The following is a 245,322-nucleotide window of genomic DNA, read 5'->3' on the forward strand; positions in this document are numbered from 1 at the left end:
CAGCACAAAGGAGCCATAGCCAGGCAGTCTATAATTAACAAAAGAGGGAATGCATCTGCGTTTTGAAGTGCCAATGTTGGTTCAGAGGTGGCAAAAGGAGAAGTCTGTGATTTGGTACCCAGGAGCTGAGCTGGATGCTCAGAATGTAATGAGAGGCTAAAAAGAAAAGTCAGAAGTGTGGGCAGTAAAAGCAAATAAATGTACGGGTTCCTATTTAAACAATGGATTTCTAAGTGTTTTTTATTCTTAAAAGGTAAATGATTAAGAATTGATTTCACAGTTTCAAAGGTAGTTCTATGTAGTAGTGGGTTCAGCTGACTCGGAAATGGGTGAAGCAGCTTTCAAAGGAAATTGTTAGGAATCTTTTCTACATTTAATGTTATTTAAAGGTGCCTTGTTCAGCTATCACCCATAATACCATGCTGAGGGCATTTTTCTGGATGAGTCTGAGGTTAAGGAAAATACCTACTGAACAACTAGTGCCTCTTACCTCAGCACTCGAGTTTTCCTCAGAGGTCTTCCATCCAATTACTGACCAGATCCAGTGATATTTGACTTATCAGATCTGACAAGAGCTGAACCCAGGGTAGAATGACTACTTAAACATTTATTTGTGTCAATGACACGTTTAAAACTCTCTGCTCTGTCTAAATATTTAAAGGAAAATATAAAGAGGAAAATGTAATGTGACATAGGAGGAAATGAAAAACAACCGTACTTGTTGAGGACATTCAGTGCACACAATTGCTGTCTTTTGAATAGCTGTTATTTTGGCAGAAATTGAGGGGAACGCAGCCCTAAATATCATGTTTGTCTGTCTCTTTCTAACAAAAAAGACAAGATTTTTACAATGGCAAGCAAGTCTTTTGCTGTCAAATTCGCAGAACGTGATAACAGCCAAGATCTCTAGGAACCTCAAAGACTGAAGGTTTTGATTGTAAAGCTAACGTCTGAAAATAAAGAAACGATGAAGATAAATGTATGCTTAGATAGAAGAAGTTTCAGTATTGCTCAAATTCAGGGAGTTCAAGTGTGTTGACTGGTTGTTCAAGTAGGCTATGTAGAATCATAGAATGGGTTGAAAGAGACTCCAAGGATCGTCAAGTTCCAACCCCCCTGCTGCAGGCAGAGCAACCAACCTCCATATCTACTCCTAGATCTGGCTGCCCAGGGCCCCATCCAACCTGGACACCTGGAAATAACATATCTGTGTTGTTTATAGGCTGCACAAAGCATTTGAGCACACTTTCATCACAGGGTCCTTTGGGGCACTGAGATCAAGCTGTGCGTGTGTGCGGTGATGGGGATCTCAGCAGCATGTTGTGGATCCTTTTCACATTCCCCCTTGCTGCCCAGATGGATGTCAGGGATGGGGAAACTGCAAAGGGAAATGGTAGGCACCCAACGTTATCTCTCTGCCACTGAGTGATGCAGCAGACTCCTCGCTCCTCTACAGAAAATAGAAATCTTTTCAAGATGTGTATCACAATTACTAGAAATTAACTTGGTGGGGAAGGGAAAGATATCACAAATTACTAAAGTTACTCACTTCTACCTTTCATTTTGTTTCAATTTTACATAAAGCAAAAAATAAATCTTAAGCAATGCAGCTAAAGGTACAGAGCAACACAAAAGGGAAAAAAGTGTAGGAGAGAATTTCAAGCAGATCTTCAAAGCTGCCACCCCTCTGCCCCTTTTACTCTTTAATTCTGAATAAAGCCAAATTTCAAAGTTCTTTTTAAAGCATTTCTCATGGGTAGGTAGATTTTCCATAGGAGGTACAGATTTTCCATTGTAGATATCCTTTACTGCCCGTTTACACATATAAAACTATTGTTAGTGCTTTCTGAAGTAATACAGAACACGTGGGCTTTCAGTAGCTAAAGGATGCTGAAAATTTTCTTCATCCCTGAACTTTTCCTAGAAAGGAGATTAAATTCAGAGGTTTCTCTGTGTGGATCATCAGAGATGTCTGGAGGGGATGACAGAGCAACGGAAACTCGGAATGCATGCGTATATCATGTTCTTAGCGACAAGCTCTCTGTTGGAATCTGACACAACGTTTGCAAAAGCAAACCCATTCTAAATTAGTTTGCAGTTAATTGGCTGTGAAGAGAAATGCACCTTGCCAAAGAGGATTTGAAATATGAAGCAGTTTGGATTTGTGAAGAAGTTGATCTCTGTACTTGACGAATCGCCGGCTCTTTCATGGGCGTCTCGGCAATAATACGCTTCTTAATCTGCCATGCCTCCACAACTTCCATGATTTGGCAAGGTGGACATCCACTTATTGCCCTTTGCTTGAAGGCTGATTTTAGAGGGGTAGTTGTAAACCATATGTTGGAACTGTTCGTTTGCAACTGAGGAAGGAGGTTTCATTATGGAGATTTCAGCGGTGTTTTCATAGAACCATGTGAATCACAGAATGGCCAGGGTTGGAAGGGACCTCCAGGATCATGAAGCTCCAACCCATCACCCATATGCAGGGCCACCAACCTCCACATTTAATACCAGCCCAAGCTGCCCAAGGCCCCATCCAACCTGTCCTTGAACACCTCCAGGGATGGTCGGAGCATCCACAGTCTGTTCCAGCACCTCACAACTCTCATAGTAAAGAACTTCCCCCTGACATCCAACCTAAATCTTCCCTCCTTCAACTTGAAATATTTTCAAGGGGAATTTTCAAGACGTTTTGAATGTGGTGGAGAATGACAGGAACTGGCAGATATAACGTAAAGATCTTTTTGCTGTTTTTCTGTCTCAAAATCAAAGAGTCACATCTGTAGCAATGGTTAGCATGTATGTGGTGTTGTATGTCCTTTTCAGTCTCTGCGGTCTTTCCAAAACAAAAGTGGAGAAAGTCTCATGGTAGATATGGTATATAGATGTGGTAGAGACTGACAGATAAAAAGCACTGGTTGACTTACCCAGGGTCACACAACTGGTCAGTGACAGGGCTGGAATTTGAACCAGGCCCCTGAAAACTTTTGGCATGTCTAACTATACCATCATGCAAGCTTTGTTGAGAAGTATGACAGGAAGAACTCCTTAAGTGATCAGCCCATGATGCAGAAGGAGCATGCAGAGTTCCATCAGAAGCCAGTGGTGGGTGTCTGGCTCTTTCAAGACTTAAATTTCATTTGCAGTATGTTCGTGTGCTGGCTTTTAACAGATGTCTGTGACTTTTCAGGATCATACATCTGTTTCACCAGATTGCACTGTATGGTCAGGAATTATCATAACCATTCTCTGATATGAAAAAACCTCACTGCCAGAAGATAGAGGGCTTCTTATTTCCTGTGAAGCGGCACTGCCATTTTTCTGCATAGATCTTTTTGAAGGGCAAGAGCAGTATTCAGCAGTGTACTCTGTTCAGCGACCCATTAGCCTAGTAAGTATCTTTAAGAAAATATTCCTTACAGGAGATCTTTAATGGAATGAGAGAGCTGAAATAGAGAATTGTGTTCCCTTCCATTTGATAAAATGCAGGATGAATACCAAATCATGACTGATTCTGCTAAATGGCTAAGGAACTAACTGTGTGACTACAAAGGTATGAGGGCTACATAACTACTGGTAACTACCACTACTATTGATAATGCAGCAGGTATTATTTTCTGCCACTGCCTAATTGCTTTAGAGGAACTTATTAAAACTGGAAGCACTATTGTGTCAGGAGCTATTTCACATGGAGTATCTCGAGAGCCATCAAGATGATCCTGCTGTGGGTTACAGTATGTATGAGTAAAAGCAAAGAGTGGTTTTGTGAGGAAGCTGTCATTCTGAAAACTCAGTTGGCAAGGGACGGTCTGCACATTGTTCTGTATCTTAATGAGACATTAACAACAGAAACGATGGCAGATTCTCATCAGATATTTCAAAACTCACTGCAAGATTTGCACTTTGTAAAGTGCAACAGATATCTTTTGTTCCTCGATCCTTTGCAAGCGTGACCTACAGTTCCTCAACTAACATCTCCCTAAACTTATTTGTCATATTGTTCACTAGCCCCTTGTAATCACAACTCAAGATACATGAATTAGTTTAATGAAAACAACCCCCCATTTTCTGTCTCAGAGAATGCCCAATTCTCATTAATACTAATGGCTGTTACACACACGTGCTGACAGTAACCTCACAGGTTTTATGGCTTAGTGATTTACCAATTATGCAGGCTGGTGTTAGTTTTATGGTGTGGATACTGCCTTAATGTTTCACATGATAAACACACAGGCTTGCATCTGGACAAAACGCAGCGGATTAAATGAAAGAAAACTTTCTCCTTGCCCAGCAGAACACTTAAAATTTGCGTAACTGGAACAAATTTTAGGAAGGTAAACTATCTTTCACCAAATGTTCCTTATTTGAGACTATGAGACTATTGAGTCTTATTGAGACTATCTGAGACTTATTTGAGGCTCTGAAAGGAAAACAGCTCAGCTCAGCTTGTGTAGTGCTGATTAACCAACATGTGAGGTGGAAGAAGGAAGTGTTGTGAGTACCCTCTTCTTAGGAAGTCAGAAAACTCCATTAGGAAGTTCTCCTGTGACTTCTCTCACCACCAGGCAGATGTTCGTGCCTAGTGCAGTACTCCTTACTGCAGCTTACTAGCAACTGCAGACCTTACTGTAAACTGGGTAATAAACCAAATTACTTCAGGTCCAGGTGTGTGGGGATCAGCAGTGGGGATTCTGGGAGTATTTTGAGGTATTTCTTTGAATAATTTGCTCAGTACTCTCAGTTGTATCTTTGAACTCATCTCTGTCTCCACTAACAAGTACTGGAACCCTTGGCTAGCTTGTGATCCTGTTAGCTCAAATCTCATCAAGAGCTAAGGTGATACTGCTTTCCTTTCAGTAAGTGCTGAGGCTCCTGTTGGAAAATAGCCTAAGAGAACCACTTATTGTGGTTCCTATCTGTAGCTATTCAGTGGTTCCTGAAAATGATGTATTCAGCCTACAGTAGGTGTTTTATCCCTGTTTGTGATGGTGTAGCAGTACCTCATCAGTCAGGAGAACATAGGAACGTTGTGTTCAAGTAAGCTTCACAGACAAAACAAAAGAAGCCTGTGGAAATCTCCACACCACATTTCTTGCTCTTGCTCATGTTTTTTTTCAGTAGAGAGGAGGAACTCTGACCATATAAATGCTCTCATATGAGAATCTGTGTTGTGAAGTTATGGCCTAAAAATATGTTGTATCAAAACATACCAGGCTGCTTAACTGCATAATGGAGGAATTCAATGAAGAACTGCAGCTCATATTACTTTTCAGGTCTGTTTTACTTTCATAGTTTTTTTTTTTTCATTTTTTTCTTTTTTCTTTTTTTTTTTAAGCAGGAAATTGCATAGTATAATTACAAGTTCATTTGCATTCTTATTACAGGCTGTGAGCAAGTATGTTCTTTTATATTTAAAAAACATTGTTAGCAAGTGTGACTTGCATCCACAAATTTCCAACATGGGAATGGAGTTTATGGTTACTGCAAGTCCCTGCTCTTGTTCACTAACAGCCAGCACCCTTATGTTAAAAGCAGGACATGAGTGAGGTCAGCAGCGTGAAAAATTCAACTTCATTTTACAGTGCAACAGGCAAGGATGGAGAGCAGCTCAATGATTGTTTCCCCAACACAAAATGTGCCTTTTGAGAATTGAAGTTCGCAAACATTTTGTCTGACTTAATGCTTACAGACAAGCATGGCCGAATGTCATCCAGAGGATGCTGTTATTTCCTGATGGAAAAGTGTCTTCTGTTTGTTGACTTTTTCTTCAGTCTCTTGTCTCTTTGAGATGACAAAATTCACTCCAGTGGAAAACATTGCTGCAGTCATTTTACTACAGGGACTTAGATTATTTAAACCCACATTAGAATAAGTGGGTTCCGTTGATAAGCTTGCCTCTCATTTCTTTAATGAATGAAAGAAAACAGTTCTATAGTAGAAGTCTTGATTCCACTACATGCTTCTATAAGTGTGGTATGACTTCTGACATGTGTTTGTTGTTTTTATTTTTTTACACAGTAAAGGTTGTTAGATGACTGTACCTGTTATGCTTAACTCCTAATGTGTTAAGGAATGAGTTATTGAGGAAAATAAACAGGAGTGCTCTCAGATCTGCGTGTGTTGAGCCTCATGGATGGGTATTCTGCCCTGCTAAACAATTCGCCATGTCAGTGCAGACCTCTCACCTGCCAGCCGGAGGGAAGTCAGCCTGTAAGCATCTTTCTGCCTGCTGAGCATCGTGCTGATCACTGACTGATCATAGAATGGCTCGGGTTGGAAGGGACCCCAAAAATCATGAAGCTCCACCCCCCTGCTGCAAGCAGGGGCCACCAGCCTCCACATTTAATACTAGCCCAGGCTGCCAGGACCCCATCCAACCTGGCCTTGAACACCTGATGGCCATCTCAAGGAGCATTATTAGTGTATTCTGCACGATGTCTTGCTGGTACCTTCCAATGAGGTTGGAGCCATCTCCTCAACACCCAGACCCTCGAGGTGAATCGCATCGATCTGGCAGCTACAAAAAGCTTTTCTTTCAGTAATTTACCTCAGTTAGCTGGAGTTGAGCTGCTTTTATGCCTCGATTGGAGATAACACTAGTGAAATAGCAGTAACCTCACCAACTACTTCTCTTCTGTATGTAAATCCTTTCAGGAAGTGCATGACAGCCTCCCTTTTCTATGGTCTCCGTTTGTAAAGAAGCTGTTATCACAGAATAAGTTTAATGGGTCGTGAATTTTGTGTTGAAAGGAGCGTCTCCCTCTGACTTCTGATCTGCCTGCAATAGACCTACTGGCTCGGCAGCAAGTGCGTTAGGCTAAATATGCTTCCTCCATTGACTCTGAAGGTAACAGCCCTAAATGCCTCATTAAATTTTCACGGGTGACTGAGAGAAGCCATGAGAAAAACACCACGCTAGCAGCGGGGTGACAGCGGGGCGTTCGGACCCCTCCCCACGGCGAACCCCGCGGCCGCGGAGCCCCGAGGGACGGCCGGGTTCCACGCGTGGACAGGGGCCGCCCCCCGTCCCCAGCCCTGCGAGAGGGGGGGAGGGGGAGGAGGAGGAGACCGACCCCCGGCAGCAGCCTTCCTCCGCCGCACGCCTTCCTATCCCCTCCCTCTGGCCTCAGCGCCGCGCTGGCGGGGCCGGAGAGGGCAGACGGCGCGGGAAGGCGGCTCTCCCAGCATGGATGAGCCATGTGTATCCTAAGGAATAACAGCAGCTGCTGCGCCCACGATGGGGAGCAGAGGAATGCGCGGAGGAGAGGGCTCGCTGGGGCAGGTGAGGAAGCGGCTCGCAGCGCGGATGCCGGGTGGGTCGTCCTCCGGGGCGAGCGCAGCCGGAGGGGCCCTTTCCCTGCCGGGAAAAGGCAGGGGCTCTCCGGTGGAAGTTTTTTTTCGCCACCCGGAGGAGGAAAAGGGCTGAAATCTCTGCAAGTCGCGGCAACTTAAGGGTTTCCCCCGAGTCTCAGGGGCAGAAGCGGCTGATTTTCAGCTCCTCCATCCCCGGACGCGCTGCGCTGCGATGCTGTGCGGGGTTCCCCCCTCCCCTGCTACCCCCAGCCGGGCCGGGGCCGCTCCGCGGGTCGTTGCCGCCCCCCAGCAGGGAGCATCGATCTCGCTCCGCTGCCGGCTTCGCCCCGGCCCCGCGGGCTGTTAGCTCCCCGGGCAGCGGGCACGGCTCCGCGCCGCGGTGGTCGGGCTGCGCCGTCGCTGCTCTCCCCGTGAAGGCGCAGTCGGGGTGGGAGACGCCGCGCTGAGGCGCGGAGGGGAAATGGCGCCGGGAGCTGAGGGGCCGCTGCCCCCCAGACCATCCCCAGAACCACCCGCTTTGCTCCCGGCAGCGGACGGGCAGGGGAGGCACGAATGGCTTCAACCTGCGAGCAGACGGCTGCGGGGCTGGGACAGCCGCGCGGGGAGCTGAGCGGCCGCTTCTCCTCTGGGTGCTGCCCGCGGTGGTCTTCTCCATCCTAAATACCCAAGGAATGGCCCAGCAATGCGATGGAGAGCACTCAACAAAGCTTGTCTTCCCCCTCCTCCCCTCCCCCTAGGTGATGTGGTGCTTTTAATTCCAGTGCCAACTTCTGTTGCGCTGTGCGGCTCCAAGTGAAGTTGAGGTCTTTCCCCAGAAGTAGTTGTGAAAGCGGAGTCCTTGGAACTCTTTGCCGTTTGTCTGCGTTCTGAATGCACGTCTGAATCACTTAATCATGTTTATTGTTTTCAACCACTCAAACGGAATAAAAATTACTTAGCGTTGATGGAGCTTGTCCCGCAAGCTGTCTCACAGTATGTTTCCGTTGCGAGATGCAGCACTGTGCAAACTATGGACCGTGGTATTGTTTATTGTTCTTCCTTTCTCCACCCCACTCCCCCCCCCACAGCGCTGGTATCAAGCTGTTCTCTGTTCCATTCAAAAATAATGGGAGTTTTCACCAGTAAGTTCAATATTCCGACTTTTGTCTGAGATTTTTATCTTTTCTATTCACTCCTCAGCTAATTTTCATCAAGCTGGCATATAAAGGAGTGAAGGCATTAAGCTAAAGGGCACTTTCCAACTCTTGAAATGGAGCTGTAGGTAGAATTAGTGCTGGCTTCATGGCCATTGTTTATTTCTATCCCAACCACGCCATTCCCTGCCCCTTTGTCATTCTCACTTTGTCCATTACACCTTCTAACACACCATTCACTTTGGTCTGCAAGTTCAGATTTATGGTTTGTGGGGTTTGATATAGATGCTGCTCTTGGGCTGTGCCTCATAGGAGATTTTGCTGCACTTTAGCAGTATCTCAGCACAGTGATGGAGGACACCATCATGTTTTCTTGTAGGATTACCTTTGGGACTTCAGAGCCTGCACACATCAGTGGTTTCATCTTAGGAGGATTGAAATTGATTTTTTTTATTATTATTTTTAGTTCAGCCAGTGAAAGACCCTATGTATGTCCTTTGACCCATGGCCTCACATGATGAAGTGACATCAGCAGTGGAGGATGTTGGCTTGCGGTTCATGCTGTAGGGCCTCCCAAGTAGTGATACAAGCATGAACACACTGTGCTGGTGGCCAGCCTGCCTGGTACTGAGAGCAGAACACCATTGTTAAGTATGCATTGGAAGATGCATATACTGAAACAATTTTAAGCCATGAACCTCATGATTCCTTATTAATCCTTTTATAAGGCCCACCCGAGGTTCTTGCTTCAAGCACAATGCAGGAAGGTTGTCTTTCCTTCTCATCCCTAGTTCTGACAGGCCTCTTTGCTTTTAAACAGTTTGGATTTCCAGTCCTGCAAGATGTTTGTATTGAATTAGGAGCAGCCAAGCTACTTGGTTAAATAGTGGTTTGATGAGAGAACTTCTGTTTTTACAACTGTGTTTACTTTTCAAAGTGATAGCAAATATAGGAAGGAAGACCAAGATTTTCTAGACTTTATAGTTCAAATAAACTTTCCCAGTCAATATTTAGACAAGGTCTTGATGGTTAAAGTTAACTGTGCAAGTCAATGTTTAGTCAAGGTAATGACTTGGTTTTTACAAACACTACCCAAGCATTCCTGCAAAATTAATCAGAGTTGCAGGATCACAGTACATTTGATCAGCCAGTTACTTAGGAATAAAATACATTATGAGTTGGTCTCAGATGTCCTGTGCTAGCTGATACTTCAGCTGTGCTTGCCACCAGTCCTTTGTGGCCTCATTCTTACAGCACTAGTTCTACTTGTAAAGCATGTATGTGTGCACAGAGGATTTGTGGGATAAAATGAATCCTGTGCTATCTTCTTTTCATAGGTAGGGAAATAAGGCAGAGTTATGCTGTGTACCATCTCTTAAAAAGAACTGTAAAGCTGTGCAGTACAGCAGCAGCAGCCTTCACGTGTGCAGTTCCAAGCAGGTGGTTTTGGGTGGTTTGCAGGATGAGGTGGGCATTTCTGATAACGAAGTCATTGGATAAAATCTGAAAACAGTTTTGGTGTCTGGGACAAAAAGGATGTAATTAGATGCTGCCCTTGGTATGCAGAGTGCAATACTGAGGTGTATTGTGGTGTGGGAAAGAGCTGGAGGTCTCTGCTGCAATTCTTCCTTTCTTGAGGTTGAGTGAAGATCTTCATTCTTCTTGCTTTGGTCTCTCCAGCTGACACTAAAACAACAGTCTGGACTTCATTTGTTCCAGATTTTTTTTTTCTTCTTTCTTTCTTCCTTTTTTTCCTTCTTTTTATTAATTGAACCACTTGCAAATGCATTCCATGCAATTACATGGGTATTAGAGTAGATATTCATTAGGATTTTACTAATCTAAACCTCAAGTGCTGTTCTGCAAATTTGCCAGCTTTTGTAAGGGTGTGCTTGACTTCACCAGTTGCAGTGTTTTATTATGAGTATTTTGATACAGTAGAATGAAAAGCATATATTCCAAATCAAGTAATTAATCAGATTTAAATATTTTCATTTGCATGCTTTGGCTTGATACATAGAGAAAATGCAACCCTGTACTTTGCATATAGCAGTAGGTTTTGCCACAGTGGAATTATATTCCACAGCCCGGATTTAGGATTTAATCCGCAAGTCAATCTTCTGTTTCTGTCTAAAAGTAGCAAAATTTTTGCAACTTGAGAAAGTTAGTAAACCCATTAGTGTAAACAAGACAAAAGCAAGAGATTTGCCTCAAGCTGTGTACCCTTCTGAAGAATGGAAGCAGAGAGAGACTTGTTGGCTTTTCTTTTAATGTGTGTGTGACTTTTGGAGGTGTAGGGATAAAGCTGGTGCTCAGGATGACCAGCTGTGTGCCTGTGCAGGTTTGGGGGCTATAGGCATCATGTCCCCAGCTGTGAGGATCTGGTTATCAAGTCCTTTAGACTCAGCTGCATGCTCTCACCTGATCTATCTGCAGCAGGACTGCTGAAGGGCTGTGCCTTGTGCCTTGCTCTTAGTCATGGAATCATAGAATTGTCTGGGTTGAAAAGGACCACAATGACACAATGATCACCTCGTTTCAACCCCCTGCTATGTGCAGGGTCACCAACCAGCAGACCAGGCTGCCCAGAGCCACATCCAGCCTGGCCTTGAATGCCTCCAGGGATGGGGCATCCACAGCCTCCTTGGGCAACCTGTTCCAGTGCCTCACCACCCTCTGTGTGAAAAACTTCCTCCTAATATCTAACCTAAACCTCCCCTGTTTCAGTTTAAAACCATTCCCCCTTGTCCTATCAATATCAACACATGTAAGCAGTCATTCCTCCTCCTGTTTATGTTTGGAGTTACTGGCATGGACTGATGCCAGCACCTCGGAGGTGTGAAGGTTTAGTTAGGTTGCTCTTGGAATCAGAAAGCAGGGTAACCACAGCATGTCTTAGAAGTGCTGTGTTCTGGCACAGGAGGAGTGTCACAGGGCAGGCTTGGGCAGAGCTTCCAGCCTGTCATCCCTTATCCTTTCTATGGATGGTGCTTCTCCCATCATTCCATTATTGCTGGTATAACGAGGATCCATAAATTGTTACTTTTCTTCAAGGTAAAAAAAAAAATAAAAAATAGAGCAGAGTAATAGCTAAGTACACAAAAGCACTGTTACACATTTTTTCCCTGTATACACATATGTTTTTCTTTATATACATATACACACACAAATATTTAATAGCTGCTGCTTTATACAGATCTTGCTCAAGTCTTTGGATATTGCCAAGCAGCTGCAATGAGATACTGAGAGCTTTCTTTTTTTTTTTTTTCCCCAGCAAATAGTGATTACTCTTGTGAGTAAAAGAACATCAGTTTCTTGAGAGTCTTTGCAATTCCCCAAGCCCAGAGGCAAATGAATAGAAATTTAGTGGACCACCTAGTTCTTGACATCGAATTCTCCAAAGAGGACTCTGACCTAATTTATATTGTATTGAATCAAATAATCCTATCATGCATGTGTGCTTGCCATTTTGTTTTCCTTTAGCAGGCATATTGCTGTCTTGCAAAATGTTCAGATTTAGCAGTTAGGCAGCGTCCCTGTGGTTTTAGGAGGTGCTTTTAGGAGTAGCTACTGGAAAATTACACGTAGAGGACAGATGTGAATTAGCAGATCATCAAGATATAACACTGAGACTGCTGGAATTATTCATACCTGAATGTGAGCGTATCACTGTGTAGTGCTGAGGGCAATCAGGACCCCTCCACTGCAAAGCCTTCCCATTACTTTTAAGGATGGAGCCACAATCTCACCAGAGTGGTTTTTGTAGCAGAAAAACCACGATGCAAAGATCTTTGTCATCTGTGTGATAGGGCAACTGGCAGCATTTCTTCTTTGCAGAGCTGCTGCTGACAAGTGGTACTGGGTGTGTTTGTTGAAGCTGGCATGCTTTGAAGTTAATTGGGAGCTGATTAGTATCCAGGCACTGGAGTTGTGGCCCGCTGAAGCAATTCCTTGTGTTTCAATTCCTCTCCTGGTGTTATTCTCCAGGTAATAGGACCCATCCGTCTATCCGTGCTAAGTCCCAAGATACGCTTTTGAAGTTTATCAGGTATATTCATGCTGTTTAAAAAAAAGAAAAGAAAGCTTTTAAACTTTCCAGCTGTAGGAAAGTTGTGGCCCTGCAGAAATTGAAGATCATAGCAATAGTTACCTGAAGACTGTTCTTTGCTTTCAGAGCAGGAATCCCAGCTGCAGGACTCTTTTATGCTTATTCAGTAGATTTCAGGGAGGTTTTCTGCTAAAAAGTGCATCTCCTCTCTTTTTATACGCAGTGTTTAAAGTCTTCTGGCTTTCCAGTTAAGGGGGTTTTTGCCCTCTGCTTTCATTTTGGGACAGCTGAGCTTTAACACTCCTCTAGAAGGAGTGAGTGATTAGCGAGCTAATAGCTTTGACAGGCACCAGATGACTCTCGTTGTTCTAGCTCCCTGTAAAATAAGAAAGGCCTTAATTCTTTTATTGCTGTGGAACAAATTGTTATGATGTTACACTTCTCTTGAACAGTGTGTGGTCAACGTGGGTGAGAAAGAGAGCAGAATAATGCACTGTATGATGTTCGTAGTCCATATAAATGATACTTGGAACCAAGAGAGGTTCTTCAACTATTGCTTTTAGAGCAGTTTTTTGCTAGGTTTTTCCTTGCTGGCTATCTGCAAGACTCACAGCATGCTTAAGCAGGAAGAAAACCCACAGTCTGAAGGTTACAAAATGTAAAAATAATTTTAAAATGGGAAAAAAACCTGCATGTTGAAGAACAATGGGTGTTATGGTTATTAGTTGTTATCACTTTTAAGCAGTACTAAGTAATTTGAAATGAATGCTTACTGCTAAGCATGAGGAATTCCAAAGCTGCGGTGAATTCTGAGGTGCCACTCCACTGAAGTCATGGAATAATGTCTTTTTGCTCGTATTTGGTCATCTGGTGTCACATCTGCTCTCATGCCAACTGCTGTTGGATAAAGGTTCACTTCCTAATGCACAACATGGAGTAGTTTCTTAAACATGTCACTTTGTTGTACCTACAGAAAAGATGTCAGTGACTCAGGGTGTCAATGTGAGATTATTGAAACTTCTAGCTCCGCGTTTAAAATTTGGAGATGGGGAGGCTTAAAATGTGCTCATTTGGGAAATCGGGCACTCTGCTGTGCATCCAGTTGGTGCAGTCAACATTTCCAATTGTTCTTTTACCCAGTTGACTTCAAATCTGCTGAGAGATTGGTTACTTGAAGAGTAGCACCAATCATAGTGGGCATTTCTCAACCTAAAGGATTGTTATTATTTTTATCATTAATTTAGTATCACTATCTTGTAGTACTTCACCGAATCACTGAATGGATGGGGTTGGAAGGAACCTCAAGCATCATGAAGCTCCAACCCCTTTGCCACATGCAGGGCCACCAAACTCCCCATTTAATACCAGACCAGGCTGCCCAGGGCCCCATCCAACCTGGCCTTGAACACCTCCAGGGATGGGGCAGGGACTTGAAGTAGCTGAGGAAAAAAACCTGTAATTGATGGCTGGATGAAAAAAGTCGTCTTTGTGTTCACAGCTACCTGAGATGCAGCAGTTAAACTATGTGAAAGCAGCAAAGAAAGAGAGTTGATTAAACTTGATTAAACTTCATTGGGTGTATTCAGGTGCCTTGAGTAGTTCCCTGCTGACAGGACTCTGCTCCTGCAGATGCAGACTGTGTTGGTAATTTGACAGCATTTACCAGCTCAGTTAAACTTGTGTAGTTTGCTTGTGGCTGTGGTGATATGGGAGACTCTTTGCTTCCTCTATCTGTTAGATTTTGAGGTTAACAGTGATGGGCTGCTGTACAGCATTAGCTTGCGCTTCAGGATATTGCTGCCATTGAGGACTCAGGGCAGAAATTTCCAACTGAGCTATGTGATGAAGCCAAGCATAAGGGTAATGATGGAGAAACAAAAAAAAGTGAAAAAAAGTATTAAAAAATTAAACTTCAATGCAGTGCAGCTGATACGCATGGAATTGCATTGTTTAATCAACAGTCAAGGCAGTGAATATTAATATTTCAATTAGCCCATTCATTCCTTTATGCAATAATATGCACAGTCAAGCTATTTCTTTGTTGCTGTCTTTTATGTCAGTTTTCTTGAAGCCTTAAAGCATATTAGCCGATTGAAACCTTCCAACAGCAAGAACAGATGATCTGATGGTGCTTCTGTCCCAACTGTACCACCAATATCAAGGTTCTGACCATTGGGGGCTTTGCTCCTCTCTTTTATAAAAAAAAGTTCTCTCATTTTAGAGTTTTCATCCCTAAATGCACAAACACTTATAAATCTGGTCACTGTGCACCAGTAATTCTGACGACTTCATTCAGAAATGCTCAAGGCTCTGGTTATGGTTTTTAAAGCACCTGGTAGTTGATTGCAACGAAGGCTCCCCTTTTAATTGTGCTGTAATTAATACAAAGCAAATCAACGGGAAGTGGTACTTCACACAGCGTGCTGGCAGTTGTGCTCAAGTTTAAAAGCAGTGGAATATGGCAGCGAATTTAATAAAGATCATTTTATGAATGGGTTTTTTTTGGCTGCTGAAGTAATCAGTTGGTGGCTTCAGGACAATTTTTGCCCATCGTTTCTGTGTGACACCTTCCACGTATTCAGTCCTGATTCTCTTCCTTCTGAAAACAAGAGAAATAAAATGTTTGAGAAGTCCTAGAAAGGATAACAAGTTGAATTGACCACTTGCTGTTCCTGGCACTCGGATTTTATGACCCTTACTTCCCCAGCCATAGAGCTATTCACAAGCGCTGTGTGAGAGTTACAGCTGATGAAATTTGGTAAAGTTTTTTTTTTTTTTTAATCTGAAGAGCTGTACTGATTGACATCAGATGAGGGCTTGTCCACTGTTGCTATGTTACGTTTGTGGCAACTGCTAATTGATTTTGATGCATACAGATCCTCAGAAAAGTGAGAATTGTTATTGAATGAATCCCGCTGTGCCAGGCTCTAGTTTCTGGATTTTTAGTGCAGAGTGATCCTGGAGAGGACATGAAATCCTCTTTATGCTGTGAAACAAGAGTGGGGAAAAAAAAAACAAATCCACCCAGCCTCAGCCATGGAGCAGTGCACAGGCTTTGGCACTCCCAGTTTTGGGGCTGACAATGAACAGCAAGCGGTTTTCATAAGGAGCTCTGTGTGCAGCTCTGTTTCCTGCAGCAGGACTCCTGATCCAGCAAACTACTTCTGTGTGCTTGCCCTGAATGACTGTAGCATTACGCGTGCTTTGTTTTCTCTATTTCATAATGGGCTGGGCTGGGCTTTTGGCTAAGATGGAGAGATGGCAGAGAGGGACTGTCCTCAGGATGGTTAGGTTCCTCACCATGCATGTAGAAGAAGCCTCATTTGTTAGCTTAAATGAGCCCACTCTTTGTGACTAAAATTTAGGCGAAAAAGGCCCTCTTCCAGTTGGTGAGGATCCTCCAGCTGCCTTGCTATTTCCAGACAGCAAAAATCCAGATTAGCAATCCTGTGCACTTAATGAACCAGCAACGTGCTCTTGCAGCTTAGAAAGCAAATGGTATCCTGGGCTCCATCAGAAGAGGGGTGGCCAGCAGGGACAGGGAGGTGATTGTCCCTTTGCACTCTTGTGAGGCCCCATCTGGAGTAGTGTCCAGGTCTGGAGCTGCCAATACAAGAAAGACAGCTATTGGAGAGGGTACAGAGATTACTAAGATGATAAGGGGACTGGAGCACCTCCCCTATGAAGACAGGCTGAGGGAGTTGGGTTTGTTCAGCCTGGAGAAAAGAAGGCTGCAGGGTGACTTCACTGCAGCCTTTCAGTACCTAAAGGGAGGCTACAAACAGGAGGGAAATCAACTCTCTGAAAGGGTAGATAACAGCAGGACAAGGGGAAATGGTTTTAAGTTGAGAGAGGGAAGATTTAGGTTGGATGTCAGGGGGAAGTTCTTTACAGAGAGAGTGGTGAGGTGCTGGAACAGCTGCCCAGAGAGGCTGTGGATGCCCCATCCCCGGAGGTGTTCATGGCCAGGTTGGATGGGGCCCTGGGCAGCCTGGGCTGGTATTTAATGTGGAGGTTGTATATAACAGGGGGGTTAGAGATTCATGATTCTTGAGGTCCCTTCCAACCCAAGCCATTCTGTGATTCTGTGCACCAGGCCCTAGCGCTACAGTTTTCCTCTGTTCAAAAGCAGCTTGGAAATGGCCTGCAAACGCTGCAGGAGACTGATTCTGCTCATCAGTAATTTAGCTGGAACTTTTTGGCAGAGGTGGAAGTGGTACAGGTAGGCATCACAACAAATGAGGCGCAGACATTTGTTTTGCAGGTCCAGTGACACAATAAGAATTGTCTTGATTAGTACAGCGCTGATTTTCTTCATTGTGGCTGGAAATGTGTGCACAATTTGCGTGCAGACAATGAGCAGAGCAAATAGAATATCAGCGGTAATGTCTGTAATGGACTCCTGCTGTGGTTTTTTTCCCCCTCCTCCTTTTGATGGATTAAATTGCATTACTGTAGTGATTTATTTTTCTTAGAGGAGTACTGTTCTGTTGAATGATGGCAGATGTATTTCATTTTCAAGTGTGGATGGATGTTTTTATGAGAGAGAGCAACATTGGATTTTTCCAAGGTTGTCCACAGTTTGATTTGTTAGGAGAAACAAGCAGCAAGAAAGCTACAGGAATTGTGCTGGTCGCTGTGAAATTAGGGTATGTACTGCTGCTTCTCCCCCATAATCATTCAGAGGATCACTGTAGGATTACTGCTCATTCAGACAATTCTAGAAAAAACATACAAGCTGAAACCGTGATCTCTGAGGATTTCTTTCATTGCCAGACATGAATGTTAGAGATGTTGGGGAAAGAGCACCTTCAATCAAAGTTATAAAGAACAGGAACAGAGGTCATTTGCAATAGCTCTAGTTCATAAAGTGCTCAGAAGTTCAGCCTAGAGCTAGAAGGTGGTGGTACAGGTCTCAAAATGGGCTGAAGGGCTTCTGTTGAACTGCATCTTTAGCATTTGTGTTTCACTGCATGAGACAACAGATTAATGTACAATATGTCATGACATCTGCATCTGGAGCCCTTAGCAGAGTTCTGATTGTTCCTGTAAGAAGTTGGCTACGCTGAATGCATTAGAGCACAGGGATAAAGAGAATGAATGGTGTATTCAGCTGTACTTTAGCTTGCAAATGTGACAAAACTGCAAAAAGTGGAGAAAACATTGTCCACTTAACTTGCAAGTAAGGATGCTGATGTCTAAAGGAACAGTTCCAATACTTGACAATTACTGATAGTGCTTTTAGGAGGAGCTTTTAGCAGAAGACAAGCACACAGCTTGCAGAGGAATACAGGGAACAGGGAGTAGAGTTCTCATTTAGATGACAAACGTGTAACTAGCAGTGCTTCTTAATGCATCTCCATTGCAGTGAGGTAAGGGGAACTTCTTCATGTATTTGTATTACCAATGTCTGTTTTTATGGTTTCTTATCAATTTACCACACTTGGAAACTCTTTCCTTTTGTCACCCAGCAGTAATCTTACCAACACTCCCAGCTCCCCATAACATTTGTTGTAGCCTTAAAATCAGTGCTACACTGTGACAGAATCACCCTACAGTATCAGTTACAGGGATAACGTTATTGCCAATGGCTTCAGTTTCTATTCATGATGAAATGCATTTAGGAACTTGTGAAACAGTCTGATGGCTCCTCAAGGAGCTGCATCCTGTTTGCAGTACAAGAACTTCGGTGTTCCTAGCATTCAACAGCAAGAAACAGCTCTGAGTTCCTGCCATTAGGATTCAGCTCTGTGGAGGAATCAGTTATGTTTAACATCAGAAATTACACTTGCCCTTAGTCTTTATGCCACAGAAAACTGACATTCTCCTGCTCTTGTTCAACACTTCACGCTGTTGTGTAGCTGTAAATCTCACAGGCGGGGATGTTGAACCCTGGGGATTTGGTTTCTCCTTGTACTCAGGCAAGCACTAAAAGCTCTTGCTCTGCGCAGAAGCCTGCAGGTCTGCCAGCTCTGCATTTACTTCTGGCTTCGGTGCTTTCTTATGTATAGCATGTGAATGGAAAAATTGAACTCCACTTTCCCAAATGGCCATCACAGCTTTCTAATTAGACACTTGATTTTTATTTTTTTTTCTTTTGTGACAGGTTTGAAGTGTCTCACATTAGCATTAACGCTTAAATTGATGAAGTGTAAAACTGGTGAAATAGTTTCCCAGTGAAATAGTTTCTTTCCTACGAATAAAGGTTGAGGGAACTGGGCTTGTTAAGCTTGGAGTAGAAAAGGCTCTGGGGAGACCTCATTGTGGCCTTCCAATATTTGAAAAGAGCATATTAACAGGAGGGGGAATGGCTGCTTTTGAGGGTGGATAGTGATAGGACAAGGGGGAATGGTTTTAAACTGAGACAGGGGAGGTTCAGGTTAGATATTAGGAGGAAGTTTTTCACACAGAGGGTGGTGAGGCACTGGAACAGGTTGCCCAAGGAGGCTGTGGATGCCCCATCCCTGGAGGCATTCAAGGCCAGGCTGGATGTGGCTCTGGGCAGCCTGGTCTGCTGGTTGGTGACCCTGCACATAGCAGGGGGTTGAAACGAGGTGATCATTGTCTCATTGTGGTCCTTTTCAACCCAAGCCATTCTATGATTCTGTGATTTTGTGAAATAGGTTACAAGGAAGGGGAGCGAATGTATTATGAGCTTTATTTCCTAATTTATGCCTTCTTGGAAAATTTGCCTAATGAGATAGAGCATCACTGTGTCATTTAAAGTCAGAGCAGTCTTTACAGGGGCAGCCCATTTACTGGGACAACTTCTGTAGGAAGGAGTGTGCACGTCTCAGCTCCTCCTGCAGGGGAGGTGGCACTGTGAAGAGATTTCAGTATAAAGGGGAGTCGACAAGCAGTGCAAAATCTGCCACAGTTGTGCAATTTCGGTAGTTGTGGGGTTTTTTTTAGGATTAATGAATAAAAACATCTGAACAGATCCATGATGTGAAGGCTTGCTCCCACTTCCAAAACCCCCGAATGCTTTTCAAGTGCAATTTTGTAATGGTCATTTAATACGGTAAAAACACAGCGTTTCCTTTTAGTCTAATTCTTGGAAGTGGTTCAGCCCATTCCTCTTCCCTCATATCCTGAAAACCACCCCAAAGCCTAAACTATCACAATCTGGTGAAGTTGCAAGCAACTGCAAGGAGTCTTTGAGATTGGGAAGCACCCAGCAGCTTGAGAAGTGGTCACCTGTTCCCAGACCTTGAGGTTGGAGATTTAAGAGGTAACTGGAAAAAAAGTACAGTGAAGAAATTGTGTGCACATCATGTAGACTTTGTTTGATCATTTTGAAGATACACGAATAAAAACAACGTTACTCTTCTTGAGCCCTCAGTAGAGAATTCAAGACATGCAAAGACAAAGTTGATCAGCGGAGATGTAATTTGTATTTTTAAGGATGATGTGCACAGAGTGCCACAGAAATGCTGTACGTTTAGTGATATTCAGGTTATAGTGATATCCAGGTTACAAAGGAAGCTTGTAGTTCATGGAATTATATCTATGAGCCTTTTAATATACTTAGGTTGTTCTTTATCTCCTACAGAGCATTGCAGAATACGTTTCCCTGGAGGTGTCTGAAGTAAGGCTAGAAAAATCCTACCTGATCTTTAATAATCCCTCACACGCATGGTAATGCTTCAGAATTGTACTACCATTGTATAATTTACACTTAAATCCTTTCGTCTCTGTGCTCCCACCCTCACACACAAAAAAAATCCTTTGGTGTTATAGGGAGCCAATGATTGCGAACTTGGAATGCCTTGGCCTTGTTGCTGATGTAGACTCACCTGTTTTAACTGATTTATTATGTTGTGGTGGTTTTTTTTTTTCCAGGGAGTAGGACTGAAAAATGCGTTTCTCCTACTGTAGTTAATAGATTCAGGAAGTAATTTGCAGATCAGGAAACAATGGATCTCATATAATAAAAGCACTGCCTAGGTAATTCATAAGGAAGATAAACTTATATTGTTAAGCTTGCACGTTCTGTTCTTGTAGGCCGTATGATGCCCTCCTGTGCTTTCTACCATTAAGCAGTAATGCTGTTGCATTAGTGGAAAAGCACTGCTGCTTTGACTGGCTTTCATAACCATGCACAAAATCAAATAATGTGCTTTACTGAGTTACGAAGAGCTGTGTTATTTGTTTATAACCACTCACTTAGTTATTGCTCTCTGTGCTGCATGTTACAATTTAATCACTGCTCTGCATCTCTTGAGCTCGTGCAGGCTGGCGTGGAGCAGCAAGGGGACAAAGCACAATGACTGGCAGCCAAATGTTTCCATCAGTCAAGATGCTGATTTATTTCTTTGAGGAGGAGTGTAAAGGAAATGAGAATGGCTGTTTTTGTAACTGAGGCATTGAATAGTCATCAGTTAAGCTGCGGAGGTCATCTATAAGAGTTGAAATAGTTCTTGAGGAAGATAAAAACACTGGAGCGTGTCTTGTCTGCACAGCACGCAGCCTTTGTGAAGCTTGGGATGTCCGACGTGTCCTGTAAGGGCAGCATAAAGGATAAGTCTGGAATCCGTTTAGCTACAGGGTTTTCATTGCGAAAGAAGTTATATGAGGAATTCAAATGCAGCGTGTTAGGAATTCTTCGTCACCTACCCAGCTAATATATGCAGCTGCAAAGTTTTTAGCTGTGTTCAGGGTGATTTATGTGCTGATATTGCAGAATGTTTAAAGTTGAATGCTCCTTGGCTAACAAATAAATCCCGTTTGGAATAGGGCAGGTAGTGTGAATGTCTGTGAGAAGTGATTGATTTTGGAATACAAATTATACGTTCTAGAGCAAAAATGAGAGTGAAAACATTAGTTGAATATTATATAAAAATATTCATGCACGTGTCTGAAATAGATACATTCAAGTTTTTGTGGCCAATTTTGACATAATAGAAATCACATAATTATACATTTCTTCTCTATTTTTGCCCTAGGCTTAACTTTGTCCTTTCATAACAATTTTTTTTTCACTTACCTCGAAATTTTAATCTGAAAAACGTCCTTTTTTTGCAGTCAAAGCGATATTCTGTAGCAAACTTGACAGCATTAGATGGTATTTTTAGGGCATCTTTTGCCCAATTCTGTATTCCATCTGAATGCATATAGAATGAGAAAAAGCAAGGGGGAGCATAGAATGTTAGATCTTTGTAAGCCTGTAAATCTCTGAAGACCACTGAAAATCTGTGCTCAACTGGAAGATCTCCTACCTATCAAGAGATGGCTTAGGGAGGTATTCCCTAGAAAGCTTACCTTGTATTTCATGTTCTTTTTCTAACCGAAATCTTGAAGTTTTCAAACAATTTCATTAAATGTAGTCACATTTTCCTCAGACTTAAGTGCGTACATTAAAATAAAAACAGTCTACTTGCAGTAAAGCTTTTGGTGCTGACAGTAGAGAAACTTTTCTTGACCTCCAGGAAAACTGTACGGCTGAAATTGCTATGGAGAGGCAAGGCAATGAGCCGGCTGCTCAGAGCAGGAATGTTCCAACTTGCTGCTGGATGCATGCTAAGAAAGTTGTCTGTGGTATGAGGTGAGATGTGTTTGTGGTATGAGGTGATGAGCATGGCTCCTGTTGCAGTGGTTGGCTGGAAAATCCTTGTGATGCAGATTTCTGGGTGATTTAGGCATGTTGCTGCATCCAGATCAACTGATGTTTATTTTGATGGCATTCATTAAGGCATGTCTTCAGTCTGTTTGTGTCTTTTTTTTTCTCAAGAGCTTTGCAAACTGTGTTGGTGGATGTATGCTTGTGATAATCCTGGAAAAAGAAGGAAGAAAGTGTGCTCTGGGCAGGCAGCAGAGCTCCTGCAGCATTTCTTTTCCCTCCTGCCCTTTTTCTGAGCTGACAGTCCATTTAGTCTGAATACGGATTTGTTCTTAATGTGTTGAACTGTGTTATTTAGCCCACTGCTGCAAGCCAAATTGTTATCCCCAGGGATAAAATTGCTAACTTGATTTAACAGGGCTTTGTTAGTCTGGAAATTCATTTCTATCTTCTCCTGGATCTTTCCACTACAGGTTCTTTGTGTTTATTAAGTATGATTTTTGACAAAAAGACACAAATATACACTAATAGCAACTATTTAGCTAGCTCTTCTTTGCCCAGGAGAAAGCTGTCGAGAAGAACCTTGTCTCATAAGAAGCAGTTAGGACCTGCATTAAGCCCTGCAGTGCCTGTGTTTGCACTGCATCGATCCCTTTGAACTGAAGACACTGAAGGAGCAGCTCTCTATTAGCACCTTGGCTGCGAGTAATTACTGAAATGTGGAACAGAATATCTGAGTGTTTTATTCATAATCTGCTTTGTGGCTGCATTCCTTGCTGCTGCACGTTTTGAATACTGTTTTCTAGAGCAACCAGTTGAATACACAACCGAGCACCGGCTAAAAGGATCTGCAGTGGTTAAAACCACTGGCCAAGGGAAACATCAGAACAGTCCCTGAAAGATTATGCGCAAGGATTATAGGAAAGAGAGGATTTGCAAGTCTGGAATGTGCTTTTCCTACAGTATCTATTTCCATTTTCTTTCAATTCTTGGTTATTTCACATTTTGTTCTAATCTCAGAGATAGAGATCAGATTTGAGATTTGCAGTCTGTAAAGCTTGAAGTGATTCTTGACGGTGTCTGGAGTATTTGCAAGGTTTTAGCAGCTGATGAAATGCAGATGAGTACATAAAACAAGTAGTAGCATTTATAATTTATATTGCAGAGCCATTCCCCAGAATTATAGAAGAGGATTGAGCCCCTCCATTTCCTTCAGTTTTCCCCAGTGGTGCTAAGCAGTGTATGAAATAGGAAAACAGATCCTTGTTACAGAATGCTTAATAAAAGTGACAGCAGATGTTTTCAGATGTGGAAATATCAGAACAGTAGGAGCTCTTTGGTTATCAGCTGGTCGGTGGTGTCCATACTCCGATGTTGATATCTTCCATTTCTTTCTCCTTTTTTAGATCTCACCATTAAAGATGTATTTCAGATGGAACTTTAGCAGCAAAGAATCACTTCTGTAGGGATGTCTGGCACTGCTGTCAGACGGCAGCCCAGCAACCTTCTCATGAAGGCTCTTGTTGGAAGGAAGGGGTGTTGCTGTAGATAGCAAGAGTCAAAAAGTTTTGTAAGCACAAGTCATACAGGTGCTTTAAGAATATGATGTGATAAAACGGTTAATCCTGACATTCTCCCACATTAACAAGAGATCTGATGGAAGGCGTCTCTAAACTGGCTGTTGAGGTTGAATTTGGGGTGGATTAGGAATGGAGGGAAGCTGAGATCTATGTTAAGGAAAACATGACTGCTATGGTGAAAGGACACGAGGTAGTCTGACCTATGTTGCCATGTTTGCCCATAGTTCATCTGCTTCTTTTCTGTTAGTTTCAAAGGGTGACTTTCTAGTCATGAGCTCAGTGGATCCGTTCAGTGTTTGTGTTTGCAAATGATCATTGTGTCACGACAGTTGCAGCATTAAATAAATAAATAAAGCCGATATATTACGTGCCTTGCCTTTGAGTGCTAAATTGTTTGCAATTACCTGCATAAAAAGAGTTGTTTTATTAATTAATTGACTTGGAGAAAAAAAGGCTGGTGACCCTCTGAAGGAATATCAATAACTGAAACATTAATTATGCAAACAAGGACTCTCTTTACACTTCATTATTCATGGCTTAACGTGAAAATTGCCTTTTGAGAGAATGCTTTATTTGTATATTTCCATGTGTTTGATTTGCCTGGATGTAGGCTTTGGGACGCAGCCTTCGTCCCCTCACAAAGCTCACTGAGTTTTGCTGATGCAATTACTGTGATGAAGGAGGGGGAGAAAGGAGCAGGAAGACATTTGGGGATGTTTGGGAGATTTTGTTGTGTTGCACGTGATTTCTACAGGCTGGGAGAATGCTTTCCCCACAGAGGGCTCTGCCTGCCTCCTTGTGAAGTTTCTGAGAGCATTGGCAAGTTCCGATTAAGGATTCCTGTTGCATTTTATTTCTTCTCATATCCCTTAGGACAAGCAGTCAAAAGTTGCTAGGGCTCTTTCTCACTCAGGTGTCCAACATTAACATGCCTGCAAGAGGACAGGGAGGAAGAGCTGCCCTTTCTTTTCCAGCAGCTGAAAGGCTGTGCTGCAAGTAATCTTTCTAATCTTTAAGTCTTTCAGTTTTCAATATGCATACGAAAAGTAGTAGCTCCACAGTGCCAGAAAATCCTTCACTCCCCAAAGATTCAATCGTACCTTTTTTGTAAGTATAAGGCTTTAAGATATCCCCTTTTTAGTGCCTTGGAACTCGCTATGCCCACAGCAGGAAGGCCTGATGAAGAAATACATCCCCCCCTTGCCTTGTAGCGTGATGAATTGTGGAAGTCCTGATTGAAAATTCTAATCACAGCCTTGCAGTCCTTCAGATCACAACCCTTGACAGTTGATTCACTCCTTTTCATGCCTGCTGCCTCTCGCTGCTTCTGGTGCCTCTTATGCATGAGTCTATCATTAGCGCACAAAGCATGATGGATTGGTTGGGGTACCTCTATCCTTAGAACCTGGGAAATGCTTCTCTTTCAGAATCAAAGAACCTGTGTGTGACATCGTCATGAATGAGAGAAGAAAGTAATACAGTATTGGATGTGCCTGTTTGCTGCCACTATTTAGAGAGAAAATGATGCATTATGGGGAATGTAAGTATATGGCCTGTTGTGTTTTTTTTTCCTCTCTCCTGGCAAACGATGCAGAAAATCGTGGATCTTAATGTGTAAGCTGAGTCTGGCAAATGCACTGAAGTTGTAATGCTTCTCTGAAATGGGAACTGTAAACACGAAATTTTACTTAAAAATCAGCCTTTTCATGAAGCGTTGGAACTCTTGGTGTGAACTGATGACCAGAATGGTTAGGAATAATTGGCTTTGATACTGGCCAAGGCCTCGCGTCGTTTTTGTGGGTTCTTTTCCAGAGATGCTTTCAACAGGAAACTTCTGCAAATATTTGCATCTGCAAATGCAGAAGTTCAATTTGCAAATGCTTTTATTTGTCTATGTGACTTGGCATTTAATGATTCAGTGAACAAGACAGTTAAGTTTTGGCTCCAGCGAGAGATTGATAGCAACAATTTTCAAATGTGGTATCAAAACAAAGTGAAAATATGTCATGTTCAAATATAGAGCTCTGATGCGTCATGTGGTCCTCTAATAAATGAAGTAGCTCTACAGAACTGACAGATCTGCGAGAGAATGTTTTTAAATTTATGATGATTAATTTTCAAGATGAACTCCAATAAAAAATACGTTAGTAGATACTTAAAGAAGGTGAGGGAAGGCAGCTTTCTGAAATGAAAACAAGCAGGTAATGATAAGGCTGCCTTCCCTTTTATATCAGGCTTTTTAATATTTGTACAGTGAGTAAATTGATATTCTGACTGCTGCAGCTGGCAATAACAGCTACTCGTGCAAGTGTAACATCTCATGGAAGTTCCACTTCTTGGATTTGTACTGTTGCTTTCTACTGGCAATGCCACAAAGCAAAGCTGAAGATTTTCTGCCAGAACTGATGATTCCCTCAGAGCCATCAAAGTAAAACAGAGCTGAGCCCAGTGAGAAAACAAAAGTAGCTCCGTGTTTCTAGAAAGAAGAACTAACTCAACAAGTTCGTTCATCTCGAGTATTTTCATTAAGACATTTAGAATATTGTTCAGTAATATGTAAACTGGTGTATTTAAACATAGGTAGCATTGGGCTAAAATATGCCTTGATACCATTTATACTTAGCAAGAAGTCAACCGTACCTGCCAAGTGCTTAAGTTTTATTTGTATTGATTCATGTTTATTTTTGGCTGCAGGGTTCCTTGCTTCACTTCTTCCCATTTCATTGTGTTTGCACAGATGCCTTGGCAATTGACAGGTGCAGAATAGCTTTATGCACCCATTAGTACAAGGTAGTTGGTGGCAAACATGATTTAATGTAACGATGAAGGAATTATACACTGGGACGGATCCTGGATTACTGTCTGAAGTGCTATTCTATTCAGTTTTGTTGCAGTACATAGCAGAACAAGGTCCCTGCTGGTCCCTGTCAGGTCCTTATCCTACTGTGCACAGAGAAGACAAGGTGGATCTGAAGAGCTTAAAGATCTAAATGTAAAATAAGCAATGGGAGGAGGAAAAAAAGTACTAAAACAGATGAAACATATACACATGTGTATGGTATATTGTGCCTGCTGCCTCTAGTGCACTTCAAAATGGCTTTCATATGCAAGTTGGTTGTTTTGGTCCTCAGTCCTTAACATCAGGATTCAACTACGTCCTCTGAGGTCCCCAAAGAATAACCAACATCATGATGAAACTGCATGCTCATTTCCTCCAGCTAATGCCAATATCTGTACTGGGGGGGAAAAAAAATTAATCTGTTCTTTGCAGCTGCTTACAGCTGTGTGTTTTATCAGTAGCCGTGGAAGGGGAATGCCTGTGTTTTGTGCTAGTCTAGAGTGCATGCAGCTTTTCAGATGGAATCAATGCTTTTACAGGGAGTATCTTTTATCAGCACATGTTTGGTAGAGATTGGCATTAATTAGTTTCTTGAAATTAAAATACATATGGATTTCCAGAAGCAGAAATACACTGGCTGAGATTGTCAAATGACCGTAAGAAATTTGGCTGTGCATCTGTCATTTTTTATGTGCTCTGTTATCTATGTTGGAATCCCAGTGCCTACAATATGTGTCAGATTACGTACTGTACTTCACTGAACGACTGCATAGCCTATATATGTAATGCTTACTCATGGCAGCGTATTGTGGAGTGTTGTGCAGTGATTCTACATGAACTTGTTTACATTTTGGGCCCACTGAGTGCTCTGTCCCTGCTTTGGAATTGCCAATTACAGCATTAGCTGTGTTAGGGGACACTGGCAAATTGGGGTACAAACTGGATCACAGACTCGTTTCGTGCATTGTATGGCTGTTAGCTGGAACAAGGTACAGTCACTACCAAGACAAAGCAGTGAGATTAGTAATCTGTAGGTGAGTGGCTCTAGAATCTCTTGACCATTCATTCTCACCAAACCCAAGATTCTTTCATAATCTTATTTGTTTAAGAGAAGATAATTTTCTGAAAGACTATCATGGTCATGACTAATCAGTAATACTGTGGCATTTACAGTTGGGGGAATTCTTAAGTGTAAGTATTCACATGCATATGATGTCTTGTGAATGTGTTGTTTAGTGATTCGGATGTCTGTTAGCACCTGGCATGAAATGACCAGAAAAGTGTATTCATTACTTTCAGTAACGATTGGATTGTATCCCTTTTGCAGTTTCTGACGAGTTTAGCTATGAAATAACCTGTATTTATTTACCATCTGAGCTGATAAAGCTGTTTGGGAAGTTAGTTGTGAGAACACTTGGAAGAAAATGTTTCATAAAATGGAGCGCCTACTGAAACTACACTGGTGTGTGCATCGCACGTCTTGCCTTGTGGTGATCCTATGGTGAGATTCTGCCAAATGCTTGGTCAGGGGGAAGTTCTTTGCAGAGAGAGTGGTGAGGTGCTGGAACAGCTGCTCAGAGAGGTTGTGGATGCCCCGTCCCTGGAGGTGTTCAAGGCCAGGTTGGATGGGGCCTGGGCAGCCTAGTCTGGTATTAAATGTGGAGGTTGGTGGCCCTGCCTGTGGCTGGGGCTTGGAGCTTCATGATCCTAGAGGTCCCTTCCAACCCGGGCCATTCTGTGATTCTGTAGGTTCTGTTTTTCAGATCTAAGAAAGATGCCAAGTATGTCCTTTTTACAAAATGAGATGCTGTTTGTGGTCATTGTAATGCAAGCGTATAACTTGGAAGTACAGAATAGAAGATGCCTTTAAAATGAGGTTGGTATTTGAAATCAGTTTTCAGAATCCTTTAAAGAAGTGCCCAATTTATGTCAGCCTCAGAGAATAGTGTTTTGACATTTAGAAATGGGCTCTTGACTTATTCTGTTTTTCTAGCTGTGACCTGCATGTCCTGGGTTATGTCAAATCTGGAACTTGAAGCTTGAAGCTGGACTCCATCTGTGCATGCAGAAAATTTGTATTTAGTACTTTAGTAGCAATACCACTCACACTACAGGGTAGTTCCCATCTGTGATGTAACTGCTATCTATACAGCTGTTAGGTTGTTAAATTAGATTGCATTTGTTAGTTAATAGCATATGAGAAAATATTCAGGTTAGAGTGGTTGTGTGTTACAAACCTTATAAAATCTCCAGATGATAACAAAAATTAAGAGTGAAATTACTTGGCTTGTTTTTGGCTGTATGTTTTTTCTTCGTAATGAAGGCTGTGGCTCATACATGCCTCTGTAGTTGCTCAGATGAACATTTGCACACTTGAAAGCCTTCTGGAGGGACTGTGCCTGCTGAGAAAGCTGACTGTGTAAGCTCAGTGCGTGCACTTAGCTGTAATCACTGGAAAAACGAGAAGTGCCAAGGAAACCAAATTCCTGTCCTGTTCCGCTGTGTTGTTGGAGTTTGGACTGGATGGTCTTAGAGGTCTTTTCCAACCTTAATGATTCTGTGTGCTAACGAATCATTTTTGCGATCAACAATTCAGTCTTCTGGCTTGCTTTTTAACTTCTATCTCAACAAATACGTGTAGACTGATCAAGAGTCAGATTATATGCAAAACCATGATTTGTACTTTCCCGAGAGCATGGATTTCTATGTTGGCCGTTTCACAGTCCAATACCAGATTGTATTAAATATTTAAAAAAATGATAATACTTTAAGCAGTAATCAATTTGACTGATCTGAAATGGTCTGGACTTCCATTTTAACATCTAGTGGCGAAGTGGAAAGGCTGTGCAAACGTTTGGTACTCTCATTAACGGGGCAGTATTAAGCCTCGAAAGCCCTCCGGAGCCTTTGTCTCAGTTAGAGCATTCTCTGTGCTGTGAATCTTCCGTAATAGTTGAACCGAATGAACTAAAATAGCCTTTGGGCTATTTTGTTGCACTGTGTTGTTGGGGGAAAAAAAATAAAAAATAAAATAAAAATTCATCCTGTGTCATTTTGCATTTGCTGTCTGTGAATCAAACTGTGAAAACTAATTTAAAAACTTTCACACTTGGCTTGAATGAGGACTGTCAGTGCTTGGAGAATGTTAAATTGAATGCAATTAGTTCGAAGTGGGCAAGCTTAGTATGCCCATCAGCCTCGGAGTGCCCAGCTTTAATGACTGCTCTGAGAAACGAACGCTGAAGTTACAGAAAAGAGTTTAAAGGCATTAAGTTGCTGCTAAAAAAGTGGCCTTTATAGAACAGAGCTTTGATAACAAAGCAGCTTGCATGCTGAGGGGTAAGGAGGTTGGGAGGCCCTTTGGAAAGTTAGATAGAACACTGTGCTGCTTTGGTGAAACAACAGATAAACCTGCTTAAAAATTTTAAAGGCTTTTCTCCTTTTTCTTTTCACATCTTCTCCCTCCAACAGCTTTTTATTTTTTGTTTTCTTCTTTCTTTTTGGAGGAGGTCACCTGCAGAGTTTTATTTTCAGGTGCTGAGCGAGATCTCAGCTCAAGTTGTTCCCTAAGGATTGTAGTAAAGTGACCACCGAATTTCCCAACAGAGCCCCCGATGGTAAATTGAAAAGAACCAAGTCTGCAAATTAGCATTTACGTGCCATCCATTCTTATGTGGGCGACACAAGTTGTGTAGACAAAAGCAATATTTTCAGTTAATGAACCTCACCATAAGCACTATTCACATTTAACATATTTACAGGGGGTAGCATCCAGTCAAAATCCCCATTAATTCTTTTTGCATGAGTTTTGCGTGCATGAGTGCATACATTTATGTGTGCATTTGTATATATCTGTACACTATTAGGGCACGCAGTGTTAAAGCATATATAGTAACTCAGAAGGAAGCACTGAAGAAGTCTCATTATGCATGTAAATATATTCAGCAGAAAACTTAAAATAACTATTTAATGGGGAGAAAAAGAAAAATTATGCTGTTTGACATGATGAATCTATTTTGAACTGCAGTGTATGCACAGTCTGTTTTCTGCCCTTCCTTTCTCGAAATTGTTGCCTGAAATATTATGCTGGAATGCAAAGGCTGTGCTTTAATCTTCATTTGCCTTTTTGCTGAATACTGCCAGGGTATTTTTAAATAGAGAGTAAAATTGGAAGTTGGCAATATTTGGCACTGAATTCCTATAGAAATGGCAGTCAGGATATGACTTTGGAGTCATAAGTAAAACTAGATGAAATCACACATCTTAATGATGATTTTAAAATAATTTTAAGAACACATAAATGAAATTTCTGCCTTAATTTGGTTATATGGGCAGCAGGGGGAAGGTTTGTAATAGTTGTATAGATACAAAGCTGTGAATGAACTTCTTCAATCTGTTTATCCAAATGTTCTTTAATGGATAAGAGTAGAAACAAATTAGCTGGGAGTTAATTATTGAGCTCCAAACAGAGTTGTTCTTCAAATAATGCTCTGAAAGCTCTGAACTGCCTTGTGTTTTAGTGCTGAATGTATGGGCAATGGGTCACTTTCTGCCATAAAACTGGGTCTCTACTGTGGCCCTCAAGGTGCACGTGTTCACGGAATCACTCAACTGCAGCAGTCTGTAGAATTATAGTCGTTAGAGTTGGAAGGGACCCTTAAAGGCCATCTGGTCCCACTCCCTGCAATGAACAGGGACACCCCCAGCTCCATCAGGTGCTCAGGGCTCCATCCAGCCTGACCTTAAGTGTCTGCAGGGACAGGACACCCACCAGCGATCTGTGCAACCTGTGCCAGTGCCTCATCACCCTTATTGTAAAAAAAAACTTCTTCCCTTACAACCAATCTAAAGGGTTAGAGAGGAACTCTAGATTGTCTAGTCCAACCCTTTCAAATATCCTTTCAAAGTCATTAATCTGGTGAAAATATCATGGGGGAAAACAACCTACAAGAATCCAAAACAAATGTGGATACCTTTTCCTGTTCCTGGCTGTGTTTGCAGGTGTTCTGAACTTACCCTCTTGAGTCTTTTATCATCATCTTGGACAAAGTTACAAGATTTTGAACTATCCTCCTTACACGCAACTACACTGGGTTGGAATTTGGGGTTTTGGAGTTTGGGACCAGCACTGTGCTGCTTCGCTGTCTTGGCATTGCTGCTTGTGGAGACCAGCTCAGCGGTGTGTGGTTTGTGGAGAGGAGCTGAGGAAGCAAGACAGAAACTTTTCTTGGCTGAATGTCAGATCCCCTAATGAAAGTCTTTGGCTCAAAGATGTACCACTGTGTTTTTGTGTTTTCGTTTATTTACTGAAGTATTCAGCTGTTTATAATAATGGGAATCCTTTGAGCGCTCAGGGCCTCGGGGCTGTTTTGTTGGTTTTGTTTTTAATACTTTTTGAGACTGCTGAGACACAAAGAGACCAGAAAGTCACAGCTAGAGCTGGATATCCTCTTTTCTTTCTTATCCTTTCCTTCCAGAATCTTGTTGAGAGATCCTCACCTCTGCAAAATATTTACCGTGTATTGCTAAGTAACTTGCAGAAGGAGGTGCTGAAAGAATGCAGCTTGCAAGCCAAATTCAAGAGGCATTGAAATATGGTTGTGGTACACCCACATGTCCTCTTTTTACCCTACGTTATTATACACATACATAAAGTGTAAATTACTACTGCATAGTTACATGCATCACTGAAGAAATGCTGAAATTAATGTTGTTGAGTTGCAGAGTTGTGAGTGAATGGTGGTGCAGTCATGTAGTAACTTTTCTTTCCGCTTGATCTTTGTGCAAAGGAACTGATCTATGCTTGGGATAAATCAGAACTGCATGGGAAAGGCAGCCATTGTCTGCAGGAAACTCTTTGTTGTACCCTGAGCTAGGTGGGAGGAGGAAGTGATGATCTTTAGGACAAGGGGGAATGGTTTTAAACTGAAACAGGGGAGGTTTAGGTTAGATATTAGGAGGAAGTTTTTCACACAGAGGGTGGTAAAACACAGGAACAGGTTGCCCAAGGAGGCTGTGGATGCCCCATCCCTGGAGGCATTCAAGGCCAGGCTGGATGTGGCTCTGGGCAGCCTGGTCTGGTGGTTGGTGACCCTGCACGTAGCAGAGTAGTTGAAACGAGGTGATGCTGTGGTCCTTTTCAACCCAGGCTATTCTAGGATTCTGTGATCTCATGCCTCAGGGCAGCGGAGTGTGGTGTTGGAGATTGAACTGAACTGTATGAGTGCATCTGCTATATGGCATGAGAGATTGCAGCTCCAGTAGATACACTTTGATTTTGTCTTTGGCTTTATTACAAGGCACTAGACTGTTATTATTGTGGGTGTAGTGATTAATCTTTTTTTTTTTTTAATTAAAGAATATGATGCATCATGGGCCTTTTAAAATCCAAGTAGGATGAAGAATTCACTGCAGATGATGCTGTGGAAAAGCTTTGCAAGAGAAGAGCAATCAAGTAGGGGTAATTAGAGTTACTGTTTAAATATGCAGAATGGAAAAAGCGTATCTGGAAAAGCAGAGTGAAGTTTATAACAGTGGAAGACTAATGTAAGAATGATTTGTAAGCAATAAAATTACATCTCCCTGTCTTTGTGAGTACAAAATAATAAGCATTATGGAATAATGGAGGCTGTAATAGGTTATAAACTTAGTGATATGTGATTTTACCATTAGATTTTACCTGAAGGGGATAGATTGTCTTTACGCTGGTTGTAGCTGAGCTAAGTGAGGATTACAGGTATTTGGGATGTGTGCAGTAAGGGAGGAGAATAATTGCTCAGATAATCTGCTAGCGGCTAACTCAGAGTAATGATGTGAAGCTGGACTCTGCTCACTGGTTTAACATCTTCCTTCTGTTCAGCCTGAGTGTTTGAAAGACTTTGGAGGGTGGAGATATGAGTCCTACTGCTTTGTGCCATTTATAATGGTTTGGTGAAGAATGGAAGAATGCACCCTTAAGCACAAACCTTCCTTGGCAGGGAGGTAGGTAGGATGGCCTTCAAGTTCTTCATCATCTCTGATTTCTGTAAAGCTGTCACTGTTGTCACTAATTAACCTCAGTGGGTGGTGCAAGCATTGCACATCTTCCAAAACTGCCATTGTTACTGCCTGCTTTTTAGTTGTGGAAGCAGAAAGAAACCAAAGCAAACTTGCACATGAGTAGAGGTGCTTAACCCAAAGGTCCTGGCCAGCTTCCAGGTGAAGTAATTAACTTCCACCTTCTTGAATTCCCTCCCGTTTTAATTGAATTAGATATTCTTCACCTTTTGGCTTTAAGCTCAGTTGCTAAAACAGCAAAGTTTTTCACTGTAGCAATCTTTATTTCATATTAAATTATATTATCCCTCTAGACTGTTTTAATTGTACCAGGTGTTTCAGGAAAGCAGTACACAAGGTCAGCCAAAATCTCACCTGCTTTTAATTGATTTTCTTTGCTGTGCTGAAAGGCACTCATTTGCTGGCACTCCTGATTGCTCTCTCTCCTGAAAGGGCTTGTAGAGGCTGTGTAATCAAAGAGAGTTTAAAATAACGTAGATTTCCACTGCACCTTGGAAGCCCTTTCTTTGCCTGCTTGTAGCTTCCATCTCACTTGTGTTGTTGCTGAGCTCTGGGGCATCACTGGCAGGTGAGGCTTCATGTGTGCTCACTGAGGATGCTTCCCACACTGCAGAAACAACTTGTAAACAAGGGAATCCGTGCTGCCTCTCCCCTGATTACAGCTTAGTTTCTAATGTGCCAGGAACTTCTGTTCAGGCACTGGAGCCTAAATAATTGATTTCTCACTGTGTGCCATTGCACTGCGTTTTGAAACCCAGGTTCTGTTGTTCATGTGTGCTGTGATTCTGCAGTGATTTTAATTAATGAGCGCAGATATCCTAAAGATGTATGAAGTACGGGAGTGAATACATGGTTTAATTCTGAGAAGTTAATATGTGGATGATACAAATCTTTGATATGGATAAAATTCAGATTAGTTCACTTGACAGTTCACCTGGCCCTAATGATACCTAAATTTAGAACTTGCAAGCACCACTGCCTGTAATCAGAATATGTTTTACCCTGCATAAAATAGAATTACTTCAGTCAATTCACATTATCTAAGTCTGAATTTTGTGTCTGTTTGTATTTAGTTGCTCTCTGCTGATGACAGAGCTCTGTTTGGCTTTTTGTTTGACCTGGGCATGTGCATTTTTCTTAGTCCTACCAATCTTACATTGTTCAGTGTACTCCTGATATTGAAAATCCAAGGTTCGTGGACCTTTAATAGGTTATAAAGTGCATTTCTTGTACCTCTAACATTTACTTTTGGGCACTAGGGTTTTTTTTTTTCCCAGATGATAACCTGGTACAGGATTTTGTTGGAGTTTCCTATTCTAACCTCTCTGAAAATTCTTGAAAGAAGAGATGTAAGGTACAAGATGTGCAAGTATATCTTTGTGGGAATGTCTTAAAAAGAAGTCATGTAATGAACAGATCTGAGTCTTTTTTCTTTTCTCTTCTCCCAGTTGAGGAGTACATATCTTGCAAGCAATTGCACAGAAATCTTTTTAAAAAGGAGAATCCCACGCATGCTATGGCCAATAAAAGTGCTTTCTACAGCAGCCTATTGCTTTTCTCTGTATTAATTCCACAGGATCTCAACGAACTGACATAAAGCTTTTTTTATCACAGGCTTGATTCTGTTGATACGCGAATAGGGAGGGTAAAAACAGCATCCTGTCTTCCATCCTCCTGGATTAAGCATGATGACAGCTGCACGACGATGCAGACCATAGCAGAGGGACAGGCAGCACGGAGAAGGAAGGATGCAAGAAGTGGATTCTTAGAAATTGTTTTCCTTCTGTTAACTTAGTGCATTTCCTTGTATTTCAGTTCAGGCTTGCTGTCTGCTAGAGGAATTCCTTGAATTCATGTGTGCCATCCCTTACTATGGGATACAGCACAGTAGTGCTGCACTGTACGAGACCAGTTTATGTTAGATAAAGGCATAGGTTTGCTGTTGCTCCAGCTTGATTTTTTCTTTTTTTCTTTTTAATTAATCTATTTGTCATGTGTCTTATGTTTTTTTCCTTGAATTGAGAGGAATGCATTCAATTTACCAGTAAGAGATGCATGGGTTTTGCACTGCATACTTGTTTTCTTGATGATGTATTAAGCAATGGGTCCTGAAAAGCTGCAGATAGTGTGAAGATTTGCAGATTTACACCAGTGATTTTTACTGTTTTATAGATGGCCCTTAAATGCCTTGCAGGTCAACTGTTTTTGAAATGGATAAAAGCGTGCTAATTCCTTCAAGGTAAATCAGAAGGATTATGACATCTAGGAAGAAGAAACTGCCAGACGGTTCATGAGCAATAGGACCAGGGCTGACCCAATAGCATCTCTAAAGCTTCCAACAGAATTGCCTGAGGAGGCTGCCAAGAAGCCAGATGCTGCTGCTGGAAAAATACCTTCTGTAGCTTGGCATTTGTCCTGTAATTGCTTCCAAGAGAGAGTAAACTACAGCATGACAGTGGAAGGTGAATGGCTCCTCTCTGCATGCGACTTAGGTAATTTTAAAAAATGTTTAGAAAATAAGCATGATTTTGTGATGCATTACCACTCAAGTAGGTGTAGTTTACTCATCTAGCTACTTAACTCCCCCAGCTGAATAATATCAAGAACATCTCTCATTTTTTTTAGTATTTTCTTTTCCTTTTTTTTTTTTTTTTTTCCCCCTGACATTTTAGCCTGGCAGTAGCTTGGTATTTCTTTTCAGTAATTCCTTTGGCAGGATCTCTAAATGATCTCTTAGGCTTTGATTCTTCCAGTACATGATGCGGCCATGCTTGAAATCGTTGGGTTAGGGTTTTGTATTTTGTTTTATCTTGGTTCATTTGTATATTTTCTAGCAGTGAAACTTCTCCATTAAAACCTCGTAGCCGTTCCCAAGTACACTGGTCTGGAATCGCTTGTCAAATGGAATTATCATTGTGAGCAACTTTGCTGGTATGAGGGTGTGAGCTTTTACATGGGATTGTCAGAAGTATTTCTGTAACTAAGGCTCATTTACTGGGATATTTAAAATCCTGATGTCCTACAGTTGTTGAACAACAGCGTAACACCAATTTTTTGCCTGGGTGATGCTCGCGGTCCCAGAAAGCTTTTTATTTTTTCCCCTTTTCTCTGCAAGTCAATGAACTTTGGTAGAAGTCTGGTCACTAGGCCTGGTGTAGTAAATCAGAAGTCCATTTATAGCGAGGTGAAGTCCTTTGATTAGTTTTCCTCTTACTTAACTGTCATGGACAAGGGCTGAGCTCTGACAAATGGCAGCGAGGAAAGATCCTGGCAGAGGAGTTTTTGTTGCTGACAGAAAGGAAGTTTGCTTTACTGTGGTGTCATGTCAGGAAGCATTCAGGAAATTGAAGAGCACGATGTATAGGTTAACTTATGGGACTGAGCAAATGTAAAAGGAACCTGGAAGAGTTGGTGTGAATTCATGTCCTCTAGGAGGGCCAGTGCAAAGCATTGCTTCAAGATCTGCTTTAGAGTTCAAAATGTAGCATGACTTAGACCTTTGTGGGAGTTGTGTTATATTTTATTTAAAATGAATTAGGACTTGACTCCCAGTTTGGTATTCCTTGCAATAGTAAGAAAGTGATCTTGAAATTAAAAGAAGAAGCTGATTTAAGATATTCCTGTAAAGGACGGGAGATGAGTAAGCTGCCTTCAACTTACCATGCAACTTTCAATCCTGCTGAGCTGTCCAGGATGTGAGGCATTTAATTCCGTAACCTTTTCTTCCAATTAGGAACACGGATTCTGATTGCAAGGAATTTGCATTTAAATATAAAATGTGGTGTCTGTGACATTGCCATTACCTTCTCCCTGGTGATGTTCCTGACTGCATACTTCCCAGCTTCCTTCGGCGTGATGATTGCACCACTGCGCTTTAGTAATCATTTAACAACTCTAATTACAGAATACTGTGATCCCAACTGTGTACTTTGTCCTTTTTCCCTTCTCAGTCTTCGCTCTGTTTCTTTGGTGTCGAAAGGATCACAAAAGAGCCGTTCTCCTGCTTTGCAAAAGTAAACTCCAAAGACCCTGCTTTGGTAACGTACAGATTTGCATTTTCGCGTTGCTTTAGAGCTAATGGCAGAGTAGTTTAGACCAATAGGGGTCAGTTGGTTTGATGTCGTTTACATCAGTCACGCCAGCATAACTTCACTGACACTAATGCAGATCCACCAGCATAAAATTGGTGTAACTCCAACTCCATTAAAACCCATGGAGTTACGCCAATAGAAATCAAATGCAGTGCTATCGATTTTGTGCTGGTGTGGCTTTATGGGCTGTAATGGAGGCAAGGCAGCTTTCTGCTGGTGGAGGTCAGAATGCAGCCAGGGTATGCCTGGGTGGTGTCTGAGCATTTACGAGCTTGGGTTCTTGCTTGCTCTTACTCAGTGTTATCAGAAATTCTTTATCTTCTCTGCTTTGGGGTCGGCAAAGGAGTATGTGCATAGAGGAAAGTCTGAATGAGGGGACAGCTGTTAGCAAACCCCATGGAAGGGGTGGTAGGTGCTGTGTCCCAGAGCTGAAGCTGGTGCTGGGCTGTTGGAAATCAGGCTGAGAGCAACTTTCAGTTTGAAAGCGCTGAAAGAAAAAGTACCGATATGTTTCTCTTGGTCTTCCAACCAATTGGTGCAAATCTCTTTGGTGCTTTTTCTCTTTGCATCTTTAAAAGTATCTGAATATCCTTCCTGGGAGAAATGGTGAGCTGACATTGTGTAGTTTGTCACGAGCACCAAAGTTTGAAAGCTCACAAACTCTGTTACAGAAGTGTCTTTTGCTTTGCACTTATTTTCTAGAATATGTGTTATAAAATAGAAACTGTTATATTTGATGGAACTCTCAGTAATTTCCCATTCAAAATGTTTATGAAATCAGTTCATTCGTGTGAACAGTGTCTATTTCATCCAGTCAGCATTTTCTAAGAGAAGGTAATTTGCAGCACTTCTGGTGAATAAGCCGTGAAGTGCGGTATTTGCCACTACAAGGAGTGATTTCCAGGAGGAATTTCAGTAATTATTCCTGCTGTCATTGGAGTACTAATAAACATCTCACTTTGGAAATAAGCTGTAGGTCAATTTTTTGGCAAGATGCTGTTCTTGTTGTAAATCAGCTCCGGTAGTGCTGCATCTGAGGTGCGCATAGCATGCCTGGAGATGCCCTAGAGACAGAGTAACGAGGTGTTGTAAACCACAAAGAACTTAATAAACTGGTATGGGCCACAGTTGCTTGAAGGTTATTTTGAAAACAGGGGTTTGAAGAACTGGGGATTTGAGGAACTCATCTTGTTGGGGGGGAAAACCCAAGGATGAAAAACCTCCTGCAGCAGCACGGAGCTGGTGTGGCGTGCCGTCTGTGGGTCTCCATGCGAGGCTCTGTGCTCAGGAGTAACAGTTCTGTCCTTGGATAGCAATCCTTCACACTTGAGCTGTTTTCAAAGGTCTTTTAAAAATAATTTCGTTACTTATATTTTGCCCTTCTGATATTTCAGGTTTTGCTTTACACTTGCAAAGTATGTGCATTCATATTCTTTTCAGGTGATTTTAGGGATGCTTTGGAGGAAAGGAATTTCAAAGCTGCAGGCGTCTAAAAGTAAGAGCTGAGGATGGCAGTAGGATTTCTGTCAAACTCCTGTGTGGGAGGTGCCAGCCTCTCATGAAGGACCTGCTGGATCCCACTCTGGGGCCATGGAGAACCTAAATACCTAGGGAATGCCAGGGCTTAGTTACAAAGCCTTCCTAAGGCTGCTTTTCCTTTACATAAGCAGATGGAAGCTGCTTTTAAGAGAGGGAAATTCTGAAGTTTCGAAGCCCTGAAGCCACAGGGAAGCATTCAGATCATGCTATGTGACCTCTTGTCCCTTGGGATGGGGGAAGCCCACCCTAAAGGCTCTCTGAGAGCTCAGTGGAGTGTGGCTAAGAAGACAAAGAATTGTGCAGAAATCGTGGTTTTACACACACACAGCTGAGGAATGGGAGGTTCAACCTGTGCTAATCCTGACAGCGGAGGGAATCTACAGAAGTATTTCTTCACTGAGGCTTTAGGTCTTACGTTGGCGTAGGAGTAATACAGAATGCAGGCTTAAGACTTCTCTTGGAATTAAAAGCCAGTTAATTCCAAAATGCACCGATTGTGTTCTTGCTGTATCCACTTAATAAGGGAATAGAGAATATCAGTATTTTGTTAAAACGAAGAGCTTGGAATCCTCTTTAGGAAAAGCTGAGGCATGCACATAGCATTGTAGTAGCTGGGACAGGAGCGAGGCGCACAAGAAGATCATTAAGAGCGGCTACATTCAAGATTAGAGCTTTTTAATATTATTGTTATCATTATTAAAAATGCTGCTAACAAAATTTTCCCTTCAGAGCAAGGAAATGTGGCAGAGCTGCTCGAGGCTTGTGGCATCTCATTGCTAGAACACATGCTGCAGTACTCGCCACAGTTGGGAGGCTGTAGTATTTAACAGCAGTGACCTAGATTGGAGGAGACAATAAAAGCTGTTGCGGTGAGGAGCAGATTGACTGCCGTTCTCATCTGGGTAATAAACAACTGAAATATGGACAGGGTATGGAAGTTTACTAATGTAGCTTACATAAAGGCCTATACTTTGGGAGGAATTGTCGCTGTAGCAAATTCAGTTTGAACTGTAGCTTGATCTGACAGATGTTTATGTGTTCCTGTTACAAAGATGTCTATTGCTTTATTCAAGGATCTCTGAGCCCGGGAGAGTATGACCTGATTAGGTTTTAAAGTAAATCAATATGTGAACCTGTCCAAAAATAGACACGCATTTATTTTTTAAAATATTACTCAGTGGGAGAGCCTCGAGGGGATATAGCTTTTCTGGAGAGTTTCAAATGAGATGGCACTCATACGTTGTTGTCTTAAAATATTCAGTGCTGTTCAGATATTATTGCTCCAGCTATTCTGTTGATAGCAGCTGACAAGAGGAGATGAAATTCTTGGTGCTTTGTACCCAAACACAGCCTTTAGGACTCTGAAACTTGCTGAACTCTTGACCCTGTGGGTAGTTTGTATTTCGTTCAAATTTTTCTTTCTTCTGATTTTATTGTAAAGGGACCTATTAGAAATATTTTCCTTTTGTCAGGCGGTTCCTCTTGGTGCTTCGTGCCAGCTAACCTTTAGGAAAACATAAACCCAAACTCTAGAAAAATAAACTGTCAATCCAGCTGTGACTTGAGAGATGCTTTAAGTAAGTGCCACTGAACTGGAAAGGCTGATGCATCCCTACTGTGCTGTAAAGCTGAATATGAAATGGGGTTGTGCAGGGGGAGGGGATGGGGACGTGGGCAGCAGGGGACATCTGTTCTCTCCCTGTTTGCTGGGGGATTGCAAGGATTGGTGCAGAGCTGGCTCCTGCAGAGGAGTCCCACAAGCGCCTGCCTGTGGACTCCTTGCCTTCCTCCATTTCTCCTCGGTCAGCCTTCACTTGCATTTCCATTTCTGCTGTTTTCTTAACTAGCAACACCAACAATAAACGTTTTCAGTTTATGAAAGCACTCTGAGAAGGTGTATATAGCAAGCACTCCAGCTTAGATTTGTAAGTTGATTGGTTTTTTTCTTCCTCCTTTTTGCTCTTCTGTACTTCCTCAGACTCCACAGAGGAGAAATGCGGAATTTCGTCTTTTGAAATCAGTTCAGCAGATTTGGAAAAGCTATCTCTGAATATTCTGTAACAGGCATACAGATTTGAAGAGCTTATTAAAGAAAACCCCTGACACACTTCAGCTATATTAAATCACTTCACAGGCTGCGTGGCAATGTAATGTTACTGAAGCATTTTAAAATGTGAAAAGAGGCTGGATTTGAAAGTACGAGTGGCTTCATGGCCCTTGCTGTGGGAAGTGATTTAAACTGTCCAAGTTATTTCAATTTTTAAGTGCATTACTTCCTTAAATTACTGAGAAGTGCCATTAGCAAATGTATTTAACTGCCGTTAATCTCTGGCCAGCTAACCAGCCGATATGCTGGGTTAATTTCTTTATTAAATGCTTATTTAATAACCGGGCACCTGTTCAGACAGTGCAGATGGACTTCACTGTAATTGCACTAATAATGGAGAACGCTTTCTCCAAAAGAAGGACAAGATGAAGTGTTCAATGAGGGAGCATCGTGAGAAATGGCTTTGGGACAGCGTGGTCTGCCCTGAGCAGGCCGACAGAGCAGGCAGCTCATTGTTCTGAGCAGGAAGAGCTGGAGCAATGCTTTAGTCTTCACTGAGTTGTTTAATCCTTGCTTATTGCTTGCTGATGCAGCCCGAGCTTCCCCAGCACACATCTGCTGGGGCTTCACAGCCGGAGCATTTCTGCATCTCACCAACAATAAGCATAGCTTTCCCCAAATGCTACCGTTTTGCCCCTTGGAAGTAGTCCTATGGCATTTAAATCTTCTGTAAACTGTAAGTTGAATTAAGTGTATTTTCAAAGATGTGTATTTACAGATAGGTATTTGAAGGAATAAGTGCTAGGTGGGTGTAAGGAATTTCAACTTTGCTAAACAGAGGCAGATTCTTTTATACCTGAAACATGCACATTATCATAAGCAAGATGTATTGTGTGTTCAGTACAACAGATGTGTACGTTTTTCATTTGACTTTGTTCAAGTAATAGAATGGAAGTATTGAAAGAGCATTTGAGGAGTACAGATGTGAGTTTAATATCTGGCAAGATGTTTTCACCCTGTAATTGCACCATTTAAGAATTGAGATGCAGAATTTGTTGCTGTTGGTGACATTGCCATCTACTTCCCAGAATGTAATCCCTGGCCTCCAGCTGCTGGCTTGGAAGGATGGGGCTTTATGCACTTCTAGTGTTATCTCTCACCCTTGGAGACATCTCCAACAGCCATAAATGCCCGTGTTTAATCATTTACAAATGCAGACTGTGGAATCAGGCATTCTCTGTCTGTAGATAGGGAATTTCATAGGCTTCATGAGGTTGGAAAAGACGACTAAGGTCATTAAGTCCAACTGCCAACCCGTCACCATCATGCTTACTAACCACGTCTCTCAGTAATCTTGCAATGCCTTATTATTATTATTATTATTATTCATGTTTTAAACTCAGAAAATGACTGCTACTTTTTGTTTCTTTTAACAGCACTCGAAGGGACTGAATGAGATGAACTGTTTGGGTTATAGTGTCTGAAAGGCTCAATTATTCTCTTGGAGACATATTCTAAATGAGCCTGACCGAGATACTGGATCTGTGTGAAGAGGACTAAGGATATAGGATGTCAACTGAGACAGAACTTCAAGTGGCTGTTAAAACCAGCACAAAGAAAGACTCCAAAAAGAAAGGTAACGTCTGGTTTCTCTTTATCTTTATGTATCTCCTGCCACCTTTTATGCGTCTATGGTTCTTCTGTTGTCTATGCACTCCATGGAAGTAAAAGTTGTTGAGTGGAAGTCTTGCCTGGTCTGAGAACATATAATGTCAGAGAATCAAATCCTATATTACAAAAATATGTTTGAATTGTAAGGAGGAAATTCTGTGTTACCCTCCACTACTTTTTACTTCACTTGCAATTGTTTCACAAATGGAAACACGGCTAACAAAATGACTTTTACCAAAAGATAGCTGTTTTGCTTTGTTGATAAATACACTTCTAAAGTCTTTGTTTCTACTTCGTTTTGAACTAACCAGAGCTTAAATGGGCTCTTTGTTGCTGAAGTTTCAGTCCTGCTGACATTTTGTGAAGTTACAGAAAACTCAGTAGCAGTCTATAGGGAGATCAGACCAGTAAAGGAAATAGAGAAAAGGAGAAGGAAGACCCAGAGAATTAAGGAGAAGATACGAAAATGCATGGCTGGGGGATTTCAGATTTATAACTACAAATTTACATTAGATTCCAGGGCACTTATTTGGACTGATAAGCATGAGATGTGTGTTTGTATGAGCTCCTGAATAGGAGTTCTGTAAGACTTTGGTGGAGATTTTCATTCTTATATTTCTGTTGGTGTTTTTATTGCTCTTCTTTTTTAATACCATTGAACTTGGAAACCAAGACCTTGAATTCCAGTGGCAATTCATGCTGTTTGTTGTAGCTGTTTTGTATTTTTAACCTACAATGTCGTTGAGATTGAAGCTGAATTTAACGTGCATTACTAAAGCTAAAAGGACAAGTAGTAAAACAGCAAAACCAACTCAATAATCTAACAGTTTTCATACTTGAGATAAAAAGATTGAAACCTGTGTGCATTGCAAATTGAAATCATGCTAGGTATCTGATAAATAACTTGTTTGGCTTCTGGGCAGCTATACCATTTACTGTGGTGATTCTGCCAAGCTGGTGAAGACCTTGTGATTGGGACAGCTTTTGTATCAGAGATCTTGATATTAAACTATTGTAAAAGCCGCAGCCATGGAATGGTTTAAAGATGTATTTCAGTGGATGGCTTAGGGTCCTTACTGCTGTAGGCTTCAAATCACATGGAAGAAGTGGTTCATTTGAGATAAAAAGAAGCTGTAGTTTGGGAAGACATAAATAGGGGAACTTTGATGTAGACAGGAGTGTGATCTGAGGGAGAAGCTCATCAAGGCAAGTAGAGAAAGTAAAACTGATAAATTTGAAAATATCAGGTTTTTTTTTATGTCTCAGATAACATCTTTTTGATGTGGGTCTCCTATGTTATTTCTTCTGCTGGAGGGTGAAAGTTTTGCAAAGAGCAAACAGCTGTTATAGCAACTCGATGTTTGTTAATAAAATTTCATAGATCATAATAACAGGATGCTCTGCACAAAATCTGATTCTAGCCCCCACATGGAAAATCTGAGAATTACCTTTGCTGCTGAGAAAAAGCACAAAATACATTCTGTGGCAGCAATCAGAGCTCTCTGCAGCAGGCAGAAGTGTCTAAAGAGCTAGAAGGGACAGCGTGCAGCAGTGCATCTCCAGAAATGATCATGCTCAGTGCTGTGGGCACATCTGCTCACATCCAGCCCTCTGGAAGCCACGCTGTACATGGAGTGCTTTGGACAGATGAGGTGTACAGTTCTGACAGTGTTTGCTGTTCCAATCACATGCAGTGAAAAGTCAAAAGGAACTTGGTATGTTCATTTGTTTGTTGCTGGGTTGTGTGTATTTGTGTGTATTTCAACAAATGAGCTCTCTGTTAAATGTGAATGATGGATGTGTGGCAAGCAGGAGGCTTCTTTCGTGAGTTCATTAATGCAAGCAGCAGCAGGTAGCAAGCACTGGCATGAGGTTTCTTGTGTCTCTCATCAGTGAGTTTGATTATTCAACAGAGCTGAGTACTCCCAAGAAACTGCTCTCTGCTTTATAAACAGAACTTTCAGCTCTGATGTATTTTCAGTGGCTCAGGTTTTGTACTTCCACAAGAGCCATACAGCTAGTTCTGTTCAACAGGTGGGAGGGAGGATCTTCCTACCCTTCATTTCTGCCCATCTGGGGGTTCTCCTGCCGGCTGCAGTAACAGCACTGCACTGAGACAGAGCAGTGAGCTTCATAAGAGTTTCCTTGTCGAATGAACTCCTACAGGTGTATCCCGTGCTGAAGATCTGTGCTGCAGATGGGGCGTGTGGCATTAATGCTCCTGCATGGATACGGATTTTATGGGATCTTACTTTCAGAACAAAGGTCTCTTTCTGGAGTCATATGCAAAGCAATTCCCTTACAAGTGATTATTTAAAACATTTCTCATTTGACATAGTGTTTTTTACAGCCTTAGGTCTTAAAGTCCTTCCTGCAAGTCTCTGGTCTTTCTGTTATCATCAGAGCTGGTTTGTAAGGCAGTTTTCTGCTCTATTAGTAAGAGAATTCCTAGAGTTAGGACAAAAACTTACATGTGGAATCATCTCAGAAGCTGCCGTTTAAGTAAAATCCAGCTGTAAAACTCCAGTGTTCTATAGAGAAGTTCAATACCAACAGATAACATCAAACTGTAATTTTTTAATCATAGTATTATCACCATGGGTAATCTTAAAAATAGGTTGTTGAAAGCCAAGTCCTTATTTTGCCTTATATTGACCTGATTGATGAATAAATGCTCCAGAATTTGATGGGCTCTGGCAAAGATAGTTGCTCGTGTTCTCAGCACACAGCAGGAATTTAACTGACTGGAAGGTGTTGCTTTTTGCTCTGTGTATTGTCAAGGTGTTGAGCAGCTGGGGACCCATGTTTTGCTGTGACCTGCACAACCCTCCTTCCTTCACTTCACTCCATCTTATGAGCTTACAGCGCACTCGATGTTATTAGAGGAGATTATATTGCTGCCAACCCCAACCTCCAGCACTAATCTTCGTGCCACTCTTGCCTGATATCTGCTGGTAGCTGTGTTGTAACCACGGTTTTTAAGAACTTGGTCAAATTCTAAAAGGCGTCCTGAAGAGGTTTCATGCTGGTCTGTGAAATGAAATCATGCAAAATCCTCAGGAGATTTAGAAAGCTCTGGTCTCGGACTTCCTTGGTGATTCCTTTTGGTGTGTGATCTTTGCCAGAAATCATGGATTCTTTAAGAAGAATAAGAAATAACATTCTAGTTTGTTGTTTTTTTTTTTTGTTTATGTTATCTGGTTCATTGAGCGAGTGAATAAACATCATGTGTTTGTAGCATTCCTGTTGGGGGAAAAAAGAAGTTCTTATTAGCCAGAGCATTTAGATATATAAAACACGGTTATACTGTAGTACATGAGGGGGTAAAAGGCCATTTTATAAACATGTACAGATTAATGAATCAAATTGAAAACAAATTGCCTTAAGCCTATTGGAATTAAAATTGATTTAGAAGCTTCTTCGGGGGAAACGTGATGCATTGATGGTGAATCCACACTAACGACTGCACTGCACGATCTGCTCACAGAAAATTAGACAGGAAGGCTGAAGAGGAAGGTTTGTAAGGGAGCGTGCCAGGATGCCAAATTTGAACTCAGTCTATTTCTGCTTGTGGTAAGCCTGGAAACTTTTCTAGGCATTTGGTTTCGTGCTGTTGCACTTGGATTCTGTAATTGTTCTATTGGAAGCTTAAGAACGCAAAGTCAACTCTTACTGCAGTCGCTGTATGGCCTCTGTAGCAAGACTTGAGGCAGTACTGAAAATGACAGGGTCTTCTGAAAACAGAAGCAAATAAGTCAGGCCTCTTGACAACCACCATAGCAATCTTTGATGCTAAGGATCCCCATGGGCAAAATTCCCTTATTTAATAGGTTTCCACTGCAGTGCACTGGAACCACGTGGCATCTGGCAGCAGATTCCAAAGAGGTATGCTGCCAAGCTGGGGATTGCCTTCACCAGCCAGTAAGACGTGCAAGCTGGAGGGGCTGGGATGCAGTGCAGCTCTGCTGGAGCTCCTTACAGCCAGCACATTGTACTGAATGAATTTACAAGTTCCACAGCTGTGCTTGAGGAGGGAAGGAGTGAGTGGGCTTTGCTCAATGCACTTCCCAATGCCAGGTAAGGAATGACCCTGCTTGCCCTGCCAGGAACAGGGGATGCTCCCTGCTGTGCTCTCTTGGGGCTGGAAGATGTGAGTTTGATCCTATTGAAATCAGGGTTGCAAAGAGCATAAGCATCTTGCTTTAGTGTGTGACTACTAATTAAAAGAGAGTGCAGGGGCTTCAGGACCACTCCCGTGTGTCAGATCAGGCTGCTGGCTAATCACATCCATTTCACAGATCCTCTAAACTCTAATGAGAGACTGAAGTCTATCTAGCCATCTGAAGGAAACCCTTTACATCCCCAGAAGCAAAACTGTAGTCATACTAAGATCAAACAGGACATTCCTACTTAGTTTAGAAGCCTCTGGGGATAAGGAGCCCTTAAACAAGGTTATGTTCTGTCTTTATCAGTTTTGATCATAGGTGTCTATTGCAGCCCAAGTCTTCCTTGGGGTTTCTTAGATCTCATTTGAATCTTGTCTTTAGCCTAATCACTATGAAATTTGAAGTTTCTGGTTGACATGAAAGTTACATTTTTGCCATACCTGGAAATCTTGACGCAGTCTTTGCAGCTTCGTTTCAAGACTGACACTTTGCTTTACATCAATAAGCTTTATGAACAAGGACAGTCGATGCATTTTATTTCTTTATTTTCCTGCATTGCAATCAACTAACAACAATTAAAGCATCGTCACTGTAATGAGGCGTTCCCAGCTGTCAGACTGTTCTGAGTTCATTTATTTTTCCGATTACATAGCCAAGATTCATGGAATCCAGCAAAATTCAAACTTGATCTGAAGAGTAATGAAAGAGGAGCACAGTCAGGAGCTCATTTCATCGACGGGGAGTGGATTTGCTTTGTTTCCTCGCAGTAGTTGTATGAGTTCTTCAATAATTTATAGATCAAGTAACTGCAACATTAATTGATACACTAATTGAGTCCACATGCCTGCCTTTAACAAATCTCTTTTGTGAAGTGGTTGCTGACAATATTAATTGCACATCTTTTGAGTCTTGTTGTAAGTTATGAATTCATTCTCAAGTTGAAAGAGGGTGGGAAAATCATTAATTTTGACATTGTGTAGTTGTAATTAACACGAGTTATCCAATAACCTATCATAAATTAGAGAGCTCGTGAATTCTGTTTTAAATACCATGTTCAACCAAAGGGGGATCCGTGGTTGCGTTAATTGAAATGTTCTTAGAGGGAGATGGATGTTGTCTCTTGCTGCAATTACAATGTTTACTGTTATTTTTAATTGAGAGACAGGCCTGCCTAAATTAAGGTTGGAGATCTCCAACTCTGCTGTTCCTCCATAGAGGAATCAATAATCTGTTGAGTGTAAGAATAACATTTCCTGAGAGCTCCCGTTACTTTACAATTTCTTTCATTATTTTAACAGTCATCAAAGCATTTCAATTGAAACCAGCAATTAGAAGCTTAAGGCAACACAGTCATTTAAACGTAGGTGGGTGTTACAGCTCCAAGGCTGTCTGTAGAGCAGGAGATCTGCTGGTGATGAGACCACCCATGGATCCAGCTCTGCCAATGCTGTGCATTACTGCACTGTGATACTACACACAGTTCAGCAGTACTGTAATGTATAATGTATTGCATTATGCCTGACATGGAATTAAAATAAGGGAGCAAGGAGCAGCGAATGGCATTTCCAAACGGGTAAAGAAGTTGGTTTTCAGAGAGAGTTTTTTTTCTCTGTCTGCAGTCATTGAAAAGACTCCAGGAGAAGTTTGTGTTGGGACCTTTGTGAATGAACTGTTCAGGGGAGGAAATTCTATCATGCAACGAGTGCAGCTGAGGAGGAATGACTTAATTCACCCAGATTAGTAGCTACAATGCCTCTAGAGGTTTGGATTAGTAGAGGTTTGCTAATACAGCTCACATGGAAGTACTCTACAGGGATAAGTATGTTGATGACGATAATGCTTTTATATCATTCTGCGTGCAAAAGCATTTGCTTGCTTAATACATACTAATGAATAGTATTTCTGTCAGTGTGTTACGTTACGTGTATTTGAACATTACTACTTCTCTAAAGGACTGTGCCTTTTCCAGTGATGGTATGGGAAGTTCTGCAAGTTACAATGTAAAAGTCACAGTGCTGCTCTGTAAAATCCAGGTTAGATGTATATGCTGGCTTGCTGGCATCTTCCCTTCTACTAATAGCAGCAGTGAGGCCAAAGCCAACATCTTAGCTTTAAACTAACCCGAGATTTGGAGACAGCCACATTTCAGTTCTGTAATTTGTTCCCTGTTGCTGTCTATACAACCTGTGCAGGCCACTTTTGATATCTTTGGAGCCGCATTTCTCCTGCTTGGCCATCCTTGAGCAAGCTGCTTGTTCCTTGGCACTGTTTTCTTTTTCTGGTGGTGCAGATTGGTGGAGTTCTCTCTCACTTGTGATATAGACAAAGTGTTTATCCTGTTCTTACTGCCCCGGCTGGAGCACCAATCGATAGAGCTTATAGCTTATTTGCAAGTAGGTGAGCTTACATACCTGCAGTACTGCTGGCTTTTCCTAATTCCTTTTATTTATGCTGTTGTGCAGTGCAGAAGGGCAGTGTTGCCAATGTGCTGCCCATTATTAGTCTGAGAAGAGCAGAGTAGCTTTTACTTCCATTTCTTGGAAACAGCATAGCTCATTGCTGCAAAACAGCATTGAAAATAGGACAAGTAGGGCAAATTACCATTTGTTTGCTGTGTTGTGAAGCAGTGCTTCCTTGCTCCATGTATATCAAGCAGAGATGTGAGCAGTGTGTGGTCTCTCTGGGCATTGTGCTTGCTTGTGATACATGTACTACGGAGGAAAACAAGCTGTTGCTCCATCAGCACAGAGATCTGTGTGTGTAGAACAAAAAATGTTAACACAGTCACATTTTTAGGATCTTCTGGAGGGAACTGAATTTGCTGGGGCGTGGGGATTCACCGTTTGAGCCATGTACGAGGCAGCTGTGGTTTGCTGTATCCATTGGGGCTTCCCAAATAGTACCAGTCTACTGTGCAAATAACAGGAGGAGCTTTTATTGGAGTCAGCTTGCTTTTGGTGTCCAACTGCATTTGAACTACTAGCAAATGCTGAACATGATCTGTGATCTACAGCTACGTCTGATTCTTTCAGTTTGGTTTGAACAGTTGTGTAACCAAAAGGATGGCTCAGGAAGGAGAATGAGTTTAAATGTAAGTCTTCTGAGTTTAACTGTTAATTTAATTTTTGAGCATAAAACTGCCATCAAAGTAGAAAGAGGGTAATGCTCAAATGTGACAACAATGTGGACTAGCACGTTGGTAATCCAGGCTGGATGTGGCTTTGGGCAGTCTGGTCTGCTGGTTGGCAACCCTGGACACAGAAGGGGGTTGAAACTAGATGATCATTGCGGTCCTTTTCAACCCAGACCATTCTATGATCCAATAATCTAATTAGGTTGAAGGCAAAAACGTCAAAGAAGTTTACTCAATTAATCCTTTTCCTTGTACTTTGTGTGGTATGAATTGTACATTATTACAAACGTACGACATCTCATAAAGTGAGCTAAATGCAGTGGGGAAACAGACTTGGCTTAAGTTTAATGCTGATTATGTATGTGTGTTTAATGATTGCTGTGGTTGCTGGTGTAAGGATGTTTATGAATTGCCATCATTTTATTTTTTTAAGCGCACAGACTCTGAAATATCTCTTTAAATATGTGTTATCAGCGCTTCTCAGTGGAACTGGATGTAGAAGAACATAGCCTCTGCTGTAGTGAGCGTGTCAAAGAGATGGCAATTCTAAAGAGATGCTAGAAGATCAAAATGAAAGCTACCTACAGAGTTCTTTATCTGTCTCCCCTATTTTCTTTCTCTTTGCTAGACTGTAACTAAAGCGGTATGCTATACCTATACCTCTATATTTAATTGCATAAAGAAATGCTGGGGCTATAAGGTTAAGCGCTGAAATTCTAAGGAAGGACAGGCTCAAAGCTCCCTAATTTAACATCCCTTCAGGACATACATTTTCATACAATTTTTAATGAGCTGATCTCACAGTGCTATTTCCTGGAGACCTTCGCCCCGCTCAGCAAATGGAAGGACAGTGGTCAGGCGATGCGCTCCATTTGCTGCCTTCTCTGCCCCTCTGTCAAGATGTAGCTCTGTGCTTTTTCATGATGCTCCAACCCCAATCTGACCACATGGGCCTTGATAAGAACGCCAGAAGATTGAAATTCTTTAAATCTTAGCAATGTTCTTTTCTTATATATTCCTTATTAAGAAAAAAAAAAAAAAAAAGCCAAACAACGGGTTGCTAAGAAGGCAACCTGATAGATTTTACTAAAGGTCACATCACAGGGATGTTAAAAGGAACAGCAAAATTTGTCTGGAATAAGAGAAATACGGTCACAATAGAAAATGGTCACAATAATTCAGCTGGCACTGCTTCAGTGAAGTATGCAGCTAGGTATAAAAAGAAAGGCACTTTGGTTCAGGTGAGCAATAAGGCCTTGGAATTCCTAATTCAGGAATTATGCTTGGTTGGTTGGTGGTTTTTTTTTTTTTTTTCTCCTGCTAACAGGAGAGCTTTTCATAGGCAGGTGTTATTTTCTAATAATAGCTAAGAATGCCTCCCATTCCTAGGGATGGGAGAAGAACCTTATCCTCAGGCGTGATTCTGGGGAGAAGTCCCATAGCACACTATTTTCTTCTTCCTTCATTTGCTTTTGCAGCTCCTTTCTGCTTTTTGAGAATAGGAAAAATCTGAATATTTTAAGTGAATCTGTTTTTTTTTAGTCGCTCTTAGCTAGAAGAAGGGAACAATAAATTTAAATAGGCTGAATGACTGGAAATCAGCAGTGGGCTTCAGAGGAGCATCGTCAGAGCAGCATTCAGGAGAGATTACTTTGGCAGCACTTTATGAAGAAATCAGAGCTGACCAGGCACAAGTGATGAAGAGAGCAGAGATTGAGGTCACAGCAGCTGTGAAGATGTGGATGCTGAATGTTATCACAGGGTTAGAGAGGGAAGAACCAGTTTTAGTGATACTAAGTGGTTTTATTAGGAGTTAGCAAGTTCTGCTTAAAGTGTCTAAACGTTCTGTGCTTTGTACCTCACCTGTATGTGCATACCTTAACAAGGCCTGGGAGAATGCAGATTGATTACCTTTCTCTTTTACTTAGAACCACAGAATGGCTTGGGTTGGAAAGGACCTCAAAGATCATAGAATCAGAGAATCATGGAGTGGTCTGGGTTGAAAAGGACCTCAAAGATCATCTAGTTTTAACCCCCTGCTTTGTGCAGGGTCGCCAACCAGCAGACCAGGCTGCCCAGAGCCACATCCAACCTGGCCTTGAATGCCTCCAGGGATGGGGCATCCACAACCTCCTTGGGCAACCTGTCCCAGTGCATAATCCAGATCCAGCAAGTCCTTCCTCACTGGGCAAGTGTTATGTCATCTCACTGCTGCTGGACTGCTCACTTGAATGAAACAAAACAAAATTTGGTGTTCCAAAACGTATTGAGAGGAGATCTAAGAATCCAACAGCCCCTTCAATGCTATCTTCATGTATTTTTTTTAATGTAGGGGTATTTAATGGAGCAACGAAATTATGGGGTGGGGTGGGGATATTCTGAAAGCAGCAAACTTTCACTGTGTTCAAAAGCATTTAGGATGTTAGATTTATTTCATCAGTCATTGATACCAAATTATCCCATAACCACTTTCAGGGACATGGTCATTTTAGCAAATAAAGAAAAAGCAAATATGTATCTCCTATATTTGAGCAGCTAGTTAGCTCTCCACAGTAATTCCTTAATTCAGTAATTCCTAATATCATATTCAATGCATAAACTGCCAAGATACTGCAAAGATTGTGAGGATCAAAAAGGAGTTTTTTTAATTTCATGGTAGAACCAATTATTCAGGGCTAAGTGTCTGTAGAGCAATTGGATACTGGAATTATATCAAGTGAAATAATGGTGTGCTTATATGAAATACTTCATGTATTTCTATTGAACTCCCCAAATCTTAAGATAAAGGTAATCCTTTGAAAAAGACTTTGAGAGAAGATCTGAATCCTTTTCATAATGAAGCAATCAATGTAAAGATGCCATAAGAATTTCATGAACTTTCTGTACTGTAAAAAAAACTGTGCTTTCCTGTTGCCTGATGATCATCTGTTAAGATAGCCAGATTCAAAGATACTACTGTTAACAAGTAACCTATCTTGGTAGTTCTTTGGTACTGTCAGCCAGATTTATAGTAAGATTTTTGCAATGGTGGAACATGGAAACCTTATTAATTTCCAAAATCAACTGTTTTTCAGTTTTTTGAATGAGAAAGCTCATTTGTGTCATGACAAAACTCTTGCCTTCTGTAGTGAATTATCAGGCCCTTGACATCTTTCTGTATTAGCTGGAAGTCAGTGGTGCAGCCCTGCTCTCCTTTGTAGTGGCCTCTGCAACTTCTTTCAGACTGTGGGGGATGGATGCAAGGGAAAATTCAGCTGTTTATCTCTGGCAGTTTACTATTTAAGGTCAACAAAGAGTGGAGTAAACATCTGAATGAATTTTTGTGTGGCTGAAGTTCAGAAGACGGAATGCTTGGAACGAGGGTGCTGGAGTTTCTTCTTTCCAAGCTCTCTCGTGTAGCGCTGTTGGCAAACACAAAAGCGTAAGGCAGAGCTAGAGTCAGAATTACCAAAGAGGACTTCTTATGTTTTATTAAAAAAATATTAAAATTGCATGCCATGTGTTAGACGTGGTTCTCTCCCAGTGGATCGCAGAGGAATGCACTAGTGAATTTTTGAAGAGAGAGCAGCGAGAGATACCCAAGGTGCAGGTTTGTTGTTGCTTTCAGAAATGTGGAGATAACTTGAGAAATTCCACTTTAAACTTGTGAATTTACTGCCCGTTGGATGAACTCCTCCTCTGCTGGGATCAGTCCTGCATGTTCCATCCTTTCTTTGTACTCCTCTCCAGCAGATAGGTGTCAGTCATTGCAACATCATCTGTAGCTGATGCCTTATAACCTCTGCATGCAAGATTGTGTCGATTCTGTTACCACACTAATTATATCCAAACATGGTTTTTTCAAAGCAGATGCTGTTTGGAGGAGACTGAATTCTCTGAGGTTAGTAATGAAATTTCCATTTGAAGTAACCCAGTTCAAAGGGAAAAATTTCCCCTTTAGGTTTAGACCAAAGGTTCTAAAAGCCTGAGATGTGAAAACGGAAAGGCAGTAGCTATAAACGCCTTTCAAATTATGTCTCTTTAGACTTGCTGAAATGTGTGGCTAAGCTTCTTTCTTGCTTCTTTAAAATATTCAAGGTTATTGGCCTGCATTAAACTCTAAACCCCTTAAATACCATCTTAGTAACCAAGTTATTCAGAACTGACAAGCTGAAAAGATTTAGAAATGGTGGCCTGTGTGGAAAGTAACAGACCTGAAAGATAGAAGTGGGCATTAAAAAAAAAAAAAAATATATATATATATATATATATATATGTATGTATACATTTTATGTATGAAATTAAATGATTTTAATTGCCAGTAGTAGCTGCATAGTGCAGCCAATTCCCTGTGGCCCATGCTGAGTACCCTGCAATAACAGTATTTAGTCAGCTAGAATTTTATGTTTAAAAAAAAAAATGCTGATGTGACCAAGGCAACAAATTCAGAGAATGTTACCCTTCAGTGCTCTTTCTGACAGCTTTTAGAGTTGGATTTTAATTTGATCTGTTGTGTGTAGTGTGCTTTGAGGTATGAGACTTCCACGTGCCAGAATTTTGGTTATGAAGAGGTGTTAACTTACTAGTTTACTCACTTCGAGCCTAAATAGTAATATTAATGCTCCGTCATAATTCTGGGGAGGAGGATTCTTTTTTTCCCTGAAAATTTGGATTCTTTTTTTCCCTGAAAATTTCAGTGTTGAATCTGGAATGGCTGTGGTGACAGCGTTCTTCTGAATGGTAAAGTTTCACTTCCCAGCATAGAAAGGGAAGTCGAGCAGAGGGTGGTGCAAAGGTTGGCACGGACAGATGGGAAGGGTGTGCCAGTGATTTTATCAGGCCATTGAACACTGCGGATCTTTGTTTAGTATATCAGGTGGAGGTGTGGCTAAAGCTTCACATGACTCTTCTTTAGCGTGCTTAGCCATTATACCAAAAGCATTTTTATTCATGTAGCTGGTAAGGATGAAAGGAGATTGGAGCAGGAAGCCATGGCGGAACTCTGTAAAATCTGTAATCACGGTATTAACCTACTTCAGAGACTTAGGATCACCCACTTGGTGAGGGCCATTAAGGATGTTTTCATCACTCCTGCTTCGCTGCCTGATTATGAAACCAAATCTCGTTCGCTTTTATCTGTGTCTTAAGTCAAAGGCCACTGGGGAAACAATCGTTCAGTCTTTGCTGTGTGTGGACAGCCCTGCTAACACAAGAGCAAGGAGCCTTCTGAACCAAGAGCTGGCTATGGAGCCTGTCTGAGCTGGCCCCACGTTGCTCAGAGCACATTCACAAGGCTGCATTTCTACTATGCCTCATCTCCTCGAAAGGAGCACCAAGTGGGAGCTGGTTTGAGACAGCCCAGCTTTCCTTTGCTGATAATTTCCAGTCTGAAGAGACAGCAGCCTGCTGGCAGGTTTTAGCCTCGTTCATGATAGTAGGAAGTGGGCAACTGCAGCAGAGAAAAGGAAATTGATACCCTTGCAGCTTAAAAATTTTGTTCTGAGCTGTGTTCTAATTACAAAACGTTGCTTCATGATGAATGAAACGTTCCTCTAGCTGATTTCAATTAAGTTTTGTTTCAAAAAGGAAGTGTAGGCTTTAACAAAGCTCAAAATGCATAAAAGTACTTTGTTTTGACTTTAGTGAAACCCACTTTGTTTCACTAATATTTTTTTTCTGCGATGTACATTCAAAAATGCTGAATAAGAGTGAAATATTTCAGATTGATGAAAACACGGTGTGAAGATGGAAGTGGCATGAATTTTACTTTGCAAACACTGTGGGCTTAATATGAGAGTGAAAGCTGAGAAGGATGTAGTTGGCTATAAGCAAAAACAAAGCAAAAGATAGCCTTATTTAAGGCAGATATAGTTGTCAGAAAAAATAAAAGCCACGGAGTAGAAAGCAGGTAGGAATTGCAGTGAGTTTAAAAGTATTTGCTTAAAATACTGTGATGTGCTGTGAAATAGACCAAAAGTTTTATTCTGTAGTAGCTCTATGTTGAACAGGAGGATGGGTATGAAGCAGGAGACTGCATGGGTCTGGCAATATAGCATCAGTTCTCTGGTGTCCCATAGAAATCTGTGTGAATTGGTGTTCTGCTGTCCAAACTGCTCCATGGATGTCAGCTTTCCAGATACTGCAGTGCCCCATCCCAGACGTTTGCAGGAGGAGGGCCAGCTCTGGGTGCTCACAGCTCTCACAGAAGAGGTCAGTTTGGGTAGGGATATGCAGATGTATTGCTCAGACAGTATTCTTGACAGCTCCCATTTGTTTTGCCAGTTAAGTGGAAAATCTGACCTGCAAATTGGAAACATTTAGTGAGATAGTAAAATAGATGTGTTCTAAATATATAAGAACCTGCCTGCAAGCAGCAGCAATCTTTAGTCTTCACCTCGGGTGAGTTAGAGCTTGAGAGATAAAGATCTCTGCTGTAGGCTAGATTTCTGTGTGGTGAATAAAAATGATGCTCTGCAATCGGTTTTAAATTGACTTTTGAAGTAGTGTATTCAATGGGAGATGTTCTGATGAATCTATGCTGCTCGGGTCCTGCTGAGGTGTTGCAGTGCTTATAGGACTCCAGACTGAAATGAGGTGAGATAACACATAGGCAGGAAACCTACACCAAATATCAGTGTAAGAACGTAGGATGCACATTTGGAATTTCATTGTTGTGTTGTTGGGACTGTAAGGTACTATGTGGTGTGACGTCATGAAAACACAAAAATATTCTCTGTATTTCTTAAGCTCCCCCTCCCTCCCCACTTCATTTGGATTTCATGAATCCAGCCTGCAGCACAGCATCTACAGCCCATTGCTCCTCAGTTTTCCTTTATGAGTTAACAAAGAGAGAAGGTGGGAGAAGTGTATGGATGGCATCACAGCAAACACCAAAAGGCTGCAGGGACTGCTGCTGCACCTGCACAGATTTGAAGGTGTCAGAGTCTTAAAACACACTTTGGACTCCTCTCACATGAAATTGAGAATTCTGCCCAAGGCAGATCGTAGAATGGCCTGGATTGAAAAGGACCACAATGATAATCCAGTTTCAACCCCCCTACTACGTGCAGGGTTGCCAACCAGCAGACCAGGCTGCCCAGAGCCACATCCAGCCTGGCCCTGAATGCCTCCAGGGATGGGGCATCCACAGCCTCCCTGGGCAACCTGTCCCAGTGTGTCACCACCCTCTGTGTGACAGAAAGGAAGTGTGGGTTTGAACAATTCTTGTTGAAAAAAAATAATGACTTTGGCAGAAAAATCCTCATTTTTTTTTTCAAAAGGCACAGGGAAATGACTGCAAACTTTTCTGAGGTTTCCTTTTTATGTTTCTCCTATTTTTCTGCTGCTGTGTAGCAGGTATAGGCTGTGTCATGCTTTAGTTTTAAGAAACTTCTGACAGCCTCGTACTTGCCTTCCCTTGAGGAAAACTGTCATGCTATGCTGAAAATAGATGTAGCTGGCCCATAATTTCAAGTATTTCCTTAAATATTTTCCTTATTATTGGAGTGTATCAAGCCCTTCTAATGCTGTGCTTTTCATGTGCTGACTGATTGCTTTGAAAATATCTAATAATATTTAATAGTCACTTGATGCTTACATCCTCCTGTATGCCAAGCATTCCTTGTAGTGTGAATGCACCTAAATGAGATGTGCCAGCTCGTAGTGCTTGTTGGCTAGGACATCATCTTTACAAGAGGTCCAAATATGGGAATACTCATGAGTGTTAACAGTGTGATGTGTTTGATACCTTTCCTGATCTCATGATGGTCTGGATCCACATGATTTTTTTTTCTTTTTGAATAGGATTTAGTGGGATATTCTTGAAAAGGATCTGTTCTTCCTTGCCCCACAGCTGCCCAACAGTGGCTTGGAGAGTAGGGAACGGCAATGTTTGTGCGTGCACAGGCAGGAGATGTCTCTGGTACAGCTATTATTACCTTCTTAATTAATTAACCATAACTCTCAATCAAAATCTGCAGTTTGTGTTGCTGTTGTTTTCTCTCCCTGAGATTAGATGACCTGAAATACAGCATTTCAAGTAAATTGTCTTTCAGCGCCTTTGCAATTTGATTTGTTTCACTTTAATTACTGCTCTTTGGCATCATTATAATCTTCCTTCCATTTCTGACTGAATACAATTGTTTCTGAAGTGTTTTCCTAGAGACTGCAGGTAGACAGCAGAGACTGTGATGCCAAATAGAAAATGACAGCACACCAGCAGCCTCACAGATATGGGAGGCAATGGTTAGCGCAGCTCAGGAAAGGAGCCAAAGTTTCACTTCTATGGATTGCTGGAAGGGGGCATTTTGTAATCATGAAACAAAACATCGCATGATTATCGAATTTAGAACTTAAACACTGGCCAGACACCCGTTGCATCAATATATTCATTTCAAGTGAGGAAATAGATCATTTTCCTGAAATGACAACAGCTGCAGTAAAGTACAACATTTATTTTCATTTGCTGTGTCCTTGGACCTCCTATTGCTGGGATTTTTTCCACCGTCTTGCTAAAACTCCTTTACAAGAGTACCCAGGAAATGTTGCTGGCTAAGTACAGTGGTTGTATCCCCGAGTCCTTGAGGCCTTCTGCATAGCTGGCTTGCCCTCCATCTCTTTCCTCGTCCTTCTCACATATTCTGACACCATGAGACCTCTCCAGCCCTACTTGAGATTTCATCTGGTCTGAGATTTGATTTGGAAAAAATTGACCATCTGCAAATTCTTCCATAATATACCTACTGTGGAGGTTTCCAGAATTAATGTATTATTTACAATAAGCCTCCTCTTGTTACTGTGGAATTGAAAATAACCTGCCAAAAAGATCTTGACAATAGTTCCTTAGTTGAGCTCATGCTGAGAATGGCTTAACAGCAGCCATGATTCATAACAATTTGAACTGCAGCTTTATGCACTCTTCCTTATGAAGCCTTCCATATCTTTTGCACATTGTCTTGGAAGCCAGGGAAGGTGTGGAGGCTAAAACAAGTTCATAGAATCATAGAATGGCCTGGGTTGAAAAGGACCACAATGATCATCTCATTTCAACCCCTTGCTACGTGCAGGATCGCCAACCATCAAACAGCAGACCAGGCTGCCCAGAGCCACATCCAGCCTGGCCTTGAATGCCTCCAGGGATGGGGCATCCACAGCCTCCTGGGGCAACCTATTCCAGTGCTTCACCACCAAGTTCTCAGTTTCTTTGTGATTTGCTCTGTGTTTGTGTAGTTGTGAAGTTCTGATGCGTGAATGGCTGAAGGGATTTGGATTCAGCATAAAAAGTTCTGATTGGGATTGGGAGCTGGATGCAGAGAAACAAAATTGGGAGCAGTGAGATGTCACCTGCAGAAAAATGAAGATTTGGAAAAAGGTCAAGTACATCAGACCTAAGCGATTGCATGTATTGGGAATACCACCTGCCTTTTCTTCTGAGATCTGAGGAGTTTGATCTCAACTGTTAAGGTCGCAATTTGGAGTCTGTGGCTTGTGACATTGGTGTTTTTCCATTCCGTGTGGGTAAGATGATATCTTCAGGATTGTTTTCTTGTTTTGTTCTCACTGTTGGATAAACTGTGAAGTAATGAAGAATGTTGAAGGGGTTGAGGAGGCACGTTTTTACAGAAAGCTGTGATAGAAGCGGAGAGGTTGGAGAAGTTTCAGTCTAACCCCTGCTTTACATTGTGCCCAATGGAAGAACAGGAGCTGCTAATGCATACTTAGAGTTTTCCATTGCTGGGTGTATTTATGGTACATTTGAGCAAAGAACTAGTAGAGATGCTATATACAAATCTATAAATACTGTCTGTGCTGATGGAGTTCTGTCTTTTTGTCCTAAATCTCAAAGTACTTTACTAACTTGAAAAATATGTGCAGGAGTCACAGCACGCTGCCTGGAAATCATGGGTATATTCTGCCTATTGTGAGCAGTGCTTTTTTAAAGTTTTAATTTTAGAGCTACTTTGAAAAACCAGAAATGAACCTGCACACATCAGTGATAGGCTATGAATGCAAAAATGATAAAGCAATCAGCCACCACAGAAATGCTGCCACCTCAAGAAATGACAGCAATTTACTGTACACAGCAGTGCAATGCAGCATCATTCTTCATTTGAATATTTGATTTCCAAGATTTGTGTTTCTGATATTTACACAGGTGTAAATCTTTGTAATCCAGAGGGTGTAAAATTAGGGACTGTGCCAAAAGTGAGGCTGTAGTGCTGCTTTGCTACCTCATTGTGGCCTTCCAGTATTTGAAGGGAGCATATAAACAGGAGGGGGAACGACTGTGGTGTAGGACAAGGGGGAATGGTTTTAAACTGAGACAAGGGAGGTTTAGGTTAGATATTAGGAAGAAGTTTTGAACACAGAGGGTGGTGACACACTGGAACAGGTTGCCCAAAGGGGTTGTGGATGCCCCATCCCTGGAGGCATTCAAGGCCAGTTCTGTGTTATCTGAGTCCTGCTTTCTCCTATGTGCCTTATTTAATATCTAATAATGAGATTAAGCAGGTCTCACAACTTTTCCATTGGCAAGAACACGCATTCATTTGAATCATTCCTCTCTGTATGGCTTCCTTCTTCATAAAACTTATGGGAATCTTTCAGATTGTGTTAAATTGCATTGCAATTAGTGGTTAAAATTATTTAAGAGACAGCAATTGGGAAGTCGTGTATCCTTAGGAAGCCAGCTTACAAAACTAAGAATGGGTAAAGGATGGGCAGAGAAAGAGAAATGCAGTAAAAAAAAAAAAGCAAACAGCACACAATAAAAGTCTTTGCCTCGTAAGCTGCAGTTTCACAGCAGAAATGTGGAATTGATGGTGTCTGATGATGAACAGCCATAGCCATATATTTCTCCTCTTCAGGAGCATAATGAAGGTCTTAGGTTAGAAGACAAACCACAATGACATTACTTAAAGGTACCCTAGGGAACTTTCCTATACATAGGGCAAAATATATAACTCTATATTTACTTTTACATACAACTGTATATTTACTTTTCCATTTGAGCCAGTCAACATTTTGAGCCAGCCAACACTGGTTGGGAAAATCATGGTAAATATTTGCTGTTAGGAAAAAATAAAGTGAAAAAAAACATTATCCTTCTTTAGCTCAAATGAACTCTGTGTTGTTCAGTCAGATAATGCTCACTTTGGAGACACTTTCCATCTGAAAGAAATGCAACAAACTCATGTCAAAGAATACAAGAATATCTGTAGGTTTGATAGCTCCAGAGGATGGCTGGAACCATCAGAAGGGCTGAAGATGAATGCTATAAACTTTTTGATGCAGTCATGGGTGACATTGTTTGCAGATAACACTTACACTCAAATCATTGCCTTAAATGGATCTAAACAACAGCAGAAAATGAATTTCATATAAATTTTTATTACTGTGTGAATTGGAGGTTCTTGAGAAATCAGTTAGGAGCTGGCCCACTGGGAGGTAGGTAGGTGTTCTAGGTAGGTAGATAGGTACAACTGCAAGGCAGAAAGTTGTTCTTAATCTCTGCCCTGTAAAATCTGATGGTTTCTTCTTATCTTTTCCCAGTGACCGTGCAGTGAAGCTGTGTTTGCCCGTTGACAAAATTGCCATTATGCTAAAGAAAGATAGCAAAAAAGATGGTAGGCAGGGGAAAGATATGAGACCTTGGGTTAGATTAGGGGGAGGAAAGGTAATCTGTGGGCACTTTCTGCCCTGGGCAAACGGACTGCACAGAAATGGAAATGAATACAGGCAGCAAGACTACAGTCACGGAATGAGAGTTACAGGCTGTTGTAAATTGAAGGACACCAGCATTGGACTGGAGCTGTTGCAGAAGTCACTGCACTTCTCTGTGTAACACACCTCCACGCTTCTGCACCTTGAAATCAACACGTGGGATTTTTTTTTATTATTTTTTTGCAGTGTCTCATTACCGTTCTCTTCTCCTCCACCGTCATTTTCATCAGCCAGCATTGTTGGGTGCAGCTCTGAAATGCTGAGCGTTGATTTCAGCGCGGTGAGCAGCTGCGTGCTCGGCGTGGTGCAGGAGAGGAGCCTCAAAAATCACATGGAATTCAGAGCTCGGAGCAGAGGCACGCTCTGACCTTCACTGGTTAACCTTGTTAGTCAGTAGATCTGCGCCGATTTGCTATTAATAAGCTGACCTGCAGATCCTATTTAGAAACACAGATGTGCCAAAAGTAAAGCAGCGGTGCATGCTGTGGTGTGCAAGCGCATAGGTTGCTCCAAAAGTAATGCTTCCTATTTATATCCCTGGAAGCTACTGCAGATATAAAGAGCACAATAATACCATTTGATTGAACAAATTCTCAGCTACAAAACACTATTTGTGTCATAGACACCAACTTTAGCTGTGTTTTTTTGCCAGTGCTGAATGAGAACCAGGACTTGGCATTCAGGGATCAGAGCTACCGGTCGTGCACCAAGCAGGCTGCTGTCTGATGGGAAACATGGGAAGCAATTTGGAGAGGATTTAAATTAAACCTGAGCATGCACAGCAGCCCTGAGCCTGGACGGGCTCTGTGCAGATGTGTTGACTTCTGTCTGCTGAGAAAATAGTGCTAGCATCAAAATTGTGAGCAGGAGGCCTCTTCCACCCCTCACGTGTTTGGTTCTTGGGTCTTCTATTCCCTCTTTTTTTATATCATCTGCTTCTTCTCACATTGAAGAATTCTTCACTGGAGCTAAAACCCCAAGACTTGAAATGCATGCAGTTGTAATTTTGCCTCTTCGTGTGCACTTAGGAGGACGTAATCCTACTGCTAGCTAACAGTACAGCAGTACTGATGACACATTTTCCTGTGCAGGGTTGTAAGTGATATTTATTTATGAAAGATGAGGAAAAGGGATGGATATTTGACTTGTTTCAAGGAAAGTAGCAAGGTGCCACTTAGTACATTAACCCCATCATTTGAATTTGTGTCCTTCTGTCTTGAGGTCTTAAGACTAGAAAGAGATTAGGGAGACCAAAGAAAGTCCCTTGATATTCTGTTGTGCTGAAATGACAGGTAGGCAGTCTCGCTTTATACAATGCTGTCTTCCTGTGTAGAGCAATTAGTGTTAATATGGTAATGGTAATCATTTCTATAAATTATTCTTAATTAACTATTTATACAATAAGATACTTAAGGATCCGTGTTTAATAGTTCTGTGGGTTTTTCCCCTGCTGATTGTTTTCCCTATATATTTCTTTTCTGCTCAGCATTAACCCTGAGATATCCAGACTTTGCATTTGATTTAGATGATCAGTAATTAACACAGAATGCTGCAGAGGTTACCTGGTAACGGGTGGGTTCCTTCCTTTAGTTATGCTATCATTGCCAACAGCTATTTTTTCAGTATTAGGATCAAGCTCTCCATACCCTGTATTTTGGGGCCAGCAATCCAGAACGTAGAATCATTAAGATTTGAAAAAGATCATGAAGTCATACCCTCAACCCACCCCTACTGTGCCCACTAACCTTGTCCCTCAGTGCTACACCTCCACGGTTCATGAACACCTCTGGGAATGGTGACCTCACCACTTCCCAACATGGGGGTCATCCCACTGTTTCCAGCATGTGGCAATACACCCCTTTGCCCTTCAATTACATAGAATCATTAAGGTTGGAAAAGATCACTCAGAAGATCATCTAGTCTGCTGCCATCGTTGGCTTCTTTTCCTTGTGCACACAAAGCACATACCAATACTTTATGTACATAATCAGCCTAACTTCCTGCATGCTGCCTAATATAAAGTGTTTTCCTTTTTACTATGCTTTATGTTCATTGCACGCACTGCTTTGTTTTATGCGTGCAATGTGCTTATTGAATGTGTGCTTTAGTCAGAGGGATTTTATATTCCATTCTTAGCATCGTTAGTGCTGTTTTCCTAACAATTTTCATCAGGCTGTAGTCTAGTTTAATTCACTTTGCTATTTTGCAGTGCAGTTCCTATCTGTTGGGCTTTCCTTCTTTTTCTTTTAAGAACACCAGTATCCCAAAACAGTGAGAACCTCAGTATTGTTAGCTTTGTCTTTTTTTTCTGACGTGCTCGGAGCATCATTATGTTAACATGCAGATGTAATATAACATGCCCCATCCTGGAGGCATCCAAGGCCAGGCTGGATGTGGCTCTGGGCAGCCTGGTCTGGTGGTTGGCAACCCTGCACATAGCAGGGGGGTTGAGATTAAATGATCATTGTGGTCCTTTTCAACCCAGGCCATTCTATGATTCTACGATCATAGGATTTCTGTAAGGCAGCCAATCAGTTAAAGCCAACTAGTGATGATAACTTTACGAGTCAATTAGCACCTCAATTCATCAGTAGTCACAGTCAAATTAATACTGAAGTAGGCATATGAGTACCTCATCCTTTGTTTGCATTTAGTGAAGGTGCTTTTGCAGTATGTTAATTTGCATTGTGTGCAGAGTGAGTGTAATTTGCAGTGTTCTTATTTTTAGACCTTTCTAAAATTTGGGAACAAAGATCTTATAGAAAGTGGTTTGCTTCAGGTCATCTAAAGAATATGGAAAGCTCAGTCAAGTGCTAGGACTCATTCTAATTAGATAGCACTGATTAACTTTATATTCTATCTGTTCACTCACAAGGTAGGTATTTCTTTCACTTTTTGGCTTTATTTTCATGTATATTCAGCTTAGGGCTTTTGATGTAAACAAATGTGACTGCATGACTAGAGCAGAAAAAATAACTTTAGCCTAATCAAGCCTAAATTGTCTGCATTAATAAGACCTACAATAATTAAGATACTTTGCAAAAGTGATAAGCTATTCATATTCAATCCATTGCATCCTTAGATTTTTGCTACATAGGCTTTTCTTTCAAAGGCTGAAAAAAATGTTGGACAGAAATATTTATGCTAGTGGTGAGCTCTAGTATATATGAGAACAAATAATTAGAGCTTCAAGACATGATATTTTGGGAAAAGAACAGATAATTACTATTTATTTGTTGTCCCCTCAGCTGCAGCATGTCAAGAAAAAAGTAGCTAATATAAATTGTGCTTCCTTTAGTGCTGATTACTGTGGGAACGCTTCGTCAGAAGTAGCTTTCACTGCTGCAAAATCCTTCATCCAAATGCTCTTGGTGACCAAATGAAAGGAGCTGAGAGCCAGAAGGTGTGTGCTGGTCCTGGCCATACAGGCAGAGAAGTCAAGTCCTGAGCTGACCCAATATGTTACCCTGACCCATTGTGGTGGGGCAAGTCCCGTTTACAGTAGGCTTTATCTGTTGGAAAGGGATCAGTACTGCTAAGCTAGCTCAGTATCCCTGATCTAAGCAAGCACTGGTGTGTTAGTTTGGAGTATATTGAAGTTTATTTGGACTATACGGAAAGCTCAGGACCATGTCTCTCTATAATACTGCTCCTGTTTCTGTTCTAGTGTTCAGGAGTATTCTTGATGGTGTTTTAGCACTTGTACTGTATATATATGCTATAACATCACATCTTCCCTTGGCTCTTCAGGTAGGGCACAATTAGGGAAGTCTGAGTTTATCCTGTTTGTTGAAAGCAAGCTGGGTGGGTTAGGATGGTTGTCTGTTGGAATATAGACTTTTATTGAAATTTATGGAACAATAAACAGGTAAATTCTTCTTGAAATCAAGGTGGATTGAATTACAATCAGAAAGAAGTCCCTGCTCTCAAAAGCCCATCACAACCTTGCTATCATTTCACATTCCTCCAGCCTTTCCAGGACAGTTTATTGGCTCAACCTGTTCCCCACATTATTGCTCTAGACAAAGATCTTTGTGGAGGGAAGGAAAAGAGTTCCTTCCTTCTTTTAAATTTTGTTGCCACCAGAAAGATGAGATGATTATGATGATTGTGCTACTGCCCTTTCATAAAGTGATTACAGGAGTAGGAGGTAAGAAAACCATCAGGATCATTAGTTCTTTAAAGTTTTTATTATATTCTTTATAGCTACTTATAAGAAAAAGTACAGAATGTCTTAGCTATCATGTTTCAGAAATCAGTAGTTTTTGTGGGGAATTTTATGTCACTGATAGTATAATTTAAAAAGAAAGCAGCAAAAACAACCCTTGACCATTTCACACAGTTAGAAGTTTTTTATTTACTCGTTTGCAGAATGCCCACTAACACCCCAACTGTCTGCCCGCACCTATCCCTTTCTCAAGGCAGAATGTCTTTGCTTCTGTAAGCAGATAAATTAATCATAACTGGGTTGTTCTACAGAAGACATTCCTAGGGATAAGGAAGGTCTGATTTTTTTTTTTTAATTTTTTTTTTTTAATTTTTTTTTTTTTCAAATGAGGGAACTTAAATTACTTAGGGGACTACTTAGCTTCCACTGCAATTAGATTAATGTAGGAGGAATCTTGATTTATTTCCAGAGATGAGTATATGTTTCTAGGTCAGTGACTCTATTTAGAACAAAAGATCGCAGGGTTTTCTAAAATAAATCAAGCATAGTGTTAGGTGTGTTACTTCCCACTTGAATTGTGCTTTAGTTTTCATATGATTATCTTTTGCCCTTTTCTTGAGAAGTGGCTTGAGACTATAGGTTTTAAAGTTCAGAAGTAATAAATGGATTAGGAAAGAGAAGGAGTGGTAATAAAATGATCTTTGTTTGCTTTCTCTGTGGGCTGATGCCAATCACTCAGAGCCAGTACTGTAAGCCAGGAAGGGGAAGACACTTGAAAGTTTACTTCTGCAAAAATAAGTGGGCAAGTAACTTAAGTAAGAGTAAATGAGGGCTGGGTTTGGAGAGAGCAGAATGAGGCTGTTTTTCATAGGGTGTGTGGCTAAACCAGGGGACTCCTGGTCACAGTGTGATTTGGGCTGTAGCTTTGGGTCAGGTGCTCAAAGTTCAGAAAGCAGTTGGGCAATGTCAGTGAATTATATATATATATGTTTGTGTGTGTGTGTGCATGTATATCAGAGGCTGCCCTCTCTGGATTAGGGTGTTTCAGGGATTGTGTCACTGCTGTCCTGGTCAGGATGGACCACATGGAGTTAACTTCTTGGAAAGAAAATGATACTCCAGAGTCCAGGTTCATCCCACCAAGTTTAAGGGACTTTAAGCTGACATGTTTTACAGAGGATCTTGATTGCCTTCGCATCCCTCTCAGGAGTGCATCTCCAAAGCTTAACTTAGGTTTTGGCTGATGCTTGTGGATCTTGACGTAGGGATGGAGGTTCTGCTTGAGATGAGTGCTCTGCCACTTCCACAGTTCAACAAACTGTGATTGTTAATAGGGATGTGCAACGTGCTCTGAAGAGAAATGGATGCTTTAAACTGATAGGAAGGTGAATTCAGGGAAGCTCAAGATCACAGTTTTCAGACCATAAAACCTTCTGTATGAATAAAGCAGAAATTTCTGGATTTGTCCCCTTTTACACAACTTGGAGAATGTGCCATAGAGGATGCCATTTCCATCGAAAGAAACAAGATTGGAAGTGCAGTATGCTGCACTGTGTGTGCTGCTGGTTTGTTAATACATCTCTTGACATGCTTCATGATAGAATCATTACAATTTTACCTTATGGAGAAGTGAAAAATCAAAGAATTACTGGAACTTCTTTTTGAATATACAGGATGCAACGCGAGGTTGAAAATTAAGTAATGTTTCTTGTGGAAAAATATCCCCTGGTGAACTGCTAAATGTAAATTTTGAGGGAGCTGTGTGTCTCTTTGCTAGTTAAAAAAGAATTTTCTTTCCCAGTAAATGCTGAGGGTGATGAACTTTCTTCCTGACATCAGATCCACACAGGGGGATTTATGGTAAACGTTGGGTTAAAAAGCAACCCCACCCAATAAAAAAACCCCAACCATTCCTCCCCTGAAAATCCTCTGCTTAGTCCTTCAACACCAAACTGTGAGTCTGTCTGTTCCCTACCTGCTGCCGCTTACAACCACTTCTGAGTGCAGTTTCAAGGATTGATGACCAAGCTAATTACCAAACAGTATGTGAACTTACAGCCCAGTGGGTAATTATTTTGTATGGGCCGTGTATTGTAGTCTACATGTAGACTACATAGAGCATATGTACATATGTACATATGTACATAGAACATATGTACATAGAGCAGTCACTGGCAATAGTCTTCCACAATAAAATGGAGAGTATTCTGAGGAGTGTTCTGTGTTGCAGCTCAGAAGCAGAGAGCTCTCTGTTGTGATTCAGCCTCCCAAGTTTTTTTTTATAAGGTGACCTGTTATGTAGAAACATGGTTTGTCCTCATTGATAATAATGCATATGCAATTGTCGTCTGAATGCTAATCTTGAAATATAGTTTGGGCTGCTTTTGTATTCATGATAGATTTTATGAACCTTTTTCATTGCTGGTGATGTCAGCAGAATCTTTCTATTGAATTATGGATTAGACATTTAATCAAGGTCTGCACACCATTACACAAGTCTCTTCTCTGTTTTCTTCTGAAAAAAAATGACATTTGAAAAAAAAGAGTAGATTCACAATGGAATTGAGTGAACTCCTGATGAATAAAATTCAACTTTGCATCTCGTATCTCTGTCTAACAACAAGAAGATAGAAACCAGGGGATGCGTGTCCTGTGATCTTTTCTACTGAAAGCCAACGGTACTTTCAATGTCACAAAGGAAGGAAGGCAAAACTCAGAATCATTTCTGTCAACTCTGATGCACTGTTTTGGAGTTGTTCATGCAGGTGTTAGTTTTAAAGCATATGTTTGTCCTGGTGTTTCTTTCCTGAGCATCTTGAATCACACTTGAGAAGCGACTGCACGACCAGCTCAGGACCACCAGGCTCTGTGGTTCAGTAATTACATCTGTTTTTCTTCCAAATTGTTTTTGTCCAACTGCCTTTTAAAACCATTTCTCTGAGTTGCTAGGATACATTTCTATAAATGGAAACTGTTTACACAGCCTCAACATGATGAATCTTTGTATTTCACTTATTTCTTGCCAAGGCTTCATTGTAAGGCACTGCTGAAGTTTACTAAGCTCTAGAAATTGTCATATAATCCTGTTTCTTTGTTTGTTATAATCAGAGAAATACACAGCTGATTAAATGAGTCTTGTTTTGTCTACTGTTATTAACTCTTTTGATCTCTGTGATGCCGTTATTCTCCAGTATTCTTCAGTCAGCTCAATCCTGGCTAAGTCACCACTTTGCCAGCCAATAAACAAATCTTACTGCACAAAGTAAAACTGACAAGTCGACCTTTTCTCCACTTGTGCATTTACACATTGTGTTTTAAATGTGAAACTCGTGGTATTTTAGTCTGCTTACGAGCTTGGGAAGATATTGGTAGCCATCAATTCTTGGATTTTGTGAAAAGAAATGTGTTTTACTGGCTCACATACAGAATCTTTGGAATGTGCTACAGTGCTGATCTTCTGGTACTGTAGAGCACGTGTCCAACCCGCTCGTTTTATGGTTTTGTTGCCCTCTTTTTTTTATGTTTTAATGAAAAATATCAATGAAAAGAAAGTTTTGTTACTTATGCACTTTAAATCTGTCATATATTTTATACGTGGCCCAAGACGATTCCTATTCACTCAGCGCAGCCAAAAGGTTGGACACCCATGCTCTAGAATTTGCCTTTGAATTCCAAGTGGGTTCCACGTTTTCCATGCCAGGACAGTTGGACCTTGGTTGAAGGGTGGAGCAGTTGGATTCTCCTAGGGTATTCCTGAAAAGATGAAATCCGATTACTTGAAACCAAGTCAAACTCAAAAAAATATGGTTCTAAGGATCAAGCTTTTCTTATCTTACCCCATCTGCTGTAACTCCTTGTGCTCTGCTAATGTTAGATTTCCTAAAACATGAAGGATTTCTTTTATATATCAGTAATTTTTAACCATAAAATCTGCATGGTAGAAATATTTTTTTTCGATGTCTGAATTCCTATTTTGATCTGCCATTTCTGGCTCAGTTGTGGTGTTTTTAATGTCAAATAGATTTTATTTTTGTTGTATTGTGTAGGAGAGTGAGTGAAGAAAAGTACTGGCATTTAAATTTTAATAGAATTTTTCTTAAATGGTAGTTCTGGGATTAGTGTTATTAGTGACTGTTGTGATTCTTTCAAGCCAGTCCAATGGGCAGTTAGGTAATTGCTGTGGGTAGAATCAACGATCAGATTATATTGAATGCCTGCAGACTACCAAAAAGGTCTAAAGAAAAGCTATTAAGATGAAACAAAATATAGCATTTAAATCATTGCATGAAAAGCAGGCTCACAAAAGGAACACAGATTGTGGTTTGATTACCCCTGCAGAAGGACATTTAGAAAATTAATATTAGGACATTGGTAATTGAAAGTGTTTAATAAGAATGAATGCCCTCCTTTTATCTATGATTAGAAAGGTCTTTGACAAAACATAGCTGTGTGTGTATGTCAAGCAAATATGGGAAGTAATGTGCTCAGGTCTTTGTATAGCTCCTGAAGGTGTCAGAGAAGTAAACTTTCAAGGGCAGTGTACAGCTTTTTAATGATTCACAGTGGCCAAAATGCATTTAATAGCTGCATGGTTGATGAATTACAGAGTTCCATCATCTAATAATTGTTTCACGTGCAACATTTCTATCTTTCTATCGTGGTTGTTTAAAGGCAACCTGAAGGTTTGTTAATATTCAAAGGTGAAAGAGGATCAAAAGGGCATGTGTATCTTTCTTAATTGGCTGGGGACAAGTTCTTAACTGCAGAGAGTTAAAGCCATTCCTTCCTGGAGACCTTGTTTCCTGCAATAGAGCTGAAAGCCTAGATCTGCTGTTTGTTCCTGTCTTTATATGACCAAATGGTCACAGGTGGCCATGGGTGGGTAATGGACTTTTCCATCTCTGTGCTACTGCAGAAGTCTTATCTGCAGTTTTTTATCCCAGGTTGGTGTCATTCCAAATCTCTCATTGGAACAAGAGTTTCCTTGAGAAACCAGACTAAAAAGAGAAAATAGAAGCAGTTCTGTTAATGCCTAGTATGTTACAAAGAAAAAAACACGATCTGCGAATCTGGATTACTGGAGTGTTTGAAGCTGTGGTAACCCAGTTGTTAGCAACCATAATTTAGATGTGTTTTTTTTTTTTTAAACGTAAGTATGATTTATTTGATGTATGTTGAATTAGAAAACTCATGAATAAATATTCTGACATAATCAGAATTATATGGCTAGAAATTGACCTACTTTGCATGACAGATGCTTGAGAATCCCCTAGCTAATAGCACACTAACCTGGCATAGCAATGCCTTATCTTATAATTCACTAAGCTTCATACAGACATTAAATTATTTGACACTTTTTTATTTTTCATGGAGATTAGACACGGTCAATTCTGTTTGTAAATGAATAACTGATAGGCAAGTTGTTGAGAAGGCGTTGGGTTGCAGTCCAAAAGAGGACTCGTGCATCACTCAATCTGTGCTTTTAGCATGGCCTCACAAAATGCTGCTGTGTTAGAAATAGCCTGAACAGTTTTATGGTGCCAGTGATCAAACAACTGGAGTCTCACACCAAGCAGACAGAAGATGCTCCTCTGAAGATAATCAGAACTGCACAAGAAATAGTATTAATGTTTCGGAAGTCTGGCAATATTTTAATGATATAAATAGATTCTATTTTTCTCCCCGAGGCTGTTCTTAATGCCTGTGTTGATTTCAGCAGACTGATTTTATCTGCGTGTCCTTAAAGTTAATAGGACAAGAATTTTGCACAGGTTAAGTTAATATAACACTCCTTCCTCGGAGTTTATATGGATTTTTATTTTTTCAATCATCTTCCTTTATTTTAAAATACCAGTGCAGGTGCTGAAGCCGTTTAGGTTCACTTTGCATAGAATATAGTTTTCAGGCTCCATAAATTTTTGTTGTTCACTTCTAGCACAATAAATGGTAGTGCATTTATTGCTTTTTCTTTTTAATGGGAGGAAGGTAACTGTCTGGGCCTCATTTCCGTGAAGAAAACCTTCTCCTTTTTTTATACAATTCTTGCAATGAAGAAATCAATCATATCAATCAAAATCAACATCATCAGCTCCTCTTCTCTCTTCTCAGTTGTTTTCTCCACTTTGAAGGAGCTTCTGTAGACAAAATCAACTTTGTTCATGCTTCTTTTCCCACAGCCTTCAGAGGAATGTGACTTTGCTTTCCTGAAATGAACTCTTATTACTACAAAGGTAGTAGAAATACGTGTATAATTTTGGCAAATATATTCTCTTTCAGGCCTTCAATGGGGGACAAACAGAGGTACAAGTCCTGCTCTCTAGCTTGGTTTATTCCAACAACATAAAACTTCCTATAAAAAGGTCAAACTGCACCTTTGACACACAGACATCTCTCAATAAGGATAAGATGTGGCCATCCTTTAGGTCACCTGTCAGCAGATAGAGTCTTGGGAGCACTAAGGAGGCAGCATCAAAGCAGAGAACTGCTCAGCTTTGGAATGATGGTGGTCTCCTGCCCTTGTGTAGAAACTGTAGATACTGATCTTCAAGAGCAGCACATTTGTTAAACTGTGTAACTTTGTAGAAATTCTGGTAGCACAAAGCAGTTGAACTTGGCCTTTTTGCCTGTTTCCACTTGCACACCACCAAGACTTTTTGGATTCAACCATCATGGCCGAGGTTGGCAGGAACCTTGTGCCCCTACAACCCAACCTGCTCTTGAAAAATGACCGCAGGTTTTCCAAGTTGAATAATTTCCTTTCCTGTTACTTGAAGTGGGTTTTGTTGCTATTGGGTGTTGTTGTTGTATTTTTATCACTTTCCTGCTAATTCTTTAATTCTTAATTTTCTGAGCAACAACCTCAAATCTTGATGGTTGATTCCTGAGCAGTGTGGCTCCAGAAACAAGAGCTCTCGTGGTGTGCTGATCCTCCATGGCACCGTACACGTGAGAGGCATAAACCCCAGTACCTTATCTCTGGAATCTGTTCTGGCACAGGGGTGTTTCACTTCTTATTAACTTTTTGCCATGGGGTGATTGCCTGCAGTAGTCTTTTCATTTCTGCCTCCTGCTGCCACTTTGACAATAGGAACAGCAGCAGGAGGCAAAAATGAAAGGACCAGATTGAAAGAAGCACTTTGCCACTGTTGTAATTTTGAAATTGATGGTGTTTTTTAGCCCAAAGTCTCAGAAATAAAGCTGCTTTTCTCTTTGCCTCCTATTGTTTTTCCAACAGGGAGAGACATTCTCTGATGTTGCAGAGGCAGTGGGAAGCCAAAATGAAAATAATTTTCTCCCTGAAACGTTGGATTGCATAAAGTGAACAATTTCAAGAGGGAAATAGCATTATGTTTTCTTGTTGACTGCCATGTGGTGAATACTGGTATTTCCGTTTGCCCATGGAAAATAAATAGCAGCTGCTTTTCTTACTGAATTAATGTCATCATAGAATATTTCCTATAAATCTACTGACTGTGCATTTTTAACATGTCATTTTTATGCTTTCCCTTTTTCTGCACTAGAGAAGGCTTTGTAACGTGGGTATCTAATTTCCCCCAGAGGCCATGTGCTGTCTCTAATGGCATGGCCTTGGACTCAGCTTTTTCAGCCAGAGTTATTGGTCTGCACCGTGCAGAACTGTGCTTTATACCCATATCGTTGGGATGACCAATAAACCCTGACATAATGGCCAGTATCACTTATGCCAGAGCAAGTAAAGTGCAGAGTAGTCCTGTAGGTTGACATTGATGTCACAGCATGGAACAGGTTGCCCAGAGAGGTGGTGAAAGCCCCATCCTTGGAGACTTTCAGGGACAGGCTGGACCAGGCTCTGAGAATCCTGATTGATCTGTATACTGAGGGGAGTTGGACTATATGGCACTTAAAGATCCCTTTCTACTCGAAAGATTCTATGTTTATATGGCACACAATGTGGTTTTTCTGCTGGAGTCTTTGCTCGGTGGGATGGGAACCTAAGTGAATATCACTCAACAGTGTGTTCAGGAGGCCTAGAAGGTCAACAACATTCTTGCTTGTGTCTGAAACAGAGTGGCTAGCAGGAGTAGGGAACGACTTCTCTTCTTGGCACTGAGGAGGCTGTGCCTTGAACACTGTGTTCAGTTTTGGGCTCCTCATTCCAAGGAAGTCATTGAGAAGCTGGAGCCTGCCCAAAGAAGGGCAGCGATGCTGGTGAAGGATCTAGAGATCAAGTCTTGGGTAGAGCAGCTGAATGAACAGGGATGTTTTAGACTAGAGTAGAGGAAATCCAGGGGAGATTTTACAGTTCTCTACAACCACCTGTTGTTGGCTATAGTGAGGTGGGAATTGGTTTCTTCTGTGAAGCAACGGGTGATAGGATGAGAGGGCAAGTAATGCCAGGGGAGGTTTAGATTGGATATTAGTTATTTTATGAAAGGACTGTGAAGCATTGGAACAGGCTGCCCAGTAAAGTAGCTGAGTTACCATCCTTGGAGGTGTTTAAAAGACATGTAGATGTGGTGCTTATAGACATGGTTTCATGTTTTAGTGGTGGACTTGGCAATGCTAAGTTTAAGGTTGGACTTGATGACCTTATGCCTCTTCCAACCTAAAAGAGTCTATGATTCTGTGGGGTGGGTTGAGCTTCATAGCAGACCATGGAGGAGAGCCTTGTGCTGCCTGAGACTGATGTTCCCAAGGAAGCAAGTGCTCTGCTTTTGGTGACACATCATTTGCAAAGGTGAGCCAAGTCAGTCAGGGGACAGAAGCATGGACTCTGCAGAGCAAACTGCAGATATTCAGCCCTCTACGTTGACATATTTCTGTAGGTGCACAAAGTGCTCATGCATCACAAGACCACGCTGTGGACAAGAGAGGCTGAAGTGTAGATCAGTGACTTTAGTTGTTTGGGGCTCCTGCTCTTTTCTTTGGTGACTTTAATGTATGTAATTGAATAAATTGGTCTCTTATTGAACATGTGAGGAATTTGGGAGGGCTAATCAGAGCGTAACCTTTTCTTCGCTTGCTCTTTTTACAGTCTTGGAGAATTAACATTTATCTTAGGGCAGCACAAGTATTTGGCCTTCGTAGGAAGCGAACTGATTCTCCATCCTTTTTCTCTCGTCATACATAACAAAAACGAAATTCTTGGATAGACTTGTCAACAGAATGCATTTGTATGCTTTGAAGTGTAAATTGTGAATTTATGTGTCTCGATGTGACTTTGGGGCACTGGGTGTAAGTGTGTGCATGTCTGTGTCCTGGATTAGTCACAGTCTAATTAAAATTGTTCTTGCAAATCACATTCTTAAAGTCAGATGCAGGTAGATCCTTAACAGGGACTTGGGTTTTATTGATTACTGTAGGATTAAAGAGAGTCAGGTGAATTCAGTAGCTCTGCAAATCTTGCTGCCTCTTCACACACAAAAATGTTCATCTTTAAAAGATTTTATTTTATTTTATTTACTGGTTTGGCTACGTTTCAGCTGCCGCGGGGAATTTTGGAAGAGGCGGCAATTGCAATTCACATTACGCTTCCGCCACCAGTTCAGATTTGGTTGGGAAATGACACATGGTTTCTCAGCACCTTTTGAAATGGCCACTCCTTCCTACTCTGAATTTCCTTTATGGGAACGTTTGGCAGCAGCTTCTGCCTGCTGGCTGCTGTGGTTGGCCATATTAGTGCAGCCCTGATGTGCCCCTTTCTTTTCAAAGCATCTGGGCTTTTACTGCACACCTGTAAAACTGTTTGCTTGTTAACCTTAATTAAAAATTACTGTAAAATCAATCACAGCAACGCAGAGATGGAGCAAATATTTTCAGTCACCTTTAATCAAAGTTGTTTGTCCCAGAAAGATGCAATTCCATACCAAGATGGGTAAGGGATGAACTGGTTGATGACCCTGTGTTCCCAAGGGCTACATTTACTTGATGTTTTGATGTTTACTTGGTTTAAACATTTGCCTGAGCTTGAAACATCTGTGAACAAAGCTCACAGAGTTCTGTATTTTAAGAAAGAAAAGCCACAGAAAACTCTCTTCTCCCATCCCCTCCAGTTGTGCTGCAATCCTAATTTTTATCTCGATTACTTACGCAGAAAATGGACCACCAACTTTTCCTTGCTTCACTTTTGTCCATTCCCTAGAGCTCGCTGAGCAAGGCTACTGCCTCAAAATGAAGTTTTATTGCAGTGTCGTATTTCAGTTTATAGCAGGGGTTTTAGCTGCTTCTGCAGCCTGTGGAAAGGCACCTTACAAAATGGCTTTTGGAGATTTATGAAGACTTGCACAGCATGGAGGCTGAAAGGAAGTTTAATTACATTCAGCTTTTGGTCATTTCTGTGTCTGACGATGTGCCCATACACTGTCATCCCAAAGACCATCTAAGAAAATAAAATTGATCAGTGAGCCTTCTGGCTAAATCTAAAACGAGTGCTTTGTCATCTGCCCATGGAGCGTGTGTGCTCAGTCACTGTCAGCCCCAGTGTGCTCGCCCCAACCTTCCTAGCACTGAGATTTGTCCAAAAGTTTAATCAAACGTTATTTTATTCCTTGGCCTTCTCTGTAAATAATTGAATTCTTCTCTTGACATATTCACATGTAATTCCTTGCACTATAAAGAAATAATTTAATCTATTCCACTCAACCATTTTGCTTTGGAGACAGTAAAATGTTCATCTTGTTTTGTACTAGCTCGTGTAGATACAGCACGTTAAGATAAAAACTTGGCAGGCACAGTTGCTGTCACCTTGTGAATGACATCTGTGCTCATAAAGCTCTGATCAGAGACGGCAAATACTATGGAAACATCTTATTTATTTATATAGTAAACTTGGTTCTGCGAGTGGGGCTGTGTAGGTGTCTTTGAGTACTGTAATTCACAGGCTAATGGTGCCAGGAGCCATAAAGTCTCTCAGTTGGAGGTTACAGTGAATAGCAGCGCTGAACAATTGGGAAATACTGCTGAGATGATAGTCTGAGTGATGATTGAGTTTTCCTGGAGAGCCCTTATCTGTGTTTAAAATTGTAGGCAATGTTTTTAAATTTAACCGTAACAGGAGTTCATTGAGCCTATAGAGTGGTTTCCATTTCACCTCTTTAAATGGTTTGTCGTTTTCCCAAAAAATATTCTGTGTTTGCACTTGAGACAAATGTTAGCGTTGCTGTTGAAATTGGGCATTTTACCTTTTTCTGAGTGGAAGCACCAGCAGAGCAGCAGGGAGGTTTCCCTCTCCATGCCCAATGAGGAGGCTCGTGGGTCCCACCAGCACTGCCAGACAGGGCAGCTCACAGGAGGAGGTGGGATTCTGGACAGAAGGAAGCTTAAAAGGTAGCTTGATGAGGCTTTATGTTCTTATACCTTGCAACATCACTTTCTTAATGAAATACTTCCCAAGAGGGTTCCGAAGTTGTCCCTTCAATGTTAACTAGGCAACATAAAACTAGAATCATAGAATCTTCAAGGTTGGAAAAGGCCTTCAAGATCCACAAGCCCAATTGATCCCACTGTGCCCACTGACCACATCCCTCAGTGCCACATCCCCACGGTTCTGAAACACTTCCAGAGATGATGACCCCACACTCCTTTAGAAGCAGTGCCAGTGCATCATTGCTCTTTTGGAAAACAGGTACTGCATTCGGGGTACTGCAGACCTTTACCAATATCACTCTGGAGCGGTGAAAGGACAAGTTTCCCTCCATCACATTCAACTTGCGTTGTAACCAAGACTTTTCTAAAGGCTTCTACATAGAAAAGAGGTACTTACCTTAGATGAGAGAAGGATTTGGGCGTGTATTTGTTTAGTTTAAACATCCTATGTAGAATTGCTGTCTGTTACATTGTGAAGAAACCGTTGTGTTCCCAAGGTGCTGCGATCTCACCGTCAAGTCCCAGTTTCTTTTTGGGTGCTGTGCATTGGAACTGTGGTTCTGTGCAACCATTGAGAATAATGTGCCATCAAGGAGAGGGGCCTGTCTGAGCTGCTCATGGCTCTTTTGTGAACTGCTTCTCAGTGGCTGCTGTACTGAAAGGTACATATAATTATGTGTGAATATTTTCTCTTTAACACCTACTTATGCGCTTTTTTTTTTTCCTCTTCCTGGGGAAATCTGTAGTTGATTAAAATTACCATGAATTTTCTTAGGTAATTGCTACCAAATGAAGCTGCGTGCAGTGTGCGTATGCATATGTGCAAATACAAAGAAGTGTGGATAAATACATACGTGGAAATAGGGGCACAGCTAATGGGAAACATCTCTCACTAAGCAATTAATTCACGGCTCTCCAGCCTGTGCCATGTCTTGGAGGTCACTCTGTGCTGCAGTGTTTTGTGTTCTCCTCTGCACCGGTGCTATAAAAATGCTAATTGTCCCTGTGAAGATGTAGGCTGTTTATAAGCACTGGCGTGATTGTTTTGCAGCCCTGTGAGATCTAAGGCGGTGTTATTTCAGGTTTGTAATTTGAATGTGTGATGAATACAACTTTGACAGTTTATTAGTTAGAAAAGGAGAAAAAATAACAGACACCGGTGTGTCGTTCTTCAGCGAATTGATTGCCAGGAGCATGTTATTGACTTTGGTGATAATATCATTATATATTTTACGGTCATAAAATCAAGAAATTCAGATTATACCCTGAGGGCTTCACACATTTAAATAAAGGATATAGCCATTTCCAGGGCTATTGGTTTAGATTGCTGGATGCTGTGAGGAATACGTAGTATGTTAGAAGTAGTGCACTTATTGCTGCGATGCCCTGGTTTATTTTCTTTTTCTGCTTGTGAAATACTCTTACTTACAAGTCCCCTGGGTTACTCAACATGTTGGCATATTACTGCACTGCTGGCTCAATGCTCCATGGGGCTGAGAGCTGTTACAGTCTGGTCCTGGACTTGTATTGAGGTGAAGGTGAGTCATCTTCAGGCACTCTGCCCAGGCTGTTCAGAGCTGGACTTTCTGCCTCATTTTCCTCTTGGACTACATAAGAGGGCTTTGAGAACTAGTTTATAGTCACATCTTGGGGTTGAGTGTACTTGAGGCACTTAGGTTGAGTACTTTGGATTTGGGGTTCAAGTCTGTCTGTAGTTTGGTGAAGGCATCTTAAGGCATATTGCCTTGGATGAAAATGATTGAATATATTTAAAACCTCATTTATTACTTTTACGGTAGATTTACTGAGATCGATAAAGTACCCTAAACCTGCTGCAATGGGAAACCTCCCTGCTTCAGCTGCCAACACAGGACCACGTTGCATCACAGCACTCTGGGGATTTGCGGTGCTCTTAGGATTGCACAAATCCAAGTGCAAAGCTGCAACCCTGCAGCAAAGGCCATGTTTGCTGCTTAGCAGGGAGTGGCTGCGGCTGGAATGCGTGTGGCTTCAAGGGGAGCAGTGGCATATAGAGGAGTAGATACAATAATCTCCCAGACATTTACATTTAAAGTGCCTCTGAGGATCACAAATCCATATGCCGCAAACAAAACGTTTATTTGCCTATGTCAACAGTGGCATGCTTACTAATTAAAAGTCGTTACCTTTCTAAATTGAGTTTGTGTGACATTGTTCTTAGTGTTCTTTTTGCTTTTGCATTCATTTCTCAGTGTGGGGCTTGAGCATCAGTTCTGGTTTCCTTCTGGATGGTAAGATGTTTGTGTTTGATTGCAAACAAGTGCCTGGGATGTTTGGTTCATGAAAGTAATTTGTGAAGGAGTTCGAGAGCAAATCATTGGGCAATAGCCATTGGTCTTGAAGGTAATGAAGTGTAATCCATTTTAGAATGGGCTAATGGTGTTGGGTCATCTGACGAAGATCCCTTCCTGTACAGGGGATGGTGGGCAACTGAGATGCACATGAACTTCTCACCCGCTGTGGCTTCAATGAAGTATGGGGGTCTGTGTAGTCAAAAAAAGCACCATACAATGGAAACCTAAAAATAAGTACCTGTCATTAAACACGTGTTCTAATTTTGCTCTAAACTGTTGTCTAGTAATGAATAGTGGAAAGCTTTCCAGTGCAAACTGCAGCACAAGGATTTGGAAAGCCAGTGTGAACGTGGATGGAGGAGATGTGGCCATACAGCGAGGAGAGAGACAAGTTGCAGATGGCTGGTTCGTAGCAGAGGGCAGTGCGTATGTGCATCTCCAGGCTTTACATGGGACATATGCTCAAGGGTTTTTATGGCTGAATTTGTAGTCTCTAGTAATTTGCAGTTTCCACCACAGTTTAAAATATCGACATCATTTTCAGGTTGATGATTTTTCCAGTCGTTTATCCCCCAAACCACTCCATCCTACTTAATCTGGGTCATAATTAACATGAGGCTTGTGCGTAGGCAAACACAGCCATACGTTGTGTTTGAATGGGCTATTAATGTCATAGATTTACTTTCATTCTGAAAAATAGATCATAGGTTGGAATAAGTATAAATGTTCAAATAAGTGGGTGAATGCACGCTCGTTATCATGACTCAGGAAGCACTCTGCAGTGCTTACGTGCACGGAGTCACAGCGATATTACTATTAGCTAACAGCTGCCTTCTGCTATAATGAAGACGTAAGGCTGAAAATTGTTGGCAAGAAAGCTGCTGGAATTGAATTTTATTTACTGCGAATCAACAGGATATCTTTGCACGTGTAGGAGACATACAGGAAAAGTCCACTGTGATCGTTGTAGTTTGTCGTGTCTCCAGATGTTCTCCCTCCTGCCCAACATTGGGGACTGAAAGAAGAAAGGGTTTTTTCATCAATTCTGGCTGGCAGTGCCAACATCTGCCTTGGCGTTCCCCCGAGGCGAGCTGTTAACATTACTTCAAGTTTCAGATTCATCATTTGTGCCTCATTTGTGGCGTTTTGTTTCTTTCTTTTATTTAGTTAGCTATTCTTTAAATACCATGTGAGAGCATGAGGTTTCAACCTGCTGTTTATTTCCTTCTGAGGGAGCAGGAGTGAGAATAAATCAAAGGAGACAGTCGGGTGGCCCCTGAACTAGCACAGCATCCCTTCTCAGCTACCTTATTTTTAGGAATTATAAATAAGGCATCAAGACATTGCTCTGGGCAGATCCCTGTCATTGAATGAAATGGTATTTGTGTGCTCAAACACACTCCAAGACCTCAACATGCTTGAAATAGCATGTTTAACAAACATTTAGCCCTTTCTTAGTTCACAGCATGGACTGTGCTGTGTGCTAGGTGAAGGAGAGACAAATGAAGCTCTTCATTTGGAAGTATTCTTTCTTAGTCATGTATGCTACCTATATTTTCCCATGGTGAGATGGTAGAAATTTCAGTTCCATAGTTTTGAGCCAGGTTTGTTCATCCCCTTTGGTGTGTGTGTAAAGCTAGCAAAGATTTTTGACCTGCTGGCAAAGATTTTTTTAATAGAAATGCAAAACAAAAGAGCTTTTTCCTCCTAATTTTGTCCTACTTATCAAAAACTACTTGTGCCAAAGCAGATTTTATTAATTTTTTCTGTTGTTCCTTTGAGTAGTATTTTTTCTGTGCTTCAATCTGTCCAATTAAGAATAAGTTTGAAGAATGTTCAGGGCCCTAATTCTCAAATGCAGTTGTCTAAAACGAGCTTCTTGTTCCTCTTTTACAATACCTAGAAGTACAAGGTGAGCTCTATGGCTGGATGGGAAGTATAAATTCATGCAACATTGGTCTGTGTTTGGACCAACTATTTGGCCTCCTTGAATCCCTGGAGGCAGTCAGGGCCAGGCTGGATGTGGCTCTGGGCAGCCTGGTCTGGTGGTTGGCGACCCTGCACATAGCAGAGGGGTTGAAACTGGATGATCATTGTGGTCCTTTTCAACCCAGGCCATTCTATGGTTCATGTATTTTGCTGGAATCCATTGGGAGCCAAAAATGTCCAATTCTTCAGGATGTCCCAGTTCTGCTTCCTTGTTTGTGCTGCAGGTATTTGGCTTTAGCGGCTTGCTTGCTTGCAATTATTTACAGCTCGCTGCTGCTTTTTGTTTCAGATTCTAGCACAAAAATCCAAAGACAGCAGACAAAAGCATCTTTAAGCATGTTTAGGAAGACTGATTACACAAAACAAACCCCTCTGCAGACACTTGCTGGGGATGAGGAACCAAAGCATGACAAGTGCTCATATTCCTACAGTCAAAATGCCTTTCATGCGTCGCTGTAGTGCCGTGGTTGTGTGTACTCATCTGGTCTGCACACAGTAGTTTATGTACGCTGACCCTATCAGTGCTGTGCTTTATTAACCTGTGATTGCTTTTTTATTAAGAAACATCTCATGCCATTTTTCAGCTTCTCAGCTTGAGCGTATGAGAGCCATTGCATGGCCCTTTGTATGTGTCTACCAACAGAAAGAACAGAACAAGGAGCTGGTGTTTATTGTGTGGGTTTTAGAGCGGCAGTATTCTTGAAGGAAATAACGTTGTTTGTTTTTTTATTATTGAAATGATAATAGCCTGAGTATTGCTGATACGGTTAGATAAGTTGTAATGCGAGGGAACAGCAGCGTGTTTCTGTTAGAGTTTTGTCTGCAAAATGAAGAATTCTCAAGTGTATTGGGATTAAAACAACCCGGGAAGATCAGAAGTGTTCAGATTTGTCAGGTCTGATTCGGGCTTATCTCTTATTTCCGTAAACCTAATTTGTGTGCAAATTTTGTGCAGGAGATTTTGTATGGCAACAATTCCACTGTGAATTCGTGTGAGGCAATAAGGTCAAAAGGTTTTATTGAACTTGTACATTTCTTCTAATTTTATTCAAATGTTCACACGTTGAGGTAGGTGCTGGATCTGATTTACTACTTAACTGGGAGTTTTTATTCATTTATTTGCCTGCAAATGTCACTGTTTCCCTTATGTCTTTTCAGGTCAGGATCGCAGCGAAGCCACTTTAATAAAGAGGTTTAAAGGTGACGGTGTCCGATACAAAGCAAAGCTGATTGGGATCGATGAGGTTTCAGCCGCACGGGGAGACAAGTTATGCCAGGACTCCATGATGAAGCTCAAGGTGCAGTGCAACCTTCAGTGTTTAATGTTTGGGAGGGATGGGGAGAGCATTTCAGCTTGAACTTTTGCTCATTCTCCATTCGTGACACCGAGTCACGCTCTGGTTAATTATGTATTGAAATCAGTCAATTTTACATGAACTCCTGGCTGGTACTGCTTATCCCAGTTTAATTTTAATACATTGTCTCAAAGTTCAGTAGTTATTCATGATTGACACCGCTGCAATTTGTCCACAAATTGCAAACAACACAGCTGCAAATTGAGTGGTTTTATTATGCAAAAGGAGAGGTGAAAGAATATAAGGAATAATAATACACGAGATTGTTGCGTATGACATTGTTAATGAACTCCAGCCTTCCCTTTAACCATTACCTTCTGCTGGGGTGGGCAGGAAGAATGGAATAATGGTGTGGGCTGTAAGGTTCAGATATGGAACAGCGGGATTAAGGAGTTACAAAATATGAGGTTGGACCCTGAGAGGACAGAGAATGGTTCCAGTCCTGTGGAGCAGGCAAGTGTAGGTGGTTGTTCATGAATAAGCAGCAAAGGGTGGCACGCATCTTCTTCCTGCAACAATCTAAAAGAGAGATACGGTCAATAATTTACAAATCAAGAATTAAGTGGTTCAAAAAGACGCACTACAGGCTTAACTTTGGCTGCCACAGTATTTCTATCTTTCTGATGGCTTACTGGATATTTCACAACATCCCATAGTTGCTAGTAGCAATCAGGGAGACTTAGCACTGTTCTGCTGGGCGAGCCTTTGTATTTCTTTCCTCCATGGAATATTATTTCCACATCTCCAAGATGCCAGAGACCCATTTGTGTAATGGTGAGGTGGTTCTGAGCAGTATTTTGAGATAATGGAAACAGGGAAGGGAGCATTAGAAGATCATGTTGGTATGTAAGGCAGCATAGCAAGTTGGGAGTACCAGAAACTTAGTGTGTAACAGCAGGAGTTCTAAGGTCAGGAATCATTTTTGGGATGTCTTTTGACAAGTCAGTTGTTCTCTTTTATATTCATGTCTATGCAAGGGAAACAATGACCTCTAGTAGGCTTGAAGACATTTTGGAACATTTTTATTTGCTGTTTAATTTGCTTAATGTTTCATCTTTATACACTGTTACTGATTAAGGCAGCAGGGCTCCCGAATAGGTGGAAATGGGTTTTCTTTTATGGTTAGGCTGTGGAAGTGTAATGTATGAATTGTGTATCAGCAAGTTCACTTTCAAAGGAAAAGCCAGAGATCATGAGCAAAACTAACCGTGTATGCCAGGTTGTTGGGTTTTTTTTTACAGTAGAGGTGTAGTTTGCTGCTGCTTCTGTAAAAAACTCAGTTTGCTTACTTCAGGTAAGTGTGTACCCATGAAGTGAGCTTAAGTCATGGGAAATTTTTCCCCACTGATTGTTCACTGTGGGTTTTGTTGTTGTTGTTGCCTTAAAAAAAAAAAAAAAAAAAAAAAAAAGCAAGAAAAAGAGAAGATGGAATGGCTTACAGCTGGAAGAAGTGCACTAGAAATGAACTTCAACATTCAAGAAAACAAATTCCACAGAGGATTAGCTAATATAGGGATTGAAAGTGGGAGCACGCTTGCAGTGATCTCTGGGTAGCATAAAAGGGATGGGTGCCTTTAGAAAAGGAAGAAGACCAAAAGTAAAGGGCTACTGTTCCTGGAGAGCCCTCAAGTATTCTTGGAAAGGTGATGAATTGTCAACATATGCTTTGCTGTGGGCACCTGTCAGAAAACAAAGCCAGGAGAATAATGAAACCAGCCCAAGTATTTTTTGTTTCAACAGGGAATTGTTGCTGCGGCCCGTTCGAAAGGAGAGCATAAACAAAAAATCTTCTTAACAGTCTCCTTTGGTGGAATCAAAATCTTCGACGAAAAGACAGGGGTAAGTAACACAGCCATACAGTGGCACAAAATTGAATCTATTCATGGATGTTCCTTTAAAAGTATTTCCTCGCTGGGCAGTAATATCTCACCAGTGTAGGCACACATAAAACTTCTGACAAGCTTGATAAAGGGTTATCATATATCAGAACAAGCCATTAGATGACTGAGTTGTAAAGTGTAGCATGGGGATGTGGTTTATTGTAAAGCTTCGTCCTGGCTACTTCTGCAGAACAATTTACTTGAGTACATGAATGCTCCTTATGGGCATCAACACTCACAGCTCGGAGGCCAGAAAGTGGCAGGGAGTGATTTGTTTTCCTTTTGCCAGCTTCCAAAATTGCTTCTTGGAAATACCAGTGGTCTGTTTGCAGGCTGGTAATGTCACCTATAGGGGTTTCCTCATCCATCGTGGGCCCACCGCTCCTCCAGGTGCTGCTTTAGGCTGCTCAGCAGCAGAGGGCAAACAACTTCTGAGAGTCTTTTCATAAAGGTTTAGGATTGAGGTTGGCTTGGAGCGGGCTACATGTGACATGGGGAGCTGAGGTGAGCTGTGGGCAAACCCAGGTGAGTGAAGCTTGTTTTCCCAATAGAGAAGACAAAGAGGAAGGGCAGCAGGAGCTGCACACACTTTGTTGGGGTTTGCAGGATAATTTGAGTAGGAGGGGACCTTTTCCCTCATCTATTTTATGTCCAACAGGCCATGTGAGTTACCATTGTGCCTTGACTAACAGTACACAAAAATCCAAGAGCCACTGCTGCTGCAGTCTACAGCTGTCCCATAGTTCAGATTACGGTTGTTTGTAGCTTCAGTGTCAGTAACCCAGGCAAGAGATCTATTAAATCTATGATTCTGTGATATTTCTGTCAGCAGCAACATTGCTCTTTTGTAAGATATGCAGTAAACGTGAGAATTGGTGTATTTTAAACATAATTGTTAGGAAAAATATGTATATTGTATGGGATCCAAGGTCTACGGTGTATTTTACTTTGGGGATGCACTTTGAGGCTACCAAGCAGCCACTTTCCTGCAGCATTGGGTCAAGCAAGATGCAGACTACACTGTCTGGTGCAGTTTTTGCCACAGAATTTACATGTTTGGTTATTTTTAACTGCTTTGAAAGAAGAAAGCTAAGCAAAACATTATACTACTTAGACACAAAGGCACAACACACAAACTGTTTTAATCCTAATTAAGAAGATTTTTATAGCAGTTTAAGCTCTGCCTTGAATTTTAAAAGGCTCTTGATTTAATCTTTTGAAAGATTAACTATTTAACACGATGCCAGAAATAAAACCCTACTGATGATAGATGAAATTATCTTTGCCAGTTAATTTATATTATTAGAAAATCAATGTCATTGAGCTCACTGATACATAATACAAGCAGTTAGTAATGAAGAGCTCGTTTGGAATGTGCTGTGTACTGCATGTGTAAAGTAATCATATAAAAGCAGTGTTGAAGAGAACATTGCTGAGATTACAGCCTGTGCGTAGAAGATAGGAAGTGTCAGAATTGGGGCTTGGCAGAGCAGTCATGATTGAGTCCTCCAGCATGTAGACATTACGATAGTATTTAACTGCATGATAGCATGCCTTCTTTTTTCCTTTTGTCAGAGAACACCAGCTTCATTCAGTGCATGGAGCAAAGTTTTCACTCCACCAACAATATACCCACTATTTTGTTTTCTTTTTCTTTTGTGTGCAGACTGGTGCCTCACTGCACCCTATGCGAAGGGCAATAAGGCAGCCTGTTACTTTCCTTTTAGTCTTCTCTTGGGAACATAAAAAAGAAGAAAGAGGCAGACCTGTCCTGTGGCACTTATCTCTGAGTGTTTCACAAACGTTGGATTTATTTTCATAAAAGTGGCACTGAGAAAAGGGATGCGTTTAGAAATAAAGCTGTCGTTCAGCCAGATTGCCTCTCCTGCAGCATTCCTGCTCGCTCGCATCTGCAGCTAGTGAGGTGGGGACATGACAAGTCTCCTTCGAAGATTTCATAACTCTGACACCCTGTACTCTAAATCTGACATAACTATATCATCCTCAGAGCAGTGCTGTCACTCACTCACTGAGCCATAGACGGAAAGCTTTAAATCCACCTTCCAGATGTCTGCCCCTGAGCTGCCGGAGTGATGTACGGGACTATTGGGTTGTCACTTTTGAAATAGGACTGTGACAAAGGGATGTGGGGTGCTTTCTCCAGCAGGTTTAACGTGACTCTTTCATTTTACGTGCTTTTCATTTCCATGCTTTTAAAGCTGGCTTGCGTGGGCTTCTTTGCCAGCTCCTCACAGTCACCATACCATCAGCTTCATCTCCAGACGAAATAAGTTCAGTGCAATTAGGCAGTGATAATCCCATTCTCAATGTGGAGGTGAAAGGGAGAATCTCCAGCAGGTGAAACTGGGCATGTATGTTTGCTCTTCTGAGAAGGAAGGGAAAGGGAACTGCAAAAAGGTCACAGTTTGTGCTCGTAGATCTGATGACCACATAATAGTTCGTAAAGTTTGGAGTCCGATGTTGAGATATGTGCAACAGGGAATAAAATATGCCCTTAATATGTAACAGCCTGGGTAAGCTTGCATTTGCTTTCTCCTTTCACTGCCCTCCAACCCCCTGCCAAGGCTTCCCCCCTTAGCTGTGTTTTTCTGCAATTTTGGGATTCCCAGAATGCTGTTTTGGTTCACAGTGCTCTTTTAAGGCTGCCTACCTCTCTAGGATGCCCTTTCCTAGCTTTTATCATTAGCTATTGGTGTCATGTCTTCCACAATGGCAGCCTGACGAGATATGAAAGAGAGAAAAATATTCTGAAAAAATATAGGCTTCTCTATGTTTGCTATCTTGTGTGCTACTATTGGATTTTAATTTATCACAATAAAAAATCAATTTGTAGCTCAAAACTAGCAAATTTTTAAAAATTGGCAATGTCATAGCTGACTTCATACAAATGACTTAGGAGAATTGCTCCATAATTCATTACAGATGAAGGGCTGTAGTCAGGCTATTCCTGAAAATCATAAGCATGATTTTCTTCTCCTGCACTTTATATAGGTCTAATGGGTTCCAGACCTAATATTCATCAAAAAGTATTGATTTTAATCATACCATTTTTCCAGCCGTCAGGAATTCTGCCCTTTGAGTAAATTTATCCGTGAAGGAGGATAGGTTGAAAATGGAAAAATATTTGGGAAGATTTTATTTAAGGAGGCTACAAGGAGGATTTGCTGTGAGTTTGCACCATAGACACGAGGCACTGTAATGCATCTTCAGCACTGCGAAAGCAACAAAATCCTTAACTCCACATAGCAGGATATGCAAATTTTTTAAGGGCCCATCATTGTTCATTAGCTATTTATGAGTATTATTTTGTTAATCACACACATCAGGCTATCTTGCTGTGATAGCTTAGTAATGCTTCATTAGACACGCATGACTAATACGGTCTCCGTAAAGAGGCTGTAATTGTCTCATTGTTTATTAATGTTACAATAAATCTTTGTTTACTGTAGGTTACTTTCCAAAATGCGTTCAAAAACAATACTTTAATTGTATAAAATAGTAAAGAAACCATTTTCTCCTACATTCATGTAACAAGGTATACTTTTACATTCATGCTCTACCTGCAAAATTCTGTTGATGTTAATGAAAGCCCAGACACTGTGAAAGAGAAATATGACAAAGGCAAAAATATACTGTTAAGCTTTAAGTCAGGAATTATTTCTGTTAAAGTAAAATTCGGTTTCAGGGATAGACAGATTACTTGAATACACTGCAATATGTATCTCTCTACAAACTATTATTACTGGTGAAATACCCAGATTCTTCTGTCATCCAAAAAGTGTGGTAGACCTGTATCAATACCTCGTTTGTCTGAAACAGCATAAACTATGGATTGTGACCCAATCTATTAAGATGCCAACCACTTCACCCACTCCTCTTATTTTGTCACCCAAAGAGTGAGTCTCATTTTCATGATTTCTTAGGCACTTTGGAGAGGTTAGTTGTTCAGTGACACCAACCCATATCTTTATGAAAATACAGGGCTTGGCCACAGCCTGTGTTGTAAAATTCCTTTGTTACGTGCTGCGAAGAAGTATTGCAGTGTGGTGCTCATGTTTTATGAATTTAATCCATAGCCATTTTCTTCAGGCTTTCAATATGAAGCTGAGAAAGGAAAATGGTGTATGTATATCATGTTGGCCATCTACTCTCACTCTTCCTGCTGGCCTCAGATAGTTCTCTTCTGGTGAGTTTATGTTACAGCTGTGACATGACCCAATCATGGGTTTAGATTTCTACATCTTGCCCATCTTGCTGACCTTTTAAGCTCTCTTGACCTTCTACTGCAGAGGCTTTTTCAGGTTGTTGCTGAGGCTTCTGTAAAGCATTTTCCAGGTTGATCAGAGGCTGTGACAGTTTTGTGTCTGATATCCCCAGTATTGGGTACTCTTTTTTTTGGGTACTCCATGTGATGAGAATGACAGTGTTAATTATGCTGATAGATTGCTAACAGGACAGCTGAAGTTGGCTGAAAGAAAATTTTAGCAAGATGAAAATTCTCACTGTTGGCTGAAGATACCTCATTTAAAATGTACCAAAGGTACTTCTTGATTTTACTGGAAATCTGTTGGTTCTGGCGTCTTTGACCAGAAATCGAGGTATGATTATGGATCTCTAATTACTCCTTGAAGCACATGTGCTGGAGCAGATGAAATGTCAAACTGTCAAGTCTCTCTCACTGAGCATCTCTGAATATTTAAAAATAGAAATAAAGGAAGGAATTCTTTTTATCTGCTTCGTACTCGCTCTGCAGTGAGCTGCAGAGATGGTAATGAGTAGTTCATCAGATTCTCGTGTTTGCTGGAGCATGGTGATGTGCAGAAAGTTGTGAAGGTCCCCTCCTGGAGCCCTCTCTGGATCCAGTACAGAACACGCCAGGATTAGCTTTCATTCCTTTCATTTCTTTAAAATTGGTCTTCCCAAAGTCCCTGTGGCCTCTTTGTGGCTGATGGCATTGGCGTCGTTTTTAAGTCCTTCCTCCCGGCCTCCATGTCTCTCATCTTTGGATTCTAATCCTGTGTTTCTAATTTCATTCTGTGTCCTGCAGTTTTCATCTGGTATTCCCTGCACTCTGTCCTGATCCTCTTTTTTTTTTTTTTTTCCCTCCTGTTATGTTTTTTATCAATATTATTTCCTTTGCAAATAGAAATGTGGTTATTGTGTCATGCCAAGTGATTGCAGTGCTGAATGTTGACCTGCCTCCAGCCCTCTCCTCCTACATTTACCCATCAGTTCAAGCTTAGCAGGGCTGAAACAGGCATTTTAATCCTGATTCCCAAAGGTCTCCCACTGACCTCCTTTCTGAGTTCTGAGGAAAGCATCAGCACCATCTATTATTCAGCCTGTAAGCTTCGCAGCCTTTTTGACTCAACCTTGCTTTCGACTGCCACATCCAGGGTAACTCCAGATCTTTCAGATTCCTCATAACTGCTTGGAAATACAGCACTTATTGTCATGCTTTCAGTTAAAACACAGTTCTGTCTCTCTTCATCTTATGTCTCAATTGTTACCCTTTTCTCTGTCCTTGACAATTGACTTTTATTTTTGAAATCCATCATGGCTGCCAAGATTGCTGCCCAGCTTATTCTTTTGATCATGTCACGGTTCTCTTTGCATTCCTAGGCTAATCTGCCTGCTCTGTTTTATCACCCCATAGCCTGTCTGTGTTTGTTTCCAGGCTCTCAATGGCTCCCTTTTTTCCTCATCCCCTTCCAAGGAGCCACTCTATAGTGCTAGCTTTCATTGGTCATGTATTCAGTTCTCAAATAAACAACCCTCAGCCTCTTCCCATCCTATTCATCATACTTGGGGGAATTCTTTGTAGATATCCATGCTGTACTCCCTGATTTTATTTCAAATCTCTCCTTAAACCCCTTCTGTGCTAGAAACTCACTCAACTCCATGCTCCTGAGCCTGCTGTTATCCTGTTGACCAAAGTCAAATTTTTGGTGTATGCTTGGAAGTCTGGCTAGTGGAGGTCCTATCCAATTACCTCACAGTTTCCTTTCTACGTGTAAATATGAATGTTAGATGTGGCATTTATTGTTTTTCATGTGATAAATAAAACTAATTAGGAAATAGCAAAGTAGGGAACTTAAAAACCTGGCATATTATTCTTACAATGTATTTATAGTTATAGTCTTGTGATACTTCATAAGGGAAACTATAATATATTTTATAAATAATGTTTGGCAGTTAGCAAAACGTAAATGTCAGAAGAGCCTACTTCTACAATTACATCTCTTATTGACTATTGTAATTCATTTCTTATTGGCCTTCCCAACCGTGCCCTAGACAGTTTAGAAAGTTTAGAGCGCTCCAGAGGGATTTTTAATAGCCGTGAACTCATGGAGATGTGTTCTCTACAAACACAATTTGCCATGAAATCCTTATATATAAGACAGTTTCATCACAGTGAGATTAAGCACCCCAAAGACAAAACTCTGGTGTGACTTCGCACATGGATAAATCTCAGAGTTTTGAGGTTTGAACATTGCAGTGCTCTAATCAACATCTGAGATCAGCCTTCTTGTAGTGGGTGTCCATAGGAATTGCCTTGTAATGTTTTAACACTAACTGGTGTGAAGATAAAATGAAACTATTCTAGGCATTTAATCCAAACTGAAATAATTTGTGGGAATTTGTTGTAGCTGTGTTTTTCACTATGAAAAAGATAAACACTTGATTGCTTTCAAAAAGGCAGAAAATTAGATTTTATGACTTAGTGGTGGTCTCATTTGGCTATATGTTGGCTTCCTGTTGTTTAAGCCAAGTGGCCAGAAGTAGATTAAAGGAAGGGAGAGACTTCTGTGTGCTCTGTTATGGAGTAATGGGGAACCTCACTGTATGTATATTCCCAATAGTCAATTGGCCTGCATTGCTTATGGGGGTGGATATCTGTCTATTGTGGTAGCAGTTACTATCTAAACACTTCCAATATCATCTGTTTTTAATGTTTTATCATGCTTAAACAGAACTTGAGGTGAATTTTACTAAAACTTTCAAGTCAGCAAAAAACCTTTTGTTCTCAGGGATCCTATTTCATAGTAGGGCTCTATTGCATCCTTCCACTGAAGTATTATTCCGTAGCAAAAAACTCAAAAGTATGGAGTTACATATATTATTGTTTTTTTGCATGTGATATCAATGACCTTTAATTCAGATATAAAAGCCACAAGGTATCCTCACTGATACAACCACATTCTTTTTTTCAAGCTGCAATTTTGGTAGAAAAGCAGCCAAAATGCATTTACTTGGGGAGGATTGCTTGCAAGTACTGGTATTTTTAAGCCAGGTTAATGCATTACACACCAGAAAAAAATTGCAGGCCCATTTTCAGTACACACAGAATGATAATGGCTGAATTCAAACTGCTCGGTGGAGGATTTAGCAAGAGAAATGCTGACATGATAATAGGGCAGGCTGCTGGGATGCACTGAAACTTCCCTGGAGAGCAGTGGGGGATCTCCAGCAGGTGCCATAACAGAAAGTTCCATCTCCCTTTGAATCCCTGTGTTCCTTCCCCTCCGGGGTGGCTGGGAAGCATTACACCCCAGGTGTGCTGATGATTTTTCTTCCTATTCAGTGCATTTCATATGGTAGGCTGCTCTGCAATTTTCTGTTTGTCCCGGTAATAGCAGTGCTACCAGTGATGCTCCTGAATTTCTGCACTAACTTGCAGTTTGTTTAACCTCTCCTATGGGCTGCTGTCAAATGCACGGGAGACTGATGGCCTTAGCTGTCAGAGTAATGGGATAGGAAGCTGCAGGAAGGTTTACTTTTAAAGTTAGCTCGAGTTTTCAAGATGATAGTAATAGATCGCTATTGGCAATAAAATCAGTGGATAATGTTCTGCCCTCAGGATCACATTGTGTTTACAGGGAAGGCAGCAAGAGCTTTGTTCAGTCTGGCAGTCGACGAGACAGGTAAATGCTTTCCTTCCTCTGAGTTATGTAGGATGCTGCTATTTGTCAGCAGTGACCAAACACACATACCTGGCTTTTGTTCCTTTTTACCCTTTATGGTTCCCATCCTAATTCTACAGCATTGTGCTCCCAGCAAAGCAAGCAGCTACATTCTTGTAGATTTTGAAGGCAATGTTGTTGAGCACCTTGAAATTTCAAGAAAATGAGAAGTGTTTGGAAGTATTTTGATGTGTGCAGCATGTGAGAGTGTGACCTGTGCATGCACAAGGCTTAGTGCTGGGCAGGACAGAGAATGAAGGCATGAGGAGGTTTGATTTGGGTTAGGAGACGGGAAGCAGGAGACATGTACACAGAAGTTGTAAAGAAGAAGGCAGTAGAGAGGAAAGCAGGGGGAGCCATGCTCTGGGCCAAAGCTGAGTGCAGGCTGTTAAATCCAAGTTTGCTTTTGAAGATTTCAGTTGGGAGAAGGCTTCTTTGCAGGACAGCAAGCAGGGAAGAAACAGCTCTGGGCATGGAAATGTGCAAGTGGGAGCTTGAGACTTGCTTTTGGATGGTGCCAGGGCAGAACTAATGCTCTACTGCTTGAATTGAAACTTGGAATTCTGGTAACACAATGGGCTCAGCACTGCTCAGTGTGGCTCCAGAAATTCCTGCTTCTGCATATTGTAGGAAAAATAACTCCAAATCAAGCCAAAAGTTACTTGAAAGTTCTTTGTTCTTTTTTACAGTCTCTTTGAGGTTTGCCTTTTAGATTTTATTTCATGTTTATCTTCAGGGCTCCGGTAATACACACATTCGTGTTGTGGATGTTTTATATCCTTGGTTAAGTGCCTGTTGTGGGACCTGAACAAAATGAAGGATTGGCACATTTATGGGATTGTATGAAGTTGGTTTATTCCTGCAGTTGTAACTCTTGGAAAAAGGTGTCCTCTGTTTTGCTGTAAGAAGACTGAATATAAAACAGCATGAAGTGTCTGAATGATTCTTATGAGCAGGGTAGGTGAGTAATGGTACTGTTTCTGAGTTCCAAAGATTATAGCACTAGAACCAAACATGTTGGTCACCAGAAGTTTAAGTCACAGGAAATGAAGAGTGGAGCCAAGTTAACTTTGTCTAGTTCTGTACTGAGCCATTTGAAACCAATCCGTGCTAAATGCAGGTGGGATTTCTTGTTTGTATGCTTTGGTTTATTCCTGATTATGAAATCGCTTTAATATTTGAAAGACACAAAACATGGTGCCTTGTGATCTTCTCAGCTTTTATTGCTTTCATTTCTCTTGGTTCAGGAACATGACATTGTACGTAATTCATGAGTTCATAGAGTTGTTTCCTATTCTCATTCTTCTGCATACACATGCTTTCTGTCATCCTTCTTTAAATCTTACTAAATTGGTATGAGTATCTGATGGGCAGATAGATAAGTATAAAGTAAATTCCTCTTGTCTTTTTACCCTGTTCCAGAGAAGTTTGTGGCGTTTCTTAGGGTTGAAGAAAGTTGCTGCTTGATGGCTTTCCAAAACAACTTGAATTTTAGTACTGCCAGTATTGGTGGGATTTTTGTGATGGTTGTAAGTTCTCCATTATAGAGTTTGTGTGACAAATCTTGAACATCTGAGGTTGGTTTTCAGCAATGAGCTTTTCAAATCGTGGCCTCATGACACACTCTCAAGAAGAGAGGGACTCATAATGCTCACTAAATCTGAATCACTTTAGACCTGAGGCAGCTAAAGCCAAAAAGTATCTCCAAAGCTACTGGAAGTTGTATGAAAAAATGTCTTGTGCTGTTCGTATAAATCAAAAGCATTTCAGGAGGTGAAGGATGTTGGTGTGAAGGAACAAAAGAACTTTGTAAAAGTAGAGGTCTCTCAGAAGGGATTCACAGGCTGTAAAGATGAATGCAACAAAAATACTGGGAGGTTCAGTAGTATTGGAGCAAACTGACTGTCTTATTACTGAATGTTGTTCTCCCTCAAATTCAAGATTTTATCAGTAACAACCTTGTGAACTTCAGAGCGTAGCAGGAAAGGACGCAACGCATGGTCAGAGGTGCTGTGCTTAGGCTGTGTGCCAGCTTTGGCTTGGAAATCAGAGGCAAAGTTGGTGTATTTATGGCTATTTTGATTGACTGTTTTCCATAAGGCAATGAGGAGGGTGCTAACAGAGAATGCAATTAGACAGATGTGTTACAGCCTTGGAAACACAGCAGCAGCTATGGGACCAGCTGCCATCCAAAGAATTAAATAATATTGCTATAAACAAGCATTGTTATTTGGATACCACACTGAAATAGTGAAATGGGAAGGTAAAGCAGTGTGCTACAGTCTGTAGATTGTGTCAAGCAGTTAAGGTGTAGGTGCATACTGCATTACTGAGCTGACTAGCTCAAAGGAGATGTTGACTTTGGTATCAGGGATTGGGTTTGCTGTTTCTTGGTATCCCTGTGCAAATCCTTCTTTGTTGTGGAAAATGATACAAGACTCATGGGATGTCCAACAGCACAGGTGTAGTGTAGCACAGTTGTTTTTCAAAAGCTCTACAGAAATGTTTCCTTGCCCTTTAGGATTTTCTTCGTCCTAAAACAGTATTTGCAAGTGCATGCTTTAAATGTAGCTGGGGATTAATAGTAATTGGACAAGGGCTTTAGATTTAGCTACATAGTTGTATTCCTGGTACACTAAGAAATTGAAAAGCTTTTGATGTGAAGATACACATTTGGCCACGTATGCATTCCAGTCTTTTGTTCCTTTCCTAAGTTCATACATCTAATAAATGAATCTTCTGCATGAGCAACTTAGCATTTGCTTTTGAAGACAATGAACAATAACTAAGTTCATATCTGGTCTTTGTCAGACATTACTACAAATTATGAGAGCCAGACAGGAGTTTATTACCTTCGTGGTGTTCTCTTTCACAAATTAGGCTCTTGGAATATCCAGCTCGCTCAATATTGTAGATCCATTCATCACAATTAGATTGCTGCGCTGGCAAAGTTAAGTCCTGCTAACTTAATTGACTAACTAGTGTATGCTGTGGATGTGGAGTGAGGACAACTCCAGGCAGTTTCTGAGCATTCTGGCACGTGTGTGTTGCAAAAGGCACAAACAAGGGCACCCACATTTGCTCTCTCTAAGAATTTTCTGCTCCTATTCCCCAGCTTCCCTACAATTGCAGGGTACTCTTTGTTAGGCAAAGGAAATGTTAAGCATTAGTTCAGATTTCACAGAAGACCAAAACACCCATTTATGTCATCCTCCTGTGGCTGACCAACCAGGCTGTTGCCTCGGGTACCTTCACCAAGTTCTTGCTCTTGTATGGGCTGAACTGCAGTGCCTAGACTGAGCTCTACCCAGCACTTCACTTGAAGACTTGCTCATCTTTAGACATACAGTTGTGCTCACTGACTTTTGTCCTTCCTGATTCAGCTGCACAGCACTGTGTGAGTTTGAGCAAGGCACATAATCTGTTTTTGCTGCAGTCTCCTTGACTGCAGGAAGATAATGGCTCTTAAGAATTTTTATTATTATTATTAAGAGGAAATTAAACTTACACACCTTTACACAGACCAGGCTTTGAACTGCATATAATCTGAAAGTGTGTTTTTCATGCCATGTGTTTTTATTGCAAAGCTTCTGCTCTGAAATGCCTGTTAAGGGTTGGCCCTTGGAAGAGCCTTTCTTTAGGTTATTGTCTGCAAAATCAATCTGTGCAGAAGAAGCACAGGGATTAGACAGACTTATTTCTATTTATTGCCACATGAGGAATCCATTCAGGCTCAGAGAACACACCAGAGCTTATATTTTCCATTCTAGCTCCTGTTCTCATATTTTGAGTCAGAAAGTCCCTAACTTGTTGTTCAGCCCAAGCTCCATGAGTGGCTTTGTGTAAAGGATTTAGGGCTGGACCATTCCTGCTTGTCTGTGTAGCACTTTGCATGTGTTCAGTATTTCAGCAGAAGAGTTGAGTCATGTTCACACTCAAATTCCAGCCTCCAAAAGTTTCTGCAGCATGTGCTGCGATACCCCTTTAGATTGTTGTTCTTGTCCAAATATTATTCTGGGATTCATCTTTGGAAAACAGGCCAAAATAATCCAGAAGGATAACAGCCTTGAAAAACATCTGCCTGGTGGATGTAGAAGAGACCACAGCAGCAGCACTGTGATTTACAGCAGCCTCCTGCCTACCTGGAAATGAGCATTAATGACAAATTCACAAGGGAGAAGCTAGACCCTAACTGCTTGGGTTTGACTACCAAGGGCAACAACCTGCAAGTTCTGCCTCTGTGTTGTTGCTTTGGCAACTCTTACAACACTGGTGAAATGTTTTTATACTGCATGTCGATACAAATCCAGCTTTTCTGGGAGCAGCGAGATGAAATTCATCTCAGAAGTGCTTGCATGTTTTACAATTCATTGTTTTCACTTAATGTGTTGCAGTATATCGTGGTAAATGTGCTATTACACTTTTAGCTTGCTAAGCTTCTTGTTAAGGCATCACTGTAATTTTCCTTGTTAGATTCAGGTTTTAGTGTTTGTTCAGTTGTCTTCCTAAAGGTATAGGATGTGTTTTCTTAAAACACGTCTGAGCAAACATTTTGTGAACTGGAATCTGGGCGAGGTAGACAGCAGCATAACCAAAACTAAGGTCTGTGAAGTTATTTTATTATGAATTTTGCAGTTTGGTGGGTAACTGGTGTTTGGGGAGCTTGATGTGACACTCAAAATATACTACTGTTTATTCAGATGGCTGAGAAGTGGGTAGATGGGAATGGAATCATAGAATCACAGGATGCCTTGGGTTGGAATAGACCTTGAAGACCATCCAGCTCCTGGGCTGGTTGCCTCCCACCAGATCAGGCTGCTCAGGGCCCCATCCAACCTGACCTTAAGCCCCTCTAGGGGTGGAGTATCCACAGCTTCTTTGAGCAAACACAGAGGATGCTTCACCATGGCTGTCCACATCCTTGCATTGGTAGCCTGGAAATCCTAAGGCTCCTCATTTAGTATTTCAAGGTTGAGGCTTTACAGCTCAGATCCCTGTGAAACTTGTCCTTCTGGGCACACCATTACGTGCTGCATGCTTCCTGCATTCGGTGGGGCAGTGTGTGCAGGAGGCTTTGCAGCTCGCAGGGCATTTTTTGTTGTGGCTCTTAACAGTGTGCCCCAGGCTTCACTAAATAGACAACCTCATTAAAAGAGGAATAGCGATAGTAAAGCAGTGACTTTCTCATGCCATCTAACTCACATATTTGACATGATTGCTGGGCCCTCCAAGTACTTAATTGATTGACTTAATTGATTTAGTGGCACTGGAGGCTATGGCATGGAAATAAAGGGACAAGATGAGGATAAGGGGTGAAAAAATTTATGATAGGTGCCAAGCAGCCTGAGGGAAATTAGAAATGCTACAGATCTCAGAAGTAGCTAAATCAATTCCATGTGATGTGCAGGGAGGGATGGGGGGCAGAGGAGAAGAAGCAGGAAATGGAGTGGCAAAGGGGAGAGAAAATACTCTTGGGCTGCAGGGACTGGGCCAAGCACGAGGGGCTGATGCATTAAGGATGGTGCCTGTGGTGGCTGCCCATATTGCTGCCTAGGAAGTATTTCAGACTTCCTTCTTTAACAGCAAGAAATGGCATCTGAACATATGAATAAAATGTAATACAGACATCAGGTTTAGCCTGAAAAGAACAACTGTTGCAGCACACGACTTAGTTAGCTAATGCAAGGCTTTGTCAGTGCTTGCATTTTAAGATCATAAATGTTTTCAATAGTGACTAAAGTCACACGAGACCTAAAATAATTTGGAAGCTGTGTACAGTGAATTTATTTAACAACTGAAGCTTAATTGTTAAATTACCTTCTAATCTGCGCAATATTTAATTGACTGTATTGAACCGCGGTACAAATTAAGTCTTCTCTGTAATGTGTTCTGCCATACTGCAGCCCTCCACCAATCCCACACCTCACTGAAGGCGTGCTAAATGGCTCATAGCAGCACTCAGCAAAGGTGCCATAAAAACATCAAATAGTTTGTGATGGACTCCACCAGCGTGTGCATATGGGGGTGTCATAAACATCCCTGAGCTATGAAATGCTCCTTTATAGGCTCTTGACCCACTAGAGACAGGATTAAGTGGTAAAACCCTATAGACAAAAGAGCCAGAGGAGCTGGGGTGGGAAGGGCTTTACAAAAATGATGCAGTCCCAACCTGGTGTTTTGCAGTGGTGAGTTTGTACCAACTGCAACAGGTGTCATTCCTGCTTAATGACGAGTAAAGAGTCAGACACTCGTAAAATAGTATTTGGAAGAAAGTGCTGGAAAATGTAAAAAGGACACAGTCCATGAATCAAGCTCTGAAAGCACAGATTCAAAGGAGTGCTTGTACCTTCACTGTGGTACAGGTGTGTATGCAACGTTACGTTTTATGTGCATGTTCCAAGCCAGTATCCCTCAAACAAGTAGAAAACTCTGCCTGCTCCGTACAGTGAAGCAGGATGATGTTGCAGTCACCTTTACTTAATTTGTGCAGTATATGAGGTATCGTAACCATTACAACCGTAACCATTTTCCAATAGTTAATGAGGGTTCCCGAATAAATCGGAGCGTCTCCATCTGCTGCCTTACATTGTGGGCGATCTTTTGCCATGGTAGAATGGTCTTCAAATTTAATTCCATGAGGAAGGAATCTGATCACAGTTTAATTTCAGTGCAAAACGCTGTCTCACAATCAATAAAGCAATGTCAAAGAACTTAGATTTAATAGGAGCCGGAGATAACGTTCCCTTGTCATATGCAGAGTAGAGAGATGGGAACATTTCATTTCATTGTAAGAGATAGAATGCAAGCATGCTTTCAGAGGAACCTAGTAAATCAATACCAGCATGTTATCTAAGAAAGATCATTAATTTTGAACACTTAACACATTGTGAAAGTCTGGAGCACAACCTTTAACTTAGCCATGTTCAGCCCAAAGTCAGCGTCAAGCTTCCATTTCCCTAAGAACAAGCAGTCTCGATCTCAGGAAGTTAGGAGCCATTTAATGAGGAATGAAAGTGACATACGTCCAGTCTGCTGTTTTATATATAGTCAGCTTCCTCTTAGGTGCTGCCTTCCCATTGAAACTCCCGTGCCTGTTCTGCGGGAGCCACATTACCTGTCACTGCCTCACAGGCACACGGCCCTTTCTCCTCCATACGCACACATCCTCTCTGGTTTTGAATTTTAAAGTGTTCTTTAAACTCTAAAAATAACCGGTTGTTTAGAGATTGCCTGGATACCACGCTGCTTCTCAAAATGTGCTTTTCTCCAAACCAGCAGGAATCTGGACCTCAAAAGAATTCTCTGCGGCTTTGCCTGCTCTCAGAAATATCCCTGGATTAGTGGGGAGCAGGGCGATGCATCAGAGGGTGGGAATTCAAACTAATAGGTTGGGTTAGAGAAACTTTTCAAGGACGTTATTCTGAGTAGAACTGCTTCAACGTTACTTTGGTAATGAAATGGTAATTATATCAGAGTGAGAAGGATGCTAGTACCTGGTGTTGCTGTCTGGCCAAAACACGCTTCGTAGGATTATAGAATCGTGAAGGCTGGAAAAGTGCACTAGGATCATCTGGTCCAGCCATCGATCCATCACCACCAAGCTTACTGTGCTTTTTGTGGAGTTCTTTTACTGCTTTAAGTGAAACCTCACCTGCTGCTTAGTGCTGTAGAGATAAAGCGACCCTGCTGTCAATTTGCAGAGATTGGATCTCTCACCCCTCATCCTGCAGTCTGTCCTCAGAGTTGCTCTGCGGGAAGCTACAAGTAGCTGCTGTGCTCTCTTCCTATTCCTACCAACAGGGATTCTGTACCTACAATGCTGTTTACCTTCTAATTAGGTAGTGATATGTGTTAATTGAATTATATCTCACCTGAAGATACAAAGAAAAATATTCAGTTGACGCTTTTTTTGTCAAATTATTAAAAATGAGTCACGTTTGGCCAGATTTTGAAAAGGGAATAGGCAGAAATAGTTCAGATGTTAATTGATTTTGACACCAGGGAATGCTTGTTTTTAATTCCATAGGTGCATTGAGATCCAGGTGAAGCACTGATGGAAGGAAACGATACAGATTTAATGGAACATTTTGATGGGTATTTCTTGCTGTGTTTTCTTCTTTTTTAATAGCTACTACAGCACCACCACGCAGTTCATGAGATATCGTACATCGCAAAGGATATCACAGACCACCGAGCGTTTGGATATGTGTGTGGAAAGGAGGGAAATCATCGATTTGTGGCAATAAAAACAGCCCAGGCAGTAAGTATCAGATAATTGCCATTTCCTTCATCGTACTTCATAGAATCATATCACAGAATCATGGAATGGCTTGGGTTGAAAAGGAGCACAATGATCATCTCGTTTCAACCCCCTGCTATGTGCAGAGTCGCCAATCAGCAGACCAGGCTGCCCAGAGCCACATCCAGCCTGGCTTTGAATGCCTCCAGGGACGGGGTACCCACGACCTCCTTGGGCAACCTGTTCCAATGCTTCACCACCCTCTGTGTGCAAAACTTCCTCCTAACATCTAACCTAAACCTCCCCTGTCTCAGTTTAAAACCATTCTCCCATGTCTTATCACTATCCGCCCTCGTAAACAGCCATTCCCCCTCCTGTTTATACGCTCCCTTCAAGTATTGGAAGACCACAGTGAGGTCTCCCCAAAGCCTTCTCTTCTCCAAGCTAAACAAGCCCAGTTCCCTCAACTTTTCTTCATAGGAGCGGTGCTCCAGCCCTCTGGTCCTGTTCCAAAAGCTCAGTTGAAAGGCCATGTTCATAACCAGCTCTTTAAGAGGCCCATCTTGTATTCTTTCTGTGTTTGGAGTTTCTTTAGATGTTCTTAAATGGCCAATTAATGAAACCATTTGGGGAAAAAAAAAGAAAAGCAATATATTTCACTATTGACAATTATTCTTGATGGTTTTTTTTGTATTTTTTTTTTCCAGTGATTAATTACAATTTTCCTTTCCTCTGTAGAAACCTTTCACACTGCTTCTATTTCTGTAGGCTGAACCTGTGATTCTGGACTTGCGAGATCTGTTTCAGCTCATCTATGAACTGAAACAAAGGGAAGAAATGGAAAAAAAGGCGCAAAAAGACAAGCAGTGTGAACAGGCGGTATACCAGGTACATGCATAAGCTTAGACTACCACCAAAAAAAATTCAGTTTGAAGTATCCCCAAGAATTGCTCCAGAGAGGCATGGGGTACCCTTAGCATCTGTTGACAATGGTAGGTTTGAATGAAAAATGTGAATCTAAGACATATGGTGAGTTCAGGGGAGGATTAAACAGCGATGAAAGAGGTCACCTGGGGTAAGATGAACATGCTTGGCAACTTGAAGTGTCCTGCTCATTTCCAAGATAGAGTTTCTTCTAGTTGAAAACTTTAATGAGGGCCACTGTGTTGCAAGTAGTGCTTTTAATATATTGTGCTTTAGAGATGATTCATTGAACTTCTGAATGTGTGCATTTGAGTCAAATCAAATAAGGTGCAGGTTGCTAAACTCTCATGAAACAAGAATGGTGTTACTTTGTAGAATAACTTGACTTTATCTGCATACTGAAGAAAGAGAGCTATATACTTACCTGCACATTTTGCTTAGTTCTTTGCTGTCCTTTGGTTTCTGAATACAGTTCTTTTATCTCTGCCGTTTATGTTCTTTGCTTTTACTGCCTGTCCTCTTACTTTGCTGTAGACAATTTTGGAAGAAGATGTAGAAGACCCTGTATACCAGGTAATTTCTGAAGCTGCACGACCTGGGAGTTTCAGAAATGACTAGATATGTGTTATCTTCAAACACAGCCAAAGCCTTTCACAAAATGTTTTGAAATGTATTGAGATAGATCTCATGAGAGACTACGTTTTACAGAAAGTAGCACGTTTAGGGATTAAGATGTAATAGCACAGCATTTCTGCATAGAAATACTAGATTGAATCTTTCCTAAAATGTACTTTTTGAGTCCAGATTTGAAGTTTCCAACTGAGATTTGTCATTATTTCCTTATTTTTTTAACACGCAGTCTAACAGAAAAGGGAGTTCCTTCTAAAATAAGGAAGATGACACTTTGTTTTTATAGCAATAAATTGGCATCTTGTTGTTGGCTTCTATGCAGCCAGAATTTCATTCAGAGAGTGAATATTTGTTAAAAAGAAACTCAGAGGAATTAATGTTATAATGCTCTCCCTTGTTGGCATTTTGGGTTATGATTTAGTAATAAATCTGTAGTTCAAGTCTTGTTTCATCCAAGCAAAATGCCTGGGAATAAAGATAATTATCAGAAATATGTCAATATATTCATGTCCAATATCCTGCTGAGTGTGAAGAAGAAAAAAGATGTAATTTCATTCTCGTGTTTTTGTGCTGAGATTTGTGTTTTGTGGAGATTTTGTGTTCTTCCACTTAAAAATACCAGTTGGAGGCACACTGAAAGAAACCAATTCAAGCATTAGTGACTACTGAGCACTGTCTAAGGTGTTTCAAGGAAGATGAGAGAGATTAGGATGCCCTAAATTACCGCTCAGCTTTTATAATGTCAGGAGTTTTACTTTATGTGTTCCTCACAATAAAACAAGAACCTGAAGATGAAAAGTGTTGTGACAGCCTTTCACCATGTGGTATGTTGCACGAGCTCCAGCCTATTCTCCCAGTTTGGATTTAGCTTTTTTATTCATAGATAATAAATACGTATGGAAATAATTGCCTTTATGTAAAAGAGGCAAAATTCACGTTGACTTGAGAAAATTAATATTGGACCACAGGCGGTATCCCTAGTGAGAAAGAATTAGGAAGCTGCTCTAATGATCATTAGAGGAGATTTAGGTCTATTCTCTGCTGGTTTATGAAATATGAAACAACCTTACTCTGTGCTTCCCAACAAACCAGTTGTCTGGTTCCATTCAGCCTTTACTTTGAACTTGTTTCTTTAATGCCTGCCTGTGTTTTTATGTGGAATTCCAAATTGCCTTTTTCCCTCTGTTTCATCTTTGACTTTTCCTCTCTGGCTGCTGGTGTAATAGTACATTGTGTTTGAGGCTGGACATGAGCCAATCCGTGAGCCTGAAACAGAAGAAAACATTTATCAGGTATAAAATCACTGCTTCTGTGTTTTCATTGCAACAATTGCGAGCATGTAGTACAACACATTTCATATATAATTCACTTTTATTAGTTTTCATTCATCGCAAAAAATGTCTGACATTTCATTCTTATGACCTTACATGAATAATCTGCCAGTCTCCGTGTATTTATTTGTTTGTCTGCTCAGCTTCTGCAGGTTTTATTAACTTGATCTGTAAGTTTTGCCAAATTATGAAGGGTCTTAAACCTTGAGCACACCATATAAAGTGATTATTGGTAGGTTCTCTTTTCTCCTTTTAATTCTTAGAAACTTTTTACAGCTGGTCTAAGAAACTGATAGTGAAAGTGGAGACCATCTAAGCAATTCTTAGGCATTTTATTGCTACTTTTCTTCATTTTTGGCTAAGCAAGAATAACAACTGAGCAAAACATAAGAGTTATCAATGGATATCCCCCATACTAGGGAAAATATTTTCATTGTCTATATATTATGTTAGAGCTGAAGCTCGTGTTCTTCACAAAAGAATTGCATTGAAAGCAATATAAAATTATCTTTAGTCATTCAATTTCTCTGCAAGGGATCAGTGCAGGGTTTATTAAAATATAAGGTAATTCATTCTGTATCACATACTAGGAACAAATCTGGAGATAGACAGAAATCTCTCTATGCTGTAAGAAAACCGTGATTTGAGGAAATCTTTTGGTGTGGAGGGGAAGGAGATCCAAGAAGTGATTAAACATTTCATCTGGCTGTTTCTCCTATTAGCAGTGGTTGATAGCTGCTGATCTGCTAATAGGAAAAGTTTTTTTGAGGTAGACAGGAGCAGGGAAAGAACAAAAATGAGGAAAAGTGTTTTTTAAGTAATGAGAAGAGGTAGGAAGGTAACAGAATAAAATGAGCAGGTAGAGTATCTGTAAAACAGAATAGAAAGAAGCTAAATTGGGAAAGGGAAATGCAAATGAAAAATTAGAAAACAACAATCTTGTAGACACCATTACAGGGTCATTAAGGTGAAGTTTGCATGACCTGTTTCTGTAGATTTCGTGGCATCCCTGCCATGCAAAATAATGTATGCATTACATCCATAGAGCAAAGCATTCAGAGCTCTCAAGGTGAGAGCATGCCTAAGGTTGAATATTTTCTACCACATAATAGAAAAGCTGACTATTTTCAGAAAAACAGTCTTTTATAAAATGACTATTTCAGTTTTGTGCTAGAAAGGAAGGTCCAATGATAACAACATTCAGACATAACAACATTTTGATAGTTCTTCATCGGAGCACAAACAAAGCTTGTAGGGAGGTTGTGAAGAAGTATCAGTGAAAGCAAGCACAAATGAGGTTGTCAGTCCAAGGGTTTGCAGATCTGAAGCTGATGGTGGATATGGAAGAAGTAGGATGTATATCTTGAGGTGTGGCTAGAGAACAGGAACTCGCCTAGAGAACAGAAGCACTCATTGGATGTTAACGTAAAATGGAAATATGAGATGGTGAGTTACTCATCTCAAGGTTACTGGCCTGTAAGTCACCAGAGAGTTCTCAAGGTTTCATTTGACAGTCTTGGGATGTGAAGTGTTTTCTCCCACAGAAAATGCGCTGAAGTGCACTGAAAATACCTGTGATAAATAATACACCATAATCTAGGTGCATGCAGTCTAGCATTGTCCTGCTCTTTATTTACTGCTGTCAATACCTTGAAAAGAGCAAATGCTGAGATTAGATACCAGCAGGTCTTATTCTGTGATCTGTCACAACGGGCAGATGCTGAAGTATAGCTGCCAGAGACTTGCCCAGAGCCGCTGGCTCCCAAGTTCCCACATACTTGCTATAAATCTGGGATTCCACATCTTACACTGAGATCACCAGAAAAATTGTCTCTCTTAGAAGATCTTGATGAATGTAGAACCATCCAGGTTTTTATTAAAAGTGAAATTGGAAAAGGTCCTCTTTGTTGTTTTGTTTTTTTGGTTGGTACCAATCCTCAGTTGCCTCATGTCTCCTTACCTCAGCCTGGCAAAATCTGTCATCTGGTCCTGCTCTGTTTTTTCACCAAGAGCTGGTACACAAAAAGTTCTATTCTCCCATGGTAGAAGAGACTCCTACCCAGTGAGTAGCTGAAGATGGAAGATAAATACTGAATGTGATAATCTCTAATTTTGTAAGAGGTCACAACTTCCTTTCTTCTCTGTCTATAGCCTTTCTTTGATACATTATCCCAAAAGCTACATCTGTTTGCTCTTTTAATCCTGTCTGTCTACATAATGTAGTAGTTAGAATCATTTAAGTTGGAAAATATCTTCAAGGTCATCAAGGCAACCATCAAGAATTAATCACTGAGCTTGAATTGATCACTGAGCATCCACCTATCCTTTCTCTAGCATCAGATTTGTTTATGGCATCTCTCTGCCTGTTTTATAATAGTGAGATGGGGATGGGATTTTGCTATGTATTTTTGTGATGTTTATGTTGAGCAGTGCTCTGTATGGAGGGACAAGGTCTGTGCTGCAAAGAGTTGACAATCTAAGGCCAGGGTTTTGAGTTGTGGTGTTTGTGTTCCTGTAAGATGCAAGTACATCAAACTGGTTTGCAAACTGTCCTAGAGGCAGAGCTGTCAGCAGCACTGGTGCTTCTAGCACTATGCTGATATGGCCAAGCAAAGAAAAAAGCAGGAACTGCTGAGAGGAGGAAGAAGAGAATGACTGCAGGGGAAGCTTTCCAGGGAGAAAATAAAAATTGCATACTGGTTATAGTTTATGAATAGTTAATCTCACAGCACTTGTCCTCTCTTCAAGGAAGACTAAGCATTCCAGTAACTTATGAGATAGAGTATTCATGGTTTTGCACAGTTGCCCATCAGTCTGTGAAGAGAGACCCTTTTTCTATTAGACTGAATTGTTCCATTCTCACCAGTCTCACATACCTCACATGATACATGGCTTTAGTGGAAAAGCCCAGTACTTTCAGAAAACTGAGGGAAACGAGTCATTCCTGGGGCAGGAACAGAAAAGAAATCTTAGAAATATGCCTGTAATAATAAATTGCATTCTGTTTCTGTGAGGGTTCTGTATTTATGCCTCTTGATTGCTCCTGTAAAGCTTCTTCCGTGTGCATTGTGTTCAAGTTTCAAGACTTAAATGTGAGCATGCAGGTGCTAGAACAGTAGAGAGACCTTTGGATATAGAAACTAAGAAATAATTATGCAGTTCTGCGAATAAACAGTTCCTTCAGCTTTCCCTAAAATAGCCCCACGCTCATATCAAAACTCCAAGGTATTTATCGTCTTAAAAAACAAAAGGAAAGTCAGTCTGTCAAATCTGTAGGATTATTTCCACTGTTAACCTATGAGGTTTCATAAATGTTTGAAACGTAACCTTAGGTTGAGTGCCTTTGTTCAGTGGAAAAGCAGCGCCGATTTACTTAGAGCATGTGTGTCTATTTAGAGCCTCTGTTTTTTTTTTACTGTTCTTTCAGCTCGTGTCATTTACAATAGGCATTTAGTGCTTTTAGGAAGGAGAAGAAATACAGTCGCAAATTATAAATATGTAAAACAGCAGTCCTTAGGCATGCTAAACCCTGTATTACAGAGCAAATGAATTCACACGAGTAGGATGTAAATGCCCACGGTGTAAATTATGACTGTTGACTCACTTAGTTTATTTAATTGTATCATCATCGTGCCTATCCACAAGAGAGGCTGTTGACTCCAGCTCCCTGACTGCGAGTGGCTGTGCAGCCTCAAAGCCTGACAGTCCATAATTCTTTACAGAATTGCAGATTTGTGACCAACTATCACTTAGAGCAGCCCATGGGACCCAATCACTGCAGGGATGCATGTTGTGGCTTCACTTGACTTAGGTTATTAAAAGAATTGGAAGGAAGATATCGAATGCCACAGGCCAAACCTCTCTCTCTCTGATTGCACTGCTGCTCTGGATCTCTTTTACAGAGGAAGATGACATTCTGACCTGATTATAACTCCCATGTCCATCTTCTAACCCCCAAGTAAAATGATGAAGCAACCACTTTTGTAGGAAAGAGATCCAAATGCACCTGAATTTCATGCAGCTGGACTAAACTGAGAATGAAAATCTCATCTCTGAGCACTACTGAGTTTTAGGTTTTTAAAAATTCAGATAGATGTTCAATTTCTTCAGTGCCATCTTCATCAACATCGCTGCTTGAATGTCAAGGATACCATCCTTAAACAACTGCCTTGTATTTAAATATCAGTTGCAGACTTTGACTTTTCATCAAACCTGCTGGAAGAGTGACCAAAGTGTCTGTTTGCTGTTGCAGGTTCCTACCAGCCAAAAGAAGGAAGGTGTTTATGATGTGCCAAAAAGTCAACCTGTAAGTGTAAGTATCTTCATTATTTATATGCAGGGAAGAAGGTACGTTTCTTAGTTTCTGTGACCTTTAGTATTGCTTGTAGTGTTTGCCACATCCCATAGGATGTGAATTTCATCAGCAATCTACTGTTGTTGGGTTGTTTCAAAGTAACCAGGGTGGTAATGTCACATATCCATCTCGTTCATTACTTGAATCTCCTCCTTTTTGTCTTTTCTGGTTGATTCCTATGCAAGTCACCGTTTATAAAAGTGATGTCTAGTTAAGAGTTGACAGTGAGCCTTCTGCATGTTAATGTGTGGATTTTTGCTGCTTGGATCAGGAGAGTTATTTCATTATCCAAAGCTATATAAGCCTTGTCACCCTTTCTCACTGCTACAGTCACATAGCACATGCCAACTGGATGTGGCTGTGTTTTCTCCCCATGCACTCCCTGGGGTTTCCTCCCAAACGGTTGTGTTATTTCTGTAGTGCTTGAAGTACCTAACAGGCTGAGTATCATTAGAGGTGGTAGACTGAATTCTTTCTGCTTTGTGCCTTGCATGGACAGTTGATTTTGCTCGAAAAGGAGGGTAATGCACTGTTCTGTCCAAATGGCACCATTCCCTTTCTGCATCTGAGCATCTAGAAGTGGTGAAACATTTATCCTCTGAACATATAAGGAATGGTAACAAGCTGGTGAGAGGAGTGGAATGACAGATGCCTTAGCAAGAAAACATACATTTGCTGAAGGGTGGGTTGTGTTGTTTCGTGTACATTTGTGTAAATGAAACAATATCTTGATAAAATGTAGATTGTGTTGGTTACACAGAAAATGCGTATTTCTGAGGATCTGTGTGTGAAAAATGGAGGAAAAGGTCAGGATTTCAGTCTGCTGTAAGCATGGCAGAAATGCCTGTGTTCAGGAGAGGGAAAGAAAGGGGCTCATTTCACGCAAGGATGTGGTAAATTGCACAGCTTGGGCTGAGCACAGAGACTGAGATGCCAAATAAAAAAGATGAATGCTGGGGAGGGGCTGGATGGGGGTCTGAATTGTGACACTTCTGAGGTTTGCACAAACAAACAAAACTTGCCATAAATATTTCATGATAATCCACTAGGAGGAGGGAGCCATCATCTTGTTGGCTGGGAAAATGTAGGAAGATAACTCACATTGCATAGCTAATTAAAGGTATTCGTGGACCAGGAATAGCTGTAGATTTTTCACTCATTTTTCGCATAGCTCAGTGTTAGAGTTTTTCCTCTGCATGTTTCCTGTGATTTTTTTATTATTCCTTCAGTGATGTTTCAGATTTACTCTGGGTATAGTCTGTAATTTAGGTCATTGCAGTGTAACTGTGTGCACTGTACACTTGCAATCATGCCTGCAGACACTTTGGTATTAGACTGTCCTGCTAAAGAGCATAGCTGTGAGATGTAAGGCATATGGAACTGACTCTGTAATCATCAAATATATTCAATGTGTCATCTCTATGGAGTGTGTTGCAGACTTAATTTTTTGTTATTTCATGGTTATATTGAAGCTGGTTAGACTTCTTCCTCCAAACAAGTTTCTGCTTTAATTTATAAGGGGGAAAAAGAAAAAAGGGAAGAGGGAGAAATGCATAGCAGAGATTTTATTTCCCCTTTTTATAGTAATATGTATTAAAAAAAAAAAAAAAAGAGAGAGAAAAGAAAAGCAGAGATCACTCTTAAAATTAGCAATTTAATATTCCACTGCCCATCTGATTTATTGCTCACCCTTCTGCGTGTGAGACTCTCTGTCATTGAGACACTTGCCATATTTTTTTTTTTTCAATTTATAGCTGTCCTTATTATATAAACCTCTAAAATTCAATCTAAGGGTGAATAATCTAGCTCATCTACCTGGTTTAAACTTATAAGGACACTTCCTTTATTAGGAGGTCTTGCTTTCATTAATTTCATAATGGATGAGGGAAGACAGAAACTTTTTGTAGCTCCTAATAGGTTTCAGGCACCATGAATTCTCTCTCCTGACACTAAATGCAACACTTAATAAAAATGCAGCAAGTTTTGCTCGGGTTCAGGCTGAATTACCCACGTTCCCTAGATAGAGATTGATTTTCCATCTTGGGGTTGTTTTTCTCCGATGTGTTCTCAGGCAAATTATCCGTAGCTTCAGCACATCAAGGTCGGGGCATGGAGCTGGTCATCTTGGTGCCATCCACCTTTGGCTCTCTGTGAAGAGGAGAGAAATGGACACCTCCAGGAATATTTTCCTGTCTTGTGAGGTGTCCCTCTCAAGTGGAGGTGAGAGTATGTCCAGATACGTCCAGCTGTTATTCCCTCGTGGCTCTGGAGGAGCTAGCTTTAAAGGATGTGAAGGAATGATAAGGAACTGACTTTCAGATAGTTACGCTTAGTTGGGATGAGTTCTACCATAAGAGGCAGAATGCAGTTCAGTTTCAAGCACACTCTTCTCCCAGAACCCAGTTTTCTTCTTATCTCTGTATCTCCCTTCCTCTTGACTCTATTGACTCTTCTTGTACTCATTTTCATTTCCTCTTTGTTTCTTCCTTAGACAAATTCTTATATTCTCAATTCAGTGGGGGTAGGCATCAAGGAGACAAAGAAAGCAAGCTTACCCCAAAGAGCCTGTGTTAAGTGGTACATGCTCCACTTAGAAATTGTAGTTCTGTAAGGGAAATTAACTGTTCTAAAAAAGCAAAATGTTTAATGAGCTCTTTTTGTTGTAATTTCCCATCGTCCCCCCCCTTTATACATGCACATCAAGTTTTACCTGTCATGGTGTTTTTAGTAATAAGAGTCAGACTGTAAATACCCTTCACTGAGACTGTCAGTCACATCACAATAAAACCTTCTCATCAAAATGTCTAAACTCTCTGCTTACCATTTTATGAAGGCTTTCAAACAACTCGTCTTAACTGCTGTATAAAGATTCAAAGCGTTATAGCTGAAGCCTCAGAGTGCAGGCAGCCATTTAGCTGTACCATCTACATGGGAAATACTCCCAAATGAGCACAGAGCAGGCAGGGAGTAGTTGGCTGTCTTAGGGCAAAGGGGTGGGAAGACCATCAGCCTAACCAGAGGGATGCTCAGCATGACCTCTAGTTGCAGATGAAGCTGGGCTGGACCAGAGCCCACCCAGGTCTTGGGGCCACAAGGATCCTGGGCCTCCTGCCAAAACGGGGAGCTGTGTTTGGGAGATCTGTGTTTCATTTCTGGCTAGGAACACATTGACATTTACAGATTTTTCAGATCCTATGTCAAAAGAAGCGTGCCTGAAAGGCATCATCTGGAAGCCATGGGCACGCCATCTCCAGCAGCTCACACAGAAGGTCTGGCCCTGGAGTAGTGGCATCTCAAAATGTCTGGCAATAGAGCAGCTCAGAGCAGCTTTCCAGATGATTCTGATCCTCTAAGAAGTGACTTTTTTCAGTGGCAGTTGGTGCGGAAGAAAACTTTGTAACCATGCCTTTCCCATAGGTTTGCATCAGTATCCTTACTTTGCACACTGGTGATGTTGACTTCAGCCTCTGCCATCAGCTTTTGGGATCCGATTTTCATGCAGGAGAAGAAAGAGAGTGCACATACCCAACCTCTGACCATCCATGCCTGCAAAGCCTTCCCTCACTGCTTACCTTTGCTGAAAGACTCCTGCAGTCAAATGCCTGACTTAACTGCATTCAGTCCAAACCCACGTCCAAGGCTTAACACTGGGCATGGATTCTTATCAGGCACAGCTAACTGTGGCAACATTTGGAAATACATTAGTTTGTTAGGGTAATGTTTTGAGTCTTGCTTTTCTGTGATGTTTGGGAAGGCATTTAGAGCAGTGGATATGCATGCATATCTTTGGAGTAGTCGTGACATTGACTGTTCTGATTTTGTACAGCACTGCGTACATTGAGATGTGTGGTGCTGGCATTAGGTGCCAGTCAAGGTCCGTCCCCTTTCTGTTCTTATAAGATCATAGTATCATAAATGGTTTGAGTTGGTTGGTTGAAGATCGTGTAGTTCCAGCACCTCTGTGATAGGCAGGGACACCTCCCTCTAGACCAGCTTGCTCACAGCCCCATCCAGCCTGGCCTTGAGTGCTTCCAGGGAGGGAAAGGTTGAAAAGATTTCACTATCATTTCCTATAAAAGGAAATACCTGAGGTACACGGGGAATTCAGAATTAAGAGAAAATAAACAAATGATTAAGTGCGTGTTTTGATCACATCAAGAGATCCTTAGCTTGAAGGAGGCTATTGAGCAGCAGTGAGACAGTTCGTCAGTGCGTTGTCTGTAATCGGGAGCTCTTCTTTGTTGAGTTATCACACTGCTCCATGAACCCCACAGCAGTTCTGTGGGATGACAGTGTGCCTGTTGGATATTAGTGGGTCCCAGCTTACTGGCTGTGGTTTCACTGATTATTGGTTTAGTCACAGTTCTGCTGTGCTCCTTCGTTAGAGTTCTGATTGTGTTTTTTAGAATGAATTGTAGTTAATTAGCAAGCAGCTTGCAGCTCGTGGAGCTCGTGTAATATCAGCATTCCTTGTGTATAAAGATGTGCAAATAACCGAAGCCTTGATGACCTAGAACAGTGGTTTGAACCATCAGAAAAAAATACTTGATGTAGCCAAAATGTTTACATTTACAACTAAAATGAAAACTATATATGTATCTTCAGGATCCATGTTAACCATTGACTCGTCATTAAACTTTCCATGTGAAATGCACATAGGGCTTGAAAGCACAGAGCAGCAGCATGGCCAGGCGATCCCTCTGTTATCTGCTGGGCCAAGTGGAGGGCAGGAAATGTGTGCAAATCCCTCTGCTGTGAGAGGATCTGAATAGCTAATACCCAGCTCAAAGGTTAATTGCTAATTGCTGGTTAATCACTATATTTAGTATCCTACATACTCTTTTTAACTTGCTGAGATCTGTATCAGAGTGCAAGATAATTACTGTGGGTATTTTTTTTTTTAATTTTTTTTTTTTTAGCACCGTGTTTGCTTCATTCTCTGGGATTTCAGAGCCATGCTTTAAGAGACTGCTTTTATCATCTCATCTGCAAACGTCTAGCAATATTAATCGGGTTTTTTCCTGCTGTAAGTCAGCGCTGGACTGTTCCTTTGGTAAAACCAGGCCAAGTAAAGGATCTGGCTATTCTGACTCTTGCAGATGTAGAACTGAAGCTAAAAAAATGTATGCGTCCCACTCTTAGATTTCCCTTTAAACTCCAAACATTGCTTAGAAAAAGCTGTTTTTCAGAGTACTTGGCAGTCAGACAGGATACTGCAGTGGAGGTGGATCATTTTTGGTTCAGGTTTATGTAAGCTGCAGTTCACTTATCTCTTAGTGCTTCTTTACTCCTGTGCTGTTGTTTTGTTTTTTTTTTTTTCCCCAGCTCTTGGATTATGTGTTTTTCTTTACTGAGCAGTGAAAAGTGTTACGAGGAATTTCATTACTGGCTGGAGCGCTTTAAAAATGCTTGCTGCTGCTTTAAGGAGCCAGATTTACATAGTTCATGTTTAGAAGATTTACAGTATGTCTCACATGCCTGTATGGGAAGATGGAGCTTTCATTACAGGTTTCGTGTCGCCCAGATACAAGGATTAATGCTCGCTCCTCCGCCTTGCTGTGCGCGGATGGCAGCACGCTGCTCTGCTGCCTGAGCTTGTGTTAAGGGGGCACATTTTGGGGTGACGAAGGAGAGAAAGTCCAGAGGAACCCACAGAAGGCAAGATCAGGGGCTGGAGTGTCTTATCAGGCTCCTGGTTGTTTAATATCATCACAGGTTTGGCTTGGAAGGGACCCTAAAGGCTCTCTAGACCGCTGCAGATGCGAGATGCAGCCCTACCTGCTAATGGTGTGCCTGCATTGGGCAGGATCTCACTGCAGCACAAGTGGGAATTTCCAGCAGTCCAAGCCTGCCTGCGTGCTGCCTCCTTGCTTCATTCCCAGAGCCAACAAAGACTGGGATGAAGTGCTGGGGGGGACATTCTGAGCTATTTCTAAGGCTTTTGGAGCATATTTTGAAATGGGTTTACAGGGTGGTGATTCCTACGAAGCTTCTCAGTTGCCTAATGTTTGATTTTTCGAGGGTTGATTGTGAAGACTCTTTCTTAGGGAAGTTCTCTATTGCTTCAATAAGTGTTGTCTGAGATTTGGCATTCTGAAGCCACTTAGGTCGTGATTTGCCTTAAATATGTCAGTGGGTAGAGACCTGTGCGAGTGCATGGGCACACAGACAGTTGGCTCACACATTCACACAGACATACAAAAAGATTTTAAATGCAGCTTGATTTGTGTAAGTAATAAGAAACAACTGTGGCAAGAAAACCTGCATCATAAATGCTGTTACACTGATGTTAGTTCTCCTAGGCAAGAGGAAAGCGTGCTTTTCCACAAATTTGCTGTTAGAGTTTTGATTCACAACTGTATTTTTTTTCCTCTGAGCATCTTGAGCCCTTCCTTTCCCCAAACCATTGAGAAGTTCCATTAATGTCATCAGAACCAGACTTCATTGCGAATGCTAATTGCTGAATTAAGAAACATCTGAAGAAGTAAATAGTTGGGGAGCAAGCATTGACATTGTTGTATCCATCAGAATATTTAGCATGGATAAATTGTGTTTTTCCCCCATCTTGCAGCATCTGAGCTTGTTTTGACTGTGTGATTTCGTATCTGTATTCACTGCAAGATGGAAAGGGTTTTCATTTCAATAGTGGAGTCAATAATTACAGAAGTTATCATTTTCATGCTCAGAAATTCATGTCATTTTCATAAATCATTCATTTCATTTCATAAATCATGCTTTACAGCTGGAGAATGGAAACTTATTGCTGGACATTGATGAAAATCTTGGTTCAGTCACTCAGGTAAGGTTGTGACACTAAAAATGTTTTAAGGAGATATAGATGAAATCAGGTGTAGGAATAGTGCCATCTGAAAATGTTTTGCTTGGGATTAACTTTGCTGGAACTTAGCTAATATATCAGGTGTGAATAATTTAAGAAAGTCTAACGGGTGCATTTGGTTGTGTGGTGAGACTGAAATCACAAAAGTAAAAGATGGTGGCCAGAATCCCACTGCCTGCAGATGGATAACACTGTGCTTGTGGGGACAGCTCTACAAAAAGCTCAGCAGTGATACAGGGAGAAAAAAAAGCAGATTTAGGGGTGATGCTGAACAAATCATTTGGAGAGATGGGGAGAAAGTGGCCTCTTTTGAGATATGGTGTCTTCTGGCCTCTGGAATCAGCAGCGCCTACGCAAGGCTTGGGGCTACTTCAGAGGAGCGCTGCCCTTGTCATCATTCCAATCTGTGGGCATTGTAGCTAGTGTGTGTGCCCACACTCTGGGTTGTTTTTTTTGCAGGATTTCTGCCATACAGTCTTGAATTGGTTTGCCCTGAAGAAAACATGGTTTTCTTCATTATTCCTTCTTCCATTTCCACGCAGATACTTAGTGTGATATATAGGCTCATATGAAGAAAATGAATTGTTGTATCACTAAAGCAATGTGATCTATTTAATATATGGCATGATGTGAGGAAATATGAAATAATTCATCTCTAGGCATGTTTTTAGACATAAAGCTGAGAGTTATCCATGCTGCTATATAGATTCCAGCTGAAACTGATTGTAACATTGCTTTTGTGAGGGGGAACAGAGATTGGATTGCAAAAATGTACAAACCTTTGGAACTATTATATACTGAACGATAGTCTTATTTCTTAAAAGAGCATTTATAATAAAAGTGTGGGGTAAAAAGATCTTTGGGTGTTTTTTCCCCTTTGTTATGCTATAAAGCTGTGAAGACTGATCAGCTAGCATGGTGGTTAATATAAGGGCTCAGTGTTGGCTAGATTTGCAGGTCAAGACTCAAGTTAATATCAAGTGTATGTGAAAGGATGTTGCAGAGAGCTGAGATTTGATGAACCAAGTTAATATTGCCATTAAATCTCATTCAGACCAAAAATTCTGGATTCCCATATGTGTGGATATGATTGAGTACAGTGCAAAGGAGAAGGAAAGCCCACAAGCAGAAGAAAGGTGGTGGAGAATTAGTCCTTGAGCTGCCACCATGGCATTCCTGTATATCCATCCTGCTAAGGACTGCAGATCCGTTCAGGTTTCCCATGGAGCTCTGAGGTTTGGTGGCCCTGGACTCCAGCTGAGCTGATCTAGGGGGAAAGCACCCAGCCAGGGGGGACATCCCTAGATGTATGACTGCTTCTGCTGCTTTCCACCGAGGTCTCAACATGAGCACACGCAGACCCTGTGGTTATTTCTGTCCTTATAGTTCAGCTATGAGCAGCTTCTTTCCAATTGTAAAGACTGGCCACGTTTTGTAACTCTGCCTGTATTGAAAACACCCATTACCTTAATCATCAATGTTCGTTGGAATAAGGGCCAGAGGTTGAGTGCTGGAATCAGGCTGTCCTGAAACTGACCCTTTGAAAGTGGAGCCTCTCTGACTGTTATATCCCTATAGGGGTCCTTCAGATTGCTGTTTTAACCTTAATTAATATCTTACTCTAATTTCCAGTTAAAATATGAGGACTTTCATGCCAGTCATTTGGCAGAGTGAAGTGTTGGGTAGAAGTGAGCAATTTTATTCCAGTGCATGTGACAGAGGTTTGATTATGCAGCCAGTCAAGGTGCTCCTTATTATGAAAGTGCTTTTTCCCCTCTGGTCCAGTTACATGAGACTTGTACGGGTGACCTATTTTGAGATCAAACTGAAGGATGCCCTTAGAAAACACTTCCAACGTGAGTTATATGTAGAGTTACAAACTTATAATGACCCAGTTGTGCATCCTCCTTCAAGTCCACTTATCCAGGTCACACCTGTCCCATGGGCAAGGGGAAATCAGGCAGCACTCTCAAAGTCCTTCCCTTCTGTATCCTTCTGTCACTTCCACAGTCTGCTGTCGTGTTTTAAGACCTTGATTTGGGGATTTAGAAAAGGAGCCAGGGAACAGAGCTGGCGGGTAAATTGTGCTTGGTTTTCAGCGATGTTAAGGGCAGAGCAATAATGCATCCAGTCCCATTCAGAGTAGTTTTTTCATGCTTCATTCGTTTTTTAGGGAGGAGAATTCCCCATAGTATCATTTCTCAGCATCAGCTGCCATCTAGTCAGGTCCATGGGCAATATGAAAATCCAACAGCTCAAGTCCATGTGTTTCTTCTATATGGAACTGGACATTTGAAGCCTACATTGCTCTTTTGGTTTTGTATTGATGGCTGTTACTAGTTAACTTTACAAGTTGTTGTGAATTAACTTGCTCTTTCTTCTCCTCGAAAGGTAAATGGAGATGTTATGTTTTTATCTTTGCAGGCTGTTACCCAACTAGAGCTTTTTGGGGACATGTCCACTCCTCCCGATGTAACCTCTCCCCCAGTAAGTATCCAGGGAAACTGGATGGGGTCTTTTTCTACATCCTATTTTCAGCATGTTTATGGAGCATGTTTACAGTTCAGGTGATTGACCATTGCAGTAGGGAGGATTTCAAAGTAGTTTTTATGTTCCAAGAAAATAAAAGTGAAGCAAATTTAATGTGGAATCAATGGTTCTTGAAGAAGTGCAAAAATATCTTCAATTTTTATTTATCTGATATAGGGTTTGGTGTCACATAAGATATAATCTGAACTGCAGATCTCCTTCCCTGGTGTTTATCAGAGCTGCATGCTTCACTGCTCTCTGTCTTGAGCTCCCTGTCTCTCTCCTGTGCTGCAGCAAGACCCAGTTACAGCTGATATATCACAACTCCTTGATTCCACCAAGCACATAGCCCAGAACTGCTACTAAAGGAGGACTAAAGAGTACAGAGAGGGAGGGCTGAATGTGTTTTGAGAGGAATGAAAGCATTCTCAACAGGCTTTTTTGCATCATAAGGTGAAAACATAGTCATTTTCCTATTGCATTTCTGAACCTTATGTTAAGCTGTAGGGGAGTATGAATATACTGAGAAAATGAAAGTCCTCTGGAGTCTCAGGCTCAGATCTCCAAGGTATTCTGGAGGATGTCTGGGACTAGGTACTCAAAGTCCTGTCTCCTTGCCCTTAGCTTGCTCGATTAGACTGTGTTTCTCCTTTAATGTGGACCTATGGTTCTGGTCCTGTTGGTTGACTGGAAGCATTGTTATATCTTGCAGATATTTCATTTACCTTTACTGTTTTTCTGCACTAATGCCTAAGTCTGTAGCTTATACAGGCTGTCACCTAATGGCTAGAATCACAAGTCTGTATATTGATATGTGTGTGTGATATAGTCCAGACAAAGCTTGTTTTTATTTTCCTCTGGTACGAATTCTCTCTCGTTTCTTTTTCTCCTGTCTCCAGCACATTCTAATACTGTTTATTTCTATCGCTTTTCTCCTTCTACATCTTTCCAGTCTTTTTTCTTTCGCTTTCTTCCCTCTAAAACTGTGAGCTTCAGAGGTGCAACAGCAAGTATATGCTGCAGCTGATATGTATCATTTCATTTTATTCCTGTCCCGTTGCAGACTCCTGCTACTCCAGGTGATGCCTTTATCCCATCTTCATCCCAGTCACTTCCTGCTAGTACAGACATGTTTGGTTCTGTACCTTTCAGCACTGCTGCCGTACCCTCAGGTAAGAAATCTCCCAAAAATATGGGTTTGGTTCAAATTTGGTCACCAGTTCTCAGCTCTGACTCGCATTTCAATCTTCAGGGCATTGATTTTGTCCACTGGAAGTGGGAAGGATTTTGAAGACAGTGCTGCAGGGCAAGGCAAAACGATTCTTTAACAAGCCAAAAATACGTGATTGTGAATTTAGCAACATTATTAAAAGGAAAACCCAAAAATGTCACTGAAAGTTCAACAGCAGTTTAGCCATCTGTATAACATACCTTCTAAGTACAGCTGGAAGAGAGAGAAAAGCAGCTGATTTAGCCCTGGTTCTTTGCAATTGCAATGAATATCTTATGCTGTCTTTGGTAAACAGAGAATGAGACATGAAGGATTTGATTTCATTTCAAAAGTGCTCCACTTATGTAAACCCTGGTGTTTCCCATAGACTTTTCTGTGTTCCTCAAAGTGCTCAAAATTCAAAAGCCATGTAACATTCTGCACAGACATGCAAGGAATTGGGTTTTGACTGCTGATCTCTCCCTGGGATACTCAGAGCACTGCAAGACAGCACTCAACTCCATTTAGGAAGAAGGAGGAGTGCCTTGAATCATTCAACAGTGACTTCTAATTGGTTAACTCCTTATCGGATGGGCTGTGTTGCAGTATCAGATTAGCCACCACATCTCAGAAAGGTTATGGAGATGGTGAAGTGTCTGGGGGTAATATCAGGTCACTGCTTAGATGAGGTGACAGCAGGAGCGGGATAGAAGGACGCCTAGGGAATCTGTCATAGCCATCCATACACATCTGAGTTACTGTTCCTTCTTTCATCACTCATTAACTTGGAATCACAAAGTTGGGGTTTTTTTGCCTTGCAAGGTCCACTTAAAATCAGCCACTGATTGAAACTTTACTTAGTTTTTGGTTGTGGCACATGACTGAGGTCCATGCAGATGTCTTCACAGACACATGTGAGTAGTCACTAAGGAAGAGAAGAGCATTTTGTTCAGGAAAGGAGAAGGATTATGGCCAATATACTTCAACCTGTGTTTTTGTATAGAAGTGCTTGTAATGTGAATTCAAACATGCATTTCCATTTTCTTTTCAAGGAAAAGCTGAAGCTCTGGGAACTCTAATGTAGCTCGCATATTTCTGATTTATTGTGTGGCCTTTTCTGCATGCTCCTGACATTATTGGAATTCTTATTTTTCTGCTTTCTTTATTCTTTGAAGGTTATGTTGCCATGGGAGCTGTTTTGCCCTCATTCTGGGGACAGCAACCACTTGTTCAACAGCAGTTGGCCATGGGTGCTCAGCCTCCAGTTGCTCAGGTGATGCAGGGAGGACAGCCGATAGCGTGGGGCCAACCTGGTATTTTTCCTCCTGCCCAGCAGCCCTGGCCATCTGTAGCTGGTCAGTTCCAACCAACTGCCTTCATGCCAACACAAACTGTTTTGCCTTTACAAGCAGCCATGTTTCAAGGTACCATTGCTCCTATAGCTACTGTTCCACCCACAAGCGATTCCAACAGATCAAGTCCGCAGACAGACAGGCCCAGACAGAAAATGGGAAAAGAAATGTTTAAAGATTTCCAGATGGCTCAGCCTCCACCAGTGCCATCAAGAAAACCAGATCAGCCTTCCCTCAGTTGTACCTCAGAGGCCTTCTCAAGTTACTTTAACAAAGTTGGGATGGCACAGGAAGCAGATGATTGTGATGACTTTGACATCTCTCAGTTAAATTTGACTCCTGTGACTTCCACGACACCATCAACAAACTCACGTGAGTGTTCGTATCATTTATGCCATAACTTTCCTCAAATGTGACTGCTCCTCGAAGCATTTAACTTTTCATATAGTAAATTGCAACACAGATGTGGACTGAGAACCTTCATGCATGGGCTGGCTTATTAAATGTGTTCCAGCCATAAAGAAAAGTGTTACAGAGACCATTGAAATCAACAGCCCCAGTAGCTGCAGCCTGAAATTTAATTGCTAATAAGACAGTAATATATGCTCTGTGCTAGGGACGTGCCAGCTGGTTGGAAAATGCGGGTAACATTCAACCTTATAAATGATTTTTCTTCATCCCATTCAAGGCATACTTTGCACAAAGTAGGAGATGGGTATTTATTCTAATTGCTTGATGTGTTGGACATGTGGGGAAATTCATTGAGCAGCTGTAAAATGAGCTTAGCATGGCCATAGCATGGAGATGGGGGATTTTGCAGATTGCTGAAAAGGAATTCAGGAGGCATTTACCAGCGGCCAGTCAGAGACCCTGTGTTTTGCTTATCTGCCGTAGGGCAGGCGACTCACGCATTCCTAATGTGATGTAGCAGTGTCTCCTTGGTTCCTAAAGACATGAGCCAGATGCAGCCAAACTTAATTTGGAAGCCACTGAATGAAATCAGACCTACAGAATCGATAATGACTTCTCTGTTTAAATTTACATCTTCCAGCTCTTTGCTGAAAATGGTTTTCGGGGGTAATGTAAAGTAATGTAAGTTGAGGGCTCTAGAGCATGAGCAAATTTTGTGCTGCTGTGTCTCTGTGAACAAATGAAGAGATAAATATTCTATTGCTGTCACCTTAATCTTTGTTTAGCTCCAACCCCTGCACCCAGACAGAGTTCTCCATCGAAATCATCAGCATCTCATACCAGCGATCCTGCTGCAGATGACCTCTTTGAAGAGGGGTTTGAAAGCCCAAGCAAAAGTGAGGAGCAGGAGGCTGTGAGTAGCAATAAGGCTTCTAAATACTGATGAGCCCTTTTTAGCTAAAAAAATGCTGTTTGGTAGTGTCAGAGATCACTGTTCAAGTAGGACTGGGTGGTATTTAAGGGGGAGCTGCATTTGCAGATTTGATTTTATAGCTGGGAACATCAGCATGGCATTTCTGTTGATGTGTCCTAATACTGCATGCGAGGAACCAAACTCAGAGTTCATATCTGAAGTTTATACACGTTAACTGTATCCAATGTACCAACATTCACATACTGATGGTAAGGGAGTCCAAGGTAAAATGACATGAGTGCTGAGGATGCAGAAAGAAATGCGAGAGGTTGTGTGTTAAAAAATGATGGCTGATGTTGTCTTCCACATTCTGGCATCCCAGTTGCTTCCCTCGTTGCATTCCTCAATGTTCTGGCCCTTGGTATTTCTTTGCCTTAGACTCAGTGGACCAAAGCAAGAAATATTATCAAAATGAAGCGACGTTGAATCACAAGGTATCTTAGGCAGATAAGAGCCTAAGTGAGCCAAAGGCAAGAAGGAGTCTATACAAAAAAAGGACCCAAATGTACAAAATGATAGATATGGTCCTTTCCTGCCTTCATCAGCTGTAGAAAAGCATTATGGCTTTTGAGAACATATCAGTGGTGAGGTCTCACTTTCTGGTTTTCATGAGATAGGATGTACTTGTTATGCCCACAGCATGAAAATAACCTCATGTTGACTTTTCACTTTCTATTGTTGAGAAAAAAAGGTGTTATGTTCTTGTATTCTAGCCTGATGAGTCTCAGGCCTCATCCAACAGTGATCCATTTGGTGAGCCAACTGGCGATACTATAAGTCCACAGGTCGGTAGCTAGATAGCGCAGGTTGGGGTAGGTATCTGTCCTTTTTTTCTCTACACCCTGAGGTGCTCACTTATGCTTCCACCAGTGCCTACCATTGCTTTCATGGATGCATGGTTTGCTTTTTCCTTTTCATCTCTTCCTTCTTTTCCTCTCCATTATCCACAGCGTATTCCTCATGCTCGGTGGTTTGCATGGCTTTTGCCATTCACTATGTGTTGCAACTTATGCGAATGTGTGTGTTTCAGCTGCCTGCATGCTTTAAAGAAATGTAGACTTATTTTACTTTGTGTTCGAATTCAAAGGGGGAATAAGGAATCTGAGCCACTACCAATAATGTATTATGCAGAACAGTTTTTTATTAAACCCGTTCTGGCCTTTAGTCAGTCATAACGTATCAAATGGGATAAGACATCTCTCCCATAGACATAACAAACATTAAATAAAATTATGTAATGATACAGGAATACCTCCACTCAAAATCAGTGTGATAATCAGTAGAAGCAGCACATGTATTATCTGCATGTAAAAATTATTGAAATGGGTTTGTGCACTTTTACCTCCAGTTGCAAATTAAAAGCATCTGAAAGTTATGATCGCTGATATTAGCATTGGCCAACTGATGTTTTCAAAATTATTCTTCAAAAATTATTCACTGAAACCTAGATAGAGGGGAAAGATGATCTTTTTCATCTTCTGTGTTACAGAACACATTGGAAAATGTGGCTGCTGGTGGATGTTCTGTGATTTGTTTCAATACAGTATATATGTTCTACCAAAGAGACAGTAAAACTGCAAAGTGTTATGAGTGCTGAGCATTGTTATTCCATCCAAATACTCTCCAGTGTTACTATTTGAAGGATATGTTTCATTATCTTCTCCCTGTCTGCCATTCGTGTTTTGTATTACCCAAATATGTGACCTGATACTGCTTCTGTGCTTCAGCACAGAGCTCCTGGAACAAATCCATAACAGTGGTAGAACCCTTTTTATTTTTCTACAGAAATCACTCTGTGTTTACCAGTGACTTATCTGCCCTGAGCCTGCATAATCGGTTTCAACTCAAACTTAATAGTTTCATTAGGAGTCACTTTGTACACTTAAATGTGGTTAAGAAAAAATGTCTTACAGTAACTTAGCTTTGATCCACTTGGGAGTAATAAGATTATCTCTTAATAATATGTAGTGCTGAGAGGAGGCATCTCCCCCTTCTTCTGCTTCACCAACACAAAGCTCAGCAACTGGGGGCTGAAGCAAAAGCAGTGTTAAGCCTTGTGCTTCCACGAGTCTAAAAATGACAGTGTAAAGATAGAGTCAAGCTGGGCTGGCTGCTTAGCAAGAACATCCGTTGGTTATTGTACACCAACATGAGCTGCTTGTGCAGATTGATGGTGCCACGTAGCACCATTTGCCTTTGTCTGACTCCACCAGCCCTGGTGCAGCCAGCTGTCCCAGCCTCAGCCCATTTCAGGGCTTCTTTCCTAGATCAAGAAAGAGGATTTGACTTTTAGCTGAATCCCACACTCCGCAGACCTACGTGCTTTTGTTTATTATGGTTCATCATCATCAGAATCACTCAGGAATTCATCACAAGGAGAATAGTGATAAAATCTCTTTCTAATTTTCTGCTGCTAAGATAATTAGCATCATTTGTGAGCTAACCACACTCATTTACCTATCAGCAATTCTGGAAGTAGCTGGAAGCAGTAGCTGAAGGCTGTCACTGCATAGTGCTGTGTAAGGCAGTCAAATGAGGGACCCCTTTTGTTCTCTATGTATATAACACTGAAATACTTTATCTTACCTGGAAAGGAAAAGTTTGTATGTTGTCAGTCATTCCGTATTTTTTCTATAGTTGCTGTTAGTCCTTGTACAATCTGGCATAAAATTAGATCTAATTATCCAAAATACATTCCAGGAATTGTTAGATAATGCTAGTAATCATCGTATTACAGTAATTCCTAAAAGCTGTAGGCAGGAACAGGAAGCTGAAGAAGACTGGATCTCTCCAGTGAAGTTACACTGGCATCATTGTACCTCAGTACTGTGCCATCCAGCAGCAGGCTGTAGGAAATCCACTTGTTGAAACCAACCCATCTAGTTCTGAAGCCTGCTATCATCACAGTGATGGAAAATCTAATCTCCATGGAGAATTATCAGCTCAGGACTTATTACTGCATTGTGTACTGAGCCCCTCATTTGGGGAGAAACATAATGGAGAGAAACATGTAGTACAAAAGAATCACAGTCTGCCTAAAAGCCACTTCTGCGTGCTAGATGGAGCTTACTTCCCTCTGTCAGAGCATGGTTCTTCACACCAAGCGTACACACACAGCGTACAACTCAGATGAATGGACTCTCAGCAGCAAGACATAGCACTGTGTTCAGAAATTTCAAATAGACTTCCTGGGGTTTCTGTGAAATCAGCTGTGCCCATGCAGTATCTTCACTTACTTCGTCTTGATGTATTCAGAGTACTTGCATGCCTAGTATTTTGCGCCCTGCGCTTTCAGTATACCTTAGCAATTTGGTTTCTTGGTTCCTTCTGATGCCCCATGTTCTCATTTAGATGCAGTTCAGCATCTTCCAATAACTATCTTCGTTTCTCTGTATTTCACCTCTTCCTTTTGTGATCTTAACACTCTCAAAATCCTCATCCTACCAGTAGGCATTCTTACAGACAGCTCTGCTACAAATGGCCAAGGGTTCTTTGTAGGAAAAAGGGACATTTTATGGATCAGTTACGTATTTGTCACTTTATGTTTGGAGATAAGGAGCAGCTAGGCCTGATTTTCAGTACATCAACTATTTGCAGAACTGTTCATAGTAAGATTTGTATCTAGTTGTCTTCCCTTTGTACAGGAGTAGTGTGGAGGATGAGTAGAGTGAACAGTAAATAGTAAGACTGCCATCTTCAGCTGATGTACACTTAATCCCTGCTGCTGTCTTTAGACTGGGTAGTGGATAACTGTGGTTAAAAGAGAGTGGAAAGTGTCAGTATGCCCTGAATACTGGGATCTGTTGTCAGAAATGCTGCCTCACTCCTTATGGACAAACTGATTCCTGAAGGCAAATTAGCAGCAGAGTGAAAGTTCAGAAAGGGAATAAAATTTGGTATTTGGTAATGAAATTAACCCAATAAAAGTACCTCCAAATGCTGGAATAAATGTAGTTTATGCTATATGCTTCCCAGTCCGACACTTGCTCTGGCAGTCATTCACGAGAGATTCTCAGGAAACCTTCAAAACATTTGTGGCTAGAACATATCTTCCTCAAAAGCTTGTTTGGTTGTTCTTTGAAATGTGTGCAGACAGTTGTAAGCCCTCAAAGTATGTCACACCCTTCATGATGCTATCAGCACTGTCAGGAGAGCAACAGTGCATTTGAATATTTGTCTATCAGCTTTTGGTGGGACTTGGGTGGCCCGCTGCCATCTCCCATCTCGGACCATGTGTCGTTCTTTGTGATGAATGTTCCTAATAATTTCAGTCAGCTCCAGAATAGACTGCTGAAAGTCTTTATCTAGGCTGTGACCATGCAGTTGGCAGAAATGTAACAACTCAAGGACAAAATACTGGCTTCATCTGAGAATTCAGACAACCTCAGGAGGTCGTACAAAGCTGCTTCTGCAACCTGCTACTACTTTCTGCCCCCTTTCTCTTGCACTAGGAATCTGGGTGTGCTCAGACATCACAGGCTGTATTTGTAGGATCTGTTGCCATCATTCATCTGTCTCAGTAGGAACTGAATGGAATTCAGAGAGAAATTCATGATGACTTTAAGTGACCTATTCTCGCCGTAGGCTCTAGAGCTGTTATTCTGCAAGAAGACACAGCAGCAAGCAGAATTAGGAACCTTAGAGAGAAGTTAATAGGTTGTGCACTTGGAATGGATCACAGTTTCTGAAACTATCATTTCAGGCCCTGTTTTTGTGCTTATTTATTCATCATCACATTCCCAGGGAATATGGATATGATAAGAAACAGAGAAATCCAGACTTAGGAGCAGAGGCATCCTACAAACGTGCCTTCCTCTTACTCTTATGATTCCCTCCTCCTGTCTATTTTAGTATAGACCAGTTCTTGCACTGGTTTCTCAGCTCTTCCAGTGTCTCCAAGCCCACCTGAAGTAGCCTAGTACCTTCCATTTCTCCACTTTCTTCCTCTGAACAAGAGACAACATACTAGGTGGCCTGTGTGCTTGTTTATTGACAATACAGCAATTCAGTTAGGGAACAAGTTCTATGAGCTTTTTGTGTAATGAGGTCATTAAAAGTTCCCCATCTTCTGCACAGCAACTGGTGTTCAGGACACTTGTGGTAATTTAGTGTCTTTGAGACTTCACTACAATTTGCTTCAGATTGGCTATTGGATTCAGAAATCATTAAGGAGAATTGATAGAAAAATAGATGGAAAGTATAATTCAATGGCTCTTTTTTCTTAGGAAGGGAACCCCAAAATGATAGGAGTGTTTCTATACTACAGTTCATTATTTTTCCGTAACCAGAATTTAGCAGAGTTCATCTCTTGTTAGTAGTTCTCAACTGTTGTTTTGTCGTTTGGTTGTTTTTTTTTTTCCAGTTTGTGAATGCATAGCATCCTTCTTGATGCTAGAATTACAGACTTTTAAACTACTAGATACTTGAGACTAAGAGATATTCCTGGGCAGGTTTGTAGTAAGAACACAGACACCTTTCAGCCACAATCCCTAACTGGCAGGTTGCTATATTTCTGTGGCAAATAGAAGCTAATTATATTAAAAATAGGTAGAATTGAGCCATGGGCTGTTAATGGGTGAGTAGGAGTTACTGGTCTTACCACCAAAAGATATTTAAATATTGCTTGCCGAATGTACTATGTCCTACTTCATTAAATCAGCATGCAATTGAGAAGATGTATTGCACTCCTGCTTCCCTTCACTTGCATCCCCAGCACAAGATTCTCGTTTTGGCTGGCGTTCCAGCACTCTTATTTCATGAAACTGAATCATTTGAGCCTGCCCTTTCTGATCAGTCAGCCAGGAGTAAAACCAGTGTTGAGAATCTATTGCAAAGGGCAAAGAAATCTCTGCAGGCCTCACCTCTACAATTCAGTACAACTTGCCTGGAGCTTTGCACATAGCAGGGTGCCTTGCAATGATAAAAGGACTACCCGTGTAAAAAGAACAGCTTCCTAACCAAGTCCTGTGTTACATTTTGTGAGCCAGCTCACCGACACAAGCTCAAATAGATATTGAATCTGTTGGAGATTTCTCCCATGTCTGCTGAGGGCCAGATGTTAATACCTTTAGATTGGATGCAACTTCACTTGTAGTGAGTACATAATGTTATTCAAAACCTCTAGGAACCTCGTTGCCTCATGCAGTAGTGCAGGCACAAATCCCTACTGCTTACCACAGTGTTGTTTGTTGTGCAAAATGTTCCTTAAAATTGGAACAACTAACAGATTTTAAACATGATGTCTCTCTGGAATATGTAAATGTATCGTACGAAAGGAAAAGTCTCTCCTCAACAGTTTCTGCAGTGAGATTCAAGGGAGTTCTTAACTCAGCATTGCACAACATACTTCTAGATACCTAGATATTTGGGTGTTTTAACTTGAGGCTATGTACACTTGGACTTCCCCTGTCCAACACGCCACTTCAGTCAGGTATCTGATCTGCGATTTCATATCCTCATTCTTCAGTATCTCCTAATTTGAATGCTACTCTTCAGCACAGGAGCCATGTCAGTATGTGAGGGTGTAGGTGAATGCTACTCTGAAAGGAGCCTCCAAACACAAAGGAAAACATTTGCTTTTTAAGCATCTACCAGAAACAGCATAACCCAAAGTTGATGGAACCCTTCAAGTGTAATTTAACAGCAAAACCAGATGCTGCCATTTGTCTTCTTATTTCATCCCTGCAGGCTGATGAATGCACATCAGGAGTGCTTTGGGGCCAATCATACAGAATTGAAAACACTCAATTGGAAGCCTTGTATGCCATCTTATCTAATCTTTCTTTTTTTTTTTTTTCTTTTTTTTTTTTTCTTTTTTTTTTTCTCTGAAAAAGACCCATTTTTTTGGTTTGCTGGTTTGCTTCCCTTTGGATCTGTTCCTAACGCAGTAATAGAAGTAGAAAACAGAAGATATCAGTGAAACATCTCTGCTAACACTTTAGTTCTCCTGCCTTTCAGTTACATTTCCTGTGGCTTTTCTGTGGAGGGCATAAAAAGAAGGCAAGTTGGTATTTCTGCTTCCAAAACCTTCCCAAACAATCCTTGTGAAAGCCCTCCTACCTGTCACCGGAGGAAGCTGTCTGGGGAGTCAACACGTCTCAACTCTCCTGTTTCTCCTCTAGCTTTTACTGCTCTTTTTGCTCTATGGAGGATCACTATCAGTTCTTCACAGATGCCATTTGCAGTGTTGAGCTGCAGTCAAGATGCACTGATGAATTATCTCAGAATAATATTAGAAAACAAGTCTCATACACTAAGAAGAAAAATCAGGCATCTAAATGGGAAAATGACCTAAAAAAATACAAAAGAGCATGATTTTCACTCAAAATACACAAAAAAATAATAATAAAAAAGTTACATCATTGTGAGAATCATTGAGAATCATTGAGAAATGAAAGCTGTTGCCACCTGAAGTGTATGTTCAGATAAACATTGGGCATGAACAAAAGGTGGGGGCATGTAATTCGAGTCTCCATCATGGACTGTTGAAAGTGACAATAGCCAACAATGAACTCCTCTTGCAATGATGCCAGGTGGCCCTTGGGTGACCTGTTCTTTCCATGTATCTGTGTACCTTACAGACATTAGAGGACACTTCTAGCAAACACATCTGATGTTTCGAAAGGCCTTTATTTTCCCTAACAACTGAAAAAAACAACATCCTTTGTTCCCCTTTTCTTCTCTTTCCTTGTTGCTTTCCTTTGCAGTCTTCTCAGGTTGAGCACATGTCTGAAGAGTGGCCTGGTGTATGTCAGCTTTCCACATTAATTAGTACAGATTTTCTCAGAACTGGCAGTGATAGATCATTCTGCCAGCTTCGTGTCTGCAGTACATGAAAATTGGCATAGGTGGGTTCAGCACACAGGATGTGAGATGCAGTTATTTACTCTCACTCATCTTTTCTGATTACCTTTGGATTTTCGAGGTCATCGGATGTATTTGCCTCTTGCTGTGGATAATTTCAGCAGCCTTTATTTAATCATTCAGAGAGATTTTGCTCATTCTCTCTTAATGTTCATAGTGTGCTCAGGGCTTCTTGTAGGTAAGAAATAGGGAAGAAGTGTCTCTGCAGGCTGCAGAAATGGAGCATCTTCAACAGCAGCGATTGCCAATCAGTGCCACCTCCTGCCAGATGTTTCTGTGATCTGCAGTGCCCAGTGCTTTGCCAGCCTTCAAAGGGTTTTGCCTAAAGTCAGCTTTTCTGGTACTGCTGTACATGAGTTGATTTGAACTTGGTTAAATTCAACTCTGTGGTATGGTATTTGAATATTTATCAAGCTATGGAGAGTTAATGCAGTATGGCATTAATTAGCCTTTTTGCCTGTCTTGTTCTTTTCTTAGATGTCATTCTTAGTTTAATAAATTAGCTTCTGGAAATGAAGGAGAGTGAATTGCAGGCTCCGTTTGGCTGGTTTGCCTCACTCTGCAGCCAGGATGAACCTAGCATTGCGAAAGCACCAGGTGTCAGCTATGAAGTAGCACTGAAAATACAGCTGCTTTCCTCAACATCTAGGAAATTCCTAAGAAAAACCACCATTCTTTCCTCTCTGCTTTAACAGCTGTACTTACAGCTACGCAGATCCCTAATCAAGCTGTTCAGAGCCAGCTTTTCTTGTTCTTCATAGGAGGCTCACACCACATACACCACATTGCTCTGAAAATCCTGCTATTTTCAATCCCGTCGCAGCTTCGTTAGCTCAGCTTTCAGCAGCAGTTTCTGCTTGCAGTTGTCTTCCTACCTGAGCTGTGAAATCCATGGCTGAGTACCGTTGCTGTGCTGTTGGGTGGGATGCTCAGCCCGACGTAACAGCCTTTTGTGCCAGCTGCATTTCTGGCCCGTAAACTTCAAAACACCCAGTTGTACAAAAATCATTTCATTTCTCCATGTGTCTATGCCCAGCAATACCTCCTGAGGATCGGTGCACAGCCAATATGGAAGAGGAAATTGATTGTAAGCATGCCTTTCCCAAAACAATGTCATATTTCCTTCACAACCCAACTGGGGTGCCGCGATCGCTCAAAGCAGCACAGAAAACAAACACTTCCTTTGGGTTTTGACTCACGAGGTATTGCTGTCCTCAAGCAGATGTTGTGAAAATGTTCTCAAAATGTCTGGAGACATTTCCGCTTATTTTATTTTTATCATCCCCAGGAAGCAGAACCTCTCTACGCCCAGATCAACAGACCTAAGAAATAGCATTGGTACGGGCTTGCGGTGCTCCGAGACTCGAATGAAACCCAACCACCTGGCAGGCCTTTGGCTCTCTTGCTTTTTTCCGATTGATTTTGTCTGGCAAGGATAGATGATTGCCCTCCTGGACCGGCTCTATGAGCGTTCCTGACAATTTTTGGCAACCGATGGCAGATCCCTATGGCAGCACAAAGTGACAGCTCCCTGCTTAGCGCACCAGGAGTCCGGCCCTGTCTCCACAACTCATGGGTATACAGACTAGGAAATCTCACTCCTCGCTCTTCTTTTCAACATTTCTTGTCTTGTGTATGCCACATATAAATAACGAGCATTCCTTTTCTTTTGAGCAAAAAAAAGCAGAATCTGTATGTAGCAGTGGCATTATCATTCAACAGCCTTTTGGGCACAAGTCGGCACTTTTTATGTCACGGTGACATGTTTTTCATCATCATTTACATCAGGCTGATCCTGAGTTGTTTTGTTTTTCCTTGTGTAGGCATATTTAAACAGCAACAACAGAAAAACACTGGCAGTGTCATTTTTTTTCTATTTCTTATTCTGTAGTTTTGTATGAGTGACAGATCCAAGAGCAAAACGCCTCCCGCGGAAATGATTCTTAACTTGAAACCACAGAATAAAACTCTGTTGTTTATCCATCCGGACTGAAAATGTTGCCAAATGTACCTTTAAGTTCTAGCGCATCATGAGGAAGAAATGCTGCTTTTCTGTTTGAATACTCATGTTGTGGGTAGAGAAAGGACATGGAATCCCACCGATGGAAGAGACGGAAGATTCAGTATTTCCTAGGAAACTCTAAACAAAGTACAGAAAAGGAATATTTTTATTTCTTCGATATCTTGCTGCTGTAATGCTATGCAGACAAGTGTTTTCTTCTCTGTGTGCCATTTTTGATGAAAAAAAAAAAAAAATCATTTGCCAAATAATACTGGTATGATTCTGGTTTAGGAAGTTGGATGAAACGGACTTTCAAAATGGGACAAAGGTGGCATGGATTTTGGAATAACGAACTGATTCTGTGATCAAATTGTTCATCTTTATCACTTTTTGTACATCAGAAAAAAATCAAATGGGATTTTTATTTTATAACTTGAAAAAAAAAATCTTACTGTTAAACTCTTTAATTGTTTAAGGGGAAATGGCTTTAAGGAGTTTGAATGAAAATTGCCAGTTTTCTTTTTGGTTTTTTTTTTGTCTTTTTTTTTCTTTTTTAATGTAAATATAAATGTTATGAGAATTCTTTTACTAATGCCATTACACAGTAGAGAAGGTAGCAAGTTGCAGTGCTTGGGAGGTGTGGCAAATCCAGTTTGTGGTTCTCACATCACATACGTTTTCTCACGTGCTTACGATAATGGGCTGAAGCTCAAGTGCATTTGCAGAAGGCAGTCAGCTTGTCAGCAACTAGTGAAATTAATGGGAACACATGATTTTATGGTGTAGCTTCTTCACACAGGCATACTCCACTTACGAGAAATCACATTTTCATTGGCATCCCCTTACGATTCCAGAACCTCTGCATAGAAGTCATCGAGCTGTTTACACACAGAATGAAAGAGTTTAAAACTTCCGTTTTTTTACATTTATGAAGCAGAAGTGCAGTGTTTGGGTTCATATGTTTAGCACATGATTTTCATAAAGAATCTATATATTTTTGCCCTACAGAGAATTGTTATACAGGTCAAATGTGTTTTCCTGATGTTCCTATGCAGTTACAGTATATTGAATTTAGTGGTTTAACACTAAGAAGGAAAAAAAAAGAAAAAAAAGAAAAAAAAAAAGAAGAAAAAAAAAAGAAAAAACAGAAAAAAAAAAGAAAAAGTAAAAAAGGTTAAAGAAATTAAATGATTAATCTGTTTTTAGGGTTATTGTGCAGATTTTGTTTTTGAATTGACACATTAGGATTTGCATTTTTGTCATGTTTAAAATAGGCCTGGAGTTATAAATATTTTACTTTCCTTCATCTCTATGATAAGCTAAAAATGGTTTAGAAGGCTAAATAATACCTGAGGTGGCAATTGTTGATATGTACAACGAAATCTCACACCATGATTCCAATCTTTTATTTTGAATTAGAGAAATTAGAGCAAAGTGCGTTGCAGAATGTATGTGAATGAAAAAATTAGCTGTGAATAGACCCACTGAACCTGCAGAGAAGAGGACTTTTATTCCCATTCACAGTCGTTTGATGCTTATCCCTTAGACATGTGCAAACAGTTCTGTAGCGAATCTTATTTTCCCATGAGAAGGAAGGTTGGTTTTCTAATTGGAGATGAACTAAAACCTGGTGGGTTGAGTGTTTCAGGATTAAAAGCAGAGGTAAAAACGTTTCTGAAGGACATTTGAAGCCTATTTTCCTAATTTGCACTGTGGTGCTACTTACTTCCTCAGCAGCTCTTTTTGGTTTTGTCCTCCATACGGAACCGAGAAGACAATTTTGATGCATTGTAGACATTTGAGGCTCTGTCTAGTTAATGCATTTCCAGTTATGGGGTAAAACGTTGAAAGAAAAAGAAGAGATTTATGCCTCAGAGGATCCATTGACATCGTATTGGTAGGAAGCGGATCATTTCTGTAGTTCTTGCAACAAATAGGTGCAGAGGGAACGAGGCTGGGATTGTAGCGTTTCATGGGAGACAGCTGGGCCATCCCCATGGGCTACTGTCATACCCTTACCAACACTGATAAATAAATTCTGACTTGTTGTGTCATGCAGTTAGATCGTCTTTGTCACGACTGAGATGCTGAGTTGAGAGGAATGTGCGGCCTCTGCACTGTACCAGTCTTGTAGATAACTTGAATATCCAGCTTGTGCAATTGTTGAATCCCTCATCCTTCACTAGCACTAAATTTGTCACTTTAAATTAAAAAACCAGGGAATTCCACCAGCCATCCTGTTGTCATCCCCCGTAGATTCTTGATCTTTACCCGTCATGAAGAGATAGATCGTAGTCATTCAAGTGTCTGACAAAACCTTTCATCTAATAACGTACTGGGCACCTTCTTTGCAAAAAATGTTTACTCTGTGGTTTTCATTCATTTTTATTTCTGCATTGTGGTTTTCATTCATTTTTATTTCTGCATTCTGACACATATTTTTTTAATAAAGATGAGAAAGATAAAATGACTGTTGCAGTACATTTCTAAACCTACTTTAACTTTACCTCAGATAATGACCATTTGTTAACATATACGGACACATTATTTTTAACTTTATGTATAATGCATTCAGCAACAACAACAAAAAAACAACAAATTTTTAGAAATTTTCCATTAATTTCTGTAACACACCATGTAATACTGTTATGAATAAAAACATTTTAAAAAGGTGTCATTTCAGCAAGTTTGTTTCATAGCTTTTGCTGTTCTTTGAAAATCCTGCCATTTGTACAGCACAGCGTGGATATCTGTCCTAGCCAATGGTTTTGATGGCTATGAATATCTTGGACAGGAGGAAAAGAAGCGCCTCGCTTTGGGTAATATCTAATCTCAAACAGCCCAGGTGTTGCTTTTCTTGCAGAGGTGAGGAATAATAACATTTTTGCTAAGTAAGGTAAATGTGGAAGATTTGCCCTGAAATTTCAATGTGCAACATGCCCGTATGCACGAAGAGGGAGAACTGTAAGTATGCACATGTGTTGTATTGTATTTCTTCTCCTTTCTGCCCCATCCCTTTTCCATCTGCCCCAGTTGTCCAACAGGTCATGCTGCTGCATTCATTAAGGGCTAATGCAACCTAAGCAAAGTTGGAGTTTGTTGATTGTATGTAAAAATACCCAACTCAAATGTAACTAGTTGAAGAAATAATCCCAATTTACCTAAAGATAATGAAGGCCATGATCTCCTGCTGTGAAGAGAACATGTTTAGCAGTCAATTTTCAGGATCAGCCTGCAGTTTTGCAGAAGCAAGGACTCAAACAGATCTCTTTTTCCCATGTCAGCATCTTCTGGGAAAGCAGTTGTGTAGGCTGGGAGCACACAGCCACAACTGGTGTACACTGGATTGAAGGTGATGTTTCTTCCTTCTTTTTCCTATTTCCTTCTTTGTTTATTTTATTTCTAAAGAACTCCTGTCCTGTCAGGTTCATATTTATTAGTTTATGGGCAAATATTGTCCTCAGTCAGAAGAATATCATTGCAAAGCAGTGATAGGAGGTGAAGGGAATGACTGTTGTCATTTGTGCAGCAGAGATTCGGATTTGTTGTCTGCAGTTGTCTCTCTAAGCCAACATGGGGAAACATACAGTGGTAAATGAACGAAGTGGAATTCCATATAACTACTAAAAAGTGCATTTTTGGATTGAATGTGTGAGTCTGAGCCATCTATTCTGCTTGAGCATCTGTACTGTGTTACTAATGCTATCTGTATGTTGCATGCCATGCTTGTGGCTTCGTATTCTTCTCTGACTTTTACCCTGTTCCTGGCTGTGCTCTCATGGTACTATGACAGATATCATCATCTGTAAGTTATTTTGTGAACTGTCTTGGGATGAGGTCTTCCACAAGCTGGCCTTCTCAGCCATACTTACAATTTAGGATCAGGCCCAGCAAGAGCCTTTTTTGAATGCCAAAGATAAAGCAGAGAGCTGGCTTGGGGAACCAAAAAGAGTGATTATTTTTTTTCCTTTCTTCACTTACTGTATCAAAGTGTGTGGAAACCAAATTATACATTCCAGCATGACATTGAGGAATATGGGGAGATATCCTGATACGATTTCCTGGTTACTGTAATGTTGGCTGTCTCTTTCTAAAATGATCCTACAAGAGGCAGGAAATAGCAGGTCTATTAGTGAAACAATTGTCCAGCTATTTGTTTTTAGAGCTTTAAATAGTCTTATCTCAATGCACGTATTTGCCATGTGGCTAATCTATCACCCCTAAAATGTTTTATCAGCACCTGAAAAATCTCTGCAAGAAGAATAGCTTCAAATGTTACCCAATCAAGTGGCTTTCAGATATAGAGTGTGGGTTTTTTTAAAGGTCTTTTAAGACCTGATGCAATTTGCCAGCTTTTCAGTCCCATTTCATAGCTCCCGCAGCACCACTTATATGAATAGTTCTAAGCAGAATAGAATGGATATCACGGTAGATTAAAAGAAAAACATGTTAACAGGCAGCAAATCAATGTCCATTCAGCCCCAGACATTTGTGAAAATAAAGGGTTATGAAGAATTATCGCCAGGTACCAGCAGAGTAAAGCTTCTGTGGAATCACTGTGTTTCTTAACAGCAGTTGGTTGATGGGGGCTTGAGAAGGGCTCTATGTCAAAGCATGCCATATTAGAAATAAGCAGGTATTGTAAGCTGCTGCAATTTATTGTGAATTTTCTATTATTTGGTATATTTAGATTATGAGTTGAATTTTTTCTTCAAAAAAACTGCTGAGTTTCTAGTTTGAAATTGAGTTTGGGTGTGCATTGTCTTGAAATCTGATGGAGATGGACTGGAGACAAGGGATGTGGGCATGATGGTTTTTCTTCCATGGCCTACTTGATGCTGTATCCACTGCCTTGAAGTCTTCACAAGACCCTAGAATTGGAGCTTTTGGTGTAGATGTACCTGTAACTGGTTCACACTGAGTCACTGTTTTTAGTCAATCAAAAGGCAGTAAAGGACAATAAACTCAACAAGGTGATTTGTTTGTATCCAGGGTTTCTTGGATTCCAGTTTCACCGCCAGAAAATGGCTGTGCTAGTAACAAAAATGGCAGTGCAACAAAGCCAGTTGTAAGTGAACGCCGTAAGTGTCCCTTTGGCTCTGTTATTTGTGAACTTTGTCATGCGTTTGCCACCTTATGCTCCTCCCCATTAAAATAAATGGGAGAGCCCCTCTGGAATGAGCCAGCTGTGTTCTTCTGCAGGAGGACATATATTGTGAGTTATGAAGCAGGGAGCAAAAAGATTTTCTTGGAGAAGGAGAAATAGAAGCTCTTTTTGACCACTAACTGCAGCATAAACAGCTTCTTGCTCCCATCTGACCTTTCCCACGGAGGGCCTTTCATCACCGATGTGTTTCAGAGCTTTTCTTTGGGCAGAAAGCTGCCATTTAAAAAGAATTGCCTTTGGTGAAACTGTATGGGTTTTATTTACAGGAGCGAGGGGTTACAAACTTAACGCTGGTGTTATGAACCCTGCAAAGGATACATTGCACTTGAGAGCTCAGTGTTCATGATGGACACTTTGCGAGTCTTCGTTTTCAAATGTGATAAAACCCATGTTCAGTGACTTAGAGCTCCATGAGGGCTAAGTGCTTTGAGATTTAAAAAACAGCTCAGCAGGCAGCCTGGCTATTACAGCCAGCAGCGAGGAAGGAACTGTGGAGAGAGGATGTGGGCAGTGTTAGAAGGTGACATTGCCCCACAGATCAATGGAGGTGGGAAACCAGCGCTGGTTGTCCTCTTGGAATTTGGGAAGTCTGCTTGTGCCACTCAATTTTCATTGAAAAAAAAAATATGTTAACATGCAGGAAATTCCTCCTTGGTCCCTGCTGTGATTTTAACCTAATGTTTTTCTGCTAATTGAGGAACAGAGATGAGCAGCATGGCAGCAAGCAGGAGTAATCTCCATGCACTGCAAGACATGGTTTGCAGTAAAATTGAGGGTGTGCTCTGTGTGTATGATCACAGCTTCTCTTTTTCTGCTGTAGATATTGGATATCTACAAATATCTACAAATACAAATATCTGCAAATATTGGATGTGCACTGAGCTAGCAAAGTCCTATGGATGGGGAGGTCTTTCCTGTAAGTGATGGTGAGGGTTTTTTTTTGTTGTTGTTTGTAAATAATTAACAGTTAAGTCAATTGTGTCAAAGGTTAAGCTAGCTGTATCAGCTAGGCACATCTTGCTTTAATCTGGGGGCAAAGTCATTTAACAAAAAAAATAAGGCCAAAAAGGTGAACAAAAAGGTTTGCTTGCTCTCAGCCATCTTTCCTACCGGTTCACTCTCCATGTGTGGAGATGAAAGGGCTGCTGGTTGCTGCCTGCCTGTTCAGTGGTGGGAAACCTCAGCCTGCAATGGAATCTCTCTTCTGATGAATGTCCTACAAGGGATCAGTTTGCATCCTTCCCTCTGTTAGATCATCATCACCAAGTTGCCAAACTAAAAGCCACTTGTTTGTTTGTCAGAGTTGGTGCCATCTGTGAGAGCGGTGTGATACATTAAGAGGTGTCACAGTTGCCTGGGTCATTACATAGAGATTGGTTTTGAATTGTGTCAGTGAAAATGATTGATTTTATATACGGCATCCGTCATTCCCATAATGAGCAAATTCAAATGGATTTATTCCTTGTGTCATTGAAGCACTGAGCCTTGGCCCAGAGTGCTCAGTGCAAGACTGTCTCCTCAAGAACATCTGCTTTCCCAGAAAACACAGCGGAATGTAATATTTTGTGCAAGCAAATGCCGGTTTGGAGAGTTTTTCTGCCTCTGTGATGCTTGTGGCAGGTTGAAACAAACGAGGGCAATAAGAGAAAGGCTGTTCTGCCTCAAGAATCAAAGAGAGCTGTAGTCAAAGTGAGAAGCAGCAGGACTGAAGGCTGTCTTAACTGATGAATGAAGAAAAAATTGGTGAACTTTTGAGGTTCCTCATCCAGAAGCATGGCTTGGTGAGTTCTCAAAGGCATGGCTTGGTGAGTTCTCTGTCCTGGCTATGCTATTGAAGTCAGTGCCCCATCAAGGCTCTTGCCAGTGGCCTCAGGACTTCTGGCATTCTGAGGAAGGGCCCAAATTTTAGTCTGAAAGAAAACTAAGCTGCCGTGCAGGCAGAGGAATTCCCAGCCTTCCTCCGAGAGACAAACCAGTGTTCAAAAGCAGAAATAAATACTTAATTTTGCAGTTTGTTCCTAGAGAGCTGACTTCATTTCCCTTATTGCTTCCTTCTTGCCAAGTCTTGAGTATTCCATTTCATTCGTTGAAATATTCATTTGTTTCTGCCTCCTGAAAGAAGTGTTAAAAATGAAAGTTGAAATTGCTTCTGGCCAGCTCCTTTCTTTCTTCCCCTTTGCCTGCAGAAAGCTGTGCACTAACAATTACATAGTTTACCTTGCACCTCTGCCAAGTGCTGGCTCATTTGCTCTTTACTGCCTGGGGGAACGACCTAGTTTGTTTCCAAATCCTCCAGTACAGAACTGAAGCCGTGCTGGTTTCGACCTGCTGATGGGATGGTGGCATGATGACTGTGGCATGGATGGTGTTTACTCCGTGCCCCATCAAACTGCTGCTGCTTTGTGCTGCACTCTGCTTCCTAAATGTTCATTGCTTTGGGTAAGTGAACATTTTCAACGGGATGTCCTTGGGGTGATAGGATAAGTAGTGAAAATCAGTACCGACGGTTTGCTTTGGCTTTGTATGGAAAATAATTGCTGTCCTGAGCTATTTCTTTGTAATGAATAGCAAAAACAGTGTTCTGAAGTGAATGTAATGCAGTGTGTCTGACTGTGGATAAGTCATCTGATGAATTTAATAGAACAGATTGCCCTGGTCATGTTGTAAGGTGGAGTTGTGCTTGCAGTGTGCAACCTCCTAACAGTCAGGCTGCCCAACAGTGTGCTGGAAAGGAGGTTTCATTGTCTTTGAGTATGTAAATGGTAAAAATCTGGTCGTACTTGCATCTTGCCCTTTCAGCTTAACAGTTTTTTTGCTTTTTCACAGGGCTGAAGTTGACCAGTGTCTAACATTTCCGATCTAATGAAATTATTTCCACTGTTCTTTGAACTTTGAGCTTTGATTTCATGCCTTTGTGAGGTGATGAGTTTTTTGTAATTCCTTTATTCCATGTGGTTTTTAACATGCAGTAACGAAGCTGCTTGTCAGGCACTAGATCATGCTCAAAGCTTCAGCTGGTGGTATCCCTTGTGTTGGAGGAACAGGAACACTATGGGGGCAACTTGTTTGTCAAACTGGGCATAAAAGGAAATTCACTGTCTATGTTTTCCCTCTTAGATAGGCAGTACAATGAAGCATTTACCTGGGATGAGCATTTAATCAGAAATAGTCAATCTGGCTGAAAGATGAGGCAACATTTTGGCTACAGCATCATGGAAACCATGGAGACAGTTCTTGTAGTGGGGTGAGAATGGCTGGGGGAAGAGTGGATGCTCACAACTGGGGTTCAGGTTAATTATGGGAATGAATGTGATGAGTGATTTAATGTCTCTCTATGGTGTACTGACAATAGTGTCTAAAGCTAATGGTTTTGCCCAGCTTGAGAAGAGATCGTTTGCTTGGCAAGGGGAGGCCCTTAAGCCTAGCTTTCAAAAGTGCAGAGTGCATGCAAGACCTTTGCATTGTGATTGGTGTTTGTGGCATGCCTGGCCATGGAGCTGAATACGGCAGCCACTGTGCCAGGTTGTTCTCTAGGGCTCACGCAGCTTGAGATGTGGCCCAGGTTGTTGGGATGTTGGTTGTGTTTCACCTGATGGTTATAGAGTTTTGGGTGGCCAAGCCATTCTGGCCTCACAGCTCGGTGGCTCTACACTCTGAAGCTCTCATGTTGTTGAACACAGCAGTGGAACAGAATCCCTTGGGCTGATCAGCACCAGCAGCAGACGTGCCCGGTCTGCACGCGACCCACCCCAGCCCCGTGACTGCGTGCTCTCCCCTTGGTCCTCATGGAGCAAGTGTGATCCCTGCCAGAAGAAAAGGGTGAGTGCCTGAGGAGCCCCATCCTCAAAAATGGTCCCCTGCAGGATCCAGAGGCACGCGGTGCCTCTCAGGATTAAGATGCATTTCCTTGACTGCCCATGAGCGTTCCCTACCCAAGAAGCCATATCGAACAAAGGTAATGACCCCAGGAGTGTGAACATCAAAATCCCCATTGCTGGAGGGACCTCTGCTAATGAGCTGGAGAAGCCATTCCCAGGCTTAACCAGGGATAAGTGGTGATGTAGGCTGGGAAAAGTGAAGCTTCATCTCAAAGAGTTAATCTCAAAAGCTGGGGAAAAAGAAGGAGGGCTAACATATTGGATGGAGTAATTGACTGCTTCACAGCAGTGTTGTAGGCGGAAAAAATCCCTAATGATACAGAGGGCCAAGTAAATACACTGACAGAAAATAACAAGGGATGTTGTTACCAGCGCTAATTGAAAGAGAGGAGATGTAACAGAATCCTTCCTCACTCTTGCAGATGCCCACACTACGCTGTCAGACACATTTAAACAAACTGTCAGATAAAAGCAAACTTTCTGTCATCCCTTCCAATTCCCAATCCTTGCTTAGTAAAATTAAAACTATCCCAGATTAGAAATGTTTGAAACGAGGTACGTTACCAGCATAACTCTTCTTTGCCTCCACTTTTTAATCACATTGCTCTTAGATCTCCACCAGCACAACATTGCTTTTTTTTTTCTTTTTTTAACTAGGGAATCTAAAGAATTCACCATTTCTGTGCACTTGAGTCAATATTTTTTTTATTTCATCACAGTACAGATTTGCCCACCTGGAACAACCTTCTCAGTTCAATGGAGAGCCGTGTGATTACTCTGACAACGAAAGCGAAGACTGTGTTACCAATAATCCTTGCAGAAATAAAGTCAGATGTGAAGGTTTTATGTGTGCAGTTACAGGTAAAGGCTTATTGAGGGAGGAATGATGGTGTGTATGTGATGTCTCTGACTCCCCCCATGCTAAACTTTCTCCTTCTAGAAGAGCTGGCAAGGCTGTGGGATGTCAGAAGCTAGCCCCTGTCCATCCATTGCTGTTTTACATTTGCATCTATGAGTTGAGTGACTATTAGCATACATCAGTCTACAGCAGGCTTTGAGCAAACTTGGCCAAATGGAATATGGTGATTAGAAATGAATCTGCATGAGCCTTATGTTGCATTATTTTATTTTATTGTATTTCTATATTCTGCATTAGGGGACTGTGATTTTGCAGTATTGCCTGTAAGCATGATAATAAATAGTTTTCTGAGCAATGTTCTCATTGGTTGCTAGGGAGATGCATTGCACGGAGGCTGCTTTGTAATGGAGATGATGACTGTGGAGACCAGTCAGATGAAAAAAACTGCAAAAAAGTGTTTAGAAAATGTGACCAAAAGATGGAGCAATACTGGGGAATAGAGAATCTGGCAAAAGGGTAAGTTGGTGATCTTTATATTTTCTTACCAAAGGGTAATGGCTTCAGACATATACATGGAACAGAGAAAATCATTAGCAATTGCTGTATCCAGGAGTTCCAGTCAGACTGCCTTTGAGGTGTTGATCCAAAGCCTGGGAAATCCTTATTGAGGATTGAAATAAGGGAAATCCTTATTGAGTCCACGAGTCTTTCCAGGAGAGCTTTGTATTGCCAAAACCTGGGAGTGAAGAGTGAGGTACAAATCCAAACATTTCCTTCATGACTCCATAGAGAGCCCGTGAGTGGGAATGATTCAATCTTCCAGTTATTTTGCATGAGCGATTTAAGCCAGCACGTTGTATTGCCTAAAATTTGTGCTTTTCTGTGGATTTGTGTTTTTGCACAACGCATTGGTTTTGGTGGATCAAAACGTTGTGGATTTCTTCCATGAAACTGGAAGGTGGTGGAACTTCTGTCCTTTGCTTGGGTGGGGTAGGGTTACAACCCCCAACCTGGTGGGGATTCTAATCTGTGTCTGGATTGATCCGGGTTTTACTGGCTAAGACCGTGGCAACTTCTTGTAATGTCATAGTGTGTGAAAAGAGTCTTTTCTTACTCTGCAGAAAAAAAAAAAAAAGCTTTTTACTTTGAAAAAAATAAGAAAAGAAATCATATTGTAGGAAAAAATGATAATTTCCTACTTAGTCTCAGGAGATATGGCTGCTGTGCATGTCATTGCTGATGCTTTGTACTTCTGAGTTTAATCAAAATTAAAAATAATGTTGGACAATTATAGGAACATGCTTCTCATCTCTTTGAAGCTGCAATTGCTCAGTAATTTGCTTTTAGTGGACTTCCCTCCTTTTCAGTTTGTTCTAAAATCAGAGTTAATATTTTACAGCTTCAGTGTCATTACCGTGCAAGTCTCTCTCCCCAAAAGAAGGAGAGGCAGATCTAGCAGAGGCCTTGCTTGTTAGGCATTCAGTTTTTCTCTGTAGGAATGAGGTTGATCGACCAATGGAGGAGGCAGAGCTTTCTGTTGGGGTTTCAGAATAAAGAAGTTTGCAACAAAGAACCATCAGCCAAAAAAAAAAAAAATACTCTTTTGCATTTCTTATCCAAGCTATTTGCTGTGTAGCACCGAATCAGTCCTAAACAATATTCTGCTATTATGCTTCATATGCAGGTTAAATATCATCACAAAAAACTTGGAAGGATTAGTTCTTGATCACAAGTACTATGCTGGGGGATGTTCTCCCCATTACATTGCAGACATGAGATTCAGAAAACCATACAATGTGGAAAGCTATACACCAGAGGTATGTGTCATATCCTTCTGTAGATAAACATACATATATTCCACTAAATCTGCTGCATAATACTGATAAAATTTCACTACTAAATGGTTTTATAAAGAATTACAAAACTCCTGCAATGAAATGGACCAAGAATGAGTTTAGCCCAACTTCCAGAATATAAGCATGCTGCGTGCACTAAATGGACTTGGAGCAGCGCCCATGCAATAAGATCCGTGTGCACTGGAATAGATGGCAAATTTCCCGTGGACCTTCCTATTACAGAATCTGAGCATGATATTTTTTGAGTGTTGTCTATTAGGAAACCATTTCCTCTAAGGGTTTCTACTCTCATCGATGCCTATGTTTTACTTCTTTGCATAAGATTGACGTATTAAGTAATAGGCTCTGATCCTCACAGTATGGAGGAGATGGTAGCTTTTCTACTGCTGTAAATCAGCTCTTTCTGAAGTAGTAGTGTTAATAATAACAGTGCTTTGCAATTATACAAGGCTTTTCATCTTCAAAGTGCAAGCATTAATTCACAAGTATATCTGTAGCTGCTTTCCCTTCCTGTGCTTCAGGTGTACGTTCACTGTGCAGAAAATAAAATGTATTGTTTTTGCTTTCTGTTCAGACCAAAGGCAAATATGAATTTACAATGACTGAATATGACTCCTACTCAAATTATGAAAGCAGTGTCCTGAAGGCAGAGGCTTCGCAGTCAAGCTTCAGCATTGGTATAAGCATACCCAGTCTGTTTGAAATTGGTTACAACAATAACGACAACAGGTTCAAGAAGTTCATTCAAAGGATGAAAAGATTTTCTTCAACAGTAAGCCCTGCTCTACTTAAATCTCTTCCAACACATTTTCTGTATCTGTGTGTGTATTGATTTCATCCCCATCGTCAGGTCGGCAGCCACGACTGCGATAAATGAAGTCTTTCCCCCTGATTGGATTTTGCAGTTTTTATTGGTCAAACATTTATTGAGGCTGCAGCACCTTGGTTTGTGTTTGCAGTACCTGGGAGCTTTTCCATTCACAGATCTGCCTGGAATCAGGCTGCCTAACCCTTACAGTCAGCCACAGTTGCACGCAATCTGTCCAGTCAGCACTGGCCATCCACATTTGGGTGTTTGCATTGAAATCACAATGAAAATGAGGAGCAGTGCAAGGTGCAGACATCCTCTCCTCCCTATAGCAATCTCACTAGTAGATGCACAAGCAGGACTGCAAGCAGAGTTTCCACGCTGCACACCAGCAGTGGCATGTTACACATGTTGACACTCCAGCCATTAAAAAGTTCATACAGCATCGGACCCAGAAATCACAAACCGACACTCACAGTTTTGTTTTGTCTATTTGGATATTTTTCTTTCATCAAAAGAGTGTAAACCAGGATGCTGATGACAGCATGCACAGATGTGTGCAGCACTGGTACTGATGTCTGGGAGATAGGAGACGGATGGGTGCAACCAACATGAGATCCTGCACGGATCAAGATGTGGTTTAGCTAATGAAGCCCAGAGTTCCCCTGCCCTGTGGAGAGGTACACTGAGTAATGGGGTAACACTGAGGACAAAAAGGATTTTCTGCAATTCTGGGGTTTCTGTACCTGTAAGCAGTCCAGACACCAGTAAGTGTGTGGACAGCTGTCCAATGCCATCACACGTGAAGGGCTGTTCTTCTTTCAGGTGGGTTCAGCAAGGCAGGAGCTGCAACTTAATTCAAGCAGCAAAGCCACGCTATTCTACTACAGGGCAGCCTTGACAATAATGTGGAATGAAAACTGCTGGCAGGCCTTCTGTGAGCTTAACTATAGACTAACAGATGCCATTTGACTTGGGTTGATGCGATCTATCCTCTGAATACATCATTCATCAGATGAGGACACACACAATACAAAATAAGGATGACACCATCGCTTCCAGTCTCATCTTCAGAGATGTGGTCACAGCTGTGATCTGTGCACACTTCAAGCTGGCTGGAAATGCTTTAATCTGTAACTCGTAGGGCTGTTTTATGAGATTCATTTGGAGCTAGTGTGCAACATCATTTGATTTCTTCTTTTCATCTGTTATTGCTGTAAACAAACCTAGCTCTTGTCAGTGGTTTAATAGTACTGCTGATCTATGTCTCTCCCCTCAGCATACAGTGCACTCAGCAATGGCAGAGCATTCCTTGTTGCTATTAAACTTGCACTTGCTTCCTGCAAAGTGACATTTCTCGTGACAAGATCAGAGGTGTATGAGAAGCATTTGTAATGGATATTCAGGAAGAATGTCTCGGTTTTATTATTTAAGCTATAGTGTTCTATATTGAAATGCCCTTGATGTGTTTGTCGTGCTGGTCCAAACAACTTGGCACAAAATGCTTGGGACACGACAGATGACTTTTTTAACAGAAAAGGGAGATATAATATATGCCCATGCAGACGTATTTTTATAAATACCTATAAATATGTGTTTCTTGTGTTTCTGCATCCCATGTAGTCCAGCAAATTCCTCCACGCCCGTTCTGAGCTGACTGTGGCTGTTTATAAGCTGAAGACCAGAGCATTGATGCTGCATTATGAGTTTCTGCAGAGACTCCATCAGCTCCCATTGGAGTACAGCTATGGGGAGTACAGAGAGCTGTACCGAGACTATGGGACACATTACATCACTGAGGCTACCGTTGGTGGCATCTATGAATATACTTTAGTCCTGAACAGCAATGAGCTCCAGAAGGCAGGTATGTGCACCTGAAGCTTGTGAAAGGCTTTTGGGCCAGACCTAGCTTTTCAGTGGGAAACCCCTCTGCGTGAACCAAGATCTGAGGAAAGAAGAGATCGTGCTAGAAGGAGCCAGCAGCATCTCCAAGAAAAATAGGGGATTAAAAGTGTTTCATGGCATTGAGTAAATGGGACTCCTGTTCAAAGCATGCTCAGCATCACGGGCTCCATCTAGCTCTCGAGTTGTGGATGCTGCCAGTTCACAGAAAGGGCCCTGTGGCAAGTGTTTCAGACTACATATTCTGGGGGCTGACACGATGTTGAGATGAATGAGAGCCGTGTAGCTTAACACTTCTGCTAGCTTTGAAACCTTTGCCTGAGTTCTTTTTCCGTTGCCTTTCAAATGATGGTTCTGAAGCACCTTTAGCCTCGAGAGCTTTTCCAGCATGTAAGAAACAGTAAATAATTTGCTGGGTGACTCCTGTGCCTGACATTGCTCTTGCTCTTTGACTCTGGCTTCCTTTTTTTTTGCAAGAAATGATGATTGTTGCATGGGATAGAAAGAGCTGTGTGACATTAATCAATAGCTGCACTCTCTTATTTATTCATTGGCATGGAAGTGAGGAACTGCCTTCGTTGTCTGTTTGTGAAAGCATTTAATGGACTGTTGCGTGCAACACTCAGTCTGTTTGCTCTTCTGCTGGCTTGGAGGTTGCTGGCTTTTGCAGTAGGCAGATATGTCCCAGAGGGACAGACTTTAGATTCAGAATTTACATGAAGAAACTTCCATGAAACAATTGAGGCTCTTCTGGCAGGAAAGAACTAGAGACATGAGCTAGCAAATGGGAGAAAAGCTACTTGAAGCATTATCCCTAACAAACCTGGCTCGTGTTGGAGGAGATGGGTGGTACATAGTCCTTTGGCATAGGTGTTTTAAGTCACAGATCAGGCTCCCACCTGCTGCTGCTCCACATAGCCCAGTGCAGCTGAGCTGGTTGTTACAACCCTCTCCTTTCAGTATCCACCTGTCGTTTGCACCCTGTTTTAGAGTTCTGTGAACCATGGACTTCATTTCATACCGATCTGCTAATTATCCTAAAGAAGGCTTTATCTTGTCATTTTTTCCCTCATCTATTTTTTTCAACTTTTATTTTCTGCGTATAAGGACATGGGGAAAAAAAAAAATGTTTTATTGAAACACTGCAATGTTTTGTTGTGCATTTAAAGGTTTTTCTATGAGCGACGTCCAGAAATGCGCACAGCACGGCTTTAAAGTCAGTGGAACAATTAAAGCTGTCTCTCTGAATCTTGGAATAAATGTAGAAGGCTGTAAATCCCTTTTAAAAGAGATTGGAGGTAAGCGTGAAACACTTGTGTGATTTCATTTCTAACCAATGTCGTTGCGAAAAGAACATCTCATAACATTGCCTGGTAGATGGATTTCCTCCATGGTGGTGGAGAGGAGCTTTGGGCAGTGGAAGGACCTGAAGGCATTATTGCTGCATGCTGGAGGGATGGGGATGGAAAAAGAGGTTGGGAGTGTTGCTACAAGGGAACAGGAAGGGCACAGGACATGCAGTAGAGGAGACCATGCATCAGGTGTGAAGCACCTGTGGCCTTTCTCATCCCAGCCCCCACTCTCTGAATGTGTTTTTTTGCAGACAGCACCTCCAAAAAGCAGTATGTGGAAGACTTCATCGCCCTTGTTCGTGGCGGAGCAAGTGAACACATTACAGCATTGGCTAACAAAGGCCTGCCGACAGCCTCACTGATGCAGGAGTGGGGGGATGCTGTGCAGTACAACCCTGAGATCATAAAGCTGAAGGTGCTGTGTCCATTGCTGTGTTCAGCCTCACTTAGCTCAGTGTCTCTGAAAGCAGTGTGTTCAGATAAATGAGAATTATTTTTTTCTGAAGGGCCATTTTTAGGGCTATGAATAGAACTGCACTGGCATCGTTGCTCTGAGGATGGGTGCTCAAAAAAATCAAAGTTGTGATGCATTAAAGGGCGATGTTGTTGAAAGTGAGTGAAGTCGACAGCTTTTCCTTCTTCAAACTTGGCTATGCCAATGTGATCTCTTATTACCTATCCAGCAGGCCATCCATTTTCTGCTTTGCCAGTGTATCCCTTATCTAAAGCATGACTGGCAACATATACTTTATAAGGACTTATTTTTCTTGAAATGTGAATAGTGGTTGGGAGATGCCCTGGTGCCTGTCTGGTGCTTGCTGCAGTGGGTTTGCCTTCCCCAGGCCCCTGGTGCCCTATGGGTGAACCTTCCAGAAAGATGCTAGGGAGTTTCCCAGAAGGAGACAATGTAAACACAATGCTCTGCACTTCCAGAAAGTTCTCCCACAACAAATTGTGATGTCCTTTGCCTTGCCTGGCATCGGTGGCCAGGCTGCCCAGTGATTTGATTTGGTATCTCTAAGCCTTCATTTACCTACTGGAATCCCTTTGGGGCTCAGAGATCAAAAGTATCAGCAGACTGTGACTAAATGTCAGCCTGGGAATGCTTAGTTAGGGAAAACTAGAGCAAAACAGTTCATAAATCATCTGCAGAAAGGCCTTGGCAGGTCACTCTCAGTATATTTCCATGTTTGTATGAGCTGAAGTCCAAAAGTGAAGTATGGATCACAGATAATTGATGAGGAGAGAATGTACAGCAGCAGGAGATGAGCATTCTTTATTGATGCTTTCTCTTCTTTCTAGTAACTTGAGACTGTAATAGCAGCTCGGGGATCGTTCATGCTATTGCTGCATGGCTGTGGCAGGAATCCCTATAGCAGGGTTGGAAATTTGGGATGGGTCCACTGGTGTGAGAGTGGATGACTGCCAATGTATAGGGCACATTGAACTTCCCCTTGCTCTCTGAAAAAGAAATGAGCAGGCCAAAGTCTCCTTGATTACTGCAGCACGTTCACTGTGCTGTGCATCCCATATCCTTTACCACTCTGGAGATCCCATCTGCAGTGGCTGTATTTGGAGATCACAGTCTTCTTTTTTTTGAAGGCTGTGAGACCCCTGTTTTGGCTTCGTAAAGAGAAAAATCAGCCTTGAAATGCAGAGGTGATTATATTTACAGTGCAAACATGAATGCCTGAGGATGAGGAATGAGGGAGATTTCTCTGGGTGACCTTGGGGGATCCTTTTTAAACTGGAGCGAGGGGAAGTAGTTTTGAGCAAATTAATAAAATATCAACATCAGGAAAATGGTAAGAAGGCCTTTAATGGAACTTTCCAACCAGCTGCCGGGCTTTTGAATCTCCTTCTGCATTTACAATTTTGTTGGTGTTGCAAACCAAGACCCCTGCAAGTATTCCTGACTGTGCTGCCATGCTGTTTACTAGGTTTAAAGAAATACTAATGGGAAGCCTGGGGTATGTACCACAAGGCCCTCGTTTCCCTCACCAGCCGTGCTCCCATTGAGCCACAACATGCTCACGCCATCTTGAGTGTTGAGTGCTGCTTCTTCCATCCCTCTAGGTACAGCCGTTGTATCAGCTGGTGACTCCAGCTGACTTTGCTAATGCAATGACAATAAAAGAAAATCTGCGCCGGGCTCTTGATGAGTTTCAGCTGGAGACCAGTTCCTGTCGCTGTGCTCCATGCCAGGGCAATGGGATCCCAGTTTTGAAAGGTAGGAGGGTGTCCTACACCGCTTCTCTAGCCTCTTGCAGCAGTGAGCAGGGAATCTTTGGGAGGAAGGAGGCTGAGCAAGTCATCAGTTCTTCAGTTGCTCCTGTCATATTCTTTTAAAATGGGTTTTTGGAAGATCATAGAAATATATAATGGTTTGGGTTGGAAGGGACCTTTAAATCATCTTGTTCCAACCCTACTGTTATAGGGAGGGACACCTCACTCTGCTTGGTCCCTTTTTGTAGAATGCCTCTCTCTAGTCAACACAGTAGAGTCACAGGATGCACCTTTTTAATGGAAGGGTTTGTCTGCAACACTTTCATGCAAAATTTTGCTCCTGTCTCAATTAAGTATTTAAAAAAAAAAAACCACCTCGATATCTCCTCCTTTGCTTTTAAGTTTGCTTCCATCATCCCAGAGAAGTGTCTACTGTCTCAGCATCAATGAGTGCTTCTTAAAGTGTTTTGAAGATGACCACATCAGTGCCAAGCACAGTCAGCACCATCACCTCCCCATATTTGTAATAGAAGCTGTCCTCCTTTGTAAGCAGGCTGTGATTTAAAAATGAGGGGGGAAAATAATCAAACTGAATGAAAAACACTGCCTAAACAGAGATATACCATGTGATGAGGGCTTCTAGAAGAGGGACCATTTTTTTCAAGTGCCTAATTCCAATCTGCATGTGCAAAAGTCTTGGTGAGAATCGTTATCATCTAAATGTCTGTCTAAGGCAGAACGATTGCTTGAGGTACCATCGAGCTGATTGTAGCACTTAAGGATTCATCTCATAATTTTCCTTGGTTCAATAACTTCTCAGGATCAAGATCAGTTGGGTTTCATGTAGGGTCTTCTCAACAAGAGGCTTTTAATGACCATTATTTTCTCAAGTGGGAGCTCTCCTCTGGTCCTGGGAGGTCTGAGTGGCGTTAGGTAAGCGTTTCCTCTACATAAGATGCACACTTTGTTCCTATCCAACCCTGCCATGAAATCTCTCTGCAGAGGGACGGGAGACTTGCTGTGACAGAAGCATAGTGCCATTTCTCTGCTTTATTGCTGCTTTATGCTTTCCTCACTAGAGAAGCAAGCTGACGTGATTTCACCACCTATCCCTTCCCTCGCAGCACCCAAAAGGTATCTGCAGGGAAACATGACATGATTGAAGTCTGTAACCCCACCATCTCTGCTCTCTTTCAGGAACACAGTGTGAGTGCATCTGTCCCCTCAGCCACCGTGGCACTGCCTGTGAGACTCCCAGCAGGACAGGTGAGTGGGACCCACAGGGCTGCCTGTGCTGCTGTCTCCACTCTGTCCAGCCCAGGGCATGGGATTAGGGACCTACAAAGGGGGCAAACGCTCATTGCCTGCATGCTCTTAAATTTCATTTTCTTTTCTTTGCGCGCACACTGAGTTGCCTTCGCGGTGGTGAGGCACTGGAACAGGTTGCCCAAGGAGGTTGTGGATGCCCCATCCCTGGAGGCATTCAAGGCCAGGCTGGATGTGGCTCTGGGCAGCCTGGTCTGCTGGTTGGTGACCCTGCACATAGCAGGGGGATTGACACTAGATGATCATTGTGGTCCTTTTCAATCCAGGCCATTCTGTGATTCTATAAACTCCTGCCCAATTTACAATCCACATCAGGCCTTGGATCTCCTCCAGCAGTTCAGTTTCCCAAGTTCTTGCCTTTGATACAGTCCATACGTTGCAAACTGTTTTTCTTTAGGCATGTTGCCATGCATTTTAATCTTAAAATCTTATTATGTTGTTTTGAAGCATTCTTGCTCGCTTTGTATTGGTGCTGTCTCCTGACTGATGTTCTAACTCCTTCTAGTTTAGGATGGCCTGTGAATTTAATCATTTTTGTTTACTTCTTCCAGCTCATTAATCTAGATGCTAAATAATACTGGATCTCAGGCAGCCAGAGCTCTGGCACCATCCCACACTTTGCTGCACTGCATTTATCACCGCTCTTTGTTTACAGTCTTTTATCCAGTTCTCATTCTGCTTGACTGTGTCCTACCAAAGCCAGGCTGAAATGCATTGTAAGCCAAGATTACACCAAGCAAAGGGTCAATTTTGGAGGTGTTTCTAAGCCAGTCTGTTCAACCTTAAACTGTGGAGTCACTTACACCTTGTTCCGGTCTGCTTAGCACACATGTAATCACATCTGACTCTCCCATAGACTCACATCCATCCACTTGTCAGCATAAAACTTCTCACTCCCCTTTCCTCCTTTTCTGTGTTGCTCCTGTGTTCGGCTCCGTGATTCTCAGGATTTTGAATTTCTGTCACTCACGTGCTCAGGGTCCAGAAGAAGACATTGTAACAGGAAAAGCAGTGGGCAGAAAGCTGAATATTCAAGCTGCTGTTCACTGAAGGAGAACGTGCTGGCATTATCCCTAACACCTCAAAATGTGACATGAGTTTAGCTGCTCTTTTCCTTAGTTGGGTTGGATTAGGTCAGGGAGAGAAACACCCTATAGCCAAAAATAAATCTGATTGATACATTTTTTTTGTCCTCAATGTGCAAAACGTAGTTTGAACGAACACCAGAAATGCTGAACAGAGATGTAAAAGTACATAAAAGTATTGCTGCTAATGACTCAAGTGTGTTGGTGTTGGTGTGGATGGGGCAGAGCTGTTTGTATGTAAACACGATTCATGGAATCTGACAGCTCTCCCCATGGAAAGAGCTGCTTTATTCTGACAGTCCTCTCTGGCTTGGTTTTTATTTTCCAGATGCTGCTATTAATGGAAACTGGGGTTGCTGGGCCAGCTGGTCTCCGTGCTCAGGAGGTCAACGAACAAGGAGGCGGCAGTGCAACAACCCGGCACCACGGAATGGCGGCTCATCGTGTTCAGGGCCAGATGCTGAAACAGTGACTTGCTAGAGGGAAAATCATTAAGAACTCAGTGTACGCACAGTGACCAGCTTCCAAACTGAGTGGGAAGGTGTTACCTGACTAGCTTGCTAAGTTGGCTCTGCTCTGCTTGTCTCATCCCAGTGCATTCAGAAGGCATTGGTAGCATCGCAGCTTTGGACGTGCTTTGCAGTTGTCCCATGCTCTGGTTGTGCTTACTGTTCTCTGTAATTTTTCTGTGTCTTTATGGCAAAATAGGGACGAGCTGCATCTCATGCCTTATTTGGTAGAGATTGTTGCGTGATTTTAAGTTCTGCCATTTTATTTTTGAAGGTTCTTTTGAGATAAGACTGATCTTACACCAGAATATGCACTAACATGCAGCTTCTGTGAAGACAGCTGTGTCACGTGGAGTGAAATACAGCATATTAAAGTCTAAATCTCAATGAGCACTATAGTATCTAGTGTATCTAGTATCTAGCCACTTCCCCAGTTTCCCTATTTATGGTATTTAACTTAAATTCTCTGTCTTATTAGAAGTTATGTTGAAGGAGTGAAAACCAAACTGCCAAGTGCAATCTGGTGACAGTGAGGTATTGTTATGTAACTGCACAGCAGTGGTACTAACTGCAGAGACAAGCTTCCTCCTGTGCATTCAGAAGTAGGCACACTGAGTGCACCCTGATACACTCAGATACTTTTTCCTTGGAGAAGTCAGGGAAAGACAAAGGGATGTTACTAGGATGGGGAATGGGAAAGCAGCTGCTCCTTCTGCTGCTGTCTGGGGCTTTGGGAAGGCAGCAGAGATGACTGCTCGCAGGTTAGGTCATCAGAGATGGAGAGGGTTTGCTATGAAACGAGACAAAGCAAAATGTGTGGTTTGCCCTTTGTTACCATCCCTAAAGCCATGCATCACAACCCAGGTCCTATGAAAGAGGAACTTATGTCTCTATGCACTGCTTTGCGATTCAACTGAGAACAAATGGTCTGGGGACTTTCCTCCTGCAGCTTGTTTGGTAGTTAATGTTTTTTACACAGACATTTGTTGGGGCATGCTATAAAATGACAAGAGAAGCTTTGCTTTGGGAAAACAGTGCAACCAGTGCAAAGTCATTTGTGAGTGTTGTGAGTCTCCTAACATCAGCAAGGTCGAACACTCTTAGGAAGGCTTTTAAGGATGCTGGTGATGATGGGTTGATATCACCAGTTTCTCTTCTTTCAGACTGATGCTGTCTAAATGCAATTCTTGTAAGAACATCTCAGGCTCTCTGACATCTAAACAATGGAACATGCATTTAGTTTTAGCCCTCATGCCGCCTCCACACTTATCGACAAGGTTTGTGTGACAGCTTTAAGAAAGGAAGAGCACATTGCATATGTGCATATGTAAAAGCAGCTCCCTCTGTACTCATAATGGGCTACATATGTAATTGGGCTGCCAACCCACAACATTTCCTCATCCACTGTGTAAGTAACTGTGATGTCTTTTGTGTGGTAGGAATTTGCCAAGTGGCTCATTCAGGGTCATGGTTACTGCTAATGCAATCTGCATTTTTCTTTGTGATTTTTAAAGGGGCACTGTGGAAGCAGTGCAACAGAGGAGCCCAGTCACCAGCTTGCGTTGGTTCATGGGCACCTGCCTGTGAGAGCACGCGCTGCAGTGCTGCTGCTTCCCCTTCTGATTGAGGAGCTTTCTCAGATAAGTAGAGTGGCTTTTGTAAATGTGACCCCCACTCCATCACAGTGGAGTAAGCACTCTGACCTGTGGTCATGGTGCATCTATCTGCTGCTGCTGCAAGCAGAGCAAAATACAGCAACCCAAAGCTTGCCCCCTATCAGGAAAGCCCAGATTTTTTGAAGTGGAAATGCTTGAGTTTGTATTATTTGGATTTGGGTTGGGTGTTTTGTTTTGTTTTGTTTTGTTTTTTGGATGAAGAAAGACTTGGCAGTCTTCAAATGAGCAGGACAGCCTACCTGGTGTAACATTTCAGTAGCAGTTGCATGTTGAGCCTATAGGCTCTAGGAGCCTCCCCTAAAGGACATAACTTTATCTTGTCCTTGTGATTTTGTGCTTTGATTTAACTAGCTAACAATTTACGATGACCTGGAGGGTAATAAAAAATTCTGTGCTGAAGGTTTTATTGTTTCATTTTGATATGCATTAAATTTTGGTACTATCTTTTACTGGGGTTTCTCACTTCCACTTTCCGTGCAAGTTGACATTAATAACCCAGGTATGAAAACAAGAAGGCTGCAGACACAACACATGCATGTTCTCTGCTGGTTAAGCCCATTTTCCTGGCTAAGACTCTTGTCTCAATGGGCTTTATTGCATCTCATATTGCATTCCTGCCCTGGACCAGATGTGCTGTATTAATATGGGTTTCTTTACATTGGAACTAGATGATTTAAAGATCCGTTCCAACCCAAACTATTCTAAGACTGTATGGTTCCTTAAACCTGTGGTAGTTCTGTATCATTGCTTTCGTCACCTGTGTCTCAGCACAAGAGCCATACTGACTGGTTGCCACAGCTATTGCTATTTGCATGCTAAAAATAAACTCAATAAACAGGGAAAATGTATTTTTTCCACCTCCTTCCTGAAGATGTTACTGCTGCGATGTGTGATGGATCCAATCAACATGGTTTAGGGAAGTTCCAGAAACAGTATTTTTGGTAAGTTCTAATTGTCATGTCACGACGTTAGGAAGAATTTCCTTACAGAGAGGGAGTGTTCAATCATTGGAATGGGCTGCCTGGGGCAGTGGTGGGGTCCCCATCCCAGGAGGTATTCAGGACATGTGTGGACATGACACTAAGGATCATGGTTTTGTGATGAGTCTCAGTATCAGACTGATGGTTGGATTTGGTGATCATGAAGGTCTTTTTAATCCTAAATGGTTTGGTGACCCTGTGATTCTGTGTCCAACTTTCCCAGCACAAAACCAGCTTGATTCTTACTGTACCTAACATTGGAAATGGGTCAGACTGATTTCCAGCTGGGATTTGTTCCCTTGTGAAGCTGGGATTTGGTCTGTCATCAGGTTGGTTCACAGTCCAGCAGCTGATCCATGATCCCTTGCATTGATATGGTAGGAGAGCTGGGTGACTTGCAGCACTCTTGCCATTGTCCCCACCCAGGCCTCTGAGGGCATATAAACCAGAAATCTGCTTTACAGAGAAAGTAATGGACACAGACAGAGAGACTGCATAGAAAGTGACCCAGCAAGTCCATGTAGAGGTGATAACAGTCCCCAGATTGCCAACAGTGGGTTCTTCTGCAGTACTCGTAATACAGCCCAATAAGCACCAAAGCAAACCGCCAGCTTTCAAATTATGGCTGCAGATTTCTCTTCCTTTTATATCCTATTTTAACACCTTGTTAAAAATGTTGTGTAAATCAACAACACTGGAGAGGAGGACAGTAATTATTACCATTATGTACTACCATTATTAGCCCTTAGACTCTCACTGTGCTGGGCACGATGCAGCAGCACAACAAATGCCAGCCTCCCCCCGAACTCCCCAGGATCTGGCATTTCTTTTGTTTTTATCTACTGTCTTTTGTCATTTCTGTTGTCTTTTGCAGTTTGGGGTAGATTTGATGTTTTGCTTCTTCCTGCAGCAGTGCCTTAACACTGTATGGAGGGGAAGGCGACAATCTCAGAGCTGCTCCCAGTGGGCAGTCCTCAGCTGCTGTGAAATAGAGGGCTGGGAGGGACCCATCCATTGGGGCAGCCAGCATGACATTGACCCCGGGGTGGGAAACAGCTCTGTCTCAGGCACTGCCCTTATCTCCTCTCCTGTTAGCTGGTTATCTGGAGCCTACACCTTGCAACCTCAGGTGTATTGTCATCAATCATTTGCTGTTTTCTGTTGCGTACTGGTTCTTCTCTGCCCTTCCTTTGTTAATAACCCAGTTTGCCTATATCCATAAAAATATCTGATTGTGATACCATTTATCCAAAGCACCATACATCCATCATGTACTTACGAGAGAGATAAACAAGGTCTCCTGGGAAATATGCCGCAAGAAATATATAGGATAAATAACTATATCAAATGTATGTCAATGTGCAAGAGGGGAAAATCCATTCATTAAAGCCAGGGTGGAACCGTAGTGTTTTATTGTACCCTCTAAGCTTTTAGTTTAAGTAAGAAATGTACATTTTTGCTCCTTATCTCATCTAGCACAGCTTTCATGCTGGCCACTTCAGCAGGAGAAATATTAGCTTCTTTGAGTGGCACTGTAAATGTGTAATTGCTCGTAATCTTTTTTATTTCTTTTCTCTCTCTCTCTTTTTTTTTTTTTTTTTTTAATTTAAACAGACCTTATGGGCATTTTCTCCCTGGACTGCAGTTCTCTGCTCTGAGCTCTGGGGAGGAAGATGCCTGAGTCCTGGGTGAGCAGAGGAAAGGGGCTGCTGCCCAGCCCTTCTTGGTGTTGGTTCACATTCAGTTCTTTCATCATTTGGATTTCTCTGGTTGTGGTGACTTTCCAGCCTTATAGAAATACCTCCAAAGGTGAGGCTGCAGGTCATATTCCCCCAGCCTCCACTCTCCAGCCTCTTAGACAGCAAATCTTTCCCTTCATTAATTTCTTCCCCCTGGCCACAGAGGCTCACTGCAGTAGCTTGACTCTCATTTGCTCTTGGGTTTTGTCCCAGGCAGTCTGTGCACGGGTGAGAATCACCCATGTACCAAAATAGTTTTGGATGTAAGAACCCTGTCATATGTTTCTACATAATCACTGAGTCATAGTATCATTAAGGTTGAAAGGGACTTCTAAGATGATGCAATCACAGAATGGTTTGGGTTGGAAGGGACCTTTAAGATCATGTAGTTCCTGCTACAGGCAGGGACACCTCCCTCTAGACCAGGTTGCTCACAGCCCCATCCAGCCTGGCCTTGGTGCTTCCAGGGAGGTGGTATCAACAATTTCATTGGGCAACCTGTGCCAGCATCTCCCCACCTTCACAGTAAAGAATTTCTTTATCAAAAGCAACCATCAGCCCATCACCCCTTTGCCCATTGATCATGTCCTGCATAATGTTCCAGCCTCATGCCAACAACTATTGATAGAACCATAGTGGGAAAATGCTGCTTTGCTCGCTTTCCTCCGTGCTGCCTTAATCACACCAGTATCAGTGGATGCTTCATGCTGCTGCATTGTCTCGGCATAGAAGACATCAGATCCAAACCCTGGGGAGCAAATCTATCTCTGGATGAATGCAGACTTCACCTGGGAAAGCAAGCTTGGCAAAAAGGCCACCGTTTTGTCACACATTTATCCACATCTTAGAAACGTGTCGTAGTAATTTTTCACTGAAAAATCAAACCTTGGTGTTTGAGACAACACGGTTTGTTATTTTCTTATACAAAAAAAAAAAAAAAAAAAAAAAAAAAAAAAAAAAAAAGAAAAGAAGAGAAAAAAAGGCTGCAGTTTCACTTTCAAGCAAAACAGAAGCGATTAAAAAAAAAAAAATCATCTTTTGGCAAATGTGCACACAAAAGAAAATATGGGGCCAGATCTTCGGGTAGCATAAATCAGCTGCAGTGAAGGAGCTACACTGATTTACATCAGCTACATGTCAGCCTCTAAATCACCACCGACACACTGTTGAGAAACAAGCATTTCCAAGCATCAGAGCTAGAGCTGAGCAATTTCTTTCACTAAACCACGATTCCTTTCCCATTCAAATGTATGTAGAAGTGCTCCTTTGTGCTTTGAGGTTTTGTTGCTGTTCATAATGCTTGATTCCTTCTCAGGGCTTTTTCCCCCCTCCCTTCTTTCCCTGCAATGCAAAGCGCAGTGAAATAAAGTGCCACTTGCCTTCTGTCCTCCCTGGGTTTTGTGGCAGTTCATTAAGAGGGCTGAGCTGTGGGCTCTGGATGCAGTTCAATACCACATGTATTCCTGTGCTGAGATTTATACCTTATGTTCAGAAGAGATCTTTAAATCAAGCAGCTCAGTAGCAACTTCTCTGTCTCTGGATGCCCAGGGCATGAAATGCCTATGTGCCAATCAACCCATCACTGGAGGAGCAGCCTGCCCCTATGTGAGCATCCCCTAAAGAATGGTTTCCTTCCGGCCTCTTTATTTATTGATGTAAGAATCTTTAACACTTTGAGTTGACATTTCACAATGGCTCTTTGAACGTCTTTGGGCTTAAGCTTCCTCCATGCAGCTCAGCATATGGCTTTACTGAAGACACAGCCCTGTCCAATATGCTAGACGTAAGAATCTGACGGTGCCAACTTATAAAAGTTTCATGGTACATATGTCAATACCAACTGCATAAAAATGCAAGGATCGCGAGCTTTTAATTTGTTTTCCAAAGGCAAACATAGACATTTCTGCAAGTAAACAGTTCTAACCCATGTATTTCATACCTGAGGCACTTAGAGCCTTGAGCTCGTGCCTATGGAGCCATGCTGGGTTCAGCAGGAAGAGCTCTGCTCATCTCTCCCCATGCAGGGTGCCCCTCCATGCTGCGGGGCTGGGTTGCTGCATTGCCGGCTGCGGTGCCGTGAGCCCGACTGGCACGAGGTCCAGGATGACCAGCAGCTCCAGTGCCCATCTGTCTCTGTGCCTGGAATAGCATAGGACATAAATTATAATGTTTGTCTCACCTGAAGAGCTGCAGTTTGACTTCCCAAAGGGCTGCCAGCAGCTCTCTGTGCTAATTCCCCCACCTCCAAGCAAAGCAGAGGGACAAATATCCCCTAGACTCACTGTTGTGGAGCAACACAAAAATCCCACCTGTCCCTGTGCAGATGGGTCAGTTTGAGGCTTTTTCTTTACAGTACAGACTGAGATGTCAGGTGTGTTCAATACTATAGATTACAGCAGTGCTTCTGAATGATGGGAGTGCTTGATGGCTGTCATTTACTGTCGTGTTTTATTTACTCAGCTGGCCTTCATCTCTGGCTTGGGCACTTCATTAATCTGAACAGTAAAAATGGATCTGTGTGCTCTTACTTAGAGCTGGATGAAAAGCTGGGCTTCCCATCTTCTGAAATACTCTTCTTTAAAAAAACAACAAAAAAAAAACAACAAAAAAAAAACCCCACATTTGCTCTTAAATGAGTTTTGAAACTAAAAATCTGCTTCATTTCCATGAGCTGAAAATCCTGTTCTGTCCCCTCTTCATTGCTAAAAACCAGGAGCCACCATTTCTGGATGTGTCCAAGAACCACGGAGATGTGGCATTGAGGGACATGGTCAGTGGGTACATTCGGGGTGTGTTGGGGTTGGGCTTGGGGATCTGAGAGGGCTTTTTGATGCCGTGATGCTCAGAGCAATTTGTGTGAGTGCAATGGGTTTCTTAGGTTTGGAGACAACCCAACCTGAGGTTGCTGGTTTTCTTTTTAAAAAAAAAAAAAAAAAAAAAAAAAAGCCCACTTTTGAGTCATTGAGCCACTGCTTTTTAGTTCAGTTTCATAAATCATCTACCAAACTTTGATTGTATTCCTTATCACAGATCTGATTTTCCAGTGGAGAGGCCCTAATTACCAGCAGGTAGTTGAAGGCCTGGAGCTCTGTTGGGTGGAACTGCTCTGTTTAACATCGTGTGTCAGCAGAGGGGAGGACTCATGGTAGTCCTACAGCTCTTCACTGGAAATGAGGGGACAGCATGAGCTCTGCAACCTGGGACAGTGAGAGGACCCAAGGGAATGGCATAGAATTGCATCAAGGGAAGGTTGGGTGGGGGCAAGGGAAAGGCACTGCCCCAAGCTGCCAGAGCTCAGGAAGTGCTGGGACACCTTTCTCAAACATAGAGTTCAGATGGTCCCATGTGGAACCAGGAGTTGGGTTCAGTGATCTTTATTCTCCCCCCAAGTCAAGATATTCTGTGTTGGTTTACCACGTGCATGGACAGCTCTGTCCCCCCTATGGGAGCACACTGGGACCTCACCTTGGTGCTCAGTCTGCTCACAGACAGGGCCACTGTATCCAGACCGGCACTGGCACGAGCACTCATCTCCCACCAGGACAGGTTCCCCATTGTTCTGGCACGGCCCACAGCGACAGGCATTGAATTCCAGCAGGTACTCATCCAAAGCCCGCTTCAGGTGCTGCCGTTTGGTTTCCATGTTGCCAGCATCGCTTCTGCGCAGGATTTCGTGGATAGGTTGCAGCTGCACAGGGTGGAGATAAAGAATGGAGGTTGGGGATTTCAGCTGGGCACAAAACTCAGGTGCTGCAGAGAGCAGGGAGATTGCTGGGTAAAGGCAAGGCTGAGAAAAAGCTCATTTGTCTTCCTCGACAGCTGCATGGATGTGATGCAGATGTTACCACCACTGATAGTGCCTAGTGAGAAACCACTGGTCCAAAACTCTTCCCATCTTAGAGGTCTGTGTGGGAATGGCTTCTTTTGACATGCTTTGGTTTTTCAATGTGGATCCAAATGATAAATCAGAACACCCCAGTAAGCCCGTTGTTTGATTGATTTCTTACTGCTGCCACAGTGTCAGGTTCTTGCACGCCTTTTGCTTTTTTGAACCAAAAACATTTGGGTGAGAGCTTCAGACAGCGGGTATCATCGAAACTAAACACTGAGAATTTTATCTGCCTACATCTTGCTCTTTGATACTGTGAAATAATGCTAAGGCATCTACAGCTTTAAAAGCATAGCAAGCTTTTGTATTTCCAGTAGCGAAATGCAGTTCTTGTGTATGATTAATCAAAATATCCAGATGTAGACAGGTGTAATTGTAACCCACCTTCTGCTTTGAGCCTACTCCATAGGATTGATGGGATTAGCCAAAGGGCATCAGGCTCATACACTGGTGGCAGGGCTCTGCTTTTTGAAATGCCATGAGTGGCTGCTTAGGGTGTGTTAGGTATTCAACTGTGTTTAGAAACTGGATCCATGAAAAATCTCAGCCTTTCCAGTTTCACCAGTAACAAAAGGGAACCTTAAAGCAACAAGCTCAAGGCCGATGCGAGGACACATATCTATATGCCTAGCATGCATCTGGCTGAGAACTGGTGAGCGTCAGTCCAGGAAAGTCCTGGGCATCATCTCATTGCACAAGGCACACAGGGCGAGGAGGATCAGAAAGGCTTTGGGAAGAGCTCTTAGTCCAATTTGTATAAACTTGTTTAACAAATGAGCGCGAGCTACAGATAAGCGCTGTTATAGTGGACGTAGGAACTTATTGGCAGCATGAAACGCTGCTGGTTGCACAACGATGGCTGAGCTCTCAAAGCAGCCAGCAGAGAGGTCAGCAGGTGTTTTACTGGAAAACTGCAATAAGTTTTGCCCAGAGTTGATGGGAATTGGTGAAGAAAGGTGAATAACCTGAAGCATGCATTCGGTTGTGACTGAAAGCACTTGCTCTTTAGCTGGCCTTTCTGCTACCAGGGTGCTGCCCAGAAAGCTTTGCAGATTCCCACTTTCCTGACAGTAATGCAAATAATTACCAGTTCCACTACTTAATTCTCTTTTACTGTTTGGCCCTCTTGCTGTACTTCCTTCTATTGACAGCAAGGATGGCTATGACACTGTGTCCATGCTGTGACCCTGGTCCTTCCTTCACACTAGGAATCCCTATAGGATGCCCCAGTTGAACTTCCCATTTTACAGACCATCCAATAAAATGGGAGGATGAGAACTTTGCTGATTTTTATGGCCACAAACCCTCTCTGCAGAGCATGGGAAGAGATAGGACCCCACTGAGGAAGTGGTTTTTTCTGCTCTAACTCCTGGAAGCACCCATAACAATGCATTTTTCACACAGGGGGTGATGACACACTGGAACAGGTTGCCCAAGGAGGTTGTGGATGCCCCTTTCCTGGAGTCATTCAAGGCCAGGCTGGATGTGGCTCTGGGCAGCCTGGCCTGGCAGTTGGCGACCCTGCACATAGCAGGGGGTTGGAACTGATGATCACTGTGGCCTTTTCAATCCAGGCCATTCTATGATTCTATGATTCAATACCCACCGTGGTGTGCAGAGGTTTGCTAGAACCACTGTGGCTCTGAAGCAGGCAGAATGTGAACTGTTCCCCATGAATATCCTGCCTATACAGAAGGCCAGGAGCATTAGTGAGAATAATAGGGGTGGATGCAACCATGGAGAGCCTCTCACTGAGAAGCTGTTTGGGGACACATCACAAACTTAACTCGCACTAATCCAGCATTAAGCTCCTTGTCTGCCTCCCTGCTGATGCTGCCAGCAGGAGATGTACTCCCCATTGTGAAATGAATAAGAGGTTACTAGATCAGTGGCCCATTACATTTAATCTTGTTCTGTGATGGGATCACAATAAAAATACGAAATGATCTGCTCGGCTACACTTTCATTCGTTATAGTGGCAGAGTTTCTTCAACTGCAGAAAGCCTTACCTCAAAATCAATAATAGCTGGATTATATTTTAATGACCTTCCCCAGCGCCGATACGTGTTGCTATCCCAACTGCTTAAGGGCCGTGCACTGTAAGAGGTATCTCCACCTTTAATCCGGACAATGATATCTTCCACGACTGGACTGTTGCTCCCAGCATCTGAGAAGTCAGCTAACACACATATATTTAGTTACCACATCTACACAAGAAACTGCACAGTTCAATCATCATAGGGACTCTCAGTGAGTGGTACCAGTGCTGGACTCCCAAAATTAAAGGATGCTCCATTTCTTTCTGCACTGGCAGGGTGAACCCTCTGCATTGTTATAACGTGGTTGGTGATAAGTTAAGCACTGACAAATGCCCAAAGCTGGTAAGACCTAAAGAGGCTGCACATCTCTGGCCTTTATGTCTGCTTAGCATGGATGCAGACCTCCTTGTCTATCAGTGGGGTTTTCTGCTTGTTATGATCAGCTTTTAACTTATTCAATAGACACCATTGTTGCCCTCTCTGGTCCGGCATTGGCCCCATGGGTCGCAACAAAGTCTCCTGCATGTTTAATGACACATGGGACGTCTACAGAGGGACTGGAGCCACGGGGCAATTCCAAGGGAGCATGGGGGCTTGGATCTGATTTTTATGTCTCCCTGGTTCATCCCTGCCCACTCTGGGGTGGCTGAAGGGACTGTAGCTCACCAGTCATCCTTTCACTCTACTTACATTTACTACTTCAGTATCTCTCAAGAGGCACCTGCTCCTGGAGAGGGGAACCCAAATATGCTTTTGTCCCACCTTGGGTCTGAGCTGTGTCTTGGGCTAGCACCAGAATACCTTCTATACCTTGTAACCCTATCTTAACCCACAGGCTCAGCGACAAAGGAATGGAGCCATGGACTGTATCTTAGCAGACAACTATTCCATCACCATACCAGCATTCAGAAGCTGTTTCTCTGCGCAGACAGAGAGTGACACAGATGCTTCCCAATGCAGCATAAGCTTTGTGGCTGACATGCCCACTGAGAGGCCAAAACAGGTGGTTACTTCTTCATAGCTGATGTCTGTGAAGCAACAATGCAAACAGTAAATGCAGTGATTAGTACTGAGTGGAAGGTTTTCATTTTCCCACTTGTGTATTTCATGTCAATGAGGAAAATAGTCAGCTAATTACATTGCCTGTTACTCACAGGCTTATTCCAGGCAGAGAACAGCCTTCAGCCTCACAATGGCAAAGCCAAGCATTCATTGGGGTGTATTGGACCATATTAGATGAATAGGGAAACTTCCTTACCACTAAGTAGCTTCCTTCTTATTAAAAGAAACAGAATATCTTAACACAAGGCTTCAAGCACGTATTTCCTTCTTTGGCCTATTTATTTAAAATGGAAAAGATTTTGTAGTTTTTGTTTGTGGGTTTTTTTTTTTGTTTTTTTTTTTTGTTGTTGTTGTTGTTGTTTGTTTTTTGTTTTTTGTGTGTGTGTGTGTGTGTTGGTTCTTTTTGGTTCCTCCCCTCCCCCAAAGACTAACTTATAAATAGAGTAAAGCTGGGAACAGCAGCTGAAATCAACAGGTTGTTGCTAAGTTTCCCAAACTAAGGATCTGAGCAATGTATAAGCAGCACCTTCAGCAGTCACTCACAGTTTTGTCTGCTGAAAGTTGTCTGCTGAAAGACAGTTTTGTCTGCTGAAAGCTACAAAAGCCTTATTGCATGCTGCTGTTACAGTGCTGCCACATACATCACCCGAATATGTAACTGGAGACCCATGAAGTGACTGCAGAGGGGAGAAGCAGGCTAATGAGGTGGTTTCACTAAGGTAAGCAATGTGCGTATTTCATATGGTGTAGTTTTATGTGTATGCTTCAATCTGCTGCAAATGTAAAAATGTCTTTTGGATTAGTTAAGAAATCTTTCTATTTCGATTAATATGGGTATTGTAAGAAATAGGTAACTTTCACGATGCTCCTTTTGTCAGACACCCTGCTCTTCTTGGTAGGATTTTTGCACTGTGATTTAGTGGTTTAATGGTTGAGGCTCCAGTTAGTTGAGCCTGACCCAGAGCACTGAGTTTGCCTTACTAGGGAGCAGCACACTCTCTTGCTTGCCTTTAAAACATGAGTAAAAACTGCTGTTTTTCTGTCCCATATGTCCTAATGGGGAGGTGGGGAGTTGTGCAGGGTGTGGAGATGCTCGGTGTCTTCATGTATGTGCTCAGTGCCCTAGGAAATGGACTTCAAGTCCTGTTCCTGAAGTGACATTCCTGTGAAACCCTCTGAAGGCTTCATAGGGAATTACATCTCCATGCAAAATGGAGCCCTTGAGGAAGATCAAACGGATAACGCACGGTTACTTGCAGTAAAGTGCTCAACAGTTGTAAGTGCAGTGGGTAAAGTTCACTCACCCAAAGCACCGTGAGTGATTGCTCATCTTAGTGTTGGAGGGCCATAAAATTAAACTCGAGGAATGCCCTGGTTAATTGATTTGCTATGGTTCCTATTGAGTAATTATGTTCAGCAAGGGTCTGTCAATACAATTTGCTATTGGTTGCAGCAAGATTGGGTCTTGATAAATGCAAAGTGGTTATCATTGCAAAAAGATGGTCATAGAAAATATTGGCACTTGAGGGAGGAGCCCTGATAGTTTTTTATGTTATGTAATTTGCAATAGCTGAGTGTGCTCAAGATTTACTGCTTCGTTTTGAATTAATCAGAATATATGAAGACTCTTTCTAATTTACTCTGCACATAATGTTTCTCCCATAAATGTTCTTGTAATGTGGGAACACATTACATTATTTTCAGCTAAATAATAGAGTCATAACAATCTATTTTTAAAGAAGTAATGAAAAATATTGATGGCAGAGTAACAAGGGACCTTACTCTGACATAAGCATTTGTTTAGTTCACTTGTGGCCATGTTCATAGAAGGAAGCCATTGCAGCCTGAAAGCTAGTGATGGGTCTCACTGCAAAACTGCAGTCGTGAGCCCTGCACAAGTTGGTTGTGGTCTGTTTGTGTGTGTCTTAATGCAGAAGGTGACCTCATTATCAAAATTCAGGTTTCTCAGGTGCTTGAAATGTAGCTCCAGATATTTCTCGTTTAAGCAGAGCTCAGCCTAGGGATTTTATTTCCTGGGCATGACTGGCTCAGTCACCTGTCCACGAAAACAAAAGGATTGTTTTCTCTTCCAAAGCATTTAATGTGTAGCTTCCTGGGCTAGTTGGATTCTTAGGATGTATGGGTGGATCTAAAGCAGGAGCTGTGCTGCTCAGCCCTGCTTCAAACTCATTTTTGGAAGCCCTGGTTTTCAAGATTTGAGAGCTTTATACCCTGATCCTGACCATCCCTCAGTGGAGTTGAATAAATCCTCTTGCAAATACAGCCTTCAAGCAAGCATGGCGGTGATCGCCAATGGAGAGGCCGCTTTTTCCTCATGGCTTTGCACAGTAGCTTATCAGCCACTGCAGGTGGTCCTTCTGGGTCTACATCATATGATGCAGAGTGCTGCTGATTTGATAAATGTGGCCTTTCTAGCAGAATCTGAGTTAGATGGAAATTACACAAACGTGCCCCATTAGAATGAAAATTACATCTCTACTGGGGCACATTTTTGTCTTTTGCTGAACTTCAGCATCCTTCTTCCCTAAAAAAGGGCATCTTGTAGCAATAAATATACTCCTCAGATACATAATAAACACGAGAAAGTAAAATAATAGTCTGCATCCACATGTGCTTGATTAATTCTTCCTCTGAATTTGGCAGTCTGTTTCCTGACGACTCGCTTGCCAAGGCTGTGTTCACTTCTATGTCCCTCACTCTTCAAAGCGAATGAATGATTTGAAGAGGCATCATGTTTCCAAACATTGCCATTTGAGGAATTCAGAAAAAAATCTCTAAATGGGTAATTTCTTGCAGAAAGATGGCATGGCTAATGCTAGCTATGCAGTATGTAGTTATCCTAGTGCTGGTGGTACCAAAACATTTCAGACTGGAGAGCAGAGCCATGGAAACTGATGTAATTTCAGCAATTTGCACCTGCTGTCCAAATTCAAATTTATTTTGACCTGAATTCCCATAGGGGCATAGGTACCCTCAGCAGAGGAGAGTGGTGATATTTAGGTAAATCTGGATCTGTTGCACTATTGTCACCTTTGCAAAAGTTGGCCATCTGTTTAGTGTACTCCATGGTACCATGTTGCTGTTGTTCTGCATCTTATGTTTTTGATTAGGTAGAGAGCTGGAGAGCTTTGGCTCTCTGGTAATGGCTGTTTCTACAGTCTAGGTATCTGCAGCGGATGTTTCATTAAATGAGATTTAGAGGTACAGCTCTCCAGCCTCATATGCTCTAATTTGTTGAGAACTGGAGCTGACAGAGCTCTGGTAGTCTTTGGATATGACACTAGCCAGAGTAAGATGCTGAGCTATTGCCAAGTGCAATGGGTTATTTTCATTTGCAGAAAATTGAAGCCCTCATTTTTTAGGATGCGAAAGTGTCAGTGGGCTCTCATTCTTTATTTTGGATGAGTTTGCAATCCTTGAGCATCCGTAAGGTGGCCAGAACTAAGACCCTAAGCAATAGAAGAGGTTTAGAGAAGACTAGTAAGTGACACTGGAGAAAGAGAGAAAAAGATACTCGGATTCCTTACTAAACTACCAAAAAACCTCACCCAGATTATTCTAAAATGAGATCAGGAAGAACATTTTGTGACAATAAAGCTTCTCCTCTGCTATGCATCAAGTAGTATCTTGTGAAGAACATGAGTACTCATACCCTAGCCCCACTGCATTTTGGGGATTTTTGGTGGATGTATGTCTATCTTGTGATGAGAAATAGGCTCTCTTTTCCAAGCTGGCTGCTAATGAGCATCCACCTACCAAGGAGCCACCAGAAGCTGGACTGGACTATTCCGTGATCTACAGGTTGTTAAATGCCTGGTTTGGAACAGAAAGTTGTGAGCAGTTAAGTACTTGTGTCATTCTAACCTTTTCGTCTCATTTCTTCTTTGTTAACAACGAGGATGTACTCAAGGTCGCCTCCCATAGTGCCAGATGTCATGAAATGGGTGCCATAGTCATTGATGAATTTGGCATACATGCCATAGTTGTAGATATCTGGAAGGTCCCGCAGGGAGATGAGCATGTCTTCATCCAAAATTATGTTGTTCCTTCTCATCTTGAAACGGGCCGTCTGCACGTTGGTCGCAATTCTAATGAATCCAACATTCTGCAAGTAGAAAGGAGCTGACAATCAATATTCATGGAGGGGCTGGGGGAGGGCAGGTCATTCCTAGTTCTCCAGCTTGCAGAGAAAAACCTGAGTATGACTGTCAGTATGTGTTGCAGGCTTGAAAGCAGTCTAAATTTAAACAAAATCAGTGGTAATTCTAATTATTTTTTTTCAATGTCTCATTCTTGTGTGGCTGTGTGAGGTGGAGGGCAGCATAATGGTTTGGATGGTTTGCGGGTTTTTTTTTTTTATGTGCTGAGCTCTGCAAGATTCTTCCTCATCCTCTATTTCTGCTATTTCCATTTTTGTTATTCCCTTTTGTATTTTGACAACCTTGATGAGGCTACAGGAGGATACCCTGTCTGGGAGGGGAGTATTTACTAACCTAACAACATACTGGATCTAACAACATATCCATGGCTCCTCTTCCAGACCAATCATTGCCTCAGACACAATGCCAGTGCAACAGAAACAGCCCCTTAAATGATTCCTCCCCTAACAGATCACTGTTCAGCTGCAAGTGAATCTAGACAAGTGCTCAGTAAATGCTCTAGTGGTGCCAAATTCAAGCAGGTTAAGGGCTTCTCAACTTGGAAAGCTATCAAAGTAATTATTTTTTATAGTTTGCTATCAGCAACCAAGAAAGAAGAGGAGACAAGTCTTAGTATATGTGGGAGATACTAGCATTCATGTTATTAGATGGGGGAAGAAAATGTCACAGCTAGACAAAAATGAGAAAAGCTTGTGAGAAATAAGCCTTATTATTGGAAGCTCTTATTTTCATCATGTTTCTTGAACCTCTCTTCAAGAATAGTGCATTTGCCTATCAGGCAGCTTGTATTAATTAGAACAAGATATATTTTCTAGTGGAGGTCATTCCCTGGGGACTACTGTTTTGATCAACATCTTGGTATTTCTTCCTCTTTCATTGTTATCTCTTGTGTTGTTTTTTTTAATATGTGCTTAATGTAGCCATGAAACAGGATGGGGTGGGATGACATGTTGTGGTACTTGGTAATTCAATTTCATTTTTCCTCTCTGTTTTCTAAAATGTAATAAGAACAACAAATAGGATTTCTAAGGATCATGTATTTGCAATTACGTGAACAAATTAATGTACAGTTGCTATGTGTTTAAAAAAAAAAAAAAAAAGTAATTAATAAGCAGGCAGAAGTTACAACCGGACCATGCAATGCACAGATGAGATGGCTGGTGTGTATGCATTGCTGATTTTTAGTTTTTTACCTTTGCAGTATATTCTGTGAAATTCTTCAGGGATCCTTTGCCACGTGATAAGGTGAAGCCAAGGTTCAGTTTGAAATCTATTTTTGTAGGCCCAATCCCGATGGTGAAACCCCCTCCTTTGGATTTACTGCTCCTGAGGGCATCAATCAGATCTTTTGAATCATCGTAAAACTCAGAAGAGAATCCAGAATCAGCATGAGCCTAAAAGTGGAAGGAGCACACATTAATTTCTCATGCGTTTTCCTTTTGAATCTTTCCCTATTTCTTCAAGGAGTTGGTCATACCTCTGTTGAATCCAGTGATGCTCCTGATGGTGTCAACGCTGCCTTATCAATGAGAGCAGAATAAGGAATGCAGCCACATGACATTTCATTTGGACGTGTGTGGGAAATGCAGATAAAGCCACACATCCTGCTTCATCTATCCACATGCAGGGGAATGGCTTGTTTCTAACTACCAGAAGAAATGCCATAACAGGCAAAGCTGCTAATGGTGCCTATCAAGCCAGCTTGACACTTCTCATTATGAAAACTCTCCTTCGGTATCCTTACAGCTCTACCAAATTCTGACTGTTTCGAGTGATGTTTTTTTTCTTTCACCCCACTCCAGCCTGCTTCAGGAGGAATTTACTTAGGAAAAAGATTCTACAGCAGTAATCCAGCCACTTATGAGGGCAAAGTTAGAAAATAAACATTGTTCTGCCCATGTTTTAGAGAAGTGACCTTTTCCATGACAGCTCTGCTTTGCTGGCGTGTGGAACTCAGCAGCCCTGCTGAGCTCAGGCTGTGCCACTTGCTGTCTCTATAAAAAGCCAGATAAATTACAAACACTGAAAAAAGACATCTCCATGGGTTATGAGTGTCTTCCTAGACTCTGGTGTCTCTGAAGACAGCGTGCATACGGGGCTTGTAGATAAGGAGAGGAGTATTGCCCCTCTTTGAGCTGGTGGCTAGACTATCACCCTCAGAATTCAGACTAATGTTTCTTTTAGCCATTCCAAGGACTTAAATGCTTCCAAGGGCTGAATTGCTAGCATTGTTCTCATTTTACTTATGGTCAGCTTCATCCCTGGAGAGGCAAGTTTCTTCTGCAAGCTCTACAGGTCATTAATCTGAGCAAAACTCAGAATTTAGAGACGGGGAAAAAAAAATTATCTTGGCTTTGTCTAGAGTAGAATAAGAAGCGGGGAAGCCTGGATAAGGCACATCAGTGCCTTGATGTGCCATAAAACTGCTCTTATATCACTAGTTGTCAATTGCCTTGGGGACAGCTGGAGCAAGGTAATTTGAAAGACAGCATGCAGTGAGTTGTCTCCTCTGATATAATCTGCATAGTATCTTTGCAATAAGTTTGGCTTTTCAGCAAAGGAAATATTGCCAAATTTGACCACCCAAGTACTTACCAGGAATTGGTATATGTGGAAGTTATAAGGCTTCAGGAAATACTTCTCATCATCTCCATAGTACAGGCGTTCACACGTGGCATCATACCTCAGTGCCCTCCACTCCCCATTGTAGACAGATTCACAGTGACCTCCCAGAAATTTAGGATCATATATGTACCTTCTCTCCTCTTGTGTTAGGATGTTGTATCTTTTGGAAGAAATACCATTCAGAAAGTTATCTTTAACTCCTGTGTTCTTTTTCCAGCAGAGTCTGTTGCTATTTCTGTCCTCACGATGCTACAGTGCCACACGTATCCATTCTTACATCCAACTTGGAGCTTAAGCAGCAACCATCCTCTGAGAGCTGAGTCTGCTCTCTCCTTCCCAAAGCTAACAGAAGGCAAACAGCCATTTTGTTTCCAGACACTGGTTTGGATTCAGATGCTAGAGATAGAAGTCCATCCCTGTGAGCACAGTTGTGGAAGTCCCAAGTACTGGGCTTCCTCCAGTCCCAGTGAACCTTTTGAGACCTGGTGCATCTCAAAATATTTCCTGGCTTCACTGTAAGTGTTGCCTATCTTATTTTCATCTCCTGCCTTTAGTAGTGGTCTCATTATTATTATTATTTTTTTCAATGGAGTTAGTGCCCTCCCTGGACTTGAAGTCTCCTATTGGTTTGCTAAGTTAATCATTTCCTTACACCTCCCTGTTCCTGCTCCCAAGCCATCACAGTGCTGCCCTCTGAATTACTGGGAATATTAATTAACAGGTGGGGTTTCAGTGGCTCAAAATGAAAGCGTTATTCAAACTAGACAGCAGCACTGCTCCTCACAACAGGGAATCATCTGTAAGAACAAGACAGTGCTATTGCTCTTGTGTGTGTGTGTTCTGCAGAGGAAACAAATCGAAGCAGTATTGAATGCAGTGCTCAGTGCAAATTAACATAGGTCACGAAGAACTTTGGATGCCCCCATGCTCTGAGCATTTTTTTCTTTGACTCCAGAGCATCGGGTCAGACAGGTTGGAGAACTGCCCAATGAATGGCAATGCTGTCATATTGTAGCTCGTGTTCTCCAAATGGTACTAAGTAGCATCATGCCTAAAACACAAGATCTAGGGCAAAAGTGCCACAGTAGACAACTTGACTTAAAATTCATTCTAGATTGTTTTTTTCTTCATATTCTGTGACAAGAAAAAAAAAAAGAAAAAACATAATAGAATAAAACCTTTTCATGCATACAAGTACTTTCTCCAGCTTATCATCATCTGGTGCTCAGGCTCTCTGCTTTGACTCTGTGCTTCGAAGTCCTAAATCCTGGAGTCAGATATTCTCTCTACAGATGGAAGTCTCTGCAGGATGCTGCATTTCCAATATCTACTGTTTCCTTTAGTATTTGCTCTTATGAACTGGTAAAAGCTGTAAGTTAACTGGACCCAGAGAGTAGTAAAGAAGTGTGGCTTCAGGGTGGCTGAGGCAAGCTCTGGTAGTAAACCTGAGAAGAACTGGAAAGAAAACTTGTGCTGAACCCTCCAGCCTTCACACTGCTACCCATGGTAACAGAGGGCTGATACTCCCCCTTGGGTTTTTCATGGCACGGTATCAGTCCATGGAGCACTGCTCTTATTAAGGACAGGCAATATAAACAGTCCTGTTTTGATTGCTGAAGTTGCAGCTATTGATTAATTACTCACCCTCGTGCTGCTTTTTCAGACCCTGGGATGGGGAACAGATTGCCACAGGGGCGTTCAGTATCTTCATCTTCACAGTCATTCTCATCAGACCCATCTCTGCAGTCTGTATTGCCATTGCACACAAGATGCCGTTTAATACAGCGACCTGGAGTGCACAGAGAATTGTTTTTCTACCTTCAGGAACCCTTTTTGCATTTGCTTTGGTATTTGGTAGCTATATTTCAGTGCCACAAGAAACCATGCTGTGTGGCAAACACTGCACTCTTCCATCAGGAGCTTATAGCAATGATTATAGCTCAAGAATGAATGTTTGCAGGAGCTGCAGCTTGAAAGAGCTTTTGTTTTGGGGGTGAGGAGAAAGCCTTGATGTGGCAGCCATGTAGAGAAACAGTGCTGTGGATGAAGCAATGTTGACCTGCTTTAGCTGAGATCTGGATGAGAGGGAATGGCTTTAAGCTGTGCCCTGGGAGGTTCAGGTTGGGTAAAAGGAAAAACTTCTCTGAAAGAGTGATCAGGCACTGGCACAGGCTGCCCAAGGAGGTGGTGGAGTCACTATCCCTGGAGGTGTTCAAGAACTGTGGGGATGTGACACTGAGAGATATGGTTAATGGGCCATGCTGTTAATAGTTGAAGCGTAACATGGATGAACTTCTGCTCTGCCCACCCAAAACCTTTGGCTGGAGTTTGAGTCCAATTCACTCACCGCTCTCCTTGCACTGGAAGTCATTCCCACAGCTTGGAGCTCTGGCACAGCTCTTTCCAGCACTGCAGCTTTGCTCATCCCAGAGGGGCCCCTCGCAGCGCTGCCCTCCAAACATTGCTGGCTGCAGCAGCGTCCGGTGCCGGTGCTGCACAAGAGAGAAACATCTAATTTGTTTCCCTTGGATGGACGTAGATACAAATTACAGCACTGATCGTGAGATGTTTCTAACAGGTTATTAATGAGGACTTCTGCTTTTAAACCTGGGGGGGTGAGAAGAGCCAAATCATTTCCAGATTAAAAGCACGGGAACAAAAATACAGGGATATGAACTCATTAGAAAGCAAAATTATGTCAGGTATTTGAAAATGAAGACTTGAATTATGAAGGTGTCTGGAATGATATCAGAATTTGAGAACAGGAACTGATGAATGAAGGCTGCTTTGCATTTCTTCTTGTTAGAATATTTGCATTAAGAACCAGGAGATCCGTAATTAATTCTGAAATTGAAAAGGGAGAAAGTTCTGGCCAAATATTCTGGCCTGGTTCTTCCACCTTTTGCTTTGATTTGGTGTTCTGCAGCTCTGCTGCCTTAAATTTATTGCCAGTTTACACCAAAGCAAGAGCCTCTCTATGAGAGGAGCACCTCCATCATGTTTGGGTGAGTTTACAGATGCCTCAGGATGATGAATATGTATCATATGTATAATTAATGTGTGTACATCCTCAATACGTGCACATCAGAAGATAAATGCATACATTACAGTGGAGCCTTACTTTTCTCCCTTGGCAAGGGAAGCAATCAGTCCATTCCGACCACTGGCTCAGCTGACAGTTGACAGGAGCTGGAGAACTTGCATCTCTGATGCTTCTTCTAAAGAGAGGGAGAGGCAGTGTTCTGAGGGCTTTGAAGATGAGCTTTATGAGTAAGATCTGTGTGTTCTTCCAATAGGAACTTATTTTGTGTGAAATGAGAAGGCAATCAGTGCCAGCTTCCTTCCTGAGAGAAGGCAACCAACCCTTTCCAATAGGCTTTTTCCTGAGGAGCACATCACAAAATCTGGGAATAGTTATTCTTGCCACCTTGGTTTGAAATCTATTTATTTCACTTCTCTTTAACACAGTTCTGAACCTATGGTCAGTATTTTGGCAATCAGGTTTGACCTCAGGCTCAGCTGCTGTGTGTGGTCGTGGCAATGGCTGCACCAGTGGCACTGGGTGGCAAGGCACAAAGCTGTTTTAACCATGAGGATTTGTTGGCTGATGATTTCTAAAAGGAAATGCATGCCTTCTGTATGTGGGGGAGGGGGAAATTAAAGGAAGATACAAAAATGGGAAATGGCAGAAGTAATGCATCACAATAGTCTTTGGATCAGTCTCTGAGCATACACTGAATAGTGCTATATATAACAGCAAGAAAATATTTGCCTTGCCACCCAGCCCAGTCTTTATGATCTCCGTGTTTCCGCCTCAAATCCTACAACCTTTGTTTTTATAATGTGTTTCTTTGTCTTGAGAAGAAATCCCTGGTGTAATGATGTGACTCTGAGTTTGCTGCAGCCTTCAAAGCATTTTGAGGGGTTATTCTGAGTCAAAACATTATTATCGTGATGTTAGTGATTAACTAATGAGCAGTCTGTTTCACTTACGAGACTGCAGCCCAAAGAGAAACACTGATAATTAGTGGAGCTGGGAGCACTTTGGAGATTAATCAGTGAGCCCACTAAATTGGCACCATGGTTAGGGTTAGGGATGATGGGTGATGGGAGGGATCAAACCTGCTGTGTCCTAAGGAGAACAGGGAGTCTGCAAGAAAGACCCTGTGCTGGAGATGGTGCTGCTGTGGATGCCTTCTGGCTCTGTCAGGAGGATTTGTGGGCTGTGTCCTTCAGCACTTCACCAAGTGCTTAATTGGTTCACCTTCGATCGGATTTTACATTTACCTCTTCATTATTCTGCCTTGTTTGATAAGTTCATCAAACATCAAAAATCTCGTCTTTGTTCATTTTCAGGAAGGATTATCAGAATAAGCCTTCATAATTAAGTGTATCACTACCATGATTTTCTTTCCTTTCTGCCTTCTCCTTGTCTCCACGTTCCAATTATCACTGATACCCTTTTTGATCCTTCTAAATCATATTTGCCTTTAGAACAAGCCTGAAATTAATAGCTGTAGGAAAAAAAAATATAGTTCTGCCATCATAACACTGTAGCTTTAGGAAAAGTAACTTGTTTACTCTCTTCCTTCAAAGCCTAAGTGACGTTCCTATAGGTTAATTATTGTTCAGAGGAAAAAATAGAGAAACAGGAATCTGGCTTGGATTGGAATCGGGTCAAATGCAAAATAATTACTGTGAGGAAAGTTATGAAAAATATTCCCTTGTAAACTTTCCTGTGGAAAAAAAAAAAAAAAAAGGGAATTCAAATAATTCAAATGACCAGAAATGATACGGCGACTTCAGTAAGAAAGTTTAAAGAAGGCTTAATTGTCATGTGTGAAAGAAAAACCATTTTGCAAACAGTACATATAAGAAGGAATTATGATGCTGAGCTCGTGCTTGGAAAGCAGCCAATATGTATATATTTTTTTTCTTTTCCTGGTAGCTGTTTACAGAGAGAGCAGTGTGCACATGCCTCAAGTCGGGGCGGAATTGATGGGCTGACTGACTGGCCCCTAATTCCTGTATGCAAAGCTGGATGGAAGCAAGCTTACCTCTGGGCAGGCACCGCCGCCGGCTCCCCGCATGCTGCAGCCGTGGCCCAACGTGCTGTTATAGACAGCGAGCATATAGTGAGAATCAAGGGAGAAACCTGGCACAGGCTCCACCACATTGTTTTTCCATATGTAAATGTTTGCTTTAAATTAGCTGCAAGCAAATTCTTGAGGCTTCAGGTGTCTGTGGGGCTGGTGCTGCCGGAAAAAGCCTGGAGCCCATCGAGCTCTGAAACATGTTGGTAAATCATTGACAATGACACTGACCAAATTGCAGAGAATTGGAACATATCCCAGGGGCCTTTCCCCTTTTGGAAATACCCAATTTTACGATAAGGTAATATAGAGAACTGTCTGACTGTTTCCACATGACAGCGAAGCCCTACTGGGGCAGCAGTGTTTGCTGTTCAGCCCATGCCCTTCAGTTCACTTGAAGGAGGAAACTCATTTCCAGGTTTGGTTCATCTACTCTGCCCAGGGAGAGGTTTTCCAGCACGGGGAATTGAAGGTTAATTCAGAATTATGTTATCAGTAGCATATATATTTGGATACACCATTGTCTATAGAGCTCTTGCCTATTGTCATCCCCATAATGTATCATCTCGTGTCCAAAGCTGATGGGGAGTTATCATAGGATCATAGAATGGCCTGGGGTAAGAAGGAGCATAAAGATTCTTCTCAGTTTAAATCCCCCCTGCTACGTGCAGGGTCACCAACCAGCAGACCAGGCTGCCCACAGCCACATCCAGCCTGGCCTTGAATGCGTCCAGGGATGGGGCATCCACAGCCTCCTTGGGCAACCTGTTCCAGTGCCTTGCCACCCTCTAGGTGAAAAACATCCTCCTAATATCCAACCCTGTCTCAGTTTAAAACCATTCCCCCTTATCCTGTCACTATCCGCCTGGATCAGAACAGCTTTTGGATGTTCTTATACAGGTACTGCAGCAGAAGAGCCTAAATTTTTTTTTAAAGTGATTTGGGACAAGAGAGATGTTCCCTAAATCTGAAATATATCCTCTCCCATAAGATAAGATCCTCTCCCATAACACTTCTCTTATGAGTGTTATAAGAGAAGAATAAGAGAAGAATAAGAGAAGAATATTTGGCTTTTATGTGTCAGAAGAAATTAAAAATAGCCATTGGAAAGCCTCTTGGTCATGCTGTAGCCCAAGTTGCCCCATACCTGTTGCCTCAAGGTTGCACATAGCTTTTAAAATTATCCTCTGAGGACTACTAGGCAGGCACAAAAAATGCACGAGAAATCTGTAACATTATTAGATATTAATAAAAATTAAAGTTTTCCGTGGAGGCTTTAGTATTTGAACAAGCACCCATATCTCCCTGCTTTTCTTTTGCTAAAGTAGGCTGAGGTACTTCATGCATAAATGAAGTATTCCCAGCAGATGATTGCAAGCTTTAACTTCAATAAATTTGAGAGAAAGTGTAATTATTGTAGGAGAATCTGGTCTTGAGCTATTATAGCTATTAAGCAGACAGTGAATTGTCTTCTGCCCACAGAAGACTGGGAGAGAAGTGTCACTCTGTGTATTTCCCAAATTAATTGCAAAGCACATTTCAATAGCTGGCATTGTAAATCATCAAAATAAAAGGACCTCTTACCGTGTTATTTTAATATAATTAGAGCTCAGAATGGTCCTGGGGCTTGTCTTCACTAAACAAAAAGAAATGTAGCACATGGGTAAACTGTGTAGTCAACTGAAATGAGAACTGCCTTCTTGTGACCTTCAAGAGTATGTTAATGTAATCCTTACCTGCTAATGTGCTTCTGATGAGTTCAGAAATTCTTTGTCCTTTCTCTGCCTACACAAGAAGAACTCGAGTAAAAAGTTTTAGTCTTTATATCAAACCTAAATTGCTTTTGCTGGGAGAAAGGCAAGGGATTACAACTGGCTGAGGTGTGCCCCACTATTATCTCCTTGTTCTACATTGCATTCTTTTGTGTCACTTGGACAGCAGGACAAGGCAAGGTTTTAGCAGTGCTTAAAAAGGTCAGGTGGAGTTGGACCCCACTGTCCACTCTGTGCATCATTATCCATCCTGGCATTGGTCCGATCTGCCTTCCTTCCAAATTTCTGCCATCCTTCAATACAGTGGGCTGACTTGCACTATCAAACTCCTCCCCAGCACCCAGCAGGGCTATTGGAGCGTTATATCTTTTCTGATACTGGCACCAGAAATAGGCCATATATATATAAAGTTATTTGTGGACTGTCTCCCAGATAAAATGCCAGGCTGCTTTGTGCAAGCAGGCACAGCAACAATTCCTCACTGGTGAGTGAGGTCGTTGGAGGGGAGGCACTGGAGAGATTTGAGCTGCAAACAATGCAGTCCACATTAGAGGTGGAATTAAAGAACCATTCTCAAAGGTGTTGTGTTCTAAAAACTATATATATATATATAGATTATAGTTCCATTTATAACATTATGAATTCAGCTTGTCTATAATGCATGTTGGATTCCTGTCTCTGTGCCTGGATTAACACTCGAAACCTCTGGCTTGCAGTGCTGGAGGTGCTGCTGATAGCTGCTCCATCATATTCTGGAGGATGGGAAATGGAGGCTGGCAGCAGGCTGGGACCTGCAGCACTGCAAGGGGAATCAAAGGCAGGGTGAGCGTGGCATCAGGCACTTCATGGCCATTCCTGTTGCTACAGAGGGACTCCGCTACCAACATCTCCTCAGAAGACAAGCAACTCCTCATTTAAAATCCTCATGCAAGGAAAATCAGGGTCACATGAGCCCAGTATGTAGCTGGACATGCTGCCACACATCCCACACCCAGGATGCAGGAACGCATCATTTCATTGCCAAACGCAGCACAGGACTTTGGTCCACTTCAGTGTATTAACTGCAGCAAGGGGAGTTAATTTCTGCCTGCAAAATGCATTGATCTGCTAAACAGCATCTGAGCAGCGCTTCTGGTGGTGTGTCTGTTTGCATGAGTCTGGCTCCGAGGCAGTTATGTTACAAGAATTTTGTTGTTCAGTGATTTAGCCTTCTAATATGCAACATTTTAGTTTTAGTATATCCATACAATCACAGAATATTCTCATTTGGAAGGTGCCCACTCAGATCTGCTGAGTGGGAGACAGATACTCAGAAGCATTAACCTTTTCTATACCAATATTCTATTTTTTGTAGGGCATTATTCATGCAATACTGTAAGTTCAGATAGGGTTGGTGACCATCTAATGATAGAGTCCTGCTCTATATTGTGGTGGGTGCCCCATCCCTGGAGACACCCAGTTGCTCAGGCTGGATGGGCTCTGAGCAACTGATGGAGCTGTGGGTGTCCCTGTTCAGTGCAGGGCAGTTGAACTAGATGGCCTTTAAGGGTCCTTGCAACTCAGTTCTATGATTCTGTCCTTTTCTGCACACTGTGCCCACAATGCTGTACTCAGTTCCCCACTGTCATGCTTTAGGAGATGTGGCTTTCATCTGCCACGTGCTGTTTGCTTTCATGGTTCCCTAGGCATGAGTGTGAAGCAGCTTTTCTTTTGAAGTCAAGGTCATTTTGTTTGTTTTTGTTTGTTTTTAATACAGAGATTGTTGCAAGGTGCAGAGGTTACAGAGATGTTCGGTAAGGTGAGATCAAGAGATTGGGCCCTGGGATTGGAGCTCTACCCTTGCAAGCCCTGCCGTTTCACACTGACTTTGGACTGGTGGTGAGGCAGTGCTTTGAGAGAGGCCACCAGTGCACTGTGTCACTGTGTGCTGGTGGAACAGGCATCCCAGTTACTGACCCAATGGCTGTGAGATGTGCAGGAATGGTCCTTTTAAGGACCAGATGGCCATCGTAGCCCCATTGCCAGCACTCGTGGCTCTCAGTGGATCTGGAGCAGCCAGCACGAGAGGCCTTAAACACAGGGACAAGTCTTTGACTTACAGCACTTAAAAAGAAGCATGCACTGAAGTGTTTGTGGGATTGGAGACAACTGTGTAACTTGGGTGGATAAAAACCCTGGAACACGAGAATACATTTAAATTCACTTTCTTGACTGTTATAGGTAAGCTTGACACAGAACTTGAGAATTTGCCCCACAGGCACATATGTTGGCCTCACTGGAGCTGCATTTCATCCTGTCCCAGAAAAGAAAGTGAACACAGGGATTGATAATACTGTATTTTCTTCAGTTTCTCATTGATTGCTGTGATGGAGGCACCAGCGGTCCTCTCTCCCCCTCTGCTGGAGCCCTGTGATAGCTGCTCCTGGCAGCAGGGCTGAGATGTGTGGGGAAGGCTTCCCCGGCACAGAATAAGGCTAAATCAGAACCGAAATACCCTTGTGAAATCAAGAAGTAAAAAAAAAAAAGGGATTAGCACAGACCTGTATAATGCACCTATAACGTATAGTGAGTTCTATTGGTCACAAAGGAAAAGAAAGAAGGAGAAATGCATTTATTTGTTGACTGCTGAGCTCTCGTTCTAAGGACTGTTGTCTAAGATGCTAATTGATTTACTGCAAAATGGAAATCCAAACCATAAAATTCTAATTTTAAAAAATATGACTTTAAGTTTCTTGTCCTGGGAAGATGCTCCAATTAGGCAGTGTTTGGCTGCAGGAAGAGATGCAGCAGGAGGGGAAGGGCTATCCAATGGATTCATTGCATTTCTTCTGGTATCCCAGCAGGAATTAGTCCTGTTTTGCTGTCTCCAGATGTCTCTGCCTGGTTTCTCTATGCAAGCCCTGTCCTTTTCCCCAAGACACTGGCTCTGAAGTCACAACCTCCTCATTCCCTAGCACTGCTTTAATTTAGGGCCCCCATTGGGCAGCTCATAAATCCTCCCCAGCTTGCTGTGCACAAAGTCACCATTCATTCTAAGCACTCTGTGACACCAAGTTGGGCCAGGGGGACTTCCCTGCCAGCACACTGCTCTGTGGGATCCCTCTTTCTTCCTGAGACTACCATGCAGCAGCAGAGCTTTTCATGTGGGGTAAGCAAGACTCACTCTTTGAGTCATGTCTCCAATGACCAAGTATTTATTATATTTATATTTATTTATTTTTCCCCACTTCTCAGCAAAAAAAAGGGCAGTGAGGCACTGGCACAGGTTGTGCAGAGAGGTGATGGGAGAAACCCAAGGTCAGGCTGGATGGGGCTCTGACACTTGATGGAGCTGTGGGTGTCCCTGTTCAGTGCAGGGGCATGGGACCAGATGGCCTTTAAGAGTCCCTTCCACCTCAAACCATTCTATGATTCTGTATTTGGTCAGTTCCCAAGAGATGAAGTCGAGAGCTGCGTGCGATCCTGCTGGCTGTTCCTTTCCAGCACTGGAGACAAAGGTGAAACCGAAAGCTGGACTTCAAACTGCCCAACCCACTGTTTGCAGAATGCAAAGTCTCGCTCAGCTGGAGGGTTGATAAGATGAGTGGGAAGGGCTGAGCAGCAGCCCAGCCCAGGTGAGGCTCTTCCCATACTGGGGGCAGAGTCGAGGTCCAGGTGTGTGTGTGTTCAGGCTCACTGGGCAGCAGAAGGGTGGCGAATGGGTGATGCCGATGCTGGGCGGTGGGGCCATGGATGTGGTGAGTATAGAGTTGCTCCCTTTGCCCCTTCCACAGCAGTGGGTGAGCCACAAGGAGTGCTTGCTGCTCTGTTTCCCACCGTTAATGTGTAGAGTTCCGGCTTGTGCCTCCGTCATCAGGTTAGGTGGGTGTTCCCAATGCTGTGTCTGCTCTCTGTGAGACCGCGCAGGGATGTTTTCCTTCCCCAAAGCAGGGTGCCGAGGGGCTCCTGGTGCTGCTTTTAGTTTTCCAGTTATGCTCTGAGATGAGCTACAGTTGCTTCATCTTAGTGTATTGGAATGTAGAGGTAGGTTATAATTTTTTGCAATTGTTTGGAAGCCAGGGAGTTAATGAACAGTCAGTGCCTGCAGCGTGGGCATGGCTCCAGGTGTGTGGGCAGAGGGCAGTGCTGGTTATACATTGATTCATGGGAGCACCCCTAGTGATGGAGAGAGGGGGATGAAGGTAGCATGGGGGCAAGCAGCCTTCCTCTTTGCTGCCCCACATCTCACAGGGTCCCTCTCCCTGGGTCCGTTGTTTTTATGAAAGGAGAAAACCCAGAGCTCTTTTGGTCAGTCCTTGTGTCAGTGCAGAGCTTCAACTTCTGCTCCTTCAGAAAAATGTCCTTATTGAAACCCTAAGCTGGGCTTTATTCTGCTTCCTAGAATGATATTAATGCTAGAAGATTGTTTTATTTATAGGGAGAAAATATGGAAAGTTTAGCTGTCCCCTGACTCTGTAATGCTCAGTGCTTTCCGGCCAGGAAAAGTTTGTTTCCTTTTTGTTCTCTCCCTCTCTCAACTTGCATGCTCCTTTGCCAAGTGTGTTATTATTCCTGGTGAATTATTTGGCCAGATGTAGCAGTAATGCATACTGTGAGCCCTCTAATTTATTATCAGATTCTCCTCACTTTGCCCACTTCTCTCATCCAAACTGTACAACTCCTCCCAGGGCTGGAAAGCACTCTGCAGAGACCTAGAAAACTCACTGCACCTCAGCTATGTGCAGAAATTGGGGATTGTAGGATCATGGAATGGCTTGGGTTGGAAGGGATCTCAGAGGTCATCCAGCCCCAACCACCCTGCTGTGGCTTGGTTGTCACATATCAGATCAGGCTGCCCGTGGTCTTATCCAGCCTGGCTTTGGGCACCTTCAGGGATGGGGCACCCATAGGAATGCTGTAGGATGCATCATGAAGTGATAGCCCTCCCTTTAACTAGCTGCCACGTGGAGGAAAGAGGAATAACAAGTTGATAGAGGAAGGGGAACCTTGTTGCAATGAGTGCCTGGCCAAAAATCCCATTTTACAAGTTCTCTTGCTCGCAGTGCTGGGCACAGGCACGTGTGTACTTTTTCCTTTCTGTTTTCTCTGTCTCCAAGGGCACGAGTGTGGAACTACATGTTACAGGAACAAAAGAAAACTGGTGAGGGGAGGTAAACAGCGCTGAACTCTTCAACTGTGGCTCGAGCACGTGCAGAAGCTCAGTGCTATTGCATTAGGGCACCACGCCGCTTTATTTCCTGTCTGGAGTTGCACGTGGGGTTTGTTTTAAACCCTCTTCATCCTCCCTGAGCCTCTGAAAGCTCCCATTCCCCTTGGGCTCGCTGCTGTGTTATGTCTGAGCAGCTCACGCGGCATCGCGTTGCTGACCGCTAATATGAAATATAATTGGAGCAATTCAGCCCGCTCCCTCCTTCCCCCCCCCCCCAAGGGCTGGCTCTTTACATCATGCACTGCCCTGTGAAAGTAATAAAGTTAGTGAAAGGGGTCATTCAAGAGAAATTGTCAGTGTTTAATAAATCGCGCAATTAAATGCAATAAAACCTCAGTATTCTATTCATCTGTTCTGCCTTAACACTTAAGGCTGGGGCTTTTTTCAGAATAACGAAGTTCTGTCCTAGATAATTTTTTCCAATTTCCTCATTGGACAGGCCCTCACGAAGCCCTGCAGTCCTCCGTGCTGAACTGAGCTGCTGGAGTAGTGCACCTAATGTAATCATGGCATATAAAAAGTTATAGAGCAGTTCAAGGGCTTAAGTAGCTCATAAATTGTTCTTCATATTTTCTCCTTAGTTCAGTTTGTGGCTGAGTTTAAGCCACAGAATTGCAGGCAAAACCCACGGACTCCTTCCTGTAGTATGGGACAGCTGAAAGGAGGTTGTAGAGAGGTGGGGGTCTGCCTTTGCTCCTAGGTAACAGTGATAGGAAGAGTGGTGATGGCCTCAAGTTGCATGAGAGGTGGTTCAGGTTGAATCATAGGAAAAATGTATTCTCTAAAAGAGCACAGGCTGTCCAGAGTGGTGGTGGGGTCACCGTCACTGGGGGTATTCAAGAAACATGGGGATGTGGCACTGAGAGAGACAGTCAATGGGCATGGTGGTGCGGGTTGGGTTTGGGGATTTTGGGGGTCTTTTCCAACATCAATGGTTCTATGTTTGGGAAGAGGGGTGGGAGAAAATGCCCGTTACAGGCCATTTCAAAAGGTAGTGTCGTTGGTTAGTTACCTTATTTCAAATTCATGTATGGCTGTGGAATTGGTGACTGAGAGAAGAATTGAGTGCCTTACCCCATGCTCATCACTGTGAGCAGAGTAAGTAGCCTCTTCTTCTCTGAAACAATCACGCAAATTGCCTGTTGCTACTCTATAAGCATCTGCTTTGTGCTTTCCTGTCTTTCCCTGCCCAGGAAGGTGTGACTGATTTCAGAGCCCTCCGAGCCAAATTTCAGCATGACTCCAGCCTTGCCACCAAGCCAGTGCAGCCCTGCCAGAAGCCCTGCCCCAGGTTGGAGTCCAGAGGTGATGGCATGCCCAACAGTAAGGCAGATGTGCTGGTACCCAAACCCCACAGTGAACCTCCCTGTCCTGCATCCCAGCCCTCTGCCATTGCCCAGAGGGCCAAGATGGGCCACGCAGATCCAAAGGAGCACAATGAAGAGCACAAAGGAAACATCTCGGTGAAAGAGCTGAGCTCTCCCAAAAGCAGTTCTCCAAAGTATCCAGTGTCCTATTGCAGCGAGCAGCAAGCATCAGTCCAAGCTGGCCCTGAGGATGCTCCACTCCTGAACTCTTTCCACCATGCACTACGGATGTGGCAGAACACTTTATCTGGTGGTGAGAAAGCAAGTACTGAACTGCCAGCCATGCGGCCAATGAACCTCTATGTGCAGCCCAGATCAGGGCAGAGGGTGCTGCGTGCTCCTGCCACATCAAACGGCAGCAAGGTGCCTCCAGTTAGCAGCTATCCTACACCAGCCCCCCAGGCAGCCCAGGGAGATGGGAAAGCTGCTGGGAGCTCTGCAGCAACTACATTGCAACCTCAATGCCAGAAAGGTAAAGTTAGCTATAATTTTTATATTATATATGTGTGTGTGTATATATACAGACAGATATAAGCATGTACAGGTGATCAGAAACTCAACAGGTGGAACTGAAGGCTAGTAGAAGTTGGAACCCTCAAAGCACATGCTGAACTAGCCCATGGGAATGCTCCTGTTCTTCTCTGAGGTCCCAGAGATAAGGGAGGGTTCCTGGACTCTCCTGTTTGTTTGTTTGTTTTTTTCAAAACCTTGCACTAAGAAATTGTTCAAATTCTGAGAGTAGAATAAAGGCTGAGAAAAGGGAGCATCTGTACAATCATAGAGTTGTTAAGGTTGGAGAAGAACTCTAAGCACGAAGCCCAACCTGTCCCCACCGTGCTCGTTGACCTCGTCCCTCGCTGCTGCATCTCCACGGCTCTTGAACACCTCCACAGATGGTGACTTCACCAATTCTCCAGGTTGAATCTGTAAAAATCTGCAGAAGTGGCCGTTTATCTTTGCTCTTACACTGCAGTAGAATGGTAGGAGCCCTGTTGTGTAATGTGAGTGTGACCTTGGGATGAAGCAGTGATGGTGAGAGGCGTTTATGCAACAGCTAGCAGCACTTCAAGGAGGGGTAATTACTGCCTGTGTTTTTTCTCTGGAGCAGAGTCAAAGCCTCCCCGCAGTCAGCTGGGAACAGGGACGCAGCTGGACAGCCCAGGCAGCAAACTACCCAAGATAAGACCTCTTCCTTCAGCTGCATCCCTGGGTCCTGCTCCTCGGAAGCCCTTGAGACCCCCGAAGGTTGATCTCAGCTCTTTCCGAGGCATGGTACCTTCAGTTCACAGACAAAATGAAACAAGTAAGAGATAACATAGAATCACAAAGGTTGGAAAAGACCTCTCAGATCACCAAGTCTAAACCTAACCCACCTCACCATGTCCACTCTGTCCCCCAGTGCCACATCCCCACAGTTCTTGAACACTTCCAGGAATGGTGACCTTGCCACTCCTTAGGCAACCTACGCCCATGCATCACTGCTCTTTAGAGAAGAAATTTTTTCCTATTATGCAACCTGAACCTCCTCTGATGCAGCTTGAGGCTATTTCCAGTCATCCTATTGCTGTTACCTGAAAGCAGAAGCTGATCTCCACCTTGCTACAACTTCCTTTCAGGGACTTGCAGGGAGCCATAAGGTCTTTTTCTATTATTTTCAGCTGAGCGGGGGAAAATAAATTAAAATATGTGGTTTATTGATGTCTATTAGGCAAGTGGAAATATGAGGCTGTAGTTCATTTCTCATATCTTCCTCAGACATGAAAGAGAGCCCATCAGTTGCAATGAAACTGGTTTTTGCCCCTGATTTGGGGAAAGGATCTAGTGTTCTGTGCTGGCTGGCTCACTCCATGCAGCTCTCCCCCAGCTGCAACTCCAACGTGCTGTGAACACCTTGTTGCTAGCCGTCACACTGCAGCACACTGATCTTATCACCCCATCTCAGTGCAAAATGCCTGCACACAGCTGTGGGAAGGCACAATAAAATCAGTAGAAACCGGTCTGCTAATCCCCTGCTTGTGTTTTTAAATACAACTGAGGGCAACATCATTAAGTGTTCCAACAACAAGTGATGCGAAGCTTCAGTTTCCCATAATAAAACCCTGTTGATGTAGGGTAATGGAATATTTTGGCCTGCTTATTAAGCAACTGAGTGCTGTTTCTTTATAGATAGAGGCTTAATCGTAGCCAGATCTTCAGGCACAAATTTGCTGAATTCAAAGGGAGCTGTGTTTCTATGATGGGCTCAGCTAAAACGTCACTGGCTTTCCTGTGGCTGTGCTCACTGATCTGTGCTGAGCTTAGTAAAAATTAAAGGAAAAGAAAGAGGTTCTCACTGCAACTCTTTTCTAATGTACCTACCTTTTCTAAATGTGTAAACAGCACGGAGGAAAGTAGTTATTTCAGTGCCATCATTTGCATGCCCTATTGATATTGCTCAGTTATTGATCTCTGGAAGACCTGAAGTTGTTGCCTGGAAACGTGAAATAATGCCATTAGCACAGCCACATCCCCTGGCAATCCCATTTCATGCCTGTCCCTGTGTGCTGCCTCGAGGAAAGGCCTCTCTGTTTCTGCACGAGAGCAGTGTTGCCTCCGAGCACTAATCCTCCTTGTGTTTGTGTGCAGCTGCTGAGGAAGAGGATTACCTGATTCCCGAAAGGTGAGTGTATGGTGAGCATCCCCACCCCCTGGTGCTGCTGCAGTTTGCATTATGGCTCTGACTTATCATAGGGTGCTCCTGGTTCTGTCCCAAAAGAAGCTCTGGTTTGTAGGGAAGTATTCATGTTCCCATCGAATGCATGAATATACTGTGAAAATGAGAAATGGAGTGGCTGAACCAGAGTAATAAGTGCCAGATTCTTCAAACACCTTTGGTGTTTTCAGAACAAGGGGAAATGGCTTTAAGTTGAAGGAGTGAAGATTTAGGTTGGATGTCAAAGGGAACTTCTTTATTATGGGAGTAGTGAAGTTCTGGAACAGGCTACCCAGAAAGGTTGTGGATGCCCCATCCCTGGAGGTGTTCAAGGCCAGGTTGGATGGAGCCCTGGGCAGCCTGGTCTCAAATGTGGAGGTTGGTGGCCCTGCCTATAGGGAGGGAGGGGGGGTTGGAGCTTTGTGATCCTTGATGTCCTTTCCAACCCAGGCCGTTCTGTGTTTCCCAAGCAATGAGCTATTTTGGCTAACACCACATGAAGTTGTGCTCTTCAGTCAGGGGATGTCCCCACCAGCCCTGACCTAGGTTGTGACTAACTTTCAGTCTTTGCTTCTCAAGGGAGATCTGGTAAAAAAATAACCAGCCCTCTAGCTGTCATGCACCACAAGGAAGCTGTCCCAGTAATACATTACATCAAGATTAGCTATCTTGCTTGGGTACTTGTGATACGGTCTTTACAATAGGTCACTTGTTAAATATTAACCAGGTACGTGGTTTAATCGCATAGCAGCAAAATAATGGGAACAATTCTCATCCCTGAAGCCCAGAAGTGGGAGCCTCACCTGTAATAAAATCCCACTGAGACTCTGGTGCTGCCTCCTGGGCCAGCTGGTCCCAGGCTCCGTTCCCACGTTTGGGGATAAACACTGCTGTCAGCAATGCCAGGCAGGGACCCACCAGCCCACTCAATGCAGCCCAGCTGTATTATGGGTCTAGTGGAAGGCCAGGGTACCTATAAACATTGGTCTGGTCTTCAGCCAAGCTGCTGGGGAACTATTCTGCCCCAGGGCTGGGGTATTTATCTTTGCACCCATTCTAGAATGGTGCTAATTTGAATTGCCGCAAGAGGGAAGTGGGAAAAAGGAAACTGGAGGGACATGGGCTGGGGAGACAATGTTGAGTCTGTGTGGTGTATGCCATACTGGCATGCAGTCTGTCATTGGCTTTGGACAAGGATCTTTTATTTACTCTCTGATATCAGTTTTTTTTCCTGCCTAAGCAAGAAACATCCTGCTGAACAACACAATTTGGTTGCTATTTATTTTGAAGTAGCTGCAAGAGGTTTGAAAGATGCGGCACTCAGATTTCCTTGGGCTTTTTCTTCCCTTTCAACCTGAGGGATCGCTGTCGGCAGAAGACCATAATCCTAATGCAAAGTCCCCTGATGTGTTTTGAGCCCTACACCCCGTATTCATCAAGGAGAAGCAGTGCAGGGTCACAGGGAGGCTCAGCTGAGCCTTGCATTGATGCAGGTCTCCCTTCCCTCTGAGGAATTCCTGATTTCACTTTGCTGTTTTGTGGGCTCAGTATCAAAGCACTTGAAGTTCTCGTCCTTAAGATGAATAAATTTTTTTAGACTACCAAAAGGGCCAGGAAAAAAAAAGAAAAACCAACCCTGTTCTCTCTTTTATCTTGTCCTCTCAGCGCTCAACGTGAAGAGCAGCATAATTACGAGAAAACCTTGATGTACCTGAATCAGTCTGAGGACACCACAACCTTGTGTGTCATTGAAGGTACTCTGCAATACAAGACTTTTAAAGGAATTACATGCTGTCTGGGCCACAGCCTTAAAAAGGCGAATAACATAGCTGCTTCGGCTTGGAAAAGCAGTTGAATGTTGGTTGGGGTGAGAAAAAATGACTCCCTTGGCTTGTGGACAGAGGGACTGGGGTACTGATCAAAAATAAATTTGGATTTTGGTTATGAGATGATTCTCGTATGGTAAAATTGCCATGAGGAGAATTAGTAAGATATTGCCTATGGGGAAGAGAAAGTAGAGAAGATAGTGAAGCAGACCTCAATTTTTTCTTGGGAACGGGTATTTTTACCATAAGGATCACTTCCATCTCCACCACTACTTTCTCCCAGTATAATAATCTCTATCAGGATTGCCACTGTTCTATCTTCCACTTTTAAAAAAAATCTTCTGCTTTTGGAGGTTGTTAGTTTTTGCCCTGTTCATTGTTTTAATCTACCATTAGAATGGCAGAAAAGCAGCCTCGTTGGGGAAACTCACCATAGCCCTTTTTGGGTTTGCCTCGAGGGCTATGAAAACTGTGGCCAGCCAGAATTGTTGCTTGCAATCCTCTGAACATAAGCCAAAGCTAAATAGCAAACTCAGGGACTGTGGTTGGAGGGACCTTGTGAATCTGTGCCTGGATGCTGAGCATGGAATAAATCTGGGGTTTGCAACGTGAAATACAGTGATGTGCAGTCAATTAAAAACTAATACCTGTTCACAATTATCTTTTTTAGTACCTAAGGTAGAACCTCAAGAACACAAGGTGAGTCTCTTCACAGCCTGTTTTGGCATTCTAGGCTTGAGTATATTGTATGTACCTTCCTCAAAACTTTTGCTATTTGTATTTCCTCTATGCTGAGTGTTTCTGTATGTGTGCTGTCTGTGAAGACTCTCAAAGAATAAATAAGAAATTGCAGAGGGGACATGAAGATTAATGAGGTTTCCAAACACAGCTGGGGAGAGAGTCAGTCCCCTTGACTTCCTCTGCAAACGTGTCAGGAAGTGGTAAAGTCATCTGGACCTTGGTGGCAGACCAAGTAATTGTCAAGCACTGATATCAAGATCATAAATTTTGAGGGCAAAATCCACTGAATTTGCTCTGGAAGCTCCTGCCAAAGGCAAGCTGGTGCTGGTAATCCCTCTGAAGGCATAAAAGCAATGTTGAGCTTCCTGATCATGGAAGTGCACTTTGAGCTTTGGCTCATAAGTGAGGGCAACGTCTGTGGGGACAACCATATGGACTCTGGTCCTCTGCTGCATGGATGGCTTACTGCAAACTGCGGCTTGACTCTTCTCATGTTACCCTAGCTACAAAACCAGTGGTAGTGGAGGTGTCCTGCAGGATGATGTATTGCACAGGGCAGGAATTTTCTCCAGGGAAGCCCTGTGTGGCTGCACAGCTCACGGTGAGGAACTGGGCTGAGAGAGCATCACCTCATGCAGGAAGATGATTGGGTGTTGGTTCTGGTTCTGCTGAAAGGGGAAAAACTGCTCTTTGGGAAATGTCAAACTCCACTTTCAAATGCTGACATGCAAAGCAATCAATTTGTCTAGGAAGCAGCACAGGCTTCCAAATTCACTTATCTATGCATGATTTGCAGAGAGGTTCTGTGGCTCATCTGTAGCCTTGTTTTACGGAAGGTTGGAAAATCTTTATTTTCAAGTAATAAAAACCTCTCCCTCCTCTTCTGTAAGCTCTCCAACCTGTAATTGCTTTCGGCCTCATCCCTTGCACCACTACACTATTTCCATGCAGTTTGTCAACATGCATATCCTCTGTCTTGTAGAGTAGAGGAAACATCCTTTCCTGATGGCTGTTCCAAATGTAAAAGCTTTATGAGCTTTCTGAAGAAATATTTCTTTAAATAGTAAATGACAGTTTAGGTACCATGTAGACGCTTGACTTGCCACAAAAAGCACAGGGGCTGAAGACTTTCCTCTTCTTTATTCTAGAAACAGAAGAATTTTCTCTTTGGTGAATCCAGGTAATTTCCTTTTCTTTCTCCTAAACTGCTTCTAACCCACAGCTAATCCAGGTTGAAGTTGGGATATTGTAACACCTGGGAAACAGATTGAAGTTTCAATACAATTTAGTGACCAGGAAAAGGATAAATTATCATGTCCTTTGGTGTCAGCACTCAAGACTTCTTAGCCTGTTTTCATTCTAAAACGTATCTGGAGGAAGCTGAGTCTCTTTCCTCTGGCAAAAAAAAAAAAATAAATAAAAAAATCATATTGTCTTTTCATACTGAAACCTGAACTTTAAGAAGGGAGAGGTATGGAGCTCTCAGAATGGGAAACACAGTTCTAGCTCTGAAGCTGTAAGGCAAGGTCCACACCAAATGTCACCCTGCCAGTGACCTATTTCAGACTCCTTGTGGTGTTAATTATTGACGCTGATTGAAGGCTGCATCACTGGTGGGACTTGAAGAAGCATGGGATAAAAGGGGGTTTTCCCATTTCAGTGGGAATCATTAAGATGCTGTGGGGAGAAAGATGTCACGTTCTGGTTCTCTTAATATGTGTTCTCTAAATCACATGTAGCACGGCAGGAGGCAAGTCTTGAGAGCCAGGTATCACTGTGGGCACATGGATCTAGCTTGTCCGTTGCTGCTATGAGAGAACAGCCATCTCAGCTTGTCTCTTCTTACAAGAGTGATTGCTATTACCCTGAATAACCAGTGGCCAAATCCAAACCTAAGATTGGGATCTGACCTGGTGGTACCAATGGTGTTTATGGGCACCTACACCACTAAAGGGAAAATGAGCTGCCTACTGTGACATGGTCATTAAGCAATCTGTGTGGCAGTGACTTCACTTAATGTCTCTGTTCTGACATCTCTCCCATTTCTGAAATTTGCAGTCCCAGAAGAGCTGTAGTAGAGGATGAGAAAGAAGGAAAAATAAGTCTTGAAAGAGAGAAACAGGAAGTGAAGAAGGTATTCAATATGTCATATTCTTGAGAACATATTATGTCCTCACATTTTCTCCTTTTACCCTCTTTTGTTGATGAAGCAATTGAAATATTTGATTCTTTAACTACTTGTTGTTTTTTTTTTTGGGGGGGGGGGTTTCTTTAATCTCTTCCTCTGTTTGCCCATTACTCAACCAGAACTGCCTAAAAAGCATGTAATGCTGCCAGGAGTCACATATGGCTATTGGAAATCCCTCGTGGAAAGGGGGTGTGAAACCCTTCTAAGTCCACAGAAGGATATCTTATTTGCTTATATGTATGTTGTATTATCATATATCAGAAAACTGTATCTGAATACTCAATCAACTGAATCAGATGTCTGATCTCAGCCAGGTGGAAATGAGTACATAATTCTCAGTGACCAAGCCAGGGAAGATGACAGAGGTGGGATGAAGGCGTTGCATATGAGGCAGGATGTGACCAGTACCCCCCAAAGGCTGGCAAAAGACAGAGCAAAACCCTGTGAGTATCTCGTTTGCCTGTCGTGTGTTTCTTCAATGTTCAGTCCCATCTGTTGCCCAAATGTCTCTTCCATATGGGAAAAGATGTTAAAATTGAATGCAACTCTTGAACCAATTTAGTTAAACCAGGGCAAAAGGTTGCATGTGCATTTGTATTCTGGTCTGAATCATTTATTTTGGTTTTGCAAATAGCTTCCTAAGTTGGTTAACCATCTGCATAACTCAAATTGAGGTGTTTGTTTTCCTAACAGATTACCCTTATCCAAGGGAGCTGAAATCCACCTCCTCTGCTTCTCATAATTTATTGAGTCTCAGAAGAGCATTTGGCTGAGGCTTGTGGTGGAAGCACATGTGAGCACGTGGAGAGCCTGGCGTCTCCTCCTGTCCCTCATTAGGATGGAGTATGGTTGTGGTTCCAGCGAGTCTTCTTTTACAGTTATGGCATCTGACCTCAGTCTTCCCCTGTCAAGATGCTCTGAGGTTGGTGCACAGCTCTAGATGCTGAGCTGCACAGTCCAAGCCAGCCATGATTGTAAATGCTATTCCATAGCTTCAGGTAGAAGTGCATGGGCTGTATTCAGCAGTGGTCAGGCAGTGGAATGGGCAGCCCAGGGAGGTGGTGGAGTCACTTACCTTGGAGGTGTTCAAGGAACGTTTGGATGTTGTGTTCAGGAATATGGTTTCGTGAGAACTATTGGTGATGGGTGGATGGTTGGACTGGATGATCTTGCAGGTCTTTTCCAACCTTGGTGTTTCTGTGATTCTGCTAAGACTTGACTGCCCCTGCAAGATGTTAATGTGAAAGAAAGGTTGCTATGCTGGGCAATGTGGACAGAGCAGAGGTGTGATGGAGAAGGTGCAAATTGGCTGTGGTTGTTATTGGTGTGATTCCGGGGATTTATTTCATTTTTATTTTAAACTGCTTCACAGTAATTTGGTTGGGGTCTGTTTCTGTAAGCAATGTTGCTGGTTGGTTGACCTTGGATGGCTGGAAGCAGTTTCTGATGGGCAGTTTTTAAGAAGTGTTAATGGTAGGCCTCCTGCTATTGCTCCACCAGAAGCTGGCTCTGGGAACTTTTTTCCCTTCCCTTCATCCTTCTCATCTTCAAGGAGAATTGCTCTCTTAGTGGCTTGTTTGGCAGAAATTTCTGTGATTCACTAGAGCATTCTGTGGTGTTGCACGTTTCTGGTGAGACCTACTGCGTGCCCTTGTGTTCATCTAGAAACAGTATCTGCTGTTATGTTTGTGGCTGCATTTCTACATTATTCTAACTCATTTAAATACATCAAAGATTTATTATTGCCACTGAAAAAGTCCTTGAGGAATAAATCTTACCTAACCTCATGAGTTGCAGCTCTCATGCTTTGTTTCCATGGAATATCTCCTGGTGGAAGACTTTTCTGGGAGACTTCCTCCTCTTGTCCTTCCCAGCATATCTACAGGTATATTCTCAATGGATTGGCCCATTATTTGTCTCAGCATTGCTACCAACCATGCTAAGCTCTCCTACAATAATTTCTGCAAACATCCATTAATTCTCTCCTGGGATATTTTCAGCTGAGGAGCAACCTTCTCAAAGCTGCCATAACTGAGAATACCGATGGATATTTTGTATTTCTTTAATATACTGCAAAACTTTTATCTTCAAGTTTTAAAACGTTAAATTTTTCTGAAGTCTTTTAAAGTTCTTCTGAAAGTAGTCCTGAGTACTGGCTTTTGTGGGCTCCTAGAATGGAAAGTATGCCTGAAAGCTCTCATTTAGTATGGCATCGCCTGTCAACCTTAACAGTTGCCCATGACCTGAGAGAAGTGGCACAGAAAAGCTCCTAAAGCAGAGGTCCTTTCTCATTTGCAGTGTACTATGGTGCTCCTGAACCAACCGAAGACAGACCAACCTCAAGACCAAACCATCATCAGCTCCTGCTGACCCCAGAGGATGTGTACGATGACGTTGAGGGACTTCAAGACAGACTGTGAGTATGGATCAACTCTTCACTAAAGCTGAAATGAAATGTCTTTTATAAATTGTGCTGCCATAAATACCCATGTAATACTTCTTTCTTGCCTTCAAGCAGCCGTGCTTCGGATGCCTCAAGTCCATCTGCTTCAGACAGCAGTAAGTGTAGCACACGGGGCTGCTTTTAATTTGGTTGGTGACTGGGAGATGACGTGAATACCTCCATCTAACTTTCAACATCCATGATGTCTCCTCCTGGCCTGATAGCTTTGAATTCCCATTTAAACCAGTGGGGAGCAGTGTTCGTATCTAGTGTGGAATTCATGTGAGCAACTTTGAAGCCTCTGTATGGGTAATATGTAAAGGCCTGGATGCATTTTACCCAGCAAAACTCACCTCATTGCTACCAAGTGTGACTTGTGATAATGGTCTGCCTTGGTTTTAAATTTCAGGAAGCAACTATGAAGAAACATATGAAGATGTTGAAACTGGGAGTGATAATCCAGCAAAAGAGAAGTAAGTTGCAGTTTACTAGCCTGAATTTCAAACTTGATCTTGAATGCCAGGTACTGGCTGGAAGCCTTATTTTCCTAATGCAACTGCAAGGAGTTGCTGTATGGGTGGATTTATTTCTCTTCTCTCCCTCTTTTCCCTTTGGCTGACATTTAGGAAACAGCAGTTACCAAATTTATGTCCCTAAGCAGCAAGGCCTTCCTATGAGAGCCTGTAACGCCCTCCATCCAGTGGAACAATTCCTCTTCTAGAGCCCTACTCGCATGAAATACGCAGGGCAATCTGACCCTCCTCTTGCACAAAAAGGTTGTTCAGCTGTAACTGAAAAATGGCATCTCCTCACATGCCAAAATGCTCAAGAGACAAACAGAGGCATTGTCCTTGTAGAAGGGACAACAAATATTTTGGATCACAGACGATTGGAAAGCTGAAAGGAGCCTAGGCTGCGAGCTAATGCCCGCAGCTGATATGCTCTATGTTACATGCAACCTGCTCCTTTTTACAGGGTTTCTTGTGATATTTGCTTCCAGAAGGTGTGTTATAAAAGCAATGAGTTTAGCAGCCTCAGGTTTATATGTTGCCAGGGTTTCCTTAGTGGATTAAGAGGTGAAACTTGAAGTTAGTTGTGTTTTCACTTATTTGCTCTGTGAGGTTCCCTACCCTTGCAGATTTCCTGCGTCCCTTTGAATGAAATAGAGACAGCCTCTGGGAATGGCACATGGGCTGCTGATGCTGCACACAATTACTGTGAGTGCATCTGGTGGCTGTGTTCTAAGGAGTAGCGTGGGAGGAATAATAAGGTGTTTCTGTACATCTGCTTCTCCCCTATGAATGTGGGACTCGTATTGGTGTGCATCTGGATTCGAATCTAGTGTGCGCCAGAGAAGGGGGGGAAAACTATAGGAAACTTGAAACCCTGAAGGTGATGGGGCAGTTATTAAAAGGTGACAGCATCACTTCTCCACAGATGATAATTCTTGGGGAAATGGAGGAGCAATGCATCTTGCTGGAGCTTGCAAAGGAATTTTACAAGAGAGCTGGGGCTGGGATCAAGTTCACAGAGTTCAGAACTCAGTATCTGAACCCCCCAAACCACTCTTAATGAAATTTTTACATACATATAAAATGTTTTTAATAGTACTTGTGCGTGGATAATGACCCCATGTGAGGATCTTGGTTCTGTGTTGCTCTTTCCATTGAAAATCACTACAGATTTGCAACCTCTCGTAAGCTTGAGAGAGAAATGCATGCGGTGGAATGTCTGCATGAAGGGTGTAGGAAAGAAATATGTGATGAGGGGGGACATAGAACAACCTTCTAGATGTCCTGCTTTAATGTGAGCTGTGGTTGGCCAGGCATTTTTTCTCCTTTTCACTGTGAATTTTTTAACTCCAAATACATCTGGGTCAGAAAAGGACAGGAACAGACTTCACCTCTTCTGTATTTCAGCTCCTGTTATCATTGAAAAATTTGAAGCCAAACAAAAGATTTGATCTTGGACATTATAATTGATCACCTTTTCCTTCATCTTTATCCATCCCGTTGGAGCCATTGTTCATCCTCATTATGCTGTTAGGCTTAAAGTGTATTGTTGGAGGAGGTTCTGAGCTTCAAGTTCTCAAGGGATATGAGTGTTGCAGTTCACATACTTCAGAGCCTCTTTAATTAAAAATCTTTTCTATTTTGGACAGAGCAGAAAAACAAAAGAGATTTGGAAAGCTGTTTAAGATAGAAAAATTGAAACTGAGAAATACCAGGTTCAAGGAAAACTTAAGGTAAGCAGGCTTTGGTTGCTCAGCCTTTTTCCCCCTCTAAATCTGAGCCATTGTATCTGCAGTAATTTGAGAGCAGGAATAAGGAGCACAGCTTTACCTGTGAAACGACACTCAAACTGCTTCTGTCAACTCATGGGGATTTGTTATGGCAGATGTGGCCAATGGTCCATCTGTGTGGCTTCCTTTATGTCAGAAACCTGCAGAAGCTGGTCTGACAGCAGCATCCCCTGGCACAACTTCACAACTTAAGATCCTCACGTCTCTCTTTTGACAAATACTGTTGGTGTCAGGGACCCCGTGCATCCAGAAGTGTTCTGCATTGCTTCAGCAGCAAGCATGGTGTGCCACCAGTGCGTGGCACGTCAGTACTCATGGCTTTATGGGCAATGCTGATGTGAAAGCTGGTTTCTAACAGCCTCTTCCTCTATCTTCAGGTTGTTTTCCATGTCGGCGCCAAATTTAGGTAAGCAGCATACATGTCTGGCACTTGGGAATGTGTGCGGGGGAGGGGAAATGGTGAGTTGCACAGTGGAGAAGATTTTATGCATTGTGGCTCTCTGAAAATAATGTGTCAGTGTTCATCTGAGGGCTTAATATGGGATTGCACTGCAATTAAGGGTGGCTTTTGTTGTTGGTTTTGTTGTGTTTTTTTTTTTCTTCTTTTCTGAAAAGTCCTTCAGATTTTAATATATCCTGTGAGGCAACATGCGAAGCAGTCCTTGCTGAGCAAGAGCAGCTTTCTGCAAAGTTTCAGTGCTTTCCAGGCAGTAACTGCCCATTGAAGGGACTATCATGCCTTCTGTAAATGGGGTGGGCATACCAACTGTCCCATGCATAAGCCTGGGGATGGCGATAGAGTGAACATCCCACATCCCTGGGGTGGGAACTCTGGGATAGTGCAGCTGGGGCTTTGAAAACCCAAGCACCTTGCCTTGTGCTGGAGTCGTGGCCTGTCTTTGGAGCTGTGGGGTCTTCCTTTTGCATTGCCTTTACCCCTTTGAGTTGAGTGACTTGCAGCACCCTCAGTTCTCTTCTGCAATAAATAGCTTTGAGTGCTGGATCCAGAATTACCTTTCCAATAATGTTTTCTGCTGCCTTTGGGTGCCAGCAGATGTCTCCCAGGAGGACATGGTGTACGACGATGCTGAGACCGAGCAAAAAGACCCCAGGTGAGGAGGGCTTCTACCAGCACTGGCCAAGGAGATGAGTTTTCTGGGGACTCTACAGTGCTGTGAGGGTCAGGAGCAGGTCAGGACCCTCTCCTCTGGAGACAGTCCAGATGCACTCTGCTTGTGTGTTTAATTTGGCAAGAAACATCCCCCCCAAATGCTTCTTTGACATTACATAGTGCCAGAGATGTGAAAAGAAGTGAGCTGCTCACTGCCACACGGCAAAGTTGGGATCGTTTTTCTAAGGAAGGAAAAGCCCAGCTCCCAGTGCTGATAATCAGTGAAGTCCTGGCGAGCTCCTTGTCAGAAAAATTGCTGTTAATGGAAACAGCATGTCTCGTGCCTGGCTGCCAGATGATGGTGGAGGCAGCGTGTGCCTCTACAAAGCGAGCTCATGTTTGCGTCTGGGTGGGAGCTGGGAGGAGGCAGGGAAAAATCATGGCTTTGTACAGCCTGAGTTTGGGGAGGGGATGCGTCCTGCTTGCAAAACCTGAATTAGTGCAGTGCTTTTCCCTCCCTCCTCTCAGAGAGAAGGATGACAAGTGCAAAACGTGGATGCCAAAATTCCTGATGGCAAAAGAAGTGAAGGACCGACGGAGAAGCAGTGACGACGTGGAAAGGTCTTTATGGGTGTTATATGTTTCTCCCATGTTTAATGCTGTACTGAATCGTGCTGCGTTTCTCTGAAGCCATTTGCAGGAGCAGGATGTCTTCGCTTAAGCAAACATTTAGTATTTGGCTGCTGCTCCAAGGCCCTTTTAGGAAACTTCATGAAGTATCCTGAATTCAGAATAAGCTCTTGGATCTGAGCTGTATGCAAGTGAGGGGTGCCTTGTGGGTCTTATGCTGGAGCTGTACCTGTTCTTCCCACTTAGCTGAGACAACAGGGTGTAATTGCTGTGCACTGGGCTGCTTTGTTGGTGTGCTCAGTTCCATTCCCCTTCCATTTTTCCCTTGATCAAATATTCAATCTTCAATCACGATCAACTGTTGCCATTTTGGCAAGACCCTTCGTTTTAGAAGACCCCCCTACAGTCTGCATGTCCCCTTGCCCTTAATTTAAAGTATTGAATTCTTTTCAATTTTATTTTTCCCAGCCAGAATTACCACATTGCCTCTTGTTGTACCATTTGGGCCTGAAAACAAGCAAAACCAAGACTTTTTGTTACTGGTGCTGCAAAGACTCTCATAGGAAGCAGGCAATTTCATTTCCCTTTTAGATCAGATAAATATGCACTGCAGCTGAGGTTTTTTTTGTGACCCGGTCCCTGGGACTTCAAACACATAGAAGTCAGTGATATATTTTCTGGGTTCTTACCACAGAGTTCCTGTGTGGTGCTGCTGAAACACTGCTTGCTGTGTAGCATAGGGCTGTGTGTATGGTTGTACAGAGCACCAGGAAGCTGATGCGATTTCATCAGCTCCTTACAGAGCACAGGTTCTCTAGCCTGAGTCTGCCAATGGCAAATCTCTTAACAGCTTAGAAATCTTTGATTTCAATTCTTGCTTCCTCTTCCTCTTAAAATTTAGAGCATGAAAGTTAGCCAACTCTGTCTTATTTACTGCAAGTTGCTTTTTCTCCCTCCCATCTTAGTTTTAAAATGAATGCCACAGCTGTAAATCTGTGTATAGATCAGAAAGAGCGGCATCTCCATCTCCATGGCATTTGCTCCCCTTCACATAGTTTTAAGAGCCAATTTTAATTTTACAGTGCCACATAAAATTCTGCTTTGGTTATATCCTGCTCCACGAGCTAAAAAAGCAACAGAAATAGGCAGGACTTTTGAACCCCTCTTCATAAATGGCTCACAATAAAGGTTACCTGGGGACCCTTTGTGTCTGAGTATAAATAAAAACAGAACAAGATGAATTGTTGGGGGCAAACTCAATTGTCTATGAAAACTCAACTGATTTGAAAACCTTGATGAAGTGTTTATTTGTTCTCATGCCATTTACAGGGAGCACGCTTGGTCCAAAAGCAGATACCAAATGGCTCAAGTTATGCTCACCAACACGTTTGAGTCACTTACTCACCCCTTTATGAAAAACAGTGATATGAGTGATGTGCTTTGCTCTCATAAGTGTTCATTGCAGAAAAGCCTGCAGCAAGGCTCCGGGTTGCATTTCTCACTGTTTCCCAATGCCAGGGATTATTTAAACAATGCTCAGAAGTGTGTGTTTCTCTCTCTCGGTGCAGAAGTATCTTTAAATTCAAGAAGAGCAATGCAGAAAAAAATAAGATGGAAAATGAAGAGAAGATATTTAGAGAAACATTTCTGGTATGTGTCTTTTTTTGCACACATGCTGTGCCAGAGGAGGATGAAGGATTAAGAGAAGCATGGTGAAAATTTGTCTTTATCTACACTGACAGAGATGTCCAACTAGCCTGCTGCATCATCTCCTCATCTAGGATCTCCACCAGCGATGTTGCCAGGCTTTTCATAGAACCATAGAATGGTTTGAGATGGAAAGGACCCTTAGAGGCCACCTAGCCCAACTCCCCTACAGTGAACAGGGGCACCCTTGGCTCCATCAGGTGCTCAGAGCCCATCCAGCCCGGGCTTGAGTGTCTCCAGTGATGGGGCAGGCACCACCTCTCTGTGCAATGTGTTTCAGTGCCTCACTAGCCTTATTCTAAAAAACCTCTTCCTTATATCCTGTCCTAAACCTGCCCTCTTTCCATTTGAAGCCATTTTCCCCTTGTTCTATCACAACAGACCCCTCTTTTGCCCCAAGCAAAGCCTCACAACTTCACCCTTTCACTGCCCTTGGAGACATCGCATGTCAGTGTGGAGTTACATCTGACCTTGTTCTCTGTCTACAGTACGACAAGGAGATCCGAGTCATCAACACAGCAACCGCTGCATGCTCCATCCCCAGCATGAGGAGAGCTGACCTCCCGCTCACAGCTGGAGAACAGCTGGATGTGATCGATGTCACCGAGGGCAGCGCAGTGATATGCCGCAATTCAGAGGGCAGATGTAAGTCTGTAGGAGCTCTCTGGCACAGGTAGTCAGTGTTCAATCTGGTTTTAAGGAGCACATTGATTTGGTAAATAATATTACGTGCTTTGTGCTGAACCACTGCTGCTATATTTGCTCAGGAATTTACTAATTTGCTTTTTTTCCCCCTTTTCTCAGATGGGTATGTCCTAGTGGAGTACTTGAACTTCAGGTAAACTTGGATTTTATTTATTGCAATGTGTTTTTTAAGGGCTCTTCCAACCTAAACCATGCGATGATTCTGATATTTTCTTCTTCTTCTATATACGGATATTTGAGATATAGAGGAATGTGATTTAAACTTCCGAAGCCAGGGGAATGCTGATGTAGACAGTATTAAATGTTAAATAAGTATTTCTTGGTTTAGTCTGTTATTACATTTACATGGATTTGCAGTCATGACCTATATAGTTTGGAGATCTTTCACGGCCTTCAGATATGCCATATTAATTCATATCTGCTGCAAACACGATCCACTCCCTGTGCATCGCCTTGCCAAAACACAGCCCTAAGCTCGCTGCTACAACAGCATTTCTTTGCATGCCCATGGCTGATTGCTACAAACGAACCTCTTATTGCCAAGGTGCCTGTTGGTATGAAATTTCTTTTTCTGACAGGCAGTACTGATGGCCCCGGAGCATCCCCAAAGTGCTGTTTCGAGCCTAGGAGAGCCCATGTTTGTCAATGTGGGGAGCTGATGCCTATGTAAATAAAGCTTTATTTTTTACACTTTCTCTGGTAAGCATGCAAGAGACACTTTCTTTCTTTCTTTCTTTTCTTTTTTTTTGGTCTATTTTGAACGTTTTCTCTGATTTTTCTCAACATCAGTTACTTCTAGGGTTACTCTCTTTCTACCTCCCTGTTTACCTCTGGAATGGCTACGAAATTTTCATGAGGGGTCTTATGCAGTTTAGTTGCTCCATGTCCATCTTTTAGTGTCCCTTTTTAAGTGCTGGAATTACATGGTTTCCAATCACACAACATTGAGTTTCCTTTCATCTTGAAAGTATTGGGGCAACAGGTATTTATTACATTCTTGATGTATGAAGTATATAAAATAGTGGAAAAGTTGGCTAGTTCCTTTCCAAAATAAAAAAAAAAAAAAAAAAAAAAAAAAGGGGTGAAAGAAATTAAAAAGTAAATAAAGCCTTCAGTAGAAATGTGCTTTATTTTTGCAAGCTAACATAGGCATCCAGGCCGTGTGAAGGCTGCCTTCTGGCTTCCCCACTGCACAGCAGCAGGTATGCACCCAACAGTTGTCCCTGTGTTCGGAGTGCTGAGTGCTTATTTTCAGAAAAAGGCTCCTAAAAGTAGGAGGAGAAATATAAACTGCCAATGGCTTCTCCTCGGTGTACCCAGTGAATGCCTTTTCAAAAGAAGAAAGGAAAAAAAAAAAATAAAGTGAACTCTGAGTTTGTTTTCCAGTAAGGTTTTTACGTGGCTTTTGGCAGAAAGGGACATGAACATAGCTGTGCTATGCAGCCCCTCCCCAGCCCCCTATCGGTGCGCTCATAAATAACCCTGAAAATGTAGGTGGCTTAATTAGAAATTATTAAATGTTCCAGGCTTAAGAAAACATGGCAAAATAAAAACGCTGTTTGCCGCATGGCCATTTCAAAGCTGGCATCGAAGGCATCAGGAAAACAGAGCAAATATTTAACATTTACTTTCAAGTCTATACAGGCATTCTTATTTATTTTACCATGTGGTTACTATTAAGTGTATTGGCCTCCATCCATCCTTGAGAGAGAAAAAAAAAAAAGAAATAAAACAACCCCCTTCAAACATGCACAGCTTTGCACACTTGCCAGCCTAAATATTTAGATTTCTCCAGGGGAGATGGAGAGCTGGGGAGCTGAGGGGTGTGCTTGGCCACGGAGCTGCTGGGGATGTGTGTCCTTCTTTCCCAACCTCCCAGGGCCCTGCCCTGATAGTAACCAAGTAGATGTTAGCTCCCTGGGGGGCTCTCCTCCATGATCATGTTTAGAGCTGATCCCCTTGGGAAAACTCCTGATTGCTTTTTCGCCCTCCTCTCCCCATCCAATGCTACCTCTGTAAATGATGCTGCATGCGCTGCAAGTCTCTTCCCTCGTGGTGAAGCACAAACGTTTGCATTGGTGTTGGCTGCAGCCAGCAGTTTGCTTGTCACAAGGAAGCCTTGCAATGCACTCATGCTGTTTTTCTTCATGGATGGATTCCAGCACACGTACGGAGAGAAATCACTTGATATGGGTTGACTTAAGACAATACCAAACGCTTTGCATTCAGCAATTTGGATTAGATTTCCTTGATTAAACCACAGATTGGATATACTCAGGTCAAGATGCTGTTTAGGAAATTGAAGTCTTCCTTTTTTTTTTTTTTAATAGCCTTGCTACTCTATCCTCAACAAATCAAAACTTAAAGTAATTTGCGTGTGCGATGTAAACCCTGCTCCTCAACATCCCTTCTCAAAATGAAAATCACCATGCTAACATTTCCAATTTGCTCTATCCAAGGGAGAACTGGAATTTCATCAAGCTGGTTGTAGCAAAAAATCGTGATTAGAGAAGTGTGCAGATAGGGATGATGCTGGAATGCTTGCTGCAGCTTTGTGCTTTAATGGGATTTGCATCCCTTTGCATCACAGGCATACATGAACAAGCCCTAAATCATCTTCCAAGTTCTTTTTTTTTTCTGTAATGAAGGATTATTTTTGCAAAACATCTTTAAAATATTTCAGTGCTATGTCAGTCAGATCCATCAGCTCCACTGGATGCATGCTAAAACTGAAGAAACCTTTGGTGCTGGCTCCGGATGTGTATTCTGGCTCAGAGAAGCTGCTTTTGTTACACTTGTATGTATTTTAACTCTCTTTCCTGTCCTTTTGTCCAGCTCCATTAGGTGAAAGAATTGAATACTTTTGTCTTTTTTTATCTCTGAGTTTATTAAAGTGCAAATGTCAACCACAGAGACAGCTATCACATGCAGTGTAGTACACTGAGAACCACTTTCCACACCATCAACAGAAGGTAAAAGGCTTCTTTGTGATTATCTAACGCACAATTACTTGTACAAAGGACAAAACTGAACCCAGGCTCTGTGCCCTTCCACCATGGCTATAGGTAGACATAAGTGTCAATTTCAATGACTTGATCAACAACACTTTCCCTATCAGCTGAGAAAGTGCTGAGAAAGATGGAGGAGTCATAGACTTTAGTATTTTTCTGAGCTTCATATCAGTGATATGTCTGAAGAGATGTCGCTGCTCGGAGCTTTTACAGTTCAGTATCTTAACAGAAGAAAAATCATAAATGCTCTTTGTAGTACAAACAACCAAAACATTGCAACGGGCCAATCTGGTTCCTATCCTGTGGAGGTGAGGACTGTCTGCCCTTGACTGCTGGGATGTGGCACTACAGTCATCCTAGGATTCAGTTTTGCTTTGAGCTCGAAAAAAACCAAACCACAAATGCACTGAGGTACAAAATGCATGAATAGAACATGATACAAAATACATAAACATGCTTTCAGCAACAAGAATATATATTACCATGTCTACAGTGCCTACTTCACAGCTTAGTGAGATGAGGATAAATATCTCAAATTAAAAAGGTGTAGAGATGAATCTTACAAATTAACTCTGATTTTGTCTTTAAATTAAGGCAGCTTCAGCAGGAATTTCAAGGCTTTTGTTGGAAACAGACTGCTTTTGTAACTTCATTTGTGCTTTGCAGCCAGAGCTCTGGTGGACTGCCCAGTTCTCCTGATTCTCAAATCTAGCAAAGACACGAGCATTGTGTGCACGCAGCATCAGTTCTGCTGCAAAAGTCAGCATTTGGTTGAATTCTGAAAACAGTTCATCTTTCAGGCATGGAAGAGAGGAGAAGCTCTGAATATAGCTCTCTACAGCTCCCTGAAAGGAAGCTGTGGCAGGGTGGAGGTCAACCTCTTCACCTGCGTAATGATAGGATGAGAAGGAATGGCCTCAAGTTACACCAAGGGAGGTTCAGATTGGATATTAGGAGATATTTCTTCTCTACTCAGGTACTGGAATGGGCTGCACAGAGAGGTGGTTGAGTCACCACCCCTGGAGGTGTTCAGGAAAATTCTAGATGTTGTACTAAGAGACATGGTTTAGTGGGAATATTGGTGGTAGTTGAAGGACTGGATGATCTTGGCAGTCCAACCTTGGCGATTCCATGAACCACTAAACACAAGTCTGAGAGATGGACTGAAAATTCAGAATTACAGGAGGTTGTTTCCATTTTGTAAATAAAAGATGAAGAGAAATTCACGCAAGAAGGGCTCAGAAAGCCAAAGGAAAGCATGAAGTGGAGAGCCCATGCCAAAGTAGGCCCCAAAGAAAGGTGACCATAACAGCTACACAAAAAATGGATCCTAAGACATTCCAGCAAAAACACCACAGAAGCTGGAGCAGGGATTTGTATGGCTCATTGGAAGAGGATTGATGGGAGATTCTTTTTCTCCCCTTCCTGTGAACCACTAAAAGGGTGAAGCTAAAAACTGCACAGCAAATGGTACTTCAAGTATTTAGGCACACAGCCTTCAGGTCTCACCAGTATGACTCTGTGAGCTGTGGGGTTCGTGCACCATGGGAACCTGCATCTTCCAGGAGCCCTAAAGGGAAGGCACGAGTTCATGTCCTGTGCTGGAGTCTCTTCCTTCTACATGGATGCACAAAAGATGACTGATGATAAGGAGCAGCAAAATGAAAGGGAGTAGACAGAACAGTTATTTTGTTCGAACCTCATCTAGTATGATATGAATTGGCATTATAATCACACAAAAAAAAAATGTACATACCACAGTTACAAACCAGTTGCTTCATTTTTTGTACAACTCACATCCCACATCCCTGTGCTTGGATGCACTATCAGGACACACATAATGACTCTGCATTTCAGACCTATGAAAGAAGAAAACTCCCTCTGCCTCTGCCTGCACAGCCCCTGGAAGCCAAACAGCCCCGCATTTCTAGCACATAAATATGTTTGCCAACAGTACAATACAAGCCATTTCTGAATTAACCCATCCAGAAGCTGGAGGTTAATGCTGAACTCTATCCTTTGCATTTTGTCACTCGCTTAGTTTTGCTGAAGCATTGTTGGGATGAATCTGTGGCTTGCAAAGCACAGCTGTCAGTGGTTCGTGAGGAATTGCACTTGGAAGAATTCAAGTTTGTTTAGTTCCAATATATCTCGTACACCCTGCTTTTCCTGGTGGTTGTGCATGTACCAGTAACTCAAAAAAAAAAAAAAAAAAAAAAAAAACCACAGTGTAACAGTGTACAAATGAGACTTTTACTCCAAAAAGCATAATTGGAGGTCGATAGCTTCGTAGCAGCTGAGAACCAGAAAACAGCCTATGCCAAGATTAAAAATAAAAATAAAAATAGTGAAACTTCTCCAAATATCTCAAAAGTTGGAGTGTACATGGGTAAGGCTGTTTAATGGACAGCTTTATCTGAGTTGTTCACCAAGGAGGTCCTGGGCAGGAGCACCTAGTGACCACCTGGCATGGCTTGACTCAAGGCTGCAGTGCCTTTGGTGGTATTTGTCTGGAATCCCAAGACATTCTTGTTGCCTTGGCAGGATGGGTTTTGCAAATCCATATATTAGTTAGTGTTTGTAAGGGTCTGAGAAGATCCATTTCTTGTGTTCAACAAATGTTTAGATGTTGTACTGAGGGACATGGTTTAGTGAGGAAATACAGGGGGTGGATAGATGGTTGGACTAGATGATCTCACAGGTCTTTTTCAACCATGGTGATTCTATGATTCTAAAACTCCAAGTGCCCCAAGGTTTTATCCCCCACTCAGAAATCCCACCTGCCTCCAGGAGGCAAATATTCCTTCCTGGGGGATGTGCTGCTGTTGAACATCACTTAGTCCTGCTGGGGAGGACAAAGGTAATTTTAAGGCAAGACATCCTTACATGCTCCACACAAATACATTATCAGCAGGGCCACACTTGTTACCAGGACAAGCACCTTGGCAAGATGCTAAATTATGAGTGATGACTTAAACAACCTTTTATATTCAAATATGTTTCACAGCAGGGGTACTTCCAAATTTCTGACTGCTTTCCTGGCCACTTGGCTACCCTCTCCTGCTCCTTTCCAAAGGGGCTGATCTCCAGCACCCAAAGCATCCCATGCTGCTTGCCTGGCTGGGCTGACATCTCAGCGCTGATCTGAAAGCTGCTAAGGAGCTGGACACTGCTCAGATTTGGTTCTTTTGTATGCAAGAGTCTGGATTCTCCATTCTTGCTCCTACTAGAGCACAGGAGATGCACATTGCCTGATGCCTACCAGGTACACTACCAAAGCTGTCCTCCACCCAATCGTATTTATTTCGTAACGATAATATAATAAAAACCCATTACAAAACCTAGGATAAATACAAAGATTTCCAGTGTTTCCTTTAAAAACGAGACTGTTCTGCTGTTTGTAATCCAAACACTGCTGTGTTGGATTCTGCATACAAGAACTCAACAGCAAAACTGATGCTTTTTTGGCAGGTTTCTACTTTGTGCGGCTTCTGATAAAACTGAAGCTGGAAATATACACCAGTGAGAATCAAAATGTCATCTGTAACAAAAGTAAGGCAATTTTGTGTTCTTAAAAAAAGGGGACTTCACACTGAAAATGTCCACTTATCTGCCAGTAGATGGCAAAAATATCCCGTAGTTGTCTTCAGTACCTAAGACAATTAGTACAAAAGGTTTAATGTGTCATTCTCCTCCTTGCTGCTTATAGAAACTTTCGGAAAGTATAAATTAAAGTGCAATTGTACAAAAAAAACAATCCTTAGCAAAAAACTTCTAGGGACATAAAAACTATCAAAACGATGGGTTCAGGGTTGTTTTTAAAGTTGAACGACTGCATACCTGGGACCAGCAACGTTGCTAACGTTCTCCTTTGTTTTGTTTCTTAAAGCAAAACCAAAAAAGGAAGAAAATAACCCTCCCAGGACTTTTTGGCAAAGTGTTCATAAAGCGTTTGTTCCTTGACTGATTAGACTAAGTTCCTTTGCAATCAAATGGAATTAAACACCGTAGCAAAGCCAAGCAGATGCCAATGCTGTCCATTAGATTAAGCCTATGCAATGAGAAGTAATCATTCTTTTAAACAAAGGAATTGTCACACATGCACTAGAGTTTACCCTTGAATAACAAGAATTTTAACCTGAAAAATCCTCACAGTTTGTTTTAAAATATAAAACCCTATCCTTCAGACAGCCAGTAGCAAAGAAACAGTGAAATGCTTGCGATATCTCCGCCTTCTTCATGTCACAGCAAGGTCCCAACCTGTTCTGCATCAGGACAGCAGGATCCTTGGCAGGTGAAGGCCGGCGGTTTTGGCAGAGATTTTGGGGTGGTGACATGGGCAAAATCTTCCTATGGAAAATGTGAGAGCTAAGTGCACCGAAGCCATGATGCAAAGCCGGATCTGGGGGACTCAGCAGCATCCTGCCCCATGTCTGCAATGGGAGCTTTGCACATGCCACTCCTCACCCTTCTTTAGTAGGGGAAAAAGAACAGAGGGTGGGATGGTCCTTGCAGCAGCTGCTTGTTTTAGGGTGAAAGCATTGCCAGAGGTTCCAGGAAGCCCTGTCCTCCCCCTGCTTGGGGCTGTATGGGAGGTACAACCTGAATCAATGTGTGCTGGGGAAAGAAATGCTTGCCCAAGGCTCTGTGAATTCAGGATCAACCAGGAGGGAGTTCTCTACCAAAAGTCAATGATATGTTTGCTACTTTACAGCCCTGCCCACGTATCCCATTGGGTTCAGGATAAAAAAGCTCATATATATTTCACTCTGGTCTAACGAGTGAAACGAAGTCATTCCTGATTTCCTCAATGCCTCGTTTGAGGGGCTGTGTCCTTTGAGTGCACTTGGGATCTTCTAACAGAGGAACTGGTTCTGCGCTGCAGGCTGTGGAGTGGTGAGGAGAAGGAAGGAAGCAGAAGAACAACACAACGGCCACGTTGGAGCTGGTCCTCACAGTGCAATGCCATGTGCTGGGAGTCCGGCGCCTGGCTCAGCGAGCCAGAGCCATGATCAAGCTGGCACACATCTCGAAGAAGTCCATGGTGTGGCTGCCCAGGCGTGGGGGCACTGAGGAGATGCTGCCCACGAAGGAGCCGCTCAGGGACCCCATCAGTGACTGGCACTCAGTGGCTGCTGCAGCATCAATGCTCAGTCTTGGCCGGTGCAAGCCAGCTGCTGAGCACGAGCGCTGCGGGGTGGATGAGCCGGACCTCTGCTCCATCACCTCGTCTTTAAGGCAATAGGAAAAGCAAGAAATAATTGTAACAGCATTAGTTTGGTATCCCTTTACTAAAGAACTAGTAACAGTAGTGGAGACGAATGGATCAGAAGGGATTTAGGAGTTGGACTCAGCGATCCTTGTGGGCTCCTTCCAACTTGGAATATTTTTTATGATCATAACTGACCTGAAACAGCATCACATCCTACAAAAGCATTCAGGAACTGAAAGAACTATTATTTTTCCTCAAAACTTTCGAGCTTGCTGTTTAATGTGTTCTACATCTCACAGTGCATCAATTCCTGCTTACCATCAATGCTTTTGAAGTCCAGGAGGTAGCTGCGGTTGTCCACCTGGTACAGTTGCAGACTCATTTTCACATAATTGCCCGTCACCGGGTTCTTCCGACGCACTCTGAGATGGTAGGAGTTCACCACCTGCAATGGGCAACCAGCTTTAGGGAATACCATTCAAGGCAAGAAGAGCAACATTCATTTCCTTCTATTGTTTTTATAAAGACTAGCAAGACACAGATTTTAGAAAGAGCAATTCTTCGAAAATTAAGCAAATGGCTTCCTCTCCTATTTCCTCTTACAGTTGTGTTTGGGAAACAATTCTTGGGGCTCTGATTCACCAGCCCTGATGGCAGATGAAGCTGTTGCAGACTCTCCTCCAGGCACCAAACCAATATTATTGTTCCCTCAGCAGCAACAAAGGCCTAATGAGCCAGAATCCACTCCCAGACCCATATACCAGGACCATTCTTGGGAAAGCCAGGCGGGATGGATGGTAGGGAATCATAGCCTCTCCCATCAGCAGAATTAAACAGTGTTCGTCAATCAGTCTTGAGCTGTGCTACGCATTTTCTCTCACCACTTCCCACCCCACAATCTGCTGCATCTCATTCGCAATGAGATCCTTTCTCTGTGCTATATTTATCAAGTGGTGGCACAGATGGAAGAGCTAAGAGTCACGCCTGAAGTTATTCTTAGGATGGGGAAGATTGCTGTGAAACCTCCTCATATAAAATAAGCTCCACTGCCTACATAAAGGCACTTGGTTGAATCAGTCTGTGGAGATGTACCAGAAATACGTTAGGTTTGTTAGCTCTCCATAAAACCATTCAGCCAAGAAATGTCTGGCTCTTGTAGGCACATGCGTCTGGAAGCAGTCCATCTCCTCGATGGTGCCGTGAAATCAGGTTCTGGGTGCTACTAATCTTTAAATACATAACAATATTATCAAAATAAGGAGGATATGTGAGACTTTAAAGATGCACAGGCACAAAATTTGAGCATTTCTCAAGGGCTGAGGTCATTCATACAGCCAAAACCCTCTGGACATGGAGTAAGGAGGATATTGACTCCGGTGATGAATATCTGAGCAGAAATTCTCCTTTTCTTGGTGCTGATGCTTGCACAAGGCTGTTGTGAAAGGCCAGGAGAGCTCGTATAACTGCACTGAGTTTTAGAGAAGAGCTAAGAATGTTTTACCTGTGACGGTAATTGGTGAGTGATCTTCCTGTCCTCACCTCAGTCCATGAGCTTTTCTCATTGAATTTTTTCCCTAGTTCTTTTGAAGAGGGAGATCGAGAGAGCAGCACGGCAGAGCTTAGCTACCCATCAGTGTGAAACCACCACATAAGTAGGAACAAGGAGACATGTATTGTGCCATTTCAGGACATGCAACTACTATGACCCAAGCAGAAATAACAGGAGATGCTTTTCTTGGGAGCACTCGAGATGACCTCGCAGGGAATTAGCCACTAAAATTAGAAATGTGACCAGCTCCTCTTATCCCTGCAGCTAAACAAGACAGAATTATCTTTCCAGACAGAGGCTTAGGGCATTCAGGAAAAAAAAAACCAACAAAAAACGCTTATTCACACCACAAATAAATGGCACAGATACAGAACATCTTGTGGGCATTTGTTTGGAAACAGCTGAGGCTGTAACCATATACAGACTGACCTCCCCGATCAACTCAAGTCATAATCAAAAAAAAAAAAACAACTGAAAACCTCCCCAAAGCACATTTCCTACCTTCCACTCAAAATCCAACTGCTTCATAGCTCGGTACACCTCGGCCATAATGTCATAGGGCTTGCTCTGGCTGCGGATCCCCAGGTGCCACTTGGCCTTTTTGACAGTCAGAGGTTTAGGCTTGGTGGTGTTGAGTGCATCCAAAGGGCAGCGTGCCTTGGGGCTGTCTGCTATCAAGGGTGGCATCCTCTCGGGGTGAGGCTTCACACCGGGAGGGATGTGCATGCTGTCGTCCATGAAGGAGCCAGTTGGGGGGCTGGAGGCTAGGTAGAACTCGCTGGCTTGGTTCATGATCCTCCGGTTGTCGATGACAAGGTGGTAGGCGACCGCGAGTTGGTCCTGGGGGTCACCGCTGTACAGACTGTTCATCACTTCTGACTCGGTGCACTCAAACTTCTCACAGACCTCCCGAACCGCGTCGTCATCGATGACGGTGGCATCGTAGGAAGGGTCCTCTGGGAACAGGTAGCTGGGCAGCTCCTCCTTAAACCACTCGTGTTCCCTGGGGGAAGGCAGAGAGGAGCCACCATCAGACACAGCACTTCATAGAGGAATCATAGAATATCCTTTGAGGAGCTGTAGCCAGCACAAGGCTTCCCCTCAGCCTTCTCTGCTCCAGGCTGAACAAACTATGGGACCTCAGCCACTCCTCATACACCTTACCCTCCAGACCTTTCACCATCTCTGCAGCCCTCTTTTGGATACTCTCTAATATCTTCATGTCCTTCTTATATTTTAAAGCTACCCAGGCCCACCACTCCCACTGGTTTACAGTGAAGTCAATGGTAATTAAGTGGGTAAATGCCAGAGCAAGCTTCGGCTGTAGGTGCCACCTATCAATTGGTAATCTTGCCATGCATGTGTTGCTCTAATATATAATTAAATCTACTCTTCAGGACTCGTGAAGTTTAGAAGGCATTTATAATTCAGATTCTATTTGAATGGTTAAACTCAGGCCATCAATTGCAAAAGTATTAACAGCCCATGATGTCCTGTAAGTACTTTTTATGTTTATGCATATGCTTAGCACAGCAGTTACATGTAATCACAGAACCATAGGGGTTGGAAGTGACCTCTGGAGATCATCCAGTCCAACCCCCTGCTAAAGCACGTTATAGTAACGACTACTATAAATTCCACAAAATGCATATGGGGTTCCACTTTCACAAAAATCAATATTTTTAGAATTACTCAGCTTGTGAAACTTTCAAAGCCGTGTTACCAGTCATGAACACTTCATGATATCTGAAGGAACAAATATCTGCTTAAGCGCCCAGTTGTTCCCCTTCATGGGCAGTACAGTCATTGACTGCACAAGAAATGCATCATTTAAGGACATTTGCTGAACTGTGTCTGACATTTTAGCTACTAATTCTTGTGTTCCTCTTCCTTTTTTGTTGGATAGATAGTAAGTGCAACGACATACACTTTTATTCTGAACTGGTATCCCAAGGGAGATGTAAAATAAAGTACAGAAAAATGGCTGGTGAATATTGAGTTCCTAGGATTATTGTGTGAGAAAGCTGGTTTTGTTAAGCACAATTAACAGATTTTTGAGGCTATTTTATAATGCATTAAGATATTTTGCAGGAAGCAACTATTGCCTATTTTCACTTGTATTGATGAAGCCACTGAGAAATGAAGTCGCCAAGTCCAGGTTCATCATCACCCACCACCAGCTGGCAGCACTCGCCTCACCATCAGCACAGAAGGGTGCAGGAGGGCTCCTTAAATCCCTTAGGACCAAACCCAGCTGGATTAAATGACAGCTCCTACAAACCACTCTGTGGGCTGACCTGATGTCCTTGATGGTTGCGCGCTTGAGAGGGTCGACCTGCAGCATGTGCATGAGCAGAGTGGCAACGGAGCGGTTGAGGTACTCAGGGATGTAAAACACACCTCCACGGATCTTCTTGAAGAGGGTGGGCACATGCTCATCATCGAAGGGCAAAGTGCCACAGAGGAGGGCATAGAGGATGACGCCGCAGCTCCAGATGTCCACCTCTGGGCCGGCATACAGCCTGTGTGATGTGAGGGAGGAGAAATGGGTCACAACCCTTCCCGTTCCCCTCTGCATCTTTAGGCTTCCTAAGCCAAAAACCCACCCGAGGGTGATGGAGAATGACGCAGAGCTGCTTTTTGTTCATGCTCCTTCGTGATGCATGGAACAGGAAAATGAGCACCTCCACCAGACCCACCAAAAAGCCCAAACCTACATTTCCAGGAGCTCTGCCAGGCTGCTTGCTTCCTTGCCCCCGAGGCTGGGGGACTCAGCCAGCAGTTTCTATTCATTCGGAGGCAGATTAAACAGCAGCAGATACTATATCTCTTGAGTGTTTATTTTCAGTTGAAGTTTGTGTGCTGGTATGCAAGAGCTCCAGCTTCCGACAAGCTGTTAATGTCCTTCCTGGCATCACCAAGTCGGGATACCCCAAATATATGGGTTTTGCTGCTGCTTGCCTGCTTGATTTGTTGGTTCACTGCTTTTTGCTGAAACTGCTGATTTCTCAGAGTGTCTGGGAGACACTCTTGGACTGTAAAAACCAATAGAGGTCTGTTTGTGAAATCTAATCATCCTGCACTTGCTCCTCTTGAAAAGTTCTGCTACATGCACACCTGGTATACAAAAACCATGCACACTGTCATTCTTTGAATGCTACCCAAGTAACAAAATACCATTTCTGCTCTCATGTTTGAGACTTTCCCCACTGAGAACAGTGACAGCAGCAAAGTCAGGGCATTCTGCTAATGCAATCAGCTCCAAGTCCCACCGGTCTATGCCTGATTTCAACAGACAGGATGAGGCCTATTTTTTGGCTGATAGCCACATTGTTTGAACTGTGCTTGGACTTTTAAGCCCAAATGATGTGCACTTTAATGATGCCGAAACACAAGGTCTCACATACTGGATCTGCTCTGGGAGAAGCTCAGCTATATCCACCTCCAGCAGCACATTTACCCCTGGTGGAGATGGCAGGTTGTTCCTTTCTGTCTCCTATATGTACTGAGAAAAAAAAAAAGTGATTTTGGCCTTTATTAAAAAAAAACATGGGAATAATATTTTTTTGAATCACTGTAGAGTTACTGGCTTTGTGCCCTTCTAGACAATGAGGATTTACTTGCTTTCATATGTAGAACTGTAGTCACAACAGGCTTTTGGATGCTGGTCTAGTTCCTAAGATACACTGCCAACACATGCGCCTGTGTAAACAGGCATAAAACAGTCATCATCACAACATTAAACAAAACGTTGGATTTTTATAGGCAAAGACATACTGGATTATGAAAACTAGCACTCATGCAAAGAATGGTTCAAAAGGATGGAGTGGATGCTAAGGAGATGGGCGGTTCAAAGGACCATGCAGAAGACCGTAAATTCAAAAACCTGTATTTGTAAACTCCATTATGCTTTCACAGAGAGAGTAAGGAAAATCAATGTAATTTAGGGTCTCAACAGTAAAACACGGGAGGTGGCATGACCGTATCAATGGGGCAAGACTGAATTCAGCCCTAGAGCCTGCGTTCAGAATGCCCCATACCAAGCAGCTGCTGCAGCCTGGCAGGATGCACCTGAGAGATGCCACTGCTCTGCAGTTCTGTCAGTTCAATTCATCAGTTCAAGACAAAGCAACCACCACTGAACCCGCTGTCATGAAAATAAGCCTGAAAGTTAAGGAACCTGAAGACAAGGATTTTCAATACAAGAGTCTAGCAGCGTGGGGAAGTGATTAAACAGAATACTGATTGCTCGCTTGATAAGTGGTTTTCCTCATTCACACTGTGTTTTATATAGGTGGGCAGGAGAGAAAGGGGTGGTCTGGAAAAGCCTATCTTTCTGAAACCTCGTTATCTGCACCCAAAGAGTAATTTTCATTCCCTTTAATTAGCAATGTACACAGTAAACATCTGCTGTTAATAATTCCTCCAAAGTAAACATCTTTAGCAAAACATGTTTTGCTGCTACAGCCATTGAAAAATACAACAAGCAAGAAGACCTTCAGATATTCCCAGTAGACTCACCCAAACACAAAACACTGGCTGGAACCATTCAGCTGCTTTACTACGAGCAGGTTCCAATCTCAAGAGGAAATTTAAAGACCACATATTCACATGATTGGAAGCGGCATGTCCTACCTTCCAGAGATGACTTCAGGGGCTGCATAATTTGGGGAACCACAGCTGGTGCGTAGAAATTCACCATCTGACATCATGTTGGACAGTCCTAAAAACAAGGTGTTGCCTATGTATTGACATCCAGCCAGAGAGAAGAGATAGTGCAAGAGGAGGGAGAAATCTGATGTAATCTAAGTAGACACCTTTGAGCTGCTTTGCTATTTGAACTCTTATTTTCTTTCCAAACAAGTAGCATCGACTCCAAACTAACTTTGCTTCTCTGAGTTGCAAACCTCAGAACTTTCTTTCTTTACCATAGAAGAAAGGAGACATAATTCTCTTCAGAGAACAGAACGGTTGTGAAATGTGTAAATCTTCAAAAGGATTTATCACTGCTAGACAGCACTGAACAGAACAGGGTTGGCAACTCAGCTTTTACGTCGGGTTTCAATCTGTAATGCCACTTACAGACTCTTGTTACTGTTCATTTCTAAAATGAAGTGAGGCCAAAGGCACACGGCCATACTACTAAGGAGAACACACATGAAAATAAACACGTGCAGCCAACTCACTGTGAAATTAACTGCGCCGAGTCTGTCTTAAACATAAATTAGCTAAAGCCTTATATTAGGTGATTATACTGAAACACAGCGAAGATTTGCAAATGACCTTCCTTCTCCATTATTAATGCGAGCACAGAAGCAGCCTACAATAAGTAATCCCTGCTTTTGCTAAGAGGCCAGTGTTTATAACTGTGGGCTTTTCAGGTAGAGAAACTGCAAGTGGTTATGAAAACAGACTCTGGGTTTTGTAAGGCGTGCTACGCAGACACGCTCCAGCAAGCGGCTCGGAGCTGGCTGCATTTCTGGAATGCTGTTGGGGTCACATACCAAAATCGGCTATCTTCGCATTCATGTGTGCGTCCAGCAGCACGTTCTCTGGTTTCAGGTCCCTGTGGACAACCATGTGTCGGTGACAGTAATCCACTGCGGAGAGAATCTGCTGGAAAAGGCGTCGAGCCTCAGCCTCTTCAACCTACAGATGCAAGGGGAAACAGTTCTGAAGGCATGTGGGGCCGGGCAGGGGAGGTTTGCCTTAGCAAGGAGCCAAAAGTGTTCCACGGTGTGGAGATAAAATTAGAGCATGCTTGTGACCGTGCTGGAATCAGGAGCAGCAAAGAAAGTAGATTTCCCCCTGTCGAATAGATTTCCCCTTTGTAAGTGAGTGTTTTCAAATGATATAGCCCAGAGCTGAAGGTAATGAGCTGAAATTAGAAAATAAATTTGGCTGAGCTGTCAAGGAGAGCCTACCGGTGCCACCTATCAGGCACTGGTTTCCCAGTGGGCCCACTTCTATTACACACTGTAAGCAGAATCACAGAATTACTGTGGTTGGGAAAGACCTCAAAGATGATCTAGTCCAACCATCAACCCATCACCACCATGCCCATTAACCATGTCAAAACACCACAGAGGTTAGCATGGGGAACAGTTCTTCGTGGACGAATGGAGAAGGTTGCTTTGGGGAACAAAAAAAAAAAAGCCAAAAGTGGAATACAGCAATGATACATACAGACAGAAAAACTACATATAAAATGATCAGGAGACTGATTGTTTTGTTTTTCCCTGTGTGAAAAAATAGTTTCTGAACGTGGGAGTTCAGATGGGATGCAGATTGGTCACTGAAAAGATCCAAATGAGCAAGATGAGCTGGAAATAAAAACTGTATGTAGGAAAGTAAATGGAGTTAGCTCCATCAACCAGAGAGCTACTCTAAGATAATTACTGACTTTTTGTAGTATAGAGAAGATATATACACTGGGCTGATCCTTCACCTGAAGCACGATTCTGGATGTGCCCCCTGATTGCTTCCTACCCACCAGAATGTCCACTAGTCATTTTATAACCATAATATCATGTTTCAAGTGCTCAGCCTACTCCTCAGATGATTTATACCCAGTAGGAATACTGGCATTTGAAAATGCTGCTCAGATAAGCCACATCCTTAAAAAGTCTTCAAAAAGCCTCATGAGGAGCCAAAGGGGAGTCTGGAGGAGGAGAATGACTGGGATGGAGACCACACTGAGAGCTCTCCCGCTCCAATGCCCTGCATGCACATAAATCTGCTGCTGAACCAGCGGGTTGGATAAGCAACCTATGGCTAAAAACTAAAAAGATACGGTGGTTTTCCAAATGTCTTCACTAAGCAACACATTACCTTTGGATATTTTGGTTTGCGTATCGAAATACAACATGGAACATTGCAAAAAAAAATGGCACACAAGTTATGTGTGAGTATGAGACTCTCCAGATGGGATTGCTGCGAAGCAACTTCTATTTTGGGCCTAACCCTTAGCTATCTTCCCTTTAGCAGCCGTTTTACTTCTGACCACCATCCTCTTCCCACATAAGAGTTTGGGGCTGACGTGGTACTGGCACTTACACGTCCATGCTTACAGATGTAATCAAATAATTCACCACCAGATACATATTCCATGACCATGAAGAAGTCCGTTGGTGTGCTGATGACCTGGTACCTTCAAAAACACAAAGAAAAAATATCTTAATAAAAAAGGGAAAGGCTTTGAAACAGATTATTAGTTTCAAGTCAATTCTTAACATAAGCACATGCTTGGATCTTGTGTTTATAATCATTTTCCATTTCTGAAAAGCCATCTCTTATTTCAAGGGGCATGTCAGGATAATCTTTCACTTGTCTATGAAAGGATCTCTTTCACAGATTCACCCTTTTGCTTCAGGCTTTTAAATAATCCTCTGGAATCTCTGCCAGATAACCCTACTGCGTTTAAGACTGTCCTGACATTCAAGTTTCCATTTTGGCTAAGATGTGCAACAACATCTCCAAAAGTCAAAAATTTATTAAAATGGAAGTGGGAACGGAGTATATTTGGTTTTCTTCATACTGAAGATATAAAAAAAGGAAATCTAGACACTAGGCGGAGCTAACCTTGGAAAGACATAGAAACAAAGATGAGCACCCCCCAAGATTAACATCATCCTTCAAACATTAAGCTCCTCTACATTCAGAATGATAAATGTGAGGGAAAGTAAAAGAATATCCTCCTTGATGTGCAAATTTACCCTCCACCTTCACTAAATGATCCCCGAGTGCTACAAACACACTTCAGTTTCCCATCCGGCGTAACCTGATGGCAATGAGCTGAGGTCAAAGCAGCAGTAGCAATGCATAGCAGCACCAGCTGAGGCTCCCTGTGATTTATTTCAGACACACTGTTTGCTTTTGTTATTTTATTTATTTATTTTTCACAGCTGATAAATAGACCTCATTTTCAGAAGTGATCAAGTGAACAGGTGATAGTCCCAGTAAAGATCAATAGGATCAACGGAGCTTTTCTAAAGTGTTTTGCACTCAGACATCTGAGTTAACAGCACGACCATTTCTTGCATATATATGTAAAGTGATGGGACACCACAAGCGTTTGAAAGAGGAGCCTCATGTGCCACAGACTCCTCTTCACCTCTTTATCGGTGTATTTCAGGGCTGAAGTATTTATCGTAGGAGACTGATCAACTGAATTTAATTTCCAGGCTTTAATGGTCTGCTTGATGAATGTGTGTGCAGCCTGGAAGGATGCTGGATGATCAGCCGACGACTCTTGCTGCCTTTTTCATGAAATAATACCAATCTGTTCTCCAATAAATCCACGGAACTCTGAAGTTACTCTAAAGTCAACAGTTGCTGCATGGTTAGTTATTTAACTTAGGGAGAATTTGTTTTCCCTTGCCTCTAAGTCCCAGGTATTTGCTATATCTCATGCCAGTTTTAAGGCTGACCTAAATGTCAACTTATCCTTGCAGTTACCGTTCAACAGCTTTCTTTTATAGAAATGCCAAAGATATTATCGAGTGCCTCATTAATGTGGACTGGCTGCACAAACCAGGGATTGAGACGGAACCCCAGAGGCAGGAGTGCAGGTGCTGATTTACAACTTAAATTCAGGTTCATCAGAATGGCAATGTTGAAAACTTACGTCTGAATAATAAATAAAAAAATATATGTTCCTTTAAGCTCTGGATAATCAGGCCATGAAAACATAAATCCTACTGACTTCAGGCCAAGGCTTCACTCTAAGAGCCTGCCCAAGCTGCTATTCTTCAGGCACAATTCTCCATCATTTCAAGTCGTGAGATACTGACCCAAAAAAGGAGAATCATAGAGACTCCTCATAACATCCCAATGCAGGAAAGCACAGATCCTCTCTATGCACCTTTATAATGACTCCTGAATGGAAAAGTGGATGTTTGGGCAGGCTTAGCTGAGCAAAACTTGGCACAAGGACAAGTCTCATAGTTGCTATAATGGCCCAAACTCCAATAGGAAAAACACCTTCTACAGTTCCTCAATGTGTGGATTGTGCCCCCATGCAAGCTAGCAGGAGGACATTCAAAAAGCAGCATTTTTGGCTTCAACATGCACAAACCTGACCACACATCTACCGTTCTGTACTATACTGTACTATAAGACATCTCTTGAAAACAAGTCAACGTGTGAAGTCTTTGCAGATAGAGGAGTCAGCTGAACGTGAGCAGAACATGTACTTACAGCTTGATAATATGAGGGTGCCGGAAGAGTTTTAGGTTTTGAATTTCTCGTTTGATCTTGCCAACCACATCCAGGCTGCGTATTTTCTGTCTGTTTAGGATTTTTACTGCTACTTTGTGCCCCGTCAACTGGTGTTCTCCAACTAATGGAAAGAAGGCATTGCAAAGTCATTATGCAGAGAAGCAAGATACATACAGGAGATTTAAGATACTGAGATGGATGATTTATAATCAAAAGAAGGCGATAAACATTAGAAATTGGGGTGTTTTAAGTATAGTCTGGATATCAGGAGTTTATTTTCCTCACCTTTCTTATAGATACTGTTTCTACATTTCTTGAGTCCTATTCTATGCAGTAAAGGTAGATTCAAACACCCAGGAATGCAGCAGGTTTACAGGAAGCAAAATGATGCACCATTTCATACAATGCCCCAACTATAAGTGCAGAAATGAGTGCACAATGTATGAATGACTTCAAAACCAGATTGGGGTCATTTGTACAAGGGAAATCCCAATGGACATACTCAATGTTGGAATTTGGGAAAAAGAATAATTAAATCATAGAATCATAGAATGGTTTGGGTTGGAAGGGACCTGTAAGATCACCTAGTTCCAAAACTTTGTTTCTCTTTGCTTTATTATTTTCCTGTTGCAGTGTAGGAAAAAAAAAGAAAAGAGGGGACTTATTGGAAAAAAAATGCTTAAGTAAATATGACAGAGTAAGTGGAGGTGGCCATACCCCAAAGTAATTTGCAAGGATTTATAGCTCAGAAAGGTTATGTTGATCAGAGACAAATACATTTAAATGGTGGGGAAGAACCTCCACCGTAATGCACAGGTTGAGTGAATCCCCAATAAACCCTGCCTTAAAACGAGACCATCGCACCTCTTTAAAAAAATGATACAGGGATTTTCCCTGCCCAGAATAGGACTGCAGGATTTGCATTACTAAAATGAATTTCTATTTATACTTTCTCAAGCATGCTTCTCGTTTTGATGACAAGCTGCAGGAACACCACGCTGGAGTGTAACAGCTCCTGCAAATTCTGCCTTAAGAAAAGACACAACACAACGTGTGTTTTTATGACAGGCACTTGGTGCACTCAGGTGCTGATGTGTGTAGGGACAAACGGTGACCACAAGCCAGGAGAAGCACCACCGTCACCGGTGGAATCACACTAGTTTAATGCTAATGCAAACTGAATTCAGAATCTGACTTATTTGCTATCAACAGCCCGTGGAAGAAAATGCTCTGTGTGTAGGAAGTAAAATTTATAATGAAGTTAACAGCAGAAACTGCTTGTAAACAGATAGTTTACATCTGAACAGGTGCTTACATCTAAAAGGGTGCTCTGGCCACAAGCTGCCCCCTCTCAGGATCTCCAAATGGATATTAAAGAAGGTAACATAGGGATGGCTTTCCAAGGCAGCAGAGAAAACCTGCACGCAGCATGCATTTAGGCTGTCTAATTATGAGTGCTACCCCATCACTAATAACACAGAGCAGAAGCTGTTAACAATTATGAGCAAATTCTGTTATTAGATTATTAGACTGAGTAATTTCAGAGCCTCTAAGGAGCTGATGAGAAGCAATGCATGTAAAGCAGGCGGCCGGGGAAGGCAGGAGGCAACGCCAGCACTGCTCAGGGCACGCGAGGTCACTATTATTAGCCACGAGATAAGACCTGCCAGAGATTCTTTCCTCAATAAGAGCATCCTAAAAATAAAACACTTTTTACTGCTCTTGAAAATAAAAGCGCCACTTTGCATGCCCATTTCATCCCTTCGTAATACTCAAACTACCAGATGAAATGAGAATAAACTAAGCTTCGCCGTTCGGATGCAATTTAGGGATTAGCGGAGGGCTGAAGTAGGCAGATAATTCCTCCTGGGTGGTACAAGGAGAGCACTGAAAATAGTCCCAGGAGGCATTTTCCCTGGTGATCCTTGGGGAGGGGAAAGCGGGGCAAGTTGGGGAGGCATGGGTGCCAGAGGTACAGCAACCCGCTCAAGCTTTATAGGGGTCCAAAGCACACAGCCTTGCAAGGAATTCTCCCCATCTTGTCGTGCTTTGGCCAGCAGTAGCCTTGTGAAGAGCATGCATCTCTCTTTGCTGAGGTGGTCATGGCTTTGCACAGGAGAGGCTGGCGAAGGCAGCGCAGGGAGTGTTGGGCAACTTCAGCCAACATCTCCTAGACTTTGGATTTGGCTGACCTCCGTGGCTGGGAGTGCAATAAGCTGCATTTTGCCAGCTGCACATGATTCATTCAGTCCTGTTCAAGAACTGGAGCACTAAGGCAACAGGGAAACTGAGGAACAGCAAAGTGGCTTATGGCAGAACTAGGAAGAAGACCTTGATCCCTTCCATCTTTCCAACTCTTCCTGACCTTACCACAGCACGAGCTCTGAAAAATTCATACTATACCCTTGGAAGAAAAAGCAAAGGTCATGCCTGGAGTGAATAATTACTGTTTTTAATCCCACTGCTCAATAGTTCATCCTCTTTCCATCCATGACAAACAACATGCAACTCTGTGAAGGTTTTTCTAGCACAAACACACCAATAATTAAAACCAAACAGACTATTTTGTAATCCACCTTTTGCTTACAGTAAGCATTAGATACGGAGATATTCTTGTTCCAGTCCCCACTGGCTTGTTAAGTCTACTTGAGTGTCTTGAGAGAGGGATGAAAAAACAACATAATTTGCTATGTGGTGGGAGTCCTTTAAACCTTTGGCTCTTTGGGGATAATGTTTCCCTTTGCTCACATTCTCCAGCCCAGAACACACTGGTGGGAGAAGAAACACTGGGAGGTTGCATGGCCAAGGCAAACCCATCTCTGCCACATGGAGCAGGGAGAGGATGCATGTGCTCCTCTGTGCCAACGGGACTGTCCTCTCCTGGTACCCAGGTTGGGCAGTGGTGATGTCAGGTATGGATGAGGAAGCCTGCTCCTTCCTTCTCACTCAGTGCCTGGATTAAAGCCTGAGGAGAGGAGGGAGGGCTGAGTGGCAGTATTAGGAAAAGGGATTTGAGCATGTGTCTTGTCTTCTTGTGACAAGTACTCCAGTCAGCTTCCCTGCAGCTTAGAATCAGCAAACTCAGCTCCATTGGGGCAGGCACAGCAGATGGATTTGACACTGAGGTGAAAGTACTGCGCACTGGACAGAGACTGTAAACTCCAAAACCTGGCACCAAAGCAGACATGGTGTGAGCATCCTTAGCTCCTACTGCATCTGCTTATGCATGGGACTGCCTGCATTATTCCAGTACTGGAGGCTGCTGGAGAAACAAGGGAAGAGATACAATAGGTTGAGTTTCTAACAGAAGACCCTCTGTGTTTTGTTATTTTTACAAGAGGAAAAAAAGATGAGAGATTTATCCTAGAGTAAGCTGAGATAATTAAAGCCCCCTGGCAGATAGCTTTTTTGCAGCAGATACCTATGAATTCTCCTGAATGCATGGAATCAGAATAATTAAGGTTGGAAAAGACATCTAAAATCCCCAAATCCAACCATCAACCCATCCCCACAATGCCCACCGCCCGTGTCCCTCAGTGCCACATCTACCTTGTGTGTTTGGTGAAACTCAGGTAGCATGATCAGCTCAGCTTTTTCCAAATGCTTTGCAAGGATTATTAGAAGTTTAGGAAAGGGAAAGCAAAATCCTTCCCTATCAGCTGTGCTGCCCCTTATCTTAGCCTGAAGTTATAAATGAAATCAATCCAAAGCATATATTTAGCAATGACGTGTTTGTTCTGTCCCAGGGCCACTTGCTTAGATGCTGTATCACCCTTCCTTTCCCCTTTCTTTCATCCGTTCAGCCTCTTTCAGTTGATCATCTCCCACTGCAATGTTTGTCTTTCAGCACCAACTTCCAGAAAAATGGGAACTGAGCCCAAGTAATGGAGACAAACATCACCCAAGAACTGCTTGTCGTGCAATGGCAGTGGTTGGGATAGAGCTCTATGTGGGATGGGATGTGCCTGGTGCACGCACAGCACTGATGTGTCCCACGGGCTCATTCCCACTGCCAGGAGGGGAGATGACATCCTTTCCCTCATTGCTTCATAGAATCATAGAGAGGCTTAGATTGGAAGGGACCTTAAAGATGATATAGTCCCACCTCCCCCTGCCACAGTCTGGTTGCCATTTATTAGCTCAGATTGCCCAGGGCCCCATCCAACCTGGCCTTGGCCACCTCCAGGGATGGGGCATCTGCAATAAGAAATACACTGCTGATGGCACCGGCCTGCTTAATGCAAATTTATTATATATAATAGACACAAAGCTTGGAGCAATCAGGAAAAGAAGTCTCTTCTCCTCTCCCATGTTTCCTGCCAAACGTGATGAGCACACATTAAGGCTCATTAGGTTAAAACAGTGCTATTCTGCATTTCTCCTGTCAAACTCTAACTGGCGTTACAGGGGAAAATATACACATAGAAAGGCTGCTAAGCCACAATGGATGGAGTTTGGAAATCTTTTTATGTTATTTTATACGTCCTTTGGAAGTCTGTTCTTAACCAATTGGGTGATATATGGGGCTGGGGGGAGGGGGAGATGTTCATGCTACTCCTGAAGGGTCCTTAAGGAAATCAGGCTGTTGTTAATAGGCTTCATTTGGTCTGCAAGAAAAAAGAAATCACCTTTGGAGCACTTTTTGAGGTCTGTTGGTACACAGGAGTGATTTGAATGGTCCTTTCTTTTAGAAGTGTTTGTTCTGATAATTCTTTAGTTGGTAAATTCGTGGTTTGGGATTAAACCTGGCCATATATTTTTAGGAGCCTGATTAATGGCCACAGGTGGATTTAGCTGCAGTGATTAAGGTGTTTTCTCTGCCCTGCTGTCAGTTTGGGGTTATTTAGATACAGCTGAGCAGGATGGGGTTCCACTCTGCCCCCAGCACCCAGACCTACTCTCTGCTGGGAACCACAGCTCCTCACTCTGCTCAGATCACACATTTGTGTAGAGGTGTTTTATTGTTTTGTTTTGTTTTTAATATCATGACTCGGGGGGAAAATGTGCACATAACGGTAGAATTAAAAGGAATAGAAATCTTTGCATCACGAAAAGCAAAGCCAGTGCCTGGCTTGGGTGCCAGAGCCGTGAACCAGAGACATCCATCCCCGTTCGGCCCCATCGCTGAGCTCCCCCAGTGGGTGGGGGCAGCAGCGGAACCTCCTCACCCTCCACCCCCCACCCCCTAGGTCTTAAGCGTTCTTCAAACGGCAACGAAAAGCCACGGCCCGGGCACCCACCCCCCGCATCACCTTCCTGCCGCCGCGGGAGGAAAGTTTCGGTGGGTGCTGCCCCGGGGGGCACCTCCAGGAACTGCCCAGGACCCTCTCACTCCTTCCCAGGGAAGGGGTCACCTCCTCCCTCCCGCCCCACCGCCGCGCCCCGCGGATGATGCTCGGCACGGAAGGGTTCCCCCCCGCCCTCCCCTCAGCCCTCGGTACTCAGCCCTTGACTTTGCCGAAGGTGCCGACCCCCAGCGTATCCCCCAGCACGTAGTGGCCGATCTTCACCCTCCCGTCGTGCTTCTGCTGCTTCTCGGCCATCTTCGCCCCCCCGGCGGAGGACCACAATGCGCAGGGCCGGCACGGTACAGCACGACACAGCTCGGGTCGGAACGGCACGGCTCGGATCGGGCGTGCGCAGCGGGGAGCGGCGGGCCGGGCCGTGCAGGGTGCACGGGGGCGGGGAAGGGCACGCTCCGGGGCTGGGGGCAGTTTGCGGGGATGGGGATGGAGAGGGGGGCACCTCGACGAGAAGCACCCGCTGTAGGGTGACGGTGGCCCCTGGGTTTGGCACCTGCTTGGGAGCGACACTGCGCGCTTTCGGGGTGGAGCCTCCGAGGAAGGACGCTGCCCCTAGGGTGCACCCTGCATTGGGGTGGGGACGCTGTCCTTGGGGTGCCTCCGCCTTCTGGGGGGTGGGGTCTGTATGGGGGTGAAGAAGGGAGTGCCATCTGGCCAAGGGGTGCAGCCTCCTGATGGTACCCCCAGCTTTGGGGACACCTGTTCAGAGGATGTCACACCTGCCTGGAGATGCACCCATCTGGGGATGCCATACCTGCCTGGGGATGAATCCATCTGCCCTGAGGACGAGGGGTGTTCTCCTGTTGGCATATTTTCCATGGGCTGATTCTTCCTTATGGCATAGCTTGGGGTTACACTCAGCTTATGGTGACGCTTTGCACGGGGCGACCCCTGAGAGGCCAATTGCATCCAGTTGATAGGGCACAGCCCCACAGCAGGGATGCTGCTTGGGCTGGGAGATGGGCAGGTGGCAGGGAGGTGGCAATGTGGGTGCCTCCTCGCTGCCCTTAGCCCTGAACTGCAGAGATGGAGATGCTGTGTGTGGGGGTAAGCAGATGTGCTGTTTTGGGGTGATGGTTGGTGCCCACAGTTTGCAACTGTAAGGATGTGGTGGTGGCTGAGTGTTTGCACTTGGCAAAGCAGCAACAGAAGCCCCATGGGTTCGTAGCTGTGGTAGTACAAAGGAGCAAAACAGATTCACAGGGAAGAAAACATGAATCCATCAGTAGTGCAGCCAGCTGAAACCATCTCCACACCCTGGCAGTGCTGTCAGCTGCTGCTTCTCATGGGCTAACAGCTCATCCTAATGATGGAATTAACCATTCCTTTGCATTCCAGCCATGGGACAGCCCACAGTCTGCTGCTGTAATGTTGTAAATTAGATAATAACACAGCTTTGTTAAGTGGGCTGATTCTTCTTGCTGTAGTTTCTGTCTCATTAGAAATGAGAAGAAAAAAAAAAAAAAAAAGAAAACCTGTCCAGAAGGAAACACCCATTCAACAGTCCCAGCTCTCTCCTGTAATGAAAATTTCCCCTTTAACTTGTTAAGACAGCTGTAACCCCAAAAGAAAGGCAATCCACACTCTAAAATAATGGAGCTATTTGAGAAACTGGAATGGGAATATGTGTTTAAACAATAGCTGTGTGATAAAATAATGACCAGCCTCTGCAACTGTACTGCCATAAATAATAAAAAAGACAATTTAATTCAACAAACCCATTAATATAAATAAAAATAGCAATCTCAGGGTAGAAACAAGAAAGTTGCTGTGATATAAAACCACGCGTGGTGCAATGAAACCGTATCAGCTCCATCAGAGCAAGAGATGTGCACCAAGGCATAAGAGAAGTTACAAATAACAATATGACTGCCTTATCTAAAGTGCACTATCTCCTGGAAAGCTGGTGAAAACCCAGCAGGGTCTGCAGGCAGCTGCAGGCATGTCCATCCCTGCAAGCCTCTGCTGAGCAAAATCTCAGCGGCTCTCTCTGCTCTTTGCACACAGGAGCTTGTGGGGTTTGTTTGATCTCTGCTTCCAGTCTTGGCAAGCCCTGACTGCCTGAACGAAGCACCACAACAAATAAGTGAGAGCACGGATGGTTTTGGTGGTTGAGCTCGCATGTTGAATGGGAGCTGCTGGATGCTGATGAGCCGCTTTGCCTTCTTGTTTGTTTCCTAAATGTTGGTGACTAAATCTCAAGAGCAGACTGATGCACTGTGAGCATTTAGTCTATTGGACACACAGACATTGGTAAATAGAAATATTGAGTTAATACTAATCAAGCTTGTGCTCTACAGGATATGCTTTCTATGCTTAACATTTCTAGGATCCCATTGCTCAGTGCAGACGTTGCACCAGGTGGGTGAGCCAAGAGCCCAGCGTGCAGCAGGAACGGAGCCCTGTACCCCAGGTGGGGGCTTCTCCTTCATTTTCCTCTGATGTTAAGTACATTTCTGTGAGCACACGTATTTTGTGCACATACGTCTGTGTTCCTACCCATCTCATCTATGCACCTGGAGCTGTGCTCGCCAGCAGGAGCGATGCTGGGGAGGGGCAATGTTGCTAGGAGATGGAGGCTCCGGTGCCTGGTGAAGTGGTATCTTTATTTTTGGTGTCGATCACATGAAATTGCATTTGGATGTGGAGCAGGACAGGGATCTCTTCCCTTTGCTCAGTGAATGATGCAGAAAAGAAATGTAGACTGGGCAGCTCAGTTAGGAATGGGTCAGGATGTTGCCCTTTCTGGTTCAGGATGCATTTTCCAGCTCAACGTGACCAAAAAAAGATGAGGAATGCCATGCATCTATTTATACAGGAGCTCAGGTTTGGGGCCATGCCATCTAACCCCTGTAAGTGCCCTAAATCTGTGGATTTTCAGCAGGATTTGATTTCCCGGGCTGTTTGGAGGAGATAGTTAATGAGATAATGCAGCAGTGGGTGAACTGTGACACGCGAAATGCTTTATTTTGAATGTTTCAGGAACGACGTGCATCAGAGGCTTTAGATTTGTAACCAAGCAATTTCCATTTGTGTTATGTAACTGACGTTATTTATCAAGCTCCATACCCTGGCCAAGAGCAGATGTTGGACTGCAGCATTGAAAATGAACTTTTCTGGAGGTTAGTTATTCATAAACAAGCCTGTGATTGGTTTGTTGTGATGCAAGCGTGTTCCAAAAATGTAGTGCACATGGGCCCAAAGCCTGTGATGGCTTTTTTTTTTTTTTTGGTATTAAGAGAAATCTGGATGGTACGGCAATATATGATGCTCCGCTGGGGATGTGTGATGGAAACTCCATCTGAGCAATGAGTGTGATATTTCTGCCATTCCCAACAAAGCACTTTCATAGAATGGCTTGGGTTGGAAGGGACCTCAAGGATTACGAAGCTCCAACCACCCTGCTGCATGAAGGGCCACCAACCTCCATGTTTAATACCAGACAAGGCTGCTGAGGGCCCCATCCGACCTGGCCTTGAACATCTCCAGGGACGAGGCATCCACAATCTCTTTGGGCAGCCTGTTCCAGCACCTCACCACTCTCATAGTAATGAACTTTCCCCTGATATCCAATTGAAATCTTCCCTCCCTCAGCTTAAAACCACTTCCCCTTGTCCCACTATTACCTACTCTTTCAAAGAGTTGACTTCCCTCCTGTTTATAGACTCCTTTTAGATATTGCACTCTTCTAGAGAGGAAAGTGCTGAAAAGAAGCTGCTTATGCCCTTAAAAGTCTAATTCAGAGGTCTAATGAGTGATGAGATACCCCATCCCACTAGAAGTCAATAGCAATCAGTAGCTGTTATTTTTTTGTATGTGCTGTGGTGGACTATATGGGGGCTTAGGGTCATTTTTAAGGCAGATCCATGCATGAGTCCTTCTCCTGAAGTCATGGAGTTGAGCTTTTATGCTGCATCTATGACTGCAAAGCACAATATGGATTTGGGTTGGCCTCTATGGAGAGGAAATCACAATCTCTCCCTCCCTTCCTTTACAAGTAGAAGGCAGAACTGTTCCAAATCCTGGAAGCATGGAGGGAAAGCAGTGACCGTGTGAGTTGCTTATAGCATTTCTCAGTGTCTTGCCAATTATGTTTTCTTTTAGGGCATAATCTGCAAGAGCTGGCAGACTTTCTCTTGGCTTTGCCTAGTTAAATCAGCTGGGAAAGAGCGTGCTGATGAGGTGGAGCTCTCAATGTGTCCTAACCATTACTTTGCACCATTCAGTTTGCACCATTGAGGATATTCTCCCTGGGCTGATTCAGGAAGATCTCAGGATTTGGCTACATGGTCCATCTACCCTTTTTTGACCTCACTATAAAATGCTGCCGTGGATCCATTCCAACTTGGGATATTCCATGGTTCTGTGATTCACAGCTTCACAGAATCAGTCTGCTACCTCCTCGCCTTTTTGTATTTTTGCTTTGTATCAGTGAGGATGGAACAATATGTTCCCCACGTCCACAATGGCCAGGACAAGAATAGGGCTAAAATTAAACCACACACAGATGGTATTAAATGAAGAAATGCTTGAAACGAGGCTTGGTGAAGCATCAGAATGTTATTTGGATGGGGCTGCGGAGTGCAGATGTTCCTGCCTGGGGCAGAGGGATGCTTCAAGCTCATCGAGTGGCTGCTTCACATCCCAACCAGGGCCTGATTTGGGCTCAGCCCCTCTGGGATGCCAGGCAAGCTGTTAAGGGCTACGTGCAATTAGAGACAGAGATGGAGGTGAGCTGAAAAAATCCTGATTCAAGCTTCTCACTCAGCTGCTGCCAAGTCCAAATGTTTAGGTGGCTTTTGCTTTATTTTTGTTACTTTTAAGCTCCCCAGCTGGGAATCTGCCAGAAGTCAGAAAACTGGTTTTTAACCCAAACAGCCCCATTTGGGGCTGACACAGCTCAGAGCAGCCCAAGCTTTAGGGACATGGTTTCGTGGGCAATATTGGTGGTAGATGGATGATTGGACTAGATGATTTTGGTGGTCTTTTCCAACCTTAATGGTTCTAAGTGTTGGTCCTCCCCTGTGCCTCAGTGCTGGCAGCATCTTTGGCACCTCGTGGCTCCTGCAGCTTGGGATGGAGCTTTGTTAGAGGAACTGAATTCTAGTTCCCTTTTATTTCCAGTCATGGATAGGCATCCTCTTCAATTTCAAAATAAATCTAGATCATTTCTTTTTGGATGGAGCCATAAATCTTCGCACTTCAGTTCCTCATCCTCACAACTCCAGCCTTTGTCTGTGTGGGTATTTCAGCCTGGAAACTCTTCGACCTGCTCTGAAACTTAGGTATTCCTTGAAGGCAATGACACACAGTGGCAGGCTGCTGGCATGGTGGGTTGGCTGCTCCTCGGAGACGTTTGTCCTTGCAGTTGTCTGCACACCACAGCACATAGCACTGTTTGTGTGTGTGTTTAATGCAAGTGTTGTTTCCCATAAATGCCTCTTTCTGGGCCCGGAGAATTGCTCTCACCCTCTCTCACCTCAGTGGCCAACTGAGAAAGGTCTCCTTCACTCAGCTGGGGGAAAGGGGGAGGATTTATGAATTGGAGAGATGCATTCCTGATGTGGAATGGGCACATTCTGTGTTTCCACACCCCCCCTTCCACGCCCCCCCCCCCCGCTCCTTAAAAGCACCATTTGTGTGGCAAATAGCCAAGGGTTTTATGAATGCAGCTCTTGCTTTCTCCAGCTGCTAGAAACCTTTCTCAAATATGAATTAAAATAAAAGCCTCACTAGACACTTTTAGCACTCATAATTCTGCTATTTCTGGTCTGCGGCGTGGAGTTCTTGCATCAGAAATCATGGTTGGAGAGGCTTGAGTGGCTTCTTTCAAATATTATTAAAAGGAAAGATGGATGACTTCAATCTACAAGGGCCTGGATGTGATTGTGTACCCAGATTTGACATTTCCCTAGTTATTATGGCAGTGAAATCCCATCCCTGCAATCTTTATATAGACTTACCCTTCAGGTACCATTCGGGGGTGTTCTTGAGGAATTGCTATGCCCCAGGTTTGGTGCTCTAATAAATCAACTAGCAGGGAGAAGACAAGATCAGGACCACAATCCATGCATGGGAATATCTTAAGAGGTTTTAGGCAAGCATTTTTCACTGCATCACAGGAGTAAGAGAAAAAGGAAACCATGGTAACAGCTGTGGGTTGGTGGAGCTGGGAGTTTGCAGTTTGCAGAGGGGAGAGGGATGAGCAGTGGCAATTTGTCACCAGGCAAGCATGGGACAGGAGGATGCTCCTGGTGGGTGTGCTCACAGCACTGTGGAGGAAAGCGGTGTTTTTTGAGGGAGAAGGATTTGGAGTGCTTGTAGTTGGTGATTCTGTGTAAGGAGCAGCCCTGTGTACAGGGATTTTGGGTACTTCCCTGCCAAGCAGATTTTTGCCTTGCAGGCAGCCAGCAGTGAGAGGAAAAACTCTGGGGAAATGCGAAATCTCACCCACTGGGACTGTGAAGGTGAATCATGAAAATGAGGGTGGGAATTTAGTTACATGTAGGTTGTGGGGTCATTAAGGCAGAGTGCATGCAGCACTCCCATATCTTCCTAGACTTATGCTCGACAAGGACAGGTGAAACAGCAACTCTGCCTTATAAATGAGTATGACGTGGCAACAGGATGGCTCGATTTCTTTGCAGAAGCAGTAGAGATTATTCTGAATCCCAACCAGATCAGAAATAAGTAACACCACCTCCCAGAGACCACAGTGTATCCGAACGGCATTTGACACCTTTGCATGCCAGCAATGCTTTTCTGGTGGGGTCATGTTCTGTGATGAAAAGTTCAGTGTCTGCAGTGGTTGTGCAGAGGCTCCCACAGACGGCTGCTTGGAGGTAATTACGAGGTACTCAGGCACTTTTTTTTTGTCTGTGAGATGGAGGCATGTCGGAGGCTTGGGCAGCATTGTTCATGTAGGTCACCAAGCTTAACAAGGCAGCAATGAACTGCTGCACTCATTTGGGGAAAGGACGTAATTATCTAGAGGTTTTGATGGGCAATAATTGCTAAAGGCTTTGGTACGTGAACAAGTTGCCATTGTGAAAGAAGTTCTCAGCCATCGACTGCTCCACAGGAGCTCCACAGTGCCCAGGCTTACACTGGTGCAGATGGACAGTGAGCTGCCTTGGGTTGTCTTGCTTTCATAAACATGTAAGACCTTTTACAGGGGCAGTAACTGTAGATCTGCCAAAGTGGGATAACATTTTGCAGTGCTGCAACACAACTGCGTGCCAAAGCCCTACAAGCAGGTTGAGGGCATGTAAGTTCTCCAAATTACAGCACCCATAAGTTACTCCTCTTCAACCTGCATGTCTTGCTGTTGTGTATAGTCTTAATGAATTTAGAGCCTCACCAAAGGGGCATTACTCATATTTTACTGATCAGAAGATAAACCCCAAATAACACATAATAAAGGGTGTTTTCCCTGATTCCCAGGCTTCTGAGCTAAACTCCAGCCAATGCTTTCTTTAATAACTCAGCAGCGTATTGGGAAAATAAACCTGAATCTGGCCATCCATGTTAAAAACAAACAAACCCAAAATCTCTTTTATGAGAAATAACAACCTTTCGGCTACATTTTGTGTGTCTAAGTAACCACCTCATAACACACTAATGATTGCTAGACATAAGCAGCAGCACTATTGTATAGCAAAGATATTACTGTATTACTTAGGGTTTATTGCATGTAAGTGCATCAATATAATTGTACGGTCTGCTTGGCAAGACTGCTTTTATAAGCAGGAATATAATTTTACTAATGTCTTATTTCAAGTTTGAGAATTAATGTAGTTTTCCAGCTTGTTGCAGTATATACTGAAAGCAGTACGTTCTTTTTTTCCATGAACTTCAGTGTATGCTGTATCAAGTACGTCTGGATCAGTTTGAGAAACGGGATATTATAATGATCCTGAAAATATTTTCTGACCAGCTCACATGATACAGGAAGTGATGGAGTCACCATCCCTGGAGGTTTTCAAGAAAACTGTGATGTTACATTGAGTGACATGGTTTGATGGACAGTTAGACTGGATGATCTTAGTCGGCTTTCCAGCCTTAATGATTCTTTGATTCTCCCTACAGTAGCATTTTTGTCCCATTCTAGTACATTGTCTAATGAACATCACTTTCACAGCTGGCCTCCCCATCGGTTTTTCCCTCTGGTGCCTAGAGATTAGAACTCCTAATCTGTTTTTATCATTTCTGAGGATCAGCCCCCCTGTGCTTTGTTGGGAAGCACTTCCAGTCTGAATGTACCCTCTCAAATGTGAGCCTTGGGGCTGGCTGGCCGTGGGAGCCATACTTGCATCCTTCCAGAAATCTTTGAAGACCTGTTCCAACATGATAACATTAGTTTTTCTCAAGCAATTTGAGTAGAAATCAAAATATCTTGGCTAAGTTTGCTAGGTCAAGAGGAAAGATCTGGGATAAGCAGATGGAGGTGGAATCTCATGATTTTCCCAATTATACAATCATGTATCACTGCGACCCAGCGACTGAGCTGGCAAAGCTGCACCAGCAACAAAATGGGGTCTTATATATCTCTGATGGTCATAGCTGGACTGCAAAGGAGTGTCTGAGAAGGGGGAAACAGCAGCTGAATTTGGGTCTTGTGGAAACGGAGCCCCACTACATTGTGGGACCATCTGAGCTGCACATGTTCAGCGAAGGCGCTTCTATTTGGCTGTTATCTCAGAATGAGGGAAATGTGGAAGATAAATCTGAAGGTTTTTCCAGACAAAGGGAACTTATCGAGTAATATTGAAACAGCCGGCTCGGAGCCAAGCTAGGATTTGGCCCTTATTTTGAGCTGAGTAGATAGAAACTGTGGCCAAGGATCAGCTGGAAAACCACTTAACCTTTTTTGAGATTGAACAGCAGCTTTTGCTGAGAAAGTCTGGTTTGAAATACAAGCATGAGAGAAATGGAGAGCAATGATTTGTACGATGATTGACAGCATGTCATGTAGGACAACCTATAAACACACCTCCTGAAGGTTGTGCCATGTATGAGCATGTACTCTGATGAGGTGCAGCTAGAAAATATAAGAGGTTATAGAGGAAAAAATGCAGTTTCTGATCTTTTTCACCTCTTTTACTGTACCTTTCCTTTATCCTGCATGTCTCAAATCCTGCTTTAGGCCTAAGATTTGCTAGGGCCGGTGAAGGCAGAGGGATTATTTCAGTAGAATTCATGCATCCTAATGCTAAGGACCTTTCTTTATGGAGTTTCTCAGTGGTGCATTGCAGTTCTCTGTCCTCCAGTTCATGCTCTCTTATCCTTCATTTGACCATATATTTTATCAGCCTTTATTCTTCAGGAATGCTTATAGGCAGTTGGGCCGTCAAGCTTTCCCTTGTTCTTGTGTGTAAAGGCATGAGAAGCAGACAGTTCCATTGCTGAGCTAGGATGTTTTTGCTGGATATTTCACTATATGTCAACAATGATTTCTGAATTAATTAAGAAGCAGTATTCATTTCAATTGTATTCTCCCTGTATGTGATGGATGCTGCTTTTCCTCCTTTCTAAGTTGACCTGAGCTAAGATAGGATCAGGATGTCATTGTCTAATGGCTACTTTAGCAATTTAAGTCATCTTGTAGCTATTGTAAAAATGATTCCCCTCAGGTGGTTTAAATGAGCTGGTTTGCTGTACTGTGCCTAAGGGGAAGAAATAAAAAATAGATCCATATCATGTTTAGCTGTGCAGCATGACTAGGGATGGCCAGATTTTTATACTGAATTGCATATGTATTTTTCTTGTCTCATGGAATAGCTATGGTATTCATGTAGGCTTTGGATTTCTCTCTTTGGTCAGTAGTAGCCAGCATGTTAAATAGGGTCATGATGAAGGATGCTCTTCAATCTCCATGTAAAGTACATCTTCAGTCAAGCCCCTCAAATCCCATTCTACTCCAGCTGTGATGCCTTTAACAGAGCACTATCTGTTAGATCAGCTTTCCAAAACAATACCCTACCAAAACAGAACACACTGCAAAGACCATTTTCAGTGGCCAAAGTGAGACTCATCTCTTACACGTGATTGGAAGACATTGCAGGATTAAAAATCTGCAAACTTTATACTTAGGATTCCTTCATACTTCCCAGTTATTTCTAACTGATGTATCATCTGATCTACGTCTCTCTCCACGAAGTGCAGAGTAGCTGAAAGAGTGGAACTCCTACAGTCTTCATTCATGCAGTGTTTTACCGACTGTTGGAGTTGAGAACTCCAAATTCTGAGTCAATAGTTTGAGATAAGGACTAAGGAAAACTTAAGGATCTTTCACAAAGAAATTGGAGCTGCAAACCTCTGACAGGTTGCCTTTTCTATCCTGTACGGAATGTGCCCCACGCTTTTTAAAACAGCACTTGTCTTTGCCTGGCACCAAACAGTGGGATTTTGAGGCATGGCTTGGGATCCCTCAGCACTATGCACAGTAGTTGGTTAATAAGGGCACCAACATTGTTTTCTGACATGTAATGCTACTATTACTTCAAATATTTTGCTAATATTCTTTAATCTCTCCTTGTGATTGTCCCCTTCTGCATTTTCAGTTATCAACGTTTCTAAATGAAGGAATGTTGAAGCATGGAAGATTAGATAAGGAAATATTTAACATCAAGAAACTCTTTGCTCAGGGGGAGGGCTTTGAACAGGACTGTTGTATTGATTTGTTACACCAGAGCCTGTGTTTTATCAGCAACACATAAATCAAATGGTATCGTGCACAACAATGTACATACAGTTTTTAATAGAGAAAGGGAACCCGTTCGCTGAAGTGCTTCTGCTTGCTGGCTGACATGAGAGAATGAAGAGTGTGTCTTTTTCTTTTCTTTTCTTTTCTTTTCTTTTTTTTTGTAAATGGAGAATGATGGAGTAGGTCTATGAGAAAAAAGACTGAGCTCATTTCAAATCCAAGGGAAGCTGCTCTGCTCCTGTCTCCCAGTGATTCATGAGCTGTCATGCATTACAGATGGATCCAGCTCGCTCTGACAAAACCCATGACCTGAGCACTTCTAAAAACCGTGGCACCCCGGGCAGGGTCGTGCATGCAGGACCAGGAGAGAAAGCAGGAATGTGGCTCTGGGAAGGGGCAGCCCATTAAGCTGCTGTGTAGCAGTGGCAGCAAAGTGTCTCAGAAGGAAACAAAAGGACTGTGAGCTGCGATGCTCCTTCCTGTTTTTGAGATTTCACTTTATCCTAAAACAACACCTCATCGATTTGAGCCAAGCTTTACTATGACAGGTCAAAACCAACATAAAATCGTAGTACCTTTTTGTATAGGTTTATCTTATGTTAAACTCTGTTACTTGTCCCAGGTGGAGGGTGCCTAGTTGCTTGTGTGTTGGATGACACTGGGCAATATCTGCCAGCATCTCCAGCTGTGCAGAAGCTCTGTTTTCTCCCCACCTTATATCCAGACATGCATTTTGGGCCCCTCGTATCTCTTTTCTCTCCTGCAGAATAGTGGTGTTGAAGCAGGGGAGGCAAGGGTGTAAATGGGACTACTTACAGTATGTAAGAAACCAAGCAGAGTGTAAATGTAGATACCTATTGAAGCTTCAAGCTTGGCATTGCTCAGGGAGCCCAACACAAACCTTCCTCCTCCATGGGGTGAATGTGCAGCTTCCTGCCCTGCATCCTTATGGCTTGGTTTGCCCTCCAGCCTCCTCTCCAACCCCCAGTTTGGGGTCATTGCAGTTATTTCACAGGCAGCATGTGAATCATCCAACATCCAGCGAGGCTTAAATACACAGCAGGGATGAGCCTGGCCTGCTAAGATAATCTCTTTCCCCATTAAAGTAAATTAAATTTGAATGGGTAGGAAGGAGAGCAAAATTTAGCCTGGTTTGTCTTTTCTGTGAAAAAGTTAATGTGGCACAGTGCCCAGGCAAATTCAGATTGCTCCGTGCCGTAATGCTGTTCTGCAGCTACCAAACTAGACCTGACTTGCACCCTGCCTGAGCCTGGTGAGCAGACATGCCCTAAGGGTATGTCTACACTGTAGGATAGAGTTGAGACCTGGACGTGGTGAGGCAAACCTGAACTCTTGGTCAGCAGGGGTGTGATGTGAGATGTGTGTCCTTGGCTCTGGGATGGGGTGAGGAGGAGGAACAGGGAGGTGTCCAACTTCAGAAGGTCTTATGATGCATTTGAGGATTGAGGTTGTGTGGTGGAAGGGCATTTTGGGCTGGCACATGCTGTGCTCACTGATGGAATGCTCGTCCCATGGAGATTATGCAGGAAGTCATGGCCAGGTTCATTTGTGTGAGGGCATGTAACTAGAAAACTATAAAAATAGCAGGAACAAGTAAAACTTGCTTCTAGTGAAAAAAACGAAAGACATTGCAATACATACTAAATTCCTTTCTTTTTCTTTCTTTCTTCATTCCTTGTCTTCTGGTTGCAAGTCATTTTTCTGCTTCTCAAGTACCAGGCTCTTCTGTGCTTGCTTTGTCTCTAATCTACCACCTCTCATAATACATGAAGAAAGTATTTCTACAACCTGAATGATTCTGTGATTCTATTTAGTGATGGGACAAGGATAAGTCAAGTTGATGGCTGGACTTGATGACCTCGAAGGTCTTTTCCAACCTAAATGATCCCATGATTTCCACTCTGCCATCTCACAGGGGTTTTTCCTCTGAGCTGAGCAGCGGGCCACGGGATAGGGAATGATGGCAAGGAAATGGAGAGTGAAGGCACTGTGCCCAAGTCAAGGTATGAGGATGCCCCAGTGGTTGAGTTTACTCGCAGCCTGTTTTTCCACTGAATGCTGCCAGCCTCCAAGCTGCTTGAACACCACATGCTGCTTGCATTGCTGTCTTTTCATTTGCCACCCCTTGGTGTCCCCTGAGGTGTGCAGGCTGGGGATGGCTGCAGGTGACTGGAAATGCTGCTGGAAAACAACCCCTTGTGAGGGAATTAACTCCTGCTTTTATTTATTTTTCTGGTGTGAATACAGCTCTGAGGATGCAGGAGAGCTTTGCTGATGTTCCTTCAGAGTTTGAAATAGTTTTCTTCCTCAAAGGTATGTACCTAGAAGAAATAGCTGCTCCCAAGCACCAGGTAATGCTGAGTTACTACAGACTCCTGTTTGTGTGCTTGTTCCTTTTACCTACAATTATGGCAAAATTGCCATCGTGTAAGCAGTGGGCTGTATGAATAGCTTTACTATTTATTATTGTTAGACCTAGATGTGTGTTTTTCTTTAGATCATATCTACACAAGAAGGCACAGTAATAATAGTCTTTTGGCTGCCAGAGCTCCAGCCAGCTTTAATTTCTAAAGACCATGAAGCTTCTGAAGCATGGTGCTGTTTATTGCTTTCTTTGTCCAATCAGTCACGGTGGAGGTGGCTCTGCTTTTTCCAGCTGAAATCTAGTGAGGGTGGGCAGTCGTGTTGTGTTTTTTTAAAGAAATTAACTGGGTATTTATGAGGCTTAGACTTACAGTATCGTAGAATCGTGCTCCCTGGCTGGCATCAGCAAAAAGTCTCTTGTTACAGCCCAGTGCCAGGCTATTTTAAGCTGCAGGATTCCCCTTTTATGGAATTATTTTTCATGTGAGTTTAACTCCGGTGCTCATCGGCACTCTTTTCTGTTTCCTTCATATGAGACATGAAAGCCAATTTGGGATAGCCATACGATAGCCGTCTGAGTGTTGGAAACATGACCAGATATGGATCAAGAAGGGGGAAGAAGAGATCATGCCTTCTTTCCAAGGTCCTCTATCAGGAGCTGAGGGGATCAGCTTCTTTCACCGCTGGATCTCAGTATTTCGAAACAATCCCAGGGTTTTGAAAGAGAAGGGTTTTGACATTTACTGTTTGGTGTTAGCAGGGCTGGATAAGGGAGATAAAGTGGCCTGTGACAGAGCACACAAGCTATCTGTGATCTGTTGTGCAACGACCATCAGCGACTCTGCGTCTTTGTGTGTTTAAAGTGTATTTCCTGACATTTACTAGCAATTTTAAAGGGATTTATTCTTTGCTGTTTCATAATCTCTGGTTCAGAGTAAATTTGCAGATTTCAGAGATCAGAAGAGACCATTAATGCCATAGTCTGGGTCTCTGGATAGCTCATCCACCTAACTTCATCCCCTTCTGTACTGAGCCCAATACTTTGTGTTTAGCTATCTTTCAGAAAGGCATTCGGGCATGATATGAAAGCAGAAAGATCAACCACTAACCCAACAGTTTGTTCCAACATGCGATCATTATCACTATTTAAAATAAAATGGGTAATTTACTCCTCATTTTTCTTTGAGTGCCTTTGGCTAGAAGACTTACACCCGAACATCCATATAAAAGCAAATATTTCCTTAGCTCTTCCAAAAAAAAAAAAAAACCAAAAAAAAAAACAGAGCAAAAGATAGAGTAGATATATATTGCAGTGAATCTGCATGGCTTTGTAGAGAAAACAGAGCAGCATCCTTTAGTGGTTTGATGATGTGGTGTGCAGGCAGCCTGCATGCCTCTGTACAGTCATTTGGGCTGCATTAAGGTCCATACCATACCTTGAACATAACTTCTTCCAGTGCTGTTTCCTCTTTGTATGCATCTCCTCTTACCAGGCTGCCCAGGGAGGTGGTGGACTCACCATTCCTGGAGGTGTCCAAGAACTGTGGGGATGTGGCACTGAGGGACGTAGTCAGTGGGCTTGGGGTGTGGGTTGGGCTTGGGGATCTCAGAGGCCTTTTCCAACCTGAATGAATCTACAATTCTGTGATTCAGCCTTTTGAAATCCAGTGTCCAAAGTAAAGTTAAAGTTACACAGAAAAGTGAAGCGAGAGGGAAGGGTTGTAAAAAGGGCATTTAACCACGTTCATGGAAATGTGTGAAAAATGGAAGTTGACCATTGGCAGCTTGGAGGCTATACTGCAGGATAATTTGGGAAGATGTTGTCGACAGAGAGTGTGGACCAAGTGGTTCACCTTGAATGAGTAATGTGAGTGCTGTCATTTTGTAATGTGATGCAAACCCAAAGTGTGGATGCCACCACTCCCAGTTTTTGGGCCGAGCTCTTATCGTAGTATCAAACAACCCCAGTGAAAGTATGCAGAAAACAAATAGGGGAGAAAATCCTTTTCAGAGGTATAAAACAATCTCCTATTGTAAGGAGTTTGACCATTACTGGCGAGGCTTTCAAAGAAAACAGGACTGAGATCCTCTTGATGAATAGGAACATTAATATATTAGGTATGTATTATGTAAATCCATACACAATGGAGTGTTAGATAAGATAAATGGGAGCAAAGAGCAGGCTTTGAAGGTTGCTGGCTTTGTGTGCAGTGTGCCCATCCAAGGCTCGGCACGAGGCTTGCAGCCCAGAGGGAGGGGGCTACCTAACAATGAACAATTATTGAATGAATTATCGTGATAGAGACTGGCAAGCAGATAAGCCCAGGGATTTGTGCATTGTATCCAAATATCTGGCCTGGCCTTTGCAACTCGTGGGGCAGCGGAGAGAGGGACTGCAGTGGACGCTCTGCCCAACATGTCTCCATCTTCACGATACACAGCCCTACAACATAGGACTGCTGTAGGAACTGATGAACCCCAGCACTGCTCTGTGCATGTGTTCTGCTTCAGATGGACAGGAGCTCAACAGTTCAGGCTGCTCAGAGAGGATGTGGATGCTCCATCCCTGGAGGTGTTGAAGGCCAGGTTGGATGGCAACCTCAGCAACCTGGTCTGGGACCAACCTGGAGGTTGATGGCCCTGCCTGTGGAAGGAGGGTTGGAACTTGACAAAATTTGGGGCTCATTTCAACCCAAGCCATTCTATGATTCTATGCTTCAACACCTTCTGCTGAAAGCTATCGTGGGGACCAAAAATTGGTTTGGTCTAGACATGGAAAAAAATACATGCCTTTTTTTTTTCCTTCTCCTTTCAGATGGATGCTGAGCACTTTCAAGCGGGTTATTTAGAAGGTTTGTGACCAGAAATCAAACCAGGCTGAAAAAAAATGTAGATCTACCTGTTTACATCATAAACCACGAACACATTTGCATCCTGCAACAAACACCTGGGCAACATCCAGTGGAGACATTCCCAACGTGTAAACTACTGCCAGGTAACTGGTAAACAGTTCAGGGCTGCAGTCTGGAGTGGAGACCTTTCCTCTGAGGCTGCTGCTTATAACGGGGCTTTCATTGAGATCCTGACCCCGAAGCGTCATTAAAACATGGCACATTCTTGACTTTCAAACAAACTGCTGGGAGGTGGCCAGCGTGGAGCACAGAGCTGGGTTTTAGAGGGGCTGGAGCTGCACAGTGATGTGCCACCCCTTTCATTAGCTGTTGCTGACTGTGAAAATGCCTTCCTGGATAGGAATTGCACATAAAGGTGAATTATACAGGCAGCTCTTTAAGGCTCTGCTAATAAACACATGAAAGGAACGGAGGGAAATATGTGAAAATGCTGTTACACTGAACTCCCTTTACATGCCACCAGCTGGGGGGGAGTGAGTATTATTCAGGACTGAGCTCTCGTCGTAATTAACGCGTGTATTCCGTAATTAAGTGCTGCTTTAATTTCGCCGCGCAGGATGGCTCGGGTTGATCCCTGAACACGGCTATGGGTGCTGTGGGATGGCTGTGCTGATGTCTATAGGGCAGATGCCGTCGGAGGGCAGCAGATGGTGCTGTTCGTCTCCTTTTTGAGGACGAGAAACCCGCAGCCTCCGAGAGATGCTGGTCCAGGGGCTCCGCATCCCAAATCGGGTTCCTGTGGTCTTTGCCACACCTTCGAGTGAAATAACCCGGCGTCCTTTCCTCCACTTTGTGCATTTTTGAATGAGTTTTTGAGGCTTTTTTTTTTCCTTTTCCTTCTAACCGTGTCTTTTGTATTTATTTCTTTGAACAGCGCTGGAATCCTGTAATCACAGCACATCAAGATGATGGGAACTCAATTAAATTAAGGAGAAACACCAAGATTGTGAAACTTGGCGGCAGGACAAGAGCTGGTTGCAACACAGGCTGGACTTTAGGTTTGTTGGCAAATCAAATGCATCTGACGCTGGTGATTGGGATGCCAGGAACAGTTCCCTGACCGCTGATCTACCCTGTGGGTCAGCAGGACACGTTTTTGAGGGCTGACCCTCCTGGCCTGCACAAATCTGCATGTCCAATTTCCCGAATGGCGGAAAATCCTACATTAAGGTGACATTTATCAGCTAATTTTTTAAAAGAAATTAACTGGGTACTTATGAGGCTTAGGCTTACAGTATCGTAGAATCGTTAAGGTTGGAAAAGACCACCAAGACCAGCAAGAGCCATCCCCACCATGCCCACCAAGAATGCCCACCAGACGCTGCCCATGCAGAATTAGGCTCCTTATGGATCCCTCTTCTATCTATGCAGCTCCCTTACTGCAGGGACAGACCCAAGCCCAACCTTTGCAAACATTTCCTACCAGGGCAGGTTGGATGATGAGGCACCAGTGGGTGCAAGGAAACCCTAAAAGCCACAAAGGCCAGGGATGGCAATGCCCCACATCCCTCCGTGCTGCTCAGCCCCTCTGCTGATGTTCTGCAGGAGAGCAGCAGCTGATGGTGCTAAAAATACCCCTGGGCAGGGTAGCAGTGGTTCAGCTCTGGGCTTCCCAGAAGAGTGCTGGTATTTCAGCCTTGTGACTCCAGCTCTGGCCACCTGATGGGCAGCACGCAACTTTGCTCTGATTTCCCCATTTGGTAGGGAACAATCTCAGTAACGGATGGATATGTCAGCAAACAGCATAGTTTGTTTTCTTATTTTAGGTCTCCCATAGACATAGATATGAATGACTCTGAAATATAGGCAGCACCTGGTCCTTCCCTGCTGTCACATTGTCCCCTTGATGGAAAAGCAAAGGAGTTTCCTATATAAAACCCCTCTGTAGATGTGAGGAGGCAGCAGTAAACATGCAACCGTACAGGTGCCAAACATCCAGCCACTCTGCAACTTCACTTTGCCCATTGCACCTGGGGCAAGATGAGAGGAATTCCCCAAATCTGCCAGCACACCCCCCAAAATACCCCAGGCACCAGCTGAGAGCACCAGCTGTCACTGGAGTTTCTGTTCCCAAACCAGGTCCTGCTGGCACATCCCTCTGACACATTCTACAGAAGAAAAAAATAAAACCAGGAACTTTTTGACTTCTTCATTTATTTTTTTTTTCTTTCAGAAGCGTGACCTTTTGACCTGAATCATGACAAGTGATTATGAGGAAGAGCTGCTCTCACTTCTAAATGATTGCCATGCAATGAGCAGATTTCCACGGGGTGGCTGAAGTCATGTCTTGAGATAAGAGGGATACAAGCATCCCATTCCTGCTCTACTTTGTACTACAAGACTGGTCTTAGCAAAGCTTATTCTCTTAAAATGTCCTGACTGGCTGAATAAAACACAATTTCTGTTTTAATATTGTTGGGTTGTGAAACACTGCAACAGAGGCACAAATGTGGGCAAGAACAAGTATTACTGCAGACGCTTTATCTTCTGATAGATTGTCCCAGTGCTGCATTCCTCATTCCCTGGCAGTTTGGTCCAGCTCAGATTGGAAGATGGTGAAGATCTTGGGAGATCTCCAATAATGTGGGGCAAAATTTGCTGATAACAGAAATGCAATGGCTTTGGTTGATCTGTAGAAGGAAAAAAAAAAAGAAACGGTCCATAGTGAGAATGCAGAATAAGATTGAGAGGAAAAGCTGAGCCCTAAAAGGGAGGCTGGTGCGTGGTGTATTCAATAATTGCATTTATGAATAAACAATTAAGTATTACCAATGAATCTCTTGCATTTTATTGACCCAGGCACAGAAGCTGCTTTTTGGCACAGATGACTTGCTCAGTTCACGCTTGACAATGGGGAATTGTAGTGGCTGTTCCCTTAAGAAATCATCCAAGATTGGGACTTATTTGTGCACCATTGCTTGCATCAATTAACAGCACAATCTTTTTGTTATGAAAACGCAAACATTAGTAGCCTAAGGAGCCTTGTAAATGCAAATATAAAACTTTAATTTCAGTAACTCCCACTTTCCCTTCAAGTACAATAAAGGCTCTTTTTTTTTTCATTTACTGTTACAAGGACAGGTCTTTATAATAATAATAATAACAATTATTATTATTATTATTCTTTCTGTTCACTTTAAAATTGAGTTTAACCCAAGGGATTTCAATAGGGATCGTTTTCCATCAGCAGATCTGGGGTGGCTGCAGCCAGTGCTGGGAGCTCTGAGCTCCTTGGGGCAGGTTGGTGCTGACCATGGGGAGGGGAGCAGGGCTGGGCATTGGGGCCAACCCTGGGCAGGGCATAATTCCCACGTGAGGATTCTTTCCATTCGCTCCAGGCAGCTGGAGAGCCTAAATTTGGCACCCATGTTTCTGCTGCAGGAATGAGAAGGAGAGAGAGACCTTGAGACATGCCCTTGGCCAGGGCCACATTTTGGTGATCGTTGCCACAGGGAATGATTTGGGGTACAAAACTGATGGTTTTACTGTGAGGTGGCACAAAAGAGAGAGCTGACTTCTCGAGAGCAATGTGGGAGATGGCACCTGATGGCACCGTGATGAAAGAATTGGACAAAAACCCAAGGTCTGCTTTGCCCTTTCTATTTTACACCGCACATATACAAGTAAAATATTAAAACAGCCTCTTTGCTTTCTTCCTCCCATGTTGGCCCAAATGTGCCCGGGAATGTGTCTAAACAGATTCCTGGAAAACCTGCCCTCAGCAAGGTTCAGCTTGCAGCTCCTCAGGTTCCCCAGCATGCAAAGGGGAACTATGTGGCAAAAGGAGAAGAGAAGAGGTCAGATGCTGACCTGAACCTTGGGCACCCACAGGCTTTACCAACTGTCTCTGCATCCCTGCTTGGAGCTGGCAAAATGGCCAACCCACCTCCAGCTGAGGTTCATGGAAAACACATTGTTAGCATCTTTGGCAATTTCTAATTAGACTAAAGGGGCAATTAGCCAAGGTATCATCCTTCACCTTGCTTCTAGCATCCTCATTACCCTTGTTTCACAAAGGTAGTGCTGCTGCTGCAGGGGGACGAGGCTGCTATAACTCAGTGGTGGTACTCAGCCTTCACCAAACCATCCAGTGATGGTTGGATTAGTCTTTAGCAGCCTTTTTCCAACCTTAATGATTCCATGATCCTTCAGCCCCAACAGGCCTTGTGATGGGCATTGGGTTCCCTGGTGCTTCATCCCCTGCAAAAGGATCTCAGCACACGGAGCAGAGCTGAAGGACAGGGGGAAGGCAAGAAAAAGAAGGAAAAAAAGTTATTTGCCACCACTTTGCGCCATAATCACCTTTTGAGTCCTCCCTTGCAGAGCTGGTTGTTTTTCCTTCCCCCTCTCCCTCCTATTGCGCTTTTCCGCTCCACAGACGCTAGAGGCTCCCTCCTTCCTTCAGCTCCGCGAAAAACTTTTAGTTCCCGACTCTCTCTCTCTCTTTCTTTTATTTTTTTAAAAACTTCCCTCAGGAAAAAAATGTGGACTTAATT

General features: G+C 42.6%; 5 protein-coding genes across 8 annotated transcripts; 3 read left to right on the top strand and 2 right to left on the bottom strand.

Annotated features, from left to right (window-relative positions):
• Positions 1-42,775: 42,775 nt before the first annotated feature.
• Positions 42,776-130,916, top strand: DAB1 (DAB adaptor protein 1; the record flags this gene model as incomplete). Of its 4 annotated transcripts, XM_079535721.1 has the most annotated exons (15): positions 42,776-42,842; positions 82,868-83,007; positions 84,805-84,903; positions 101,058-101,189; positions 101,937-102,056; positions 102,627-102,665; positions 103,949-104,014; positions 108,306-108,365; positions 115,150-115,206; positions 117,670-117,732; positions 118,838-118,946; positions 120,160-120,708; positions 121,533-121,660; positions 122,434-122,505; positions 130,872-130,916. In XM_079535721.1, the coding sequence occupies 15 exons, from the start codon at positions 42,776-42,778 to the stop codon at positions 130,914-130,916; spliced, it is 1,746 nt and encodes a 581-aa protein (XP_079391847.1). The 4 variants fall into 4 exon arrangements, with proteins under 4 accessions (XP_079391847.1, XP_079391848.1, XP_079391849.1 ...); XM_079535722.1 differs by lacking the exons at positions 115,150-115,206; positions 130,872-130,916 and having other exon boundaries at positions 122,434-122,517; XM_079535723.1 differs by lacking the exons at positions 115,150-115,206; positions 130,872-130,916 and having other exon boundaries at positions 108,306-108,359; positions 122,434-122,517.
• An 8,183-nt stretch (positions 130,917-139,099) lies between these two features.
• C8B (complement C8 beta chain) lies at positions 139,100-152,524 on the top strand (the record flags this gene model as incomplete). The annotated part of the gene is made up of 12 exons (XM_079535732.1): positions 139,100-139,191; positions 140,433-140,571; positions 141,350-141,491; positions 141,864-142,005; positions 143,174-143,306; positions 143,920-144,117; positions 145,777-146,017; positions 147,225-147,353; positions 147,659-147,822; positions 149,484-149,637; positions 150,831-150,899; positions 152,373-152,524. The coding sequence occupies 12 exons, from the start codon at positions 139,100-139,102 to the stop codon at positions 152,522-152,524; spliced, it is 1,755 nt and encodes a 584-aa protein (XP_079391858.1).
• A 6,411-nt stretch (positions 152,525-158,935) lies between these two features.
• Positions 158,936-175,920, bottom strand: C8A (complement C8 alpha chain; the record flags this gene model as incomplete). Its single annotated transcript, XM_079535239.1, has 11 exons — positions 158,936-159,087; positions 160,414-160,636; positions 162,847-163,016; positions 163,776-163,904; positions 167,824-168,064; positions 169,313-169,513; positions 170,715-170,904; positions 172,389-172,533; positions 173,092-173,236; positions 173,866-173,962; positions 175,802-175,920. 11 exons carry the CDS (start codon positions 175,918-175,920, stop codon positions 158,936-158,938), a joined length of 1,812 nt encoding a protein of 603 aa, XP_079391365.1.
• Positions 175,921-181,313: 5,393 nt separating this feature from the next.
• Positions 181,314-200,667, top strand: FYB2 (FYN binding protein 2; the record flags this gene model as incomplete). Its single annotated transcript, XM_079535756.1, has 19 exons — positions 181,314-181,346; positions 184,012-184,657; positions 185,291-185,488; positions 186,811-186,844; positions 188,543-188,631; positions 189,374-189,402; positions 190,593-190,624; positions 191,503-191,578; positions 191,943-192,075; positions 193,931-194,048; positions 194,148-194,191; positions 194,485-194,548; positions 196,237-196,320; positions 196,755-196,783; positions 197,429-197,489; positions 198,017-198,109; positions 199,687-199,768; positions 200,314-200,470; positions 200,630-200,667. The coding sequence occupies 19 exons, from the start codon at positions 181,314-181,316 to the stop codon at positions 200,665-200,667; spliced, it is 2,040 nt and encodes a 679-aa protein (XP_079391882.1).
• Positions 200,668-208,533: 7,866 nt separating this feature from the next.
• Positions 208,534-225,064, bottom strand: PRKAA2 (protein kinase AMP-activated catalytic subunit alpha 2; the record flags this gene model as incomplete). Its single annotated transcript, XM_079535997.1, has 9 exons — positions 208,534-208,772; positions 209,072-209,198; positions 210,804-211,305; positions 212,600-212,824; positions 214,938-215,025; positions 215,807-215,951; positions 217,359-217,452; positions 219,501-219,642; positions 224,968-225,064. 9 exons carry the CDS (start codon positions 225,062-225,064, stop codon positions 208,534-208,536), a joined length of 1,659 nt encoding a protein of 552 aa, XP_079392123.1.
• Between the last annotated feature and the right edge of the window lie 20,258 nt (positions 225,065-245,322).

The sequence above is a fragment of the Tetrao urogallus genome (assembly GCF_951394365.1).
Source record: "Tetrao urogallus genome assembly, chromosome: 5".
Taxonomy (NCBI): Eukaryota; Metazoa; Chordata; class Aves; order Galliformes; family Phasianidae; genus Tetrao; species Tetrao urogallus.